The sequence below is a fragment of the Urocampus carinirostris genome, chromosome 8 (genome assembly GCF_059441175.1).
Source record: "Urocampus carinirostris isolate Australia breed hairy pipefish chromosome 8, RoL_Ucar_1.0, whole genome shotgun sequence".
Classification (NCBI taxonomy): domain Eukaryota; kingdom Metazoa; phylum Chordata; class Actinopteri; order Syngnathiformes; family Syngnathidae; genus Urocampus; species Urocampus carinirostris.
The window spans coordinates 3,286,108-3,572,869 of NC_142356.1; the positions used below are offsets into that span (position 1 = coordinate 3,286,108).

Sequence of the window (286,762 nt, forward strand, 5' to 3'; positions counted from 1 at the left end):
CAGGTGTGGAAATGTTTCTCGTGTCATCTCATTTTCACGTTTTGTTCCGGTTGATGTTGGAAATTTATGTAGTAGTTCCATGAGTCTTTCATTTTGTGTTCAGTTAAAATAGAGAGTATTCCAACAAACCCTGGTTTGTCTCCCTATCATGTTTTGTACAGTTAGAGCCTCTCGGGGATCGGACATAATGTTTCATGATTTTGTTGTTATTCCATCCACGCTAGAGTATGCTACAGTACTGCGCTGTCCTCCTTTCATGTTTTTTTCAGTTAGAAGTGGTTTGCTTTCCAACACATCTTGTTTTCCGTGTTTTGTGCTTTTTTTCATTTAAAGCTAATTTGTGGGCCTTTGTTATATTTCATTGTCTCGTTGTCTTTACATTTTTGTTGTTTTGGGAATAGTTTTTATTTTCATGTTTTGTTCTGTTAGAGCTATTTGGTGTGAAAACGTTATGTAGTTGGTCTAACCACACGAATATGTTTTACAGTGTTTTGTTTACTTATAACTAGTTCGTTGTTCAACATAGCCTGCGTCATATTTTTTCCCATGTTTCCCACCTTTTATGTTTTGTTCCGTTACAGCTAGTTAGTGTGACTATTCTATTTAATGATCTCTTGTTGGCTCATTGTTTGTTCCAAGTGTGGAGATGTTTCTCGTGTCATCTCGTTTTCACGTTTTGTTCTGGTTGATGTTGGAATTTTATGTAGTAGTTCCATGAGTCTTTCATTTTGTGTTCAGTTAAAATAGTGAGTATTCCAACAAACCCTGGCTTATCTTTTTATCATATTTTGTACAGTTAGAGCCACTCTGGGATCCAACATAATGTTTCATGATTTTGTTGTTATTCCATCCACGCGAGAGTACATATCCTGCACTGTCCTACTTTCATGTGTTTTTCAGTTAGAATTTGTTTACTTTCCACCACATCTTGTGTTTCCCGCGTTTTGTGCTTTTTTCATTTAAAGCTTTGTGGGCCTTTGTTATATTTCATTGTCTCGTTGTCTTGGCATTTTGGTTGTTCTGTTCAAGTGTGGGAATGGTTCTTCTTTTCATGTTTTGTTCTGTTAGAGCTATTTGGTGTAGGAACCTTATTTAGTTGTTCTAACCACACAAGTATGTTTACTGTGTCCTCTACAGTGTTTTGTTTACTTGTATATTGTTTTTCAACATAGCCTGCGTCATCTTTTTTTTCCATGTCACCCACTTTTTCATGTTTTGTTCAGTTAGAAGCAGTTAGGCATCCAACATTGTTTTATGCCGTCTTGCTACTCGCGTCATCGGTTTATGGACGCTTGTGTACATATCCTCGGTTTTCTTCATGTTTTGTTTAGCAAAAGCTTTCCAGTGTTCCTACATGTCCCGTGTCTCCCCTTTCATGTTTTGTACAGTGAGAGGATGTTAGAAATCCACTTGTATTATCGTTCTACTCCGTTTGTGTTCATATCATCTGTTGCTTTCTTTTCATGTTTTGTTTAGTAAAGCTTTCTAGTGTTCCAACATGTCCCTGTGTCTCCCCTTTCATGTTTTGTTCAGTGAGAGCGAGTTAGAAATCCACTTGTATTATCAATCTACTCCTTTTGTGTTCTTATCCTCCGTTGTCTTCTTTTCGTGTTTTGTTTAGTAAAAGCTTTCTAGTGTTCCAACACGTCCTGCGCTTCCCCTTTCATGTTTTGTTCAATGAGAGCATGTTAGAAAACCACTTGTATTATCGTTCTACTCCCTTTGTGTTCATATCCTCCATTGTCTTCTTTTCATGTTTTGTTTAGTAAAAGCTTAACAGTGTTCCAACATGTCCCGTGTCTCCCTTTTCATGTTTTGTACAGTGAAAGCATGTTAGAAATCCACTTGTATTATCGTTCTACTCCGTTTGTGTTCATATCATCCATTGTTTTCTTTTCATGTTTTTTTTAGTAAAGCTTTCTAGTGTTCCAACATGTCCCGTGTCTCCCCTTTCATGTTTTGTTCAGTAAGAGCAAGTTAGAAATCCACTTGTATCATCGTTCTACTCTGTTTCTGTTCATCTCTCCGTTGTCTTCTTTTCATATTTTGTTTAGTAAAAGCTTCCTTGTGTTCCAACATGTCCCCTGTCTCCCCTTTCATGTTTTGTTCAGTGAGAACATGTTAGAAATCAACTTGTATTATTGTTCTACTCCGTTTGTGTTCATATCCTATGTTGTCTTCTTTTCATGTTTTGTTTAGTAAAAGCTTTCTAGTGTTCCAACATGTCCCGTGTCTCCCCTTTCATGTTTTGTTCAGTTAGAAGCAGTTTGGCATCCAACATAGTTTTACGTCGTCTTGCTACTCGCGTCTTTGGTTTATATGTACGCTTGTGTACATATCCTAGGTTTTCTTCATGTTTTGTTTAGTAAAACCTTTCTAGTGTTCCAACATGTCCCGTGTCTCCCCTTTCATGTTTTGTTCAGTGAGAACAAGTTAGAAATCCACTTGTTTTATCGTTCTACTCCGTTCGTGTTTTTATCCTCCGTTGTCTTCTTGTCAGGTTTTGTTTAGCAAAAGCTTTATAGTGTTCCAACATGTCCTGTGTCTCCACTTTCATGTTTTGTTCAGTTAGAGCCAATAAGGTAATCTAACATTGTTTCACGGTCTTGTCGACATGACATTCTAGTGACTGTACTATACACGCTAGAGTACATACACCATTTGTATCCAGTTTACTTGATCATGAGCATCTAGTTTGTCTTCATTTTCGTGGAATAAAACTTTTACACAGTAACAAAAATACTCTTATGGTGTTGTCCTGTTTTCCCTTTTTTCACTCTCTAGCCACTTGTTTACACAATAAGCGTACTCTCATTTGTTTTACTGCTTTATTACACTCTACCGACCTGCAGAAAGACCATGGACCCCCAATATTACCCCAAATATTTCAAATCTTGTATTTCACTTTCCTTTGTGAGGTGGAATGAACACATAGTGGCTTATTATTTGCAATCCTTTCTTGTCCAGGTTCAGTTTTTGCAGGGAAAGAAGACTCGGGACTTCGCTTAGTCGGGGAGCCGGCATGTGCCGACGGGCAGCTTTGCTGGTTCAAGCACACGGAGCAGAGCGGCTTGCTGGGAAGGCAAATCTGCTGCCCGAAGCCAACCAGTAACCAGTTGATCTCACTCCACAAATCCCTGGAAGCGTTTCGAGGAAAAACACAGGAAACGGGATCACTCAACTATTCACAGATTATCAATTTCATCCAAAAGGTAATGCAACAGTTTTCCACATGGCATTTCCTAAATCACATGATACTTAAATATGTGACATGAATAAAATGTTAATATTTTGCCATGTGGTTTGTCATTTAATTCAAATGAAGGGGCATGTGAGGGTCTGACACACCTACGATAAACCAGAGGGCCCCAACTGGGGTTTGAACTGGGCACAGGTAAATCCAATCACCAACCACACACCTACACCCGTTGAAAAGTACATTTTGATCTGCACACAGTTTGTGGGGTCATTGTCATTTTTCACTTTAGTCTGCCAAAGTCATCCTAGTTTTCTGTGTCGGGAACGGAAAACGGGTTGGTAGCCGGGACAGGAGAGCAAAAAACGTGGTCGGGATTGGAAACGAGTCGATAGCCAGGAGAGGAGGAGACGTGGTCAGAATCAAAAAACGGGTTGAAGCCGGGGAACAGATGGGAGCAAAAACAGGTGCGAGTCAGGGTCAAAAAAAAGCTTGCCTAGAGTAAACTGAGGATCGCAGACGGACTGACAACAGGTGACAGAAAGGAGTGGGTTTAAATAGGGACAGGGAGCCAATCAGAGTCCCAGGTGCATCACATTAGTAATCATGACGATTTTCATATTCACTTTTATGTCGGGTTAGTTCGTTTGTCTCTGGTTTCTTTGTTTCCTGCGTTTTTCCATTTTCAGTTTCTGCTGTGGTTTTATTATGTCAGTTGCTTTGTGCCAACTCCTTTGTTGACACTTTGATCCTGGTTTTGTTGTGAAATGCAACTTTCTTTTTAAGCCCCCCTGCTTCTAGTTTCCGCCTCCCCCACATGGGTCCATACTCCAGGGTAGGTCAAACTGGCTGAGCTTTTCACCTAAAACCAACTTGTTTATCAACCTATAGGTGTAACGCTCAGGCATCTGGTCCACCTTCTCATTCAAATTACATTATGTCGTGATAAAATACACCACAAATGACAAAATACACGTCAAAGTACACGATAAACGACAAAATACATGGCAAAATAAATGTCAAAATGGCAAAAAAATGCTTTTATATTTAGGTATTACGTGATTATTCACATCATATATTTATAGGTATTTATATGTTATTAAATAATGATAGAGAGATAGATAGATACTTTATTCATCCCTGTAGGAAAATTGACACTTCCAGCAGCTCAGTAGCCTAGATGGTAAGGCGCCCGCTTTGAGACTGGGAGGTCGGTGGTTCGCGCCCCGGCCGAGTCATTCCTAAGACTTAAAAAGTGGTCGGCGGCGCCCTCTGTTGGCTGCGGCTGCATCGGCTCGCTACAACGGGTCAGGTGCAATCGACATTTCGTTCTGTGTACATTGTTACACAGAATGACAATACAAGGAAATTATTATTATTATTATTATTATTATTAGTATCCTCGTGTTGAAAAATGAAATAATAGAATACAAAAATACCTAATATAACATTTTGCTATAGAGTATTTAAATAGTGCTACGGAAAATACACACTGTCATAAAAATAGGGTAATATGCAAATGTGGGGGTGGGGTTTAATGTGGGCTTTTACTCCCCCGGGTGGAGTTAAAGAGCCTCATGGCATGAGGAAGAAACCATCTCCTCGGTCTGTCTGTGGAACAAGACTGTGACAGAAGTCTGTCGCTGAAGCTGCTCTTCGGTTTGGAGATGATTCTGTGATATAAATATATTTCTACATACGACAGGATCGGTTGTGACTGCCATGTCTGGCCCTAAAGTTAACCGCAGCGCCTCTCCTTCCATCCAGTTGCAGTTCAAAAGTCAGGGTTCTTTCTACTCTCTTTATAAGACTTCCATTTTCTCCCGATTTGACTGACCTTGGTAACCACTCCTGTAGGGCCTTGCGTGTAGCCTCAGGGTTCTTGGTGGGCTTGGTGAGCCAGCCCAACCTATTGGAGATCCGGTGCACATGCGTGTCCACACCTGCAAAATGGCATAACACACAACAGGGTGGTTACATTTTGAGCAAATTTTGTAGAACCCCTGGATTGTGGCGTCCCTATGCTACCATGTTTTCAACTGGAAATCATCAAAGAAATGTATAAAAAATGGGGAAATATACATATTCTAAATCTACTTATAACATTCATTGCATGTATATGACATGGCTGTTTTCAATCTGCCATCAGAATGTAACTCTATTTACTCATCTTCATTCATGCAATGTTTGTACAAGCCACGTGAACTCCTCTTTCCAGGATGCTTTTAATGTACGTTTACGTTTTGGAGCATCATACATTTTGTTAGCTTCTTTTGAATTTTTCTTCTGGGGCGGAGGTTTTGGCTTGATTCCTAACCACTTATCCATTTTTCTTGTGTTCTCTGTGCGTCTACTTTGGAAAATCATATGCAAATGCACGACCTTATAAGGCTCGTGAATGTCCGGAAGAATGAAGTTATTCGATGCAGGCTTCTGATTGGCTGCCGAGCATGCAAATTGCCAAACGAACCGAAATTCCAAAATTTCTAAAAAGAACGAAGATTTTGAAATCGGAATAAAACGTTTTACTTGTTTAAAAAAATAAATAATTTTTTTTCCCCTTTCTTGAAAAAGTTGTTGGCCACCCGGGCGGAGATGTTGCATAAGTTGTACGCCCCACGTAAAAGATGCACGCCCTGGGCGTCCGGGCAGAGGTTATTTCAGACACTATACTCATGCTGCATTCCTGAAAAGTGGAAAGTCAGAGTTATCCAACCTCCGACCAGGAAAATATCATGAGAACGACACTCGAGATGGGAGGTCCCGGTTGCGAACTGGGAGGAAAAATATGTTCCCCGACTTCATTGAATTGCTTCGGGCCCAAGATAAAACAAAAGACAAACACGGGTCTTACTGTACTTTGTATACATTTAACGAAAATCTACTCTACAGTGTCATAATGATTCCTGGCTCCTCCGTGTTATATGTTGAAGTGTCCTTGGGCAAGACACTGAATCCCTAATGCCCCCAATAAGCAGATAGTCCCTCTGTATGGCTGCATGGCCGCTATTGGTGTGTGAGTGTGTGTGAATGGGTAAGTGTGAAGCAAATTGTAAAGCGCTTTGGGAGGTCTTCTGAGAGCGCTATATAAATGCAGACCATTTACCATTTTACCATTCCATCAGACGTCACTCGACAAAACGGCGATGCCCACGAACAAACACGCGGTGAATGGTAAAACATAACTAACCTGTTTACAAAAATATATGTATATGTATCTATTCGTGGTTTAAATTAATGCAGTTATTCAAGTCAAGCCCTGTTTGTTTGTGACGCTCTTAATCACAAGGAGTCTTAAAGGGCTGCACAGACTATTGCAAACTACAGACTATGATGACACCATACCCTGATCTAAAACCTACAGGAGGGCAAGGAAAAACTCAATAACCTCAACATGAGGAAAATGAACAAACCTTGAGAAGGGATATTCTCAAATGGCTGCACAGACAACAGATGATTAAAAACTACAGACTTATGACACCATCCCCTGATCTAAAACCTTCATGAGGGCAAGAAAAAACTCAAAAACCTCAACATGAGGAAAATGAAGAAACCTTGAGAAGGGATAGTCTCAAAGGGCTGCACAGACCAATAACTACTACAAACTACAGACTATTATGACACCATCCCCTGATCTTAAACCAATGAAGGCAAGGAAAAACTCAAAAACTTCAACATGAGGAAAATGAAGAAACCTTGAGAAGGGATAGTCTCAAAGGGCTGTACAGACCAATAACTACTACAAACTACAGACTATTATGACACCATCCCCTGATCTTAAACCAATGAAGGCAAGGAAAAACTCAAAAACTTCAACATGAGGAAAATGAAGAAACCTTGAGAAGGGATAGTCTCAAAGGGCTGCACAGACCAATGACTACTACAAACTACAGACTATTATGAAAACATCCCCTGATCTAAAACCAACATGAGGGCAAGGAAAAACTCAAAAACCTCAACATGAGGAAAATGAAGAAACCTTAAGAAGGAATCGTCTCAAATGGCTGTACAGACAAAAGATGATTGCAAACTACAGACGAATATGACGCCATCCCCTCATCTAAAACCCACAGGAGGGCAAGGAAAAACTCAAAAACCTCAACATGAGGAAAATGAAAAAACCTTGAGAAGGGATAGTCTCAAAGGGCTGCACAGACCAATAACTACTACAAACTACAGACTATTATGACACCATCCCCTGATCTAAAACCAATGAAGGCAAGGAAAAACTCAAAAACCCCAACATGAGGAAACTGAAGAAACCCTTACAACTTTACTTAACAAATAGGTCTTCTGGAGGTCAAAATGTCTTTTAATGAGCAAACTAAAATACAACTTTGCGCGATCAGCCATTGTCTACATTCGCTTGGAACTCTTTGAGGTTCCAGTCGAGTGGGATCATTCCTACTTCCCAATTGACCGGAATCCGGCGTCATTTTCAGAGCTTCAAATGAATCATTTTTCAGAATTGGATCTGAAAGTGACTCTGCTCACCGATCCCCGAGACCCGGTCCCAGGCGATGTCCATGGCCAGGTGGGCCATCTTGGGCCCCACCCCCGGCAGACGCACGAGCCCCTCCAAGCTGTCCGGGATGTCCCCGCCGTAGTCCTGGACCAGTACTGCAGCCGTCCTCTTCAGAAACTTGACTTTGTTCTACAGAAGGACAGCAAAAGCCTTCAGCGACGCCATCGACTTTGAACGGAAAATTCCCAATTTTTGTGGTTACCCTCCAGAACCCGACGGGGTAAACGAGTTTTCCCAAGATTTCCTCGTCGAGGGCCAGGATTTTGTCGGCCGTGCAACCGTGAGCTCGGAGCCTCTTCATTGCCGCCGCTGTCACTTGGTCTTTGGTCTGACTGGACAACATGAGGGACACCAAAATCTGAAAGCGTTTTACCTGCGTGAGAAATTCGGAAACGGGAGATCAAAAACAAAGTCGTTCTTATAACGGAATGTACAGTAGAACCCCGGGATATGACGTCATAGGTGGGGATTGCAAAGTGAAATTGCTGTATAGCGGGGTAGCAATTGATGCTAATTAGACTGAGGAGATCATTTCTTCCTCATGCCACCAGGCTCTTTAACTCCACCCGGGGGAGTAAAAGCCCACATTAAACCCCACCCCCACATTTGAATATTACCCTATTTTTATTACAGTGTGTATTTTCCGCAGCACTATTTAAATCATCTATAGCAAAACGGTATATTGGGTATTTTTGTATTCTATATCTTTTATTTTATTATTTTTAAAGTGTCTATCTATCTATCTCTATCTAAATGTACAGGAATAAGAAAAATAACAGAGGTACCCTACGTGAAAATCATATTTCAGAATGGATAAAGACAATTTTCAGAGTAGTGGCACCATTTTCAAATCGGAACGGGGTTCTCATACAACGCTTCATCACTTAAAAACACACTGCACACCAAACTTGCTGTTACTGCGAGTGTCCATCAGATGGCACTCATGCCTCGTAAATAAACAAGGAACAATCAACATTGTCAATACAAAATTGAGTATTGTAAAGTAGGCTTGAACGTATTTGCTCAAGGTGTGTATTTCTAATCAGTTTGATGTTCCTTTTGGCGTCTCCTAGTCTTCCTGTCTTTGTTCAAAGGTATTGGTACTTTTCCAGGGGGGTGGTTTTTTGTCTTTGTCTCAACATACCAGTACTTTTCCATGTCTTGTGATTTCAATAAAACACTGGAGGAGACAGGGGGTGACTGAGAGTGAGTAAGAGAGTATGGAAAGAGCGAGTTGCTTATCCATAAAACGCACTGATTCTGAACCGAATGAAAAGAAAGGCATCGAGGGAAGTAGTTCAGCCAATAGGATATTGGGATTTTCATGACGCAGACCTATAGCAGAACAGGATTCTTTATGACAACGACCATAAGCTAACACGAAAATTGTCCTATGCACGAACACAGCAAACTTTCAATTTGTGGTTGATGGGGTATACTGGGAAAAATGCAATAAAGAGAGGCCGAAAAAAAAACAACGTCATAAGGCGAGGTCGCCGTATCCCGGGGCTTGACTGTATCTGTGCACCAACATTATCGGGAGCGTCTGCATCGTAGCACTTTTCCGCTCCCATGCTGTCTACGGGGGCGTCGCGGCCTCTCCTCATCTCACGGATGTGTTCAAACTGCTTCCTCCAATCAGGAGGCTCCCAGCGTTGCAACTTTGCGTCCGGCCCGCCTCCATCATACTCGACCTTGATTTGTCTCCGCCGGCGGACGCGCGAGGCCGACAGGAGAGCGACGGATTCTTGTTTCAGAGAAACGTCGATCGACTGGCAGAGGTTTTGACTATCGTCTGGACAAAAAGAGCAAAGGTTCAACTCGTGTAGAATGAAGACAATGAGGACCGAATGGCTATGCTAGAACACAAACAAGCTAGCACTGAACAAAACATGAAAGTAAGACGACATGTAAAGTAGGCTTAAACGTATTTGCTCAAAAGTGTGTATTTCTAATCAGCTGAATAGCCCCTTTTGGCTTCTCCTAGTTTTCTTGTCTTTGTCACACCACCCCCACGGCTGTCCAGGGGGATAGTCGTTTTTCCATCAGTACTTTTCCACTCCGTTGTGACTTCAATAAAACACAGAGGAAAAAGGGGGGAGGGTCAGAATGAGATGGGCTAGCTTATCCGACCTTCTTTTCTCTTTCTCCAATTGCGATTGAAAAGAAACCCAAAAAGTCTTTGCCTGGATTTTCTTCTACGATTAGTGAAGATTTTTCAAGCTCTCCCACAAGTAAGTGGTCGTTTAGGCCCGACAGACGTAAGAGCGAAACTTAAAATCAACGGAATTTCTTCCCGCCGTCTCAAATTCTCAGCGAGCTCCATCGGCAGCCCGAAGCTGACCCATGTTTAAGCTGACCCACGTTTATTTATCCAAAACAACTCCTGCCTGTCCCGTTTTACCTCCCGTTTGTCTCCGGCTACGACCCGTTTTTGATCTTGACCACGTCTGCTCTCCCTTCCCGACTTACAACCTGTTTCTGACCCCGACCATGTTTTTGCTCTCCTGTCCTAACAATCAACCTGTTTTTTTCCGTCCTTGACACCGCCATCGCCCGCGACGGAAGATCCACTTCCGTATTCGGATCACAACCCGATTGCGAGAGCGACTGGCTTCCCGCGTCCAGCGACCATCGGATCTTTCTTTCAATAAAATTGTGAGAAAACGTTACGCGATTTGGTCTACTCTGTGTGCTGGTCCTGACACAAAAGACTTTAAAAAATAATTGTTAGGAATTTAAATATATTAAAAAAGTACCTTTTACCAAATTGTTCGAATTAGTTATTTGACTCAATTAACCAAAAACAACCCGCATTCTCCTAACAATGCGCGCTCGTTTCTTGATGGGAAAATATGGACAACACCACACGGGGCAGATTGAATTTCTTAAACAAATTAACTAAGTGAACTCCATTGAATTAGCCGAATTGGTGTCGCTCGGTTCTCTGTCAAGCCGCCTCTCTCGATCTTCTCGCTTCCTTCTCCCGCCCCACATTTTTTCCGCAAGCTGGTGTGCCAGCTCCTCCCATGGGCGTGCCAGGAAAGCCCCCTCGCATCGACGTCTGAAATGGTCAAAACATCCCCGAGCGTTTCTAGGTCACCAGGGCCGTCTGCGTCGAGAAGTGCTGATTATTTTATCAGCCCTTTGTCCCAGTTCCCGTTGTTCCTGTAAACATCATTCTTTACTAGGTTGCATTGACCTCGCCCCCACAGCTCAGCCAGTGAATATCTTTTGCATTTAAATGTAATTTGTATTTGATCGTACAAAATCCTTTACAGTCAAATGTATAAAATCCTTCATTAATAAAAGACATCTTTATTTGGATGTAAACATGATTCTGGGGGGCCAAATTCAGACGACTATTTTTAGACTCCATTTGGTCCACATTGGATGGACTCAACACAATTTTATGTCTTTCTGGAGATAACGAATGGTTGAAACGGAACAGTGGTTAGCGCGTGTGCGGAACAGTTCTGAGGTCATGGGATTGAACCTTCCTGTGTGGAGTTTGCATGTTCTCCCTGTGCTTGCCTGGGTTTCCTCCCACGTTCCAAAAACATGCATTTCAGGTTAATTGGCCGGTCCAAATTGTCCCTAGGTATGAATGAGCGAGGGAATTGTCTGTCCCTGTGTGCCCTGCGACTGGCTGGCAACAAGTTCAGGGTGGCATGGGCTCCAGCACCCCCGCGATCCTACTGAGGATAAGAAGTGCAGATAATGGATGTATGGATGGATGGAACGGAACAGATTTCGCCTCAAATCCAACGTCCAAAAACACGACATGTACACGGCTAAATTTAGACAAAACTATGACTTTTTTAGACTCATTTTGGTTCACAATGGATGGGCTTAACACAATTGCGGGCATTTTTTGAAAGCTAAATCGTGGTTGAAACAAACTAGACCATGTTTTGCCCCAAATACGTCCAAAACACGTAAAGCGATGGACGACAAACGCCAAACTAGATTTATTTTACTCCATCGAAATTATTATTGCAAAGGAACCTGTCTTTTTGACGCAAACATTGCAAGAGTTGAGGAAAAATTCGTAAAGTGAAACGAACCTTGTGTCGCTGTGGGCAACGCGGAGACGCTCGCCTCCTCCTCCTCCACTTTGACTGAGGGAAAACAAACTTCTTCTTGTCTGGATTGAAGCGAAACAGCGGTGGCCAAAGTGCATTTGGCGACTTTTTTCGCTCCTCGAGTGACCACTCTCATTTTGTTTTGAGAAAAATAAGGCGAGCTCATTTTGAAAATACTGTACTCAGCCATGAACTATGCGGAACTAAACAGCGTAACTTGTTTCAGCTGATTAAAAAGTGGGAGGACCGAGTTCGGGTACGTCAAAATAAGATTTGCTTTTTTTTGAATATGCTGAAAATCAGACATTTATGTATATGAGACTCACTTAACTAAAATAAAATGTTTTCACAGATTTTGCCTGTACTAAATTGGTGTACTACATTTTCCAGGCCCCAAGTAATTTCTTTATACCTTGTAACACGGACACCAACTGCGGACTACATTTCCCAAAAAAACAGCGCGGCCCATGATGTTTTTACCGGAAGTGCCCGTGTCACACGTTCGGTGTGTCATCCGATTGGGAAGCCAAGAAGTCCACTGTGCACGATTTTTAAAGAATATTTTATGTAAAGAAATGTCATATTGTCTTTCAGCTACAGAGAAGCGAAGCTTCTTCAGAATGACACAATGCTGCAAGACATTAGGTGAGAAAAGTTTGTTTACCAGGCTAGGAAGATATTAGCCCTCTGCTGTATATGGTGCTTCAAGCTAACGGGACACTCAATAGCGCCATTTGGAATTTGGATTTCTACTCTTATCTAATTATCATTTCTTATTATTCAACAGGGACCATGAGACAGTCAGGACAACTGGTCTGAAAATGAATGAAAAGTCTTCTTGTGTCTGACAGTTATTGCCCTCTTTAAAACGGAGAGTAAGTCAACCTTGCAAAATGTGTCCAGTGAAGTGATACAAACCAGTTCAAAAACGAGACGATACATGTTTTGTCCGTCTTTGCACAGCCTCATTCCCAGTACAATGAATAAACAACCAAGCAAAGAAAGCTTAAAGGACAAGGTGAAGGGGATCTTTGGACTGGGACCCCCTCGGCCTCCTAGCAAACAAAGTGACCACAAATCATTTGAGTTTATCATCACGACTGATATCCTCAAGGTATGCTAGAAAATAAAAGCCACATTTGGTAATTGATGTACCGTATTTTCCGCACTATAAGGCGCACCTAAAAGCCTTTATTTTTTTCAAAAGCTGACCATGCGCCTTATAATACAGTGCGCCTTATATATGGATCAATATTAAGTCGCAAAGTCTTGCAACTAAGGCAAGCAGCCGCTGACTAGATTTTTCCCCCGAAGGCGAAGTCGTCCGCGGTGTATGCTGGGATTTATATACCGGCGTTTCATTTCCTAACCAATGTGTCAATCATCATTTGAATCAGTCACTATTGGCTAAAGTTATTCGGAGGTAAAGGGGGCGGATCTTTTTTATCATTTACAGGCTCGCATGGGCTAAAGGGACGAAACAAAGCCTGCAATTGGCCGAAAAAGATGAATGTGAATCACACGTTGGGTTGCACTCCGGCATAGAGAAAACATTTTTGACTATTCTGTATTTGTAAATATTTGACTCTCCTGGATTTACTACACTCACGGTTGTAGGAAGACCGTGGTTACGTATCATTATTGAACGTGATGGCTGCAAGAGAACTTAGGTGAGCTATGCGGCTTTATATTTTCCCGGTATCTTGTTTTAGAACGATCTTGATGTTTCTGTGATGAGTCTATTTTTAAACTCAATTCAATTCAAAGTGTTTATTGTCCTATGCACAGTAAAGAACCCCGTTTCCCTGCACAATAAAATTCTTACTTTGCTGTCCACACAGTTGCCAGCGAAAAATAAAATGGAAACCAAGAAATGTTTGGGATTTCTTGAATCCCAAGACTTTAACCTTCCGAATTATATTTATATATATATTATATATATAAGAGCACTCCACCTGGACTCAACCGACGTGGAAAGACCCTGAGAAGGGTCAACACAAGGAAGGCTCCAGGCCCGGACAACATTCCGGGGCGGATACTTAGGGAGTGCGCCGATCAGCTGGCTTGTGTACTAACAGACATTTTCAACACCTCGCTAGACCAAGCCACAGTACCATCATGCTTCAAAATCGCCAACATCATCCCTGTGCCAAAGAAACCCCAGATCTTATCATTCAACGATTACCGGCCCGTTGCACTGACTCCTATCATAATGAAGTGCTTTGAGAGACTGGTTAAAGAGCACATCACCTCCAGTCTCCCCTCCTCATTCGACCCCTTTCAGTTTGCCTACCGGACAAACCGCTCCACCGGGGATGCCATCTCCTCTGCGCTTCACCTGAGCCTGACACACCTAGAGGAGAAGAACACCCATGTGCGGATGCTGTTCCTGGACTTCAGTTCAGCATTCAACACCATCATCCCACAACATCTGGTAGACAAAATGAGACTCCTGGGTTTCAACACCCCCCTGCGGAACTGGCTGCTGGACTTCCTCAGTGACAGACCCCAATCAGTGCGGATAGGTCAGCACATCTCAGATGTCATCTACCTCAGCACGGGCTCCCCCCAAGGCTGTGTCCTGAGCCCCTTGCTGTTCACCTTGATGACACACGACTGCGTCCCTAGGTCCGCCACAACCCACATCGTGAAGTATGCTGACGACACAACAGTGGTGGGCCTCATCAGGGACGACAACGACCTGGCCTACAGAGAGGAGGTGGAGCAGTTGGTGGCCTGGTGCAGGGACAACAGCCTGGTCCTGAATGTTGACAAAACTAAAGAGATCGTTGTCGACTTTAGGAAAAACCAGCCGAACCATGCCCCACTTTGCATCAACAACAAGGCTGTGGAGGTTGTCAGCAGTATCAAGTTTAGGGGTGCACATTACAAACAAACTCACCTGGTCCGTAAACACTGCATCACTGGTTAAGAGGGCACAGCAGCGCCTGTACTTCCTGCGGAGGATGAGGAGAGCCCACCTGCCCCCACCCTCCCTCATCACATTCTACAGGGGCACCATAGAGAGTATCCTGACCAGCTGTATCTCTGTGTGGTGTGGAGGCTGCAGCGCTACCGACTGGGGTAGCGTGAGGAGGGTAACGAGGACAGCAGAGAAAATAATCGGGACTACACTTCCCTCCATTCAGGACATTGGCCAGAAGCGCTGCCTATCCCATGCTAAGAACATTATCGGGGACCCCTCTCACCCCCATCATGGACTGTTCACTCTGCTAGCCTCTGGGAAGAGGTACTGCAGTGTGCGGTGCAGGACCACCAGGTTCCGCAGTAGTCTAGTCCCCCTGGCCATTAGACTGTTAAATGGTCAATCTAACATATAGTTAACCTAAATCTAAACGGCAGCTAATCTGACTTTTTGCACTACTGGCAGTTCTTTATAGATTGCCACTCCTTGCACATTTGCTCTCTGCACTATTGTACTTACAGCGTTATTGTTACAGTGTTACTGTTACTGTTTACCTGACTTGTTAACCTGACTGCCCTATTTTGCACATCTGGTTAGCTACTCCTCTTGCACTATCGGCATTATGGTAAAATACTATACGTAGCCATAATACAATACAACTTTTACTTATATCTGTACATTCGAGGAAACTGTGCGGGTCAGATGTATCGACATTTCGTTCTGTATACACGTGTACTAGAATGACAATAAAGTAGATCTGAATCTGAATCTGAATATTTGGAACGATGCATTTGAGTGATTGGTAACATCGTACAGACACTGTTTCCGTACGTGTCTGAGACACGTATTTGCTTCTTTGCAAGCTTTCGGAATGTTAAGGGGGTAATAAATTTGAATGAACTATCTGACTGTTTTGTCGACGTTCCCATTGTAGCGCCTTATAATCCGGTACGCCTTATGTATGGAAAATACAGGACCAAAAACTATTTTTTGGGGGGTGCGCTCTATAACCCCGTGCGCCTTATAGTGCGGAAAATACGGTAATAAAACTCCCTCACCATTGTCATCGTTTTCAGGAGCTACACCCGGAATGCGGCCAAAGCAACCGCATTCGCACAATGAATCACATTTGTGATCTGGCCAAAAGCAAACGATTTGAAGAGGTGAGTGTCCCCCGGCGGTGCTGGATCCCTGTTATGAATTTGTGTAAAGCTCTCAATATTTGTGCGTCGGGCAGCATGCAGTGGAGGCGGTGTGGAAGTCGGTGGAGGACATGCTGACGCAGGACCAAGCTCCCGAGGCCAGACACGCTGTCCTGCAACTTCTCAAGGCCATCATACAGGGACAGGTTGGTACAAAGACGATGAAAGTGTGAGAAAACGCAGATTTCCCCAAGTCATATTTTATTTCGAAAGGGGGAGCAACTAGGGCCCCTGCGAGCGTACTTTTTCAAGGTGATCCGAGACTACCAACCGTGCAACGAAGACCTTTCCGATAGGTTGGAAGTCTTCAAGGCCTTGACGGAGAATGGGAAGGACATCACGTACCTCGAGGAGGACATAGGTGACCAAGATTCATTTTAAAGTGGAGGATTTTCTTGATCGTGATTGTCAATTTCATCCTTTTAGCACGCTTTGTCCTGCTCTGGATGGACATCGGTCTCACCTCGGATTTTCTTCACGTCCTTGTCAATCTCGTGAAATTCAACAGTTGTTACTTGGACCAAAATGTCTCCATCATGGTCCAGTAAGTCCCCATGCCGCCGACTTGCTGAGTCTTTGGAACCATTTAAAAAAATATATATATTTTTTGCAGGAAAATCTGTTTCCTGTGCAACAGAACGACCTTGTCTACGGATATTGAGGTTGGGGACTTTGTCTTGAGTTTTCCACAATGCAGGGTTTATCAAAGTGTTTTTTCCCCCAGGTGGCTCTTCAAGTTTTAGACGCAGTGGTGTGCTACAACTGCCTACCCTCAGACTCTCTTTGTGTCTTCATCGTCACACTGTGCCATACGGTCAATGTCAAAGAATTCTGTGAATCCTGCTGGACAGTAAGTTATAAAAAAATAATTTCATAAACATTAGGAATGCACCGAATTTTCAGCAAAGAAAAATAATTATAACCGAAAGAAGGCTTCTGAAAAACTGTTGTTTTAATGATATCACGTGTAAGGTGAGCCTTGGGCCAAGTTTTTACCAACAAGACTGTATCCCACATACATGTTTTTTGTTAGCTGCTAGCATGACTTTGGCTAATGAACTTGCTTGTGATACTTGCTCAAGTGTTTTACTTCTTCCTTTATCAATTTGTTACAATGACAGGTTTTTACTAGAATTTAATAAATTAAACGCTTGTATATTATATGATAGCATCTAGTTTTCTTCCTGTCAGTCATTATTTTATATCTATGTTTTTTTAAGCCAGTGGATGCAAAACACATTATTTTGTTTTATTTTTCAGTTTATTGTGTGATGTTACTTTGGTCTTTGGGCCAAGGATTACACATTTTTGTTGTCTGGTTTCGGGCTCACATTATCATTTAAGTACATCGCTAATGATAATCAATTTGCAGTCTCTGTTTTTCTCTTGTGTTTTCTCTAGCTCTTTCTCTTAACTCTTTTTTGCTTGCTATCAATCTCTTTCTCTATATAATCGCTTTCCCTATGTTCTCTCTATTAAGGTTTCTTTCTTTTTCTTCATTTTTTTTAGTCCAACCAATGTCTGAAATAACGTCTGCCCAGACGCCCGGGGCGTGCATCTTTTACGTCGGGTGTACAACTTACGCAATGTCTCCGCCCGGGTGGCCGACAACTTTTTCAAGGAAAAAAAAAAAATACGTTTTTTTTTCCTTCAAAATCAAACGTCTTCTTTATTCCGATTTCGAAATCTTTGTTCGGTTTGGAAATTTCGGTTCGTTTGGTAATTTGCATACTCGGCAGCCAATCAGAAGCTTGCATCGAATAACTTCGTGCTTCCGGACTTTCCCGAGCGTTATAAGGTCGTGCATTTGCATATCATTTTCCAAAGTAGACGCACAGAGAACACAAGAAAAATGGATAAGTGGTTAGGAATCAAGCCGAATCCTCAGCCCCAGAAGAAAGAGTCAAAAGAAGCTAACAAAATGTGTGACGTTACAAAACGTAAAGGTACATTAAAAGCATTGTGGAAAGAGGAGTTCACGTGGCTTGTAGCAGACGATGCAACGTAAACATTGCATGAATGAAGATGAATCAATACAGCTACATACTGATGGCAGATGGCAAATATCGATGTCATATACATGCAATGAATGTTATAAGTAGATTTATAATAAACTTAATTTTAAAGTTCTGTTATATATTCTGATTATCGATCCTTAATACTTCGCAACAATGTTTTTTTTTTGTTTTTTTGCGCTGAGTTTTCTTATTGTGTTTCTAGTTGTGAAAAATGGGGCAGGCAACTTCAGAGTTGTCTGCCCTGGTGTCCGCTAACTTTTTCCCATGAGTTTCAGACACTGGTCCAATGCTTCTTTTGCTTTTGCAGTTGATGAGGAAAGTGCTGGGCACTCACCTCGGCCACAGCGCTATCTACAGAATGTGCCGCATCATGGAGGAAAGGTATCTTTCTTATAATCAATATACCTTTTACAACTATGAATATCAAGGCCTTCTTTGCAATATCGGAACGTTTCCATCTTACCAAAGATAAAAAAGTCATCTTTTGAAATAGTTCCACTGTTCAGTTCTATCCCTTTTCTTTAGAGTATACATGGAAGATGCACCGTTGTTGAGGGGTGCCGTTTTCTTTGTCGGGATGGCACTGTGGGGAGCACAAAGGCTACCTGCACTCAAAAACACTCCCACGCTGGTTCTGCCTTCTTTTTATAAGGTAACATTTGAAGCCCTGACAATTTTTCTTCAGTTTTAAGTTGTGGTAGTACTCACAAGGCAATGCAACCTTTAATTAGCTTAACATTATTTTTGTGCTAAGTCTTTATTCAATGATGCTGGTCTAATATTTGTCTCTCCATCATTTTGACAGAATTACTGAAATTTGTGAAGTAACGTTGCAAGTGCCGTCTATGCAAAATAACTCAAATACACATATCCTTCTTGTCCACTTAGGCCATGTCATGCGCCAACGAGGTGGTCTCCTACGAAATTGTCCTCTCCATCACCCGTTTGATCAAGAAGTACGGCAAGGAGCTTCAAGTGGTGACGTGGGACATTCTCCTGGGCATCATGGAGCGGCTGCTGCAACAAATTCAAGTAGGCGCATGTGTGCACAGGGTCTTATAAACTTGAAAAAGTCTCAAATTTGATCATCGCAAATTAAAGTCTTGAAAAGGTCTTAGATTTAACTCTCAATTGTCTTAATAGCGTGCATCTTTAACGTCGGGCGAACAACTTACACAACGTCTCCGTCCGGGTGGCCGACAACTTTTTCAAGAAGAACAAAATAAATAAAATATTTCGTTTTTATTTTTTTATAGACACTGCTAATAACTATAACAATTAAACTACCAAAAGTATAGAACGTTGTGTCGTAAAATTATTTTTCTTTTTCCCCAACTTTATCGATCTCTGTCCGATAAATTCAATGTGTCGGTTGGGAAATCCAGATTTCAGCGTCTGCGAAAATGCAGCATGACATTGGAGCTTTACGTACAGTCGGTCTCAAATCCGCTGTCGTCGTCAGAGTAACTTTGGGATGGAAGAGTGTAGGTTTAACCCGATGTTTTCAAGTATAATTTCTATTCTATAGCATATGAATAACCTATATTTTATGTTGACAATATCTGTGTATTATTTGCCCTCATGTAGGTTTTCGATCAGGGGATGGTGTCATAATAGTCCGTAGTTTGCAATGGTCTGTGCAGCACTTTAAAACTCTTTGTGATTAAGGGCGTCACGAATAAACATGACTTGACTTGAATTGACTGTGTTTTGGCTGTACCAGAGAATGAGTGGGTGGGGTCGCCCAGCTGCGGCGTTCCTGGGGTCCCGTACTTGGTCCTGTCTTTTTGGCGCCTGGGTCCGTCCATACTCGCGTGGTCTTGCTCACGGCCGCCTCGGCCCCACCTTTAATCCAGGCCTGGTCACGGGGAAGTCTTCGCTCGGTGCTACTATACCTTCCCCGCTACATCTGCGTAATGGCAGGGACTTTAAAGCCCCGGGTAGCGTCGGGCGCCGAGTTCCGTCACGACTGTATGCTTCTATGCCAGAATAGGTTTAAGATTGGTCTTAAATATTATTGGATGTGGTCTTGAAAATGTCTTAAAATGTCTAAGATTTGAACAACCTGGTGCAAAGCCGGACTTGTTCGGTGCTGTTTATCATGATGATATTTTCCTTTATAGGCAATAGGAAGTCCTGAATTGAAAGCTATCATCTATGAACTACTGACCACAGTCGAAGAGCTATACGAGCAGAACTGCTTCCACGGTTCCACCGAGAAGTTCTTCACTTTAGTGGAGAAGTGTGCAGATAAAAGACCTGTTAGTCTTCTCACATTCTGTTGGCTGATTTTTCAAAAATTCCAAGATATGTATTATCGCTCTTCCTTTTTTTTCCCAAAGGACTCATCGGTGGTGACCCTCATCTCGTACCGGGCCCAGTCCATCCAGCCCGCTAAGGACGGATGGATTCAGAACCTTTACCGACTGATGGAGAAATTTTTCAGGTGGGGCTCATTTCATTCGGGGTGATAATACACGCTCTAAATGTTTCGTTTGTCCCGGTGACAGGAACGAGAGCCGCAGCGTCATCAGGATCAAAGTGCTTCACATCCTGTCTTTTGTTTTAAGCACCAACCGCCAACTTTACGAGGTATTCTTCACATTTATTTTAATCAGTAACAAAAAAGCAAACAAAATATAAAAACACATAATATTCCTTAACAGAAATCAGACTGTTTTTTTTGTAGCTTCACACTATCTTGACATGTGAATTACAAGTAAACGACATCACAAATTCAAAACGTGTTTTTTGATACTTTTCTATTTTTTATATCGAAGGTCATACTTAGATTTTTTTAAAAATAATTTTTTGTATGACTAGGTAGTTTATACATCCATCCATCCATTATCTGCAGCGCTTATCCTCAGTAGGGTCACGGGGGTGCTGGAGCCCATCTCAGCTATCTCCGGGCAGTGGGCAGGGGACACCCTGAACTGGTTGCCAGCCAGTTGCAGGGCAGTTTATTCATTATCAGTGTTATTTTGTTACATACCGAAAGCCCCAGTGTTTCGTGTATAGCAACCCCTAGTGGTTTAAAATGAAAACTTAATTCGAATGAAAAACGGAATAGATATGGCGCATCTTTTGCCACTGTTTCCTCATTTAGCCACTCGTATTAGCAACTTGGCTCTCTGCTTGCTGATATTGTTATTTTTAGCTGCTATTGTTAGCTTCTGCTTTGCTCTTGCTTCGTCCATCACCGTCTTCCTCAGTTTAGCCCTGCATGTCATTGCCACTGCGTCCTGTCGTTCAGACAGCCTTGACTTTTGTCCTACCGTTTCTTTCTCTAGCCACTCATGTTAGCCACTTTGCTGTAGGCTATGGCTCGCAGATATTGTTATTGTTTGCTACTTCGTGTAAATGAAGCTTCCACTTCAATATTCAACTTTTCATTTTTTGGAGCTTATCCTGCTAGCCGCCAAATTCAATCATTTCAACCAGCTCTGACCAGCTCCAGCTATTTGATCTTTCAGCCGCGCTGTGTGTATTACGCTTATCCGGTCTTTTGTTGTCGCTAGCAGGTATTAACAGCAGCTTTATTGTCCTGTCGCTGGCTGAAATTCAGATAAGCTGGAAATAAGTTTGGGAATTTTTCAGCTTAATTCTAAGCTACAACGACCCCTACTGGTGATTTACTATGATCCCCTGTAAGTAAACACCCAATGTAAATATCTTCTGCTTTTACATGCCCACACTTTGTGTAAATATTTTGTGCTCCTATATATCCAAATTATTTTCATCCTTTTTTTAATATTTTATCTTCTACAGTATATGTGTAACTGGAGTGCCACGTCCAATTTTGTTGTCACAATATGTTTAACTCATTTTGTAACAATGATAAGGTATATTCTATTCTATTTATTTCACATAATTTTTAGGCTCTCATTTTGAATACATAACCATTGGATGGTTCCCTGCAGCACGGCGGCGCAGTGGTTAGCGCGGCTCAGTTCTGAGGTCATGAGATCGAACCTCCTGTATGGAGTTTGCATGTTCTCCCCGTGCTTGCGTGGGTTTCCTCCGGGCACTTCGGTTTCCTCCCACGTTCCCCAAAAAAATGCATTTCAGGTCAATTGGCTGGTCTAAATTGTCCCTAGGTGTGAATGAGTGAGCAAATTGTCTGTCCCTGTGTGCCCTGCGACTGGCTGGCAACCAGTTCAGGGTGTCCCCTGCCCACTGCCCGAAGATGGCTGAGATGGGCTCCAGCACCCCCGCGACCCTACTGAGGATAAGCTGTGCAGATAATGGATTGTTCCCTGTAATGTTACTTTCTTACCCTTCTGTTTTTTTTTTTTTCAATATAATGAAATGTTTTGTCGAACTTTTCTCCATCAGGACGAGTTGATCGAAATGGTGGTCATCCCCCAGCTCAGCGGAATCGCCGAAGACCGAGACCTGGCCGTCCGCAAACAAGCCACGCAACTGCTGGTGGACCTGGCCGAGGGCTGCAATACTCACCATTTCACCAGCCTGTTGGACATCATCGAGCGGGTATCGGCACTGAAAACTGCAAAACGGCTCCATCCGCCACCCGTCTCGAGACTTTACGGCTTCTCTCCAGGTTGCAAGCCGATCTCTAGCAGTTTCGGTTCCTGCCGACGCTTTGGAGCGCGAGCACGTTTTGGAGTCTTCAATGGAGGACGTTAAAACCGCTATATTGGGACTGCTTGAGATTCTTCAGGTCAGTGAAAATAATTGGATTTAGATCTGGGCCCACCAATCTGGTGCCCTTAAGAACAGCTGAGTAGCCTGCAGGCTGGTTTGTTGCTTAACAGTCATAAGTCATTGAGATTTTTTTGGAAATATGATTTTTAACTGGCATGATGCTTTTGTGGTTGACTATTGTCTATTTGAATCTTTTGAACCTTGTGATAACATACTAACAACATAGTTGTAGCACATTGTTATTTTAGAAATGCATATCAAACTGGTAGTCCATCTCAACAAGTTGATGATAGGAATGAGTGGAGAGGTGTTGTAAAAGGATAGTTGGATGTTTGGACGCGTTCTAAGGGATGCGCAAGGCACCTGTATGATGCGGCAGGGGTAAACCAGCGAAAGCTGTCAGGCCCTGCTGTTGAACAGAAGAGTGTGTTGTGTCAGCCTGATCCGAGTGACATGGCCGCTTTTTTGTGTACCGTTTCATCTAGAGGGACGAAAGCATGACCAACTTTGGAACTGTTTGAATCTAGGCTTAAAACACACTTCTATTCTCTAGCATATGAATAATCTATATTTTATGTTGATGAAAGCTGAGTATTTGTTATTGCAGCATCCATTGCAGCCTGGTCTTCCTGGAAGGGGGATGACCTCATGTACAGTCCCTTCTCAAGGTTTTTTCATTTTTCTCATGTTGAGGTTTTTGAGTTTTTCCTTGCCCTCGTGTAGGTTTTAGATCAGGGGATGGTGTCATAATAGTCTGTGGTTTACAATAATCTGTGGTCTGTGCAGCCCTTTGAGACTCTTTGTGATTAAGGGCGTCACAAATATACTTCACCTGACCTGACATAGAGACAAGCCGTACCCTACAGCCGGGTGACTAACATGAGTGGCTCGAGAAGGAAACAAATTGGAAGACGCCTGAATTCCTCATGCATGGCTTGGCTGTGACCCCAAAAAATAAACAAAGGCTTCCGATACGTTATTTCAATGAAGCTTTTTCTACTTTCCTGATCTCATTTATTTTCCCTTTTCAGAGCAAACTTTACAGCCTGCCCGCCAGCCACGCGACCCGAGTTTACGAAATGCTGATCACTCACCTGCAGCTGCACTACAAGAACAAGTACACTTCTACAATTGCTTCGAACATCAGACTGCAGGTAAAGTCCACCGCATCTGCAAGTGAGAGAATCAGTTTTCGAGTCAGCTCACCTGTTTGTCTTTAGGTGTACGATTTCTTCTTGATGATGCGAGCCGACTCGCTCCATCGCCTCTGCGTTCCCAACAAAGATGGCCTCATGCGATTTAGCCCCTATTGCTTCTGCGATTTAGGGTGAGTAACTGGTAGGGGACGCAGACATGGACGCACTCATTTGAAGTTGACGTCCTGGAATGTTTCAGGGAGCCGGAAAAAAGAGTGAACGAGAAAAAGACGCAGGGTCCCACGTCGCCTCCTGCAGGCGGACCTCCTCCTCTCTCCGCTCCGCCTCCAGTCTCCACACCGCTACGATTTGCTTATCTGCCCTACTCGGCTGCTTTCGGTGTTATTTTGCAGTGCCTCAAGATGGTATACTTGATTGTCAACACCCATGCTTTCAATAACTTTGTTTCAAAGCGCTATAAAGCTGGGGTCGTTTACATGGTAGCATTAGCGGCTAACTAGGAGAAACTACTAAAAAGGCCAGTGAAAAATTACATTTGGCAGGCGTCAGGACCCTGAGTCATAAAACTTGGCTGTGGAATTACTGTAAAACTGGAGGAGAAAGCAGGAGCAGCTCACAATAACAATAGCGGCTAGTGGTGAACCATAGCCTGCAGCCAAGTAGATAACACGTGTGGCTAGAGAAGGAAACAACAGGGGAAAAAATGAAAGTTTGCATGACCAATTGTGGAAGGTGAGTGACACGAAAGGACAAAGCAAAACAGCTAAAAGTAACAATAGCAGTTGGCGGCAACCATACCTCGCAGCCAATTGGGTAACATATGTGGCCAGAGAGAGAAACAATTTTTAAAAAAAACAGCAAATGCCAGAATCATGAAACTCGGCGACATATTCTTGCATGCCCAGTTGTGAAAGGCACGCTGACACAGAAGGATAAAGACGGAGCAGCTGATAATAGTGACTAGCGCAAAGCCTGGAGCCAAGTTACTAAAATGTGTGGCTAGAAAAGGAAAATATGTGAAAAAGTGAAATATGCAAGAATTACAAAACTCTACAACATTGTCTTAACAATATATGTGAAATTAGGAACATTTTCTGACATTTATTTTTCTTGTGTTGGTAGAAAATATTCCTTAATATGAATAACTGCTAAAACAAAATCTTACTACGTTATACAAATTTTATTTATTTCAAGGATAAAATTTGCTCATTTTAAAATCATTTAAAAATGTTTTTCTAGTACTAATGAATATGGAAAAAAATCTAGCAAGTATTCCAGGATTTTTGTGTATTTTTTAGAATTTTGGTAGGTTTTAGTTGTAGGGATTTTTCCAGCTTTAACTTTGAAAATAGTTGGGATTGAAACGAATTATTCTTTACTGCAATCAGTAAACTAATTTGCCTCTAGGTGTTGCTTTTGCTCCACCTTGTGCTCTCTGAAGGATTCTAGAAATTCCTACAATGATAGAAAAAAAATTACATTAATTAAATTACGTAATTACTTTGAGTTCTGATATGAATTACTAATCCCAAGAAAATGGAATCAATGAACCAGGCCATTTGAAATGCAACACAATTTATTAACACAGAGATTCAATGATTTAAAAAAAAGGGGGGGGGCACCGGAAATCATGGGAGTTTTTTTACCGCTGAAAATCTGGAAGTTACTAACACAAAAAGAAAGTTCCCGCTATAATGCTAGTCGATTTGGGAAGATTCCCTTGTACAGAAAAAAACGCTCATTCCCAAGAACCAGCAAACATGAAGTTAGATCTGAAGCCGTCACCTTACTTGTTGTTGTGGAGAGATTTGTTCTCGTGCTCCGAATGGTCGCAAACTATGGCCCACGTGCTGAACTCGAGGCCGGAGTGCACGCCTGCATGGGTGCGCCACGTGGCCATCGTGTGAGATGATCAAGCAAGCCAGGCAGGCAGGAAAAAAGAGAGCGAGCTATCGATCAGCTACTCTTTTTAAATGGACCAGTGACGCCCAGATCATGCCTCTTTGGGCGTGGTCTCAGATATCTGGTACTACCAGTATCGGATGACGGCGTTTGAAAATGTTAAACTTATGAAGTGGGAAATTTGCGTAATGCTCTGTACTTGAGAATGTCCCTCCAATCAACATAATTACGTACGGTGAGAACATTATTTTATCAATACATAGCTTTGCATGTTTTAATTACATTCAAAATTTCATGTTATCAGATTTCATTATGGTACCTGATAAATTGGTACGTCTGGGAAATGTCCAAACGGGGACACCGTCGCTCCAACCATTCCAAAGTTCTGAGTTATTTGAAACAAAGAATGTGGAAGTCATTTTTGTGCTTTGCCTATTTGCTTTACGCAATTTCAAAACTAGAATAAAACCTTCCAAGTAAGAAACATTATACCTAGAAAAGGGGTCATCAATGTGATGCCCCCTAAGAGCCCCTAAGGTAGCCTGAGGACCGGTTCCGAAAATATCTCGCCAGTGATGGATCATTTAATCTAGGAAATTTGAACTAAACGTTTTTTAGCTATACTTGTTACTACCTGGTGGTAATAACCTGATTTGTTATTTTAGAAATGCATATCAAACTTACAAAAAAGTAGCTCATAGTTCCAAAAATGTGCTCACCCCCTGCTCAAGAGATCTGCCCCAAAAATAGTGAAAATCCTTGTTTCATTCTCCCAGGAGACGGATTGGAAAGTGGTGAAATTGGTTCTGGAGAAGTTGCCGTGGACACTCCAGTACAAAGTTCTGCTGCTCACCTCGCCTTGCAGTTTGGATCAGCTTTGTTCCACGCTCTGCTGCATGGTAGAGAATTTTCCATCTTCAAGACCTCTTGAACGTGATACCATTTAGGATTTTTCCTTCCGAGCGTAGGTGACGGACCGGCTGATCTCGGAACGATTGAAGAAAACGCCAGAAGGATTTTCGAGGACTGATGTTCAGCTGGCCGTGGTGCCGGTACTTACTGCGATCACGTCCTACCATGCTTACCTGGAGCAATCAAGACAGGTACATCCTATAATGTTTTTTTATCCTTCTTAGCTTTTCTTTAAAGTTAAATGTCGAAGTGTCTTTGGTCAAGAAGAAGCATATGAATAACCTATATTTTATGTTGACAATATCTGTGTATTATTTGCCCTCTTGTAGGTTTTAGATCAGGGGATGGTGTCGTAATAGTCTGTGGATTGCAAAAATCTGTGGTCTGTGCAGCCCTTTGAGAATCTTTGTGAATAAGGGCATCACAAATAATTATGACTTGACTTGACACTCTTCTTTCCATATTCTAGTACTTGAGAATCAAAGCTGTGAAAAAAATGTCCTTCCTCGTCCTTAGAGAGAACTGGTCCAGTGTCTGGAGACGGGCCTGATTTGCCGCTGTGCCAAGCAGTGCGTGGTGGCGCTCACCATGTGCACGGTGGAGATGCCCGATATTATGATAAAGCTTCTTCCCGCTCTCATCGTCAAACTCACCCACATTTCTGCCACCGTTGCAATGGCGACTCCCATGCTGGAGTTCCTTTCCAGTGAGTCTCACCGAAAATCCAGGTTTTTTTCGCCCTCTCAAAGCCGATATGTGATTTCTTTTGTTTCCACAGCACTGGTGCGTCTACCTCACCTTTACGCCAACTTTGTTGCAGAGCAGTATGTCAGTGTGTTTGCCATCTCCTTACCTTACACCAACCCCTCCAAGTAAGCGCCAACAACGTTACAAACGGGGCAAATATAACCCTGATGCGTTGTTTTTTTTCTCAATATCCTTCAGGTTCAACCAGTACATCGTATCTCTGGCCCACCACGTGATTGCCATGTGGTTTATCCGCTGCAGACTTCCCTTCCGGAAAGATTTTGTTCAGTACATCACAAAGGTCTGTGTTCACATCTGTGGAATAACTCTCACCTGAGTCCCATTGGCGATATTGTCGCGGTTGTGTGAAAAAAACATATCCCAGAAATTAGTTCAATTTCTTCATCTAAATTGTCTCTCAATGGTTTACAAAAGAGATTTTGGAAGTGACAGTGTGTGATAAGTCACTATGAGAGGCTGTTGAAGCTCAGATGTATTTATTTTTTAAAATAACTTTTATTTATGTATTTATTTATTTTTTAGTTTTACCAAATAATTGTTTTTTTGTGTTTTTCAGAATCTTGTTTTCTATCTATTTAAATATATTTTTCTTGGAATATTCTTTTTTTTTTAGGTAAAAAAAAGTACTATTGTTATTGTTAATATTTGTTTCAGATTTTAATAAATATATATATTTTTTAAATAGTTTATTTTTTTATTTTTTATTATTTTTTTTATTATTATATTTCTTTCCCATTCATTTGTATCCTAAATTCTATGATATTATTTTTCATTCATCCAGAATATTTTTTTTCAAATATATATATATATATATTTTTTTTTAGAAAAAGTATATATTTTAGAATTTTTTTTGTTGTATTTTCAAAATTTTAGGTTCAGGAATATTTTATTCTGTTTTTCAAAATAGTTTTTGTAATTTATTATTTTTTTTTTTCAATACTTTTTTTCTTTGTTTTTTTTGTTTTTTGTTTTTTGGGGCTTTCAGAAAAAGAAGTGGTCATTTTTTTGTTATTTTTGCTAAATTTGTCGATAAAAACGTAGCGTTGCAATCATCCCAAAAATGTAAAACAAAAAACTTTTTATATCCTGGAAAAAAAAAATTAAGAGATTCATCTTTTATCTTTTCATGACAGCGACTACTCTTTTTATTGCAACATTATCTCCAATCACATCCCATCTTCTTTTGTCATCGCGGGGAGAACATGCAAACTCCACACAGGAGGTTTGAGCTCATGACCTCAGAACTGTGCCGCACACGCGCTAACCACTGCGCTGCCGTGCTGCCACTTATTTTTTATTTTTGTTTCAAATTGAAAATCTTTATTTTTACTAGACATCTCTAGAAATGGTCCGAAATTAGTCTTTTGGACTCAAAACTTTTGGGGCTGTTTGGACACTTGATAGGCGTCCAAACAGCCCCATCTGATCTTATACGTCTTTTGGGAGACGTCTGAAAGACATTTTTAGAACGTTCGAAATGAGACCAGATTATGTTTATAGCACTTTTTAAACAGTCATGAGTGTCGTAAACTATGATCCAGGTTTGAATTTGTCTTCACCCAGGGTTTGCGTTCCAACGCCCTGCTGCCATTCGACGACAGCCACGAGCAGAGTTCTTTCCGTGCCAGAAGCACGAGCCTCAACGAAAGACCCAAAAGGTAAAGGATATGTACGAAATAGGACACAACTCGGCAGCAAAAAAAAGAAGCTCGGGGTCGCCACGGTAACACCGTTTAGCGAGGAGTGTGCTCTGATTGCCATGGTGATCATTGGGATAGTTTCCAGTGATTTGTTTTCTCATTTGTGCAACGTGGATGGACAAGCATTCACATCATATTCTGTATATTTGATACTTTTTTTTTTCCACCTATTTTACAAATAGGTGTTTAGGTACATGTTTTTATTGATATTTTGGAACGCATTGGAACTGATGAATATGAGTACGATGATTTTGTATTGGAAAATATGTTTAGGTACTCAAACAATTTAGCGTGTTCAAACACAAATTCAGAATGCATTCTGATCGAGTGCCGAGTTATCACGGTATAAGAATTAGTCATGTTTTTCTTTGTTTCCTCCAAAGTTTTTCTACAAAGATTAAATTGTGATGCCAAAAGCGCACTACACCCTAAATGCAGATGGTGGCAACAAACCACAACATTCATCCTCCCGTCTTTTTGTCCTAATTGTTACAGATTTTGTTTTCTCGTGCTAAAGCTTCATCTTGGTTGCTCTTCCTCCCTTATTCAATTTTGTTGTGGCTTCTCGATTCGTTCCCCCCCTTTGCTGTCGTTTTGTTCTTCCTTTGAACCGATCTCTATCTTCTTTATGCTTTTTTTTGTGATTTGATTGTCAATGTTTGACCGCTGTTAATTTTCACCTTGTTTTTGTTTTTCCTTTCAAATTTTCATTTGGCGCACCCCTCCTTACCCGGCATCCTGCAATCGGTGCTGGCTGTGTCGTGGTTTTGGGGGCGTGGTCGTGTCATCCTGGATCCGCCCCCTTCCGCACATGTGTCCTTTGTGGTTTGTGCTGATGTTGCTATGGCTCTCATCGGGGCTTCCGACACTTCTATTCTTGACGTGTCCCGCCTACTCTTGACGTGCCCCGCCTAACCTTCACTCGACCCACCTGACCTCGACCTGCCTACCCCGAACGTCGACCCAACCTACCCTTGACCTTGACCGATGTTGATGTACCTAACCTTTACTACCCATAACTTCTCTTGACGTGCCCCGCCTACCCTTGATGTGCCCCCCGTACCTTCGACGTGGACCCACCCTACCCATGACGTTAAACTTGCCCTACCCCTGATGTTGCCCTGCCTACCTTCGACGTTCCCCGCCTACCCTTGACCTTGACCTGCCTACCCCTGATGTTGACCCACCCTACCCTCGACGTTGACCCACCTAACCTTTACTACCCATAACTTCTTTTGACCTACCCTTGATGTGCCCCGCCTACCCTCGACGTGGACCCACCCTACCCATGACGTTAAACCCGCCCTACCCTGGAAACGCCCCGCCTTCCCCTGATGTTGCCCCGCCTACCTTCGACGTGCCCCGCCTACCTTCGACGTGCCCCGCCTACCCTCGACCTTGACCCGCCTACCCTTGCCCTTCCTGCCCCCAACGTTGACCTGACTTACCCTCGACGTGCCCCGCCTATCCTTGTCGTGCCCCGCCTACCCTTGACCCGCCTACCTTTGACCTTGACCTGCCTACCCCCAACGTTGACTCAACCTACCCTCGACGTGCCCCGCCTACCCTCGACCTTGACCCGCCTACCCTCAACGTTGACCCACCCTACCCTCGACTTTGACCCACCCTACCCTGGACATGCCCTCGACGTGCCCCGCCTACCCTCGATGTGCCCCGACTAAACTCGACGTTTCCTGACGACCCTCGACAATGTACCGACTACCCTCGACGTGCCCCGCCTACCCTTTCCTATTCGTAAATCTCCCCCCCCCACCGCCCAGTCTGCGGGCGGCAAAAGTGGCCAAGGCGGCATCAGCGGTAGCCAATAGCGCCAACTCTCCAGCTAAAGAGCTGCGGGACCTGTCAGCCATGGACGCTTTCCGATCCCGCAGCATCAGTGTCTCGGATCACGCGGTCCGCAGGTCAGAAAATCTAAAAAATCAAATAAAACGCCCGGCTAAGCGTTTACTCGTCTCCTCGGTGGGACGGGCGATTGGGGTGTTTGGTCGTCGTCATGCCAACGGGCACTTTTCGCCCTCCACGCCTTGAGCATGCAAGGATTTGTTTGTGGTGTGCTGCGATTGTCCACGTTTTTGCTGTTACGGATTTTCTTTTGCATGCTGAAAGCATCTTCATCTGTGCCTATGTTGTTTTTTTCAGTGAAAATATTGCTTATAGGGATGCACTGAAAGGAAAATTTGGGTCAAAATCGCAAACTGCAAAGCTAAGTTGAAAACCGAAAATCAAACACTGGAAAAAAAATCACGCTCAATGAAAAGTAACAAACTTCTCAGTGATTTGATAAAAATATATAAGGATAGCATGCAAACAATGGCATTAGAAGTAAGATCGGGGCCTAAGAGATCCAGCCCAACACATCCCCAGCCCGACAAATTAATTTGGTTTGAGAAACCGAGTCTAAAGCAAACCTGAATCTTCATAATTTATTTGTTAGGGCCTGGCATTTATCTTGCTGACCTTTTTTTAGAAGATTATCTAACAGTCTCATCTTAGTGTATTCATCTGAGCATGCCAACTGTACAAGAGGGGGGGTGGAATCCATAGCGTGGATCCTCCACAAAGAAAAACAAATAAATAACAGTGACAGGTGGATAATTAAAAAAAAGTCAGCCAGAGAGAAGCTTGGCCCTGTTCACCCCCGAACGTAATGATTGACATTTTACACCCAACCCTAAGATCTTACCTCTGAATAACATAAATAAGAGGGAGTTGTAGGTAACTGTCCAAAATCATACAGATAAAAAAACAATGTCATTCCACTAGAACCTACAAATTATTTATAGTTTTCCATATGTGAAGAGAGATGGCATGCAAACAATACCAGAAGGGGGAAGAATATGTAACTGAATGCTCCGGAAATCTCACAGATGAAACAAAAAATGTCTACTTGAACTATAATTTACCAAACATTCATAGGTTTCTGTATTTAAGATCAGGCGATGGTGTAATTGTAATCCTGTGCAGTCCTTTGAGACATTTTTGTGATTAAGGGCTATACTAATAAGTGTGACTTGACTTGACTATTTTTACATAGCATGCAATGACAGAAGGGGGAGGAATAAGTAAACGAACCGTACAAAATCATCCATATGAAAAAACTGTTTTCTTGAATTAGAAGAACTTAAATCTTTATAGGTTTACATATTTGAATGAGAACAGCATTCAAACAATGACAGAAATAGAAGGAATAAGTAATTCAACTGTCCAAAATCACCCTAATGAAAAAATAGTGACTGCTTGAACTTAAAAGCAACCATACATTTGTAGTTTTACATTATTTAGTGAGGATAGCATAAAAACAATGCGAGAAGGGGGAGGAAAAACTAATATCACATTTAAAGAGGTCTGGTCTTTCAGGTCTTTCAGAAGCTTGTTTTATTTTTGATTTCTTCCGATACAAAAATGCACTTCCGGTCATTTTCTCCAGAATTCGGTGCTGAAAAATTTGGTGCATCCCTAGTGCAGATGTTTGTTTTTTTCCATTTAAAATGTCTCTTATTTTGATAGTGATTGGGTTTCGATTGGCTCATTAACAAATCAAAGCATGCATTTCAAAAAGCCAAGTGATCTTTAACTTTTTACCGATGGGTTGATCACTTGAAGCTGGCAGCACTGAATCCGCCTTTTGGCATCACTCACCTCACAATGTTTGCTGCTCGGACCATGGCAATCTCCTCCAGTGGGATTTTGGACTAGCGGGGCTAATCGTGAAGCTTTTGGCCTTCCTATTCTTCACGTCTTTTTTGCTGAGCTTTGGGTTGCTGACCAGCTTTTGTGTGTCTCGCATTGCAGTTGTCGGATACACGCTTTGGAGTGTCATTCCACTCCCGCTCAACAGGTGGCAGTAGTGTCTTCGTAGTCCAGCTTTTTAAATTTCTTATAATTGTAAATATTTAGCATTCCACCCGCAATCATCACTCTCAGATGAGAAACACTTAAAAAAAATTATATCCCCCCCAAAAAAATTTTAGACAAGAAAGCAATCATTAATAGATTTTATATTTACATATTTAATAAATGATCACTCTCTAAATACCACTATAAGTGATTATTTAAGTATTATACTTTTAATAATAATACGATATAAATACACAACAAGACAAGCAAAACAGGCATTTTGGTTCCATACAAAGAATACGTTTAATAAGGGCCATTATGTAAACAAAAAATTTGATTTGGAAAATGTATAATTACATTTTCTGTAAAATAAGCCAATTTTATGGGGATTTTTAAACAATTTCAGCCCCTCTTTCCAGTAAGTAATATTTGGTGTAAATATTTTTGAATACCAACTAGTTTTGACAGAACTAAACATGAAAGCGAGACGACTCAAAAAAACATTCAAACACATCTACAGAACAACTACCAAAGTGCCATGACAACGAGACTATGAAATATAATGCTGGAACACTGACTGGTTCTAACTGAACAAAACATGAAAGGAGAGACACAGAAGATACAGTATACTGACCTAGATATGACAACTGTAACTAGTTCGAACAGAACAAAACATAAAATAGGACAACATAATGGATATATTAACTCATTGATATACAGAGAAAGCCAAAATGATATTGAATGAATGATAAATGAAAACTTTTATTTCAAACATTAAAATAAAAACAGCACAAAAACAATGAGTCAACAACAAAATATTACTATGAAACACTGTTCGAACACTAACCAGCTCGAACTAAACAAAATATGAAAAGTAGGACAATGCCGGATATGTTGGAACACTAACGTGAAAGGCCGGCAACACGGGACACGTGGACCGAACCATGACGAGATTGCCAAAATGATGAGACCATGAAACATACCTATTTCTAACTGAACAAAACATGAAAGGATGATAATGTAGGATAAGTACTCACACGAGAATAAAACAATAAGGTGAGTGCCTAGACAACGAGACCAGGACACATAATGTTGTCACTGTAACTGAACAAAACATGGAAGGAAGATGGTCTCCACTTATGTAGTTACAATTAGCAGCTTTTTACCTTTTCCTACATGTTGTGTTCTTGTTGGTGGCTGCCCATGCATGCTCGTGCTTCGTACCTACAGTGCACGTATTCCTCGGACGTTTCCACAAAGTCACCCGTTTCTTCTGTTGATTGTTTTTTTTTTTCTATTTTCGTCTTTTTTTTGTTTGTTTTTGTTGTTTTCGGCCTGTGGCAGGATGCAAACGTCCACCACCACGTGCAGCCTGGGCTCGGCCGACGAAAACGCCGTGACGCAGGCGGACGAGGGGCTAAAGACGGTCCACCTGGAACTCACCGAAACCTGTCTGGATATGATGGCCAGATACGTCTTTTCCAACTTCTCGGCGCTACCTAAAAGGTAAAGGAAGATAATTATGCGTGGGAGGCATGTAGCGATTGCAGAATTCATTAGGAGTTGTTCACTGCTGGAAGTGTGAATTTCCCTATGGGTATGAATAGAGTATCTATCTATCTATCTCTTTATCTCTATCTCTCTCTATGTCTCTCTATGTCTCTCTATCTCTACCTCTCTCTATCTCTACCTCTCTCTATCTCTACCTCTCTCTATCTCTACCTTTCTCTTTCTCGCTCTCTACCTCTCTATCTCTCTCTACCTCTCTATCTCTCTCTCTACCTCTCTATCTCTCTCTCTACTTCTCTCTATCTCTCTCTCTCTCTCTCTCTCTCTCTCTCTATTTCTCTCTATCTCTATCCCTGTATCTCTATCTATCTTTATCTCTCTATCTCTATCTACCTATCTCTCTATCTATCTATCTCTCTATCTCTATATATCTCTCTATATCTATCTATATCTCTCTTATACATCATCAAAATAAGTCCTTGTAAAAAGTCATATCAAATATGACTTTGAGTTCATCTTTCCAGTTTCAAAACCATTTTGACTACTTTACAATGAAAACCAACATACTTTACAGCAGTATTCCTGAATTGGTAGGTCAGGACCACAGGGCGGTGGAGTAGCCGCATGTTAGAAAAAGCTCTCACTGAGGCCAGACTAGTATATATTAAAATCGAGAAATAGAGAGAGAATGAGCAAAAAGGAGAGTGAAAAAAGAGAGAGGAAATGGACTAAAATGAGAAAGAGAGAAAAATAGAAAGAAAAAAGATAAAGAAATAGATAAAAAGGAGACAGAATAAGAGAGGATAAATGGAGAAAAAAAAGTCAAAGACAAAGAGAAAAAAACAGAACGAGAGATTAAAAAAAGAGACAAAAAAGAAAAAAATATGGAGAAAAAAGGACAGAAAAATGTAAGAGTAAAATAAAACAAAAAGATAGAAGAAATAAGAACAAGAGGTGAAAAATAGGTAGAAAGAAGAAAACCGAGCAAGAGAATAAAGAGAGAAAGAAAGAGAGAGAGAGAGAAAGAAAGAGAAAGAAAGAGAAAGAGCCATAAATAAAACTGCAATGTTTAAAATGTAGCAGAAAAAGTGGCGGCCTGTCGTCCGGAATTTACAATATTAATCAATTGTTCGATCAAGTCAAACTCTAGTCTCTCCAACACTAAGTTTTGGAGACATGTTCACAAATGGTTTTGTCTTTTTGGTTTTTCTCTCATTTGACTTTGGTTTCAGATCCCCGATCGCCGAGTTCCTGTTGGCGGGGGGCCGCAGCATGACTTGGCTGGTGGGCAACAAGCTGGTGACCATCACCACGAGCGGAGGACTTCGAACGCAAGCGCTGCTTGGCCTGGACGTGGCTGATCGACTAGGAGGGGGCACCGAAATGACCAGGTGAATGAATGAATGAGCTTTATTGTCATCATATAATTATACGCAGTGTTCAGATAGGTGCTTTTTCCTTGCCCTCATGTAGGTTTTAGATCAGGGGATGGCAATAATCTGTGGTTTGCAATAGTCTTTGATCTGTGCAGCCCTGTGAGACTCTTTGTGATTAAGAGCTATACGTAGAAACATGACTTGACTGAGGTTTTTGAGGTTTTCCTTGCCCTCATGTAGGTTTTAGATCAGGGGATGGTGTCATAATAGTCTGTGGTTTGCAATAGTCTTTGATCTGTGCAGCCCTTTGAACCTCTTTGTGATTACGAACTATACATAGAAACACTACTTGACTGAGGTTTTTGAGGTTATCCTTGCCCTCATGTAGGTTTTAGATCAGGGGATGGTGTCATAATAGTCTGTGGTTTGCAATAGTCTTTGATCTGTGCAGCCCTTTGAGCTCTTTGTGATTAAGAGCTATACATAGAAACATGACTGAGGTTTTTGAGGTTTTCCTTGCGTTCATGTAGGTTTTAGATCAGGGGATGGTGTCATAATAGTCTGTGGTTTGCAAAAATCTGTGGTCTGTGCAGCCCTTTGAGACTCTTTGTGATTAAGGGCTATAAAAATAAACAAGACTTGACTTTATATTGCTTGAATTTTTATGTTGTGGTTCCAAGTTTTGACAAGTGCTTGTGAATGCTTGAAAAAACTGTACAAACCTGATCTACAATCATATAACTGAATTAGGCAGCTTTTCCTTTCGTTGCAAGAATTGATGCAGAAAGCAGAAAGCTAGTTACCAGGGTTGGGTAGGGTTACTTTAACTTGTTTACTTTCAATTACTTTTGGATTACTCCAATACTAAATATGCTAATAAAAGACAAAAGAAACTAAATATGAATAAAATGACTCCATTTTGTGCAGGCTTGGGGAGTAACGGAATACATGGAACGGCAAAAATGATGTTGGCAAGCTGTTTGGATTTATTTTCATTTTGTTTCTGTCGCATTTTATGTTAGTTTTGCCGGATATCTGAGAGATCAAAGCCAGGAGAGAAAGCTTACCACGTGTTGTGAGTCATCATTTTATTCCTATTTAGTTTCTTTTGTCTTTTATTAGCATATTTGGTATTGGAGTAATTCAAAAGTATTTGAAAGTAATCAAGTTAAATTAACCCTACCCAACCCTGCTAGTTACACACGGTACACTAGCATCAATAATCCTTCTCTGTGATGATTAAGATAAAACAGTCACAAATGTGGCGGTTTTCCTCGAGTTGTAGCTCCAGGTCATCCATTTCTTGTTTAACGGATCTGGCGTTGATGAGCTACAGGTTCGGTGCCTTATTAGAGTTATTATGTAGCCACAGATGCAGGCCCAACCTGGTGGTGGTGGTGCTCTGTGTCTGACGTTTTGACGTCTTTATTTTGGATCTCAGGTCGGACCCTTCGCTCCACACTCGACTGACCAAAGAAGCCCCTGCTAAGCTAGAGTCCCAATCCAGCCAGCAACAAAGCAGAGCCACGCGCATTCGGGTCCGCTCCATGTCAGGTAATATTCCACCAGATGAAAATTTTTCTTTTCAATCAGTCAAACAATATTAATCTATAAAGTCCTGTAAACATCCTTTTTATGTGTTGCTTTCCATGTCTTATTTTGGCGAGATGAAAATTTTGCAACTAGACCAAAATGTGATTGAAAAAAAACCAAAAACATTTGCTTAAAATGGCCTCTAATTCATGTGTTTTTTTTTTGTTCTGTTTTATCGATTGTGGGTTTTTTGGTCAACATCGTCTAAAATTTGTTTTTAAAAGGCATTTAAAAAAAAGTCTTATTTAATTTGCCTTAAGCTGTAGGAATTCTGTAACAGTTTAATGTTTTATTTTTTATGTTTTGTCGTAATATTTACATCTCACAAGTCTTAACAAAAAAAAATTTGGGGGGACATCTATATATGAAATTTATTTTCCTTTCGTTCATTTTCCTTGTGTATTTTCTTTTTTATTGCAATGACTTTTTGGATTAAAATGAGCTTGACCACCCCCTAGTGGTGGAAGGCAAATCCACACAAAACTGACACATCTTTATTTAAACCATGTACAGTGGAACCTCGGTTCTCGACCATAATCCGTTCCAGAACCCTGTTCGAAAACCGATTTGTTCGATCACGGAAATCATTTTTCCCATTAAAAATAATGTAAATCGTTTTAATCCGTTCCAATGTTTACCATGAATGTTTAACGTAAACATAAAGCTAACCCAGGCTAATCGTACGTTCGCGTTATCGTAATCATCTGTACGAAAGATTACGCTATCACGGACGTGTCAAAATAAAAAAATCAGGTCGTTTACAAGTCATTTAGCACCCGGGTCTCCACAACAAGTGGTGAGCAGTTCATTGGAAAGGGGGCTCCGTTCCAACACCCTGAAAGTTGGGCTTCGTTCCAACACCCACATAATGCTAACCCAGGCTAATCGTACGTTTGCGTTATCGTAATCTTATGAATAGGATTTTTTACCTCTGTGGTGGTCAGCAGAAGGCGCTCGCACACCTCCTTCATATTTGGCTATTATTTCTTTCTTAAATGCAATAGTTGTACGCACTACTTTTCTTTTTTTACCTGTAGCAACTTTGCCGCTTGCACTGACTTTCTTCGGAGGTATAATAAGGGGCTAAAACACCCGGACGGCGCTCAGCACCGCACCCTAGCGTACGCACTCACGCATTACCTGCGTTCGAACTCCGATTTTTTTGACCGAACAGCGAAGCAAGAATTTCTCGAAATTTTTGGTTGGACTCCGATTTTTCCGAACTGAGAGGCGTTCGAAAACCTAGGTTCCACTGTAGTTTAAAACATGGAAATAATATTGTTCCTATGTTACCATGTTTAATTATAAGGAGATCAGAAATATACAGGCTAAGATTTGAAGTTTTCCTGGGGAAAGAGCGTAATTTTGTTTTGGGTGCCCGCACCACCAGGTGGCCACGCCCTCCGTGCCGGCCCCGCCCAAAGCCTCAGCCCCCTGGTGTCCCCCTCGGAGGGAGAGTTGGCGGCTCAGCTGTCCCCGTCGGGGGCCCCGACTCTGGACGGACTCAGCCCTTCCTCGTCCACCTCGGCCACTACCGCTTCGGGCCCCCCGCTCAAGGAAAATCGTGGTCTGGCCGATTTTGTCCCCATGTTGACGCAAGGCTGGGCCGAGATCTTCGTCCGGAGACCGTCCGGTATGTGAGATCGCCGAGATGAAAAGTTGCATCTGCAAATTTGAGATGTCCTTAAAAAGATTAAAATTTAAAAAAATCCCAATTAAGTATGTGTTAAAAATGCCCAACTGAGTTCAAAGAGCCCTTGTAAAAAAAAAAATCTACAGCATCTATCCCCTCATATCATTGGTGTTCTGGCCACAAAGTGCATTACGCTGGAGGAAAGGAGGCGGGGAAATAAGGGATTTGCGTGATATTACTCGCGTGGTATCAGTTTTCTTATATTCCAAGATGAAAATGGTGAAAAAAAGAAAAGGACTGTTTCCAACACAGTCTAAATGCCAACCCAATCCTCCAAAAATACAAAAAAGAAAGAGTTCATCCCAGCGCTTCTAAGACTTTCATGTACTTGCACATGTAACAGAAGGAGCTGCAATAATGGCTTCAACCAGAAGAGGGTATCAGCAAGTAGAACATTTTTAAGTTAGGACACCACCTTAAAGTAAGGAACCCATCTTTGTTTTTGTACAAGCTGCACCAGATTTTAAGCCACAAGTTTAAAAACAGTGTCGGAAATAACGTCCCGGACCCCCGGGGCGTGCATCTTTTACGTCGGGCGTAAAACTTACAAAACGTCTCCGCCCAGGTGGCCGACAACTTTTTCAAGAAAAAAAAACCCAAAGATTTATTTTCAAATCAAACGTTTGCTTTCTTCCGATTTCGAAATCTTCGTTCGGTTTGAAAATTTCGGAATTTCGGTTTGTTTGTCAATTTGCATACTCTGCAGCCAATCAGAAGCCTGCATCGAATAACTTCATGCTTCCGGATTCTCCCGAGCGTTATAGGGTCGTGCGTTTGCATATCATTTTCCAAAGTAGACGCAAAGAGAACACAAGAAAAATGGAGAAGTGGTTAGGAATCAAGCCAAAACCTCAGCCCCGGAAGAAAGATTCAAAAGAAGCTGATGAAATTGATGACGCTACAAAACGTACACTTACATTAAAAGCATTGTGGAAAGAGGAGTTCACTTGGCTTGTAGCAGACGACGCAACGCAAACATTGCATGAATAAGGATGAGTAAATACAGGTACATACTGATGGCGGATGGAAAACAGCGATGTCATATACATGCAATGAATGTTATAAGTAGATTTATAATAAACTTAATTTTAAAGTGTTGTTCTGTTATATATTCTAATTATCAATCCTGAATACTTTGCGAAAATGGTTTATTTTTTTGCGATTAGTCCTTTTTATGGCTGGGCGGGCAACTTTTCAGAGTTGTCTGCCCTGGTGTCCGGTAACTTTTTGTCATATGTTTCAAAAGCCATAAAAATGAACTCATTCGCATCCATTTCTTAGGTTTTAAAAAAAAAATCGGTGGGGGAATGTCTAGTACAGAAAGATAGCATGCTAGGATAACTAAGAACAGCAAATGGCATCGTGTACTGTATTTTTGACTTTGTATCCTGAAACGCCTTTATAACTAGAGGCAATATTTTCCCGTTCAGTATTTTGTAACCTGAAACATTTGCATATTAGTAAGTAGCGGTACCACTGTGTATGTTAAACTGTCAATTTGATTAATATCGACTGCTGCGCTAGTAGAGATTGACAGCTTTGGACACCGTTGCAAACGAGTGTCTTTCTATAGCCTGTTAGGGGAAAAAACTACATTACAAATGTAGCGTTTACCAAATTGTTCAAATTAGTTATCTGACTCCATTAACCAAACACAAACTTCATTCTCCTAACAATGCATGCTCGTTTCTTAATGGGAAAATGAACAAAGATAGCCGTCATTTTCACACGGGGGCAGATTTATTTTCTTAAAGTATTTAGCTAAGTGAATTCCATCAAATTTAGCCGAATTATTGTCGAATTAGTCTTCGTCGAGCCTCCCTCTCACGATCTCTCTTCTCTTGTCTCTCATTCCGTCTTCCGTCTTTTCACACGTCGGGGCGTCGGCCACCCCCCATGGGCGGGCCAGGAACTCCCCACGTGGCCCCCACCTTGTCTGACCGGTGCGTCACGAAGGCCCCCCCATGGGGCGGGTCAGGTGCCAGCTTCACCACCTCCTCGCCGAAAGGCGCCGCCACGTCTAAAGGAAACTCATATCAGCTCAAAACCATGCCAAGCGTTTATCAAAACAAGGCCTAATTCCCTCGTCAGCGCCCCGCTATCAAAATTCCCCAGCCAAAACACTCCACACTTGGAACAGTGCGACCTGTCCTCGAACTTCAGCCTCCTCTGTGAAAAATCTTCATTGCATTCAATAACTGTAATTTGTAAAATCCCTTATAGTCAATTAAATAAAATAAAACATCCTTCAGGCCCAATGTGTTCCTTTTCTGTCATGGAAATTCCCCCTCTGATTTAGCCAACACCGGGCCCTGACAAGCACCACAGTTAGGGAGATCCGCAGGAAGGGCCTGGCACACGAGTCTAAAGTCACCCTCGTTTAAAATGTAGAAAAAAAAGGAGCGGCCTGTAATCCAGAATATTCTGTAGTAGGAAATCGTCCGATCGATGTCTTTCTCCCCTTTGGGTAGGTAACACCAGCTGGTTGATGTGTCTGGAGAACCCCCCAAGCCCCTTCTCCTCGGAGCTGGGTAACATGCCCCTGCAGGAGCTCTCCACCGTCCTGATGGCCATGGAAGGCGTGAAGGAGCGGGCCCCCCAGACGGCAAGTGCCCCCGCCAGCACGGCGACCCCGGCCCCTAATGAAGTGCACGGCAACGCCGGGGCGAAACCCCACCTCATCCAGCGCTCCAACACGGGTGAGGTGACCCCAATACAGCGGGATCTAATTTGTTTTCAGGGGAAGTGGATATAGCATATTTTCCAGACTACTTTATTACTATGGTAACCAGTGGATTTTTATTAAATTTAGTTTTAGTTTATTGATACATACCCATTTTACTTTTTCAGCTCGAGACCATGCAGCTTATACAAGAATAAAACTAACCTATACTATATTTTCTGTACAGTTTTAAAATATATATATTTTTTAATTTAAACTGCCTTAGTTTTTAAATTTTTTTTCTCTTTAGATTTTTTGGTTCGCTCTATTTTGGATGTATTTTATATGCTTTATTATTGCTACTTTTGTCCTCATTTAATTTAATTTTTTGTTTGTATTCTCTTTATTTTTTAGTTTTATATATATATATATATATATATATATATATATATATATATATTTGGTTTGGTTATCCCTTAACCACTAGGGTTATAGGGGCACCATTGCCTGTGGTGTGTTTTGGGCAATTAAGTTTTGGATCACGCAAACTACGACTGATTTTGTCATTTTAAAAAAAATCTTACTTTTTGAAAAATTCATTTTTATATATAATTCATTTAATATTATTTCATTTTTCAGTTGTAGACCACAAAGTAGATAAAATTATGTGGCCAATTTATACAATGTATTTTCCCAACTATAAATTATTATTGTAACTTATTCAACACATTTTCAAAAAGTATGTTTTTTTAGCTTTACCATTCTTTAAAAAACAACAGTTGAACATATTGAAGTTTCTTGAAAATACTAATTTTTAAGAAAACTTCGGAGGAAAACGACTTTCTGTGAAAGGATGCATTTCGAGCAGAACATTCACTTCGGTGCTTTAATTTTTTTGATACTTCGAGATAATTTCTTCCTCATGCCATGAGGCTCTTTAACTCCACCCGGGGAAGTAAAAGCCCACATTAAACCCCACCCCCACATTTGCATATTAACCTATTTTTATCAAGTGTGTATTTTTCGTAGCACTATTTAAATACTCTAGGGTATTTTTGTATTCTATATCTTTATTATTACTACGGGAATGAATAAATTATCTATCTCTCTCTCTCTCCCTCTCTCAACATCTCTCTCTCGAAATTTCTCTCTCTCTCTCGACATTTCTCTCTCTCTCTCTTGACATCCCTCTCTCTCCTGACATCTCTCTCTCTCTCTCCCGACATCTCTCTCTCGACATCTCTCTCTCTCGACATCTCTCTCTCTCCTGACATCTGTCTCTCTCTCTCCCGACATCTCTCTCTCTCGACATCTCTCTCTCTCTCTCTCTCTCTCTCTCTCTCACTCTCTCGACATCTCTCGACATCTATCCCTCGACACCTATCTCTGTCCGTCTCTCTTGCTCTCGACATCTCTCTCTCTCTCGACATCTCTCTCTCTCTCAACATCTCTCTCTCTTGACATCTCTCTCGACATCTATCTCTCTCTCTCTCTCTCTCTCTCTCTCTCGACATCTATATCTCGACACCTATCTCTCTCTCTCTCTCTCTCTCTCTCTCTCAACATCTATCTATCTAGACAATAATTTCCATCAACACCGAAGCTCTTTGCTTGCAAAATAACATGCTATCACAAGAACACTGAACTTACAACAACTTTTCAACGCCCTATTTTTTCCGTGAAAGGATCCCACGATTTCGGTCACTCGGGGCCCCACACACTCTCAATTGACACAAGGATGTGTGGGCTCCTCAGTATGCGGACAAAGATCTGATAAAAGCCATTCCTGCCATCTTGTGGTGATTTATCATAATGGAATTATTCCCAGAGGCTTGATACTTACTGTTCAGCAGCGCCAAAGCCTCTAGAATATTATTTTTTAATTATTGGCATGTTTCTGAAAACTTATGTATGTTATGGCACTGATTGAGCTAATTAGAAGATTTATATTCTTTCAAATGATTTTAATATAACTTTTTTATTATGTTTTTGGACCACGCTCCTTGATACAATTATATGGCCAACTTATGGATCAAGTAAGGCATTATAAAGTCCAAATATCCCCCGAAAACCACAGCCTCATGAACAAAAGGGAATTAATATTTACACTTTCATACAATCATATTAGACACATTCTAATACGCTTGTCACAAATAGAACAGCACTGTCAAGTCGACCACCAGATGGAGCTCTAACTACAGAAAACAGGGCAGCTATATTGCTGTGTTAATGCCACGTTACAGGTTCGGAAATCCACATTGAGGTTTGTTATTTCAACCTTTCACTTTTTCAGTGTTTGCCTTATTCTATTGTTTATATTGACTTATTGTGAACGCCGGCTCTTTGCCATGTTTGACGGATGTGGCGTCCCGCCTGCCTGCAGTGAGCGGCTCTCTATGGTTTCTGGCTCAGGGCCCGCCGGCCCCTAGCAGGTTGTACAGGAGCATTTCCTGGGCAGGTACCGTCCCCCACCTACCGTCCCCCCCTGTGTGGAGTCAATCCAATTTCTTTCTGCCATGGATCAACGCCGCCGTGTCTTGTCTCTGTTGATCAACGCTTGTAGTTTTAGAACGTCTCCGAGAATCTCGGTCGGCATGTTGTGTGGATGTGCGGAGACGTCCGACCGCTTTACTGACAGCTTTGATGATTATTTTGGGGACTCGGGATGGGCGATACCACAACACTTTGAAGTCACCTCATGTGAGCTCAAAAATGGTTTTGTTTGGACTTATTTTTGTTTTTTTTCCACATTTTGTTTTTATTTTATTATAAATTGGTGTTTTTTTAGTCGAGTAAAGTCAGGTCATATTTGTGACGCCCTTAATCACAAAGAGTCTCAAAGGGCTGCACAGATCAAAGACTATTGCAAACTACAGACTATTATGACACCATCCCCTGATCTAAAACCTACATGAGGGCAAATAATACACAGATATTGTCAACATAAAATCTAGGTTATTCATATGCTTTAGAATAGAAGTGTGTTTTAAGCTTGGATTTAAACATTTTAGATGTTTTTTTACTCGTTTAAGTTTTTGGGTTCATATTTTAGCTTGAAATTTGTAACTCTTTTTGCGTCCATTTTGGGGAATTTTTTTTTTTTTAAATGTTTTATTTTTTATTTTTTTCTAAATATTTTTTTTATTTTCTCAATATTGTTGCCTTACATTTCTAACTTAAAGTGAAAAAAGTTTTTACAAATATGTTTCATATTTATAAATATTATTTTGGCTATATCTTTATATTTAAGATATATTTATTTATTTTATTTATGTATTCATCCCAATTCTAACTTAGAGTCTAAAACATTTTTTGGGCGTATCTTTATTTTGTATTACTTTGTTTAAAAAAAAAGTTTTCAATTAATAAATTAATTTACATATTCTTTCAGATTCTCAATATTTTAATTAATTATTTAAAGATAAAGTGAAAAAAAAAATTTTGCTTGAATTTTTGGGGGTTACATTTATTTATTGATATACTATAACGCCTGAAATTTCAAATTTTGTGTCAAAAAATACCCTTTTCGCTTCCATTTTTGGGAGGATGAGTATTTTTTTTATTTTTAATAATTTGTCTGAATTTTATTATTATTATTTTCCACTTCAAATGTCTTAAGTTCCCATTGCTCATTTTTGGTTCTCTTTTTTGAATTAAAAAAAAAATCTCTCTTTTTTTTTTATATATATATATTTTTAATGTAGTTTTTTTTAATCCAATACAAAAAAAAAATCAATTTTTTTTTAACTTACAAACTACTTTAGATGGTCTCCCCAGGTGAATTCAATTCCGATTCTTCATATATTTTTGCTTATGATGGAATTATCGAATTGCATCACTTTGGTGGCTAGCTCCTCTTTAGCCGCTAGCATCCCTTTAATAGTTAATGTGAATTTTTTTTTTTTTTTTCTCGTTTCACTGATCTTAACTACTAATGTCAACATTGTGGACATAACTGGTAGCCGCTTTGCTAGTGTGGTTAACATGTTAAACCATGAAAACTTGAACTTGTATAGAAAGTAGATACATTTCCTTTTATGTCAGTATTTTTATTTTATTTAAAATGGCCATAATTTTTTTTTCTTAAAGAATTGCAATACAAATCCTGATATCATTTTTTTGCGCTATCGCCCACCCCGAGTCGAGACTAACCGAGATTGTCTGTGAAGGCATAGCTGAAATTTCTTTTATTGCCCCCCAACTGACATTATGGCCGTTTTCCGCCGTAGATTCCGCAGTGGTGCCGGAGGAAGTCACCGGTTCGACGGGCGCCCACACGCCTTCCGATTGGCTGGAGAGTGAGGAGTTCGAACCCGCGCCGTCGGATCCCATCTTCATTTCTGCTGAGAAATTCTCCAAAGCCCCGCCCCCTGGGACACTCAGTCGGGTCAGTATGGGAGGAAAGTGACATTGCCGGGGCATGAAACCTATAACAATTGACTAATGTGTCTCAAAACCCACTGTACCCCAGATAAAAACATTTCAACAACAAAATAGTATTTACAGTAGGTCACAAAAGTGAGTACACCCATCACATTTCTGCAGATATTTCATCATCATGTTTAATAGAACATCACTGAAGGACACAATGAAAGGTAGTCTGTCAACAAAGGCCATGCCTGGAAAGATATTCTCTTGTCTGATGAGACAAAGATGAATTCATTTGGCTCAGATGGTGTGAAGGATGTGTGGCGGCTACCAGGTGGGGAGTACAAACATGTTTGTCGAGCATCGTGTTGGGAATATCATGGTTTGAAGGCCAAATCAATGCAACTGGAATTGGAGAGTTGCAATTCATTAAGGGAAATACAAACACAAGCATGTACTGTAGAATATCAGAGCAAAAAATGATACCCTCAGTCCAGAAACTGGGTCGCAGGGCAATTTTCCAGACTGACTATGACCCCAAATACACTTCTTAGATGACCAAGGCTTTTCTAAAGGGGCTAAGGGGAAAGGGGATGGACTGGCCAAGCATGTCTCCGGATCTAAAACAGATAGAAGATCTTTGGGGCATCCTTAAACTGAAGGTGGAGAAGCACAAGATCTTGACTATCCCCCAGTTCAGTTTTATTATAATAGAGGAGTGAAAGAGCATTCCAGTAGCAATTTGTGAGGCTCTGGTGAAATCCATGGCCTGGAGGATTCAAATGGTTCTTCAAAATCATGGTGCCCACACAAAATATTGAATTTCAGGAACTTTCATTTTAGGGTTTACTCACTTTTGTTAAATGAAATGAAATGATCTGCATTTATATAGCGCTTTTCAAGTCAATGACTTCCCAAAGCGCTTTACAATGTGCTCCACATTTCCCAATAGCGGCCTTGCAGCCATGTAAGGCGCTAACCTGCTTATTGGGGGTATTAGGGGTTCAGTGTCTTACCCAAGGACACTTCGACATGTAACACGGACGAGCCGGGATTCGAACTGGGATCCCTTGATCCCAAGACGAGCGCTCTACCTCCTGAGCTACTGCCGCCCCTTGTTAACATGGTTTAGCTACTATTGGCTATATTTTGGGTTTTTGAGGGCGGAAATAAATTGACACTGCTATATAAGCTTTACACAAACTACCTTTTATTGTTTCAAAGCGATGTTTTTTTCAGGTTGTTCAATTAAACGTTATGATGAAATCTCTCTAAAAAGTGAGAGGTGTACTGACTTTTGTGAAATACCGTATCACTAAAAAAATATATAAAAACCCAGCAAACGTTTGGAAGCCAAAAGAGTGAGCTGAGACGAAACAGCCACCATCTGTGTCATTTTTATGCACGTGTTTTAATTTATTTTACTAAGGCTTTAGCTACTGATGGCTTTATTTAGAATTTTCCGAAAGGGAAAATACATTTCCTCTGCTATATACTCTTTACACAAGACTACCTTTCAATGTTTAAAAGTGATGTTTCATCAATGTTGTTAAATTAAACTATATGATGAAATCTCTGCAGAAAATGGAAGGAGTGTACTGTAGTATGTACGACTAACTTTATGTTTAATATATGTGTATATGATTAAGTTATATTATGATTATACATGTAGATTACAAATGAAATTTGAATTACCTTTGACTTAAGCTGGTTGTTTGGCAAGTGGGTGCAGGGGGTGGAGTGACAGCAGATCAAAAACAAAGCTGATTTTAGAATTTGCGAGGAATCTCATGCCCCCTGAAGATTACCTGGCTTAAGCCTCCTCCTTATTTTAAATAATAGTTGCCGTTAGTTACGGCCATGCAACTGAGCAACAGAATCGATTTATTTGCCGTATTTTTCGATTATCACAAGCTTAGGGTCCATGTTTTTTATGTTTTTACTTCTTCGCTTTAGCACCACTGCAAGCCTGCATACCCATAGCCAATAAATACTGTGAAAATTTACATTATTTTATTGCTGACACACAAAGTATTCACAAAGCACATGAAATTATTCATTGAACAAAGAGAAATGCATTGTGGGAGGGAATTCAGCAAATAACATACCCTAACCAATAGCAGACCAAAGAGCTGGCAAATACTACGAATCATCTGTAGTTTTCCACGCCAGTCTGTAAACAATTACTAATTACTCATTTTCTATAAAAACTATGCAAACAAATCTAGGAATCCTAATTTTTGTATTGACATTACGATTTTGGGAATTTATGGTAAATTAGTGCCATCTGCTGGACACTTGCAGTAACAGCAGGTATGATGTGCGGTTCCTTTTTTACTGAGAACCTCTTTCTATTGTGAAAATTTTTAAAGTTCTCTTTATACATTCTGAAATGTAATATATATACAGTAGAAAAATATTTACTTTGTTTCCATGGTTATTATGTTTTTGCTTCTCCCTTTAATTTCAAGGTCGATGACGGATAAATACAAAGCGAAATATACGTTATTGTATCGCTGACACATGAAGTCTAAACAAAGCACACGGGATTCCGAACCGAACAGAGAATGATATGCATTGTGGGAAGTAGTTAAGCCAATAGCATATTGGCATTTTTATGAGGCCATAAAGCAAACCAATTGCAGACCAGCATTTTATACAAAGATACCAATGATAGACAGGCATCAAAAAGACGTTACTAAGTTGGAATCTTCAAGTTTTTGGGCATGCAAAATAAGTAGTTGTTGATATCGTACAGAGGGGAAAATGCCGTAAAGAGAGGCCGAAAAATCTTTCTACCTCCCACTTTAAAGTGAAAATGTCTAAAATAAAATAGAATAAAATAGAAAACACCTTTATTGTCATTGTTACAAAATGGGTTGAACATATTGTGACAACGAAATTGGGCAAAATAAAGAAGGGTTACCATATCCTGGGGGTCTACTGTACTTGGTATGGCTGTTGGTCTCATCTAGTTTTTATTCCTTCAGACCTCTTCCACCTCTAGCCAAGATGAAGAAAAGTCCACTTTAGAAGAGGTGAGCGAAGGGGCCATCCCCATCGATCAGCCCACCCCCGGCCTCTCCACCCCCGGCAGCCAAGAGCTCCTTTTCCTGGGAGCCAACCCCTCGCAAAACCACGGCCTCAACAAATCCAGCTCTTCCCCGGAGCTCCAAACTTTATCCGAGGCCTTTTCTAAAGCGGCAGCGGAATCGCAGACGGCACTCGGGGACGCCGGCCAGCCTCGCGGGCCCCCGGAGGCAAAGATCCAGCCCCCTGTCGAGAAGGAGAGCGCCGGGGGGGACCTCAACGGGCCCCTGGTGCAGATTCAAGGAACGGGGACCCCAGCGGCGGATGGCCCCGCTCCTCCGAGGATGAGGTTGGAGTTCCCGCCCAGCGGGGCGCAAGTGGGGGCCGTTTCGCCCGGCGGGGGCCACCGACCGCGGGGCCACACCATCTCCGTGTCGGCCCCGTCCTCCAGGCGGGAGAGGAGAGGCGAGAGGGATTCGTACCACGGGCGAGCCGGACCCGGCATTGCTGATAAGACGTCGGGCCTTTGCCCCAGGTAGAGTAAACAAAAAAGGACAACTTTGAAAGATTTGCGTACCTCTCAAATTAGACATTTTCCCCATATTATAGACGTTTTTTTGGAACATTTCAAACAGTCTACCCTCGTCTTTTTTTTTTTTTTGTTTTGTTTCTTTTTGCCCATTTTGGCTCTAATCTGGATCATTTCAGTCACTGGTAGCAGATGACGTGATCGTAGATTGCTAATATTGCATTCAACCCAACCTTTCAATATTAAAAGCAATAGATTTTATCATCAAGTCAAGCCAAGTCATGTTTATTTGTATAGCCCTTAATCACAGAGAGTCTCAAAGGGCTGCACAGACCACAGATTATTGCAAACCACAGACTATTATGACACCATCCCCTGATCTAAAACCTACATGAGGGAAAGGAAAAAACTCAAAAACCTCAACATGAGGAAAATGAAGAAATCTTGAGAAGGGACCGCACATGAGGTCATGACCAGGCCAAAATGGATGTTGCAATAACAAATAATAAACAGAATTAGTCTACATAAAATATAGGTTATTCATATGCTATAGAATAGAAGTGTGTTTTAAGCTTAGATTAGCTGCGGGGCCAAAAACGAGAATGCTCTGTGGATTTCTTCTCGGCTCTTGGGATCACTCGTGGACCAGCATTTTCAGAGCGAAGGCTCCGGACCGGAACATAGTGGGAAATTCAATCTGAAAGAGATGAGGGAGCAAGTCCATGCATGATTTGGTATAATACTGACAGAACCTTAAAATCACATCTTAAGCTAACAGGGAGCCAATACAGGTTACCTAAAATCGTGGTCATGTGTTCAAACTTTCTTGTCTTAATTAAAATCCTCGTTGCAGCATTTTGTACTAGCTGAAGGCTCTTGATTTTGGACTTTGGGAGACCGGAGAGTAGTGCATTACGGTCATCGAGACAGGAGGTAACAAACGCGTGAATTATAATCATCCAGTCTATTCTTACCTTTGAAACACAATCATTCTCCAAAATACTTAAAAAAGAAAAACCCTTGCTTGTTTGAAACCAGAAGGTGCAAACTGTTACCAAAACAGAAACTTAATGGAGCGGTTTATTCAACACTGCAGCGCTTAATCCTCTATTCCGATTTTTGGGTGAAATTTGATATTTTTTGTGAAAGTGTTCAACTAAATCTAACTTGGATGGGACTTCATCTCTTGTGTGAACACCACAAGTGGTCCGCACGTGCAGATGAGCAATGTGCTCATTTTTGCGGAAGTACTCATGGATGCTAACACCGGAGTGTGGTCCCTCAATTTTTATTTAAATCTAAACGTTCCGAACACAACGCAGCACCTTTTTACTCAAAGCAAGACAGACTATGTAGAATAAAAACAAAGAAAGTTGATTTTATTTACCAAAAAAATGCTTGATTGTGGATGACATTTGCTAGTGTGACAATATAACTTTCCCCTTTCGGAGTTAACCCCATTTGATGCTGTCCATATGGTTCGATTTAAATGTAAATATTGTTAACTACCACTAGGGGATACTATCGCTATAGCAATGAGCGCCACTGTTGATCCCAGCTGTGTCATCATGTTAGGAATCCGGTTGTGTGGAATGGGATGTTGTCCCCTCTTAACGGCATTTTCTTACTTCGCATCCCCAAAACTGATCAAATTCTGCAGTGTTTGTGCGTATGGGGAGTTGTCTTAAAAATGCGTGTCTGCTATTGGTTGATGTCATTTAAAATGCTGGTCTGCTATCCTTGCGTCAAAGTATCATGAAAACTCCGATATCCTATTGGCTGAACTACCTCCCCCAATGCCTTTCCCTTCATTCAATTCAGAATGTCAAAAATACTGAGTCAGCGATACAATAACATATTTTTGCGAATTATATTATTCGCTTTGGGTCCTAAGGCCTAGTGATGCTAAATGGTGAAGCAAAATCATGATAACCCTGGAAACAAAGCTTACAATCATTAAGAAATATGAAGAAGACACGCATATAATTACACTTGCTTGTGTGGCCATCACCAATCAACGATCAAGAACATTATTCAAAACAAGGAGTTGGTTAAAGCATTCCTCGCAAGTTTTAAAATCGTCCCTGATTCAAATCTATCGTCTCCTCCTGCATCCACCCACGAACTCCACTTTACCAGCTAAAGTCAATCAAATTGATTTTTCCTTTTTATTTATTTATAATGTTATTTAATCATCTAGTATTATAAGTATTGCTTACCATACAATATTTAGTTTACCTGTTTTAGAATGCATTGGCTAATTAGCATACGTTTTTTTATCCACCGCCACACGACAATTTTAACCCGAGATCCAACTGACTGACTGATGACACGTATGCATGGTGACAAATATTTGTGTTTTTTTGTTGTTGTTTTTTTTAGTTTTGTATTCCTGCAGCTGTACCACTCGCCTTTCTTCGGCAACGAAGCCAACAAGCCTCTGCTGCTTCCCAAAACGCAAGTGAGTGCTGCTCTTACCTTAAAGTGCCGTCCATCTTACCTCGAGATTTCAACGTGTCCTCTGTGTGAAGGTCATCGAGCGTGCTGTCAAGGTTCTGGACCAGATGCCGCCTTATGACACTCATAAGATCGGAGTCATCTTTGTTGGAGCTGGTCAGGTGGGGACAGAAGTTTTTATTTTTATTTAATCGCTATTATTATCATTATTATTATATGATAGTAGAATTTGTTTTTGCTAGAGCTCTTGTTGGTGATAGGAATGAGTGGAGAGGTGTTGTAAAAGGATAGCGGGATGTTTGGATGTGTTCTATGATACGGCAAGGGTAAACCAGCGAAAGCTGTCGGGTCCTGCTGTTGAACAGAAGAGTGTGTTGTGTCACCCTGACCCGAGTGACATGGCCGCTTTCTCGTGTCCCGTTTCATCTGAAAGACGAAAGCGGGACCAACTTAGGTGCCTAACTTGTTTGAGTGTTTGGGCATTTGGGTTGGCCATGGTCATTTTTTTTGTTTTTTACTACTTTTTCCTCTTTTTTTTTCTTTCTTTGTTTTTGTATACATGTTTGTCTTGCTGTCGGTGACCCTTCAAGGTAGATAGATAGATAGATACCATAGATAGATAGATGGGTACCATAGATAGATAAATAGATACCATAGAAACCTTTTTGGTTCCTTATTTTATGTTTGTCAATTTTTCTTTTTTTGTTATTTTTTTTTAAATGTTTTTGTTAGATTGATTTATTTATACTGTATGTATTTTGACAAAATCAGAACCTTTTTTTTTGGGCCACAATTGAATTTTGTATTTTTTGTTTTGTTTTATTTATTTGTTTGATGTTTCATTTTGTTTTCTAGACATTCTTTATTTGTAATTTTTCTGTTATTGTATTATTTGTTTGATGAAATAGAAATACTAAAACAATTTGCTTTTTTTATGTCATGTTTTATTTTATTTATTTTTAAAATATATTTGTTGTATTTATTGTTTTGTTGTGTATTTATGTTTTATATCTTGACAAAATTGAAAACTTGCCTCAACTTTGTAATTTTTTTAAATTTTTTTACTCAATATGTATTTTATTTTTCAGAAATTGTTATTGTATTTATTTTTCCTTCCATTTATTATTATTTTATTCATATTTAAAAAAAAAAAAAAAAAACTTTTTTGCCTCAATTTTATTTCATTTATTTTTATAATTTGTTTTACATCATTTTCCTGTTTGAAATCACTTTCGTATGTTTTTAATCATTTGATGTCCTATTGGCTGAACTACCTCTCACTATGACTTTCTCTTCATTCAAATCAGAATGTTGTAAATACTGAGTCAGCGATACAATACTGTATTTTTTGGAACTATATTATTCGCTGTGGGTCCCAAGGCATGCAGTGATGCTAAATGGATAACCATGGAAACAAAGCTTACAATCATCAAGAAATATGAAGAAGACACACGCATAATTACCCTTGCTCGTGTGGCCATCACTAATATGTCCAGACCCCCTGAAAGGATTGCGCAATAGCTCCAAACCCCCCAAATGAATGGTTTCCTCCATCCTCGGCCATTCCCATTCAATTTCCCTTTTGGGATTTCAGGTGAGCAACGAGGTGGGCATCCTCTCCAACGAGTACGGCTCCAACCGCTACGCGTCCTTCCTGACGGGTTTGGGAAAACTCATCCACCTGAAGGACTGCGACCCGGACCAAATCTTCCTGGGGGGACTGGACCAGTACGGGGACGACGGGGAGTTCACTTACTGCTGGCACGATGACATCATGCAAGGTAGTCCCATAGACTTCTTTTTCCTTCGCTCTTCCTTCTCTTTCTGTTATATGTATTTTTCACTCTACTTTTCTTCATCTCTTCTCTTGATCCACCTGTTTCCCCCCCCCTCTGTTATCTCTTTCTCACTTTCTCTCTTCTCTCTTTCCCTCTCTTCTCTCTCCCTTGTTCTTTCCTTCTTTTTACTCTGTCTTACACTTATCTACTCTCAGTCTCCAATTTTTAGCTTCTCTCCCTTTGTACTCTCCCTCTCTCATTCTTATCTCTCCCTTCTCTTGTCTCTATTGTTTCTCTCCTTTTCTTCGCTTTCTTTTTTCTCTTCCCCTTTTTATTTCTCTTCTCTTGTCTCCATCACTCTGCTTTTTCTCTTCCTCCTCCTCTTTGTCTCTTCTTGATTCTTTCTTGTCTCTCCTTTCCCCTCTCTCTCTCTCTGTCTCTCTGTCTGTCTCTCTGTCCCTGTCTCTTTCGCTTCTCTCTCTCCTGTCTCTCTCTCTTGCTTCTGACTCTCCTTTTCCCCTCGCTCTCTCTCTCTCGCTTCTGTCTCTCTTGCTTCTGTCTCTCTCTCTCTCTCTCTCGCTTCTGTCTCTCTCTCTCTCTCTCTCTCTCGCTTCTGTCTCTCTCTCTCTCTCTCTCGCTTCTGTCTCTCCTATTCCTCTCTCTCGCTTCAGTCTCTCCTTTTCCTCTCTCTCTCTCTCGCTTCTGTCTCTCCTTTTCCTCTCTAGCCCTCTGTCTTTTCCCACTCACTTCACTTGTATCGCTCTTCTCTCCATCGCTTCTGTCTCTCTCTCTCCTCTCACCCCTCCGTTCCCTCCATCTCTCTTTTATTCCCTTTCTCTCTCCTTACTCTCCTTTCTCCTTCCTGTCTCTCCTTCTCTTCTCTCCCTTTGTCTTTATTCTCTACTTTTTTCTCTTTCTCACATATCTCTTTCATCTTTTTCTCTCTTCTCTCCGTTTCTCTGTCCATTCCCTGTCTCTCTTTTGGTCCATGTCTGTCCTCACTTTTCCCTCACTATTTTCTCACCTCCCGCTCCTCTTTCTCCCTTTGCTTTTCTCTCTGGTCTGTCTCCCTGTCCCTTCCGTCCCGCTTCTCTGTTTTCTCTCTTCATATCAATCTCTTCTCTTCTCTCCTTCTCAGTCTCCTCTCTTCTTTTCTCTTTATGTCCCCTTTTCCACTCTGTCTATTCTTTGTCATCTCGCTTTTTTCTTATTTTTTTTCTTTCACTCAATCTTTTCTTTGTGTCCTTTTTCTTATCCTTAGTCATCTTTCACATCGCCACACTGATGCCCAACCGTGAGAGCGACAAGGGCTGCTGTAACAAGAAGCGCCACATCGGTAATGATTTTGTGATGGTGGTCTACAACGATTCCGGCGAGGACTATAAACTGGGGACCATCAAGGTACCCGATTTTTATTTTCCTCCGAGGCTTTGCGTTTCTCTTCACCCCCTCTCTTATGTTCTCAGGGTCAGTTCAACTTCGTGGAGGTGATCATCAAACCGCTGGATTACGAATGCAACCTAGTTTCCCTGCAGTGCCGTAAAGGTGAGTCCGACACGTCTCCGGCACCGTCCCGTCCTCGCACGCTCGACACTTCTTTTTCTTTGCAGACCTGGAGGGCTTAGTGGACACGTCGGTGGCAAAAATCGTCTCGGACGCCAACCTTCCGCTTTTGGTCCGGCAGATGGCGCTGCACGCTAACGTAAGCTGATTGACGGGCAAAGACGTTGTCGTTTTTTGGGTGTAATGGGTCACGATTCCTGTAGATGGCGTCCTTGGTCCATCAGTCCAGAGCCAACCCGTCAGAAGCGTACGCCTCCAAGTGGTTGGCTAGGTTGAGGCACATCAAGAGGATCAGGACAAGGGTAGGACAGGCTATCTTATACTCTGCCCTCTTTCTTATTTTCTCCTTTTTCGATCCTCCCTCTCTCTTCTTTTTCTCTTACTTTTGTTCTCTCCTCAGTTTCTGCTGTAAACCCCTCCTCCATTCTCTCCTTTCTATCTTCTCTTTTGCTATCTCTCTCCCACCACTCCTCTTTCTCTTCTGTTTATTCCTCTCCATTCTCTCTCTTCTTCTCTCTGTTCTGTTGGCACTCTTCTCTTAACCCTCTCCTCTCATCTACCGCTTTGATCTCTCTACATTATCTTCCATCTTGGCTCTCTTGTCTCTTTTTCTTGTCTTTTTTTGGTCTGTCTCTCATTCTTCTCTCACTCACTCTTTCTTCTATTCTAACTCCCCTATCGCCTCTCTCTCTTCTTACTTTCTCTTGTTTTATCTCACTGTCTTCTCTCTGCCCATTCTCTTTTCCCTCCAGCGCTCTCTCTTCTCTTCATCTCTTTTTTCTCCTGTCTTTTGCTTTTCTCCATCTTCTCTTTTCTTCTCTTACTTCTTCCCCTCTGCTCTTTTCTTTCGCTCACTTTCTTCTCCCTCGACTCTCGCTTCTCTTTCCCTCCCCGCTCTTTATCTGCCTCAGTCTTCTTTCCCTTTCTCTTCTGACTCACTTTTCTCCTGTCGCCTCATCTCTATTTCCACTTTTGTATTCCTCCCTTCTCTCACCAGTCGCTCTTCTTTTGTTTTCTCTTGTTTCTCTCTTTGTTTCATCTCTCCCTTATCTTCTCTCTCCACATTTTCTCATCTCCTTTTCTCACACCACTCTCACTTTTCTCTCCTTTCCCCCTGATCTCTATCTCCTTTTACTTACTCCTCTCCTCTACTTAATTTTCTCCTATACTTTCTTCTTTCCCTTTTTTCTCTACTCTGTCATTCTCACCTTCCACCCTCTCTTCTTTATCTTCTCTCTCTACCTTCTCACTTCATTCTGTCAATCTGTCTCACTCTCCTTTTTCTCTCTTTTCTCACCCCACTTTCAATTGCTTCATGCTCTCTCCTATCTCTCCCCTACTCACTTCTCTCTGTTCTCCCTCTTTCGCTATCTCTTTATTTCCATCCCCATCTTCTCCCTCCCTTTCTCTCATTTTTCCTCTCTCTTATTTCTTTCTTTGTTTCATCTCTCCCTTATCTTCCCTCTCTCCACACTTTCTCATCTCCTTTTGTCCCACCACTTTCACTCTTCTCTCTCTTCTCCCTTTGATCTCTTTATCTCCTTTTACTTACTCCTCTCCTCTACTTAATTTTCTTCTCTACTTACCGATTTCCCTTTTTCTCTGTACTCTCCCTTCTCTCACCTACTCACTTCATCTCTGTTCTACCTCTTTTGCTATCTCTCCTTATTTCATCCCCATTTTCTCCCTCCTTTTCTCTCATCTTTCCTCTCTCTCTTCACTCTACATCTTTGCTTTCTCTTTCTTATTGGACGGCAGTAGCTCAGAAGGTGGAGAGCTCATCTTCTATCGGTGTGTGAGTGTGGGCGCGAATGGGTGAAGTGTATTGTAAAGCGCTTCGGAGGTCCTCAGTGACCGGTAAAAGCGTTATATAAATGCAGTCCCATTTCTTATTCTCTCTCTTCTTTGTCTCTTATCTCCTTTCTCGCCTCTCCCGTCATGCTCTCTCCCTTCTCCCCCCTACTCACTTCTTCTCTCTGTTCTATCTCTTTCACTATCCCTCCTTATTTCTATCCCCATATTCTCCCTCCCTTTCTCTCTTCTTTCCTATCTCCCTTCGCGCTATATTTTACTTTCTCTTTCTTATTGGACGGCAGTAGCTCAGAAGGTGGAGAGCTCATCTGCTATCGGTGTGTGAGTGTGGGCGCGAATGGGTGAAGTGTATTGTAAAGCGCTTTGGAGGTCCTCAGTGACTGCTTAAAGCGCTATATAAAGGCAGTCCCATTTCTCATTCTCTCTCTTCTTCGTCTCTTATCTCCTTTCTCCCGTCAGGCTCACGAAGACATCCAATCACGCTCCACCCCCGGCATCTCGCTGACGCAGGGCCACGCCCAGCAGAGCAAATCTTTTCAGCAGAGCAACGCCGAAAACTCAGGCCAGCGCAAAAGACTTGTTTCCACCGTCGACGACTTCACCGATTTCGTGTGACCGGTTTGAATTCACGAATTGGATCTCATTAGATGAAGGTTGATCTTGGAAATCGTGCATGCTGACTAGTGAGAGTTTTTTGCTTTAGTGACATGTTTTGAAGGCTCCAGACGAGAGCATTAATCGAGCGAAAGGAAATGGTAAATTTGAATAAGTCGGATTCCAAACGAGCTTGATGAAAGCTTCAACGAGGATTTTCCGTTTAAGAGACGAGCCCTTTCGAAAACACGTTTGCGATATTTTGTTGTGACAATTAAAACATGTTTTTTCTCGCTGTGTTTTCCAGGAAAATTGGTTTTTGTTTATTTTACACTTTCCTGAGCCTTAGAGGAAATGGAAAGAGTTTATGGTTTAAATATGTAACTGATTATATATAGAATAGAATATAATAATAATAATAATAATAATAATAATTTCCTTGTATTGTCATTCTGTGTAACAATGTACACAGAACGAAATGTCGATTGCATCTGACCCGATGCAGCCGCAGCCAAGAGAGGGCGCCGCCGACCACTTTTTAAGTCTTAGGAATGACTCGGCCGGGGCGCGAACCCGAACCTCCCAGTCGCCTTTATTGTCATTGTTACATTATGGGTTGAACATATTGTGACATTGAAATTGGACGTGGCACTCCAGTTTCACATTTTACAGTGAGGGTAAAAGAAAACAAAGAAGATAAAGGAACAAAGAAGATAAAGGTTATAATTTACACAATATTTACTCAAGAAAGTGTGGGCATGTAGGATGTTACATACAGTTTTGGGATCGTGTTAGTGCAATAATATAGTCAACATTGTGCAAAGTGAGCATTGGCATGAATACAATTTTACATCTGTATGAGGTAGTGTGTTTGCAAGAGTTTCAGTTGTTTGTGCGGTGTGTGTTAAGGATGGTAATGGCTCTGGGGAAGAAACTATCTCTGAGTCTGTTTGTTTTTGTTTTGTGCGACCTGTAGCGTCTGCCGGAAGGCAGCAGGTCAAAGAGGTGGTGGCCGGGGTGAGAAAAGTCCTTGATGTTTTCTGCTCTGCTGAGGTGGCGAGAGCAGGCAATGTCATGCAATATATTGTCATGCCCTTTAGATTTCAATGCTTTCATCGCTTTCCTATTTTTTTACAAATAATCCCCATAGTTACAGCCATACAATTTAGCAAAGGTGTACCTTTCTTGTATTCCTTCTTCAAATGCTTTTTTTCCATGCTCATCGGGTTTTTGCTTCTCCCTTTAGCATCACTTCAAGTCTTGAGGCCGATAGTGAAAAAATAGGCTAGTCATGTTTATTTGTGACGCCCTTAATCAAAGAGTCTCAAAGGGCTGCACAGATCAGAGACTATTGCAAACTACAGACTATTATGACACCATCCCCTCATCTAAAACCTACATAAAGGCAAATAATACAGAATACGGAACTGTATTTTTTGTACTGTATCTACAACTCAAAGTCTACAAAAAAACACGAGATCCTAAGCTGAATAAAGAGAACGACATAGTGGGTGCTTGCGGCTCGTAGCTCTCCAGCTAACCTTCTATTTATTGCTGTTCTCTTGTCTTTTTTGCTTTCACTTTTGGACACATGTGTGGCTAAAACCACTTACAGTAGGGACGAACTTATTCGGTTGGGTGAGCGTCTAAATTTCGACTTTTCGGGCACTTTTTATACCGCTCATGATATACCGAGCGAACTTCAAAGAGACCCGGCTTCGTTGTGGACATCCATCCCTCTTAATAAGCGGCGACGGCGGAGACGCCGTTCGGAAAGGAAACGCGGCTGCCGTGCAGGTAGATGTGTGAAGCGTGTGAAGTCTAAACAGCAAGATGGACACGAGGATGGACGCGAGGATGTAACTAATTCCACCATTCATTCCTCGCCGGACAACCGAAGCTTTAAACTCAGCGCTCACGAACGGCCACAACGCCGGGAGCTTTTGAAGATCTCGACAAAGACTACAAAGAGTTCAGCTAAGTCAAATGATTCAGCAAAGCTAAAATTTGGTCTTTTGAATGTTAGATCCCTCGCCCCTAAAGCTTTACTTGTAGATAATATTATTCGTGATTATAAACTGAATTGTATGGGTCTTTGTGAAACGTGGTTACGCCCGGATGAGTACTTAGCGCTTAATTATGCTTCTCCCCCAGACTACCAGAGTAGTCATACAGCACGCACGCTGAAAAGGGGTGGTGGTGTTGCGCTAATCTCCGAAAAATCGCTTAAATTTAATCCACGGACCGCTAATAATTACAAAACGTTTGAGGCTCTTGTGACGCGGTCCCCTCAATTGTCAATTGATGTAATAACTATCTATCGTGCTCCTGGGCCATACACAACTTTCTTAGACGAATTCGCTGAACTTTTGTCTGAACTAGTAACCTATGCAGACAAAATTATAATTATGGGAGACTTTAATATTCATATGAATGACCCACACAGTTCACTCACTATTGCGTTTAGTTCTTTACTTGATGGATTTGGTTTTACTCAACTAGTTGATTTGCCAACCCATAAAAATGGGAACACGCTAGACTTGATTCTGACTCGAGGAGTTTTAACCTCAAACATTATGGTGCTACCGTGTACTACCGTTATCTCCGATCATTATTTAGTGACATTTGAGGTGCTAACTAAATGTAGTGTTAAAAAAGCTGAAGGATTTAGCGGACGCAATATAAGCACTGGCACAGTTTCTGAGCTCCTTGAACTCCTTCCTGAAGCAGTTGCGTCCTTTCCTAAATACACTGGCTCGATTGACTCACTCACGAATGAGTTCAATACCACCCTGACTAGTGTGATGGATACCATAGCGCCCTTAAAACTAAAATCACGTCCTAAAAGACGCACACCTTGGTTTACTGATGAAACTAGAACCCTTAAAAAAGAATGCAGGAAATGGGAGAGAAAATGGCGCGCTACCAAGCTTGAGGTTTTCCATCAAACCTGGTGTGATAGCTTGTTAAAGTATAAAGCGGCCCTTGCCTCTGCAAAATCGGCCTACCTTTCGAAGGTGATTGCGTCTCAAAAGAACAACCCCAAAGCCCTTTTTGACACTGTAGCATCGCTTACAAGGCAACAGACTACCGCTGATAGTTCGACACACTCTGCTCAGGACTTAATGGTCTTCTTCACTAAAAAGATTCAATGCATACAGGAAGAAATTGCTAAAGATACTATTAGTACCACTCGTATTAAAGAACTGAAACTTACAGATGCACGACAGGGTGGCTGCCCAGGGAAAATGGCCGGTTTTAGTGAACTGTCACTTGATGATCTCAAACAAGTGGTGACTGCGGCCAAACCGACAACTTGCCAGTTCGACCCGCTCCCAGGTTCACTTATTAAAAGTCTTTTTAGCGTCATTGGGCCTTCAGTTCTAAATATTATAAATACATCACTCTCCTCAGGTGTAGTTCCAGCAGCTTTTAAGTCCGCCGTTATTAAACCCACACTAAAACGACCCAACCTTGATCCAGAAATCTTAAGTAATTACAGACCTGTGTCAAACCTACCTTTCCTCTCTAAAGTACTCGAAAGAGTAGTGGCACAGCAGCTGAATGCTTTCATATCTGAGAACAACCTTTTTGAATCGATGCAATCAGGATTCAGGGCTAACCACTCTACTGAGACAGCGCTGATCAAGGTAACAAATGATCTCCTAATGTCAATGGATTCTGGCGCTTCATCACTTTTGCTGCTGCTGGATCTTAGTGCTGCTTTTGACACAGTGCGCCACAATATCCTACTAGAACGGTTGGAAAAATGGATTGGTCTCTCAGGAACCGTCCTCTCGTGGTTCAGATCCTACCTCTCAGATAGGACGCACTGTGTGAAATATGGTGAAACGACATCTGAGCCCTTTAATGTTACCTGCGGTGTTCCGCAGGGTTCTGTGCTCGGCCCCCTACTTTTCAACATTTACATGCTTCCATTAGGTGATATTATCCGCAAGTACAATATCAGCTTCCACTGCTACGCAGACGACACTCAACTATATCTTCCGTTGGAGGAATCTTCCACACTAAACTGTGGAAATTTGGAGGCCTGTCTCACTGAGATAAAAGAGTGGATGTCACTCAATTTCTTGCGTCTTAACCCTGAAAAGACCGAAATGTTAGTCATTGGTCCTTCTAAATGCCGTGACTTCTTCTCAAAAACTGCTGTGAACCTTGACAAATGTCACATCACACAGAGTGACTCAGTTAAAAATTTAGGTGTCATATTTGACCCTGATCTATCATTTGAGATGCATGTAAAGCAAATTACTAGAACTGCCTTCTTCCATCTTCGCAACATTGCTAAAATCCGTTCAATACTGTCTCAGTCTGATGCGGAAACAATAATTCATGCATTTGTTACCTCCCGTCTCGACTACTGTAATGCACTACTTTCTGGTCTCCCGAAGTCCAGAATCAAGTCTCTTCAGCTAGTACAAAATGCCGCAGCGAGGCTTTTAACTAGGACAAAAAAGTACGATCACATAACACCGATTTTGGCTAACCTGCATTGGCTCCCAGTTAGCCAAAGATGTGACTTCAAAGTTCTCTTAGTACTGTACAAAATCATACATGGACTTGCTCCCTCTTATCTTTCAGATCTGATCTGCCGCTATGTCCCGGTCCGAAGCCTGCGATCTGAGAGTGCCGGTCTTCTGGTGATCCCGAGAGCAAAGAAGTCTTCTGCTGGTTCGAGAGCGTTCTCCATCCGGGCACCGGTGCTGTGGAATGCTCTTCCCCCTGAGATCCGATCTGCAACCTCAGTGGAAATGTTTAAATCTAAACTTAAAACTCACCTCTACTCTATTGCATACGAATAACCTACTCCTCTTGTCGGTTGACAATAGTCTGTGTAATATAGTGTAACAATCTGTGAAGCCCTTTGAGACTCTTCGTGATTTAGGGCTATACAAAAATAAATGACTTGACTTGACTTGACTAATTCAGCCAATAGCATATTGGCATTTTCATGATGTGATGCAAACCAATAAACAGGGTTGGGTAGGGTTACTTTAACTGGATTACTTTTGGATTACTCCAATACCAAATAGATAGATAGATAGATCCTTTATTCATCCCCGTAGGGAAATTCACACTTCCAGCAGTCTACCCTGTTGTTTATTAACAGATTAACATGATGCTCTAGGGGTGCTTGTAGCGAAGTGAATGACGTCACGCTAATCCAAAAGTTCGACATCCCTGCGGCAGATGGAAATCTTTTCTTTGTAAAAATCCAGGGATACACCACCTCGTGTTAGCAAGTCCGCCTCCTCTCCGATTCCCCCCGGCTTTCGTGTCTCTGTATAGCGGCGTTGAAGCCGGGTAGCTCCGGGTGGCTACACGTTAGCGTCCGGAATGCTAAACGTGAGCCACGTTTCCGCAAAACACAGCAACCGCGCTCCCCGTGCGCTTCGATGTTTTCCACCAGCACTCGATGATCTTATTTGGTCGTGAGTTCGCATTTACCATGATTACGGATGGTACTGAAGACTTATAACGCCGCTAGCCGCTTAGCTAGCTCTGGCTCTTCTTCCACGATAGGCCCCTTCATCACGCCGGCACGAGAATTCTTCCGGGCAAGGAGTTGATTCCTTGAATACACGCATTTTGGTGCGCTAAAACCCATGTCCATAGGATAGAAGTAATCCATAGTGTAGTTGTCAAAACGGGAAGAAAAAACACAGAAGATAGGAGCAGCCAATAAAACAATAGGGCAGCGCCGCTTTGATCTTATGTTAATAAAAGACAAAAGAAACTACATATGAATGAAATCACTAAATTTCGTGCAGGCTTGGAACACATGGAACGGCAAAAATGATGTTTACAAGCTGTTTGGATTTATTTTCATTTTGTTTTGCTCGCATTTTATGTTAGTTTTGCCAGAGATCAAAGCCAGGAGAGAAAGCTTACCACGTGTTGTGAGTCATCATTTGATTCATGTTTAGTTTCTTTTGTCTTTTATCAGAATATTTGCTATTGGAGTAATCCAAAAGTAATTGAAAGCAATCCAGTTAAAGTAACCCTACCCAACCATGCCAATAAAACACCACTGTTTTAGGATGCCAACTAATAGCAGCCATGCATTTAAGAGACGTAACTCACCATAAGCATGAACCACACAGTTTGTTTTTTGGGCATGCAAAAGAATGTGTTAATAGCTGTAAAGAGGGGCTGAAAAAAAATCAAGTTATTCCATATTAAACTGAAAATGTCCAAAGGTGGGGAGAGACCATATCCCTAAAGTACTGTCCTCCTAATGTCCAGGCTCTCCCTCTCACACTTTTCTTCTGCAGCCCTCCATTTCCACACACAGCAGCATCTATAAGTGCTGCTTTCCGGCCCCTGGACCCTCCCCAAAACCAAACAGAAGCTGAGCTCCTTTTACCTTCTCCCCACCCAGGCTGCAACCCAGACAAATGATTCCAGTGGAAAGACCAACCAACCATGCAGCCTTCAGAAGAAAATCCAATGTGTTGACTGCATTTTAGTTATTCCTTTTTTAGAAGGAACAACTTATTTTACTTTAACAGAAGGATCAAGTTTTTTAGGATTGTTTTGTACTATAAGACCAATTTTTGTCAAACTTTGGTGTTTTTTAAAATGGTTAATGGTCTGCATTTATATAGCATTTTTCAAGTCATTTAAGACCTCCCAAAGCGCTTTACAATAACGACTCCGGGTCAAATTAGCCAAAGTAATGGGTCAATCCACATATACGTTTTATTGTAGGGCCCCCTAAGCATTTGTATGATGCGGCAGGGGTAAACCAGCGAAAGCTGTCGGGCCCTGCTGTTGAACAAAAGAGTGTGTTGTGTCACCCTGACCTGAGTGACATGGCCGCTTTCTTCTGTCCCGTTTCATCTGGAGTGACGAAAGCATGACCAACTTAGATGCCGAGGTGCTATACTTGTTTGGGTGTTTGGGCATTTGGGTTGGCCATGGTCCAAAAATGTTAGTGTGTGTGTGTCTTCAGCTATTTTTTTCCCTTTTTATTTTCTTTGTTATTGTATGTGTTTGTCTTGCTGTCGGTCATCCGTCTTGAGGGATGACCAAGGTAGATAGATATATAGATAGATAAGGACTGATTTCACGGGTCAGGGCCAGCAAATCTCACTCTGCAGGCCCATGGGTGGATTTGAGCCTAGCAACAACAAATGGCTGAAATGTTATCGGTTTCATGCTTAAATATGAAAGTGCACATCTGGAAGCAGTGCAACCAGGAAGGAGCAATGAAAGGAAGCTCAGACAATTTGGAATTCCAAGTATTTGTAGACAAAAAGAATTATCACATGATCCAGATATTTTTTGGGCCAGCAGAGAAGGCCTGCAGGCCTTTGTGGATCACCACAGTTTAGCTCAGGAGGGCGGGCGCTCATCTTGGGATCAAGAGATCGCAGGTTCAATTCCCAGCTCCTCTGTGTTATATGTCGAAGTGTCCTTGGGCAAGACACTGAATCCCTAACGCCCCCGATAAGCGGGTAGGCGCACTGCATGGCTGACGCCGCTATCGGTGTGTGTGAATGGGTAAGTGTGAAGCATATTGTAAAGCGCTTTGGGAGGTCTTTATTGACTTGAAAAGCGCTATAGAAATGCAGACCATTTACCATTTAATCTATGTCACTGTCAGGTCGAGTCGTCTAAAAGTTGAGAAACAGCGCCGCCATACCTTAGCCTGTCTTTTGCAGTACTGCATCGCGTCATCTCAGGGAGATGATGTTCCAAAACTTTTGTTTTCTTTTCCGTTTTTTTTTAAAACGCACCTGAGATGACAAAAGATCCTTTAGGCAAATATTTTTTTTCATCTACATCACTGTAAAGTTGACTTGTCCAAAAGAAAGACGTGAAACAGCGCCACCCAACCTCGGTGATGGTTTGAATAACTTCAACGTGGAAATGACATTAAATGGTCTGCATTTCTATAACGCTTTTCAAGTCAATGAAGAGCTCCCAAAGCGCTTTACAATGTGCTTCACACTTACCCATTCACACACACACTCACACACCAATAGCAGCCATGCAAGGCGCCGACCTGCTTATTAGGGGCATTAGGGATTCATTGTAAATAAATAAATCTGTTTAATACATGAATAGATTCTCATTCTATTCTTTATTGCCTAAAAAAATGACCAATACTTGATTCAATTTTTTGTTTATGAAACCCATGAACTGGAATTTTATTTATTTGAATTTATAAAATAACAAATGATCACATATTACTATGTTGTAAATCTGTTATAACCAGGTTACCGGTAATTATTAAAACTAGGATGAAATAGACTCAGTCAACCACTAAGAGAATAATTTTACTAGAATATCAAAGAATGAACGTCGAAGACCCCTTGTGTAGTGCAACCGAAAACGAGTGCTTTAAAGCACAAGGAAGAATACCAACTAGGTAGAGTCAGTGACCAAACAGCAGTTTCTTTTTTTCTTTTTTCTTTTTTTTTTTTTGCCTTTTACAAGCTCTTTGTTTTTTGGGAGAACCCCTAGCAGCAAGATGGCCGACAATCATGACAGCTCCAGTAAATAATACACAGGGTTGGGTAGGGTTACTTTAACTGGATTACTTTCAATTACTTTTGGATTACTCCAATACCAAATATGCTAAGAAAAGACAAAAGAAAATAAATATGAATAAAATGACTACATTTTGTGCAGGCTTGGGGAGTAACGGAACACATGGAACGGCAAAAATGATGTTGGCAAGCTGTTTGGATTTATTTTCATTGTGTTTCTGTCGCATTTGATGTTAGTTTTGCCAGAGATCAAAGCCAGGAGACGAAGCTTACCACGTGTTGTGAGTCATCAATTTATTCATATTTAGTTTCTTTTGTCTTTTATTAGCATATTTGGTATTGGAGTAATCCAAAAGTCATTGAAAGTAATCCAGTTAAAGTAACTCTACCCAACCCTGATAATACATGAAAAAGACATTTATAAATCAAACATTCCAGTGAAATGATAAAATGGTCATTTTGGCAGTTATTTGATTTAAACTACTAACTCAGGAGGTAGAGGGCTCGTCTTGGGATCAAGAGATCGCAGTTCGAATCCCGGCTCCTCCGTGTTACATGTCAAAGTGTCCTTGGGTAAGACACTGAACCCCTAATACCCCCAATAAGCAGGTCAGCGCCTTACATGGCTGCACGGCCGCTATTGGGAAATGTGAAGCACACTGTAAAGCGCTTTGGGAAGTCATTGACTTGAAAAGCGCTATATATATGTAACCGCGGTGTACTTGTCCCACCAAAGATCCACATTCACACTGGACTGGATGATGAGGTTTTTATTATTACAGTTTCTGCAAATGAATGAGTCACAACATTAGCTTTTCTGCTGGCTTTGATCTCAGTAGCAGTTCCCTCTGAAAAACTGCCCAAAGCATATCAAAGAGCTTTCTTTCCCATTTACATAAAATACATTTGTACATCCATTATAACAAGATACTTTTAACAAGAGATCGTATAGTGGATTTTTAACGTTTACAATGAATTCAACATAGTTTTCTTTAGTCTGAATTTTAACCAACATCATCCTTTTTAATGTATATGAGAAAATAGAAATAAAAACAATAATGAGTATAAAAACGGGTACAATTTACCTGCAAATGAATGAGTCACAACATTAGCTTTTCTGCTGGCTTTGATCTCTACAAGGGGAATTCATATTTTAGTAAAACAGAAAAGCGCTATTTAAATGCAGATCATTTCATTTCAATTGTAAAGTCGCGCCGCCTGAATAGTAGTTGAGAAACAGCGCTGTCCAACCTCATCGGTGATATCCGGTACTGCAACGTGTCCACTGAGGAGGAGGGGGAAGAGAGGAAGTTCCAAAACTTTTTCCTCTCCGTTTTTTCCTCAAGAAAAAAAAAGAACACACTTGAGAGAGAAGCGAAGAAACTTTGAGGGAATACTTTCGCTTTTACCAAAATCTGGTTCTTTCTTTGAATATTCCCCTCCCATGCCAGCCAAAGCCGAAAAGTCGGTCCGTTTCGGTCCTCGGCAGCCCGCGAGGACTTCCAGCATCTTAGGCGAGAAGATGTGAGGAGCGATGCCTGTTGGAAATGGAGCTGGACAAAAGATGGCGTCGGCCTCCTCGGCGTCTTCGTGCCTCTTCTCCGGCCTGCTGGTGGCTTGCTGTTGCCTGGTGCCGTGGAGCGCGCTGGCCTCGCCGAACCGGACCTGCGAGCCTTGTCCGATCAACTGCAGCTGCGTGGCTGCCGTGGTCGGCGGCTGCGCGGTCAACTGCTCCGGCGCGGGCCTGGAGGCGGCCCCCGCGGCGGACCACGTCCCGCCGGACACCGCTGTACTGTAAGTCCGTCCGAAGCTCTTAAATACCTATTTTGGTCACAATTTTTAAGCAAATTGAGCTTCTTTACCCTCCTTTTGCCCCCCCCTCTCGCCATCTTGAACTATTCTTTCTCCAAATAATCAACAACTATCACCATTTTTCAACTTGTTCACCCTAGCTAATTTCTTCCCAAAACAAGTTTAAAAAACCCGTTAAAAGACGTTTTAACACATTCAAGTAGCCGGTATTAATTTAACGCGGTAGATAAGGATACTATCTTCACTTAGCGAGTGTTAAAATCGACTCTTTCAGTGTTAAATTAACGCCAGTTAACTAATTAACACCGCCAGAGTAGATAAAAACTATATATGTTCACTGAGAAAGTGTTAACATTTACTCTTTGGGGGTTAATAAATACCGACTCCTTGCGTTAATTTGTCAATTTAGTTAACCTATGTTAATTTAACACTAAATAAGTAACACTACTTCGCTGGACATACGGTTAACTAACGCAATTAACTCCTAAAGAGTCCGTTTTAACGGGCATTAGGTTAATTCTTTAACTAATAAACACAATTAAGCAGTCTTAATCAGGACCATGGGTTCACTGAAGTAGTGTTAATGTTGACTCTTTGGGAGTTAATAAATACTGACTCGTTGCCTAAATTTGTCAATTTAGTTAACCTATGTTAATTTAACACTTAATAAGTAACACTACTTCGCTGGACATACGGTTAACTAACGCAATTAACTTGAGTTAACACCTAAAGAGTCCGTTTTAACGGGCATTAAGTTAATTCTTTAACTATTAAACACAATTAAGCAGTCTTAATCAGGACCATGGCTTCACTGGGGTAGTGTTAATATTGACTCTTTGGGAGTTAATAAATACTGACTCGTTGCCTAAATTTGTCAATTTAGTTAACCTATGTTAATTTAACACTTAATAAGTAACACTACTTCGCTGGACATACGGTTAATTAAGGCAATTAACCCGTTTTAACAGACATTAGGTTAATTCTTTAACTAATTAACACAATTAAGCAGTCTTGATCAGGACCATGGGTTCACTGAGGTAGTGTTCATATTGACTCTATAAGTTTTATATTAATATCAGTAACTAATTAACATAACCATTGTGGATATGGATGTTCACTCGGGAAGTTTTAATAGGTACTCTTTTGGTGGTTTTTTATTTAAATCTGGCTAATTTGTCAACTGAGTTGACCATTGTTAATTTAACACTAAATGAGTAACACTACCTCGGTGAACATACCAGTTAAGTTCAGGACCATATGTTCACTAAGGTAGTGTTAGTAGTGACTCTTTAAGTTTTATATTAATATCAGTAACTAATCAACATAACCAACGTAGGTAAGGACTATATGTTGACTCGGGAAGTGTTAAAATGTACTCTTTTGGTGGGTTAAGAAAATCTGACTAGTTTTGGCTAATTTGTCAACTGGGTTGACCATTGTAATTTAACACTACATAAGTAACACTACCTTGGTGGACATACAGTTAACTAGTTATTAACGATTAACCTGTGTTAACACCTAAAGAGTCAATTTTAACAGACATGTGGTAAATTATTTAACGAATGAGCTAATTTAATCAGTTAAGTTCAGGACCATATGTTCACTGAAATAGTGTTGGTATTGACTCTTCAAGTTTTATATTAATGCCAGTAACTAATTTACATAACCAGTGTAGATAAGGACTATATGTTCACTTGGTAAGTGTTAAAATGTACTCTTTATGGGTAAATTAACACCGGTTAATTGTGTTAATCAATTTACTTAGTCAACCAATGTTAATTTAACAATAAGTACATTTTAACACTTACTCAGTAACCATATGACCCTTATCTACACTGGTTAATTATTTTCATTAGTGATTTAGTTAACCACTTGCCAACTGAGAAAGTGTTACAGATTACTCTGTTAAATTAACACAGACTAATTATGTTTCTTTGTTAACTATTTTTCCACTGAACTAGTGTAAAATGACCACTGCTTGGTTGTGTTAATTAGTTAACCATATAGATAGATAGATAGATAGATAGATACTTTATTCATCCCCGAAGGGAAATTCACATTTCCAGCAGCATCCCTTCGCTGAGAACAGTACAATAATAAAGCCAAAAGAATACAATATACAAATACCCAGTGTGACATGCAAATGCCCACTGTAGCGTGTTATATAGAGTAACTAAATAGTGCTACACAGAATACATATTGCAGTAAGATTCGGTAATATCCAATGTAGGTGGTGTGGTTTAATGTGGGCCTTTACTCTGCCGGGTGGAGTTAAAGAGCCTCATGGCATGAGGAAGAAAAGATCTCTTCAGTCTGTCCGTAGTACAAGACAGTGACAGCAGTCTGTCGCTGAAACTGCTCTTCTGTCTGGAGATAATGCTGTGTAGTGGATGCGATGGATTGTCCATGATTGACCTCAGCTTTTTCAGTGCTCGTCTCTCAGCTACTGTTGTTAGGCTGTCCAGCTCTTTGCCCACAACAGAGCTCGCTTTCCTAGCCATATGTCTATGTACCTTGTGTCAATCTTTACTCTTTTAATGTTAAATTAATCCGGATTAATTATGTTAATTAGTTATGCTTGTGTGCCCTGGGGCAGTGTTAAATTCGGCTCTATAAGGGCTAAATTAACATTGGTTATTTTTTTAGTTAACTAAGTTGACTTTAATTTAACACTTAAAGAGTACATTTTAACACTAACTTAATGTTAAATCAACCCAGGTAAATTGTGTCAATTAGTTATGCATGTGATCCCAGGGGCAGTGTTAGATTCGATTCTATAAGGGCTGAATTAACATTGGTTATTTTTGTTAATTAATTAACTAAAATGACTTGTTTTAATTTAATACTTTAAGAGTACATTTTAACGCTAACTTAATAATTAATCAACCTGGGTAAATTGTTTTAATTAGTTATGCATGTGTGCCCATTCATAACTAATTTGACTCTATAAGGGTTAAATTAACATTGGTGATTTTTGTTAGTTAACTAAGTTGACTTGTTTTAATTTAACACTTGAAGAGTACATTTTAACGCTAACTTAATGTTAAATCAACCTGGGTAAATTGTGTCAATTAGTTATGCATGTGTGCCCTGGGGCAGTGTGAAATTCGACTATAAGGGCTGAACTAACATTGGTTATTTTTGTTAATCAGTTAACTAAAATTACTTGTTTCAATTTAATACTTAAAAAGTACATTTTAACATTAACTTAGTGAGCACATGGTCCTTATCTAGAGATGTTAATTAAGTTAGTTATTTACCCATATGTTTACTAAGGTAAAGTTAAAATTGACCCTTTGTGCTTTGAATGAACACAGGTTAACTTTGTTAATTCATTCATGAGTAACTTGGTTAACCAAAGTTAAGTGAGTTGATTCTGAAATGTAATGTAGTATTTTTGTTGATCAAATGAATAAAAACAATAAATAAAATGCAGTTCTGCTAGATGGCGGATTACTTCATTCAAGCTGTGATCTGGCTGTCCCCACAACAGCTATCTTAAGGTCACAATTAAAGAATTTGATTTTAATTGTCGTTTTTTTTTTTTTTAATTGTTCAAAATTTGTCTCGATGGGAGCGCTCTCGAGCTGCTGCTGCTGCTTCTGCAAGAACATTTTGTTCCGTTGCAGAAGCTCGGAAGGCACATGTTGTCCATTATTCCTTTGACTTCTAACCACCTACTCTCATTCAACTTGTACTTGCAGCATGGCATATGTAAATATCTTTTATGTACCGGTGGATATATTTATTTGCAGAAGCAACACTATCTCTAGTAGAAAGCAGATTTTGGCCTTTTCAAAATGCCAATTTGTAGCAAAAAACAATGTCAAGACTACGGCTACTAGACCGATTTGGGTTTTTTTTATGGGGCGGCAGTAGCTCAGGAGGTAGAGCGCTCGTCTTGGGATCAAGGGATCCCAGTTCGAATCCCGGCTCGTCCGTGTTACATGTTGAAGTGTCCTTGGGTAAGACACTGAACCCCTAATACCCCCAATAAGCAGGTTAGCGCCTTACATGGCTGCAAGGCCGCTATTGGGAAATGTGGAGCACTTTGTAAAGCGCTTTGGGAAGTCATTGACTTGAAAAGCGCTATATAAAATGCAGATCATTTTCATTTTTCAGGGTTGATGCAGAGGATTAGTATTAAGTAGAGGTAATAACCGATATTTTTCATTTGCTGCCAAAGCTTATAAATTTGGCGTAAGACATTTTTTAACAATGCAAAAAAAAAATCCAATAGAACTTTAAAGGCTGTCTGAAACATTTTACAGTAAATCAGTTAGAATTTCAAGTCAAGTCTTGTTTTTTGTGACGCCCTTAATCACAGAGAGTCTCAAAAGGCTGCACAGAAAACAGATTATTGCAAACCACAGACTATTATGACACCATCCCCTGATCTAAAACCAACACGAGGGCAAATGATACACATATTATCAACATAAAATATAGATTATACATATGCTATAGAATAGAAATGTGTTTTAAGCTTAGATTTAAACATTTCCACTGAGGTTACAGATCTAATCTCAGGGGGAAGAGCATTCCACAGCTCCGGGGCTCAAAACGAGAGTGCTCTGTGGATTTCTTCTTGGCTCTTGGGATCACGAGTAGACCAGCATTTTCAGAGCGAAGGCTCCGGACCGGAACATAAGGGAAAATTAAATCTGAAAGATATGAAGGAGCAAGTCCTTGTGATTTTGTATACTATCACATCTTAAGCTAACAGGGAGCCAATGCAGGTTAGCTAAAATCTGGGTCATGTGATCAAACTTACTTGTCTTAGTTAAAAGCCTCGCTACAGAATTTTGTACCAGCTGCAGGCTCTTGATTTTGGACTTAGGGATTTCAACAATATTAACATGACTAGCCTAAATCTAAAATGTCAGTACTACCAACATGACGTGAATTAACTTTAAACAAAAAGTGCATTCTTAAGGTTTCTTTTTTCTCTCGCTGAGGTTTTGAGTTTTTCCTTCCCCGCATGTTGGTTTAAGATCAGGCGATGGTGTCATTGTAATCCTGTGCAGTCCTATGAGAATTTTTTTGTGATTAAGGGCTATACAAATAAATGTGACTTGACTTGAAATCCCAACGGAGATCACAAACTGAAAAGTGTGGTTACTCCTGTTTAAGAGCCAGATTGACAAAGTAATATTATGGTAACAGCTAATCACTTAGACTTCCACTTTAGCGTGCTTTTTATGCTCTCTATCAATTACAAACACACACTCGATTGATGAACTAATGTTATGTTAAGAGCTAATATATCAGTCTCCGCCTGGACATCCTTCCCTAAAACAAGTTAATAACACTTTTTAAGCTATCTCTTAATCACACCGCGGACTTTTAAAAATCTCAATATTATCAGCGGTCTTGAATCACAGGCATGTCAGGACTCAGGAGTTAGCAGAGCTGCCGCTGTCTCATCCACTCTAATTTTATATTTCCTGCTACAGTGACTCCGCCCCTGGTCGCCTGTCCAATCAGAAGGCATGGGGTGGGTAGCGTGTGAGACCAAAGGCAGAAGAGAGGGAGAGAAAGGCTTGGCTGTATCTGAGCCTCATTAATCGGGCCGTCGAATAAATGCCAATAGTGATATCCGTCAAGTTCCCGGATGTTGGTGCCGATAATCGGCCCGCCCTATAATCAGTCGACCTCTAGTCAGTACTAGAGCTAAGATTCATGGCCCGAGCCCCAACCCGAACCCGAACCCGAGGCAATTTCGGGCCGGGTCGGGCCTGAAATGTCAGTCATACGGTCGGGTCGGGTCGGGTTCGGTCCTGCTTTTTTTTTTTTTTTTAATTAATTAATAATTATAAATATATGTTCATTAAAAATATATACTTAAACTATGTATGGATACTAGACCAAGGAATACTTGTTATAAAATAAATAATTTGGATAAAACGGAGAAGGAGCTGTAATTGCTTTTAACGGAGCCAGAGCATGCTCTGTGCACGTGACGTGACGTGAATGCTGTCCTCTTAATAATCTTCCCCTCCGCAAATTCGCGTGATTTTGGCCTGGTATCCCCGATATGGAGTCGGACCAACAAGAAGTTAAGGATAAACTCAAGAGAGGAGAACTGACGAGGAAAACGCACTCTGGTAAGAGTTTTAATAAGCGTTTTATATAGAATACGATCGCTTTTGTCGGAAGTGTACATTGACGTTGGTGACATTTTCATCCGCGTTAAAAAACGCAATTTGCAGAATAAAATCACGCTTTATTGTTTAAATAAACGCGTTATATAGACTAGGATCTCCCAATTATTATAATTAGCTCGCTTTATTGTTTTAATAAGCGTTTTATATAGAATACGATCAGGGGGGGGGGGGATTTGCATAGGAGTCGGAAAAGGGCACAACACGTCAACACCCCCTCAATGATAGTGCCGCGCTAAAATCTTAAGGACGTACTACTACTGCTGCTGTGGATTATGGCCCAATGATCAAGTCGTCAAAATGACGGACGCCCTTAAATGTTTTCGCTACCTCAAAAAAAAAAAAACGTCAATGACAGATTGTCGCTTAATGTAACATCTGCAGTGCAGACACAGAAATATAAAAGATGTAAATGTTTATACAGTTTTATTTAACTTAGGCCTAGATGTTGTAACAAAAGGCAGAGTTTAATTTGTTATCATAAATCACCCCTCCTTATAAATAAAATATGTAATTTCGGCCCCCCTCGGGCCGGGCCAGCAAATCCAGTTAATTAGTCGGGCTCGGTCCGGGTCGGGTTTAATACCCCTCGGGCCTGCGTCGGGCTCGGGTGCTTTTTTTGGGCCCGATCTTACCTCTAGTCAGTACGGTGTTTTGTTCTAGTCTCCCTTATCCCAGTACCTCTTCCCACCTCGTTAACAGCTTGTGTGCATTTAGCTCAGGGGGTAGAGCGCTTTTCTTGGGATCAAGAGATCTCAGGTTCGAATCCCGGCTCCTCCGTGTTATATGTCGAAGTGTCCTTGGGCAAGACACTGAATCCCTAATGCCCCCAATAAGCAGGCTGGCGCCTTGCATGGCTGCATGGCTGCTATTGGTGTGTGAGTGTGAATGGGTAAGTGTGAAGCACATTGTAAAAGGCTTTGGGAGGTCTTCATTGACTTGAAAAGCGCTATAGAAATGCAGACCATTTACCATTTTCCATTTACAACTTTAAGGAAACTTTCGTAAAGATCTGCCGTTGGCCTGAGAAGTGATCTCATAATGTACACACAAAATAAGATTTAAAAAAAATAATTTATATTTAAAAAAAAAAACAACAACTCTCGGATAGTGTACAGTAACAGAAGAACAGGGGATCTTCAGAATTCAAAAACATTCATCTTCTTTAACACAAGCTCAAGTATGCATCACTGAAAAATATTGTTAAAGGACTGAATAGATGTAAATGAACAAAATATTAAAGAAGGGGGACTTAGGAAATGTTGGAACATAACCTACATCTGACCAAACAAAACATGAAAGTAGAAGACACAAAAACATTCAAACACCTAAAAAGTGCTTTACAGATCCAATTCGATTTAATTTGTAGGATTTTGTCGTTAAAAACAAAACAATGCGGAAACCTTTTTTTAATTTTTTGATGCAACAAAATTAATTCTATGTTGCAATCAGCCAAACATAAGTAGAGGAGCAGGTTTTGACTTGACTTGAGTAAGCACTAACTAGCTCTAACTGAACCAAACATGACAGGTTATGCAGGATGGGTGCTCACGCATCAATAGAAAAATGAATGAGAGTGCCAAGACAACTACACTATGAAAAAGTGTTGAAAGATAATGTTTGAACCCTGGCTCCAATTGAACAAAACATTAAAGAAAGCTACTGCAGAATATGTAATAACACAACGTAGCTATAACTGGGCAAAACATGAAAATAAGACGACGGAGTATATGAGCTTACAGGTGAATAGAACAATAACAAGAGTGCAAAGATGACAAGACCATAAAAGATATGGTTTGTATCTCTAAGTGGCTCCAACTTAACAAAACATGAAATAAAGACAATGCAGTATACAGTATGTTTGAACTCAAACTAGCTCTTACTGAATAAAACATTAAAAGAAGATGACGCAGGATATGTACTCGCACGTGACTAAAACAAAAATGAGACTGCCAAGAGGAAAATACCTTGAAAGATAATGATGGAACGCTAACTGGCTCAAACTGAACAAAACATGAAAGGAAGACAATGTAGGATATGTTGGAACGCAAACTAGTTCTGACTCAACAAAATGCGAAAAGAAGACGACGCAAGATATTTATACAAGTGGATAGAACAAAAACACGAGTGCCAAGACGACAAACCCGTGAAACACAGTGTTGGAAACTGGCTGTAACTGAACAGAACACGAAATTAAGTTTTTTTGTTTGTTTTGTTGTTTTTTTTTCTAGAAATGGCAAAATGCTTCTGTGATGTAACAACTTCATTTATTGTTACTCACCAGAGTCTGAATTTGAATTTAAATCCACATGATGTCATCTGTTCCCCGGCTGCCAAAATTCATAATTTATCAAAACAATTTGGCTTACATTAGCAGTGCATTTTTCAGCACGCCGGGCTGTTTGTCTTCCGCATCGACGTAACGTCGATGGCAGAGAGGCTTCTTCGAGCGCACAGCTGGCTGACAATTTGCAGCTGGAGAGCAGACCGGGTAGAAGACGGCAGCTGGAAAAACGAACACAATGTTCTGGACCCGACCGGGGGCTTGAATTGAACATGAAGACGTTTTCTGAGCAAATGTTTTCCGAGTTCTCGCAGTCGCTTGCCATGGAAAGGAGTACCGGACCTTGGGTCGTTTAGTACGGGGCTGCATGGGAAAAAAATATAAGTTCCGTAATTTTTTTACTTATTACAGGGTTCGTACGGGTGCTTAAAATTCTTGAAAATACTTGAATTTTAATGTTGTGTTTCCAAGGTCAAGAAAATGCTTACATTTTGGGTGTAGTGATTTAAATGATTTCACTTGCCGTGTTTCCTAGCTGTCTGACTTGATAGATCACGCTTTTTAATTAAGAGAAAAATGAAAAACCATGCATAAAAATGACGCAGATTGTGGCTTTTTCGGCTCTTTTGGCTTCCAAACGTCTCCTGAGATATTTTTTTTTCGTGATACAGCATGTCACAAAAGTGAGTACACCCCACACTTTTCTGCTGAGATTTCACCATCATTTTAAATTGAACAACCTAAAAAAACATCGCTTTTAAACAATTAGAATAGAATAGGTAGAATAGAATAGAATGTACCTTTATTGTCATTGTTACAAAATGGGTTAACATATTGTGACAACGAAATTGGGCATGACACTCCAGTTTTACACATTCACAGTAAGGTATGAGCCAAGAAGATAAAGGAACAGAGAAGATAAGGTTATAAAACAAGGGGCATAAGGCTATAGTTATAATTTACACGGTATTTACACAAGAAATGTCGGCATGTTACATACAGTGTTATCGTGATACCGTTGGTATCGTAAGGGTTGTGCAATATTGCATTTGGTGCAAAGTCATCATAGTGCAAAAAAATAGTCAGCATATGCATTGGTGCAAACATAGACATCATAGTGCAGAAAAAAGAAATGGTCAGACATTGTGCAAGGTGAGCAGTAAACGTAGTGCAGTCGACATGTGCAAGAACATAGACATAGCCTAAATCTAAAATGACAATTAAAAGTAGTCTGTGTAAAGCTTGTATAGCAGTGTCAATTTATTTCCGCCCTCAAAAACCCATAAAATAGCCATTAGTAAACCATGGTAACAAAAGTGAGTACACCCTTAAGTTAAAGTTCCTGAAGTTTAATATTTTGTGTGGCCACCATGATTTTGCAGACACTTGAATCTTTCTGGCAATAGTTTTCTCCAGAGCCTCACAAATTGCCACTGGAACGCTCTTCCACTCCTCAATGACAATATGACTGAGCTGGGGGATATTCGAGTTCTTGTGCTTCTCCACTTTCCACTTGAGGATGCCCCGAAGGTGTTCTATTGGTTTTAGATCTGGAGACACGCTTGGCCAGTCCATCCACTTTACCCATAGCCCCTTTAAAAAAGCCGTGGTCATCTTAGAAGTGTATTCGAGGCCATAGTCAGAATGAAACATTGCCTGCGACCCAGTTTCTGGAGGGAGAGGATCATTCTCTGCTCCAGTTTTTCACAGTAAATTCTTGAGTTTGTGTTTCCCTTAATGAAATGCACCTCCCCACTTCCAGTTGCACTCATGCAGCCCCAAACCATGACATGCTTGACTTGAGGCACGACACATACATGTTTGTACTCCACACTTGGATGCCGAAACACATCTTTCACACCATCTGAGCCAAATCAATTCATTTTTGTTTCATCAGACCACAAGATATCTTTCCTGCAAGCCATGGCCTTTTTTGACAGACTTCTTTTCATTGTGTCAAAGTGATGTTTCTTAAGTGATGTTTTATTAAAAATTATGATGAAATATCTGCCAAAATATGATGAGTGTACTCACTTTTGTGACATACTCAACAGTATATTATCAATAAAAATAAAACATTATGCACACATTGTTTCGTAATTAGTAATTTCATATGTTTTGCCCCTGCAAATCCCTAAAAAAAACATATGAAATATAAATTAAAATACTCGCAGATATACAAAACAGTTTTAGATTTTTACACACCGAACAGATTCGAAGACCAACAATGGCGCAAAATCCCTGAAAATGCATAACAAAAAAACCATAAATTAAAACTATTAAATCTTTAGTGCTATTAATAAATGATAAAATGGGAAAAAAATCTATTCTATTTTAACCAGTTTAGACACAGACTTTCTAAAAAAAATGCGCATAAAATATAAATTGAAATAAGTAAAACAAAAACAATTGATCAGCAGTCTGGAAGTTTAAAAGATTAAATGCACTCTCCTTCGGAGCAATCAGGATCAATGAAATGAGTCCAAATTCGACTCAATTCTCTGCTTTTTACCCATACAGTACTTTCTTTTCTGTCTTGCAGCGCATGCATTTTTGAAGCTGAATGGCAGAATTTTATGTCAGTTTATAGCAGCCCATTGACACATAATCATTGTAGATTATAGAAAGGAACAGTGCAAAATAGCACAAATAATGTGCTAGCAACAAGATAGCGACTTCATTTTAGTCATATAAAAAAACAAAAAAAGTTATTTTGATCGACGTTGGATTTCTACCTTTGAAGGTATTGTTAAAATCGAAAAATTGACCTTGAAAGTGCTTTAAAAGTCTTTTAATTCTGCCATGAGAAGGTGGATGAACCCTGTACAGGATTTAATAGAAAGAAAATAAATTTATTTTTTCCTTTGCTTATTATTGTATTTACTTACTACAATACGTTCACACCTATTGTGAACATTAGAAAGATAAGTTTCAATGATTTTTGCTATTGATTCGGACATTGATAGTGAACCGATTTGCTACAAAATTTTCCGTTGATTTTTGTTTAATATCGTTTTATTGACGTAGTTGCTTCTGCAGTCTCTGCTTGTAGCAAAGCACCACCGATATTTATTTTATCTTCATCTCAATGACAGTTCTTATTCTAATTCAGGGTTCAGCAACCTTTTTTGGTGTGGAGTGCCACTTTTATTTAATTTTACACCAGTCTGAATATACAACATGGATATACATTGATATTGTATAACTGACCAATTTATCTTCCACTATTCTTGTTCATCAACAAATTAAAAATGACTGTGAGTAACATGTGGAAAGGCTTGTAGACATCCATGACTTCAACTATTCTTCTTCAATAATGAACTACGGTCAAAATCAAGTGATATGGACAGCTACCATACGCTTCATCAATTAAATCCTATTTTAGAAACTATCAAAACTTGAAACACACACGCACACCTTTAATATATTCGCCATCAGTAAATGGTTTGCCATGCAGTGAGCAATGTGATAGCTTGCTTCAGTGGTGGCGTTTGTAGCATTGACAAATGTTTTCAGGGTCTGTGTTTGTTTGCCATACCTGGACACAACGCGTTTTAATGTCTTCGCCTTTCTAGACTCGTCCTTGAATTCATGTTCATTTTTCGTCTCGTCATGACGCTTAACACTTGACGTGCGAGGTACAATGCTCTCGAGGCATAAGGCACAAACAGCACGGTCATTTTTTGTACAAAGCCTCAGTCATCTGACCACACTGGCTGAAAAGAACGAGATTTTTCACTGGAGGAGCTGTCGTGATTTGTTGATTTATCGCGCACTTGTGTTTCCGTGGGTGGGTTAAAACACATATCGGAGGGGCGCTAATGTAAAGCCTCTAAATAACACAGCGCACAACTGAAAATGTCTAAATGTCATCTAAAAATGAACATGAAAAAAACAACATTATTTTGCCGTGCGCTCGCGTGCCACTGGTTAACCCCACGCGTGCCATAAGTCGCCGACCCCTGTTCTAATTCTGAACGATTCGTTCGGAATTTTCAAAAACCCAACCGTCGATCCCGCTCGGACTATTCCCCGCATGTAAACGTAGCCATTGATGAAATGCCTTAAAGGCGTCTGGAAAATGGGGCAGTGCAGAATGAGAGGGTGAGGATGAAAGCCACCGCAGAGCAACCGGTATTTAGCGGCTTGATGGCACGCTGCTCCTTCTCCGTTCTGGTGAAAAAAACGGACTCCGCTTGGCCACCCTCGTGCACAAAAACAAAAACCGATCTTTCCGTTTTTTTTTTTTTGCACTAAAAATCTCCAATAAATGTCTTTCTTTTCCACGATCCTTTTTCTCTCCTCTGCGCCAGCTCCAAGAAGTGGCAGCAGACAGGCCATATAAGGAGCGCTTAGATCATCGGCCACACCGTTGGTAAAACAGAACCATATGTGTGTTCTGGGTGTTTGTGAGCAGCGCTATAGCAAGAGCGGCTAATTACAACCACGTGTGGAGCAAGGTCGCCCAGAGAACGGGAGCTTGTTGCGAATGGACACGGTGAAGGTCATGTTATATGCTTGTGACAATTCCATAAGAGAAGGTTCTAAGGAAGAGTGAACATTTGGACGCATCATGCAACGGTCCGCGCGCTTCGGTATTATCCTCTGATGGCTTAAGCAGAAATTGCTCTGCGTCTTTCTTACACAGCTGGTGAGGAATGTGCAGATGTTTCCTTTCGGGGAAGGAGCGAGGGCCGCCTTCTCATGCACTCAAAGTCTCATTTGCAGCTCTTTGTTAAGAGCCCCCTAGGTGATTTTTGTGTCTACTGTGCACATGACGAGGATGGAAGATGTTAAGTGCTCCTGGTGAGATCATGGCTTGACTTGGGAGAGGATGCCAGCAACTGAGAGCTACGTGTCCTCTCGCAACCTGGGCTGGGTCGTTTTCCTTTCTTCTTTGTTTCACTGACCTCACGAGCAACATGGACCTTCCGGGAGTGGAACTGATTCCAGTCCTCTCGAGTCAAAATTCAGCTATGACACCAGATAAGCATGGAAACGAAGCGCTGTATTTGGTCTAGGACAGGGGTCAGCAACCTTTTCGGTGTGGAGTGCCACTTTCAAATTTCCTTGTAAATCAGTGTGCCACACCAAGATTCATGACTCGCACAACAAGTTTTTTTATATCCAACAGAGCTGTCATTTTACCCCAGTCCACATGGATGTACATTGAAATTCAGACCAATTTTATCTTCCACTATTCTTTTTCATCAATCAACCAAGAAATAGTAGTCTAGTCCCCCTGGCCATAAGACTGTTAAATGGTCAATCTAACATATACTGGTAGTTAACCTAAATCTAAACGGCTGCTAATTTGACTTTTTGCACTACTGGCAGTTCTTTATAGCTTGCCACTCCTTGCACAATTGCTCTCTGCACTATTGTACTTACAGCGTTATTGTTACAGTGTTAATGTTACTGTTTACCTGACTTGTTTACCTGACTGCCCATTTTGCACATCTGGTTAGCTACTCCTCTTGCACTATCGGCACTATGGTAAAATACTATACGTAGCCATAATACAATACAACTTTTACTTATATCTGTACATTCAAGGAAACTGGGCGGGTCAGATGTATCGACATTTCGTTCTGTATACACGTGTACTAGAATGACAATAAAGTAGATCTGAATCTGAATCTGAAGAAATGAATGTAAATAACAAGTGGAAAGGCCTGTAGCCATCCATGACTTCAACTTTTTGCCACAAGAATTAACCAGAATCAACCACTCTTCATTAACAATGAACTACAATCAAAAAACAAGCGCTATGGACAGCTACCATACCATTCATCAATGATATCTTGTTGCAGAAAATATCAAAACTTGAAATAACAGCAAAGCAGAAGGCACACACGCGTGCACACGCATACACGCAGGCTTCTTTAAAATATTCGCAATCAGTAAATGGTTTTCTGTTCTTTGCTATGCAGTGAGCAATGTGATAGCTTGCTTCAGTGGTGGTGTTTTAGGCAGTGACAAAGGTTTCCAGGGTCTGTGTTTGTTTGCCGTACCTAGACACAGCGCATTTTATTGTCTCCACCGTGTCAGACTCATCCTTGAATTCATGTTCATGTTTCGTCTCGTAATGACGTTTAACACTAATAATGCATAAAACAGCACGGTCATTTTTTGCACAAAGCCTCATTCGTCTGTCCACGCTGGCTGGAAAGAACGAAATGTTTTCGCTGGAGGAGCCGTCGTGATTCGTTCATTTATTGCTCGCGTGTGTTTCGTTGGCTGGGTTAAAACACGGATCTCTCCTCCTCTCCTCAGCACCGCGCAAACACACACTGACACACGAAGCAGAGGAGGAGCTAACGTAAAGCCTCTCAATAACACGGCACACAACTGAAAATGTCTAAATTTCAGGTAAAAATGCGGATCTTTAAAATACAATCATTATTATTTCGCCGTGCGCTCGCGTGCCACTGGTTAACCCCTCGCGTGCCACTGCTGGCACGCGTGTCATAGGCTGCCGACCCCAGGTCTTGGAGGTCAATTCTTATTTCCTTTTTTTCCTAATAAAAATACAGTAGAGCCCCGGGATACAACGAGAATTACAAAATTAAATTGCCGTTTAGCAGTGTAGAAACCTTTGGTCATTAGCTAATGCCTTCCACATCTCCGGTATCCCAGATAAATACATTAAAATAAATAGAACTTATGTGTAATATACATGTATAGAATAAATAACATTATAATTAGATATACCGTATTTTCCGCACTATAAGGCGCACCTAAAAGTCTTAATTTTTTTCAAAAGCTGACCATGCGCCTTATAATACAGTGCGCCTTATATATGGCTCAATGGTGTGTCGCAAAGTCTTGCAACTAATGCAACAGCTGCCGACTAGATTTTCCCCCGAACGTGAAGTAGTCCGCGGTGTATGATGGGATTTATATACCGGCGTTTCATTGGCTGACCAATGTGTCAATCATCATTTGAATCGATCACTATTGGCTAAAGTTATTCGGAGGTAAAGGGGGCGGATCCTTTTTATCATTTACAGGCTCGGATAGGCTAAAGGGGCAAAACAAACCCTGCAATTGGCCGAAAAATATGTGTCAATCATCAGTTGAATCGATCACTACTGGCTAAAGTTATTCGGAGGTAAAGGGGGCGGATCCTTTTTATCATTTACGAGCTTGCATAGGCTAAAGGGACAAAACAAAGCCTGCAATTGGCCGAAAAAGATGAATGTGAATAGCAAGTTTGGTTGGTTGTCTACGGCATAGAGAAAGCATGTTTTACTATTCTGTATTTGTAAATATTTTATTCTCCTGGATTTACTACACTCACGGATATAAGAGGACCATGGTTGCACATTATTATTGAACGCAACGACTTCGGTGAGCTACTCCGGCTATATATTTTCCCAGTATCTTGTTTCAGAGTGATATCGATGTTCCTGTGATGGGTCTTTTTTTAAATTAAACTCAATTCCAAGTATTTATTGTCATATGCACAGTAAAGTTGCGAGCGAAAAAGAAAACAGAAACTAAGGAATGGTTGGCATTTCTTGAATCCCAAGACTTTAACCTTCCGAATGATATTTGGAACGATGCATTTGAGTGACATCGTACGGACACCGCATCCGCACGCGTCTACGACACGTATTTGCTTCTTTGCAAGCTTTGGGAATGTTAAGGGGGTAAGAAGTTAGACTGAACTTGCATTAATCGCCTCCTGGTTTTTAATAATTCTTCCGATTGTCAATTGATTCCATTCAATCGTGTGCCTTCTTCGTATTTATTGATAATCCTAAGGTTTGTTCCCATGCTTACGGTGTTTTTGCTTTTCACTTTAGCGCCACTGCATGCCTTGGGATCCATATATTATTGAAAATACACGAAAATAGAGGTGGGCGATACAACAATATTAAATCGTGAAGGACTTAAGCAAGATGGCGATCTCGAAAAATGTTAAGATCTCTAGATTTTCTTATATTTTTGCAAACACAACCACAAGCTGTTAGCACCATTGCACTCCTAGGAATCCATATATTATTGATGGTAACACACGACAGTAGAGGTGAGCAAATTGACAATATTAAATCGAAAATGACTTAAACAAATTGGTAATCTCGAAAAATGTTGAACGTCTTTGATTTTCGCAAGCACAACTAAAACTTGTATTAACAAATAGCATACGTTTGGTGGCTATCTTTGCATTAGCTGCTAGCATCACTTTAGCAGTTGATTCTACTTAGTTTAGCAGCTCATGCTAGTGCAATGCTACGATCATGAATGCTAGCATCCTTGCAATAACGCCTGTTTTGTTCCACAGAGATCTTTCCAAGAATCGCATCTCCTCCCTCGATACGACTTTGCTAAATCGACTCCCGGGTCTTCGAGAACTGTAAGTAGAGTCGCCGTGTTTCTATGTAGCCGACGTCATTGGTGCGCGCTTCGGCCAATCGCGTGCTTGTTTTCCGTTCGGCAGATATCTGCAAGGGAACAAAATCACCATCGTGCCCAGAGGAGTTTTCTGTTGCAGCCCGTTAAAAGTCCTGTGAGTAAAATGTTGAGTCAGCATTTCCACAAAGTTCAGGTCGAGGAAGATGCAAAAATAATCATGTCTGCCTGTGTTTTTTTTCCATACGTAATGAAAAAAAGGGAAAGTGTGGTGGATGTTGATTGTGTTCTTTCTCTCCCCCAGTGATTTGAGTAACAACCAAATCGCAAAGATAGAAGAAAGAATATGCGATGACCTGTGCAATTTGACGCTCATGTAAGTATCTAAGATTGTCTTTCACAATACTGATTTAAATTTTTGATACTTTAGCATGCATTTTCCTTTAAGAAACTTAAATATAAATCAATAAATAACCATCACCCTGTCAATTACAGCACTTAAAAACAATTATTATTTTTAGGATAACGTTTTTATCGACCTACTGTCATGATTACCGATATGCTTCACCTGTGCCCGCTCCTTTGGCGCCAACTGCCTCAGACTCTGATTGGCTTCCTGTCCTTATTTAAACCCACTCCTTTCTGTCACCTGTTGTCAGTCCTTCTGCGAACCTCAGTTTACTTTAGGCAAGCCTTTTTCGACCCCGACTCCCACCTGTTTTTGCTCCCATCTTTTCCCCGGCTTTTACCCATTTTTTGATCCTGACCACGTCTACTCTCCTGTCCCGGCTTTCGACCTTTTTTGTACCCGACCACGTCTACTCTCCTTTCCTGGCTTTCGACTAATTTCCGACCCCGACCACGTCCCTGGCTACTGACCCGTTTTTCCGTTCCCGACCCCGCCATCGCTTGCCACGGAAGTCCCACTTCCGCGTTTAGAGCGACCTCCTTCCCGCGCCCAGCGATCACCGGATCGTGGGTGCAACCCTTTCCTTTTTCCAATAAAACTGAGAGAAAAGTAACACAAGTGGGTTATTATGTTTAGGTAATCGTGATAACGTTTTTTTTTACCTACAAGTGATAAATTGTCACTTCTGGAGATTGTTACCGATAACCAACAACATGCTCTATTTACAAAAAATGAAATCACATTCAAAATCGAATTCATTTTATGTGTGTCTTTATTTTGGTTTAAATTTCTTTATCATACTGCTTCAATAAACATGTATCCAAAAATAGAAACACTCGAGCTTGACTTCATCAATCAATCAATCAATTGATCAACACTTACTTTGTTTGTCTGTAAAAACTATGATATTGTTATGAGCACCAGAACGTTGACATTTAAATGTTGCAGAAATTGCATATGTGAAAGTATTTGACTTAGAAACATTATACAAGTGCTCCAATAGTGAATGGCACACATGCCTTGGATAAGACAAATACATCACTCTTTCTTATCAAATGGCATTATATTAGCTTTTCACATTAGTAGCTTAAAGTCAATACACAAATACCGATTATTACAGGAGAAAATACATTCATACAAAGTACAGAAAAGTGACATATTGTGTTACTATGAGCCTGAGAATTACTGTGCATCCCTGATTATTATTGAATGAATGAAAACTTTTTTTCGAATATTATAAAATAAAAAGAGGACAAAAACAATGACTCAACAACAAAAGGAATGTTAACATAACATGTTCGAAAAGGGGTAGTAAGAAGAAGATGCTTTTTTTCCCTACCCCTTCATCTTCCCTCTCAATTACATTTTATTGATAGCTCCTCCTTTGTTTCTAAATAGAACACAATCTCAAGGATACACATATTATATAGGTCAGATAGCAATAATTATAATAATAACGATAGTCACATATTTTATACACTAATCATCATAGTACCCATCTATTGACGTTATAATGCTACTAGTCACAAATTATCATTGTGACACCAATGATAATCACAACAATAGCAATAATAACAGTTATGATATAATAAAAATAGAAACAATAACAACAAATTTAACTATAGTTGTAAACGCAGTATTTCCAGCCTCTCGTATCACTCATACCCAATTTTCTTCATCTCTGTATTCTGCCAGTAATGTTTTTTTGTATTTAAATTTGAACAAGTGAATAGTTGGACATTTTTTGATCGCGTCTTGTAAATTGTTCCAAAGTTTGACTCCACACACGGTCACACACATACTTTTCCTGGTGGTTCTCACGTTTGGGATTTTGAATTTATGACAGCCCCTTAACTTAAAACTTCCCTCTTTCCGTTTTCTGCCACTGTGTTTTTGTTGACCTTTAATAGCAGTTGCGAAGAGAAAATGTTTTCTAAATCATCAAATTTTGATCATTTGGACTGCAGGAATAAAATATTTGTATGATCCTGATATCCTACCCTATGTATGGTTCTAATTGCACGTTTTTGGAGTGAACTTTTGTAATGATTGCCCCAGATTTCTGCACTATATGTTAAGTATGGCAGAACTAGAGAACAATATAACAAATACCTACAACCTGTCGTGGGTTCAAATCCAGCTCCAGACTTTCTGTGCGCAGTTTGTATGTTCTCCCCGTGCTTGCGTGGGTTTCCTCCGGGCACTCCGGTTTCCTCCCACATTCCAAAAAGATGCATTTCAGGTGAATTGGCCGGTCCAAATTGTCCCTAGGTGTGAATGAGCGAATGAGTTGTCTGTCCCTGTGTGCCCTGCGATTGGCTGGCAACCAGTTCAGGGTGTCCCCTGCCCACTGCCCGAAGATGGCTGGGATGGGCTCCAGCCCCCCCGCGACCCTAATGAGGATAAGCGGTACGGCTAATGAGATGAGATGAGATTGAAATGCTTTTAGATACCTTCGTTTGTATGTGTCTGATGTGTGTTTTCCAGCTTCATTTATTGTCTATTATGACCCCTAAAATGGTTTTATTATTATTAACCCGTGGCCTAAAACCTATCCTCATTCTTTATTTTTGTCCTTCACGCAGTGACCTAAGCAGCAACCCTTTCGAGTGCGACTGCAAGCTCTTCCATTTGGTCAACTGGCTGCAAGAGAAAGGCGTGCAAGTCCGCCGGGCCGACGCCATCCTCTGCCACCAACCCGCCGAGCTTCGAAAAAAACCTCTGCTTGAAGTCCGACTGCTCACCTGCGGTACGAAATAACAACGTGAAACAAGTTTTCCACGGAAACTTCTTGTTTGAATTCAAAGCTTTATATCTGTGTTTGGGAGGATTCACAACCTGGACTGTGTGTTACTAAGCGACCCCTCGTGCTGTAAAAATAATTAATTATTTGATTAATAACCGAAAACACATGTATCTCATAAAGATGATAACTCGTAGGTTTAGAGGTTTTTCGTTGTGTTACACAACTTTAAGAAGCTGACATTTTTGGACAACATCTTACTACTAAAGAAGCCTGAATGAGGATTCTTGCCAAGTAAGCTTGTCCCAGTGGTGCTTTTAGCACTTAACAGCCACTTAGGGGACACAGCTGAGTCCTGCATGTGAATGTCGTTGAGTCCGGTCATTCAGGCATCTTCCACATTTTTCACTGTTTCCTTCTCTAACCATTCATGTTTAGCACTGTGGGCTATGGCTCACAGCTAGCCACTATTATTACTGTGAGCTACTTATTGTTAGTTCCTCAGTGTTACTTGCCTTCCAGAGCTGCTCTTAATAGCAAACGTTGCAGATTTATGCAATTCAAGGATCTTCTCTTTTTTTCACTGCTTCATTCTCGAATGATTTATGTCAGCCACCACACGAGAGACTATGGAATTACGCTATCTGCTACTGTTTTCATGAGCTGTTCCATCTGAATAAAGCTTGCTAGTGTCAAGAACCAGAACAGGATCAGGACCCAAACGGGAAATAGGGAGTCATGCACGTTAGGCAGCGGTCTGGCGTGGAAAGACAGGAAGCCAGAGACCGACAAGATCGATACCAATTGCCCGAGCAGATATCGGACAGATGGGGTCAATAACGGACAGACATGATTGATATTGAAACAGGAAATCGAAATTAAACAGGACAAACTAGACAGGAACAAAAACTGGAGAGAATAATAAACAGGACAAAAATAGACGGGAACTAAACTGAAAACCGATATTAAACAGGTCAAACTAAACGGGAACAATACCAGACAGGAAATTCCAACAGGAACAGGACCGAGTCAGAACCCGCGTCTTGCAGGGGAGAGGTTCGTTGACGGACACTAAAGATGCTCCCCCGGGAGAAATTTAACTGATCATTGAAGGTCACCCCAAAAGTGTGTGTTTTGGATGTATAAAGGCTCTCCCTACTTAAATATGTTCACAAGGGGAGCCGATCCGAACGACCAAAAGTCGGCCTCATTCCAATACTACGTTCCCGATGGAAAATCACAACCATCTCGAAACCACTGTTCTTTTCTCAGGTGTAAATTACGCGGCTTGTCTGGAGGACAGCAGCGGAGGCGGAGGGCCGAGCGAGCTGGTCATCTTCTCGTCCTACACCCCGGGCAACTTCACCAGATGGCAGTGCAACAGCATGTGCTTCGCCGCCTCGCAGCGCTACGGCGGCCTGGGGGCCGGCCACGAGTGTCTGTGCAGTACCAACTCCGAGCCCAACTTCATCAGCGAGTCGCAGTGTTCTGCAGCCTGCACGAACCCCAGTGTCATGAAGGTGAGAATTGTGGTTTGGGATGTCCCGAGCCGGAAACTCTCAGATGATCGGTATCGGATGAAAAAATAATTGATTGTTTCATTAATTGTCAATCATCCATTGAAAGAAAAGGAGGTGGGAAAAAATAGAATTTTGTCTTTTTTTCATCCAGCGATAACTTCATGCATTCAAACCATTTTCATATAAATGGTAAATGGTAAATGGTCTGCATTTCTATTGCGCTTTTCAAGTCACTGAAGAGCTTTACAATGTGCTTCACACTTACCCATTCACACACACACTCACACACCATCGCTTATTGTGGGCATTAGGGATTCAGTATCTTGCCCAAGGACACTTCGACTTATAACACGGAGGAGCCGGGAATCGAACCTGCGACCCCAAGACTCTACCTCCTGAGCTAATGTCAACATTAATCTAAATATCACAGCTATAATTACTGTATTAGCAAAATTTCTGTATTGTTTCATTATTTTTTTAATGGTTATTTTTTTTTATTAATATATTTTTGTGGTAGTAGATTTTTTTTGTCCTTTTTTTTTTCTTTGTATGTTGTTTTTTTCATTTGTACTTCACTTAAGTCAATGTTAATGCCAACGTCACGGCTATATTTCTTGTCTTTGCTGATTTCTTTGTCCTTTTTCAATTTTTTTATTTGTATTCGATTGTTCATTTTTCTCTTTTTCTTTTTTTAGTATTGATGATGACAATAATAATTATTTGTACTCCACTTAACGTAAACAATATTTGGTACTTTTTTTTTTAATTTACTGTATTTAACATTAACATGTGCCCTGCGATTGGCTGGCAACCAGTTCAGGGTGTCCCCTGCCCACTGCCCGGAGATGGCTGGGATGGGCTCCAGTACCCCCCCCCCCCCCCCCCCCGCGACCCTAATGTGGATAAGCGGTACGGCGAATGAGAAGAGATGAGATGATTTTATATTTTTAGTCATTGTGATTTTTTTTTTTCTTGTATTCTAAATTAAAGTTAAATCATATAAATATCACTGCCATGTCATTGTATTTGCACTTTTTTTGTTTACTTTTGTTATTTTGTAATTTTGAATTTTTTTGAATTTTTGTATTTATTTTTCTACATTTGCAGATTTATTACTTTTATATTATTTTATAAATATTTATTTTGTATTTATTGTTTTTATGTACGGACCCAAAACATTTTTCACAACAAAAAACAGGATCCATTTATAGATAGGTACATTCATTTTTTTTAGTTGTTCAATGTGAATTATCAATTGTAATTCATACAAAAAGGATGTAAAAGACTACTTTGGGTTAATTTTGGCTGTTTCGTCACAATTTTGATAAAATTGTGCTTTAATATATACAAATAAAACAAGAAACTTTATAGTGTATATTTGTCTGTATGTACAGTGTATGACATGCATTTGAGAAAAGTGCAAAGCATTATTTTTATTTTGCGTTTGCACAAATATTGTTTTATCTGAATCCTTTGTTCTGTTTCCAGGAATGTGGCTGGACCCTGGCCCAGGACGTCTTTGCCGTGGACTTCTCCATTACGCTGACGTCCCTGAAAGTGCAAAGCGTTCACCACAGCATCGCTTTCACGGCGCTCTCCTCTGTCACGCCAGTCACGCTATCTTGGGATTTTGGCGACTCTTCGCCTCCCGTCAACACTTCGGGGACAGACGTCGCCACAGCCATTCATAAATATGCGCTTCCGGGAAAGTACGCCGTTCGCCTGACGGCTTGGGCTGGACACAAGGAGGTAGGGAATGTTTTTTTGTAGCGCTGTGGCATGACGGACTGGATTATTGACAGCAATTGGGAGTAACAGAATATATGTAACGGTGTTATGTCATTACGATATAAGAATATGTAATTGTGTTCTGTTACAATTACAGAAAAAAATGCGTTAACAAATTACAGTTACATTTAGTTAAAACAAGCATTACCTACTGTGGGAATACATCCATCCATCCATCCATCATCTGCACCACTTATCCTCAGTAGGGTCGCGGGGGTGCTGGATTCCATCCCAGCTATTTTCGGGGAGTGGGCAGGGGACACCCTGAACTGGTTGCCAACCAGTCGCAGGGCACACAGAGACAGACAACCCACTCGCTCATTCCCACCTCGGGACAATTTGGACCGGCCAATTAACCTGACATGCATGATTTTGGAATGTGGGAGGAAACCGGAGTGCCCAGAGGAAACCCACGCAAGCACAGAGAGAACATGCAAACTCCACACAGGAGGTTCGATCTCATGACCTCAGAACTGTGCCTCACACGCGCTAACCACTGCGCCGCCGTGCTGCCCTGTAGGAATACAAATGTATTTAAAATTATATTTCGTATACATAATGCACCGATAGAGAAAGTGTCAATCATATCAATCACTGACTAAAGAGAGAGACAGAGAGAGGTTAGGTTTTACAGACGACGTGTACGGGACAGTACCTGTTGCGCAGATTGTACAGATTGCTTGTTTGTCACTCAGTGTTAAAGGTAAAAGCACTTTTCTTTGTGTCTGTATTTTATGTCTCCTTCTATTTAGCACTCATTTTGTTGAATCGGCTTGCAGTTTCGTTTGGCTGCTAATGTGTGAGTGTATTTTGCACTGCCAGTGGAGTTGCACCCATTTGATGAGTTCAAGGACATTTAGTAAATTTGATGAATTGTCTTCTTTTTGTATTTTGCAGTTAATTGATTAAAATCCAATATTTGATTACTATATTGTTATATTGTGAGAATGTTCTCCTTTTGTTTTCCTTTTTCTGTTTTGATTGTTTTACTAGAACTCGTAATTCTGAATGTTTTCAAGAGGTTTGGCATTCCCAATTCCAATAATTAAAACTTGAGGTTTAATCCCAGAGTTTATTGAAAATTAAGAAAGTGAACACTTGGTGTGTTTAAAACAACACCGGGATCTGAATGTAAGCTAAAACAGATCATATCTTGTCTGATACGTGAAAAGGGGTGTTTTATTTTTGCGTGCTAAACTATACTATGCGGTTAAAATTTGAGCACTTTTATTGTAGAACCTTGGTTTCCTCCAATTTCTTTTTCAATGTTACAAGGTTCATTTATGGTAGACAAAAATTAGTATTTTATTTATATGGTTTATTTTGTCTTTTATTAGTGTATTTGTTTAGGAGTAATCCAAAAGTTATCGAAAGTAATCCAGTTACATTATGTCAATGTTATAGTATTCAGATTCCGTTAGTGATAAAACTTTTCAACAGGTATCAAGTCACTGCATCAGATTACATTTTTAAAGTAACCCTCCCAACACTGTGCATTGCACATTCTTAGGTGAGTGCACGCGGAGAAGTGAGCGTGGCGTTTCCTCCCAAGCTGGAGCTGCATTGCCCTTCCTTGGCTGTGGTCAATGAGAGCCTGGAGATCAGTCTCGTCAGCTGGGGATCTCTTGGCCTCGATGTCGAATGGGAGATCACCAGAAATGATGTGCAGGTTGCCAAAGGTGAGGAAAAACCAAATCAATCAAGTCCTGAAAAGCATGATATGCTAAATATATTGATTTATATTCACATTAAAGCTACGCAAGCTCCTGTCAGTCCAAGATCCAGATAAATAGTAAATGATGTCTGGCACTATAAGACGAAATATTTCCGAGTATTCCAGTGAGGTCAAAGCTCAAATTTTTCAACTGAAGCAAATTTGTGGAGGCGTCTTTTAAAGCCTCAGTTTTTATTATATGGCAACCTCTTGTTGTCTACAAATACCTCAATAATTTAAATAAAAGACCAGTGATTTAAATAAAAAGCAAAAAAAAAATGCTAAACGTGTTATTTCAGGATATTTGTGAGTATATGACGCAATTTTAATTCGAGAGGTTGACATGTTTGGCAGCCATTTGGCTACTACATAAGCCCGGATGAGCATTTTGTAGAGCTAGCTTACCTTCAACAACTGAGCTCGGCATGAGATGGTGGCCGAATCCCATCATTCAGGCCTCTTCCACTTATGTAAGCGCTGTTTCCTTCTCTAGCCACATGCTAGCTACTTGCCGGCAGGCTATGGATCATCACTAGTTGCTATTTTTATTGTTAGGTGCTCTGCCACCTTATTAGCATTGTTTAGTATCTTCTCCTGTTAGCAGCTAAACTTTGCCACTTCTACCACCTCTCACCAACTCCAACTATTGGCTCTTTTCGGTGCTCTTTTGAGCATCTGTACTGTGTATTCTTCAGATGCACACTCTTTAACTCCATTCTAAGCTACAACTTTACCTGTAGAGGGCAAAAAGGCTGATATTATATTTTTTACCTTCGACCAGCTTCTCCTCACTGTCCAGAAGATGGAGTCTTCCATTCGCAGTCCTCCTGCTGTTTCCAGATCGTCGCGGTGGAGTCGAGCTGGACCGAAGCTCAACAACAATGTTTAGATCGCGGCGGGATTCTGGCCGTAGTCAAAAGTGACATGCTGCGTAACCAGCTGGCAGAGAAAGTCACACAGTGAGTCTTTCTTTCTGAATAAAAAACTTAAAAATTCTCCATGCTCATCCATGTAGAAAAACCTGTCAATGACAAGCTATTATACTAATAATGATGCTAAGCAAATATAATATGCTCAGTCTATGTCCTTGATTTTTATGATTTTTGATGGAATCATAAAAGCCTAAATAATGATACATCCTCTTTCATATATGAAAATGTGTTAATGCTAAGCTAATAATATTATTAAGCCTATATATTATGCAACACCTCCTGATTGAGATGATAATAGATTTCCGTACTAAGCCTCCCCCGCATGTGCCACTGTCAATTAATGGTAGTGAGGTCGAACTGGTCCATTCATTCAAGTTTCTAGGTACTTACTTGTCAGCTGACCTCACATGGACTGTCAATGCTCTCGATATTCTAAAGTCCGTCAATTCATTCGAGTCAATTTTTATCGTACTATCTTTGAATCCGTTTTACCTAGGTTAATCACAGTTTGGTTTGGTCGCGTCAGTCAGAAAGAACTGTCAAAGATGGAATAAGTGGTGAGGACGGCAGAGGAAATAATAGGTACTGGCCTTCCGTCCCTGCATAGTATCTACATCGAACGAATGAGAAAACGGACATTAAAAATTATGGACGATCCCAGTCACCCAGCTCTCAGGTACTTTGATTACCTGCCGTCAGGTTGCCGTCTTCGCTCCATTAGGAGCAAGACTGCACGTCTTAAAGAGTTTTTACCCTTCCGCTATTCGCATGTTCAACGAGAAATGATTAGGTTATTATGTATAGTATTATTATGCCAACGACGTTCCTCTGACCTATTCTACTCTAGTCTTGTTATTTATTTATTTTTAATCTATTCTATTTAATTATCTTGTATTATACATTATGATATCTTTTTTACTCTATTCTTTTACAGCTATTATGTTATCATTATTGAGACTTCTCGTGTGTAATGATTTCTTGTATATATCATGTTCATGGTTCATACTGGCTGAATAAATAAATACAATACAATACAAAAAATTACAATTTTTGCCATGGCATTCAGGGAGAGAGGAGTGTGGCTGGGATTGAGTGACGTCACGTCACCGGGAACGCTGCACTGGACGGACGGCTCAGAGGCCCGCCCTGGCGAGGAAGGGCCGCCGCCTCGCTTCGCTATCTCCCGAGGAAATGTTTGCGTCTCCCTGGATCAGCGCGCTCAGACGAGCTTGCACCCGTGCAACACCAAGCGGGCCTTCGTCTGCCGCTTTAGCCCTCAAGGTACGAACGGGGCTTCAAAACAGGAAAGGGGTGATTAGAATAACGGATGTAATGGACATACATTAGGGATGCACGATTAACAAAAAAGATCAACATTCTAGCTGAAGTTTAAAGGACTGTACAATTACAACAGCGACTGATTATAGCTGTGCTCTCCAGTGCCTTGTGCACATTGGGAAGATGTAGAGAGGTGACACAACCAAGTTGTGCTACTACTTCTGTAGAAATTAAAATATATTATGATGAGGAAAATAAATGTGTATAATCGTTCTAACAAGTAGCTCCAGTTGCTTGAATGATCAAGCCTGGAGTCAAGTGACTAAATATCATGTCTTGTTTATATCGGGCCTGAACAGACGTATATTTGACCGTTGCTAGTTGGATAACTATCAAGCTAATATTTTTTCCACATCTCTATTGCAGTGTTTTCCAACCTTCTCTCACACTTTTCCCATTCAAAAATATCCAGGCGCACTGATAGTTGAAATGTTTAAAAATTATTCAATTCTCATTTTATTTTTAAAGCTTAAAGTGACATTTTAAAGGTTTTCTCATAGTTTTTGGTCACCGTGCCTCAGGAAATAATACAGCGGAATCATTTTGTTGTAATGTGTGATTTTATTAAATTGTCAACCTATTTTTCAAGTTTTACTATAATATATTTTTTTTTTTTCCCAGAAAAAACAGAAATACATAGAACGAGCAAAATAGTTTTCAGTTTTTTTAATTAAAAACGTAAAACAACAAAATAATAATTGAACAAAGTGTTTTACTTTATTTTTTGCGGGGCAATCTTAAACAGCTTCATTCTCTAGAACCTCCTGAGCAGATAATTAGTATATAAAAAATATAAAGGTTTAACTCCCGGCTCCTCTGAGTTAAATTTTGAAGTACCCCTGGGCAAGACACTGAACCCCAAAACCCCTAATAAGCATTGGGAGCCTTACATGGTTGACGCCGCTATCAGTGTGTGTGTGTGTATGTGAATGGGTAAGTGTGAAGCACGTTGTAAAGCGTTTTGGGAGGTCTCAAGTAACTTGAAAAGTGGTATATAAATGCAGACTATCTACCATTACCATTGAATGTGTTCCCACTTTCTGATAGGATGAGAGTTAGTTACTTTGTTGATCACTGGGGGGAAAAAAACAATGGCGTCTTTCTTATTTACCAAGATAAAATTGGACAATTTTCTGCGGCACACTAGACAAGTTCTCACGGCACACTAGTGTGCCCCGGCACACTGGTTGAAAAACACTGCTCTATTGTAAACGTCTTTTTGCGTGGTCTTACGTGTCAATTTCCAGATGTAATGTTTTGTGAGGTGCTAAATAGATTTAAAAAAAACGCAAAGTTAACGCTTTCTTGTAAATTTCTGTTGCCGTGGCAACACAATCTTCAATCATCAGCAACTATTACTATCGAGGGAGAAAACATTCATCAAATCACGCGAAAATTGCCAAACTGATTGACCTTTGGAAAATGTGAAATATTCCTAAAGGAATTTTGCAATTTCACGAAAATGGTCTATGTTTCATAAAATTTGGCCTTTTATATGTCCTTCACCACTAAAGATGACATGCTTTTCATCATCAGTTGTCAAACTGTTTTTATGCATCCAAAATTTCAGGTTTTAATGTTTCCCAGTGCTTCACAGGTTGTGAGGGCTCTTTGTAGCAAGTTGATTTTTGTATTGCTTCAAATTGACTGACTAAATGATCTTCTTTGTTTCTGTTTTTGTCTGTAATAGTCCAAGTTCCAGATGCAGGAATCTACATGGTGGGCTTGGCTGTTTTTCCCTCCCATAATTCATTACTTTTGGCTCAAGTTCCTTCACCCGATCCAGCACAAACAGCCACGGCTGGCATCGAGGTGAGGAGAAATATTTTAAATATTCCTTTCTAAGTTCGTATTGTCTCTGTGCCACATTTAACTTTTTGGGGGCTTTGCTGTTCCAGTTGATGCTGTTCCCGGCCCTGAGCTTTGTTCATGGTGGTCGTCTATCCTCAATGGAGCTGGTCAGTCAGGAGCAAAGATCGTCCATCCATGTTCGATTTCAGATATACCGACCGAGCTGTTCTTTTCCAGGAACACGCTTGCTCCTGCCTGGTGAGCGTTGCCCACAAAAAACTCGTAAAATGCAGGAACATAAATAGTACTGTAATGGTATTTCCCACCTGCAAGCCAGTGTTCTCGTTTGCCCACGTCCCTGCGTCCTAGACACATTATTTTTGCTGGGGACGCATAGTGTCAAATCAACGTGCGCCCCCGGCACGCAACTTTTTTGACACAAAATTGTCATTATTACCTGATTACATTATTTTAACAAAGATTTACCGCACTCCAAACTTTTGGTCAGGCAGATCCGCCATTGTTGTTTTGGTCTTGCGGTTCGAGTTTTCGTCTGCACGCCGGTCTCGGCAAACGAGATCTCGTTGCTTCGAGATGACGTCATTTTTGTGGTGGTTGTCGTCGAGCGAAGGTTAAGTATGCCTCCGAAAAAACAGTTAGTATCAGGTGAAAATCAACACAAAATTGTTCATTTCTTCAGTGTCAGTAATAAGTCGAAACATAATGCAGAAAGTGATAACAACGGCAATAATTCCGGCACGAAAAAACGGCGGAGAAATTCTTCGGAAGATCGCGGAGGCAAGGAAAACACGTGTGTTGAAGCGACTGATTCGACAAAAGAAAATAAACAAAAGAATACTCCTATCAAGAAGGTGAAGGTGCATCTTACCAAACAATTGGACCTTGAGAAGGCATTACAATGCTGGTGGGACAGCAAACCACGAAGAATATATGAACTGAAAAATCTGAAGTTATCACTGCTTTGTATTACCAATTAACTGTTATGATTAAAACTGCATGAATATATAGACTAATGTTTCAGCGATATTATTTTGTATAATGTACAATATTTTTGTGAACTGAAAAATCTGAAGTGATAACTGCTTAGTATTACAAATTAACTGTGATGATTAAAACTGAATGAAAATACAGATTAATATAATTATTTCAGCAATATTGTTTCGTATAATATACAATATTGTTGTGAACTGAAAACTCTTGAAGTGATAACTGATTTGTATTACTAATAAACTGTGATGATTAAAACTAAATGAATATATAGATTTATATTATATGTATTTGTCGCCGATTTACAAATTTAACCTCGATAACACTAAATTTTGGGTACCCATAGAGCTCTGTTGGGACCCATAGATTTTTGAGCATGCGAGTCCCCGGGACGCATCACTTTTCACAGGTAAAATGAACACTGGCAAGCCCACATTATATTTTCCCGTGTCCATTTACAGGCCGACTCTTAAATTACTGAAAGGTCCATCAATCTATTTTAGACACTAAAACTGTGTATAAATATGGTGACCTTCAAAATGCTTGACGTGAACTTCGTCACTAATCTCAAAGAAATAATTTTGTATTTTAGGCTGTCTCGGCGGTGTGGATTGCACATCAGTGGCGATATGCATCCCTGACCCCCTTGGGAATGGTGTAAATACCGCGAGTGCTTGCCCCAGACTGCAACAATGGTGCCCGTTACAGCAGCGATGCCTGGACCTGGCCCAGCCCTGCCCGTCACCTCCCTGCGCCAACTGCACCCGAGCTCATCATCTTTCACCCTCTTCCGCCAGGCCTCGATACACGCTGCAGGACGAGGTGGCCTTCACTTTGCCTGCAGGACCGGCCGCTAACGTTCTGGTGAGGCGGTGTTTTTAAGCCCGAGTCAGCGGTACTGGGATGAGAATTAGGTCATGGTTTCCATATCGATCGTTGACCTTCACTCTGGCTTCTCAGATCCAAGATGAATTAGAAGACCTGTTGGTGTCTGCCGGCGACGTGCTCGGCCTTCAGCACGACGCCGGCCCAGCCTCGCTCCTCGACTGCCAGCCCTCGCCGACCTCAGCGTGGCGGCAACCCGTCTTTGTCCTCCACCCGTCCCAGTGGATCCTTATGGACAGCGGCGAGCCTCGCCCCCATCTAGATATGGAACCTCTGCTGGAAGCTGGTGCCGGCGGCTGGCTGGAGGAGGTCGTGTGCCCTGTCCGAGCGCTCTATGCGGGGCAGAACGTGCTCCAGCTACAGGGAGCACAATTGTCTGCTGGACTTCCGCAACCAGGAGTCTACAACATGCAGGTAAGATAAATAGCGTAGGGGGGGAATTTAGTCAACCAAATTATTCAATATCCTAAAAAAAAAAATAGGCTTTTATATGCCCGAAAATGTATACCTCAACAATGAAAGACAGAATGAGATAAATACAATTGAACCCCTTTAAAGATTTTAAATGGAGTTGATCTGGAGATGAGCAGAGCCTCTCTAGGACCTTGAAATGCTTTTTACAATGCCAATAATTTGTTCATTGTCATGCTGAATGACCCAATCTGTCACGGTTGCCCAATTGGCCCCGCCCGTGTGGCGCCAGCTGCAGCTTGTTGACAGATTGGCTCCCTGTCAGTATTTAAACTCGGTCCTGTCGGTCCCCTTTTGTCGGTCCGTCGGCGAATCTCTGTTTTTACACGACAAGTCCTTTTTCGCCTGTCCTGTTTTTAGCTCCTGTTTGTCTCCCGTTACGATCTGTTTTGATCTAGACCACGTCTGGTCTCCCGTCCCGAATTACGATTTGTTTTGATCTCAACCACGTCTGTTCTCCCGCCTTGAATAATGCTCCGTTTTTTATCTTGACCATGTCTACTCTCCTCTCCTGGCTTTCGACTTGTTTCCGATCCCGTTTTTCCTCTTCTATTCCGGCTACTGACCCGTTTTTTTTTCGTTCCCGCCACCGCCATCGCTCGACACGGAAGTCCCACTTCCGCGTTGAGAGCGACCTACTCCCCGCGACCAGCGATCACCTGATCGTGTGTGCAATCCTTTCCTGTCTTCCCAATAAAACTGTGAGAAACGTTACGCGAGTGGGTCCTGTTTCCGTTCTGTTCATGACATAAACATGTTATTTTTTCACTTAAAATCTCATTCCGCATGATCCAATAATGCCTTCCTTCACACAGAGTAGTAGCTATGGAGTTATTTGGTTTCAATTCTGTATTATTTGTCCTCCAAACTGAGAAGTTATGTCCTACCGAAAAGTTCTATATAGGTTTTCCATCTGAAAATACAGCATCACGCTATGCTGAGTTCACGGTAGTAAAGAGGGGAATCTTACATAGAGTCATTAACATAGGCCAGAAAATCATCACCTTCTCTCTACCTAGAGAACATTGCAATTCTGTATACTTCCTCCTCCAAAAAGGTTAATTTCTATCAAAAACCTCTATATTGGGGGCATGGAGTGCTTTAAGCAGGGTAACACTGCAGTATTTTTCAAACGGGCCTCTCTCATCTTTTTAAGTGGGAGAAGATGCACAATTTGTGGTTGACAAAATATTTTTCCCCATCATAAAAGTGTGTTCGATCCCAACAAGTATTATGCTCATATCTTTGAATCATCAAGCTGAAGCGTGAGACAACTGCAGACTATTTTTTCTTTTTTTTTTAATTCCAGGTGACCTCTGCCGAACCTTCGTATCCAAGTTCAGCATCGTGCCCGTTGCACGTGATTCCTCCTTTAGGTCTAAGGATTCTACACCCGCCAGTTTGGAACGGGAGCCTCTACCTGCAATCCAACAACACCGCCGTGCTCCTCCACGTCCAGTCGCGATTCGCCACCACGGTTTCTCAACGAGGAACCAATCACAGCGTCAGCTTCCAGCCAAACTGTCCTTCTGGTTTTGCAGCCACACTGTGTAAAACCGGGAAGGAGCTCAGCGAACCAAGTTTGTACGCTGTCCTGAATCTGAACTTAGCGGCGGAGGACACAAGTGGGGCGAGCATTCAAGTGGAGCTGCTAGCTTCGAATAATATGACGGAATCCCGCTTGACTGTGAGGGTTCATGTGGAAGAGCTGCTGAAGGGACTGATGGTGCAGCCCTATCCTGCTCACCGAGTGCTGATGGAGTCAGTTGTGGTGAGTCCATCAGGTTGCCATTTTTTATTTTACTGCTGCTTTCATCAACACTTTGGTTTGTGGTTTAGAGTTACACGGCATCGGTGCTGGAAGGCTCCAACCCCACCTTTAAATGGACTGTGGATGACAAGCCCTACTTTACCTATTACAACAGCGTCCTCAATGTTATCTACCAGCATGCCGCTATCTACAAGCTCACAGTGAGTTCACCGCAATTATTTATCATCTTACACTATAATATTTTCGTGTTTGTCATTTATTTTCATTCTAAATACTGAAAGCCCCAGTTTGTATTAAATAGTTACCCCTAGTGGTGTATAAATATTTTATCAATTTAAAGAAAATACCATTGATTCAAATAGATAGATAGATACTTTCTTCATCCCCGTAGGGAAATTCACACTTCCAGCAGTATCCTTGTGTTGAAAATAAAACAATAATAAAGTAAAAGAAATATCATACATAAATACCCAATGTAACATGTTGATATAGAGGATTTAAATAGTGCTACATAAAATACACACTGTAATAAAAATAAGGTAATATGCAATGTACTCCCCCGGGTGGAGTTAAAGAGCCTCAAGGCATGAGGGAGAAATTATCTCCTCAGTCTGTCCGTGGAACAAGACTGTGACAGCAGTCTGTCGCTGAAGCTGCTCTTCCGTTTGGAGACACATGTACTATTTCATAAACATGATTTTAGGTTTAGAAATTTGTAATACCATAAGACAAGTTGAAGAAGCTGACGTCTTACGACTTCAGAAGCCCAAATGACCATTTTGCCAATTTATCTTGTCCCGATGGTGCGTTTAGCACTTAAAGGCCACTTATTGCACGTCTCGTGTTTTAGGCCTTTTGGACATTTTTTTCACTGTTTTCTTTTCTAGCAGGCTATGGCTTGCCGCTAGCCACCATTGTTGTTGTTGGCTGCTCCGGCTTTCTCCTTCAGTCTCACTTGAATTCCACAGCCGTTAATGCAAGCAAATGTCGCTGAGTTCCGTCATTCCAGCATCTGTTTTATTTTTCCTCGACTTTTTCCTTCTCTAGCCACTCGTTAGTTGCTTGGTTGCAGGCTATGGCTCTCTACTAGCCGATATTGTTATTATAGCTGGTCATTGTCAATAAATATTGCTTTGTCCTTCACTGTCGATTGTATTCCACAGCTGGTCTTTTAGAGTCCTGTGTTCTGGCATCTTTCACTCTTTCTTCATTGTTTCCTTCTCTAGTTACTCATGTTAGCCAGTTGGCTGCTGGTTATTCAGGTTCCTGACGCTAGACAAATCCTGCATTACTTTTGCGATATTTTACGTTTTTTTTTGTAGCCTAAGGTCCGAGCAACTCCATAACTTGGCTCTTTTCTGCCGCTCCGGGTTTATCCGGCTCGCCCCGTCATTCGCTGTTTCTTCCAGGGATTATCGGCAGCTTTCATGTCCTGTCACTTGCTGAAATTTGTCTTTGCCTGCTAGGCTTCTGAATATTTTGCAAGAAATATCTTTCTGGCTTCAAGTTATCCCAATCTACAACTACCTCAAGTGATGAATTACTACACTACTGTTACTTTAGAGAAAGACCACCATATAAATAAAGCCCAAAGTTTGAGGAGTCTGATTAAAAAATGTTATTGAATATTTTTATATTTTTTTTTTAAATGCCATCAATCCGTGTCCTGCAGGTGACGGCGACAAACCACATCAGCAGCCTGACCGAGTATTTCAACGTGACGGTGGACCGTCTGCAGCCAATGAGCAACCTGAGCGTCATGGGTGTTCCCAAGGTGGTCCCGCAAGGCTCCACTCAGACCCTCATGGCTTCCGTGCTACTGGACATGTCCGTCTCGGCCACTTTTCGGTACGAAAACATACAAGACAAATCTTTCATTATTTCAAGGGGAAGACTCCTTCTTCCTTGTCTTTTCCGGTCTGCTCTTTCTCTCCTAGCTTTGGATTTATAGCTGTGTGGTTAGTGCAGATTGCTGACTCCGATTTTCCCTTCCACTCTATTTTCCTTGTTGACTTTTTTTCTGCTTTTTTTCCACATGCACATGAGCGCTTTCCACAGTTTTTCTTTCTTTCCAATTATTCCCTCACAAACTCTACATTGCTTAGTCAGAGTCAATGCCCTATTTATTTAACAAGGCTCTTTTATGCCCCACAGTACATTATAAAGCGACCCCTAGTGGTGCACAAATGCTTTTGCAAATACAATGCATTCATTTAAAAAAAAAAACAATATTGTTTAAAATAACAAAAACATACATACTATCTCACAAACGTGACTTTTTTTAAGATTCAAAGGCGTTCAAATTTGTAATTATATTTCACAACTTTTTGACATGTTTATCTGCTATTCTACTTCTACTGAAGCCAGAATGTTTTTTTTAGACAGCTCACTTGTCCCAGCGGTGCTTTAAGCACTTAACAGCCATTTACTGCACACAGCTGAGCCCTGCATGTAATGGTCACCAAGTCCTGACATTAATGCATTTGGCCAATTTTTCCAAGCTGTTTCCTTCTTTAGCCACTCGTGTTAGCCACATGGCTGCAGACTAAGGCTCACTGTTAGCGGCTGTTTTTATCATTGGCTGTTTATGCTTCTTCCTTTAGCATCACTTATCTTCAACAGCTAAGTTCTGTGATCCAGACTTCTGGCATGTTGTTTCCCACGGTTAATCTTCTGTGAGCACTCATGTTAGCCACTTGCCTGCAGGCTAAGGCTTGCCGTTAGCAGCTATTGTGATCGTTAGCTGTTCCTGCTTCGCTTTTCATTGTCACTCGCCTTTCACAGCTGTTTTGTGATTCAGAAATATGGTGTTTTTCCCCACTGTTTCCTTCTCTAGTCACTCATGAAAGCCAGCTGGCTGCAGGCTATGGTTCACCTCTAGCTGATATAGTTATTGTCAGCTGATCCGTGTGATTACGGAAGTAGGCTTCCGAATTTTGTAAACATTTATTCTTCAGGCTTCCATTGTGCATCTTCTTGTAATGTGAATGCTTCAGATCCATTCTAAGCTACAACAAACTCTAGTGGTGAATTATGATACACTGACAAACTATATTATTGTCAGGTTGAGATTTTAATATTTTCACATTTTCCCTGCTGCAGCTGGTCGTTCGGCGATGGGGGATATAAAGAATTTGAGTTCAAGCCTCCCTACGCGCCGTCGCTTTTTCACGCCAACTCTCCAAACCAGGTTCTCCTAAGCAACAACATCACGTATATCTACTCCCAACCAGGTATGTTCATGTCAAATTTTCAGATAGAGATCATATTTGTGTATGGATAACACGAGGGAAAGCATTTAAGTTGCATTGTATATTTGATGAGATTCTGAAGGAGATTTTGGCACGGATTTCAAATCAGAAATGTGTTTTCTCTACGAGATAAAATCATCATTCCCCACCCTCCACATCAAATTACATTTCCATAAAACCCTATTCCGTCTTAATGCGTGTGCGGAAATGAATTTCATTTAGTTTTAAGTTTCAAGTGAACCAAAGAATCGGAATATTGCAATTTCCTTTGACGTTTTCTTCATCAGATATGAGATTGTTTCTCTTAGCATCACAGCCCCGCTTGTGCTATTCAGTATATATCTTCACAGATCATTTCTGCCCACATTTTTTCCACCTCCAGAAGATTCATATAGTTGTCAGGGGACTAGATTTGAAATACCGATGTAGCAGTTTGATATTCCCTGACGTCCGTCAACTTGGCAGTCCGAAGAAATAAAAGAAAAAAATATAACAAACCAAACAAGAGTAAGAGAATACAAATGGAATTTGAGGAGCTGTGGTGGTAGGTTTGGCTTGCATGAAATGTTTACCATTTATGTTATACAGTATTATAGACAGTTTAAGTTCTTTTGATGATAAACAGTTTAAAAATAAATCCAAATATCTAATATCTAAGTCTTGCTATGATTTAGGGTTGGGCCCAATGCATGGAGAAAAATAAAAAAAAGGAGGCTTGCTTGAAAAGGATGGTTGTTTTATAAAAAAATCCCAGGTAAAAAGAAAACAAACAAACCTGACATTACAAAGACAACAACATGACCAGCTCTGTAGTTGACCAGAGTTGATTTAAAGAGCTGGAGACAAATTAGGCGTAGGTGGGTGCTCTGCAGGCACTACCCCCAGTTTGCCGCTCTCTAAGGTAGAAATGGTGTCCCGGATCCTGAAAACAAAAGTCTGTGGCTTCCAGGCAAAATTATATACCTGATTTGAAATCAGTACACTTAATTGGCTTTACAAAATATATATAATTGTCAGGACCAGAACGAAAACAGGTCCCAATTGCGTCACGTTTCTCACAAGTTTTATTGAAGGAAAGAGGAAGGGCAGCGTCCGCGATCCGGTGCTCGCTAGACACGGGAAGCAAGTCGCTCTCGCAATCGGATTGTGATCCGAATACGGAAGTGGATCTTCCGTAGCGGGCTATGGCGGCGTCAGGGACGGAAAAACAGGTTGATAGCTGGGACAGGAGAGCAAAAGCGCGGTCGGGATCGGGAACGAGTCGCAAGCCGGGACGGGAGAGCAGACGTGGTCGGAATCAAAACAGGTCGTAGCTGGAGACAAACAGGAGCAAAAAAATAGGATAGGTGGGAATCAGGGTCGAAAAAGGCTAGCCTTGTAAACACAGAGGTTTGCAGACGGACTGACAACAGGTGATTGACAGGACAGGGTTCAAATTGTGACAGAGAGCCAATCAGAACCCGCGGCGGTTGGTGCCAAATGAGCAGGCGCAGGTGAATTGCATTGGTAATCATGACAATAATATATTAGAAAATATATATCATATATTTTCAAATTAATCTAATATATTTTCTAATGCAACAAATGAGTTCCGCAGTGTAATCCTCATGACATTTTTTTATCTTTCATCCTTTGACTGTGTCTCTCCAGGAATCTACACGGCAGTGGTGTCGGTGTCCAATCGTTACGAGAATAAGAGCCAGAGTCTTAACATGAGCGTATACAGCCTTCTGACCCGCGTGGAAATACAAACCGAGCCGCCGCTCCTCCTGGCTGGCAAATCGGCCGATTTCGAAGCTCATCCTCTGCCCTCGCCGTACGGCATCCACTACGTCTGGAACTTCGGAGACGATTCCGCTCCGACTCAAGGCCGGCGCGTGGCGCACACATATCCCCGGAGCGGCCCATTTCGGGCCTGCGTTTCGGTCAACAACAGCATCAGCTACGCCGACGCTTGTGCCGAGATGTTTGTGTTTGAGGAAATCGAGGATCTGAGCGCCCAAAGCTCGTCCCCTACGGAGCTTCACAGCCCCACCGTGGTGACCGCGCGGCTGGCGGCGGGAAATAACATCACATGGACCTTCTGGATGGGCGACGGCAGCCGTTACGTCACGTCGGAGCCACGTATATCGCACAGCTACGCACAACCTGGCGACTACGTGGTCAATGTTACGGCTTCTAACGCGGTGAGCTCCGGCTGGACGCTCCTCTCCGTGCAGGTTTACGTCTTCCAAGTGGTCAGTGTGGAGCCTTCCGGATGCGTGGAGGAACAGACACCTGTTGTCTTCGACGCTTGGGTGTCTGGAAACGCATCTGCCGTCGTTTACGAATGGAGCTTCGGAGACGGGAGTCCGAACGAGACCCACCTGGGGAATCCCAAAGTCTCGCACCGCTACGAGATGGGCGGCCGCTATCGTCTCTTTCTTCGTCTGTCCAGCAACATCAACGAGGCCAGGTTCTCCAAATGGGTGTGTGTAGAGCCGGCCTTAACCAGCGTCAACCTGACTCTGGAGAAGAGTAAAACGCATTACGCTGTCGGAGAAACCATCGGGCTTCAGGTCCGGGCCCAGCCCGACTACCGCTATCGCTATCGCTGGAACTTTGGTACGGATGAAGGAGCTTTGTTAATCCGGGACACGACCTTCCAGGTCGTGATCATGTACAAGAATGCTGGTCACTACACTGTGACTGTAACCGTCTTCAATAACATCTCCACAATTAACGCAAGTGTTATGGTGAAGGTGCAGATGGCTATAGGGCCCGTTGTTATTCTGCACAATGGCACCAATTCCAACTATCTTACCCTGGGGAACCCCTATTTTTTCACGACAGTAACCTCATCTCCCGACGTTACTTACACCTGGGACTTTGGAGACGGCAACTTCTTAGAGGGGAACGGTGTCCCCTACACTTTTTACCTGTCAGGAAACTACAACATCACCCTGACAGCATCCAACGACGTCAGCAGGAACCTCAGTGTTCTCCCCGTGTCCGTCCTGGCAGCCATCCGCGGCTTGAGCGTCAACTCCAGCCTGATTAACGTTCCCCTTAACGCCTCGGTCCACTTTGAGGCGCACATGGATGAGGGGGACGATGTGCGCTTCTCCTGGATCTTGTGCGACCGATGCACCTCCATCCCAGGGACCCACACCATGTTCTACACCTTTCGCTCGGTCGGCACCTTCAACATCATCGTAACGGCGGAAAACCTTGTGGGCGTGACTCAGGCCAGCATCTTCCTGTTTGTTCAACGTGAATTGGAAGGGCTCAGTATTTCTCACGAGGAGGAGATGGGGTTAGTTGGAGACACTGCTGTGGATGCTTGTTGCTTTTCCACAAAGCGCTTTCTCCACCTTCATGCTGTCCTGAAAGAAGGAACCAACATGACTTTTACGTGGGACATCATCAGTGAGGTGGATCTCATCAGCTCCAGGTTCAACATCAGTGGGAAGACAGTGGAAGTAAATTTCTCATCACCGGGGCCGGTGGTCTTCTTTCTTCGAGCGGCTAACCTTCTAGGTCAGTTGTCCGTCAACAGAACCATCCACTTTTTAGACCCGGCTGCAGGAGTGTCCCTGCAGATAAGCAGCAACCCCGTTGCCATCAACACGCAGTGTAATCTGTCAGTGTCCACTTTGGAGGGCTCAGACCTGCAATATGATTGGTCTGTCAATGGAAACCCGCTGCCGTGGAAAGAAGCATGGGGGACTCATGCCTTTCTCAGTCCCGGCCTGTATCTGGTGATCGTGCAGGTCTTCAACCGAGTGAGTTCTGAGTCGGTGTCCCAAAGCGTCAGCGTCCAGGAAGTCGTCTCTGGACTCGGCTTCACCGCCACCGAAGTGACCGAGCACAATTTCGTAGCAACAGGTGTCCCCATTCTCCTCCGCGGGGTTGTAGCTAAAGGAACCAACGTGAAATGGATGTGGAACATTGACGGAACAACACAACTGGGACAGAACACGTCGGTGGTGTTTCAGCAACCAAAGGCAGCCCTCGTTACTCTCGAGGCCGCCAACGATGTCAGTGAGCAAACACTGTCCAAAGAGTTCTTCATTCAGGATAAGATTCAGGGATTAGAGTTGCTGGCGAGTAAAAAGTTGGCAGTGGTGGGCGAGAGGGTGGAATTCACCGTTTCCATGGCAGCCGGCTCGGACGTGGAGCTGATTCTCAGCATCAGCGGCGATGCTACCGTGAGCCCCCGAATCAACCAGACCTATGTGCACGTGTTCACCAGAGTGGACACTTACATGGTCAACCTCACTGCTCACAATCAGGTGAGGACATTTCACTTATACATTTTAGCCACCATAGCTAAAATGTAATCACCGTTTTCTGACACAAGACTGTACCAACTTTTTTAAATGTTCAAATGGGTCTAAGAGTAAGTTGTCACATTATTATTGCCATTATTATTTCATTTTTAATGTTAATGACACAATAGTAAGCTTATATTCTGCTTCCCATTCGTTTGAAAATTATGGAACAAATTTACTTGACCTCTGTTTTGACAAATATACAGTAGACCCCGGAAAGCGGCAGTAATCTGTTCTGAGTAGGGATCGCAAGGTTAAATCGTCATTTATAAGAACAATAAAATAACTAAATAGTACAAAGTAAGTACTACTTATGTGGAATATACATGTGCAATTTTATTTATATGTGGTGTGATGTGACTTGAGCTGGTCGAGTGGAGTAGCAGGTGGATGCAGAAAGGTGAAGGTGAAGGCAAAGGTACCATAAAAATAGAAAAGATTTTAAACCTTCCATTTGCTAAGATTGTAGTGCCCTTAGAAGATTTCCCTTCTTTAATCGCCTCCTTATTTTTAATAATAGTCCAGATTGTTGATTGGTTATGGCTATGCATCCTAGCGAGGGTAGTGTTTTGTGTGAATTTCGTTTGTCTTTGTTTTCATGGTTATCATGTTTTTGTGCATGCAACGTAATTTGTTGTCGATGTCATATGGGTGGATAATATCTGTAGAGGGGCTGTAAAAAATCTTGTTTTACACAGTAACGTGGGGACGCCGTATCCCAAGTGTCTGTTGGATATTAATTCCCATTCCTGAAGTATTATTTTGTGCAATATTGCATGCATTTTTCTTGTTAATATGGACGCAGACGACCCAGAAACCGCAGTGAAAATGTGACACAAGCTTCTTGGTGTTCTTAAGAACTAACAAACAATTTAAATACCAGATAAGCTTCAAGAGGCGCCACCTCCAAGTGGAAGTGATGGAACCAGTCCGCGGACTGTCTATTCAAGGGAGCTGCGCTGCCATCCCAGTCGGCGTCAAGAGGTTATTCTCCGCCAACGTCACCACCGGTAAACCTGTCAGTTTTCTCTGGACTTTCGACCTTCACCACCTCCACAAGACGTCACATATCGGCAAAGAGGTAAGGTCAACTCAATGTGTGATCCTCCCACCAGGAAGTGCGCTGATTTTTCCTCCCTCTGACCTCCCAACCACCAGGTGGCCTACGTTCCGGAAGAAGCCGGCTTCTTGACTATCTACCTGAAGGCCTTCAACGCGTTGCACGCGCAGAACATTAGCAAGCACATACTGGTACAGAACCTTCTGGCGGACGCTGTGCTCCACGCAACGCCTCAGGACACTTTTGTCAACAAAAGCGTCACCCTTGTGGCATCTGTCATGCCAAGATCCAATCCTCTAGAGTGCTTGTGGGACTTTGATGATGGATCCACTCTGTTTCTCACCAACACCACCACTGTGGGCCATGAGTTCAAGTACCCGGGAAACTACAAAGTCCAAGTAGGTTTCATGGATGATTATCTCCGAGTGTGTTATCTCTTTTCTAAGAAAAGGTTGGGCATAGCTAAATGTAATTACTGTAGTTTCCAAAAGGGGGCACCATGTCGAGTGTATCGCAAACGTAGAGAAAGCAGGTAAGCTCTGTTGAAGCAGGTGAGAGCAAAGGGATAGAGATCACTTTCTAGTGGGTCGCTGAAAGCCACGAAACACATAGGACCCCGTGATCATTTTACAGCCCTTGCCTATTTTGTAGTTCAACCAGGGTCCCAGACAAAATAAAAAACATGGCTGCCTCTTTTTAGAACAGGGGTGTCAAACTCATTTTAGCTCGGGGCCACATGCTAGAAAAAGAATCTCTCAGGGGCCGGACTAGTGGATTACAGTATAGCGAAAGTAAGAGGGTGAAAAAGGGAGAAAGGAAAAAAAGAGAGAAGTGAAGAGAAACAAATGAAAGGGAGAGAGAAATAAAGAGAGCACAATATAGAAAAGGAGAAAGCAAGACAAAGGGAGAGAGAAAGCAAAAGAATGAGAGAAGAGAAGGAGAGAGAGACAGGGAAAATGAGCGAGTGTGAGATACTGAGAGAGAGAGAGAGAGAGAGAGGGGGAGAAAGAAAGACTGCGGAAGAGAGAAAGTGAAAAAAATACATGGCTAAAGAGAGAGGGTGAGAGAAAAAAAAGACAAAGTGAAAGTAAGGAGAAAAACAGCGCAAAAGAGAGAAATAAAAAGAGAGGGTGAGAAAGAAAGAATGTGAAAGAAAGAGTGAAAGCAAGAAAGAGAGATTGAAAGAGAAAGTGAAAAGTGAGAAGAAAATAAGAGAGCGTGAGAAAGACAAAAAATGAGAGGAAGAAAGGGAGAGGCCGCTAGAGTTGTTTTGTAAGTGGCACCTGGCTTTGGCGACATCAAGTGGCCATATTTAAAACTTCAACTCATTTTTCTATTGTGCTTCATTTTGTAATGTCTCATTTTCAAAGCCTTGGCGGGCCTGATCCGGCCCGCGGGCCACTTGTTTGACACCTGTGTTTTAGAATGTGGGGAGTGTCTTGTACCAAATTGTACTTATTACCTTACTCCTTGCCTGAACTTTGGAGTGTGCAATCCAACATTTACTTTTCTTAAGAATTTGGTCCGGATTCTGTTGGTTACCAACAACTCATCTACGTGTTTTACACAGAAATGAATCACTAGGTAATCTGAAATACCGGTGTGTGAGGCATCATGGTACAATAATATACATCAAATCAATTTGGTTTTTTGAAACTTGCATATTGCAACAACGTTAAAACCCACTTTCCGATTGTGTGTTGTTGTTGTTGTTTTTGTTTGTTTTTTTTGTACTATTTTATTTATTTTTTGCCTTGGTGTCCAGGCAGTTTCTTTCAAATATCGTTAAAGTCCTGTCTTCAGGGTTACTGTCAGTTCCCCTACACTAAGTATCAGGTTTTTTTTAATTCCACCAGGTAAACTGTAGCAATCTGGTGAGCTGGGTGTTGGCTCGGGTGGACGTCCACATCAGCGTCCTGGATTGCGAAGAACCTGAGGTGCAAGTGATTCAAGCTCCCCGTCTGGCCATCTGGAGATCTCAGCCCACCTTCGTGGAGGCCACCGTGGACCTGAAAGGCTGCGTGCTCTACGACGTGCAGTACTTGTGGCAAGTCTTCACCGCGCCTTCCTGTGACAACAGCCGCCGTCTTCTTCCCTCGGGGATCTCCACCCTGCACCCGGCCCCTAACTCGGAAGTCCTCCTCTCGGCGGAGGTGGACGTGCGACGCCTACAACTGGCCTTGCCTAAGATGGTGCTGGCGACTGGGAACTATACCTTGGTGTTTTCCTTGTCCTATGAAGGTGTGCCGCTGAGGAAAGCGGCCTGTCTGCCGCTCAGCGTCATGGCTGCCAGGTCAGTCCAAACTTTTTATTTCGTCAATTCTCAAACCTTGGGTTCGATCAAGGGTCTCAAACTTAATTTGCTTGGGGGTTGCAGAGATAGGGTCCAGGTGAGGTTTTGAATTCTAATTGTCTTTATTGTCATTGATATGAGTGTTATGAAGCATCGTGTGCAACAAGATTATACATGGCACTCCAGTGTAAACATTTAAGAAAGTATTTAAAGAGAAAAAAAAGATCTCACACTTTTACAATTAATAGGCAAAAGAATCACAACTTAGTGCTTTAGAAATTGGCCGAAGTTATACTAATAATGCAATCAAAAAGAATAGTGCATCACAACAACTGTCAGGACCCGAACGGAGACAGGACCCACTCGCGTCACGTTTCTCAGAGTTTCATTGGGAAGAAAGGAAAGGGGTGTACACACGATCCGGTGATCGCTGGTCGCGGGGAGCAGGTCGCTCTGAACGTGGAAGTGGGACTTTCGTGGCGAGCAATGGCGGCTTCGGGAACGGAAAAAACGGGTCAGTACCCGGGATAGAAGAGCAAAAACGTGATCGGGATCGGAAACAAGTCAAAAGCCAGGAGAGGAGAGTAGACGTGGTCGAGAACAAAAACAGATCGTTATTCAGGACGGGAGAACAGACGTGGTCGAGATCAAAACAGGTCGTAATTCGGAACGGGAGAGCAGACGTGGTCTAGATCAAAACAGATCGTAACGGGAGACAAACAGGAGCAAAAAACGGGCGAAAAGGGGCTTGCCGTGTAAAAACAGATTCGCAGACGGACCGACAAAAGGGGACTGACATGACCGACTTTAAATACTGACAGGGAGCCAATCTGTCAACAAACTGCAGCTGGTGCCACACGGGTGGGGCCAATTGGGCGCCATGGCAACCGTGACAAAAATAGTGCTATAAAAAGAAGTGCAATAACATTTAGTAACAACAAGAACAAAAACCAAATAAGTCAAAAAATATAAATTTTCACAAAAAATAAAATACACAAAATAAATCACAAGATATGTTTTCATAGTTTTGTGCACTCGCTTAGGTGGGGATGGCCCTGAGGGAAGAAGCTGTGTTTCTGAGCCTGTTCTAGTTTTGAGGGACCTGTAGCACCTACCCCAAGGGGCAACAGGTCAAAGAGGTGGTGCCCGGTGTGGGAATTGTGTTTCATAATGTTAATGGCACTGCTACGGTATTGCAAGCCGGCAACGTCCTCAAGACAAAATAAAGACGTTCACTGGACAGTCTTAAAGCTGTGTCAGAAATTCTAAAATGCGAGAGGCCAAAATCGCTAGCTATAAAACTCATCCAGGAATTTGTGTGTTATGCAACAACTAGTTGGCAGACAATCACAAATACGGAATGCTGCATCTCCACGCCCAGATATGACCTCATTTGAGGACCATCTTTCTATATTTTCCCCTCTGGGAAGTTGTACAGTGGAACCTCGGTTCTCGACCATAATCCGTTCCAGAGCCCTGTTCGAAAACCGATTTGGTCGATCACCGAAAATCATTTTTCCCATTAAAAGTAATGTAAAAATTGTTTTAATCCGTTACAACACCCTGAACGTTTACCATGAAAGTAAACATGAAGCTAACCCAGCTAATCGTACGTTCGCGTTAGCGTAATCTTCCGTACGAAAGATTACGCTAACATGAACGTGTAAAAATAAAAAAATCAGGTCGTTTACACGTCATTTAGCACCGGGGTCTCCACAACAAGTGGTGAGCGGTTAAAGGATAAAGAAAAGATTTATGAATAGGATTTCTTACCTTTGTGGTGGTCTGCAGAAGCCATGCTGTATTCCTGAAAGAAGGGAAACTCGCACATCTTCTTCATATTTTGCTATTATTTCTTTCTTAAATGCACTACTCTTCTTTTTTCACCTGCAGCAACTTTGCTGCTTGCACCGACCTTCTTCCGAGGCATAATTAGTGGTTAAAACACTCCGTTCACCGATATTAAAAACGAAAGCAAAAAGGAGTGCGCGCTCACATGACAACAGTTCTTCACGAGGGGTGGGGGCAATCTACACCCGTACGCCGCTCAGCATCGCCCCTAGCGTACCGGCGTTCGAACTCCGATTTTTTGAACAAAAAGTGAAGCAAGAATTTCTCGAAATTTTTGCTTGAGAACCGATTTGTTCGAACTGAGAGGCGTTCGAAAACCGAGGTTCCACTGTATTCATGTATTTATTTTAATTGCCATGATAACTTCCAATGCTAATTAAATGAAAAATGCTTACAAGTTGGAGATGACACAACCTTCTATGTAACATTTCACAGTCACCGACTAAATAAATTGATAAAACAGATTACCGGATCGCAAAATCACAATCTAGGCTCAGGAGTTTGCAAGCATTCAGTTGGCTTTCAGATGAACGCCCTGCCCTCTTTTGCTTTTATGTCTCAGGCTAATGCCCATCATCGAGGGGGGCACCTACAGGGTGTGGTCCAGGACTCAAGACCTCCAGCTGAGCGCAGAGCAGTCTTATGATCCCAACATGGACCCTGAGAACCAGTCACTCCTCCACTACCATTGGGAATGCCAAAACACATCAAAGGTGAGATAAAGATTGTCAAAAAATAGCCTACACATAAGGCTCATTGCTCAATATTTGAATCCATCATCTTATTGCACAACTATTGCATTAATTAATGCCCCAAAACTTTTTCCTCCTCACATAAAATCGACAAAGTTTCTTCATTGCTGCATCTGTCAGTTTACAATCTTTGCTTGTACATGGCTTGCCAGAAGCATAGACTTACACTATATGTGGATGGATACAACTGTGATATTCACTAGATATGGGTGGATACAACTGCGGGATTTTTGTTAATGGGGGCATAAAATAAAACAGAAATGCCCAGGAGAAATCAATAAATATACATGAGGCTTTTTAGCGACTAAACTGGAGTTTGTGTGTATCATTTGCCTCTACTACAAGTCCCACAGACCTTAGCAAATCAAAAAAATCCCTTATGAAGAACACTTCAATAATGAGCACAAGTAAACAAATTCCTTTTGTTACGTTATAGTACTCATCTAACATTTTCTGATATAGCAGAGGGCAGATATTTTCTGCTCATTTTAAAATGAAATAAAAACGTGTTGCCATTTTCTGCAGTCATAATGTATTTTTTTTTGTAAAGTATGTAATAAAAAAATGAAGTTATTTTATTACCCATATCATTAGTTATTGGAAGTTAAAGGTATGTATTAATACTTAGTTGAAAACAACAAGGCAATGAATTTACATCCAAAATCAAACATATATCTTAGATAGATAGATAGATAGATATGTGTTGAAAAATAAAATAATAAAATGATATAGAATACAAAAATACCCAATATAACGTGTTGATATAGAGTATTTAAATAGTGCTACGGGAAATACAAACTGTCATAAAAATAGGGTAATATGCAAATGTGGGGGTGGAATTTAATGTGGGCTTTTACTCCCCCGGGTGGAGTAAAAGAGCCTCATGGCATGAGGAAGAAATGATCTCCTTAGTCTGTCCGTGGAACAAGACTGTGACAGCAGTCTGTCGCTGAAGCTGCTCTTCTGTTTGGAGATGATGCTGCGTAGTGGATGTAACGAATTGTCCACGATTGACCGTCTTGCATGATAAATAAAGTATAATAGTAATGGAAATTCTTCTTCACGGTCTCGATTCCTTCTATCCGCTTTAACCCCTTTCTGACGTCGCGTCTGCAGGGTCCAGAACACTGCTCCACCCTCAACTTTGGTTTGGGCTCCAGCGGCCCCGTCCTGGGAATATCGGGCTCCGAGTTGGAGGCGAATGTAGAATACACCTTCAAACTGTCCGTCGGCAAAGACGGAATGAGTGCGGAGTCCACAACGCAAACTGTGAGTGTTCAGATAACGACAGCGCTTGGCTACATTTGGTTAGAATATTTAATAGAATAGAAAGGAATAGAAAATACCTTTATTGTCATTGTTACAAAATGGCTTAACATATTGTGACAACGAAATTGGGCATGACACTCCAGTTTCACACATTCACAGTGAGGTAATAAAGCCAAGAAGATAAAGGAACAGAGAAGATAAGGTTATAAAACAAGGAGGATAAGGTTATAGTTATAATTTACACGATATTTACACAAGAAATGTCGGCATGGAGGATGTTACATACAGTTTGGTATCGAAATACAGTTTGGTATCATAAGGGTTTGTGCAATTATACATTTGGTGCAAAAATAGTCGTCATAGTGCAAAAAAATAGTCAACATATGCATTTGGTGCAAAAAATGGTCATCATAGTGCAAAAAAATAGTCAAACATTGTGCAAGGTAAGCAGTAAACATAGTGCAGTCAACATGTGCAAGAAACATAGACATGAGTACCATTTTACGTTCGTATGAGGTTGTGTTTTTGCAAGAAAAAACGAAATTTAAGGTTTAATTTTAGGATGCATGATATTTTAAAGAAAAAATAACTGTTAGCCTCCTAACCATAGTGCATCCCTAGTTTGCTTACTTTCACTTATTCAACAAAATGTCTGTCTTCTTAAAAGCCATTGTTGGTGCTTTGATTTCCTGTTTCCTTTATACTTTCTGTGGCAGGTTCTTGTCCAGAGTGGCCACATCCCTATGGTCTATCTAGAGTGCGTGTCCTGTCGAGCGCAGTCCATTTACGAAGTCAGCCAGAACTCCTATGTTTACCTGCGAGGGACCTGCACCAACTGCCAGGGCTTCCATCGTGGGGTAAGAAGCACCTTGTTTAAGTTTTCAATATCAATTTTTGGGCAGGTTTTTCCCAGAGATTTGAAATTCGGGTTTTGTTTAGACCTTGAGAAAAAAAAATGATGAAGTCGACTTTAAAGCTGCATTTATAGCAACCCCTAGCGGTGTATAAATACTTAATGCATCAATATTTTGCACCGGTTATCCTCACTGGGTTCACGAGGGTGCTGGAACCCCTCCCAGCCATCTTCGGGCAGTGGGCAGGGGACACCCTGAACTGGTTGCCTGCCAGTCACTGGGCGCGCAAAGACAGGCAATTCAATAGCTCATTCACACCAAGGGACAATTTGGTTGATTTGGCAATAAACTTGGAATGCATACTGTCACGGACCAGGAACGGAGACGGGACCCAATTGCGTTCGTTTTACTCAGCTTTATTTAGAAGGAGGAAAGGAATTGCATCCACTATCCGATGATCGTCGGTCACAGGTAGCAGATCACTGGGAACGCGGAAGTGGCACTTCCTTGTCGAGCGAAGGCCCTGTCGAAAGTGAGAAAAAACAGGTCGATGGCCGGGGCGGAGGAGCAAAAATATACACGGGTCCAGAAAAGAGGTCGGCAACGGGAATCACACAGAAAACAGGGCAGGATAGAGTCGGAGAGTCACAAAAGCTTGCCTAGCGTGTAGCATAGGTTCGCAGACGATCTGACAAGTGTTTTCAGGAAGGCGGGGTTTTAAAAAGAGTACAACAGCCAATCTGGGTCCGTGGCTGTTGGCGCGATCAGTAATCATGACACATACTTTTAGAGGAAAACGTAGAACACTCAAACATCCACAAGTCCGGTAGCTGAAATTAAACCCTGGTGGTGACGCACTTACCACTCAGCTGCCATAACGCCTGCAAAAAGACTTCATTTATTTGGATCAAATTGCTTTGATTCAAACATTAAGCAACATGTCATGTACTATCTCATGAATTTTAGGTTTTGTAAATCTGTAAGTAGCAATGTAATAAGAATACACAAATTGAAGAAGCTGACATGTTTTGCTGCCATCTTACTACTACAAAAGCCTGAATGACTATTTTGTGCAGGTTAGCATACCCCGTGGTGCTTTTAGGACTTACCACAAGCCACTTAGCTTCCACAGCTGAGCCCTCCTTGTGAAGGTGTCCAAGTCCTGGGATTTAGGCGTTTGACACTTTTTCCACTGTCTCCTTCTCTAGCCACTCATTTAGTCACCTGACTGCAGGTTATGGCTTGACACTAGCCATTATTGTTTTTGTAAGCTGTTTCTGTGTCGGTTCTTCTGCCACTCGCCTTTTTAGAGCAAGGGAATGTTGCCGAGTTCAGTGATTAAGGCATTACGCACAATCTTTGGCCTTTTTTCATCGTTTCCTTTTCTAGCCACTGTGATTTGAGGTCCACTTGACAAATTCTGGTTCGCTCTTGCAATCTATTACCGGCCTTTTCAGTAGCTTCCATGTCTAGCCGTTAAAAATACCTACTTACACCTGATCTGTCTGACTCACTCCATTTATTGGCTCTTTTCAATTTAAAATCTTTAATTGTTGCTAGCAGGGATTAAAAGCAGCTCTCATGTCTTGTTGCTAGCTGAAAATCAAGAAAATATGGAAGTAAACTTTTCTAAGTGGATCTTCAGAGCATCTGTTGTGTGTGTTCTTTTAATGCACACACTTCAGCACCATGCTAAGCTCCAACAACCTGTCGTGGTGAAGTATTATGCACTGTTGTTTTAAAATGAGAAAAAAAGCTGTTCTGCCAATTAGGCAGTTTTTTTGGCGGGGGGTTATAATGCAATTGTACGACATGTTCCTTCATTTTTGTGGATGTTCCTCAGAAATGGACGGCGGTGACTCTGCAGAACGAGACTTTGATCCTGGACTCGTCCTCTACCACCACGGGGAAGGATCGCATGAACCTGGTCCTGCGCCAGGGCGTCCTGCGTCACGGGGACTCTTACATTTTCACCCTGCACGTGACGGACGAAACGTTGGACGGCGAGGGGGCCGCCTCCATCACCCTCCACCACAACATGCCACCCTCCGGGGGCGAGTGTCACCTGAGGGCGGGGGAGGATGGAGGAGGATGGACCATTCGCACATTGTTGGACCGGGTGCACTTTAACTGCTCAGGTATTTTCAGCACACTTTGTCATGGCCCATGTTACCATCAACTGGGGCAAAAAAGGACACCCATTGGATTAAATTAGTTTGAAGGCAAGGCAAAAAAAACAATAGATTATTAAATTAAACCCACTTAAAAAAATGAAAATAAAAGAATAAAACAGACATATTTAAAATAAAATACATTAGAAAATAAGAAATTTTAAAAAATGAAAATAAAACAATAAAACAGAAATATTCAAAATGAAATAAATTATAAAATAAGCAATTTAAAAAATGAAAATAAAATAATAAAACAGAAATGTTTAAAATAAAATACATTAGAAAATAAGCAATGAAATAATTAAAATAAACCTTGAAAAAAATGCTAGAATAAAAACAAATAAATAAATTAAATTGAAAATAAAATTATTTAAAAAAGGACTAAAAATACTAAATTAAAAAAGATAGAAAATGAAAAAGATAAAACAATTAATAAAAGAACAAAAAGCTAAAATAAAAGTAATTTAAAAATCTAAAATAAAATACATTAAAAATAAAAGATAAGAAAATATTTCATAACACAAACAAATATGAATTAAAAAGTGTCAAAATAAATATGAAATGCATTTTGAAATATAAAAATCATATAGAAAATCATTAAATAACCTGACATGAAAAAAAATAAAATACATTGGAAATAAAATATATTAAAAATAATTAAAAAATAGCAAAGAAAGAAAAAGAAAAGAAAAAAATACAAGCAAAGAGAAGACTCGAATACACAGTTCTGAGGTCATGAGATCATACCTCCTGTGTGGAGTTTGCATGTTCTCCCGGTGCTTGTTTGGGTTTCCTCCGGGCACTCCGGTTTCCTCCCACATTCCAAAGACATACATTTAAGGTGGATTGGCCGGTCCAAATTGTCCCTAGGTGTGAATGAGCAAGCGAGTTGTCTGTCTCTATGTGCCCTGCGACTGGCTGGCAACCAGTTGAGGGTGTCCTCTGCCCACTGCCCGAAGACAGCTGGGATGGGCTCCAGCACCCCCGCGACCCTACTGAGGATAAGCAGTGCAGATAATGGATGGATGGACAAATAACGAAATATTTTTAATAGACTTTTTTTTAAAGTCTATTAAAAAAAAAAAGCGTTTTCCCCCTCATCTCATTATCTCATCTCATTAGATGCACCGCTTATCCTCAGTAGGGTCGCGGGGGTGCTGGAGTCCATCCCAACAATCATCGGGCATTGGGCAGGGGACACCCTGAACTGGTTGCCAGCCAATCGCAGGGCACACAGGGACAGACAACTCGCTCGCTCATTCACACCTAGGGACAATTTGGACCGGCCAATCCACCTGAAATGCATGTCTTTGGAATGTGGGAGGAAACCAGAGTGCCCGGAGGAAACCCACGCAAGCACGGGGAGAACATATTTATGTTTTTAAATGGCAGACAAAAAGATTGGGCTCACTCTATAAGATTTCAAACACCTGCTAATATGTGTGTTTTTTTTAACTCATACTAACCTCTCTTGTTTTTGTTTTTTTTTCTTTAAATGTTCCCAAAATTGAACGATTCCTCCCAAACTTTCTCGCAGGTTACAGTGATCGCGGCGTGTCGGAGAGCCCCTTGCTGTACAGCCTGTTGGCGACCCGATGCCGGGAAGACTACTGTGAGGAGTTCTGCGTTTACAAAGGCAGCAGCCCGGAGCATTCCGCCTTCCTGCCGCCGGGCTTCAGGTCGGCTCGACACAGAGTGGCCGTGTCCATCACGGTGGAAGATCTCCAGGGGGCGACTGTCACGGCACTAAACAAGTGACTGATTTTACAAAAATATATTTGAATTTAATCCTGAAAACAGAAACACATCTCCTTTAACACCTTATTACTAATCAGTCTTCTTAATCGTGCCTATACTCCCTTTAATGAAGATCTTAATTTATAAGGCAACATTCAAATCATTAACTGTGTTTGTTCCCAGGTCGATTGAAGTCTTGCTTCCAACTGCCCCAGCTGCATATAGCAGTCTGCCTCACTGGCTGGCTGAGCTGACGGACACCAGACTTAAACAGCTTCTGGAGCAAGGAGACTCCCAAAGAGTCCGGGAGCTGTCCTTGGCTCTAATTACTGTTCTCAATGAGGTAGGAGGGGCCCGAGTTAAAAACATCCATCACATAACAATGACCTGTAAAAACCATCAGCAAGCCAATCCATGTATTTTTTGTGATTATTTTATATGGTTATTCCTTTTTAAAATAGGGTGTTGTTAGTTTGTAATTTTTGATGGATAACAGTGGAACGGTGTGGCAGATAAGTCAGTTGTTGTTTACAGATGACACAGCGCTTGTGGCTGATTCTGAGGAAACATTGAGAATATTGGGAATGGAGTTAAGAAGAGTATGTGAGAGGCGTAAGTTATGTGTGAATGTTGGGAAGAGTAAGGTGATGAAGTGTTCACGTGATGGAGTGGGCATGGCTTTAGAAATAAGGTTGCATGGACAGGTGCTGGAAGAAGTTGAAAGCTTTAGGTACTTGGGTTGTGATGTGGCTGCAGTTGGTGGAATGGAGTGCGAGGTATTGCACAGACTGAATCAAGGAAGAAAGGTTTTGAGTGCTCTGAGAGAGTGATGAGCAACAAGAGTACGAGTATGGATGTTAAAAGGGGACTGTATGAGAGTGCGATTGTGCTGACTGTGTTGTATGGTGCAGAGACTTGGAGCCTGAACGCAGATTTGAGAAGGAAATGAAATGTTTTTGAGATGAAGTGTTTGAGGAGTATGTTAGGAGTGACAAGTTTGGATAGATTGAGAAATGAAATTGTGAGAGACAAAACTGTAGTAGTAGTCGTGGAACTGAGCAAGCGCGTGGATAAGAGAGTACTCGGTTGGTTTGGACACATGGAGAGGATGGATAAGAAGCGAATGTTGAAGAGAATCTACAGAGCAATGGTAAATAGAAGGAGACCAAGAGGAAGGCCGACATTGACGTGGATGGATGGGATTATGAGTGCACTGCAGGAAAGCGGTCTAAATCTAGTGGAAGCTAGAGCTATTGTTGGTGATGGGAATGAGTGGAGAGGTGTTGTAAAAGGATAGTGGGATGTATAGACATGTTCTAAGGGATGGGCAGGGCACCCGTATTATGCGGCAGGGGTAAACCAGCGTAAGCTGTCGGGCTCTGCTGTCGAACAGAAAAGTGTGTTGTGTCACCCTGACCCGAGTGACACGGCCGCTTTATTGTGTCCCGTTTCATCTGGAGGGACAAAAGCATGACCAACTTGGGTGCCGAGGTGCCTAACTTGTTTGGGTTCTTGGGCATTTGGGTTGGCCATGGTCCAAAAAAAATTTGTGTGTGATTTTTGCTACCTTTTCCCTTTTTTATTTCTTTGTTTTTGTATGTGTTTGTCTTGCTGTCGGTCACCCCTCCTGAGGGATATGACCAGGGTAGATAGATAGATAGTATGTGATCATTTCAGTAGACTGCTAGGATACAACATGAATCCATTCTGTGGGGGGATTGAAACGTTTGAATGATGTACGGCCCACCTCCATTCCAACAAGCACCCCAAAGATATGTGTGCCTTCTTCTATAACTATATTATTGCAAGCTTTGTTCGATTGTTTTAATCTTTTCTTTTCCCTTTTGGCATCACTTTAAGTCTTCCAAACCACAGCAAATAGTACAGAGTCTATTAAAATACATTATTGTATCGCACAAATTAGTAAAGTCTTTATGAATCAAACATGATTCTGAATTCAATTGAGAGAACGTCATTGCGGGATTAGTTCAGATAATAGTAAATTTGCATTTTCTTGATGACATGACGCAAATCAATAGCAGACCGGCAACTCATAGGACGACGACCAATCGCAGACATCCATCTTAGAGATGAAACTCATCATGGACATGAAATCTCCAGTTTCAGTTTTGAAAGATTAAGGTTCAAACAAGAATTTCTAGTTGATGTCGTATGGTGGGGAAAAAGGCTGTATAGAGGACCAAAAATACATCTTATTCCACATTGTAAGTCAAAAACACCGAATGTAAGAACACTGTAACCCGGGGATCTACTTCTCTTCCTATTAACAGTGTCTGAAATAACGACTGCCCAGACGCCTAGGGCGTGCATCTTTTACGTCGGGCGTACAACTTACAAAACGTTTCCGCCTGAGTGGCCGACAACTTTTTCAAGGGGAAAAAAAAAGTATTTCGGTTTTTATTTTTTATTTTTATGTTTTAGACAGGATGGAATGATAGCTTGTTACAAACGTTTGCTTTATTCCGATTTCGAAATCTTCGTTCGGTTTGGGAATTTCGAAATTTCGGTTCATTTGGCAATTTGCATACTCTGCAGCCAATGAAAAGCCTGCATCGAATAACTTCGTGCTTCCGGACTTTCCCGAGCCTTACAAGGTTCATTTGCATATCATTTTCCAAATTAGGCGCACAGAGAACACAAAAAAAATGGAGAAGTGGTTAGGAATCAAGCCAAAACCTCAGCCCCAGAAGAAATATTCAAAAGAAGCTAACAAAATTGATGACGCTACAAAACGTAAACGTACATTAAAAGCATCGCGGAAAGAGGAGTTCACGTGGCTTGTAGCAGACAACGCAACGTAAACAGTGCATGAATGAAGATGAGTCGATACAGGTACATACTGATGGCAGATGGAAAACAGCGATGTTATATACATGCAATGAATGTTAGAAGTAGATTTATAATAAACTTAATTTTAAAGTGTTGTTCTATTATATAGTCTGATTATCAATCTGTAATGCTTTGCTTTACTTTATTGTGTTTAAAGTTTTGAAAAATGGGCTGGGCAGGAAAGTTGTCTGCCCTGGTGTCCGCTAACTTTTTGTCATAAGTTTCAAACACTGCTATTAAATACATATTTACAAATCTTTGTTAGAGAACATCATACTTTTTAAGATAATTTATTTTGATCAGATTTCCAACATATTTAGCAAAGTCCATTTTTTATCACTATCAGTACGAGCAGAGCAGGCGATCAACCCGAGTGTCTCAAGCAGAGCGCGATGACCGCGTCCGGGTCCGCAGCAACATCACCCGAGCGCTGACGGCGCTGGATCTCAACACCGTCAGCGACATCCAGCAAACTTCTGCGGCGCTGGCTCAATGCACGGTGAGTCATAGCGAGACAAAAACAGGAAAGGAAGATGGCATGCGTGATGGCGCGGTTCTCTACGCTTCGTCAGGCCGTCAGTCGAGAGTTCATCTGCGAGGAGTGTCAGAACAGCACACTCAACAAACTGGAGTCCATGTTGGAGATCCTGCAAAACGACACTAAGCAAGGAACGGTGACGCCAACCGAGATCGGCGACAACATCCTCAATATCATGGGTGCGTCCTCCATCTTATTTTTACCCATGAATCAGCACTTGATTTCTCTGTTTACACTTTTCAAATATTCATCGGCGAAAAATGCACTTTGTCTTGATTCTAAAGAGGAAGCCGGAACTGATGTTGGTGTGCTCATAAAATGTTGGTGTTCAGGGACAAACAAAAACAAACAATTGGTCTCAAAACAATTCACAAAATGTCCAAACAATAAACAAACCTGACATGCCAATTGGAGTTGCACGATTTTGTAAAGAAAAGTGTGTTTTGTGTACTAGTTTTGTTATTGGGAAGATCATAGTGACATGCAAACGTACTTCGAGATGACGTTATTACCGAGTGAGAGTATACGACCGTAAGAAATAACAACTATAGATCTACAACTAAAAACAGAATTGCAGTTGAATAAATGGTCTTTTTGGTCTTTCTACAAAAGTACCACAAGTTGGAGTTACTCTCCTTCCAGTAGAAGAAAGCGATTTAGAGAGCAGCTGTAAAAGTGTTTAGAACACATACTGTATTAAATGAGTAACTTTTATGTATAAATCCTTTTTTTTTTTTTTTTTTTTTTTTTTAGCTAGTATTTTTGTCTGGCTCACGACATTTTTTTCAGTTTATTATGGATCTCTCAACATTTTCACTTGCTGTACCCTGCTCTAGGGGATAATGTGCCAGATCCTGACACTTCTCCTCTTCCCAAAAGGTGACCTCATCCATCAAGTCAGCCAGTCAGCATCGTACGTGGACGGGGCGTCTACGGACTCGGCACCTCCGTCTATCATGTTGGGCGTTGAGAACGGGGGTATGCAGCCGGCCCCCTCGCCCCCCTCCTTGGAGCCGCATCCTCTGCGCGTGGCGGCGAAGGCTTATAGCCTGTCCTCAGTCCTCATGCTCATCTTGATGCACGGCCGAGTCCTGAACGAGGAGCCGCTGGTGTTGCGCGGCTCGGAGATCGCCGCCACCGGGAAAAGGGCCGACCCGCAAAGCTTGCTCTGTTACCACGGCAACAGCAGTCCAGGTACGTGGGCTCCCCGCTCGTCCATGAGGACGAGGTGCATCGGTATCATGTACCGTCTGCTCTGCCCGTAGAGTGCCAGCGCTTCTCCATCCCGAGAGCCTTCAACAGCAGTCTCGGCAGAGCCGCTGCAGGCAACGGTGTCATGCAGTTGCTTTTCCAGGTGAGAGTGGCACTTCGGGGCTGTCGTTATTATCCAAAAGTCAATTGAATACTCTTATAAAGGAGATTTGTCTAATAATAGACTGCTCAAGTGTCCGTACACCGAATGGAGCTAGGCAGATGCGTTAGTTGTTACCTGAAGTGACTGGAGCTACTTAAATGTAAATGGTCTGCATTTATATAACGCTTTTCAAGTCAATGTAGACCTCCCAAAGCGCTTTACAATGTGCTTCACACTTTTCCCTTTCACACACTCACTAACCGATAGCAGCGTCAGCCATGCAAGGGGCATTAGGGATTCAGTGTCTTGCCCAAGGAAACCTCGACATATAACACGGAGGAGCCGGGAATCGAACCTGCGACCTCTTGTTCCCAAGACGTTATGCTGACAGCTACATGCTAATGGCTACATGCAAACGAGTCTTGCCAACCACTTTGTGCTAAGCGTTACATGCTAACGAGTCATGCCAACAGCAACATGCTAACGGCTGCATGCGAACGAGTCATGCTAACGGATACATAATAATGAGTTATGCTAACCGCTACATGCTAAGGAGTTATGCTAGCAGTACATGCTAACGAGTTATGGTAACGGCTACATGCTAACGGATACATCCTAACGGCTACATGAAAATGAGTCATGCTAACGAGTTATCAATGTGAATGTAAATGTAAATGGTCTGCACATCTATAGTGCTTTTTAAGTCAATGAAGACCTCCCAAAGCACTTTACAATGTGCTTCACACTTTTCCCTTTTACACACTAACTAACCGAAGTGACATTGGATCATTTCTCAGCTATCTAAATAGCAGCGTCAGCCATGCAAAGCAACGACCTTGTATCTGAATTGCATTAGGGATTCAGTGTCTTGCCCAAGGACCCTTCGACATATAACACGGAGGAGCCGGGAGTCGAACCTGCGACCTCTCGATCCCAAGACTAGCGCTCCTGAGCCAAAATATACTCCCTGTGTCACCCATTTTGTCACTTACTGTGTTGATATTAATGTGATCTAATGTAACACGCTTACAACGGTCTTCAGGTTACCCAAAAATAATTCTTTAGATTTCACTTAAAGTCCGTTAAAAACCACAACAATAAACCAGTTTTCGTGTTAGCTTAGCGGTCAAAACCCTTTGCCCTTCTGGGTAGGGTACCTGTCAGACAACACAAGCGTTCCTTATATACATCCAACAATTATCCTGTGCTACCCCATGGCTACAACAAAAATAACAATAATTGACATACATACGTTTGGCTCCTACACACTGAGTAAATAAAAACAAGGTTGGTATTTCTGCTGAATACGCACTTACTTTGAGACAGCAGTCTCAGATTGAAAAATTTCAAAACTCTTCATTTTTGCTCCTTGGCAGCTGGAGTCCAACCCGTTCCCCTTCAACTACGTGGCCAACTACACCGTCTCCACGGAGGTGGCGTCCATGGAGTTCCGCACGGAAAACGGCACCCAGATTCCCATCTCCGGCCTGGACGACAGCCTGGCCATCACGGTGGCCGTCAATAACGGCACCGGCGCCGAACCCGGCGTGCCCACGGCCGCCGCCGCCAACATCAGCCAGTGTGATTCCGTCATCATCAGGGTGGCCACGGGCAACGCCAACAGGCGGGCCGGACTCTTTGTGCAGCTCAACTTTACGTCTTTGGAAGGTGAGTATTGCTGTGATTTGATTCGACTGGGTGAGATGTTCCTTCACTTTAAAAAAAAATCATGGTCATTTTTTTAAGTGACAGTGATAAAAAAAAAATCACAATTAGAGGTTGTAACTAAAGAAGACTCACTACAGAAGCCCGAAAGATCACAAGATTGGGAAGCCAGCTACCTATATTTCTTTGCGTGAGAATTTCAGCTGGGAAGGGGACAAAAAAGTTTGAGAAAATCCCTTCCAGCAAACAGCATGACTTAGCAATCTGGATACATCCAGGGCGGCTGAAACGTGCCAATAGTTAGAGTTGTTCAGAGTTGATGTTAGTGGCTAACTATAGCGAATAGTTGTCATGATTACTGATGTGGCTGCCCCGTTTGCGCCAACAGCCACGAACCCTGATTGGCTGTTGGACTCTTTTTAAACTCCCGCCTTTCGAAAAGAACCCGTCAGATCGTCTGCGAACCTATGCTCCCAGCTAGGCAAGCCTTTGTAGCCTCTGACTATATCCTGCCCTGTTTCCTGTCTGATACCTGTTGCCGACCTCTTTTCTGGACCCGTTTGTTTTTGCTCCTCTGCCCCGGCCATCGACCTGTTCTTGCTGGAAGTTCTTGCTATCTGCTACCCGTGACTGACAATTATCGGATCGTGGATTTCTTCTAAATAAAACTGAGTAAACGAACACAATTGGGTCCCGTCTCCGTTCCCTGCCTGTGACAATAGTAGGAGAAGCTACTAAAAAGGCCCATAAAATAATGCCAGGGCAAAGCTGAACCTTGAATCATCGGAACCAGAACTAATAATGGCTAGAGAAGGAAAGATTGGAAGAAAATCAAAGTAGAAAAGTACTAGTTTCCTAAATAATGTGTCTTGGTTTGCCGGATCAACTGAGGAAGGCCAGTGACTCTAAAGGATAAACCAGGAGCAGCTAACCATAACAATCGCGGCGAGCAGTAGCCTGTACCCAATTGGTTAAAATGAGTAGCTAGAGAAAGATACAGTAGAAAAAAGTGGATAATGCCTGAATCATAAGATGCAGGGACCTCCGCTTGCATGACTAGCTGTGGAAGGTAACACTGGAAGACAAAGTAAGCTTTATTTAAACAGCAGCTAAGAATTGCGGCCAGCAGTGAACCATATCCTTCAGTAAAGTAGCTAAAATGGGTGGCTAAAGGAGTAAACACATAAAATAGAAGTATTACTTAAATTATAAAAATGGTCTACCAGTGGAACATATTTTTTGCGTGGCTGGCAAAATAATCTCTTGTGATTTCTGGTTTTAGGTGTAAATGTATGCCACAGAACCTTTCACAGTAACTACCCAAAACGTCAACTATGTGTGACACATTTCACATGCTTGCAGAGAATTGCAAAAATATTCAATCCTATTTAATTCATCAAATAATGTTTTCACAATCTTTAAGCCAGGTGGCTAACATGAGTGGCTAGAGAAGGAAACAGTGGAAAAGCAAGAAATGTGTAACTTAAAAGACCCATATGGTCTGCGGGTGGAACGAAATTTTTGTCTCCCTTTTAAAAAGTGTCTCAAGAATTATTCACCCGGTAACTGATTCTGTTTTTGTATGCAACTCAGATGCGGTATGGGAGAGGACCAAGGAGCCATACATAGACGCCTACCTCCATTCCCACGAGCACCCCAACGAATTCAACCACACGGACCGGAAACACATCGCGCTGGGCATGACCCGAAACCCGCTTTTGGATCACCGGCAGTACACTTTTTTCCTGTCACCCGAGTAAGATCCCCCGCTCTGAAGTTTCTTCGTGTTTTGTCTATGGTCTTTCTACAAAAGTACTACAAAATTGGAGGGATTCTCCTCTCAGTGGAAGAAAGCGATTTAGAGAGCAGCTGGTGTTTTGTTTTTCCATAAAACGTCCGTTTTATGCCGCGCAGGACCTACGACACCACGTCGGATCACTTCATCAACGTGACCGCGCCTTGCCAGCCGGACCGTCCCTCTGCCGGGGTCCACCTACAGGTGGCGCTGTTCGCCTCGCTGTGTCAATACTTCAACGAAAGCGACAAGCAGTGGCGGACGGACGGCATGGCGCCGCTGGCCGAGACCAACGCCAGCAGGGCCGTGTGCCGCACCCGGCACCTGACCGCCTTCGCCGCCGGACTCTTCGTGCCGCCGCACGCCGTTAGCTTCACCGTGCCGGTGCGTGGAACACTCTAGCGCAGGGGTCGGCAACCTATGACATGCGGGGTTGACCAGTGGCACGCAAGCGAACGGCAAAATAATAATCTCATTCCGCACCGCTTATCCTCAGTAGGGTCGCGGGGGTGCTGGAGCCCATCCCAGCAATCATCGGGCAGTGGGCAGGGGACACCCTGAACTGGTTGCCAGCCAATCGCAGGGCACACGGGGACAGACAACTCGCTCGCTCATTCACACCTAGGGACAATTTGGACCGGCCAATCCACCTGAAATGCATGTCTTTGGAATGTGGGAGGAAACCGGAGTGCCCGGAGGAAACCCACGCAAGCACGGGGAGAACATACAAACTCCGCACTGTAAGTCCGGTAGCGGGATTTGAACCCACACAGGAGGTTCCCAAGACCTTAGAACTGTGCCGCACACGCGCTAACCACTGTGTCGCCGTGCTGCCCTCAAAATAATACCTGAAATTTAGACATTTTCAGTTGCGCACCGTGTTATTTAGAAGCTGTACTATAAAAGCGCTACAGTAATCCCTCGGTTATCGCGGTTAATGGGGACCAAAACCACCCGCGAAAAGTGAAAATCCGCCAAGTAGCGACGCACCTTCAAAAATGCTTTACATTTTTTTTTATTATTATTTTTTGATTATTTTATTTTATCATTATCATTTTTTAGACCCGCGAAGCTCTGAACCCGCGAACGTGGAACTGCGAAGTAGCGAGGTCCCACTGTATATAAATCCAGACCATTTACCATTTACTTTAGTAGAGTTTGTCGAGAACCGGCTTCTTCGGCTCGGCTCACTAAAAGGAACCGGCTCTTTCGGGTCCTAAATGGCTCTTCAGGTTGTTTTTGCTTCTTTCATCCCAACATGACCAAATATTATGTAAAATTATGCACAAAATGACTTAAAGGAAGGGGGGAATAGAACAAAAAAGAAAAAAATACCAAAATGAAAAAGTAGTGAAAAGCTGAGAAAAAAAGAAAAATTACCCGGTGAAGTTCTGTGGACTCATTTTCCAGCTCTGTTCTTTTCAGATGCGGTCCGGACCGCCCAGCTTGGTGGTTTTGCTGGTGTGCGTGCTGGGCTTGCTCAGCTACCTGGTCGCCGCGGCGATTTTGCACAAGCTGGACCAGCTGGATTTGCGCCGGGCCGCCGTAGTTCCCATGTGCGGCGTTGACGGACTCTTTAAATACGAAGTTCAGGTGAAGACGGGATGGAGTCGGGGTGCAGGTGAGCTACTATTACAGGGGTCAGGAACCTTTTTGACCCAAAGAGCCATAAAGGCAAAAAATGTCCCAAATCAATGTAAATATGCCATTTACAATTTGTCTTCCACCTTCAGTTAAGAGTGTTGAGGCCATTTTTTTCCATGAAATTTGTCCTTAATAACGGTTTCAAAACAATGTGCATGCAAAGTTCTTTTGTAAAAATGTCACAAATTCCTGCAAACGATAATCATATCGTCATATTATCTTTCGGTGTAGACTGCATTGAGCGAGAGAGAGAGAGAGAGAGAAGGAAGTGCCTTGCGCTGTGTGCAGGGATCCGCCTACCTTGTCATGTTTGACTTTTTCCCACTTGTTCCTTCTCTAGCCACTCATGTTGCTAAGTTCTGTGATTCAGTGTCCCGATACTTGATGTATTTTGCGTTGCTCTTGCAATCTTTTACTGGCGATTTTAGTAGCTTCTCCCGCAAGCTGCTGAAGTTAGAAACTTAAACCAGCTCTGACCATCTCCATCTATTGCCTCATTTCCGCCACCCTGGGCGTAATCATTTTGCTGTTTATTTTGTCGTCGCCTACTGGGATTAATAGCAGCTTTCATGTCCTGTCAGTAGCTGAAATTTATCTTTGCTTACGCTTCCCAATTTTGCCACGTGGTATTCTTTGGGGGGGGGGGTAGCATGGCAGCGCAGTGGTTAGCGCATGTGCGGCACAGTTCTGAGGTCATGAGATCGAACCTTCCTGTGTGGAGTTTGCATGTTTCTCCCCGTGCTTGTGTGGGTTTCCTCCGGGCACTCCGGTTTCCTCCCACATTCCAAAAAACATGCATGTCAGGTGAATTGGCCGCTCCAAATTGTCCCTAGGTGTGAATGAGGGAGCGAATTGTCTGTCCCTGTGTGCCCTGTGACTGGCTGGCAACCAGTTCAGCGTGTCCCCTGCCCACTGCCCAAAGATGGCTGGGATGGGCTCCAGCACCCCCTTGACCCTACTGAGGATAAGCGGTGCAGATAATGGATGGATGGTATTCTTTGGGCTTTCTTGGTGTGTCTTCTTTGATTCAACATACTATTTGTACACTGTCACATTAAGGAATAGGTCTCTCTCATGTCTCTCACAGTAGAGAGTGGCTTTTCTCGGAAATACAGTACATCGAAATCAGGAACATCCAATTAAAAAATGAGTGCAACGCGAAAATGTTTTCTCAAAAGAAAGCGAGTTCTGTCCCCATACTGATGCGAGTGTCCATGCCATCAGGCACGACGGCTCACGTGGGAATCAGCCTGTACGGTCGCGAGGGCCGCAGCGGCCATCGCCATCTGGACAGCAGAGGAGCCTTCACTCGCAACGCCCTGGATATCTTTCACGTGGCCACCGACACCAGTCTGGGCAGCGTGTGGAAAGTCCGCGTCTGGCATGACAACAAGGGTAACGACACCTTTTCTCACCTCAGCTAACACAAAACCATGCTGTAGTCGTCTCACAGGGTTCCTTTGCTTCAGGTTTGTCCCCAGCGTGGCTGTTGCAGTACATCTTGGTCAAGGACCTTCAGACTGGAAGCTCTTACTACTTCCTGGTGGATGAGTGGCTCTCCGTAGACAACCTCGACACTGATGGGCGGCTAGAAATGGAAGTGGAGGCCTCCGGTAAGAAGTGAAATTCGAAACTCATCCCTGGTGCTAGAGAAGGGGTGGCGAACATGCGGCTCTTGGCCAATAAGAATGTGGCTCTCTGCCTCGTCATATTTTCTATATACTGTGGCTGTTTGCTTCGTTTCATGTTTAGTTTTGTTTCCCCTCTTAAAACACACTTGAATCCATCAGAGTTAATAATAAATAATATTTTGAAATTAGATTGGCAGATTTTTTGTTTTCATGCTGCTCCGGACACATAACTGACTGCAAATCATCTGCGTGGGTTACGTCTAATGCCAGTGTAGTGCCTAAATCCGACTCCCCTGCAAAATCCTCTGCGCTTCCGACAAAAGTGATCGTATTCTATATAATAAGTTTATTAAAACAATTAAGTGCGATTGTATTCTACAAAACGCGGATATAGAAGTCACCAATACCGGAGACGAATCAATGTACGCTATGATATCCACGATCACAACTAATTGTACACAAATAGCCTTCATTTGATGTACGATAATAGCCATATGTATGTTTTTTTATTGCGAATGAAACCCTGGTTGCATTGGATCCCGCGGTGTAAACAATTTTTTTTCCATTTAAAATCAAACTTCCCTGCCTATACTGTTTGCAAAGTAAGACACACTTAAAACCTATTGTGTTTTTTTTTTTTTTTTTTGCTTTGGGATCCAACGACAGAGGAATACCTTCACTTTGTGATGTGTTACTGAAAAGGTGTCCAACAAATCTAGTTCATTTTTATTCCTACTATTATTAATAATCATAGTAATAGTATGAAAAACGTCTGAAACTCTTCAAAATCCCTGTGCTGACATATTTATGTCACAGAAGGTTACCTTAGAAGTCACAAGTCTGTATCTCAAACACTTAAAATAATGTTTGTATTTTTTCAGTTGGATCCTCTGCAATTCAAATGCATTTTTTATGAATGAGGTAATATTTATCTTACGGTCAGCATGAAATGATTCTTCTCATTGATGATCCCAAAGATGTATCTGCGGCTCTTTGACTCTCACAGTTAAAAATTTCGGCTCTTTGTGTCAAACTTGTTCGCCGCCCCTGTGCTAGAGCCATCATCTTCTACGTTTGCTTTGTCCAGACGAGTGCTCTCTCTGCCGGCTGCCCCGCCTTCTGCGCTGCGAACTGCAGAGGGCGCTGTGCGAGAGTCATCTGTGGCTGTCGCTCTGGGAGAAACCCCCTCGCAGCCCCTTCACCCGCTTGCAGAGGGCCACTTGTGGCGCCTTGCTGCTGCAGCTGGTCTTGGCCTTCAATACCTTGTGGTACAGCGTTGTGGTAGACAAGAGAGTCAGGTGGGTGAGGCTTGTCAACATCTCCATTTTGTTTTCTATAGTAAACCCCCGGATTATGGCCTATTTAGCTTATGTCTTCATGTTACAATGTGGAATTTTTTAAAAATACCAGAATAGGCCACACTACAGTAGACTCCAGGATACACGACGTTTTCACTTTACAGTGTGGAATGAGATTATTTTTTGGGACCTTCTTTGGGACATTTTTTCCACCATACTACATCAACAAAAACATTTTTTGCATGCCCAAACACGTCCAAAATCCATACTTTGCGACATTCTTTCACAGACCAGGAACAGAGACTGGACCCAATAGTGTTCGTTTTTACTCAGTTTTTATTAAGAAAGAAAGCAGTGCTTGCATCCACGATCCATGATCCATGGCAGGAACGCGGAAGTGGCACTTCCGTGTCGAGCGAGGGTAGTCGTTGACAGTGCACACAACAGGTCGATGGCCAGGGCGGAGGATCAAAAAAGAAACGGGTCCAGAAAAGAGGTCGGCAACAGGTATCAGGCAGGAAACAGGGCAAAAATAGGTCGATGGCCGGGACGGAGGAGTAAAAGCAGAAACGGGTCCAGAAAAAAGGTCGGCAACAGGTATCAGGCAGGAAAACAGGGCAGGATAGTGTCAGAGAGTACAAAAGCTTGCCTAGCTGAGAGCATAGGTTCGCAGACGGTCTGACGGGTTCCTTTCGGAAGACGGGAGTTTAAAAAGAGTCCAACAGCCAATCAGGTCCTGTGGCTGTTGGTGCCAACGGGGCAGTTACAGGTGCCCCGAATCAGCAATCATGACACATTCGTAATTGTGACTGGATGAGGTATGTACTTTATACATCTCTAAGATGTCTGTTATTGGTCGACATCATTAAAAAATGCTGGTAGGCTATTGGTTTGCATCACGATGTCATGAAGATGCTGATATCCTCATGGTTGAACTCCTTCCCACAATGCCTTTCCTTATATCAGTTAAGAATCTTGTGTGCTTCCTTAAAACTTAATATATATATATATTAAATTTTTTGACCTGTATTTATTAGCTATGAGTCCCATGGCTAGCAGGGATGCTAACGAGTGAGCAAAAACATGATAAACATGGAAACAAAGCTTGAGATGATCAGAAATGCGAAGAAGGGACACGTATGGTTACCCTCACTAAGAAATATGGTCGTAACCTATTGACAATTACTGAGAAAAGGGAGATTAAAACAAAAAAAGTCTTCAGGGCATGACAAGCTTTACTTTTAATACCCCTTCTGCATCCACCCATTAACCCCACTATATCAGGTAAAGTCATGTCTCTCCAAAGGGAAATATCATTTTGTGTTTCCTTATCATGTATATTTATTTATAAGGCTATTCATTAATAAGCACTTACATTACACTAGTAATACGTACTAGATACTATTTAGCTATCATTATGTTTTTATCTGGAGTACTAGGCATTCAGAATGCATTAGCTAATTACCATAGATTTCGCTCCCCTGACTTAAGGAAGCTATGCAATCCTCACCTTAGAACACATGAATGTCATACCCTGTGTCAAGACAAGAACGGAGACAGGACCCACTTGCGTTACGTTTCTCTCAGTTTTATTGGGAGAAAGGAAAAGGTTTTCCCCATGATCCGGTGATCGCCTGGCGTGGGAAGCAGGTCGCTCAGAAGGTGAAAGTTGGACTTCCGTGGCGAGCGGTGTCGGGAACGGAAATATGGGTCAGTTGCCGGGACAGGAGAGCAAAAACGTGGTCGGGGTCGTAAGCCAGGAAAGGAGAGTAGTCGTGGTCGGGGACAAAAAAGGTCGAAAGCCAGGACGGGAGAGTAGACGTGGTCAGTATCAAAAACGGGTTGAAGCCGGGGGACAGACAGGAGCAAAAAACAGGTTAGAGTCAGGGTCGAAAAAAAAAAGGCTTGCCTACTGTAAGCTGAGGTTCGCAGACGGACTGACAACAGGGGACAGATAGGAGTGGGTTTAAATAGGGACAGAGAGCCAATCAGAATCCGAGGCAGTTGGGGCCAAAGAAGCGGGCACAGGTGAAACATATCGGTAATCATTACGCCCTGGGGGTCGCACCCACCTATCAATATGCCTATTAATCTCTTATCCATCTCCTAAATGTAGCCCGCAAGCGGTGTCAGAGCGGGTTTCCCTGAACGGCGAGACGGTGGCAGCCGGCGTGGTGACTTGCCTGCTGGCTTACCCCCTCTACCTGCTGGTCTTTACAGTCTTCCGAATGAGCCGCAGCAAGGTTGGATCACGAATCTTGTCAACATATTCGGCACACTTCAACTGATGATTCTTCCCGTTTTCTGTTCCAGTGTGCGTCGGTGAAGAAGGTTCCTCCAGCTGGGGACCAAGAGTCGGTCGAAATCGATTTCTTTTTGCAGGACTCATTGGATGGAAGCTCATTCCTGGACTTTGATGGCGAGGTAGATTTGGGTGAATTTTCGGGTTCGTGTGGGTGCTTGAAATCCTTAGGATTTTGGAGAGAACGTCGTTGGGCATCGCCCCAAAAAATACGCAGAGGCGATATGGCAAAAAGGGAACGCGCTTTATTGCATTCGGGACACTATCAAAATTCCAAATGTTCAACATTGGCCTTTTTAGTGTTCTCAAATAAAGTTAAGATATCTCGTAAAGGTTGTCCGCCCAGGCTCCCTCAGCATATCAGCTTGTGGCCTCTTGCAACAACGTCATCCACATTCCACAAAAAGGGTTCCCCCAGATCCTTGATGGGTCTTAAAGGCACTAAATTCTGAAAATATGTCCTTAAATGGCATTTAAATGTCTTAAAACCAATTTTTGAAAGTCATTAACAAGATTTATATTTGTCTGAACAAAAAAGATTTAGGAACATTTATCAATTGTCTTTTTTAATAATTCACCGATTTACTTTTGTGGCATCATCGCGTGACTACAAAAACGGAACTATCAAAACGGTGATGTGGTTTCAGTCAGGCCTTTCAGAGCAGACGCATGTTTTAGGTCAACTTCCAATAAACATATCAACTTTGGACAAAGACGTTTACTCTAGACCATTTAAGAATGTGCAAATATAATGGGAGGTTTTTGTCCCATGGCTAAAAGCTATGCGAGGTAACGTGCACAAGGCACCATATGTGCAAGAAATATTTATGTTTTCTTGTTTTGTTTTTTTCAATTGCGTTGACTTAACTTAACTTGCCTTAAGCTGTAGGAACCCTGTCCTCGAAATTCTCAATTTTAATCTTAAGTTTACAAGGTCAGGAGAAATGCTTTAATTTTGGGTGAAGTGTTTGAAAATGCTTGAAATTTTTGCCGTTACCATGTTTCTTGGCAGTGTTTTTTTTAATTGCGTGAAAATGATGACACGCCTGCTCTGGTGGCTTGTCCTTATGTCGTTGACATTTAAATCGCCAATGCCCCCTACTGACTGCACCCAAGAGGACAGTACTCTACTTAGAAAACTGACTATTTTGCCTCGACTCCCTGAGAAGAGCTAGCTCCCAAACGGCTCCTCAGTTGTTTTTGTTTTTTGATCAGATACTATCATTAATACTAAATACAAAATTTGCAGAGCAACTCGGAAGAAACCAACCTGGATTTTCCTACACCGTCCACAAAAAGGTCAGTCAAGTCTTTTTTTGCTGCTGTTTAAACGTGTTGTGAGCTGACAGTGCGCCGTGTTTTCCAGCATGGAGAGTTGGTGCATGGCGGAGGAGGAGACGGACGACAAAGACTGGCCCGAGTTGCAGGGCCAGGTTTCTGTGACCGGAGGGGCGGGGCATGGGGCGGGGCTTCCCAGACTGAAGAGGGGACAAGGGAGCAGGCACCTCGGTGTGGATATGAACTTCAATCCTGACGATGAGGACGACCAACGTCACAAGTATTTTACGTCTTCAGGTAAGCTCAGATCTATATATCTATCTATCTATCTAGACATCTATCTAGACATCTATCTAGACATCTATCTAGACATCTATCTATCTATCTAGACATATATCTAGACATCTATCTATCTATCTAGACATCTATCTATATATCTAGACACCTATCTAGACATCCATCTATCTATCTAGACATCTATCTAGACATCTATCTATCTAGACATCTATCTATCTACCTTGGTCTTATTACCCTCAAGAGGGGTGACCGACAGCAAGACAAACACGGATACAAAAACAAGGAAAAGAAAAAGGAAAAAGTAGCAAAAAACACACAAAAAAATTGACCATGGCCAACCCAAACCCTATGGTGGGAGGTTTGAGAATTCTCCCGCCGTGGTCCGCTGCGTGTCGTAAGAGGCGACTAAAGTGGAGGGAGCGAGGGGACTGGGGATCCTCTTCTCTCTCTCTCTACTCCCTAAGAGACAGCAAGGCGAAGAAAAGGGGGCGGGAGACCGAAAGGTCTCGCAAACCCTAGTAATAGGGTCACTCAATGTGAGAGGATGTGGAAGTAAAGCGACTGAGTGGAAGAAATAGGAGATTGGAAGGATGATGACTAAAAGGAAGGTTGATGTGTTAGCCTTGAGTAAAACAAAGTAAGCTCAGATACATTTGCAAATGTTACTGAATGAATTGTGTTCCATTTGGGCATTTTTGATTTTTCACTTAAGACAAACACTCTGTGTTTGAAAATGTCTTGTTTCACTGAGTAATCAAGGGGAGATATACAGTCAAGACATGCTTTTCACAATTACTTTAGATCCTCGATTCCTTAACGTCCCTGTCTAAGCTAAGATCCATTCAAGTATGTTATTTGATATATAGTGTCCCATTTTGGGCTTTTTGATGCTTCACTTAAAGAGATCAACACTAAGTACACAAAAATGTCCTGTCTTACTAATTGACTGGCGTGATTGAAGTTAGATTTAAAATTTTATGTGTGTGACCGCAGACGAGGACCTTATCAAGCACATTCTAAACGACGGCCAGAACTTCTTCCCGCAAGCAGACGAAAGCGAGATGGCTGATCTGTGAGTGTGAAATCGCCGATCTGACATTTTTGGGCAAATCTCATCGTTTTCCGACCGTCAGGTCCAGTATTTTGGAAGACAACACGGAGGTGATTCTTCTCCAGAGGATCAACGAGCCGTCCGGGCCGGACTCGGTTCGGAGAGAGCCGCCCAGAACGGCGTTCTCCTCCAATACAGGTACGTCTTCCTTCGGCGACAACTCCTTCTCGCAGGGATTTCTTTGAACGTTTTTGTTTTTGTTTTTCTCGCAGTGGTGGCGGACGTCTGTCGTCCGAGGCGTTTCCCTCCGTGGTGTGGTCGCGCCGCCCTGTGGGGCAGCTGGGGGGTGATGGCCGTGGCCAACGCCATTTCCATTTGGGCGGCACACGGCTTCAGTCAGAACGTGGCTATGATGTGGCTTATCTCCTGTCTGGCCAGCTTCCTCTGCTCCTGTCTGATTTTAGAGCCCATCAAGGTGAGATGCCAATGGTCTGATTGTCGCTTTTGATTCCAAGACATTGGGTTCCTACTTTGCCCCCTCGTACTTTAAAATGCTTGGTTCAAAAATGGGACTTAATCCCTTATTGTATTAATTTGACCCATTCTTCTGGGTCAATAGTTTGGGTCGTGATAAATAAAATGATACCGACAGTTTACTATATAATAAATGAATTTTTGGGGTTTTTCTATTAAATAACAACTATTTTTAGATGAATTGTTTCGTACAAATTAACTAAAACATTAAACATTTTAAGGGGATGGTTGTTTGAAATGAAATGCATAAACCTTGGGGGTCAGTATTTTAAACAAAATACACTACCCAATTTTGCAGACGGTTCAAAACAATAAATTTAACTTTTCATGGGGTTGATTCTGCAAATGGGATACAACATTAATCCGTTCTGAGGTGGAGATGGCGAGATAAAATTGCTGTACTGCAGAGGATAGCAACCTAAATTTGTGTTCCCCTGCTGTATTTTTTGTTAATCGCAAGCTTTGTTTCCAAGGTTATGATGTTTTTGCTTTTTCCTTTATCATCATGAAGGTTTTTAGACCCATAGCTTATAAATAGAGTACACAAAGTACAGTATTATATTGCAAAGACGGAGCACACAAGATTCTAAACTGAATCAAGAGAAAGGCATGGTGGGAAGTAGTTCAGCTAATGGCATATAGTTACCTTCATGATGTCGTGATGCAAACCAATAGTGAACTAGGATTTCAACTTCAACCAATAGCAAACAGGCACAGCCGCACGAGCACCTTTTGGATTTTTCGCTTTTTCCTTTATCATCATGAAGGTTTTTAGACCCATAGCTTATAAAAAGAGTACAAGAAGTATTATAGTGCAAAGACGGAGCACACAAGATTTTAAACTGAATCAAGAGGATGGCACTGTGGGAAGTAGTTTAGCGAATGGCATTTAATAATATTCATGATGTCGGGACGCAAACCATTAGTCGGCTAGCATTTCGACTTCAACCAATAGCAAACAGGCACAGCCGTGCGAACACCTTTTTGATTTTTCGCTTTTTCCTTTACCATCATGAAGGTTTTTAGACCCATAGCTTATAAAAAGAGTACAAGAAGTATTATTGTGCAAAGACGGAGCACACAAGATTTTAAACTGAATCAAGACAAAGGCATTGTGGGAAGTAGTTCAGCGAATGGCATTTAGTAATAGTCATGATGTCGTGACGCAAACCAATAGTCGGCTAGCATTTCGACTTCAACCAATAGCAAACAGGCACAGCCGCACGAACACCTTTTTGATTTTGTAAGTTTTTGGGCACGCCAAATAATTTGTTGTCATTACGTGGAAAAGTCCCAAACCTGGACTTATCTTTGATTTATTTTAAAATGCATGGCCTGACATAAAATGACACGTCTACAATGTTATCACGGTGAGTTCCTAGTTTGCTCAATATAAACAAAAATGGTTGCGGTGCTCGTCCTGAAGGTGTTGTGTGAAGCCGTCTACTACGTGGCCTTCGAGCGCCGTCTGCGGCCCGAGGCACAGGACGTGCTGGTCGAGTTCCCCACGGTGGAGCGGGTGGTGCAGCGAGTCCAGCGGGTTCGACCCCCTCAGGGCTACGCCCTGGCCCAGGACCGCCAGCAGGCCCGGAAGGTCCGCATGCTGCACACCATGCTGAAGGTGAGCTCTCCACAATCTGCTTTTTCTTCCTTAAGTTGACGCTGTTTTGGTGCCCTCAGAACTTCCTGGTCTACATGTTTTTCTTGTTGGTGGTTCTGCTCCTCAACTATTCGGACTCGGGCAAGGACGCCCACAGTTTGAGGCTGCGCACTCACTTGCAGCAAGTACTGCAGACGTCCCATTTTCAACACATCGGCCGGTAATCTTGGATCTCCTATTTCAATCGAACGAGATCATGAAACATCTCTGAGAGAGAGAGAGAGAGAGAGAGAGAGAGAGAGAGAGAGAGAGAGAGAGAGAGAGAGAGAGAGAGGCAGAGAGAGAGAGAGGCAGAAAGTGAGAGAGAGAGAAAGTGAGAGAGAGAGAGAGAGAGGCTGAAAGTGAGAGAAAAGAGGAGGAAGGGAGACTGCTATTTTAGGTCAACAAAAACATAGTGGCAGAAATCATCCATAAATGATTCATTCGGAAAGAGGGGAATTATAATTTAAGGGGCTGTGCTGTCGTGAATTCATAATCCCAAAGGTGAGAACCACCAGGAAAAGAATGTGTGTTTCTGCGTGCGGAGTCAAACTTTGGAACAATTTACGAGATGAGATCAAACAACTATTCACTTGTTTAAATTTTAAATACAAAAAAACATTCCTGGCGGAATACAGAGATGAAGAAAATGGGGTATGAGTGATACGAGAGATTGGGAATACTGCTTCTAGAACTATGGTTAATTTTGTGTTATTGTTGCTATTGTTACATCATAACTGTTATTATTAATACAATTGTTATATAATTGGCGTGTTTAATAGGGAAGATGAAGGGGTAGGGAAAATAAGCATCTGCTTCTTACTACACTACCCCTTTTCGAACATACTATGTAATATTATTTTGTTCTTGAGTTATTGTTTTTGTGCTGTTTTTATTTTAATGTTCGAATAAAGTTTTCATTCATTCATTCTTTCATTTCATCGTATAGCCGACATGATGTTGTGACCTGGCTCAACCAATCGTTGCTGCCCCGGCTATTGAATGACTCCGCCCTCCTCGAGGAAACCGGAAGCGTGTTACTCGGCACGATGAGACTCCGACAAAAACAAGGTAAAACACCCGTTTTTGTTTTTTTATTATTGAGCTAAAAATATACAAAGATCTGAAAGATTTCAACTCGATTGCAGATGGTGACAGGATGGAACATGGCTGGCTCAATCGTGCAAACGAGACCCGGTAAGGATTCAAATCCCTACTAGGAGCAGTTCAGTTTGTGCTGACTTCTTGAATCATGCTGCTAGGTGGAGGAGTCTGGCCAAAGACTTTAGCGTGCAGCTGAACAGCAGCCTGGATGAGGCCACAGGGGACCTTCAAGAGCTTCAGAGTCTAGGCTGGCTTGGCCCAGGGTAAGCCCATGGACTTTACTAAAATGTACCATAGACGTACAGTTGAACCCGGGATTCAGCGTCCCTGCCTTAAGTCAAGACAATTCATGTTTATTTGTGATGCCCTCAATCACAAGAGGTTTCAAAGGGCTGCCCAGACCATAGATTATTGCAAACCACTGACTATTTTGACAACATCCCCTGATCTAAAACCTACATGACGGCAAGGGAAAACTCAAAAACCTCAAGTCGAGTCATGTCTATTTGTATAGCCCTTAATCACAAAGTTTCAAAGGGCTGCACAGACCACAGACTATTGCAAACTACAGACTATCATGACACCATCCCCTGATCTAAAACCTACATGAGGGCAAGGGAAAACTCAAAAACCTCAAATCAAGTCAAGTCATGTTTATTTGTATAGCACCTTAATCACAAGGAGTCTCAAAGGGCTGCACAGACCACAGATGATTGCAAACCACAGACTATTATGACACATCCCCTGATCTAAAACTTACACGAGGGCAAAGAAAAACTCAAAAACCTCAAGTCGAGTCATGTGTATTTGTATAGCCCTTAATCACAAAGAGTCTCAAAGGGCTGCCCAGACCACAGATTATTGCAAACTACAGACTATTATTACACCATTCCCTGATCTAAAACCTACATGAGGGCAAGGGAAAACTCAAAAACCTCAAATAAAGTCAAGTCATGTTTATTTGTATAGCACCTTAATCACAAGGAGTCTCAAAGGGCTGCACAAACCACAGATTATTGCAAACTACAGACTATTATTACACCATTCCCTGATCTAAAACCTACATGAGGGCAAGGGAAAACTCAAAAACCTCAGTCAAGTCATGTTTATTTGCGACGCCCTTAATCACAAGCCTCAAAGGGCTGCACAGACCACAGATTATTGCAAACTACACACTATGATTACACCATCCCCTGATCTAAAACCTACATGAGGGCAAGGAAAAACTCAAAAACCTCAGCATGAGGAAAATGAAGAAACCTTGAGCAGGTATGGCAAAGATAAAATTGGGCAATTTACTGCCGCACACTAGACAAAGTCTCACGGAACACTGATTGAAAAACAGTGATCTAAAGTTCTTCAGTCGGGCAGTATCCGTTCAAGTTCTTTGAAACCTATGAATTACTTTCCTGTTAGACAGGTTTTTGGCGCCTTATCTCCAAAAATATTACACATCCGTTGTGAAATTATAATTTTTACGGCATTTTCCCCACTACATTAACAACCAATTGTTTTCATATGTCTAAAAACTTCCAAATTCTAACTTTAAGATGTCCTCGGGTATGGCATTGTACGTTTCTAAGATGCCTGTGTCAGGACCAGAACGGAAACAGGACCCATTCGCGTAACGTTTACTGCAAGTTTTATTGAAGGAACGAGGAAGGGGTACACCCACGATCCGGTGTTCGCTCTTGTACTCAGCTTGGGATCCGAACATGGGAGTGGATCTTCCGTGGCAAGCGATGGCGGTGTCGGGGACAAAAAAACTGGTCGGTAGCCAGGACTGCGAGAGCACGACGTGGTCGGGGTCGGAAACGAGTCGTCATTTGGGAGGGGAGAGCAGACGTGTTCGAGATCAAAACAGGTCGTAGCGGGAGACAAACAGGAGCAAAAAAAAAACGGGACAGGCGTGAGTCAGGGTCAAAAAAGGGGCTTGCCGTGTAAAAATGGAGATTCACAGACGGACTGACAAAAGGCGACAGACAGGAGTGGGTTTGAATAGGGACAGGGAGCCAATCAGAGTCCGAAGCAGTTGGCGCCAAAGGTGATTCACATCGGTAATCATGACAGCCTGTTTCTTTGAGAAGGTTCCCGCTGCCTGCTGTCCACCTAAAGACTTTTTAACCGGGGTTTTGGAATGCATAAGCGAAATACCATACAGTAAATTCATTTTGCTATCCCCATCTTGGTGCCGGGTTTACTCTATCCTTATTTTGAATCTATAAGCCGCTAATAAACGATGTTTGTGCAGGAGCCGAACTCTGTTTGTGGACTTTTCCCTCTACAACATCAACACCAAACTAGTCGCAGCCTTCTCTTTCCTGTTCGAGTTCCCGGTTTCCGAGCGCGTTCAGTCCAGCCTGGACCTGAAGGTCTTCACTCCGTGGCCAATCGCAGGGCTGGATCTTCAGCTGTTTTTAACGGTAACGCCAGAAATTGGGTCTTCTGGTTTTGACGCCTTTAACGCCGTCTGTTGTGGTTTAGATGGTCCTCCTGGGCCTGGTGTTGTACTTCCTGGTGCGAGGGCTTTTCTGCTTCCTCCGAGAAGGTTCCCGCTACCTGCTGTCCACCTGGAGACTTTTGGGCGTGTGCAAACTGGCTCTGGCGGCGTCCGTGTGTAGTTTGCACGTCAGCCGCTGTGTGTTGGCGCAGCGGCAGTGGGCTGCTTACATCCGCCAGCGGCGAGACTACTTCACTGACTTCCATCCTCTGGGTGAGCAGAGCCAGACCTACCACGTGGTGGCGGCCTTGCTCCTCTTCGTACTGGTGCTTAAGGTAAGAGTGGGTGGTCTGCCCAGGCGTGTGTGTCCGCACGGTGAAAAGATGGAGGTTTTTCTTGGAACTGATTACTCTTTCCTTCGCTCTCTCTTCCATTATCTTTCCTTTCCCTCAGTGTCTGTCTTTCTCACTCTCTAGCTCATGTTTTGTATTTCTAACTCGCTGTCATTTTCTCTCTCAGTCTCTCTTGCTCTCTCTGCCTCACTCATTCTCTGTCTCTTTTTGTCTTTCGCTTATTGTCATTCTCGATTTATCATTCTTTGTAACAGTTGCCATGGCGCCCAATTGGCCCCGCCCATGTGGCTCATTAACAGATTAGCTTTCCGTCTTTTTAAGATCAGTGCTCTCACTCTCCCTCTGTCAGTCCGTCAACGAACCTCTGCCCCGCAAGACGTGGGTTCTGACTCTGTCCTGTTTTCCTGTTGGTATTTCCAGTCCGGCATTGTTCCTGTTTATTTTTGTCCTGTTTAATATCGGTTTTCATGGGCTATCGTGTAATCATGCATTTTTAGAAATGCTTTGAGGTAGAGAAATGTGTGTTTTTTATTGAACATAGTGTGAGGCTCACCTAGAGAGGGCTGACATGACCGTCTGCCATCTTGCTGCTACAGGTACCCTCAAAAACGTTGTGAAAGGCTGTGTAAAAATAGAGAAGTGGTACGGTTTGGTTTGGTTTGGTTCACTTTGAATTATTTTTTTGTATTCGTTTTTTGGTTGCAGCGACATCCCGTGGTCAACTATTACATATGTCCTGTTAAGAATAACATCCATTGTAACCTGGTCCTTTTGATAGTATTTTATTTTGGATTATACTTAAATTCTTTTGTATTTTATTATTAATTTAATCGTTTGTTAATGCAACATGCATTTTTGTCTGGTCACCTCATGAGCAGTCCCCTCCGAAGGTTTCTTCATTTTCCTCATGTTGAGGTTTTGAGTTTTTCCTTGCCCTGATGTAGGTTTTAGATCAGGGGATGGTGTCATAATAGTCTGTAGTCAGCAATAATCTGCGCAGCCCTTGAGACTCTTTGTGATTAAGGGCGTGACAAATAAACAGGACTTGACTTGACTTTTCAGTTTTCGTTCCCTTCTTGTTTGTCCTGTTTATTTTCGATATCCTGTTTCGTTATCTATCCTGTCTGTCTGTCCCGTCCTGTCCAGTATTGACCCCATCTTTCCGATATCAACTCGGGCAATTGGAGTCGATCTCGTCAGCCTCTGGCTTCCTGTCTTTCCACGCCAGACCGCTCCCTAACATGCATGACTCCCCATTTGCCGTAAAATAAAAGGCTTGTGTGAGAACGTCACGCTTTTGGGTCCTGATCCTGTTCTGGTTCCTGACATTCTTTTTCTGTCTCTATCTTTCTCTTTCTGTGTCTCCATCTCTCTGTCTCTCCTACGTTGTTCCTCTGGATTGGGTTATCTCGTGTTTCGAGAGCTAATATTTGATTGACCCGCACGCACCGTAACTGATTGCATTGCAACGAATTGTTCAGAATCCTTTCTCCGTCCTCAAACGAATTATGTCCCTCAGGCGTCTCACCAGCTTCGCTTCCTGCGAGAGTGGGCGGTGTTCGGCCGAGCCCTGCGCCGCTCGGTGTGGGAGTTGCTGGGCGTGGCGCTAGCCCTGCTGCTCTTGCTACTAGCGTATTCTCATACAGGACACCTGGTCAGTCTCAAACACATCCCCGATGTAATTCGGTGCCTGCGTTTTCTTACGTGGCATCTTTCACGTCTGCAGCTCTTCCATTCCGTCTCGGACGGCTACTCCAGCGTTAGCGCCTCCTGCCTGTCCTTGCTGGGAGCCGGCGGGCGAGGTCCTGCACGGCCGACCGCAAACTCGTGGACCATGTCCTCGTTAGCGTTCCACGCCAGTTTTGCAGTACTCCGCTTGGTCTTGTTCTGGTTGGTGGCCTCCATTTTACTTAGGAATTACCGGCGAGGACGCGCTGAGCTGTACCGGCCTGCCGGTGACCTGCAAGACTACGAGATGGTGGAGCTCTTCCTGAGGAGACTCAAAATGTGGATGGGACTTAGCAGGACCAAGGAGGTAAGGGGGATCTTTTTTCATTCGTACGGGATTTGCGTTCTGGCTATGCAAATCTTTATTTTTTCTCAAGGTTCATATGGGTGCTTTAAAATGCTTGAATCTTAATGTTGTGTTTTCAAGGTCCAGGAAATGCTTGAATTTTGGATAACGTGCTTGAAAATGCTTGATATAGTTGCAGGGCCATGTTTCTTGGCAGTCTGACTCTATAGACCACTCAATACATTATTTATTTATTTATTTAAAGTGTGCGAAAAGGACACCGACACGACTGCTCTGTTGGCTTGTCATTATGGCGTTATGTGAAGCGTCACCACCCCCTACTAGTCACACTCAAGAGGACAGTTCTATTTAAAAAACTCTCTTTTGACTCTGCTTACGATGAGGAAGCGGCTTCCAAACGGCTCCTTAGATTTTTATGTTAATGATATATTAGCAATAATAATAAAACATTATGCACCAAATTATTTAGTAATTAGTTATGTAATATGGTTTGCAGGGGATCCTAAATAAATTAAAATATACACAGATCTACAAAAACATTGTCAAATACAAACCTATTTTAGCTTTTTACATCCAGATTTAAAGTCAACCACAATACAAAATCCCTGACAATGCAAAACTATAAAAGTGAAATTAAAAATATGAACTCTTCAGTGCTCTAAATAAATGACGAAATTCAAAAAAGTAACTATTTACAATTCTGTTTTACCCAATTAAGACACAGATCTTCTAAAAAAACATGCAAAAAATATAAATTAAAATAAGTTAAACAAAAATCAAAAGATTAGCTCTGCCTCGGAGCAATCAATATCATTAAAATGAGTCCAAATTTGGCTCATTTTTATGCTTTTCATACATTCAGTACTTTCTTTTTTTGTCTTCCCTATTGAAGTCCCTTATTACCCAACCACTTGAAAGCCTTTCCTGTGTTTGTAAACAATTGTGACATGGCCAGGCTCAGCGTGCATTGTTAAAGCAGAACGGCAGAATTCATGTCAGTTTATAGCATCCCATTGACACAAAACAATCATAGATCATAGATAGGAACAGCTCAAAACAGAACAAAGTATGTGCTAATAGCAAGATAGCAGCTTTATCAATGGCAACAACAACAAAAGAATGTTCTTTTGATTGGTGCTGGATTTATTCCTTTAAAGCAGGTGTAGGGAAACTATGGCTCGGGAGCCATATATGGCTCTTTTCATGAGTACGTATGGCTCCGAAATAAAATGTAACTATTGCACATCTCTCTGTGGCGTTCCGAAGTCAAGTGATTTCATCCCGATTTTGGTCCATATAAAGCCGAAGCAACTTAATGCAGAAGTTCGATAAGAAACCATTTAAACTGATAAATAAAAACGCTGGCAAACAACTTTGATTGGGTGAGCAGTACAGGTGGGCGGATCCCTGCACACAGCGCAAGGCACTTCCTTCTCTCTCGCTCAGTACAGTTTACACCAAAAGTGAATATGACGATATGCTTATCGTTTGCAGTCATTGGTGACATTTTTACAAAAGAACTTTGCATGCACATTGTTTTGAAACCGTTATTAAGGACAAATTTCATGGGAAAAAAATTGCTTCAACACTCTTAACTGAAGGTGGAAGACAAATTGTAAACGGCATATTTACATTGATTTGGGACACAGGATTTTGCATTATTATCATTTCATGCATTTGATGAAATCATCAGATGACACACAGTGAAATAAAATGTGCTGAAGAATTAGCTTTTGTCTAGAGAGCGTGTTTGGCAGTTTTTTTAATTTTGTCTGAAAATATATGATGTGGCTCTCTCGATTGCTCTTATGGCTCTTTGGGTCAAAAAGGTTCCTGACCCCTGCTTTAAAGGTAATGGAAAATTTAAAAAACTGGCCTGTAAGTGGTTGAAAAGTGCTTGAATTCGGCCATAACAAAGGTGTAAGAGCCCTGTATGTATTGACTCGTGTCTGTTCTTCTGCCCGATTTTTGTCCAGTTCCGGCACAAGGTCCGCTTTGAGGGCATGGAACCACCACCCTCACGCTCTTCTTCCAGCAGCGACTGCAAATCACTGTGCCTGCCGCCGCTGGACCGGCCCGACTCGCCGTCCACCCCGGACAGCGCCGACGGCGGCTCCGAGGCCTCCTGGTGCCCGGCGTCTTCCAGTCCTTGTAGCCTGACCGAAGCCCCCGCAGGGTTGCCGGGGCCCCTGGGCATCTTCCCCGGGCCCTTAACGGGTGCCGGCTGGAGGGAAAAGGCGGAGACGGAGGCCTCCATCCGGAGGCTTCTCCCCACCTTTGATGCCCTTCTGCAACAGCTGGACCGAGTGACAGTGGCCACCGAGGACCTGATCCACGTGGAGTGCAGACTGGAGCGAGCGCGGCGGAAAGGAGCGGACGCAAAGAAAGAACGAAAAGAAAGGAAGAGGGGACACAGGAAGGCCAAAAAGGAGACGGGCCAGCGTCCAAAGAAAGACCCTAAAATCACCCCGAAGGTACCCTCGATTAAACCCAAAGCCGTGCCCGCTTCCTCACCTCCGCAGGACCAATCCTATACCCCGGCTGCCCTGCCCACCGCCTGGGCACCCCCGACCCCTGAAACGGAGCCCCTCTCCCCGAATTCCAGCCTCTTCAAGCGCCCGGCGCACACCACCACCATCCCCACACACAAGCGGAAACGAAAGCCGCCTCCGCTTAAAAACAAGGTGCACCCCAACTGAAGGGGACCGGGGAGAAGGCGAGGTTAAGGACGAGAGACGGGCAGGGGGGCCGCCGGTCCGGTCCCTCCGACCGCACTCTCTAAACCTCAAAAGGCTCGGGCGCCGGTCGCCTCTTCCTTCGGCTCCACGTGGCCCCGGAGGTCACCGACAGAAGCACATTAAGGTGCCGGCACAAAACGAGACTTATAGAAAACATCAGCAGAAGTCGGGCTTTTTTGGAGAAACCGGGAAGTGATGTCAGGAGGAACACGGAAAGCTTTTAAAAGGAGGTAAACGAAGGTTGCAAAGAGGAAGGACTTTTGAAGGTCGTGCCCACCGCGTTCCTTGACGCTAAATGCACTTTGCACGCCGCTACAACGGAATAAGCTCGCCATCCAGAAAGCTTTAGCGTAGAAATGTAGCTTCAGCTCTCGCCGGCGCTCGTTTCCTACTCAGCACTTTATCGTTCAACGGCGCCGATGGATTGAACTCGGCAAATTTTACTCTCGTGGTTTCGAACGCGTTTGAGGATTAACAAGGTTTTTGATTGTGTTGCTCTAAATGATGCTCATTAATATTTGCGTGATCGACGTACGTACTTTGTGTCCTGTGGGCAAATCTCAGGGAAGGCACTTTGAAAGGGTGCCGCACGGGAAAAGGGACTTTGAGAACGGTCTTAAAGAGTATTCTCGGTATTCTCTTGCTATTTGCAGTTGGAATTTCACATTCTCTGATTTTTAAAAAAAAAAATATTCAACTTAAAATATATGTGGCATCCACTCCATATGGATGGAAACTACTCTTGACTTACACTACATATAGATGGATACAACTGTGACATCCACTATATATAGGTAAATACAACTGTTGCATCAACTCTACAACTTTGGACATACACTATATATCAGGGGTGGCGAACACGTGGCTCTAGAGCCGCATGCGGCTCTTGGCCAATAAGAATGCGGCTCTTTGCCTCATATTTTCTATATACTGTGGCTCTTTGCCTTGTTTCATGTTTAGTTTTTTTTTGTGTTTATTGAGGGTGGACACTTTCCTTGAAATCATCACAAAAACAATACTTGTTGTATTGTAAGGAGAGGAGTGTGTTATGGGAATTTTAATTGTGTGTGTTTGTGTGTCTGTCTGTCATGGCAGGTCAGTGTGTGGTCTGGCTCTTTGACTCTCACAGTTAAAAATTTCAGCTCTTTGTGTCAAACTTGTTCGCCACCCCTGCTATATATGAATGATACAACCATTGCATCCACTATATATAGATGGAAAATACTGTGGATTTACACTATATAAAGATGGATACAACTGTTGCATCCACTATATAAGGGGGCTCCAACATTCTTCTAGCTGAGAGTTACTTTTTGTTACCTATAAGTGCAAAGGACACCCAGTTTGATATAAAGGGTCTACATTTATACAGCGCTTTTCAAGTCAATGAAGACCTCCCAAAGCGCTTTACAATGTGCTTCACACTTACCCATTCACACACACTCATTCCTGATATCTATTTCTAAAATAACTACTTGCCATCTTACTGTTGCTACCATGTTGGTTAATTATAGGAAGTAGGGTTAAATAGTCTCAGTCAACCAGTAAAAATAATAATTTTACTAGAAAATCACAATGGCCCACCACCATTAAACTATTTTCAGAATAGGTCTGTGGGCATCTTAGCTGGGATTCTTGGTGGAGACCCCTGACTATATATAGATAGAAACCACTGTGGACTTACGCTACATGTATATAGATGGATACAACTGTTGCATCCACTCAATATAGATGGAAACAATGGATTTACACTATATAAAGATGGATACAACTGTTGCATCCACTATATAAGGGGTCTCCAACATTTTTCTAGCCGAGAGCTACTTTTTGTTACCTATGAATGCAAAGGACACCCAGTTTGATATGCATTTCTAAAATAACTACTTGCCATCTTACGTCTGTGTTGCTACCATGTTGGTTAATTATAGGAAGTAGGATAGTCTCAGTCAACCAGTAAAAATTATCATTTTACTAGAAAATCACAATGACCCAGCACCATTAAGCTATTTTCAGAATAAGTCAGTGGGCACCTTAGCTGTCCTTAGGGGGATTCCTGGTGGAGACCCCTGACTATTTTTAGATACTTACGCTACGTGTATATAGATGGATACAACTGTTGCATCCACTCAATATAGATGGAAATAACTGGATTAACACTATATAAAGATGGATACAACTGTTGCATCCTTTCTATAAAGATGGAAACAACGATGGACTCACTGCGCATGACAGGATACAACTGTTGCATCCACCATATATGGATGGATACAATTGTGGTATTTCCACAGTGGAGCGAAGAGCAAATCTCCAAAATAAGTCAGCCATTAGCGAGTAAGCCAGAGTTTGCGTGTCTCTTTTGTCTTTGTACTACAAGTCCCACAGTGCTTTGCGGTAGGAAAATATCCCAGATGAAGGAAGCAGTGATGCGCATGAATTGAGAGGATTTGATGAAACTAGTGCGTGTCTTTGTTTGTGTATATCGGGGCTTCACGATGTAAATAGCGGTCTTGGCTTTCATTTGTCGGTTCAATTAAGCACAACTATTTCCCATTTCACCCTTATTGGACTTTTTTTGCAGCATTTTGTGTGAAAATCATATCAGGATGTCAACACTATTTTGGGTATTTTGCAGTTCATGTCGTTTTCCTAAGCGTTGCACTTGACAATGTTAATTCAACTGCTCATGAATGAATGAAATATAACATTGTTTCACCAAGTTGCCTCAGTGTGAATTCTATAGCAACATCTACTGGCACGAGAAATAGAAAGGGGAACCATCTTAACATGATTATTTTAATGATTAAAGAACTTATGGTCACATGAACATGATGCATGCGATTCGGGTATTTTCTGCTTTTTTTCCACTCTTTCCTTCTCTAGTCACGTAATCCTGAGCAGTAGGTAAGTGGTTGTCTTTGTTATATTGATTACTGTGCTTTGCTGCCTTATGCAAATGTTCAATATTTCCTGGGTGACTTAAAGCCTGAGTGTGTGCTATATTGTGCCCCCTAGTGGTGCATAAATGCCTCATTTACGTATTTACTATTGATTCAAATAAGGGAAAAAAAATCACATTCCGTCTCATAAACATGATTTCTGGTTAAGAAAATGATTGTAATACACAACTTGAGACCACCTTTGAAGAGGCTGATATGTTTGCCCTGCATGTGATGGTTTGAGTCCCTTGATTCAGACATTTTCCACTTGTTTCTATTGTTTCCATCTCTAGCCACTCATGTTGGCCACCCGGCTGCAGGCTAGGACTCGCTGCCGGCAGCTATTGTTATTGTCAGCTGCTCCTGCTTTGTTTTACAGTTTCACTTGCCTTCCGCTGCCGAACGTTGATTAGTTCTGTTAGTCAGGGTCTGAAGCTTGACAGATTCAATGGATTAATGGCCTTTTTAGTAGCTTCTCTTGCTAGCTAGCCGCTATATTTAGCCAATGACAGCCTCTCTGACCAACTCCAGCTATTGGCTCTTTTTAGTCACTCTGAGTGTCATGATTGCTCATTACATTCACCTGTGCCCGCTTGTTTGGTGCCTGATTGGTTCCCTGTCCTACTTAAGCTCAGTCCTTTCACTCACCTGTTGTCAGTCCGTCAGCAAACCTCTGTTTTCACAAAGCAAGCCTTTTTAACTCTGACTCCCATCGGTCCCGTTTTGTCACCGTTTTCCACTCGTCCGTTCCTGATTTCCTTGTTTGTCTCCGGCTACGACCGTTTTTTTACCCCGACCACGTTCTGATCTCCTGTCCCGGCTAACGACCTGTTTTTCCTGTCTAACCACACTCCGGAAGATCGATCCCGTGAGCAGCTTGCTTCCCCCGTCCAGCGAGCACCGGATCGCTGACGCTGATTTTCCTCAATAAACTTGTGAGTAACGTTGCGCATCTGGGTCCTCCTTCTGTTCTGGTCTTGACACTGAGTGTACCTAGCTTTCTCTGTCGGGGATTATCAGCAGCTCTAAGATACTAAAACCTTTAGTGTTGAATCGTTGCACTCTCATTTTACAGCAAGTGCCTCAAACGCACGGCCCGGGGACCAATTGTGGCCCGCGGGAGGACAGTCTGAGGCCCCCACTTTGATATGAGAGTTTAAAGGGACTGTGTTTTTTAAAGAGCTTCTTGGTGGTTAAAAAAATCAATTTTTTTAAATATATATATATTGATTTAAAGATGAGCAAAAATACATTAACTATGATATTAACTTGCATGCTTCAAAATACTCAGAGGTGGAGAAATTTGCATTCAGTTCTGAGGTCATGGAATCAAATCCTGTGTGGAGTTTGCATGTTCTCCCCATGCTTGTGTGGGTTTCCTCCAGACAGTGGTTTCCTCCCACATTCCCAAAACATGCATGTCAGGTTAATATATATATATGTGTGTGTGTGTGTGTCACGGTTGCCATGGCGCCCAATTGGCCCCGCCCGTGTGGAGCCAGCTTCTGTCACGGTTGCCATGTCGCCCAATTGTCCTCGCCCCTGTGGCGCCAGCTGCAGCTTGTTGACAGATTGGCTCCCTGTCAGTATTTCAACTCGGTCCTGTCAGTCCCCTTTTGTCGGTCCGTCTGCGAATCTCCGTTTTTACACGGCAAGCCCTTTTTCGCCTGTCCTGTGTTCTTGCTCCTGTTTTTCTTTCGCTACGGACTGTTTGTTCTCGACCACGTCTGTTCTCCCGTCCCGAATAACGACCCATTTTCTGATATCAACCACGTTTTTGCTGTTCTATCCGGCTACTGATCCGTTTTTTCCGTTCCTGACACCGCCATCGCTCTCCATGGAAGTCGCACTTCCACGTCTGAGCAACCTGCTCCTTGTGACCAGCGATCCCTGGATCGTGTGCGCACTCCTTTCCCTTTTTCCCAATAAAACTGTGAGAAACTTTACGCGAGTGGGTCCTGTTTTTGTTAGGGTCCTGACATATATAATATAGATATATATATTTGAGAACAGTGGGATACTTTTATGAGAGGTTTTATTTTGGTAAACTTGATTGATTCAGCCCGACTTTCTTGCAGTGCTATCTTGTTTCCAGGATTTAGAAGAAAGGGCTAAAGTTTTTCAGCGAGTTGCCTTACACTGATACTGTAACAAGTATGTTTCTTTCTTAACAATTCAACAGCTTCATATATGACAGATTTTTGATGTTGTAAAGTGCCCTTACAGGCAATGTTCCCTGTCATTTTCCTTACGGGTCTGAGCGTTCACACAAAGTCGGTGAGTAACGCTTGAAACAACAGTGAGCAACCGTAATCCCAAGTGTGGCAACTAAATCGTTACCAAACATGTCCAAAACTTGACATCAAGTTACATTTTGCTGAGTTTCCGGCAATGCAAAATGATTTTTCTCTTTTGAATGAATTGACTCATGTACTATTGCAAAGGTTGTACGGCCTACAAACGTCTTTTGTTCTTACAATTCTTTCAGATATCCATTTCTTTTTATTTCCTGATATATTTTGTCGCAAAATATATAAACATTTTTGGGGGCTTATTTCGTCGGTTACGAGTAACAGAACTGTACTTAATCACATTTTTTAGTGGAAGTACAATGTTGGCAACAAGATTCACTTGTTATAATTGGAAATTATTTGAATGCAACACAAACTTTTTCTTCTTTTTTCCGTGTTTTTTTCTATTTTTTTTTTTTAATTCCTTAAAAAAAATCTCATTGTGTTTATTTTTTCCTAGCTGTTACTTTTTTCTTTTTGTTCTCTATTTACTTTTTTCCTACATTGCTTTCTTTACTTTTTTTCTGGCTTTTTTCTAAATTTGTCCTTTTTTTCTCTTCCTTTTGTTTCTTTTTTTCTCAGCTTTTCACTACTTTTTCATTTTGGTATTTTTTTCTTTTTTGTTCTATTCCCCCCTTCCTTTAAGTTATTTTGTGCATACATAATATTTGATCATGTTGGGATTAAAGAAGCAAAACAACCCGAAGAGCCGTTTAGGACCCGAAAGAGCCAGTTCCTTTTAGTGAGCCGAGCCGAAGAAGCCGGTTCTCGACCAACTCTACTAACTTTACTCAACTTCGTTCTTCTCTGACTCGACTTCAAAATACCGCATTTAGGACTCAACGTCGGGGGAACCCGTGTATTTTTACCTTTATGCACTGTAACTTTGACTTAAGTCGCTTCTTAATCAGTAATTTTGAGCCCTGATTTTTGTGCGCTGGCTCGATTTTCTTGCGCGCCGAGAATGTGCGAGCAGTGCGCAATTGCGCACGCGCGCAGTTTAGAGGGAACACTGCTTACAGGTGAAGTGGGCAACCAGGTTCGTGCAGACAATCGGATGAATGTCACGAAGGCCACGAGGGATAATGGAGAGCTTATGGGATGGAGCACATTTGACAAGGTCCATTGGACGCACTGGAGTGACTACTGGATTACCCGGATTAGAGTTCCTGTGCTATTTATCGGCCCTTGTCTTTGTCTCCGATGTCCTTATGGGAGTCGTTTTGGGAATCCAATATCTAAATTGGGGTTGAGGTTTAAACAAAAAATACCAAACGGAATCCTCTATTTTTTTCTTTTCAATTTTTTTCTTTTCAATTTTTTTCTCAAAGTTTAGACAAAAATCGATGATTTCCCCGAAAAAACACAAACTCATTCAGTGCAACATGTTCCTCTCAAATAGAAAATGCCATTGGCAGATCATTTTTGCCATTTTGTGTCATGAACCAGAACAGGATCAGGACCCAAACGCGTGACGTTCTCACACACGCCTTTCATTTTACGGGAAATGGGGATTCAGGCACGTTAGGCAGCGGTCTGGCGTGGAAAGACAGGAAGCCAGAGACCGACGAGAGCGATTCCAATTGCCCGAGTTCATATTGGACGGATAGGGTTGATACAGGACGTGACAGACAAGATAGATAATGATTCAGGATATCGAAAATAAACAGGAGAAACTAGACAGGAATGAAAACTGGAGAAAATAATAAACAGGAAAGAAAACTGGAAACCAAAATTAAACAGGACAAAATAAACGGGAACAATACCGAACAGGGAATACCAGAAGGAAACAGGACCGAGTCAAAACCCACATCTTGCGGGGCAGAAGTTGGTAGACGGGCTGACAAAAGGGAAGTTTAAGGACTGGGTTTAAATAGCAGGGAAGCCAATCCGTCAACAGGCCGCAGCTGGCGCGACACGGCGGGGCCAATTGGGCGCCATGGCAACCGTGACACTAGTGGTTATTTATCATACTGTAATCATTCCCAAAGGATTGATACTCACCGAAGGGCTGCACAAAAGTATTAAGAATCTTTTTTTTTTTTTTTTTTTACTTAAACGTATATTTATGTTTTGACACTCCAGCATATTATGGCACTGAATGAGTTAAAAAAAAAAAGCTAATAACAAATACTACACAAAACAAATTTGGCTACAGCAGAATATAATCCTAGAATGAGGATCATTTCAAAAGTAAAGAATTCAGTTTTAATGTGGGTGAAGCGTGGTCAGTTGTTGCCTCGGTGACAGTGACTTACTCTTCAATAGCGTACAAACAAGGTAGCCTCTGAGTCACAGGTGTCAAACAGGCGGCCCGCGGGCCAGATCAGGCCCGCTAAGGGATTGAATCCGGCCCGCGAGACAACACTCAGAGAAGCGCAAGAGAAAAACAAGCTGCAGGTTGAAATATGTCAACTTGATGTTGCCAAAGCCAGGTGCCTCCAACAAAGACACTGTACTCTCTCTCTCTCTCTCTCTCTCTCTCTTTTCCACCCTTTTCTCCCACTCTGTCTCTGTCTCTTTCACTCTCTGTGTCTCCCTTTTCTCTTCCTTTGTTCCTCTTTGTCTCTTTCTCTCTGTCTTTTTAACTTCTTTTGCTCTAACTTCCTTTTTTCCTTTTCTCTCTTTTCTCTTTCTCTCTTCTTTTCTTTTCTCTTTTCTCTCCTTCTGTCTTTCTATTCCTCTTTGGATTTCTTTCTTCCTCTCCCTTTTTTCCCCCTCTCTCATGACTTCTCTTTTTATCTCTTTTGTTTCTCACGCTCTTTCCCTCTTTCTTTGTCCCACCCTCTCTCTTCTTTTCCCTCCCTCTTTCTCTTATTTCTTTATCTGTCTTTTTCTTTCTCTTGAATCGACTAGTCCGGCCCCCGACAGAATGTTTGTTCTATCGTGTGGCCCCCGAGTTAAAATGAATTGGACACCCCTGCTCTAAGTGATTGATTTTGTTGCTCCTTAGTCTCTAAAATATTGAGGGACAAAAGTGAATGAGGGTCTCTGTGCTACTTAATCTGAGTTCTAATTTAGGAAAATGCTATCCTTTTAGAAAGCAATCGTGTCAATAGTACTCAAGTCCACAGCAAAATTGCCGAACGGCCCCGTAAAATTATTTTTTTGTACAAGAAAAAGAAATAAACCAGTTCAGGGTGTCCCCTACCTGGCTAAGATATAGGCTCCAACACCCTCTGTGACCCTAATGAGGACAAAGGTTGCAGACAATAAATGAATGGATAAACTAGAGAAAAGTAAGTGAATATTTGCCCCCAAGAAACACAAATATTCACAAAACAAATGTAATGGAGCCAGTCAAAAAAATAGGTAAAAAAAAAAAGTAATTTTATTTTGAAATGGTGATTCACTATCTCAGTGAGAAAGTGAAGCGTAAACGGTCTTTGCTCGGCAATGGTGACGTCATATTAAGTCGACGGCCAACAACAAACTGACTGCCCGTTCAAGTAGCTCAAAACTGATTAGTTCCAAAAATTAAATTGTTCTTTTTTAGGCTGGACATTTCTGCATGCTCTTTGGGCGACATACATGACAACAGTAGCTAGAGAATGTCACTTTTAATCTCAATTGGTGAGCCGTGTGACTTGCCGCAGCGCATGTGACGTCATTCTTGGTCGACGGCAGACGACAAAATGGCCGTCAGTGCTAAAATGACTCAAAACTTTCATTTTGTCGATACAGACTTTTCCTTTGTTGTTTTATGACAAAAGTAGGAAGAAAGGGTCATTTTTCCATCAATAGTGGTGAGTCGTTGTGATAAATCGTTGTTTTAGCGGGTGTGACGTCATCCATTCGAGTTTTGGCTGAAGACCATTTCAGAATTTCTTCATTTGGAACTTCCATGTTTTGTGCCACGGCTTCAATTTCAAAATATAATTGCTTATTTTTGCTTCCATATTCTTGTTTGTGTCATTGTTGGTTTTATGTGTCGTATAACGCGTTTTAATCTCACAAAGGAAACCCTAACTCATATTGTTAGAATGAAATTGTGAATGTATTTAATTACTGTTAAAAGTGTTGATAAAAACTCATATTGTTGGGATATGATATCATGAAATTGTGTGTTTAATTGCTGTTAAAAAATGTCGGGAAAAAAATGTTAAAACGTCATAATGTCAGATATAACGAAATTGTGAATATGCTTAATTGCTGTTAAGATTGTTGAGAAATTGTTCAAACCTCACATTGTTTATTTGCTGTTAATAGTGTCAATAAAATTGTTAAAAACAAACAAAACAAAACAAAAAAATAACGCGTTTTAATCAGTCTTCGATGACACTAAATGCTTCAAAATGTCAAAAATACGTGTCGTTTCCTGCCAGCAGGAGATTATTCCACCCCGAAGGAGTTTTGGACTCTTACGTAATCTCCCTACAATGAAACGCACGTGGCCAAGAAAATCTACCGTCACCGTTTCTCCAAATCTGCACCTCGCTCATGTCAACAAAGGAGGAAAGTCCCCCCCATCTGAGTTTGCGTGAATGCATTCAAAAGAAATCGAAAAATCCTGCGCCGTCCTCGCTCCATGTGCGTGGGTGAGCTCCTGCAAAAGCGGGATTGCGTCTCCTTTTGACACCTCCGCACAACCGACGCGCTCCACGGAGACGGCAACTTGTGCAGCCGGAGTCTTGGAAACAAGTACAACGCCATCGAGTGCGATCTTTAAATGCTAAAAGTGGTGCTCAATTCTTGCTTGTCGTCTTATTTTTCCAGTGTGGGGGAGCATTTAAACCAAGTGGGATAGGAATCTCAAGTGTGGAAGATGTGCAGCTGCTGCAAAACTGAATCGTGAGCTGGATTTTTTTCCAACGAATGGTTGGAATGATGACGTGAGGATGATTTTTTATTATTCGTAATTCAGAAGCGAAGCCGCTGATCTATCTGAGGTGAGTGACACAAAACGTGAAACTGTTGTGGCTTGTGTTTTTGGCTTTTTAAAAACATCAACAATGAATAAGATGAAACCGCAAACTATTAGCACACAAACAATACATAATCAAAGATTCACATTCACGCTGGACTGGATGATGAGGTTTTTATTACAGTTTCTGCAGATGAAATGAGTCACAACATTAGCTTCTCTGCTGGCTTTGATCTCGTTGGCATCTCGCTCTGTAGACTGCCCAAAGCATATCAAAGAGCTTTCTTTTCAATTTACATAAAATACATTTTAAGTCAAGTCATTTTTACTTGGCATCATACCAACGATTTCTTGAAGACACATTAACTCATTTAATGCAGTAACACAGGGAAATTCTATGGCTTGCAAGCCATAAATGGCTCTTTTCATGAGTACATACGGGTCAGAGATAAAAAGTAGTTTGTTCAAAAATTCATTGTAGCGATAAACGCGGAGCTGATTGTATCACAATACATTTTTACATCAATTTTAACAAGATACTTTTAACAAGAGATCATATCTTGTTTTTTTTAACGTTTACAATGAATTCAACATATTTTTCTTTAGTCTGAATTTTAACCAACATCATCCTTTTATATATATATATGAGAAAATAGAAATAATAACAATCATGAGTATAAAAACGGATACAATTTACCTGCAGATGAAATGAGTCACAACATTAGCTCCTCTGCTGGCTTTGATCTCTATAAGGGGAATTAACATTTTAGCACAACAGAAACAAAACGAAAGATGTGCCTTACCGTTGGCAGCTCGCTCTGTAGACTGCCAACAAAACCCCGCCTTCTAGTCACATGTCAAAAGCCAAAACGAACCCTACCCCATACCAGCAGGTGGCACTGTTGGACTCATCATTGCAGGACACTTGCCAAAAACTATACACATATTTCAGCAGGAATTTCAATAAAACAAAAGTTATTATTACACCCACTACACACCAATGCCTGCAACTATTACACTTTTTCACTGCAGGGATGATATATTGAAAATCAAAACAAGAAAACAAAGCCCTACCCCACCAAAGGAAACTATGAAAACAGAAAATAAATCAAAAAATACTATACCTGTCGCGCTCCAGGGCTCCATGCCCTTACAAACTGTCGTATTTTTCCTTACAAAATACAAAATAATCTTTTTTTTTGTTTATTTATGTAGTTTAACATATTATATTGTACATGTGTTTCGTTATATCATATATATTGTGAATTAACGTTTTGTTGTGAGATACTGAGTTGCTCGACATGAATGAGGTTTATTATATAAAAAAGTTCAAAAATTAAGTCGCTTGGACGTTCACTGTAGAAGGAAAAAAATACATGCAAATAGAATTAAGTAGAATAATACATTTTCTTAAATTATTGTTGGTAATATACTGATTAAAGGGATAACCACAAACCTGTCTTTTTTTCATTTTCTCCTTTTATACTTCCTTTTTTTCCCTTAACTTCTTTATACAACATAATCATTCGTAATATAATGCATCAAAGCAAGTGAGCCAGTTGAGAGCCGGCTCTCTTAAATGCGTTGAGCCGAAAAAGCCGGTTCTCTAAAAAGAGACGGACTTCCTCTCACTACACAACTACCACATGAAATCCGAGGCGGCAGATGCATGCGCAATGTAGCATCAAACTGCTCGCTTCACTTGCAACGATAAAAAACGATACCGAGATAGAGGCTACCGCGGCGAACTCGTTTGACTTGATTGATTTGCCGTTTGGTGATCGTCCGTCTATACCGGATGGTACCTATAATTGATAAATTTGCGTTTTTCCATACAGATTTTCTTGTACGTCGTACACGTCTTAAAATGCATAATAAACGTACTTTGTACCGCAAAAACGTACAGCTTGACAGGTATGAAATACTCCACTGCCTTGAAATGGTTCAGTCCAATTTATTCCAAGCACCACTCTTTAAGCTATCGAGACATGAGTTTAACACATATGCTGTAAAGGGAAAATGGTAGGAAACAATTTAAATTTCATATTCTCTGATTTAAAACAAAAATGAAAATTATTCAACTTGAAATATATGTGGCATCCACTCCATATGGATGGAAACTACTGTTGACTTACACTACATATAGATGGATACAACTGTGACATCCTCTATATATAGGTATATATACATATGCTGTAAAGGGAAAAAATGGTAGGAAACAAGACCAAATATTTTTCCTGGTCAACTTTCATGTAAGACATGAATGACTCCAACTTTTCTCTCAAACTCCCTTTTTCAAGACTGACCAAATGTTATTTTTTTTCATATTTATTGAAGTATTGATATTTTTCCCAGCATCTTCCTCCTTCTAGTTCCGGCAAACAAATCAATTATTACGATTATTATTATATTATTAAATTCTGATAAATATTTTACAAATTGAAAATTGAGCACACTTTTACGTTCTGTGCTCACGTTTTCCTCGTTGACCTCATTGTTTCTGTATAAGCCCCACCCCCTCCCCAAGCACTTCCTACCATCCGCTACTGGTGACACACAACCAAATTTGCGCGTATAATCTAACCCCTTGCTTTCTGTATTATATTCTATAGCCCTCTGGCTTAAATGTGACTATATGCAGTAGGGAGAATATCCCAATGAGGAGAAATTCATTGCCCTCGTACTCTGCTTGAGATGGCAACACCATAAATATTCAGTTGTAGGTAAATCTAAACATGCCTACCGCTCTGATTTAATGTTGCTGGCAGATTGAGGGATGAATGTGGTAATGCCTTAATGTTTTTATTCGGGGTGATTAGAAATGCTTATTTTATCCCCCACTGGACAGTAATTTCACTTTACGACCCCCACCTCAGAACGGAATAACGTTGTATCCCGAGGGTCTACTGTATTTGGCAACATCTTTGACATGTATTATGTAGTTTGTCAAAACAATAGAGCTAGTTCAAAGGTGGTGTCCATAACTTCCAAATATTCTACTTGCCGACGCCATCTTCTGACTGAAACCATCATTGCAGCCTCTGTCAAGGTCCTTTTGCTGCATGTGCAAGTATGTGAATTTATTGATAAAACTCTTCCTTTTTCATCTTTTTGGGGGTTCGGGTTGGCATTTGGACAGTATTTGAAACTATCCTTTTCTTACTTTCACCATTTTCATCCTAGAATAAAAGAAAACCTCGAGCACAAGCGTGAATTTACTCTCCCTCCACCCCATACCACCTATCCCCTTTCCATCACCGTAATGCCCTCCATGGCCGCAACACCGAGGGTAAAAGTAAGATAAACGTAGACAGGCGCTGTGGGGAAAAATATAAAGGCTCTTTGAACTCAGTTGGACATTGTTAACATATATGCAGTAGAGAGAATATGTCATTTTAAACTTTTTAAGGACGCCTTAAACTACGCACCCTACCTTTTAAACTACAGTTTACACTCACGGTGTACGTTGGATCAGGAGTCTGCTACTGGTTTCCATGGAAACCAGTACTCTTAGTTTCAAAACTCTACCTGAAAAACAGCAGAGAGATGGATGGGTGCTGCCAAGGCTATACATGCCCAAGGCACACCACAGGAAGTGGTGCCCCTCGGTGGTTTAAGGCAGGGGTGTCCAACTCGTTTGAGCTTGGGGGCTACACGGTTTAAAAGAAACTCTCATGGGGGTCGGTACTTGTAGATTAAAGAAGAGAGAGGCAAAACAAACGAGAGAGAAAGAACGCGCAAGAGAAAGATGGAGATTGAGAGGAAACAGGGAAAGAAGAAAGAGATATAAAGACAAAAAAGAGAGAGATCTTAAGAGAGAGGGAGAAAGAGAAGGAAAGAGAAAAAGAAAACAGAAGGAAAGAGGGAAAGAGAAATATACCAAAAGAGAGAGAGAGAGAGAGAGAGAGGAAAAACACAGAGAAAGAGAAACAGATAAGAGAAAGAGACAAAGACAATGCGAGAGAAAGTAAAAAAAAATGAGAGTGAGAGGCAAAGTGAGAAAGAGACATAAATCCTGTTCTACACCTACCTCACCCCTCCCTATCTCTCCAACCTCCTTCACACTGCCACTCCATCCCGCACCCTCCATCTCGCTATACACCCTGCCCCTCTCATCTCCATGAGGAGCCGAGCTTTCAGCCGCTCTGCCCCCCAGCTCTGGAACTCATTGCTGCCTGACCTCCGAAATTCTGGGACCCTGTCCGCCTTCAAATCCGGACTCAAAACCTCTTCAGACTTGCCTTTTCTTGACCGTCTGCCTCACACACTGCCCCTTTTAACTAAAATGTGTTTTATCGGCTATTTATGACTTGCTTGTTTTACTCTTCGTTTATTGTCCTGTCCTACTCGTATGTACAGTGACCTTGGGTGCCCTAAAAGGCGCTTCGAAATACAATATATTAAGAGAAAAAAAGAGAGAAACCATGAGAAACAAAGAGAGAAGGCCTTATCTGGCCCGCAGTCCGCACTTTTGTCACCTACGGTCAGAGGGATCCGTGAAATACCGGTATGTTTTATGCGAGAGGCAAGTTTTGCGTTTTTCGTCTATGGAGTGCATCATCCCGGCCGTCGGTCCAGGAAGGTGCGTTTGGTTCTTTGTCTTCTGCGCCCAGCGTGCAATGTCGGCCCACGCGCTTTCCCGTTGCCAAGGAAACTGTGGACCGCCGCTAAAACCGCTTCGCCGTTGCGAGAAGAGGGATCATCACGTGGGATCTGGCAACCGTGGCCGTAACTGGCCCCTTCTTGGGGGTGCTCGAGCACCCCAAAAATGAGAGCCATTTTAAAACTCTTTCCTTCATAAAGGACAGGATAGACTAAATATGATGAAAAATGCTAGATAGGAAATGTAACCCTTGGATGCATGAGTGGGGTCAAAAATAGGTTTCTATTTTTCAAAATCTTTGACAATATTCATACTTTTTTATTTGTATATTCCAGGTATTCCTCATAGAACGTGTTTATGACATGAGGCCATTAGTATTTTTAGTTTTGTCCCCCCACTCATGGAAGAGTGTATGTGTCACGGTTGCCCATTGCACTCACTTGGCCCCGCCCGTTTTCCTGATTGGCTTCCTTCCTATTTAAACTCAGTGCTCTCATTCACTCCTTGTCAGTCCGTCAACAAACCTCTGCACTTCCAAGGCAGTAGCTCAAGAGGTAGAGCGCTCGTCTTGGGATCAAGAGATCGCAGTTCATGTTACATGTCGAAGTGTCCTTCGGTAAGACACTGAACCCCTAATGCCCCCAATAAGCAGGTTAGCGCCTTACATGGCTGCACGGCCGCTATTGGGAAATGTGAAGCACACTGTAAAGCGCTTTGGGAAGTCTTGACTTCAAAAGCACTATATAAATGCAGATCATTTCATTTCATATTTTGACTCTGTCCGGTATCCTGCTCGTTTATCCGGTATCGATCCGTCTGTCTCGTCCTGTCGGATATCTGACTCCAGTATCTGGTATCGATCCTGTCTGTCCTGTCCAGTATCGATCCCGTCTGTCCGGTATCTGCTCAAGTATCGGGTATCGATCCTAGCTCTCCGGCCTGTCCGGTATTGACCCCGTCTGTCCGGTATCCGGTATCGATCCATCTGTCTCGTCCTGTCGTATATCTGACTGCAGTCTCCAGTATCTGGTATCGATCCTGTCTGTCCTGTCCAGTATCGATCCCGTCTGTCTGGTATCTGCTCAAGTATCTGGTATCGATCCTGGCTGTCCGGCCTGTCCTGTATCGACCCCGTCTGTCTGGTATCCGGTATCGATCCATCTGTCTCGTCCTGTCGGATATCTGACTCCAGTCTCCAGTATCTGGTATCGATCCTGTCTGTCCTGTCCGGTATCGGTCCCGTCTGTCTGGTATCTGCTCAAGTATCTGGTATCGATCCTGGCTGTCCGGCCTGTCCGGTTTCAACCCCGTCTGTCCGGTATCCGGTATCGATCCGTCTGTCGTCCTGTCTGATATCGGACTCCAGTCTCCAGTATCTGGTATCGATCCCGTCTGTCCGGTATCTTCTCAAGTATCTGGTACGATCCTCGCTGTCCAGCCTGTCCGGTATTTGGTATCGATCCGTCTGTCTCGTCCTGTCTGATATCTGACTCCAGTATCTGGTATTGATCCTGTCTGTCCTCTCTCGTATCGATCCCGTCTGTCCGGTATCTGGTATCGATCCTAGCTCTCCGGCCTGTCCGGTATTGACCCCGTCTGTCCGGTATCCGGTATCGATTCGTCTGTCTCGTCCTGTCGGATATCTGACTTCAGTCTCCAGTATCTGGTATCGATCCTGTTTGTCCTATCCAGTATTGATCCCGTCTGTCCGGTATCTGGTATCGATCCTGGCTGTCCGGCCTGGCCGGTATCGACCCCGTCTGTCCGGTGTCTGGTCGTGTATCCGGTATCGACCAGTCTGTGTCGTCCTGTCTGATATCTGACTCCAGTCTCCAGTATCTGGTATCGATCCTGTCTGTCCCGTCCTGTCCGGTATCTGCTTGTGTATCTGGTATCGATCTCGTCAGCCTCTGGCTTCCTGTTTTTGCACGCCGGACTTCTGTCTTACTTCTTCCGCCCAGCGATCGCCCCATTCCTGTAAAATAAAGCTTATGTGGAAACGTTACGCATCTGGGTCCTCCTCCTGTTCTGGTTCTGACAGTATGTACCGATAGGTCACGCATCCAAGGATTAAGAAAAGGAAGACAAAACCATGAACAACGCAGCATCGAAAATACTCCCCTGCCTTGAAATGGTTCAGTCCATTTGATTCCTAGCTCTGTATCACAGTATTTTTGTTGTATTTTCTATTGTAGATTTTTTGGGCGTATGTCTTTAGTATTACTATAGTTGTATTTTTGTAGTATTTCCGTAGTCAGAATGTTGTACTGCCGTAGTATCGCTGTAGTTTTGTTCTTGCAGTATTTATTTTTACATCATATCATTTGAGTAGTATATCTTTAGTACGTTTGTAGTACTACTGTCGTTGTGTTTTGTAGTATTTCTGTCGTAACATCTTTAAAGCGGTATTTTGTATTATAGTGTCACCGTAGTAGTCTTTTTATAGTATTTCTGTAGAAGTATTTTGAAGTATTTCCATACTAGTAATTTTGTAGTATTTCTTGACTGTATTTTAGCATTCCCGTAGTTGTATTTGTGTAGTATTTCCGACGTCATAATGTTGTACCGCCGTAGTTTGGTTTTTGCAGTATTTTTTTTTTGTATTTCTACAGGTATATTTTTGTAGTATGTACAGAGTAGAATCTTTGGAGTATACATGTAGTATTGCTGTAGTATTACTTGAGTTGTATTTTTGTAGTTTACCCACAATGGTATTTTTATAGTATTTAGATAATATAATTTGTGTAATATATCTTTAGTACTTTTGGAGTATTTCTGTCATTGTGTTTTGTATTATTTCTGTCGCAATATCTATAAAGCAGTATGTTTGTATTATAGTGTCACTGTAGTGGTCTTTTTATAGTATTTCTGTGGAAGTATTTTGAAATATTTCCATACTAGTAATTTTGTAGTATTTCTTGAGTGTTTTTTAATATTTCTGTAGTTGTATTTTCGTGGTATTACTGTAATAGTATTTTTGTTGCAGACGCTTACCAGGGCATTAGGGACAAGTTGGGACCCCAAAAAACATTTTCTATTACTAGTACTATATACATATATACAGTATATTCTATTACATATAAATTCGCCTAACACGAGAACGGAGCTTGGGCGAAGATCGGAAGCAAGTCGGGTAACCGGAGACAATCGGGAAGCCAGGGACAGACGAGCAGGATACAGGACGGGACAGACCGGAACCAGAGTCAAAAATTGCTTGCCTTGCACGTGCGGAGGTTCGCTGAAGGACTGACAAGGAGTGAATGAGAATGACGTGTTAAAATAGGAGGAGAACTAATCAGGGAACGAGTGGCAGCTGGGGCTAAACGAGTGACACGGTAGAGGGGTTCTCAGATGAGAAAATTCCATCTCTTTCTAAAGCGCTCCTCTGAGCCTCCTCTTTTGATTAAATCTTTAAGGTTACAAAAGCAGATCAGCCCTAAATGGTGTGGAAATTAAACGGCCGGAACACGATTTGCCGATAGGTACAATCAACAGTGAGTCAAAAGAAGGAACCCCGTGAAAATCCATCCAATAGTAAGAACAGAACCAACTTATTACACGACAAAATAAATGCAGCAGTGAATAAATGAAGAAATTGCATCGATGTCATAGATTTAGGTAATACATGTGTAGGACATTCGATGTGCTAACTCAAATTCAATTATTCAATGTGATTGATCTGTGGCACTAGGTCTAAATGCGGGGTGGTGGGCCGTTATCTCAATTTTGTTAAACAAAGGACCATTCCAGGTTGCCTTGACAACGAGTCCCCAGGAGGCCGGTCAGAGTGGTGTGACTTTTGGTGGGATGTCTATTCATTTGACATCACACCCCGTTGCTTCAAATCTTATTAACAGTAAAATTAAAGCCAATGTTGTTTTCCTATCCAAATGGTGCTATCCAAGATCCCAATTTCTATCTTTCTTTGTTTTATTTTCTTATCCTTGTTTTGTTTTTGTGTTCTATTCAAGTTTCTTCAGTAGTTTATTCCATGAATCCAAGAGTGTGTCTTGATTAAAGTATGTTGAAGTATCAAAAACGGTGAAGATAGTTCATTAAGTTGTGTGTCGCCAACCCTTCAGATAAACTAAAAAAGGTTTTTTGATATGATTATTGTTGGGAAATAAACGATTACAAATGTATCGTTTACCAAATTGTTCGAATGAGTTATCTGACTCCATTAACCAAACACAACTTACATTCGCCTAAAAATGCATGCTCGTTTCTTTATGGAAAAATGAACAAGAGACCGGCATTTCCACTTGGGGGCAGATTTAATTTCTTAAATTATAAACTAAGTGAATTCCATCGAATTAGCCAAATTAGTGTCGCTCTTTGTCAAGCCTCTCTCTCGATCGTCCCTTTCGATCGATCTTCTGCCCACGTCCCTTCACAAGCCGGCGTGCCGACTCCTCCCATGGGCGTGCCGACTCCTCCCATGGGCGCGCCAGGTGCCAGCTTAACCACCCCCTCTCCTCATACCAGCAGGGCGCTTATCAAGACAAAGTCTGAGAGCCCTGTTATCAAAATTCCCCAGCCAAAACACTCAGCACTTGGAACGGCGCGACCTGTCATCGAACTTAAGCCTTCTCTGTGAAAAATCTTCATTGCATTCAATAAATGTAACCTGTATAAAATCCTTTATAGTAAAATGTATAAAATATAAAATCCTTCATTATCCCAAAACGAATGTTGTGTTTCAAAAAAGGCGAGAAGAGTTTAAAAATGATAAACTGGGCTCTATGATTTTATCGGTCAATCGATAATTTGTTGAATATTTTTATTGAGCACCCAAATTTTGTTACAGATGATTCTACAGAATATGTGTTTATTTCTATGGCATATATTTGTAGCGATTCATTTATCTCTACATTTCCTTTCCTATATGACAGGATCGCTCCCCCATCGAGCCAGGATGCCTTCCGAGGCTTCCTTCACCGTCCTGCTTCTTCTCCTGAGCTCTTGCGCCTCGCAACCGTCTGCCCCGCCTCCTCCAGGCTGCAACCAGCGGGTGTCGCCCTCCTACCGGGTTCTGTGCGACCTGGAGTGGGCTTGGGGGGTGGTCCTAGAAGCGGTCGCCTGCGGAGGGGGCCTGACCTCCCTGGTACTGGCCGGGCTCCTCCTGGCCAAGCTGGGATCGGTGTCGGACCCGGGCCGACGTTCGGGTTTGGGTCCGCTCTTCCTGCTGCTGGGCTCGCTGCTGGGCGTCTTCGCCATCTCGCTGGCGTTCCTGGTGGGCAGGAACCAGGTGCTTTGCGTGGTCCGGCGGGCATTCTGGGGTCCGCTTTTCGCTTTGTGTTTTTCCAGTTTGCTGGTGCAGGGTTTGAGGCTAAGGAGGTTGGTGGCAGGGAACGCCAGCCCGACTGGGAGCACACTGGCCGCGCTGGGATTGGGACTGGCTCTGGTGCAAGGGATTATCTCCGCCGAGTGGGTTCTCCTCACCGTGGTCCGGGAAGGTCATCCAGCTTGCGAGTACCCGCCTTTGGATTTCGCCCTGACCTGCAGCTATACCTTGGGACTCCTCCTCATCGCCATGGGGCTCTCCCTGGGGGTGGTACTCTGCGGGGGGGAACTAGCGCCCCCTCCGGAAAACGACCAAGAAGAAGAAACCGAGAAAAAAAGATGGAAATGCAACGCCGTGTGGCTGTTCCTCGCCAGCCTGGCGTCGGCCTTGCTGTGGGTGGCCTGGTTGGGGTTTTACCTCCACGGGAGCCAAGTCATCCGGGCGAGGGCCCGGGCGAGGGGGTCCGAGAACGCCGCGGACTCCCTGATGGGCGAGCCCGCACTGGCGGTGGCCCTGGTGGCGCAGGGATGGATCCTCCTGCTGTTCCACGCCATTCCCGAGAGTCACCTGTGCTTGAGGAAGCGGTCGGAGGATTTCTTCGAGGCCGGCGAAACCACGCCCCCTCCTGGACGTTTCAGAGACCACGCCCACCAAGCCTTCCAGGAGAACCAGGCTTTTTCCATGGAGGAGCCCAGTGCAGGTACAATTCAAATGTATTCAAATTAGAATCGTTAAAATACCTCACTTGTAGAAAGGGATCGGGGCAAAATGAAGTGATAAATAAAAAAGGTTAATCAAAAATTACAATTTTGCTGCAAAAAATGTTCACATTCATTCAACGTTACTGTAACTTTAAGAAAACACCTTTGTTGTAGCGATTAGCGTCCCTTTATTGTAAGTGCTCATAGTAAACTGGTTAAAGTCATCTTATTTATCTTATTACTCCCTTTTTTATGTTTAGTTACGGTATAAATGTTTAAGTATTGATCATCACGTTTTATAGCTATTTAGTACTTTTGGGAACAAAAAATACAAAAACCTTGTGAAAAGGCTGGGAAAATAAGCAAAAAAGATGAAACAGTTTGGACACTTTGAGTATTCTTCGTTTTCTGGTTAACTACACCAGGGGTCGGCAACCTATGACACGCGTGGCAGCAGTGGCACGCCAAGGGTTAACCAGTGGCACGCAAGCGCACTGCAAAATAATAAAAAAATGCGCATTTTACCTGAAATTTAGACATTCTTAGTTGCGCGCCGTGTTGTTTAGAGGTTTTACGGTAGCTCTTGTGCGAGTGTGCGTCTGCACAGCGACTCACAGAAGAGGAGAAATCCGTGTTTTGACTCAGCCACAGAAACACCGGCGCGCAATAAATGAATGAATAATGAAAGCTCCTCCAGCGAAAAAATCTCGTTCTTTGACTGACAACTGTGGGCTTGAGCAAAAAATGACCGTGCTGTTTGTGCATTATGCCTCGAGAGCGTTGTACCTCGCACATCAAGTGTTAAACGTCATTACGAGATGAAACATGAATTCAAGGCGTAGACATTAAAACCCGCAGTGTCCAGGTACGGCAAACATACACAGACCCTAAAAACCTTTGTCACTGCTAAAAACACCACCATTGAAGCAAGTTATCACATTGCTCACTGCATAGCAAAGCATGGAAAACCATTTATACCTGAGCCCATGATGAATGGTATGGTAGCGGTCCATATCTCTTGTTTTTGATTGTAGTTCATTGTTGATGAAGAAGTGTGTTGTGGTTGTCTACAGGCCTTTCCACATGTTGCTAACATTAATTTTTTAGTTTATTGAAGAACAAGAAGATGAATTGGTCATTATACGATTTCAATGTATATCCATGTTGTATATTTGGACTGGTGTAAAATGACAGCTCTTTCGTCATTGATCTTGGCACACTGATTTACAAGGACATTTGAAAGTGGCACTCCACACCAAAAATGTTGCTGACCCCTGCACCACACAATAAAGACATCTAGTGGTCAAATGTGACACAGTGTCCCTTTAAGAGACCTGTATCACCTATTAGAGGGAAGAGAGTCAAAGAGGGGGCCAACCGGGGCGAGATGAATATAATGTTTTTGACTCTGCTACTGTATCATAAGCAGGCAATGGCCTCAAAACTGTGCAGAGAGCAGCCAATGAATTTCTGGGCTGCGTTGATGACCCTCTGGATGTTTTTTCTGTCTGCTCCCGTTTCGTTTTTCCCGTGTATCTGAACTCGGCAGCGTACCCCGAGGTTGCTCGGCAACCAGAAACACAAATAGTAGCTTTTCCTTAACATGGTTTAAATGAATGCGATGAGGAAAAAAGGGGTTTTCTTAAAAAGATTGTTTTTGATCAAGTGTCATTTCTTGATGAATTCATGGCCTTCATTTCCTGAAGAACATTAAAAAAAAATAGTATTACGTAACCACTTGTGTATGAGTCATCCCCGCTCCAGTGCTAATTTCAAGCGAATCCTCTGTTGGGGAGCTCGACACAAAGACAAACCTGACTGTTTAATTTATCAGTTAAAATAAGGAGAAAAGACATCAATGGTTTTTGAGCTTGGAAAGAGAACAAGGAGGACCTAATTTCAGACACAAACGGATTCAAATCCGGCTCGAAGGACCAAATGTTGAGTCTATTTTTAACAGACGATTAAAATAAGGAAAGAATACATCAATGGATTTTGAGATCAACAAATGAGGAGTGTACATAGCCCTCAAGATGTACAATATCCAGTTTATTCTAAAGGTCCCCTGGAGCTCTTACTATTTATTCAAAATCTGCTAGGTTAAATGTGAGATGACTCTTTGTGTTTTGGAACCTCCCGGATGAGCCGTCGCCACACTCTTTAAGTGATCTTAGTTGGTTGACCACTCCTGGGAAAGTTTGCCACTGTTCCCAGCTTTATCCTTATGTGGATAATGGCTCGGACAGTGGTTCGCTAGAGCCCTACAGCCTTGAAAGTGGCTGTGTGACATTTTCCAAACTGAGATTTCACTTTTTTCCCAATTTCTTCTGGAATTTCTTTGGATGGTGGCTTGAGATTTTGTAGCCTATTTCACTTAGTCTGACAGATTCAGATATTTTTTGATTAAACACAGTTGGTGGCAATCCATTTTCCGGTGTGACCTGTGGAATTGAACTCAGCTTTCCCAAAACTGTGCTTGGTCACAGTCAGTTCCTGTTTCAACAAGAGGGGGGCAATTACTTTTTCACACAGAGCCAGATTTTTTTCGTACCTTAATACATGGAATCAACATTTGAAAAGTGCATTTTGTATAAAATCGATTTGATGATCTGAAATCTTTGTGAGTGATAAATATGCAAAAAAAAACACAGAAATCAGATCATTTCAATCAGTAAAAACACTTTTTTATGGCACTGTACCTCTGAAAGCAAACGCAACCGTTTTTAGATAGTTTTCAGAACTATTTCTCTTTTTCTTCAGAATGGCCGAGATGGGCGTTGCTAAGGAGGCGGAGGGGTCTTAGCAACGGCCCTAACAATCAGGATTTTAAAAACTGGATTCATTTTCCAACTCATTTATTATATTTTAATTACAGAATTTATGACTACAGTCCAGCTAGGTGGACTTGGGGTCGGGCGCCCGCCTGAGAGTGGGAGATTGCTGGTTCTCGGCAGAGTCATACCTAAAACTTACAATATTGGTACCTCCCTGCTTGGCATTAGGGGGTTGGAAATGGGGGGTTTGGTCAAGTCAGGTCAAGTCATGTTTATTTGTGACGCCCTTAATCACAAAGAGTCTCAAAGGGCTGCACAGACCACAGATTATTGCAAACTACAGACTATCATGACACCATCCCCTTATATTGTCAACATAAAATATAGGTTATTCATATGCTATAGAGTAGAAGTGTGTTAAGCTTAGATTTAAACATTTCCACTGAGGTTGCCGGCTGTGATTTTTGGACTGTGGACTTTAATGAAGGATGGGCCTTTAATGTTATAAGGTATGCTAGGTCCTTAGCTTGGCCTTGTTGTTTTTGGACTGTGGCTTTGATGCTATGTCAGTCCTTAGCTTGGCCTTTGCCATGATCTTTGATTTTTGCAATCCGGAGATGGAATAAGAGCTTGCTCTGTCCACTCCACGCATCGGCCCGGTATTGCAGTACCTCCGGGAACGGTGCATTCGCAATGATCGCAGCAAGGCTTTAGGGCTAGGACCTTAGCTTGGCCTTTTGGCTGAGAGTAAGTGTCCCGGCTCCTAGGCTTTGTAGCGTATTATGAACTGACCGATAACGGATAATGGATAATGAATAACGAAGATAGAACAATAACCCTTAAAAACCCCCTGCAGATCGAATCTCAGGGGGAAGAGCATTCCACAGCTCCAGGGCCCAAAACGAGAACATTCTCAGACCTGCGGATTTTTTCTTGGCTCTTGGGATCACTAGTAGACCGGCATTTTCAGAGCGAAGGCTCCGGACCGGAACATAGGGGGAATTAAATCTGAAAGATATAAGGGAGCAAGTCCATGGATGATATTGTATACTACCAACAGAACCTTCAAATCACATCTTAAGCTAACAGGGAGCCAATGCAGGTGAGCTAAAATCGGGGTCATGTGATCAAACTTTCTTGTCTTAGTTAAAAGCTTCGCTGCAGCATTTTATACCAGCTGAAGGCTCTTGATTTTGGACTTTGGGAGAGTAGTGCATTACAGTCATCGAGAGGTATAAATGGTTTTCCATGCTTTGCTATGCAGTGAGCAATGTGATAACTTGCTTCAGTGGTGGTGTTTTTAGCAGTGACAAAGGTTTTTAGGGTCTGTGTATGTTTGCCGTACCTGGACACTGCGGGTTTTAATGTCTACGCCTTGAATTCATGTTTCGTCTCGTAATGACGTTTAACACTTGATGTGCGAGGTACAACGCTCTCGAGGCATAATCGAGACGGGAGGTAACAAACGCGTGAATTATAATCTCCGCATCTGACTGAGACAGCATAGGGTGAATTTTAGCAATGTTGCAAAGATGGAAAAAAACTGTTCTAGTCATATTCTTAACGTGTGTTTGAAAGGACAGATCGGGGTCAAATATGAACTCCTAAATTCTGGGTGATATTCCATTTGTCAATGTTCAGAGACGATTTTGAGGACAAGTCACGGCATTTAGATGGACCAATAACTGGCATTTCGGTCTTTTCAGAGTTAAGGCGCAAGAAGTTGAGTGACATCCACTTTTTTATCTCAGTGAGGCAGTGTGGCAAAATCCTCCATCAGAAGATATAGTTGAGTGTCATCTGCGTAGCAATGGAAACAGATATTATACGAGCGAATAATATCAACCTCATGGAAGCATGTAAATGCTGAAAAGAAGGGGGCCAAGTACTGAACCCTGCGGAACACCACAGGTAACACTATAGGGCTCAGATGTTGGTCACCTAAGGATTCCCAACGACAGGTGTTGCGGCACCTCGGTTGGGTAGAACTATCCTGGCATCACTTACCATGTACATTCGTACGTCTGAGTATGAGAGTTGACTCCTGGTAAGATGGAATAATAAGAAGATTCATAACTATAGTCATTTAAACCTGATTTCTTGGAACCGAAATTAACTTTGACCCTTCTTTTCAACTGCGATTTCAGCTCTCCGCAGCGCCACCTACCAGGGCAGCGGAGGCGGCGTTCGCCCCGGCATCGCCTTCAGAGGTCACGTCTACCAACCTACCGAGATGGCGCTGGTTATGAACGGCGGGACGGTAAGTCTGACTCCCGAAATAGGAAACCATTTTGCGGATACTCACAATCTTGTTTTTCATAGATTCCAACGGCTCCCATCAACTACACGGGAAGACGACTGTGGTGAAACACCAGTCGGATGTCACGCTGCTGTTTGACTTATTCTGATGCCTGAAGTAATGCTGCGTTCCAGAGAAGCGGGAAGGCGGAGTTTTCCAAGCTAAGACCAGAAAATATCATCGGAATGACACTGGAGGTTGGAGGTCCTCGTCAATCGTCAAAATGGCGATGCCCACAGAAACACGGACGGTGATTGGTAAAATGAAAGAAGGCGGATTACAGTGTTAAAGACTACAGCCGCCATTTTTCTCCACATTTTGAGCGCTTGCAAGAAGGCAGCTTTGCTGGAGGTCCAAATGTCTAGTAATCAGTGTGGGGAACATTACTTTAAAATTGTAGTTAGTAATCGTTACTCACTACTTCTTCCAAAAAGTAACAGAGTTAGTAACTTAATTACGCTACGATCTAAGTAACCGGTTACAAAGGAAAGTAATTATTTCCGTTACTTTAAAGATAAGTTGTTGTATGTCAAAGAATTTTTTTTGAGCGTGTAAGGTTTTAACATTTATTAAACTGAAATCCGACTCCGAAGAGAAATTAGCTAACACCTCAGAGTCCCTTGGCTCTGCTTCCTCAGAGGAAGACGTGTCAGTGGGATTGAGGAGATCTTCGAAGTTCTCTGCCCACCTTTTCAGAACTTTAAAGCTTGTTCTGTGGCTTTTCATCATGAAGTATCTCAACAATGAAAATAAATTGTTTAATGAGCTTCTACATAGAGATTTAGCGATTTATACCCACAAGGGGATCTGTTAGTGTGCAACTTGGACTCTTAACTGTAATTGAAATTGTGTACTATATATACTGGACCGAACCCAATTGGTGTTGACTCAGTTTTGCATACTCAAGAAAGAGCCGTATGTGGCTCGCCAGCCTTAGGTTCCCGACCCCTTTAGCTGGTACCTTCCAAGTGGGATAAATCCGACTTCTCTGGAACGCAGCAAAAGAGTTGGAAAACACGACCAATCATACAGGGTAAACTGACAACGCACGCTCGTCTTTAATCTGTAAATAAAATAGCTAGGTGATTTTGAGGCGGCCAATCGTCATATTTAGACTTCCATCTTTGCTTCTACGAGTTTTGGTTGCCAATCCGTACGTTTGCTTGTTTACATTAAATAGGACGGAATCTATTTACCGTATTTTCCGCACTATAGGGCGCACCGGCTAATAGGGCGCACCCCCAAAAAATAGTTTTTGGTCCTATATCTTCCATACATAAGGCGCACCGGATTATAAGGCACTACAATGGTAACGTCGACAAAACAGTCAGATGATTCAGTCCAACTTCTTACCCCCTTAACATTCCGAAAGCTTGCAAAGAAGCAAATACGTGTCGTAGACACGTGCGGATGCGGTGTCCGTACGATGTCACTCAAATGCGTCGTTTCAAATATCATTCGGAAGGTTCAAGTCTTGGGATTCAAGAAATGCCAACCATTCCCTAGTTTCTATTTTCTTTTTCGCTCGCAACTTTACTGTGCATATGACAATAAACACTCGGAATTGAGTTGAATTCGCTCAACTCATCACAGCAACATCAAGATCGTTCTAAAACAAGATACCGGGAAAATATAAAGCCGCATAGCTCACCTAAGTTCTCACGTTCAATAATGATACGCAACCATGGTCTTCTTACAACCGTGAGTGTAGTAAATCCAGGAGAGTCAAATATTTACAAATACAGACTAATGAAACATGTTTCTTTATGGCGTTGTTTAGCAAGCTTGCTATTCAGTCATCTTTTTTGGCCAATTGCAGGGTTTGTTTTGGCCCTCTAGCCAATCCGAGGCTCCGAATAACTTCAGCCAATAACGATCGATTTAACTTATGATTGACACATCTTTTTCGGCCAATTGCAGGGTTTGTTTCAGCCTTCCAGCCTATCCGAGGCTCCGAAAAACTTTAGCCAATAGCGATCGATTCAAATGATGATTGACACATTGGTTAGCCAATGAAACGCCGGTAAATAAATCCCAGCATACACCGCGGACTACTTGGCGTTCGGGGGGAAATCGGGTCGGCGGCTGTTGTGTAAGTTGCGAGACCTTGCGAATTTAATATTGAGCCATATATAAGGCGCACTGTATTATAAGGCGCATGGTCAGCTTTTGAAAAAAATTAAGACTTTTAGGTGCGCCTTATAGTGCGGAAAATACGGTACTTTTTTTTACCAGGGGTGGGCAAACCACGACCCGAGGGCTCCATTAGGATTTTTAATCCGGCCCGCCAATCGAAAAAGTTACAAATATAACGTTTATATTTATAAAATAGTGAAATAGATATGTTCATTTGGTTCCATGCTTGTCCCCAGTGTCCCCTAGACGTGTCCACCCCTATGAAGACTATATTCTTGATGAAGCATGAACGTGAGCCGCGTACAGAACCAGGTAGGGTCAAACCGCATCCCGTGGGCCACATTGGGCTCATTTTGGACCTTTCATGAACCTCTTATGGATTCTTTTTTTTGCAGACCTGGAAATAAAACCGTTTTTTCCACCTTTGAAATGAAATTTTACGCATTTTAAGAAGTTTATAGAACAACAAAGGTATTTTGTGTTCAATCAATTTTAGTGGTTGTATACCAGATTATTTAGCTCCAGTAAGACTTTTTGAATCTACTTAAAATACCTCTAATTAATTAAAATTATTTTATTTTGTTGGGCAATTTTAGTGTAGTCCAATAGGTTTATAATGGAGTTAACGTATTTTCTGGAGTATAAGGCGCACCCAAAAAGCCCAAAACTTACCAGATATATGAAAGCGGACTTTATCATCTTTAGCACCTTAAGACTGAAAAATACGGTCGATAAAATATTAACTAATTTTCGTGGTGGTTTAGCTTCTATGAAATACATATAAGACATGGGATTTTGTCAAGAACCGGAACAGGACCAGGACCCAAATGCGTGATGTTTTTCTCACAAGCCTTTTATTTAACGGGAAATCGGGAGTCATGCACGTTAGGCAGCGGTCTAAAGACAGGAAGCCAGAGGCCGAAGAAATCGATACCGATTGCCTGAGCAGATATCGGACGAATGGGGTCGATACCGGACAGGACGGGACGGACAGGATTGATATTGAAACAGGATATCGAAATTAAACAGGACAAACTAGACGGGAACGAAAACTGGAGAGAATAATAAACGGGACAAAAATAGACGGGAACGAAACTGGAAACCGATATTAAACAGGACAAAATAAACAGGAACAATACCGGACAGGAACTACCAACAGGAAACAGGACAGAGTCAGAACCCACGTCTTGCGGGGCAGAGGTTTGTTGACGGACTGACAAAGGAAGAGTGAGAGCGCTGAGCTTAAATAGAAGGAAAGCCAATCTGTCAACGAGCCGCAGCTGGCGCCACACGGGCGGGGCCAATTGGGCGCCATGGCAACCGTGACAGATTTATCATTTTCCGAAAGTTTTTTTCTACAATTACACTAGTTTTAATTTCGTGCGGCTTATAGTCCAGTGCGCCTTGTATGTGAAGAATCTTTGGCCTTTTTATGGCCTCAAAACGTTTGCCCACCCTGCGCACATCATGAATGTACCACAAAGTCATTGGACGCCCTAAAGTGAGATTTAGAAACGAGTCGGCTCTGTACAGAGGATCAAAACTGCCAAAATGAAAAAGTGTCAATGAAAAAGTGTTTTTTTTAGATATTAGGTACAAATAAGTCAACATAAGTGGAAATATAGTCGACAATATATAAAATATAAACATGAATAAATGTAACAATACAAATGACATTTCATAATAAATGTAAAAAGATCAAAGCAATAAAATATCAATCAATCCTTCTCTTCTTAGTCTTTTTCCTTGCATCTTTTCTTCCTTACATTCTTTCTTTCCTCTGTTCTCTCGTAGTCTTACTTTTTCTCTTTCTTTCTTATGTTCTCTCTCTTTATTTTCAGACTTTTTTCTTTCCTACGTTCTCTCTTATGTTCTCACTTTCTTTCTCACGTTCTTAGGTTTGTTTTTTCTCTTATGTTCATTCCTTTCTCTCATGTTCTTTCTTTCTTTCTTTGTCTTTTTCCTTACATTCTTTTTTCTTTCTTACATTGTATTTTCTTACATTCTTTCTTTCCTCCATTTTCTCTCTTACATTCTTACTTTTTCTCTCTCTCTCTCTTACGTTCTTTCCTTCTTTCTTACGTTCTTTATTTCTTTCTTACATTCTGTCTTTATTTCTAACTTTCTTTTTGCTTATTCTTTTTCTTTCTTATATTCTTTCGTTCTTACGTTCTCCGTTTCTTACTTTCGCACTTTTTTCTTCCTTACATTCTTTCCTCCCTTCTGTCTTTCTTACATTCTTACTTTTCTCTCTCTCTCTCTCTCTCTCTCTCTCTCTCTCTCTCTCTCTCTCTCTCTCTCTCTCTCACGCTCTTTCCTTCATTCTTTCTTATGTTCTTTATTTCTTTCTTATATTCTGTCTTTATGTCTAACTCTTTTTACTTATTATTTTTCTTTCTTATATTCTTTCGTTCTTACGTTCTCCGTTTCTTACTTTCGCACTTTTTTCTTCCTTACATTCTTTCCTCCCTTCTGTCTTTCTTACATTCTTACTTTTCTCTCTCTCTCTCTCTCTCTCTCTCTCTCTCTCTCTCTCTCTCTCTCTCTCTCTCTTACGTTCTTTCCTTCATTCTTTCTTATGTTCTTTATTTCTTATATTCTGTCTTTATGTCTAACTCTTTTTACTTATTATTTTTCTTTCTTATTTTCTTTCGTTCTTATGTTCTCGCGCTTTTTTTTTCTTACATTCTTTCTTTCCTCTGGTCTCCCTTACATTCTTACTTCTCTCTCTCTCTCACTCTCTCAGGTGCTTTCCTTCTTTCTTTCTTACATTCTTTTTTTCTTTCTTACATTCTTTATTTCTTACATTCTGTCTTTATTTCTAACTTTCTTTTTACTTATTCTTTTTCCTTCTTGCATTATTTCGTTTTTACAATCTCTTACTTTTGTACTTGTTTCTTTCTTACATTCTTTCCTCTGTTCTCGCTTTCTTACATTCTTACTTTTTATTTCCTTCTTTCTTTCGTACGTTCTTTATTTCTTTCTTACATTCTGTCTTTATTCCTAACTTTCTTTTCACTCAGATTATTTTTTCTTTTTTCCTTTTTTTTTTTACTTTCTTTCTTACATTCTCTCTTATGTTCTCACTTTTTTTCTCGTATTTTCTTTTTCTCTCTTACATAATTTCTTTATTTCCTAGTCTTTTTTCCTTACATTCTTACTTTCTTTTGATCTTTTCTAGGTTCTTTCGTTCTTATGCTTTGTCCTTCTTACGTTCTTTCTTTCTTTACATTGTTTTATTTCCATTTTGGCAGTTTTGATTCGAAATCTATTGGAGAAAAAAGCTCATTTTTTGCACTTTATGAGATGTAATATTCTATGTATTTGTAATCATATTAGAAATTATCTTTCTATATGTCAACTTGTTTGGTATTTTTCCATTCCGTTTTCTTTTTGGAGTAACAAGAAGAAACATCTCATTTGTCATCTGGCCTTAATAGTGATAATTATATATATTTGTAATATACATCTCATTTTTTGTAATCGTCCCGTTCGACATTGCTGTCATGTTCTTTCTTCTTCATTTTGAAAACTTTTTCAGACTCTTTTGGAAAAACGTGCAAAAACTGTTTTCATATTTAAATGCCGTCTTACAATGTGACATTTTTATCATTGTATGGAGAATTATTTATGAATTATATGAATGGGAGTGCTGTATTTTTTTGCAAATAGTAACAAATGCGTACGTGCTGCTTGTCCCCGAAGTATTTGTTTGTTATTATACATGATTGCACTACAACAAGATTTGTTTATTTAATAAACACTTAGTGCTCTTTTGTTTTAATTTCGGGTGAGATTATGTTTTTTTTTTTTTCATTTTGCTTTTCATTTGCACTTTTGTCTAAAATGTTGATGGTGAAAAAAAGCTAGGCAGCCATGTATTTCCTGCAAGCAAAATTCAATTAGTAAAAACCGGAACAGGATCAGGACCCAAACGCGTGACGTTTCTCACACAAGCCTTTTATTTTACGGGAAATGGGGAGTCATGCACGTTAGGCAGCAGTCTGGCGTGGAAAGACAGGAAGCCAGAGACCGACGAGATCGATACCAATTGCCCGAGCAGATATCGGACAGATGGGGTCGATACCGGACAGGACGGGACAGACAGGTTTGATATTGAAACTGGGTATCGAAATTAAACGGGACAAACTTGATGGGAACGAAAACTGGAGAGAATAATAAACAGGACAAAAATAGACGGGAACAAAACTGGAAACCGATATTAAACAGGACAAAATAAACAGGAACAATACCGAACAGGAAATACCAACAGGAAACAGGACCGAGTCAGAACCCACGTCTTGCGGGGCAGAGGTTTGTTGACAGACCAACAAAGGAAGCGTGAGACCGCTGAGCTTAAATTGATGGAAAGCCAATCTGTCAACGAGCCGCAGCTGGTGCGACACGGGCAGGGCCAATTGGGTGCCATGGCAACCGTGACAGTTATCAATATCCAACATGAAACAGACCATTCAATTATCCTGTTCAAAAGCAACCTCCTGTTGAAGCAATGCCACAGGAAGTGCACTGGTGGCCATCTTACGTAAAAATGAAAAAACATTGATTTTGATATAAGGCATAAATAGATAGGTCCAGAAATTTGTATTTAGTTTATATAGAGCAGGGGTGTCAAGCTCATTTGAACTCAGCGGGGGCCACACGATAAAAAAAAAACAAAAAAACAATTCTGTCAGAAACCGGAGATTAGAGAGAAAGAAAAAGAGAGCGAAAGAAATGATAGAAAAACAGAGGCTGGGGCAAAGAAAGAGAGAAGGGGAGAGAGAGAAAAGCGAGAGAGAACGTGAGAAACAAAAGAGATAAAAAGAGAAATAGTGAGTGAGGGGGAAGAAAGAGAAAGAAATCCAAAGTAAAATTGAAAGAGAGAATGAGAGAAGGGGAGAAAGAGAGAAGTGGAGAAAGAGAGAAGGGGAAAGCAAGAAAGAGAGAGAGAATAAATGAAGAAAGAGCAAAAAAAGGTAAAAAGACACAGAGAGAAAGAGAGAAAGAGAAAGAGTCACGGAGAGTGAAAGAAAGACAGAAAGTGAGAGAAAAAGGGAGGAAGACAGAGAGAGAGGGAAAAGAAAGAGAGAGAGAGAAATACAAGTACAGCGTCTTTGTGTGAGGCACTTGGCTTTGCTAACATCAAGTGGGCATATTTCAACCTGCAGCTCGTTTTTCTCTTGCACTTCTCTGAGCGTTGTCTCGCAGGGCCTTAGCAGGCCTGATCCGGGCTGCGGACCGCCCGTTTGACACCCCTGATATTGAAGAATCCCTTCTTCGATCGCCCGCCATGTTTGTCTGCTGTCTTGCTGATGCACTGGTTTTCATTCGTAATAGACAACAGTGCCATCTAGTGGTCAAATATTACACACCGGAGCTTCAAACTAAAAACATTTTTAACTAACCATGTCGAACAATATATTGAAAAATGAAATGACATCAAATCGATGAATAATAATACATACGAACGGATTAGCAACATTAACTCGAGGGCAATATTTAAAAACTTGCAAAAGAAAAATATACAAAACAATTAGTGCTGATTAAAAAAACAATTATTAAAGATAATATGAATGAATCGGCACGTTTTGTAATACAGTACACGTATTTGAAAATCATGGGTGGAATTTTTATTTAGTTTAGTAGTCGCCATGTTTGTCTGCCACCTTGTTGCTACGCTGTGCTCATATGGCACTGGTTTTCATTCGCATTAGAGCATACAGTGCCATCTAGTGGTAAAATATGACACAAATACCTTTAAAGCAGGGGTGTCAAACTCATTTTAGCTCGGGGCCACTTGCTAGAAAAAAACTCTCTCAGGGGCCGGACTAGTGGATTACAGAATAGCGAAAGAAAGATAGTGAAAAAGAGAGAAAGGAAAAAAGGAGAGAAGTAAAGAGAATCACATTAAAGGGAAAGAGAAATAAAGAGAGCACAATATAGAAAGGGAGAAAAGGGAGAAAGAAGGACACAAAAAAGGAGAGTAAAATATAGAAAGGGAGACAAAGGGAGAGAGAAAGCAAATAAAAGAATGGGAGAAGAGAAGGAGAAAGAGACAGGGAAATGAGCGAGTGTGAGGAGAGAGAGAGAGAGAGAAAGAAAGAGTGCGGAAGAGAGAAAGTGAAAAAAAGACATGGCTAAAGAGAGAGGGAGAGAAAAAAACAGCGCAAAAGAGAAATAAAAAGAGGGTGAAAAAGAAAGAAGAGAGTGAAAGAAAAAGTGAAAGCAAGAAAGAGAGATAGAAAGAGCGTGAAAGTGAGAAGTAAATAAGAGAACGTGAAAAAGACATAAAATGAGAGGAAGCTAGAGAGAGGACGCTACAGTTGTTTTGTGAGAAGCACCTGGCTTTGGCGACATCAAGTGGCCATATTTAAAACTTCAACTCATTGTTCTAATGTGCTCCATTTTGTCATGTCTCGCGGGCCAAGATTCAAAGCCTTGGCGGGCCCGCGGGCCACATGTTCGACACCTGTGCTTTAAAGGGACAGTGTGTAATATTTAGTGTCTCTTAAAGGTACAAAAAACTTTCACTCAGTAAAAAAATTGATTTGAATACTAGACAAACACACGACATGAACTATCACGCCAATATAATTTTTTATATTTAAAAAAATCCCAAATCGAGAAATGTGTATTTTTTTACATAGACGTCGCCGCCATGTTTGTCTGGCATCTTGCTGCTTTGCGGACATTATTTGGCACTGGTTTTCAAAATAGTAGTCAAATATTACAAATTGGAGATTTAATATACTGTATAGTTACAGTAAATCGAAGAGTGGAGATAGGGAAAATATCCCCAACAACAGAGGGCGGTAATGAGCTAAAGTGATGGATGCACACGCCATTACACTCGAAGAAGAAGAGTACAGCGTCCCACAATACACTGCGGTTGTGTGTTTTGGAGGAGATGTCGACATGGCCGCCGTACAAAACGCCGAATAAGATAATAGCTACAAGATTGTCAAATGTTCTATATTCCACATATAATTACCTAAACTTGACAGCAGGCTACATTTAACGTCCTGTTAGTTTGCGTAGTTACTGCCTTTTATACTCCCAATCGGCCTTTTTTATAGTCCACCGGAAAATCTCTATTGAACTTGTTCAAAATCAAGCGTGAGCTTTAAAAGTGGAGAAAATGTGCTCAAGTGGGGAAGGAAATGTGAAAGAGGAGCTTCAGGAAGCGCAAGAGGAGACCGAGAGAGAATACCGACAGTCGGAGGCTGTTTTCAAGCAAGGTTGGTCATTTTAGTTTCTGAATATGTTGGCCTGGAGATGGATGGGCGCTAACCGGCTGTACTTGCCCAAGACACACCACGGGAAATGGTGTCCCTACAGCTCCAGTGGTTAAGGAATCCCATCTCATCTCATCAGTGGGCAGGGGACACCCTGAACTGGTTGCCAGCCAATCGCAGGGCACACAGGGACAGACAACTCACTCGCTCGCTCATTCACACCTAGGGACAATTTGGACCGGCCAATCCACCTGAAATGCATGTCTTTGGAATGTGGGAGGGAACCGGAGTGCCCGGAGGAAACCCACGCAAGCACGGGGAGAACATGCAAACTCCGCACAGGAAGTCCGGGAGCTGGATTTGAACCCACACAGGAGGTTCCCAAGATCTTAGAACTGTGCCTGCACACGCTAACCACTGCGCCGCCGTGCTGCCCCGTTAAGGAATCCAACCAACCAAAAAGCTACTCATGTACTAAGTAGCTCAAGTAACGTCTTCTAAATTGTGGAAATGTTGAGGCCTGCCTCACTGAGATAAAAGAGTGGATGGCACTCAACTTCTTGCACCTTAACTCTGAAAAGACTGAAATGTTAATTATTGGTCCATCTAAATGCCGTGACTTGTTCTCAAAATCAGCTCTGAACATTGACAAATGTAATATCACCCAGAGTGACTCAGTTAAAAATGTAGGTGCCATATTTGACCCCGATCTGTCCTTTCAAACATACGTGAAGAATATTACTAGAACAGCTTTCTTCCATCTTCGTAACATTGCTAAAATTGGACTAGGCTGTCCCAGTCTGACGTGGGGAATATACCGTAAATTCCGGACTATAAGCCGCTACTTTTTTCCCCAAACTTTCAACCCTGCGGCTTATTCAGTGATGCGGCCAATTTATGTCATTTTTCTAACGACCGCTAGCGGCGCTCGAGTGTTGCTACCATTAACTGCCCTGTCAAAGCTATATTATTATTATTAAAGCTTTGAAAACTCTCTCGGTGTACCGTCTTTCTTTGTAAATATGTGTAACCCATGTATAATATGTATTTGCAACTGTATATTTTTGTAATGTATTTATTTGTATTTATTTTAGACACTTATTCTGATATGTTTTGCACGCGTGAACGAAAAAGGAGGGGCGGAACAAACGCGGGGTGCCGAGTTTAAGTGGGGACCGCTAAAGGTGAGGGACGGACAAGGAAAGAAGAGGGTAAAAAGTTGGTTAAAGAAAAAGGAGCTGCGTGAGTAAATGTGTTCATCTGATATATTTTTCCCACCCTTGCCTTTGGAAATACACACTTTTTTCCTTGGATTGCTTTCAACGGGACCCGGACTCTGCAGGTCTGCATCAAACTTTAAGTACCGGTATCATTTTCCGTTCATTTTGACTTCTATGATTTTTGGACTGTGGACTTTCATGAAGGACATTTAGTTTCAATCGCGGGACTTGAAGTCGGATTTGGGTTAATTTTGTGTTTGTGTTACATGTTTAAATGTGGGCGCATGCGGCTTATATACAGGTGCGGCTTGTGTATGTACAAAAACGATTTTCCTCTTAAAATCTTGTGGGTGCGGCTTATAATCAGGTGCGCTCTATAGTCAGGAATTTATGGTAATGCATGTGTTGGTTACCTCCCATATTGATTACTGTAATACCCTACTCTCTGGTCTCCCGAAGTCCAAAATCAAGAGCCTTCGGCTGGTACCAAATGCTGCAGCAAGGCTTTTAACTAAGACAAGAAAGTTTGATCACATGACCCCGATTTTAGCTCACCTGCATTGGCTCCCTGTTCGCTTAAGATGTGATTTGAAGGTTCTGTCGGTAGTATACCAAATCATGCACGGACTTGCTCCCTTATATCTTTCAGATTTAATTTCGCCCTATGTTCCGGTCCAGAGCCTTCGCTCTGAAAACGCTGGTCTACTAGTGATCCCAAGGGCCAAGAAGAAATCGGCAGGTTCTTGAGCATTCTCCATTCGGGCTGTGGAATGCTCTTCCCCCTGAGATTGGATCTGCAACCTCAGTGGAAATGTTTCAATCTAAGCTTAAAACGCACTTCTACTCTATAGCATATGAATAACCTATATTTTAGGTTGATAATATTTGTATTATTTGCCCTCATGTGGGTTTTAGATCAGGGGATGGTCTCATAATAGTCTGTAAAAATAGTTTGCAATAGTATTTAATCCGTGCAGCCCTTTGAGACTCTTTTTGATTAAGGGCGTCACAAATAAACATGACTTGACTTGACTGAGGTTTTTGAGTTTTCCCTTGCCCTCATGTAGGTTTTCGATCAGGGGATGGTGTCATAATAGTCTGTAGTTTGCAATAATCTGTGGTCTGTGCAGCCCTTTGAGACTCTTTGTGATTAAGGGCGTCACAAATAAACTCGACTTGACTTTTATGATACTTGTTAAACAACCATTCAACGATCGTGACACTTGCTCCGTCAGATAACGCAGGGCTGAGAAGCACAGGGAAAAACAAAAACGTGAAGGGGAGTGAGATCCTGAAGGGGAGTCGCAGTTAGCCTCAACGTTCGTAACTACTTAACATGAAATGGATCAGGAATACATAAAACGTCTATTTTTAAAATTTGAGGGCAGATAAAACATCACCGTCAATTGTCTTCATTCAAAGGGATACATTAAAATGCCAAATCAGGCTTAGAACCTTGCTGGTTCGCACAGCAAGAAATAACCCTCTAAAAAGTAATGGTTATATTCTTGTGGTTTTTGGTACTTGTTTCAACTCAACTGCCGTGCAAAGGCTCAATACAAATAAATTTGACCTGCCTTATGTCTTTCAGATGCCGGTGAAAAATATCTGCATCCTGCGCAGCAGGAACCAGAGTTTCCTGGCGTGAAAATGGAGCAGGAGGAAGATTTTAAGCCTTATCACGTTATAAAGGTGGAGAAGGAGGATGTGGAGCCTGTTGATGCTAAAGAGGAAGAAGACTATGCGGTGTTGCTGGTGGACGGGGTGCGTTCAACCATCAAAGATCAAGAGAACAGTTGGCAGGAGCCTTTAAGCATCAGCTCCTTTCAACACGAGGAAACGAATGACGACGCCGTTGCAAACACCGAAAGCGACAAACAGTCCCCAGGTGATAACACGTGTTCTCAATGTGGGAAAACCTTTCGACGCAAAGCTTATATGAAGTTGCATATGAAAGTTCACACTGGGGAGAAGCCTTTCGCTTGCACATTTTGCGATAAGAAGTTCCGTCACAAGATAAATCTAATGGGGCACATCAGGACCCACACCGGTGAGAAGCCTTATGCCTGCTCGGTTTGCGGTCAAAGATTCACCTGGAAGAGTTCCTTAGAAATACACAAAAGACGCCACACTGGCGAGAAACCCTTCGCCTGCTCGGTTTGTGGGCAAACATTCAGCCAGAAGATTGTCTTAGATAGACACACACGAACCCACACTGGCGAGAAGACGTTTGTCTGCTCAGTTTGCGGTAAAAAATTCACCTGGAAGACTTCCTTAGAAATACACAAAAGAATCCACACGGGCGAGAAGCCCTTTTCCTGCTCAGTTTGCGGTCACCGATTCAGCTGGAAGAATTCCTTGAAATTACACACAAGGATCCACACCGGGGAGAAACTGTTTCCTTGTTTAGTGTGTGGTAAAAAATACACCCAGAAAGGAAATTTGATAACACACACACGAACCCACACCGGTGAGAAGCCGTTTGCCTGCTCGGTTTGCGGTAAAAGATTCACCGAGATCGGGCGCTTGAAAAGCCACACGGTGACCCACGCTGGCGAGAAACCTTTCGGCTGCTCCATTTGCGGGAAACGATTCGCCCTGCAGATTGATGTCAGATCTCACGAAATCACCCACACCGGTGAGAAACCTTTCAAGTGTTTAGTTTGTGGTAAAAGATTCACGCACAAAAGAAGCTTGAAATCGCATACGCAAAACCATAATGCGGAGAAACAATTTGCCTGCTCCATTTGCGGTCAGAAATTCAGCCAGAAGAATGACTTAAGACGACACAAAAGAACCCACACTGGCGAGAAACCTTTCGTCTGCTCGGTTTGCGGTCACCAATTCTGCGGGCAGAACGCCTTAAAGTTACACACGAGAACCCACACTGGCGAGAAGCCTTTCGTCTGCTCAGTTTGTGGGAAAACTTTCGTTCGGAATTGGAACTTAAAAAAACACACGAGAACCCACACTGGCGAGAAGCCGTTCGCCTGCTCAATTTGCGGTCATAGTTTCAGCCAGAAGATTGTCTTAGAAAGACACACCAGAACCCACACTGGGGAGAAGCCTTTTGCCTGCTCAGTTTGCGGTCAAAGATTTAGCCAGAAGAATGCCATAAAAGCACACACAAGAACTCACACTGGCGAGAAGCCTTTTGCTTGCTCAATTTGTGGTAAAACCTTCACTCGGAATCATAATGTGAAAAAACACACAAGAACCCACCATGGGGGTAACCAGACTGTTTTGGGGGGTGCATAAAGGGGTTACAAAAGACCGTTTTTTAAAATTGGACACATAACGGGTAGTGTTCCTCCCCGCAATCATGCAGATATGTTCCATGACATTGCAGGACCTCATATCCACTAGAGCTGTTATCTTACCGGGAGATGGCGAGGAATCGGAACATTGGCGGGTCCCATTCAAAAACAGACACCGATTGTAGTAAACAGCTATTCCATAGTGCTTATATTTGCATGGAGTCATTGAAACTTTGCTTAGCATGTTGCAGGGGAACTTCTGACTGTTTTTTCCGAGTTGCGTGCTTTGATCAACAACGGGTAGTAAGTCTTCCTGCTTTCGTGTACAGCGTGCGTTCCGCTTTTCACCCATTTTAGGGATGTGATTGTGACTTTTCCTTTTGTGTTTTTCACGGCGTGTCTTACAATTAATATAATATTGTCCAGATAGCTCCCCGTTACCTTGCTTCCTGGTTAGCCCCGATAGCAGATAGCTAGCTGGCTAGCCTGCCGGGCTAATTGTTTTTTTTTCTCCTGCTGGGTTCGAGTTTGTTTCCGTGGTAGTGTTTTGTTGTTGGCTCGCAGTTATGCCGGCTGCTCACTTCATGTTTTTGGTCAGCCAGGATCCCTTTTTTCTGCCGATTAGTCCCGGTTAGCCATTTTAAGCTGCCGGCTAGCCTGCCGTAGCCCGGCTGGTTTAGCACCTGTTATCTCTGTGTTATTTTTGCCAGTTTGCCCCATTTTGGTTCCTCGCCATTTGCTCGGGTGCTGGTGTTCTTCACATGGCGTCAAAGCTCAGGAAGTCTTAAGACGAGACAGACTGTCTTCATAATTCATTATCTCGGAAAATAATTGGAATACACCAATGACATATGTGTATAGATATTGTGCAAAAAACGTGCTATTTTTTAATATGATGTAAAACGCTAGATAAAAAAAGGAAAACAAAATTAAAAAAAAAAATAAAAAGTGAACTAAATGGTCTGCATTTATTTAGTGCTTTTCAAGGCAATGAAGACCTCCCAGAGCGCTTTACAATGTGCTTCACACTTTACCATTCATACACACACTCACACAGCAATCGGGAGTCAGCCACGCAAGGCGCCTACCTGCTTATTGGGGGCATTAGGGATTCAGTGTCTTGCCCAAGGACACGTTGACATCTAAGGAGCCGGGAATCAAACCTGCGACCTCTTGATGCCAAGACGAGCGCTCTACCTCCTGAGCTAATGCCGCCCATTGGGGTTTTTTTGTAATATTTCTTCTGTTAGATTCCCCAAATAGAGCCACCTTGTTTTATGATAAGGGCGGCACAGCGGCTGAGTGGTTAGCACGTCAGCAGCACAGTTCTGAGGTCATGGGTTCAAATCCAGCTACCAGCCTTCCTGTGCGGAGTTTGCATGGTCTCCACATTCTTTTGTGGGTTTCCACCAGGCACTCCGGTTACCTCTCACATTCCAAAAACATGCATTTCAGTTTAATTGGCCGTGCCCAGTGAGTGAATAGTCTGTGCCCAGGCCCTGACTGGCAACCAGTACAGGGTGTCCCCTGCCCACTTCCCCAAGATGGCTGGGATGGGATCTAGCGCCCCTGTGGCGAGGATAAGCGGTGCAGATAATGGATGGATATGTTATGCGGTGTGGATGAACCTATGTGGGGGAGGCAGAAACTGCAGGAATGGTTTCTCAAAAAGAGGACTGCATTTATTAATAAAAATCGAAGACCAACGTACCAAACAAACAAGAATGGCAACTCACAAAAGGTCGAAACAAGAAACTAGATATAAAAACCTGGCGTGAAAGTGAAACTAACACAGAGGATGACATAAAAACTCAAAATAACCCAACAAAGTTTGCTAAACAACATTGTCCTTTTAAAGGGTTCAGAATGATTGGACTCACCTGTGCCCACTTCAAAACGCCATTTGGGGCCCTCTGGTGGTTGGAGGTATGCCAAACCCTAACGCCTTCATTGTTTTGGGTATTCCACAATTTTCTTTCAAACCAACCACAATTTTTTCCTGTATTCTCGGGTAAAACCAAACTACCGTATTTTCCACACTAAAAGGCGCACCTAAAAGCCTTTATTTTATTTTTTTCAAAAGCTGACCATGCGCCTTATAATACAGTGCGCCTTATATATGGATCAATATTAAGTCGCAAAGTCTTGGAACTAAGGCAAGCAGCCGCCGACTCGATTTTCCCCCGAAGGCGAAGTCGTCCGCGGTGTATGCTGGGATTTATGTACCGGCGTTTCATTGGCTAACCTATGTGTCAATCATCATTTGAATCGATCACTATTGGCTAAAGTTATTCGGAGGTAAAGGGGGCGGATCCTTTTTATCATTTACAGGCTCGCATAGGCTAAAGGGGCGAAACAAAGCCTGCAATTGGCCGAAAAAGAAGAATGTGAATCACACGTTGGGTTGCACTACGGCATAGAGAAAACATTTTTTATTATTGTGTATTTGTAAATATTTGACTCTCCTGGATTTACTACACTCACGGTTGTAAGAAGACCATGGTTACGTATCATTATTGAACGTGATGGCTGCAAGAGAACTTATATTATATTTTCCCGGTATCTTGTTTTAGAACGATCTTGATGTTTCTGTGATGAGTCTATTTTGAAACTCAATTCAATTCAAAGTGTTTATTGTCATATGCACAGTACAGAACCCCGTTTCCCTGCACAATCAAATTCTTACTTTGCTGTCCACACAGTTGCCAGCAAAAAATCAAATGGAAACTAAGAAATTTTTGTTTGGTGACATCGTACAGACACTGTTTCTGTACATGTCTGAGACACGTATTCTGCTTCTTTGCAAGCTTTCGGAATGTTAAGGGGGTAATAAGTTGGATTGAACGATATGACTGTTTTGTCGACGTTCCCGTTGTAGCGCCTTATAATCCGGTGCGCCTTATGTATGGAAAATATAGGGCCAAAAACTATTTTTTTGGGGGTGCGCCCTATAACCTGGAGCGCCTTATAGTGCGGAAAATACGGTATATCCGTGTGGTCAACGTCTAAGTTTTTCACACGTTCTCCAGCATGGTTGTTGAACCTCTGAAAAACTCGAAAATTTTCGGGGTAATGCAAAACTTATTCTTGCAGTTGAATTCCCTCGGAATCCTGAAGCGAGTCGACGTGCATTGTGTTTTACAAAAATTCCACCACTCGTCTTCTGTTATTTTTGAATCTATCTCCTTTTCCTATTTTATTTGAACGAAGAGTGATGAATTCCCACGACATGCCCTCAAACATTCATTGATATTGAAAATCGGAGGAATAGTTTTTCTTGAATTACTTTGCATCACAGAAGTGTATTATTGTGAATTTGTGTCCGGAACTTTTTTTTTAATATTGTTTTGTTGATTGAACAATGACGATTTCCATTTTAAACGCTCTGTGTTTAATCAACGTCATGAATTTGAGATTGGACTCTTAAATCCTCATTTTCTTTTGTTATAAAATGTAGAATATGTGTTTAATGTCCAATATAAGCATGAGCCTTTTTTTAGTTCTTTTTTGGTCATCCTGGAATTGGGGTGACCTCATGTGCGGTCCCTTCTCAAGGTTTCTTCAGTTCCCTCATGTTGAGGTTTTTAAGTTTTCCCTAGCCCTCATGTAGGTTTTGGATCAGGGGATGGTGTCATAATAGTCTCTGATCTCTGCTGCCCTTTGAGACTCCTTGTAATTAAGGGCATCAAAAATACTTATGAATTGAGGTTTTTGAGGTTTTCCTTACCCTCATGTAAGTTTTAGATCAGGGGATGGTGTCATAATAGTCTGTGGTTTGCAATAATCTGTGGTCTGTGCAGCCCTTTGAGACTCTTTGTGATTGAGTGAGTCACAAATAAACAGGACTTGACCTGAGGTTTTTGATTTTTTTTCCCTTGCCCTCATGTAGGTTTTAGATCAGGGGATGGTATCATAATAGTCTTTGATCTCTGCTGCCCTTTGAGACTCCTTGTAATTAAGGGCGTCACAAATAATCATGACTTGGTTTTTGAGTTTTTCCTTACCCTCATGTAGGTTTTAGATCAGGGGATGGTGTGATAAAAGTCTGTGGTATGCAATAATCTGTGGTCTGTGCAGCCCTTTGAGATTAATGGCTATACAAATAAACTTGACTTGACTTATGCTGAGGTTTTTGAGTTTTTCCTTGCCCTCATGTTGGTTTTAGATCAGGGGATGGTCTAATAATACTCTACAGTCTGTGCAGCCCTTTGAGACTACTTGTGATTAACGGCCAAACAAATAAACAGGACTTGACTTGAGGTTTTTGAGTTTTTCTTTGCCCTCATGTAGGTTTTAGATCAGTGGATGGGGTCTTAACAGTCTGTGGTCTGTGCAGCCTTTTGAGACTCCTTGTGATTAAGGGCCAAACAAATAAACAGGACTTCTCATTTCAAGTATCTCATAACCTTCTTGCCTCTTAATTTGACTGTCCCTACCATATCCCTATAATGAAAGGAGGGGGAGAAAATTGCCTACATCATATTAAGTTATGTGATCAAAAGTGGGGTGCAGCATTTGAAAACTTAAGGCTGTAATCATGACTTTAAGCCAAGGGGTGGCGGCAGGTACATGGAATTTCTTCGACGCGCTTAACCGAACTCTTCTTTTTTCATCTTTTTGTGGGTTTGTTCCGCCCCGAACAGGCCTGATACAAATGAAATCACAGAAGATAGGCGCAATGGAAAACAAAGTATAAAAGCTCTTTGAACTCAGTTGGGCATTGTTAACACATACTCATTAGAAAAAATTTTGAAGGACACCTCAAACTACGCGCCCCACCTTTGAGTGGCCTGTGTCGGCCATTTCTTCTCAGTCATAACACAGAAACAGTCTGTTTTTTATTTTGATGTATATTTAAAAAAAGGGATACCATGTATTCATGGTTTTTGTGTATGGTGATATTTAAAAAGCAACCGTATCTGATGTTATACTCTGTTTTTGCCCAATAAATACGAGAAAATAAAATATAACCATCAACCTGTTCTTTGTACTTGTTTCTCTGTCTACCAGAAAATGTTCATCTTTTTCTATTCATTCATTTGTTTATCCCATAGCACGGAACTGTGAAATATATACCTTGTGAATTATATTGTTTTTTTTTTAATGCTGCTGCTAAATGTTATTGCACTTGTATTCATTGTACCATTGTTACATTGCACTATTCTTCTTTGCATAGGACAGTTTTTCTAAGTACTACAGTGGAACCTCGGTTCTTGACCATAATCCGTTCCAGAACCCTGTTCGAAAAGCAATTTGTTCGATCACCGAAATCGTTTTTCCCATTAAAAATAATGTAAATCGTTTTAATCCGTTCCAACACCCTGAATGTTTACCCTGAATGTTTAACGTAAACATGAAGCTAACCCAGGCTAATCGTACGTTTGCCTTATCGTAATCTTCCGTACGAAAAATGACGCTAACATGAACGTGTAAAAATAAAAAAATCAGGTCGTTTACAAGTCATTTAGCCCCCGGGTCTCCACAACAAGGGGTGAGCAGTTCATTGGAAAGGGGGCTCCATTCCAACACCCTGAAAGTTGGGCTCCGTTCCAACACCCTGAATGTTTACCTTGAATGTTTAACGTAAACATAAAGCTAACCCAGGCTAATCGTACGTTCGCGTTATCGTAATCTTCCGTACAAAAGATTACGCTAACATGAACGTGTAAAAATTAAAAAAAAGGATAAAGAAAAGAATTATGAATAGGATTTCTTACCTTTGTGGTGGTCAGCAGAAGGCGCAGGTGGACGGTGGTGCTATTATTTCTTTCTTAAATGCAATAGTTGCACGCACTACTTTTCTTTTCTCACCTGTAGCAACTTTGCTGCTTCCATTGACTTTCTTCGGAGGCATAATAAGGGGCTAAAACACCCGTACGCCGCTCAGCATGGCACCCTAGCGTACGCACTCACGCATTACCGGCGTTCGAACTCCGATTTTTTGACCGAACAGCAAGAAGAAGCAAGAATTTCTCTAAATTTTTGGTCGGACTCCCATTTGTTTCAACTGAGAGGCGTTCGAAAACCCAGGTTCCACTCTATGTTGTCATTATTTCTTTTGCCTATTCATCCTGATAGTATTTCATTGTTTTTTAGTTGTGATTGCTTCAGCAAGGCACGACTACATTGCCAAGTGCTGTAAGCACAGGGCAATGTAGTTGTGCTTGAGATCTTTTTATTATTATATCTATCTTCTGACAAAAAAGTTTGTCAGGTAACTCCTCCCAGAGCTTTTGGAGTGGCCCAACAATTCATGTACCAAAAATTCCGGCCTGACCGACAAAAAAAACGATTTCTGCTTGAGACCAAAAAAAAGTCTCCATCCGCACTATTGTATTTTGAGAATCTCCCATCCGGAGTACTCGGCCCATTCAATTCAATGGGTAGCCATGGAAACGAGGGCTTTACCAGAGGTAGTCATAGTAATCAGGGACTGTCCAGGGTGGCTTGAGGGGGCCCGACCCACATTACCTTTAACCATGGGTAAATGGTGAATTCCGAAGAGTGTATGCTAGCGAGAGGATGCTAACAGCTATGTGCGCCGCTAGCAAAGTGTTGGGCTGGCATAGCCAGCCCAAGTATTAGCGCAAGGTAGCTGTAAACACTGTCGGTAGTCCCCCGCAGAACCAAGTAAAAAAATGACGAATACATCTTTCTGAGTTAATAAATTTATGCTAACTCATAATGCTAACAACTCAACGCTACCGGTTCTCCACCAACATCTGCCAGATCAATCACAACTCTTACAATTGCCGCGGGAATTGTCTAGTTCTCTTTAAAGTCCATGTTTTACATGTGTTACTTGGGAGTGCCACGTCCAGTGCCGACCCTCACTTGCATCTTTGTAATTTTTTACAAGGCAGGAGAATATCCAAACAATACATAGGCATTTAAGTAAAATATTGACATTTTTATAGGAAACGCGTTGGAGTACATATTTGATTACATAAGGTATCTAGCATTTGGTAACTGGGATGAACACCCATATAACAAGTTAACCCCGGGATACGACGTTCCCAACTTACGAGGTTATTTCTGCAATTTCCCCACAAGAGGACAACCACAACGAATAATTTCGCACTAAATGAGTTTTTGAGGCGTCGTATAGGTCAACAGGAAACCGCAACTTCAGTTTTCCGCTTGCACCACGACATCAGGCTGAACTTTGTTCTTTCGCTTGAAGTTCCTGACATTAGTTTGAACTTGTATTTGCATTGAAAATATTCATTTATAATAAAAGCTGATATACTTCATGTACATTAGGTCGAAACCAAGGTTTCTTCATTTTCCACATGCTGAGGTTTTGAGTATTATCTTGCCTAGTCAATAGGTTCCGTTAGCACGGAATTGCGTGAAAAAGCAAACGTTTCCTTATAAAATAATATTGTGTATTATTTAGCCCCTCCTAGTGGTAAAAAAATCAATAGAAAAAAATGGATTGTTGTTTTAGTATTACCCCTCAATACAGGATTCTTACAATTTACTTATTGTAGGCCTAGAATGGCAATCCATTACCCACACAAAACCACAGGCTACATTATCCTTCGTTGAGTTTCATCATTTATTAAAATTTAAAAACAGTGTACCTTTGTATGAGTGTATAAATCTCCATGTTTGTGTTCACAAAAAGCTTTTTCTAAAGCAAAGTACGTCCTCATTCCAAAATCTCCTTTTCTACCTTTTTAATCCAGAATGCAGTTTTGCCCAACAATTGTAAGCTCTTTATAATAATAATGTTTATAAAAAGAATAACCACTCTTTATATACGCAAATTATTTCAATTGGTATATTTTTAGTTTTGTCCATTAAGGTGTTTAAAAATATTAAAATTTGGCACTTTTGGGCCACCGTAGTATTTACGTGAACCCAGAAGAGATAACAACGTAAGATGCCCGCTATGACACTTCCGGTAGCTTTGCGTCAAAAAAAAAAGTGATTACTAATATTTTTTCTCATGTCGAGGCAATACCTGCATCTTTTATTTACTATTTTCTGAATGAATTCCGGTATTGCTATTTTATTATTATATATTTTTCTCAAAGTCTGCGTTAAGAAAATAACGTTGCCAGACCTCTTAATTTTTACTTGCCGGAAACGCATGATTTCACTTCCGGGTTAAAACAAATCCTTTTCTTACACGTGAATGAAGAAATCGGACAAAGTAAGTCAAACTTTTCTTTTATTAACATTTTATTTTTGGTTATTTCGAACAATGGAATTTCATTTATTTAACAATTACGACTGTAATTCAAGAAAATGTATTTGTGCCTTGTTTTGCTCTTCAATGCTCGCCTGAGTCAAATCAATGGCAGCGAGTGTTTACCTTGGACTCGCCATGACACCAATTTTAAACTCTAAATTACATTCGAAAATATTACTTAAACACCCAAAGGACCACATTTTGGCAAGGTAAAGTTATATTTATCATATTTGTTTCCACAATGAGACATTTCTATCAGGCTGTCTTCTCATTGATACTACGTTTAAAAAATGGCTAAGGCTTTTGAAATACTTGTATTTATTTTCCAGACGGATCCAGATGAAGTGGTCTTTGTTTCGGAAACGTTTACACCCACCGCCAGGATGACACTTGTCATCGATCAGGTACAGTCGGGTGAAATTATCCTAGGAAATTTACTCTCTCGAGGCTCGGACCAGCAGATAATAGGAAAGATAAAGAAAGGAAGAAAGAAGGAGTGAGATCGACAGAGAGAAAGAGATGAGGGAGAAAGAAAGGAAGAAAGTAAAAGTGGGAGTGAAAGAGATGGAATCCGGGAAAAAAGTGAGAGAGGGACAGAAAAGGGGAGCAAAAAAAATAGAGGTTAAAGACAAAGAGAAAAAACAGCGAGAGAAAGACGTAGAGAGACATAGACAGAAGAGAGTGATTTAGAAAGAAAAGAGAAACATTCAAGGAGAAAGACAGAAAATATGAAGAGCAAGACAGTTGGAGAAAACGAGAAAGTCACAGAGAGGGAAATTAGAAGAAAGGAAGAGAGAGTGAGATCGAGAGAGAAAGAGATGAGGGAGAAAGAAAGGAAGATAGTAAAAGAGGGAGTGAAAGAGATGGATTTAGGGAGAAAGAGACAGAAAAAGAACACCGAGAAAAAGGGAGCAAAAAATAGAGGTTAAGAAGACAGAGAGAAAAAACAGCGAAAGACGTAGAGAAACATAGAAGAGAGTGATTTAAAGAGAAAAGAGAAACATTCAAGGAGAAAGACAGACAATATGAAGAGCAAGAGAGTTGGAAGAAAACAAAGTCACAGAGGTAAATAGAAAGAAAGGTAAAGAGGGAGTGAGATCGAGAGAGAAAGAGAGGAGGGAGAAAGAAAGGAAGAGCGTAAAAGAGGGAGTAAAGAGATGCAATCAGGGAGAAAGAGAGAGAGCGAAAGAGACAGAAAAAGAACACTGAGAAAAGGGGAGCAAAAAATAGAGGTTAAAAACAGCGAGAGTAAGACGTAGAGAGACATAGAAAGAGAGTGATTTTGAGAGAAAAGAGACACATTCAAGGAGAAAGACTGAAAATATGAAGTGCGAGAGAGACGGAGGAAAAAATGTCACAGAGATAGGGAAAGAGAAAGAAAGAAAGCAAGGGAGTGAGATCGAGGGAGAAAGATGAGGGAGAAAGAAAGGAGGAGAGTAAAAGAGGGAGTGAAAGATATGGAATCAGGGAGAAAGTGAGAGAGAGATAAAGCGAAAGAGATACAGAGAAAGAACACTGAGAAAAAGGGAGCGAAAAATAGAGGTTTAAGACGGAGGAAGAAAAACGTGAGAAAGAGACCTAGAGAAGAGAGACATAGAAAGAAGAGAGTGATTCAGAGAGAAAAGAGACAGAAAATATGAAGAGCAAGAGAGTTGGAGGAAAAGAGAAAGTCACAGAGAGAGGGAAATAGAAAGAAAGGATGAGAGAGAGTGAGATCGAGAGAGAGAGATGAGGAAGAAAGAAAGAAAGAGAGTGAAAGAAGGAGTGAAAGATAAGGAATCAGGGAACAAGTGAGAGAGAAAGAGGGACAGAAAAAGAACACTGAGAAAAGGGGAGCAAAAAATAGAGGTTAAAGACGGAGAGAAAAAACAGTGAGAGAAAGACGTAGAGAGACAGACAGAAGAGTGATTTAGAGAGAAAAGAAACATTCAAGGAGAAAGACAGAAAATATGAAGAGCAAGAGAGTTGGAGGAAAAGAGAAAGTCACAAAGACAGGGAAATTAGAAGAAAGGAAGAGAGTGTGAGATCGAGAGAGAAAGAGATGAGGGAGAAAGAAAGGAAGAGAGTGGAAGAGATGGTATCAGGGAGAAAGAGAGAGAGAGAAAGAGACAGAAAAAGAACACTGAGAAAAAGGGAGCGAAAAATAGAGGTTAAAAACATAGAGAGAAAAAAACAGAGAAAGACGTAGAGAGACATAGACAGAAGAGAGTGATTTAGAGAGAAAAGAGAAACATTCAAGGAGAAAGACTGACGATATGAAGAGCGAGAGAGACAGAGGAAAAGAGAAAGACACAGCGAGAGGGAAAAAGAAAGAAAGAAATAGAGGGAGTGAGATCGAGAAAGAGATGAAGGAGAAAGAAAGGAAGGGAGTAAAAGATGGAGTGAAAGATATGGAATCAGGGAGAAAAGGAGAAAGAGAGATAAAGCGAAAGAGACGGAGAAAGAACACTGAAAAAAAGGGAGCGAAAAATAGAAGTTAAAGACGGAGAGAGAGAAATCAGCGAGAGAAAGACGAAGAAAAGAGAGACATAGAAAGAAGAGTGATTTAGAGAGATAAGAGACACATTCAAGGAGAAGGACAGAAAATATGAAAAGCTAAAGAGACGGAAGAAAAGAGACAGTCAAAGAGAGAGGGAAAGAGAAAGAAAGAAAGAAAGAAAGAGTAAAACAGAGAAAAGGGTGGTAAAAAGAAAGGAAGAAAGTAAAAGGGGGTGAAAGAGAGATAGATTAAGCTAAAGAGAGATAGAGAGAACAAATAAGGAAAAGAGAACACAGAGAACGGAGAGAAAAAACATCGAGAGAAAGACATAGAGACAAGAGACATAGAAAGAAGGGAGTGATTTCGAGAGAAAAGAGACCCATTCAAGGAGAAAGACAGAAAATATGAAGAGCGAGGGAGATGGAGGAAAAGAGAAAGTCACTGATGGAAGGAAAGAGAAAGAAAGAGTAAAAAAGAGACAAACAAGTGGAGAAAAAACAACAAAGAGAGTAAAAGAGGGTGTAAAAGAGAGGGGGATAGATTAAGCTAAAGAGACAGAGAAAAGAAGGAAAAGAGAACACAAAGAAAGGAAGAGAAAAGAAGGAGCAAGAGAGAAAGAATCAGAAGAATAGAGAAGTGAGAGCAGAGACAGAGAAAGAAAAGAGCGAGCGATCGTGGGAGAAAAGAGACGGTAAAGTAGAAAAAGGGAGAGAGAGAGAAAGAGAGAGAAATAAAAAAAAGTGACAAGAAAGAGAGAGAAGATGGAGAGTGATAGAAAAAGAGAAAGAAAGGAAAAACAGTGCTGTGTGTTTGGCAGTGGGGCCTGGCTTTGGCGACATCAAGCAAACGTTATTGAAACTTGCATCTCGTTTACATCTTGCACTTCTCTCAGCGTCCTCACACGGGCCGGATTCAATCTGTTTTCAGGCCACGGGCCGCACGTTTGACACACAAGGGAGGCAGAATACTTCAAATGCGGCGTAATGCAAAAAAATAATCTCACAATAATGTTTAATATTAAAGCGAAAGTGTGTAATAATTCACCATAACACGTCGTAGTAGCTTAGACGCATGTGAATTGGAAGAAGCTACTATGAAAGCCCGGTGGCTAGAGAAGGAAACTGTGGGTAAAAAAGTTACCTGGATTAGGTGAGCATCACATCTAGGGCTAAGGTAGTAGCTGTTGAGTGCTAAAAGCACCACCGGCACAAGCTAGCTTTGCCCAAATGGCCATCTGGGCTTCCGTAATCACAAGATGGCCGCTAAACATAACAGCTTCTACAAGTAGTGTGATACAATTACTAATGTCTGAACCTCAAATCAGGTTTATGAGTAAGTCCATGTGTTTTTGCACATTATTTAAATCAACTGTGTTATTTAAATGAAGTATTTTTCACACCAGCAGGGGTCGCTATATAATACACGTTGGGGCTTTAGTCAAGTCAAGTCACATTTATCCTTTAGTGCGTCATTTTCGTTCAAGCTTCCTGCAATCTTGTTTGAGCGACCTTGTTTCATCAGTAAACCAAGGTGTCTGTTTCTTAGCTCGAAATTTATGCCGTAGGGGCGCCACAGAATCAAGAACATTAACCAAAGCAGTATTAAAATTGTTTGTGAGTCGACAGACCCAGTGTACGAAAGGGAAAACCGCAGTTACCGTAGGTCACAGGTGTCAAACAGGCGGCCCGCGGGGCAGATCAGGCCCGCTAAGGGATTGAATCCGGCCCGCGAGACAACACTCAGAGAAGTGCAAGAGAAAAACAAGTTGCAGGTTGAAATATGTCAACTTGATGTTGCCAAAGAAAGGTGCCTCGAGCAAAGACACTGTACTTGTATTTCTTTTTCTCTGTCTCTCTCTCTCTCTCTCTGTCTCTCTCTCTCTCTCTCTCTCCCTCTTTTCCACCCCTTTTCTCCCTCTCTCTGTCTCTTTCACTCTGTGTCTTTTTAACTTCTTTTGCGCTAACTTCCTTTTTTCCTTTTCTCTCTTTTCTCTTTCTCTCTTCCTACCCTTTGCGCTTTCTTTTCTCATTTCTCTCCTTCTGTCTTTCTATTTCTCTTTGGATTTCTTTCTTCCACTCCCTTTCTTTCCCCCTCTCTCACGACTTTTGTTTCTTTCTCTTTTGGTTCTCACTCTCTCTCCTTCTCTCCCTTTCCTTCCCTCTTTCTCTTTTTTTCTTTATCTCTCGTTTTCTTTTTCTTTAATCTACTAGTCCGGCCCCCGACAGAAAGTTTGTTCTATCGTGTGGCCCCCGAGTTAAAATGAGTCTGACACCTCTGCCGTAGGTAATAGTTCTTTTAAAGCTAATGCCGTTGCAGGGCGGATATTGCTACTACTAAAGCTTAAATTTTTCTTATCACAGTAAACATTAAACAGCATCTCACACTTCACAAGATAGTGTTGAGAGATGGCATTAGGATACGGTAACACTGTAATATTTGAGGCTACTACACCCCGGGTCAGAACAAGATCCAGAGTGTTCCCATCTTTATGAGTGGGCACATCAACTATTTGATTCAAACCAAATGTATCAATCAGCGACTTAATGTGAACATTAAAATCACCAATTACAACATTGTCCGCATAAGTTACCAAGTCTGTTAACAGTTCCGAAAATTCATCCCAAAACATTTGAATATGGTCCAGGTGGGCGATACACAACAAGTAGATAAATCGGTGTTGACATGAAGGACCTCATAACAAGTGCGTCAAACGTTTTAAAAACAAGAACTTGATCAGATGTCCTTGTATCGTCAAATCGAGGTTTGTAAAATGGGATTGTTGTTCAATGACATTAAATGTCAATTTAATTTTGTGTAATTGTGTTCCCCAATAGGTGAAGCGGCTCGCTCTTCAAAGAGACATCGACATTGAATCTCTTCCAAAAGATCATCAGGTATGTTCGGCGTGAGATGATTGGATTACAATTAGAGGTCGAACGATTATTAGCCCGAGAAATCTGCCCCAAAATATGCACAAAAGTACAAAGAAGGTTTGACGGGAGGGAGAAGCCGTTTATTTCGTTCATCAGTGTCCAAAACAGAGTTCTCATTCGTCTAAGAGACAATCAGCTTTCTTATACCCTTTGGAGCAGATCATCTGCCAGATCACGTGTTGTTTTTCCCCGAAGTCGGTGCGTCCTTTTTTGATTTCCCCGAAGTTACACAATTTCCAAGAAAATCGTTGGCCTGACTTGACCGCAAGCAGAATGTTATTACTTGGCAAGCCCACATTCAACCGGCCGACATTTAAACTCGGGAGAAACAAGCCTGGAATTTCCTGTTTTAAACAATTTTGTCCTCATTATGTCAAGCTTCGACTCCACAACATTATCAGGCAAGTCGAATATCGGGACTGATATTTGGGAATTTGACAGATATCGGTATCGGTCTTTTTTTTCATTCGGCTGGACAATTATTTAGGCTCTCTAAAGCAGCAGAGCTCTCTCTCTGTCGCTCCTACCCCTTCCCTCCTCCTCTCTCCTATGACTCTACCCACCCTGTGCCTTATGATTGGATAAGCAACCGGGGGCGGAGCCACTGAGGCAAAAGCTTTTCTGACTCCAAATGCTGCTCGAGAAAGCGTAAAAAGTGTAGTTACTTGTGGTTCTGATACATTAGCTCTTATCATAACATTATTTTTTCTAAAAAGGAGTGCCCACACTTTTCAAACTGCGAGCTCTTGAAATTTTCAGCCTGGCATTCTTTGAACCGAATTCAATAAATTCCCCCTCCGTGAAAGGTTTTCAGTGCTTGGCGATCAGCGTCACGACATCTTAGCTCGCCTTTGTAGCATTTTTATTTGCCTCGCAGGGTCTTGTGAAAAAGCCCTGCTGTGCTGTTAAAACAGCTTCCAGTGGCTTCACCTTTTTACAGCGTTGTTTTCCAGTGTACTTGCGTTGTGGATTGATGGAGTCGGAGCTTGACATAATGAGGACACATTTGTTTGGACAGGAAATTCCAGGCTTGTTTCTCCCGAGTTTAAATGTCAGCAAGTGATATTATTAATAACATTCTCCTTGGTTTGGAACAGCTTGCAAGCTGACAGGAATTTGGTTAGGTCAGGCCGACTCCAACGATTTCTTGGAAATAGGCGTAACTTTGGAGAATCGAAAGAGGACGAAAACATTCTGAGAAAATATTGTCAATTCCTGGAAGCATGCACTTTGAAAAAAACAAGCGCGTCATCGCAAGAGGACGCACTAAGCAACATGTGATATTTCTAACGTGATGTTTTTGCTTCGGGGCGTATAAGAACGCCGATTGTCTCTTAGACGAATGAGAACTCGTCTGACAAACATCAATAAACAGCTTCTCCCTCTCCTGTCAAGATTCCTCTGTACTTTTGTGCATATTTCTGGGGCATATTTCACGGGCTGCTCCGAAACTTGTCATAGTCAGCATGTCTTATCTGGCAGTGCCTCTTAATATGATATTTTTTTGAAAAGAGCCACAGTATCTTGGTAAATAAGGCAGACACAGTTGTTTCAGATGTCAGGGAAAACAAATACAAGTTTCCACTTCTCCCGGAAGAGGCGACCCTCACAGTCAACTTCCCTTTTTTTTTTTTTTTTTTTTTTTTTTCCTAGTCACCTTGTCGGAAATTGAGTGGTCCAAAGTTAGGTAGCCAAAGGGCTACTGTCCTCATTTGGTGAAATGGTGAATGTTTTCGTACAAATTAATTTTATACTGCGGTCAACCTTACTGGCAGACCAGTAAAAATTTGATCAAGGGCCAGACTTTGGACATATTTCAGTGGGGTATTAAAGTTTTATTTCAATTTATAACAAATATTCTTTGTTTCTTTTTGCATGATTAAAAATGTCTTACGCTAGGCTTTAAGCTTTTACAGTAAAATATATATCTGCACCAAATATCTGTTATCGGCCTCCTCTTAATATTAAGAAATGGTATCGGACCTGAAAAAACGGTATCGGTCGATCCCTATTGAGAATGCTACTTAATTCCAAAAACTAAATACAGAATATCAATTTATAATTGTACTCTTCAGTCACGTCGCACGCCGGATCCTGTGGAAAGACTTGAGGAGAAAGAGAACATCAAAGACGAGGTGACGGATGAGAATGTCGAAAAGAAAGGCAAGAAAGGCAAAATGGAACCAATGTCTCCCGCAAAATTTAACGGCGCAGTGCGGAATACGGAGAGCGCAAATAGGAAATCAAAACGAGAGTCGATAGAAGTCCAAGTCCAGCAGAATGAAAACGGGAGAATAAAGGTGGCTTATAGTTTAATCGTGGATGGCTCGGAAACACTTAGAGATGAGTTGGAGGGAACCCAGAAGACGACTAAGAAGAAAAAGCCAAAGAACAAAAAGTTGATTGAACAGGAAAGTGACAAAGTCAAGACAATCAAAAAGCGAAAAAAAGACATTGGCGATGAGAAAGTGGCAAAGAAAGTAAAGGAAGTCAAGTGGGACAAAATAACCAAGAACATCAAGGATGAAAAAAACAAACCTCATAAACCAACCAAACAAAACAGTCAAGAAAACGAAGCAGTTCCCGACGGAGAAGTAGTCAAGAAAGCCAAGAAGGAAAAAGACCGAGTTCATGTTAAAAAAGTCTGCAAGAGGGTCAAAAAAGAAAAAACTATGCTCACAAAGAAAAGCCAAACAGAGAAAAATGAATATCACAAAGAGAAAGTCAAGAAAGCAAAAAACCCGTCTCTCGATGAAGAAGAAACGGAAGCCGTGGAAGAAAAACCCCATGTTCGCACCGAGAAAGTGTCTAAGAAAGTCAAAAAAGGAATCCATGAAGTTCACGAAGTAACGGAACAAAACAAGCAAGATAAAAGTCTGTTTCGTGGAGAAATTGAAAAGAAACCTAAGAAAGAAAAACACGCGGTTCACATTGAGAAAGTGTCTAAGAAAGTCAAAAAAGGAATAAATAAAGTTCACGAAGTAACTGAACAAAACAAGCAAGGTAAACGTGTGGTTCGTGAAGAAATAGAAAAGAAAGCCAAGAAACCAAAACACGCAGTTCACATTGAGAACGTGTCTAAGAAAGTAAAAGGGGGAAAAAATGAAGTTGACGAAGTAACGGAACAAAACATGCAAGTAAATAATGTGGTTCTTCACGATGAAATCGGGAAAAAAGCCAAAAAGGAAAAACATGAAATCTGCGTTAAGAAATCGTCCAAGAAAGTGAAACAAGATCTGGCTAAAACCAACAAAGAAGCAAAGAAAGTCAAGAAAAGGAAAAAAGAAGTACCAGAACAAAACACGCAAGAAAACGATGAAGAAGTCGAATACAAAGCTGAGCATGAAAACCATGAAGTTCCCATTGCGAAAGCGTCCAAAAAACTCAAAAAAGACAAAAATCCGTCCGTTCAAAAATTAACAGTACCAAACAAGAAAGCACATCAAGACACAAAGTTGAGAAAAGTGTCCAAAAAGGTCAAAAAAGACAAAAATCTGGCCAAGGATATCAAAGTAGCAAAGAAAACCAAGAAAGAAAAAACACTTGACACGAATGCCTCTTGCCCCGAACGCATCAAGGTACAGAAAAGGGAAGGAAGCGAGCCCCGAAAGAAGAAAACCAAAGACAAGGAGACGCAAGTGAAACAGGGGTCCGAGGAGACGCCGAAGGAAGAACCAAATGGAACAAAAATCGGCTCCAAAAGGAAAAACTCAATAGAAGAAGAATCAAGTACAACCAAAACCAAGAAAAAAAGAACAGAAACGAACCATAAAGAAGAAAAGAAGAAAAAGAACAAGAACTCCCTGGACAACGTCAACGTGAAAGAAAAAAACCCGGAAGTGCAAAACGGGACGATAGCCAAGAAAAAAGCGTCCAAAAAGAAGACGTCCCGCGCACCCGTCGACTCGCTGGAGAAGACGCAACTGAAAAAAATCAAGCACAAACTCGCTTCACTGAAACGCGAAGAAAGCGAGGACTCGGAACCCGGTGGAAAAAGCGCAAAGGGTTACTCCGGTCGGACGGATACGAAAAAGGAGCGAACCGTGGTAAGGGTCCTTATTTGATTCCGCTTTTCCCCGTTTTTGTTCCCGTCTTGGTTGGAATTTATCTGCGTTTCTCAGGACTCCCACCAGGGGGACGTGGTTTTCATGTCCGAGAAGACGGGAAACGCGGATGAGGTCACCATCAATCAGGTGAGACGTCGAGAACGGGGGGTCCGGAACCCGTTTCCGCTCGGGGGACGCACGGTCGAAAACAAAAATCCTCTCGCAGGGGGGACGGACGAGGAGATTAAAGGACGCGAAAGGGACAAAACGACGGAGATGGAGTAAGATACAGTAAAGAGGGAAAAAAGGGGGGAAAGAAAGGGAGCTAGAGAGAAATCCATTGAAAAAGAGGAAAAAAGACGAAGAGAGAGCGAGAACAAAAGAAAGACATGGAGCAAGAGAGGAAAAAAGAGCAAGACAGGAAAATAATGAGAAAAACAAATAGGGGAAAGAGAGTAAAAAAAGAGACAGAAACAGAGAACACATACAAAAAAATGATAATATGAGAGAAAAAGAGATTGCTTGGAGAGAAATAGAGAAGAAAAACAGAAAACGAAATGGAAAATGAGAGAAAAAAGATGGAGAGACAGAGAGAACGGGGGAAGCAAGTAAGAGAAATAGCGAGCAAGAACGAAAAGGTGAAAGAGAGAGAAAAAAATAAGACGGCAAAAGAGAAAGAGAAATAAAGAGACAAAGGGAGTATTAGAGAGAAAAGGAGCAAGAGAGAAATAAATTGAAAAAGAGGAAAAAAGACAGAGAGAGAAAAAGAGAGAGAGAACAAAAATGGAAAGATAGAAAGAGCAAGAGAAAGAAAGGGAGCAAGGGGAAAAAAGAGAAAGAGCAAGACAGTAAAATAGTGAAAGAAAAATAAATGGGGGAAAGAGAGTAAAAAGAGTGACAGAGAACACACAAAAATGATCATATGAGAGAAAAAGAGATTGCTTGGAGAGAAATAGAGAAGAAAAACAGAAAACGAAATGGAAAATGAGAGAAAAAAGATGGAGAGACAGAGAGAACGGGGGAAGCAAGTAAGAGAAATGGCGAGCAAGAACGAAAAGGTGAAAGAGAGAGTGAAATAAAGAGACAAAGGGAGTATTAGAGAGAAAAGGAGCAAGAGAGAAATAAATTGAAAAAGAAAAAAAGAGAGAGACAAAGAGAGAGAGAACAAAAGGGAGAAAATGGAAAGATAGAAAGCAAGAGAAAGAAAAGGAGCAAGAGGAAAAAAGAGAAAGAGCAAGCCAGTAAAATAGTGAAAGAAAAAGAAATAGGGGAAAGAGTAAAAAGAGAACACACAAAAATGAGAATATGAGAGAAAAAGAGATTGCTTGGAGAGAAATAGAGAAGAAAAACAGAAAACGAAATGGAAAATGAGAGAAAAAAGATGAAAAGACAGAGAGAAAAGGGAAGCAAGTAAGAGAAATTGAGAGCAAGAATGAAAGGGTTAAGAGAGAGAAAGAAAAAGAAAGATGGCAAAAAAGAAAGAGAAATAAAGAGACAGAGAATTATAGAAAAAAGGAGCAAAAGAGAAAGAAATTGAGCAAGAGGAAAAAAGACGGGGAAAGAAAAAGAAAGAGAACGAAAATGGAAAGATAGAAAGAGCAAGAGAAAGAAAGGGAGCAAGAGGAAAAAAGAGAAAGAGCAAGACAGTAAAATATTGAGAGAAAGAGAAATAGGGGAAAGAGATTGCATGGAGAGAAATCGAGAAGAAAGAGAAAAATAAATGGAAAATGAGAGAAAAAAAGATGGAGAGACAGAGAATGAAAGGGGGGAGCAAGTAAGAGAAATGGAGAGCAAGAACAAAAGGGTGAAAGAGAGAGAAAGAAAAAGAAAGATTGCAAAAGAAAGAGAAGTAAAGAGACAAAGTGAGAGAGAGAGAGAGAGAGGGAAATAGAGAATGATAGCGAGACAGCAAGTGAGAAGGATAAAAAGAGAGAAAAAGGAAGGAATGAAAGAGAATATGAAAGACAAAAAGAGAGCGATAAGTAGTCTGTAGTCTTCCCTGGACTTATTTTCAATTGCAAACGCATGACAGCGACATCTAGTGGACAAAAATAAACACTGTCTCTTTAAAACTGCGAAATGTTTTTACAAGCGTTGATTTTGTCAAAAACCCCGTTTGGCCAACCTCAACCGGACCCTAGCTTCAGCGGCCCCCAACTCAATTTATTTTGACACCCCTGCTTAAGTTGCTTTGCCGGAGCTTCTGGGTATTTAGGAACGGTTCTGTGGCTTTTTATCATAAAGTGTCAATAGTGAAGATAGTTTGTTGTAATGAACATCCGTATAAAAGATAATAGATTAATTTTGTCTCCGAGCAATACGTTCATAAAAAGAGCCCTGTATGGCTCGCGGGCCACGGGTTTCGGACCCCTGCTGTACAGTGCATGAAAAGGGTACACTACACATGCATTTTGATTGGTTGATTGAAGGGGTGCTGGGCTCTACCGCAGGAGAGACGGATGGCCTTGCAGATGGAGTTGGACCAGGCCTCCCAGCCTCAAGTCCAGAAACCTTCTCCGGTAAGTCCAGTTCTCCAACCGGAAAATTTGAATTCGTCCTGGGAGTAACTTTGTAACCTGAAACATTTGTAAGGTGAGACGCCTTTTGAATGTAAATATTCGAATCCGTTCCAAGCCTTGCAAAAAGTGTTTTTTTTTTTTCAATGAATCAAGTAAGAGCACCAGAACCTGAAACGAATACATATTAAAATTAGATTATCGTACAATTAGTATAAAACGAGAGGAAAATACTGTAAAAAAAAAAAAAAACATAGAATAAGGGAAATAATAAAAATATTCTTTTGCCTTTTACCTGACTTTTTGGTTTACTGGTCCTCGGCAGTATTTTTGCCTGGAAAAACTGATCCAATGACGTCTGCTTTTGCTGGCTTCCTTCAGAAATGTGGGAGGCAGTTGTCATGAGCAATAGCCCGACCAGTCAACCCTTTTTTAGGTGAATTCTTTTCACAAATTTCTGAGACTTCATGGAAGTTCGCCAAAATGTCTTTCATTTGGGCTAATAATAATATAATAATAATAATTTCCTTTGTATTGTCATTCTTTGTAACAATGTACACAGAACGAAATGTCGATACACCTGACCCGTTGTAGCGAGTCGATGCAGCCGCAGCCAGAGGGCGCCGCCATTATACCAATTAGGTATGTCTCGGTCGAGGCGCGAACCAGCGACCTCCCAGTCTCAAAGCGGGCACACTACCATTTAGGCTACTGAGCTGGTAATGGAATGATGGCTGCATCCTCCTCCTTGTGGTCTTTTAACCCCTGCACAACAGTGTGTTTTTCGTACCTTTCTATTATCTCTTCCTTTGTTTCACTGGCCAGAAAAAGTCTCTTCCTCTTCTTTTCTCCTTGTCTACTTTTCTGTATGTATTTTGTGGGGTCCATGTCAATGATAGTTCTTCGTAGCGTTACCGTACAATAGACTGTTTAGCAAGAAGGGGAGACGAAGAGCATGCCAGGATTCACGCATACGTTGCTAGGTTAAAAACAGGGCAAATGACAGCGCGTACTGTACAGTAGCTCAGGAGGTAGAGCGCTCGTCTTGGGATCAAGGGATCCCAGTTCGAATCCCGGCTCATCCGTGTTACATGTCGAAGTGTCCTTGGGTAAGACACTGAACCCCTAATACCCCCGATAAGCAGGTTAGCGCCTTACATGGCTGCAAGGCCGCTATTGGGAAATGTGGAGCACATTGTAAAGCGCTTTGGGAAGTCATTGACTTGAAAAGCGCTATAGAAATGCAGATCATTTCATTTCATATTTGTATCCTGAAACGCCTTTGTAACGAGAGGCAATATTTTTCTCGTTCATTTTTGTGTGTAGACATTCATAAACAAGAGTTCCCTAACCAAGTTTTGCTGGTACACGGCTTGCCAGAACCATGCCCTTACACTATACATTGATGAATACAACTGTTGCATCAACTGAGCCTGACACACCTAGAGGAGAAGAACACCCATGTGCGTATGCTGTTCCTGGACTTCAGTTCAGCATTCAACACCATCATCCCACAACATCTGGTAGACAAAATGAGACTCCTGGGTTTCAACACCCCCCTGCGGAACTGGCTGCTGGACTTCCTCAGTGACAGACCCCAATCAGTGCGGATAGGTCAGAACAGTTCAGATGTCATCTGTTCACCTTGATGACACACGACTGCGTCCCTAGGTCCGCCACAAACCACATCGTGAAGTATGCTGACGACACAACAGTGGTGGGCCTCATCAGGGACGACAACGACCTGGCCTACAGAGAGGAGGTGGAGCAGTTGGTGGGCTGGTGCAGGGACAACAGCCTGGTCCTGAATGTTGACAAAACTAAAGAGATCATTGTCGACTTTAGGAAAAACCAGCCCAACCATGCCCCACTTTGCATCAACAACAAGGCTGTGGAGGTTGTCAGCAGTATCAAGTTCCTAGGGGTGCACATTATAAACAAATTCACCTGGTCCGTGAACACTGCATCACTGGTTAAGAGGGCACAGCAGCGCCTGTACTTCCTGCGGAGGATGAGGAGAGCCCACCTGCCCCCACCCTCCCTCATCACATTCTACAGGGGCACCATAGAGAGTATCCTGACCAGCTGTATCTCTGTGTGGTGTGGAGGCTGCACCGCTACCGACTGGGGTAGTGTGAGGAGGGTAACGAGGACAGCAGAGAAAATAATCGGGACTACACTTCCCTCCATTCAGGACATTGGCCAGAAGCGCTGCCTATCCCATGCTAAGAACATTATCGGGGACCCCTCTCACCCCCATCATGGACTGTTCACTCTGCTAGCCTCTGGGAAGAGGTACTGCAGTGTGCGGTGCAGGACCACCAGGTTCCGCAGTAGTCTAGTCCCCCTGGCCATTAGACTGTTAAATGGTCAATCTAACATATAGTTAACCTAAACCTAAACGGCTGCTAATCTGACTTTTTGCACTACTGGCAGTTTCTTTATAGCTTGCCACTCCTTGCACATTTGCTCTCTGCACTATTGTACTTACAGCGTTATTGTTACAGTGTTAATGTTACTGTTTACCTGACTTGTTAACCTGAATGCCCATTTTGCACATCTGGTTAGCTACTCCTCTTGCACTATCGGCACTATGGTAAAATACTATACGTAGCCATAATACAATACAACTTTTACTTATATCTGTACATTCGAGGAAACTGTGCGGGTCAGATGTATCGACATTTCGTTCTGTATACACGTGTACTAGAATGACAATAAAGTAGATCTGAATCTGATCTGAATCTGAAAACTATATTAAGACACTATGACAAAAAAGTAACAGCTAGGAAAAAAAACAATGAGTTTTTTTTAAAGAAATTAAAAAAAATAGAAAAAACAGGGAAAAAGAAGAATTTTTTTGTGTTGCATTCAAATAATTTCCAATGATACCAAGTCAATCTTGTTGCCAACATTATACTTCCACTAAAAAATGTGATTAAATACAGTTGTGTATCGTGCAACTGACTAATTTTTTTGCATTGCCGTAAACTCGGCAAAATATAACTTGATGTCAATTTTGGACATGTTTGATAATGACTTAGTTGCCACACTTAGGATTGCTGTTGCTCACTGTTGTTTCAAGCGTTGCTCACCGACTTACAGGGAACATTGCCTGGGAGTAACTGTTTTCGGAGCAGACCTTATTGCCTCGCCCCAAAACATAAATACAAGATGCAGGGAGATCTTGGTGGGAGAGGGAGAGCCGTTTATTTATCTTCTTCAGAGTCCAAAACAGAGTTGTCATTCGTCTAAGAGACAATCAGCTTTTTTATACCCTCAGACAACATCTCATGTTACTTAGCGCGTCCCCTCGCGATGACGCACTTGTTTTTTCCTCAATGTGCATGCTTTTCGGGAATTGACCATGTTTTTTCAGAATGTTTTCGTCCTCTTTTGATTTTCCAAAGTTACACAATTTCCGAAAAACGCGTTGGGGTCAGCCTGACACATCCAAATTCCTGACTTGACCGCTTGTTCCACGCCAAGCAGAATGTTATTATTTGGGAGCCCAAGGCAAGTGTTATTATTAATAATAATCTTTTACATGAATATTGCATGTATTATTAATAACACTCGGGGGAAACAAGCCTGGAATTTCCTGGATGCTCCGACTCCATTAACTTACAACACTGTTCCCCAAATCTCATCTCAGGGTTTCGGTCAGTGGCGCACGGCCCAGTTCGGAAGTTCTCAGCAGCAGCACAAGTTCCTGAAGTTGATGGGCGGCTTCAAGAACGGCGTCCGTACGACCAGCGCGGCCCAGTGCAACATGGCGCCGGGCCGGGACGCAGAGGAACGTCTCCAGCGAGGACTGGTCCGAGACTTTGAGCGAGCCCACTCCCGAAGATTAGATGGCAGAGGGGCGGGACTGGGTTTCGGACAAGCGCCCCAGAAGTTGTTCACCATCGACATCCACGCCTGTCGATCGGTCCGCTTCGATGACTGATGTGGAAGAGGTAGGTGGAGTTTGCGCTTTTAACACAACGGATTTTTTTTTGGTAGATTTTTTTGAATCTCCTGCAAACTCCATCTTGAACATTTTTAGCTGCTCATGTAAGAAATGTGGACACAAAACCGATTTTATTTGTTCAGTAAAGATTAATTTTATTCAATAAACAGGAATAATTGGTCATTTTTTTGCAAACGGGCTCAGACTCTTGAAGGATTTTATACAATTGAATACAAGTTACATTTATTGAGTTGAATGCTGTAGTGATTTACTGACTGCTTTTATTCAATGAGCAGTGAAAGTTCAGGGCACCCTGGTAGGGAATATTGTTTACAGGAATGGCGGGAACGGGACGTAAGGCTGATAAGATAATCAGCACATCCAGGCGCAGGCCCTGATGACGGAGGACGGCAGGCATTGTTTTGAGAAACGCTCCGTGCCGTTTTCCAGACATTCAGGTGAGGTGTGAGGAGCTCACATTGGGCTTCATTGGCACGCCCATGGGAGGAGCCGGCACACCATCTTGCGGAAAGACGTGGGCTGAGAGGAAAAAGCTAGAGGACTGGAGAGAGAGGGCTTCAGAGACTCCAACGACACTAATTCGGCCATTATTGATGGAGTACACTTAGTTAAATTGCTAAAGAAATTAAATCTGCCCCTGTGTGAAAATAGCATGTAGGTTGTGTTTGGTTAATGGAGTCAGAAAACTCATCCGAACAATTTGAATATTTCATTCCCAACACTCTTCAGAAGAAAAATGACAGTTTTTGTAGTTGGTCATGGTTTATTACATAGAGTCCACTTCAAACTGTTCAGATCGGGGTGCGTTCCATTTCGTATGCGTTCCGTTTCCACACAAAAAAAGCATGTCACCCAGGTCGGGCACGGGAGAAGCTGTGTGTTCCTCCTGGAGGAAATGTAATGCGGGGGGTGGGTCACCCCTCCAGGTACTCGGGCTGGACCCTGGCCACTTTGCGGAACTCTTTGGCGTGTGTCAGCGGGCATTGCATCTCGCACCAGCTGACGGGAACCATCTGGGCACCTGCTTGGTTTTCAGAATAAAATCGCGATTGTTATGATTAGAGAACAACAAACGGCTAAAATCGATTATTCATAGCGAATTATCGATTACCGTATTTTCCGCACTATAAGGCGCACCGGGTTATAGGGCGCACCCCGAAAAAATAGTTTTTGGTCCTATTTTTGACATACACAAGACGCACAGGATTATAAGCCGCTACAATGGGAACGTGGACAAAACAGTCAGATGGTTCAGTCCAACTGATTACCCCCTTAACATTCCCAAAGCTTGCAAAGAAGCAAATTCGTGTCGTAGACACGTGCGGATGCGGTGTCCGTACGATGTCACTCAAATGCATCGTTCCATCATTCGGAAGGTTAAAGTCTTGGGATTCAAGAAATGCCAACCATTCCTTAGTTTCTATTTTCTTTTTCGCTCGCAAATTTACTGTGCATATGACAATAAACACTTGGAATTGAGTTGAATTTAAAAATAGACACTCCATTCCATCCATTATCTGCACCGCTTATCACAGAAACATCGAGTTCAGTCTGAAACAAGATACAGGGATAATATATATAGCCAGAGTAGCTCACCGAAGTCGTTGTGTTCATAATAATGTGCAGCCGTGGTCCTCTTATATCCGTGAGTTTAGTAAATCCAGGAAAATAAAATATTTACAAATACAAAATAGTAAAAAAATGCTTTCTGTATGCCGTCAGCCACGTGCTATACGCATTCATCTTTTTCGGCCAATGGCAGGCTTTGTTTCGCCGTTTAAGCCAATGCCAGCCTGTAAATGATAAAAAGGATCCTCCCCTTGACCTCCGAATAACTTTAGCCAATAGTGATCGATTCAACCGATGATTGACACATCTTTTTCGGCCAATTGCAGGCTTTGTTTTGCCCCCTTAGCCTATGCGAGCCTGTAAATGATGAAAAGGATCCGCCCCTTGACCTCCGAATAACTTTAGCCAATAGTGATCGATTCAAATGATGATTGACACATTGGGTAGCCAATGAAACGCCGGTAAATAAATCCCAGCATACACCGCGGACTACTTGGCGTTCGGGGGAAAATCGAGTCGGCGGCTGCAAGTTAGTTGCGAGACCTTGCGAATTTAATATTGAGGCATATATAAGGCGCACTGTATTATAAGGCGCATGGTCAGCTTTTAAAAAAAATAAAGGCTTTTAGGTGCGCCTTATAGTGCGGAAAATACGGTATTTGTGTCATGCAAATTAGTGAGTTAAATCAGTGATATTAAGTGCATTGCATTTCCTTGGGAATTCGTGAGGTCCAGCAGAGGGCGCCATGAGACCGTTTTTATACATTTACACGGGGTTACTTTAGCTGGATTACTTTCGGACTACTCCAATACCAAATATGCTAATAAAAGACAAAAGAGGCTAAATATGAATAAAATGACTCCATTTTGTGCAGGCTTGGGGAGTAACGGAACTCATGGAACGGCAAAAATGATGTCGGCAAGCTGTTTGGATTTATATTCATTTTGTTTCTGTCGCATTTGATGTTCGTTTTGCCGGAGATCAAAGAGATCAAAGCCAGTAGAGAAAGCTTACCACGCGTTGCGAGTCATCATTTGATTCATAATTCGTTTCTTTTGTCTTTTATTAGCATATTTGGTATTGGAGTCATCCAAAAGTCATTGAAAGTAATCCAGTTAAAGTAACCCTACCCAACCCTGGTTAAATCAGTGTTATTTAGTGAATTGCATTTGCTTGGGAATTCGTGAGGTCCAGCAGAGGGCGCCATGAGACCGTTTTTATACATGTACAGTATTCTATTTTTCCAAACTCATTTATATTGAACATAATATATAACATTATTGGGCATCAAATGGTCAGACACTACAGAGTAAACAATTTTCAGGGGAACGTGCTGCAGAAATACAGTACAGAGAAAGAAATCTGAATTATAAAATACAGTAATAATACTGACATGTTGAAGGATTATTTGCATATTGGGAATGTATATCATATTCAAATATTCAACCAAATAAACAAACAACTACATTTTGAAAATTGGGTTTTCATTGTTAAGATTTTTGGGCAGATACAAACCCTGCGATTGGCTGGCAACCAGTTCAGGGTGTCCCCTGCCCACTGCCTGGAGATGGCTGGGATGGGCTCCAGCCCCCCCCCCCCCCCCCCCGCGACCCTAATAAGGATAAGCGGTACAGCTAATGAGATGAGACAAATTTTGCCACACAGACAATGAAATATATTGCTATTTCTTAGTTTTTCTTATTGTATGAGTCCAAATGTAATATGACATTTGGATAAGATTATATTACATACCTGCATGCATTTTTCTTTATTTCACTATTTGAATAACTTTTGGACTTTTACGGTTATATATTACAGAATATTCTGTGCACAATTTTCTCGATCCCACTCGAATTTCAAGATTTGAATGGGGGGGAAATTAAAAATGTGTTAAAAAAATCCATCCATTATCTGCACCGCTTATCCTCAGTAGGGTCGTGGGGGTGCTGGAGCCCATCCCAGCCATCCTCGGGCAGTGGGCAGGGGAGACCCTGAACTCAATTCACACCTAGGGACAATTTACAGGGATGTGATTTTTCTGACTATAGTCGGAATTCCGACTTTTTCACTTGCGTAGCAAACAACTCCGACTGTCTCACTCTTTCCTTTATTGCTCGGGCGCACCCTGGCGGCCGTTAGAAAAATTGCATAAATTGGCCGCATCGTTGCACAAGCTGCAGGGTCTGAACTACATTTGAACTGACCTTGCAGTATTTACAAAAAAAAATCAGGTATGTGGGCAAATTATTTTGTTATTTAAATCTTCTAAAGATGTTAAATTATTAATTCAAGCATGGTTTTGGACAAGTAAATTGCTTAAAACCCAGGAGCTTTGGGGGGGCATCGCCCCCCAGTGCCCCACCACTAGGCTCTGCCCTGGGCCCCCGAACCCCCGGGTAGGTTTCAGACTTTTTCTCCTCACCTCAATCACATCCCTGAATTTAGACCGGCCAATTAACCTGACATGTTTTTGGAATATAGGAAAAAACCCACGCAAGCACGGGGAGAACATGCAAACTCCACACAGATGGTTCGATCTCATGACCTCAGAACTGTGCCGCACACGCGCTAACCACTGCGCCGCCGTGCTGCCCGTTAAAAAATGAGATTAATCACAAAAAAAAAAAAATAGACCTATTTATCAATTACTAAAATAATAATTAGTTCCAACACTGGAGCTAAACATAATCTATGGTCAGCAGACATGTTTTGTGAATGTCTGATACAAAGTCCATCCTTTAAAGGTTTACCTTAATAATAACATAATGAATATTATAGTATTAACCAGCAACTTGCTACACATTTTATATAAGAAACCTGATGCTTTCACATTGTATTAGTGATTCCAAGAGCCAAGAAGAAATCCACAGGTTTGAGAGCTCTTCCTGGTACCTCTCTGGTAGCCCTTTGAGACTTTCTGTGATTAAGTGCTATTTCAATAAACACGACTTGTCTCGGGGTTTACCTGTTTCGCTGTGGGCGATCACCACCCCGAGTTCGTTTTCAGCTGTCGTCAGCAAGTAGTTTGACTGCACGTCCCCTAAAGAAATCTGGCACAGCCCAGGTCAAGGTTTATATTGATTCTGATGCAGTGTCTAGTACAGTAGATACCTGGAATATACCATGAATCAGTTCGGAGGTGGGGATAGTAAAGGGAAATTAATATGTGGAGTGAGATTAAAATCCATGTGTTCCAAACCCCTGGTCCTCGAGGTAAAAACAACCAAATAGTATATAGTAAGTACAAGTTATATGCAAAATTCATGTAAGATGTAAGAAAAATTACATTTCATTTCCGTTGTAAAGTGACTTGGGGTGGTACAATGGTGTTTGTGGGTGGATGCAGAGGAGGCAGAGATAAAGGATTTAGATTAATAATGATTTCTCAACATTTCCTTGCAAGGATTTTGAGGCCATAAAATGTTCATGCAATATTCATGTAAAAGATATACGAAAATACATGTGTAGGAAAAATTACATTTAATTTTCGTTTGGTGTGAAGTAACTTCGGGTGGTACAATGGTGTTTGTGGGTGGATGCAGGGGGCGGGGATAAAAGATTTAAATTAATAATGATTTCTAAACATTTCCTTGCAAGGACTTTGATGCCATAAAATGTTCATGTAAAATATATCAGAAAATAACAGGTGTAGGAAAAATTACATTTAATTTCCGTTTGGTGTGAAGTGACTTCGGGTGGTACAATGGTGTTTGTGGGTGGATGCAGAGGAAGGGGAGATAAAGGATTTAAATGTTTTTTGAACATTTCCCTGCAAGAATTTTGATGCCATAAAATGTTCATGTAAAATATATAAGAAAATAACAGGTGTAGGAAAAATTACATTTAATTTCCGCTTGGTGTGAAGTAACTTCGGGTGGTACAATGGTGTTTGTGGGTGGATGCAAAGGAGGGGGAGATAAAGGATATAATTTAATAATGATTTCTAAACATTTTGATGCCATAAAATGTTCTTTCTTCCCCTCCTTTATTCTTAAGTGTTCAGATTGTCGATTGGATATGGGCACATTCCTTCGCAAGAGTAAAGATGCGCTTGCATTTTTCATATTTCTTCATCTCATGCTTTATGTCCATGGTTATCAAGCAACAAGTCTTGGGACCCATAGCTGATCGATTGCAAGTTTGTTGCTCAAGATACAGAGAGCATTGTGGGAGGTCATTCAGCCAATAGCATATCTGCATTTTCATGATGCAAACCAATAGCAGAGCAGAATCTTATGAGGTCAACCAATAGGAAACAGGCATCTAAAAGGCCTATAATGCATGAAAACTGCTAAGTTCTTATTTTAGAAACGATTTGTTGATGTGGTATAGTGGAGGAAAAGCTGTAAAACGGGTCCGAAACCGCCTTGCTGTAACCCGGGGGTCTCGTGTACAAGTTAAATAATAAAACTTCAACTCGTCAGACGGGACAAAGGATACCACTTTGGTCAGGACGATATCGCCGGGCCGAAAACTTTTGTAGATCTCCACCTAAGCGACAAAAACCCTTTTAGTGACGTTGTCATCCCACAGAAACTCTCCGACCTTGAAACCGACCTTGTCTTTCTCTGTCGCCCGTACGTCTTCTTTCCTGAGGGGGGGTCAGAACGCCAGTTTAATAAGGTACAGGTATTTATTCAGAACTCGTAAATAAACACTCATTGCGTAACATTTCCACAACCAAAATTCGAAACAAAATGAACCGTTTGTGTGTATTTTTGTAATGTATTTATTTGTATTTATTTTAGACACTTATTCTGATATGTTTCGCACGGGTGAACGAAAAAGGAGGGGCGGAACAAACGCGGGGTGCCGAGTTTAAGTGGGGACCGCTAAAGGTGAGGGACAGACGAGGAAAGAAGAGGGAGTAAAAAGTTGGTTAAAAAAAAAAGGAGTTGTGTGAGTAAATGTGTTCATCTGATATATTTTTCCCACCCTTTGGAAATATACACTTTTTTCCTTGGATGACTTTCAACGGGACCCGGACTCTGCAGGTCTGCATCAAACCTTAAGTACCAGTATCATTTTACTGGCTGTGATTTTTGGACTGTGGACTTTAATGAAGGACATTTCTTTTCAATCGCGGGACTCGAAGTCGGGTTTGGGTTAATTTTGTGTTTGTGTTACATGTCTAAATGTGGGCTCATGCGGCTTATCTACAGGTGCGGCTTGTGTATGTACAAAATCGGTTTTCCTTTTAAAATGTGGTGGGTGCGGCTTATAAACAGGTGCGCTCTATAGTCCGGAATTTACAGTATTTATATCTTTCAGGGCTACTTTGTTTTCCCTAAAATTTGTCTCTGGTACCCTAAAAATTGTGTGCTAGTGAAATAATATCGGATGCCTTTTCTTGTGTCATCTACATCCCTGAGGATATTGTGATTACACAGTGGATTTAGGCTTATATTACTTTATTAATATTATTATTTATGTTATTATTATGCTTGCAGAGCCTATTACGATACATTTTGGGGCTATAAACGTGCTACTGTTTATTAAAGCACTTGAATTTACATTTATTATTTGAACTTTTAAATGACATTTATTTTTTTGTTTATTTGGATTCGATTTAAACCACAGTTCTCAAACGGGCGGCCCGGGGGCCAGATCAGGCCCGCTAAGGGATTGAATACGGCCCGCGAGAGAACACTCAGAGGAGCGCAAGAGAAAAACAAGCTGCAGGTTGAAATATGTCAACTTGATGTTGCCTCCAACAAAGACACTGTACTTGTATTGATTTTTCTCTCTCTCTCTCTCTCTCTCTCTCTCTCTCTCTTTTCCACCCCTTTTCTCCCACTCTCTGTCTCTTTCACTTTCTGTGTCACTCTTTTCCTCTTCCTTTGTTGCTCTTTGTCTCTTTCTCTCTGTCTTTTTAACTTCTTTTGCTCTAACTTCCTTTTCTCTCTTTTCTCTTTCTCTCTTCCTACCCTTCACGCTTTCTTTCCTCTTTTCTCTCCTTCTGTCTTTCTATTTCTCTTTGGATTTCTTCCTTCCTCTCCCCTTCTCTCATTACTTCTCTTTTTATCTCTTGTTTCTCACGCTCTCTCCCTCTCTCTCTTTTTCTTTCTTCGTCCCTCCCTCTCTCCTCTTCCCTCCCCCTTTTTCTTATTTCTTTATCTCTCTTTTTCTTTCTCTTGAATCTACTAGTCCGGCCCCCGACAGAATGTTTGTTCTATCGTGTGGCCCCCGACTTAAAATGACTGACACCCCTGATTCAAACCAAGTTACATATTTACTTTTTCCACATTTTGCTGACAGTATGCCCGTTCCCACAAAAATATTTCATATAGCTGTTGCTATATTTTACTAGTGTTTTTTTGTTGTTTTTGAGACTTTTTATGATAACGGGCGTCACAAATATATATCACTTGACTCGTCAACAACACCAAATCTGAACAATCTGACTGTCCAAAGCTTTCAGTTAACACACGTTTTTAGGACAGTTATATAACACATCCGTTCCAGATATGTACAAGCAGTTTTTAGGGGTCATAATAGACAATAAATGATGCTGGAAAACACACAATCAGACTCATACAAACTAAGGTATCTTAAAGCATTTTAATAATTAATAAAGCCAAATTCATTTTAAACTATAATGCATTGAATTGATGATATTGTTCTCTAGTTCTGCCATATTTAACATATTGTGCAGGAGTCTGGGGCAATAATCACAAAAGTTGACTCCAGCCCTTTTTTATCCTCCAAAACGTGCAATTAGAACCATACACAGGGTAGGATATCAAGATCATATTCATATTTTATTCCTGCAGTCCAAATGATCAAAATTAGATGATTTAGTCAAAGTTTTCACTGCACAACTGCTATTTAAGGTCAACAAAAACATAGTGCCAGAAAACATACAAAAATTATTCACTCGGAAAGAGGGAAATTATAATTTGAGGGGCTGTCGTAAATTCAAAATCCCAAAGGTGAGAACCACCAGGAAAAGTATGTGTGTGTCTGTGTGTGGAGTCAAACTTTGGAACAATTTACAAGACGAGATCAAACAATGTCCAACTATTCACTTGTTGAAATTTAAATAGAAAAAAACATGACTGGCGCACAGGGTTGAGTAGGGTTACTTTAACTGGATTACTTTCAATGCATTTTGGATGACTCCAATACCAAATATGCTCATAAAAGACAAAAGAAACTAAATAGGAATAAAATGACTCCATTTTGTGCAGGCTTGGGGAGTAACGGAATACATGATGTTGGCAAGCTGTTTGGATTTCTTTTCATTTTGTTTCTGTCGCATTTTATGTTCCTTTTGCCGGAGATCAAAGCCAGGAGAGAAAGCTTACCACGTGTTGTGAGTCATCATTTGATTCCTATTTCGTTTCTTTTGTCTTTTATTAGCATATTTGGTATTAGAGTCATCCAAAAGTCATTGAAAGTAATCAAGGGAAAGTAACCCTACCTAACCCTGCTGGCGGAATAGAGAAATGAAGAAAAAAGGGTATGAGTGATACGAGAGATAGGAAATACTGCATTTACAAACTATAGTTAACCTTGTTGTTATTGTTACTATTATTATATCATAACTGTTATTATTGCTATTGTTGTGATTATCATTGGGGTCACAATGATATTTCGTGACTAGTAGGATTTTTAACGTTACTAGATCGGTACTACGATGATTAGTATATTATATATGTGACTATTGTTATTATAATTATTGATATCTGACCTATGTAATATGTATATCCTTGAGATTTTGTTATATTTAGACACAAAAGAGGAGCTATCTGTAAAAGATAATAGGGAAGATGAAGGGGTAGGGAAAACAAGTGTCTGCTTCATACTACCCCTTTTCGAACATTACCGTAATTTCCGCATTATAAGGCGCACCTAAAAGCTGACCATGCGCCTTATAATACAGTGCGCCTTATATATGGCTCAATATTAAATCGCAAGGTCTCGCAACTTACGCAACAGCCGCCGACTCGATTTCCCCCCGAACGTGGAGTAGTACGAGGTGTATGCTGGGATTTATATACCGGCGTTTCATTGGCTAACCAATGTGTCAATCATCATTTGAATCGATCGCTATTGGCTAAAGTTATTTGGAGCCTCTGATAGGCTAGAGGGCCGAAACAAACCTTGCAATTGGCCAAAAAGATGTGTCAATCATCCGTTAAATCGATCGCTATTGGCTGAAGTTATTCGGAGCCTCGGATTGGCTAGAGGGCCAAAACAAACCCTGCAATTGGCCGAAAAAGATGACTGAATAGCAAGCTTGCTAAAGTACACCATAAAGAAACATGTTTTATTAGTCTGTATTTGCAAATAATTTACTCTCCTGGATTTACTACACTCACGGTTGTAAGAAGACCATGGTTGCGTATCATTATTGAACGTGAGAACTTAGGTGAGCTATGCGGCTTTATATTTTCCTGGTATCTTGTTTTAGAACGATCTTGATGTTGCTGTGATGAGTTGAGTGAATTCAACTCAATTCCAAGTGTCTATTGTCATATGCACAGTAAAGTTGTGAGCGAAAAAGAAAATAGAAAGTAAGGAATGGTTGGCATTTCTTGAATTCCAAGACTTTAACCTTCCAAATGATATTTGAAACGACGCATTTGAGTGACATCATGCGGACACCGCATCCGCACGTGTCTACGACACGTATTTGCTTCTTTGCAAGCTTTGGGAATGTTAAGGGGGTAATAAGTTGGACTGAACCATCTGACTGTTTTGTCGACGTTCCCATTGTAGCGCCTTATAATCCGGTGCGCCTTATGTATGGAAAATATAGGATCAAAAACTATTTTTTGGGGGTGCGCCCTATAACCCGGTGCTCCCTATAGTGCGGAAAATACGGTACTTTTGTTGTTGAGTTATTTTGTCCTGTTTTTATTTTCCAATTTTCGAAATCAAGTTTTTATTCATTCATTCATGCGAGATGAACTGTTTTTTCTCCACAATAAGAGAAGTTTTAAACTATACTGTGATTGCCATAGGACAAAATGATTATAAAGACCATATCCACGTACCTGATAGTCCCCCTGAACCGGTCTTTTAGCGGGGTGGAGCCGACGTAAAGTATGTGAACCTTGGCAAATCTGGGATTGATGCTAGTGACCTGGAGCCGGAAAATCAGTGACAGCATCAGTTTGAAAATACACGATTCGTTGTTTGAATATTGTTCACTATAAACCAGGGGGCGGCAACCTAGTGGCACGCGAGCACACGGCAAAATAATATGATTATATTTCAAAAATGCGAATTTTTACCTGAAATTTAAACATTTTCAATTGCGCACCGTGTTATTTAGAGGCTTTAAGTCAGCGCCCCTCCTCCTCTGCTTTGTGTGTCAGTGCGATAAATGAACGAATCATGATAGCGAAATACACCTCATTCTTTCCAGCCAGCGTGAACAGACGAATGGGAAAAATGACCGTGCTGTTTTGTGCATTATGCCCCAAGAGTGTTGTACCTCACACAGCAAGTGTTAAACGTCATTATGATCAGGGTTGGGTAGGGTTACTTTAACTTGATTACTTTCAATTACTTTTGGATGACTCCAATACCAAATATGCTAATAAAAGACAATATAAACTAAATATGAATCAAATGACTAGATGTTGTGCAGGCTTGGGGTGTAACGGAACACATGGAACGGCAAAAATGATGTTGGCAAGCTGTTTGGATTGATTTTCATTTTGTTTCCGTCGCATTTGATGTTAGTTTTGCCGGAGATCAAAGCCAGGAGAGAAAGCTTACCACATGTTGAGTCATCATTTTATTCATATTTAATTTCTTTTGTCTTTTATTAGCATATTTGGTATTGGAGTCATCCAAAAGTCATTGAAAGTAATCAACTTAAAGTAAATCTACCCAACCCTGATTATGATACGGAACATGAATTCAAGGACGAGTCTGGAAAGGTGGGAGACATTAAAACGGCAAACAAACACAGACCCTGAAGACCTTTATCACTGCTAAAAAAAAACACCACCGCTGAAGCAAGTTATCACATTGCTCACTGCATAGCATGGCACGGAAAACCATTTACTTATGGCGAATATTTTTAAGGAGCGTGCCTTCTGCTTTGCTGCTGTTATTTCAAGTTTTTATATTTTAAGCAACAAGATATCATTGATGAATGGTATGCTAGCTGTCCATAGCACTTTTTTATGTAGTTCATTGTTAATGAAGAATGGTTGATTCTGGTTAATTCTTGTGGGAAAAAAAAGCTGAAGTCATGGATGGCTACAGGCCTTTCCACTTGTTATTCACATTCATTTTTTACTTGATTGATGAACAAGAATAATGGAAGATAAAATGGACAGTCATACGATTTGAATGTCTATCCATATTGTATATTCAGACTGGTGTAAAATGACAGCTCTGTTGGATATTCAAAAAAATGTTGTGCGAGTCATGAATCTTGGTGCGGCTCATTGAGATTTACAAGGAAATTTGAAAGTGGCACGCCACACCAAAAAGGTTGCTGACCCCTGTTCTAAACAGATAACACAGTTCGTATACCTTACACGTGACGATAGCGCCAACATCTGGAAGCAGCTGCGTTTCTGTTTCTCTCACAACCGAGATGACTGGTAACTGAGGGAAGAAGCATTTGTGGCGTTCGACTGTGACATTCTCTGCATGCCGTCGGCCATTTTCTCACCTCCTCTCCTTCGTTTTTCCTTAGCACGTAGCCCACCAGCGAGGAATAAATGTAGCCGTGCCGCAGGTAAACGCCTTTTCCGGGTGCGCAGTCCTCTGCGCTGCAAAGTTTATCGCCTGAAATGTATTGACGATAAGTTGATGTGAGCTCAGGAGGCGGAGTGCTCGCCTTGGGATCAAGAGGTCGCAGGTTTGATTCCCAGCTCCTACATGTTATGTGTTGAAAGATTTTGTACATTTGACTATAACGGATATTATAAAATTAACTGCAAAGTAGGTACACGTATTCAGTTTGATGCAGTAGAGAGATTTACTGACTTTTTTTCTTCAAGGTACATTAGGCTGTCTGGAATGTATCAGACGTATTTTGATAACAGAATTCCTGTGAGTGCTGACGGGAGAAGGCCAGACGCATAAGGATATGAGTTTTCCTTAGACGTGGTGACGCCTTTTGGCGAGGAGGTGGTGAAGCTGGCACCTGACCCGCCCCAAGGGAGGAGTCGGCACGCCCAGGGGAGGAGTCAGCACCCCGCATGGGGGGTGGGGGCTTTGAAAAGACGTGGGCAGAAGAACTTCAGAAGATCGAGGGACAATCGAGAGAGAGGCTCGACGAAGAGCGACACTAATTCGAAAGAATTCACTTAGTTAAATACTTCAAGAAAATAAATCTGCCCCCGTGAGAAAATGCCGGCTAGTCTTGTCCATATTTTCCCGAAAAGAAACGAGCATGCATTGTTAGGAGAATGAAGTTTGGTTAATGGAGTCAGACAACTAATTCGAACATTTGTTTCCTAACAATGTCAAAGTGTCCTTGGGCAAGACACTGAATCCCTAACAAGTCCCAATAAGCAGGTAGGCGCCTTGCATGGCTGACTCCCTATTGGTGTGTGAGTGTGTGTATGTGAATGGGTAAGTGTGAAGCACATTGTAAAGCGCTTTGGGAGGTCTTCATTGACACGTCTAGAATAGAGGCTTCTGATGGTCCAGTGACTTTAAGTGGCCGCCAGATGGTATTACAAACAAAAATGGAAGAACATGCAACTACAAATCGATAGGTGTACTTTATCAGATTAGACTGGGTTTCCAAGGCTAAATATAAGGGAAAGTTGAGCTTTTACGCTAATAAAAGCCTCAAAGTCAAATCATTGAGATCAACGTTCATTATTTAGTGTTTTTTCACAGGTAAGTGCTTTATAAAGTTTATGAGTGGTATCCATAACAGATGTATCGAGCTACTCTATTTTGTTGGTGTCTGAAAAAATAAGATATTTTTGGTCCCCTTATAATTTATTCTCACCGACTATAACAGGGGTGCAGTCAGTGCTGTCGCAGCAGAGCGTGCAAATGACCCGCTTACAGCACCTGGTGCCCTGTACAATCAGGGCTCACCAAGCTTAGCTTCCCAGGCTGGTGTTGTAGAATAAACGCGGGTGTAAAAAACAACTGAATTGAAGAGGAAAAGACACGCTTGTTTACACAGGAAATCCCAAAGTTGCCGAGAAAGCCAAGTTTTGATTTGGGAAAGTTGGCTGGGTCAAAACGTCTTCTCCAACCATCTTCGGGAAAATCACGTAATTTTGTAGAATCGAAAAGAGATCGCACCACTCCGGGAAAAACAACACGGGATATTTCTGAAGTGAAATTTCTGAACGGAGGGGATGAAAGCTGATGTCTCAGAGAGACGAATGAGAAAAGTATTGTAACGAAATAAATGTTTTTCTCCCTTTCTGACATATTGCCTGCGTGTGTTTTGGGGCGACGCCCATATACGTTCTTCTCCAAAAAGTGGTATGGCCGTAAACAGGTCAAGAAGACACACATGCAAGGCTAGAGTGACAACTCGAGAAAGTACTTAAAACTAAACAGGAAGTTGTTTTTTAATTATTCTGGAACATGATAGTGTGTTAGAGACAGGACCACGACATGAGGGACAAGCGCACGGACCTCACCATGGCTGACCTGCATCGTGCGACTAAAAAGTGGAAAAACGGTGAGATTGTCGATAAATACATGATTGAGTTATCGGTACATAAAAGCTGAAAAATTTGTGTTTATCTTGAACTGCAATGAGAACGGTTGTGTTTGGAAGAAAAATGCCGAGGCGGAAACAATAATCCCATCACAAATTACTCCAAAGGTATGTGAAATGTACAAAAGCATGTTTGTATTAATGTATCATTTTAAATTATATCACTATTGTGTACATCTACAGGATAATGACTAAATTGTCCTCATTTTTATTGATATAAACGTTGTGAAACATTGTAGGAAGGACTTTTCGCGTGGACCGGAACGGATTAATGAGTTTACCATTATTTCTTATGGCTAAAATGAATTCAAACCTCGACCAAAACAACTTCGAAAGTTGAGGCACCACAGTAGTTTTTTTCTGCTGGGTGGGGACTTCGGAATGTGGGAAAGGAATGCGACACCTAAACAACCCTTCCAAAGAAAATAATAGTCGACAATTTACACCCGAAACACGATGAAATGATGCGCTGTTTTCCCGTAAAATTACGTAACACGTGTATGTTCGGAACGTAAATCACCAACAATAACAAACACTTTTTCCTGCCTCACACTTCGCGCGTCATTTCCGTTTTTTACAAATTGAATAACAAAACTCTGCGTGGAATCGAAAACGACTTTTTATATAGTTTAATATGGAATAAAAACACAAAATGTTGGAAACTCACCAGGAACACACAGCTTCATGGGTGACATGTTGGCGAGAAGAACGGCCCTCAAGGCGATTGGTCGTCACGAAAAATCCAGGCGGAAGCTGATTGGTCAGTGACACCGGAAATGAAGATGGTCTCGCGAGAGGAATGTGGCTTGTTGGGGACTTGTTTGTCGCCATCTTGAGGAGGGAATCTGTCTTTATTTTTCCGTTTTTTTAACTTTATATTCTAATATTTATTGCACGGGGAGATATATAAGTATTATATTAGACAGTTACATCGTTTTATAATGTCGTAGGTGTTTATGATATAGATAGCAATTTGCTATCCATATGAACATGACTCTTCTACTGGGAATCGTCTTTGGTTTCTGGTATGTTACAGATTTTGACACTCATTATTGTTATTCTTTTTATATATCATCCATCATGGGGGCATACAATTGTTTGACACATTCGCCTTTTTTAATATAATTGGTGTTGTGTATAAATTATTCGCTAGAACACAGGTGTCAAACATGCGGCCCGCGGGCCAGATCAGGCCCGCTAAGGGATTGAATCTGGCCCACTCAGAGGAGCGCAAGAGAAAAACAAGCTGCAGGTTGAAATATGTCAACTTGATGTTGCCAAAGCCAGGTGCCCCTCACAAAGACACTGTACTTGTATTTCTTTTTCTTTCTCTCTCTCTTTCTCTCCCTCTTTTCCTCCCATTCTCTGTCTCTGTCCCTTTCACTCTCTGTGTCTCTCTTTTTCTCTTCCTTTGTTACTGTTTGTCTTTCTCTCTTTGTCTTTTTAACTTCTTTTGCTCTAACTTCCTTTTTTCCTTTTCTCTCTTTTCTCTTTCTCTCTTCCTACCCTTCGCGCTTTCTTTTCTCCTTTCTCTCCTTCTGTCTTTCTATTTCTTTTTTGATTTCTTTCTTCCTCTCCCTTTCTTTCCCCCTGTCTCACGACTTCTCTTTTTATCTCTTTTGTTTCTCACGCTCTCTCCCTCTTTCTCTTTCTTTGTCCTGCCCTCTCTCTTCTTTTCCCTTCCTCTTATTTCTTTATCTCTCTTTTTCTTTCTCTCTAATATACTAGTCCGGCCCCCGACAGAATGTTTGTTCTATCCTGTGCCCCCCGAGTTCAAATGAGTTTGACACCCCTGCGCTAGAACATGGTTGACAAACTCATTTCAACTCAGGAGGCCACATGACACTGCCATGACACTCTATGAGCTCACACGGTGGGTGTGGCATAGTGTGGTGCTTGCAAACTTTGAATCGCGTTGATTGGCTTGCGCTACTATTATAACTTGCCTCTGATTGGTCGACGCTTTTAAAACGCGAACAGTAACAATTGGGGTTGGCCAAAACTTCATCACTCACCGCAGTGCTTTCCGGTTTCACAACCGCACTACGTTCAAACTTCTGACTTCGGACTGCCGCCCCCCTACCGCCTTCTTCTGCTGTTGTGGTTTATTGGAGTCGAGCTTGACATAAGGAAAACACATTCGTTTAAAACGGGAAATTCCAGGCTTGTTTCTCCCTAGTTTAAATGTGAGCGAACGTTTTTATTAATCGCCTTGGGCTGCCTAGTCATAACATTCTGCTTGGCGTGGAACATGCGATCAAGCCAGGAATTTGGATGTCAGGCCGACCCCAACGAGTTTCTTGGAAATTGTGTAACTTTGGAAAATCAAAAGAGGATGAAAACATTCTAAAAAAAATGGTCAATTCCCAAAAAGCATGGACATTGAGGGAAAAACAAGTGCGTCATCGCGAGGGGACGTGCTAAGTAAAATGAGATGTTGTCTGAGGATACAAAAAAGCTGATTGTCTCATAGACGAATGAGAACTCTGTTTTGGACACCGACGAAGATAAATAAACGGCTCTCCCTCTCCCGCCAAGATCTCTTTGTATCTTGTTTCTTTATTTCGAGGCAATAAGGTCTGCTCCGAAACTGCCTCACCGCCCCCTAGATCTCTCCACTGCCCCCAGGGGGCGGTACCGCCACATTGGGAACCACTGGTCTACATTATGGAAAAAACACTGAAAAAAACTGTAGTTTACCACATTTATTACACAGTAGTTACAGCGTCACATTGAAGACAAGTGCAAAGTGAATCAACTTTAGACAACATTTTGGTCAGTGCATGGGTAAGTCACAAAATTTATTTACCGGGTGGTTGGTTAATGAAATTAACTTGCTACTTACATGTTTTGTGAAGGGGTTAAACGACACAGCGTCGACTATTAGACTTGGATTCTTGGATTCCGACCTATTTTTTTGCTTTACCCTGAGCCGCCACGGCAGCCATTGCTTTCCGAACCGTCTCCTCATCTCCCAGGAACTGCATGGGGCCCACGGGTTTCAGATTTTTGTCCAACTCGTACACGACGGGAATACCCGTCGGAAGGTTCAGCTCCATGATGGCTTCCTCGGACATTCCTGAAATACGAGCACAACTTACGTCAGGTCTTTGGATCGACGCGGTTTTAAGAAGGATACAGCGTACCCGCCCCTGCAACATTTTTGCTTAAAAGTATGTGATCTAATTCATTTACTTCTCATACAAGCAATTATTTCACGTGGCCAAAAACATGTACAATTCAAACTTTGTCGTGCATATGTTAAGTTAAGTCTCCAAGATGCTTGTCTGCTATTGGTTGACGTCAAATAGGATGTTGATCTGTGATTGGTTTGTGTCCCGGCCTCATAAAAATGCTGATATGCTTTTTGCTGAACTACCTCCCACGATGCCTTTCTCTATTTTCATTTGATTCGTAAACTTGTGTGCTTTGTAATGACCTTACAGGTGAAATCAAATACTGTATTTACCTGCCATATGTGTTACTTGCGCCTTTTCCCCGTGTGTGTTTGTCATTAAAACTTTGTAAACCTTTTCTGTTTACCGCTTTTTCTTTGTAAATACTTTATGTACGTGGGCACATGCGGCTAATAGTCAGGTGTGGCTTACAGAACCGTCTGGAAATGATGGTACTATTTTTTCCGTGGTACTGGGGTTTGGAACTAAAGGATTTTATACATTTGAGTATAAAGGATTTTATACGATTGACTACAAGTTACACATATTCAGTTTAATGCAATAAAGATATTTACTGACTGTGCTTTAATTCAATGTACAATAAAAGGTCAGGGAAGGCTGTGGGAAATGCATAAGTGGCAGATGCTTTGTCTAGGACGAGCCGCACTTCTGATAACAGGATGCGTGGGTGTGCTGACGCAGAGCGACCAGACGCCGGGGCGCTGTTGTTTGAGATGGTTGAGCACAAAACAACTGCCTTGGCGCGCTCATGGGAAGAGCCGACGCGCCATCATGCGGGGAGAAGACAACCAATAAGAGAAAGCTAAAGTTAGCTGCAGATGACACATAGCCTGTAGGGGAATAGTAGGATGTCTTTGCTTTGTTTTTGAAATGTATTAACGATCCGGGGCAATTCGGATGGCGGTCGTCTCCTTTTGGATACTCTTAGATCTGCTGTTAGGAATAATAAACCCGCCCCTGTGTGAAATTGCCGGCTTCCTGGTCATTTCTCTCTCAAAACGAGCATGCATAATTGTTGGATGAATGTAGGTTGTGTTTGGTTAATGGAGTCAGATAACTAATTCAAACATTTGGGTAAACGGTACATTTTGATAGTTAAAATTCCAACAGAACGCACTAGCTAATTAGCATAGGTTTCCATCCCCCACAATACGGTTACTTCACTATGCAGTCCCTCACCTAAGAACCCATTTATGTGGTATCCTGGGGGTCTACTGTAGAACCATTCGACGTACAATAGACCATAAAAGCAAGGGGTTCTATTGCGCTTCAGAGAATGTCGATTTTAATCCGTAAACATAAATACTTCCCATTCTTACCTTCCAGATGTTTGACGATGCCGCGGAGACTGTTGCCGTGGGCGGCAATCAGCACCCTCTTCCCTTCTTTTATCTGCGGAACGATCTCATCGTTCCAAAAAGGAAGAGCCCGAGCGATGGTGTCTTTGAGGCTCTCGCACGTCGGAAGTTGCTCGTCCGTCAGGTCGGCGTAACGGCGGTCCTGGAGCAAAAGTACACCTGTTTATTTACCATTTTTTAAAATGATTTTAATCAGAAAATTGAGATTAAACATGGCGGAACAAAACTGCCAAAATTCAAAGGAAAGAAAGAGAAAGGAGAATAAGAGAAAGAGAAAAAAGAGAGGGGAGAGAAAAGGATGATAAAGAGAGACTGAGAGGGAGAGAAATAGAGACAGAAATGGAGAGAAAGAGAAAAGGAGTTAAAGAAAACGAGAGAGCAGAAAAAGAAAGAATAAAAACACAGACTGGGAGATAGAGAAGAGAGAGACTGAAAGGGAGAGAAAGAGAGAATAAATAGAGACAGAGATAGAGAGAAAGAGAAATCAAGTGGAAGGAGAATAAGAGAAAGAGAATAAAATAGAGAGGAAAGAGAAGGAAGAGAAAGGGAGTGGGAGAAAGACAGAAGAAATAGAGAGACTGAGGGGGAGAGAAAGAGACAGAGATAGAGAGAAAGAGACAAAGAGGTACAGAAAGAGAGGAGGAAAAGAAAGGGAATAAAATAGAGAAAGAGTGAATAAAATCAATCCGAAATAATAGAATAGAATAGAATATACCTTTAACGTCATTGTTACAAAATGGGCTGAAAATATTGTGGTAACGAATTTGGACGTGGCACTCCAGTTTCACATTTAACAGTGAGGATAAAAGAAAACAAAGAAGATATAGGAGAAAAGAAGATAAGGTTATAATTTACACAATAAAAACCAAAATTAAATATTTATTCTGAATTTAGTTACAATTAAATGGAAATAAAATCAACAATGTATATATACTGTATAAAAACAAAATAAACCAGTGCTGAACTATAGAAAAGCAAAACTGCCCAAAATTGTCACTGCTGCCATGGCGCCCAATTGGCCCCGCCCGTGTGGCGCCAGCTGCAGCTTTTAGAAAGATTGTCAGAACCGGAACAGATACAGGACCCAATCGCGTAATGTTCTCACACAAGCCCTTTATTTTATGGGAAATGGGGAGTCATGCACGTTAGGAAGCCGGTCTGGCGTGGAAGGACAGGACGCCAGCGACCGACGAGAACGATAACGAATCAGGGTAACGAAAATAAACAGGAGAAACTAGACGGGAACCAAACCTGGAGAAACTAACCAACAGGACAAGAATAGACTGAAAACAAAACTAGAACTTGAAATTAAACAGTACAAAAATAAACGGGAACAATACTAGACTGCAGGTATCACAGGAAAACAGGACAGAACCCACATCTTGTGGAGCAGAAGTTCGTTGACGGGCTGACACTGAAGCAAGAGAGCGCTGAGCCTTGTATACACAGAAAGTCAAACTCTAAACGAGCCGCAGCTGGCACAACACGGGCGCGGCCAATTGGGCACCATGGCAACCGTGACACAAACGGGCGCAGCCAAGTAGGCGCCATGGCAACCATGAGACAGATTGGCTTCCCCACTATTTAAACCCCGCCCTGTTAATCCCCGGTTGTCAGTCCGTCTGCGAATCAGCCGTACAACCTTTGCAATAGTACATGAGTCAATTCATTCAAAAGAGAAAAATCATTTTGCATTGCCGGAAACTCAGCAAAATGTCAAGTTTTGGACATGTTTGATCATTAATGATCTTGCCACACTTGGGATTATGGTTGCTCACTGTTGTTTCAAGCGTTGCCCACCGACTTTGTGTGAACGCTCAGACCCGTAAGGAAAATTACAGGGAACATTGCTCCTGACTGGCAGCACGGTGGCGCAGTGGTTAGCGCTTGTGCGGCACAGTTCATGTCATGGGAACCTGTCGTGGGTTCAAATCCAGCTCCAGACTTCCTGTGCGGAGTTTGTATGTTCTCCCCGTGCTTACGTGGGTTTCCTCCGGGCACTCCGGTTTCCTCCCACGTTCCAAAAACATGCATTTCAGGTGAATTGGCCGGTCCAAATTGTCCCTAGGTGCAAATGAGCGAGTGAGTTGTCTGTCCCCGTGTGCCCTGCGATTGGCTGGCAACCAGTTCAGGGTGTCCCCTGCCCACTGCCTCCAGCCCCCCCCCCCCCCCGCGACCCTAATGAGGATAAGCGGTACGGCTAATGAGATGAGATGAGATTGCTCCTGACTACCCTGCCCTGTTTTCCGTCTGATTCCCGTCACCGACCTCTTTTCGGGACCCGTTTACGTTTCTGCTCCTCCGTCCCGGCCATCGACCCCTGCAGAAAAAAACTCTAACCTTGCTTATGGCCTGGTAGAAGTCATGTCCCTCATCCATGGGTGGGGGAGGAATGTCGAAAGAGCGCCTCCAGATCTTGACCTGGGCCTCCCCGTGCTTGGCGGCCGTCTCGGCCTTGTTCAAACCCGTCAAGCCGCCATAATGGCGCTCGTTGAGACGCCAGGTCCGGTGCACCGGCAGCCACATTTGGTCGATGCCGTCCAGAACAAACCACAAGGTCCGCACCGCCCTCTTCAGAACCGACGTGTAGCAAACGTCAAACTCGTAGCCGGCATCTGAGGAAGGGAGACACGATATTTTCACCAAAGTTTGCCATTAAATGTATTCTGACCCCAACTATATGAGAAATATAGAACAGCAACATTTTGTGTTAAAGAGGGTGCCAGCCCGGGGGGAGTGGCTGGAGAGTGCCCATCTGCGCCTAATTATTCCGGCTCCTTATATGGACTGGCTACAGTCCCAGTCAATGCTATTGGCCACAAGCCATGTCTGGTTTGGACATTTTGTGAGCTGCTCTAAGACACCGGTGTCAAACAGGCGGCCCGCGGGCCAGATCAGGCCCGCTATGGGATTGAATCCGGCCCGCGAGACAACACTCTGAGAAGCGCGAGAGAAAAACAAGCTGCAGGTTGAAATATGTCAACTTGATGTTACCAAAGAAAGGTGCCTCGAACAAAGACACTGTACTTGTATTTCTTTCTCTCTCTCTCTCTCTTCCTCTCTCTCTCTTTTCCACCACTTTTCTCCCACTCTCCGTCTCTTTCACTCTCTGTGTCTCTCTTTTTCTCTTCCTCTGTTGCTCGTTGTCTCTTTCTCTCTGTGTCTTTTTAACTTATTTTGCTCTAACTTCCTTTTTTCCTTTTCTCTCTTTTCTTTCTCTCTTCCTACCCTTTGCGCTTTCTTTTCTCTTTTCCCTCCTTCTGTCTTTCCATTTCTCTTTGGATTTCTTTCTTCCTCTCCCTTTCTTTTCCCCCTCTCTCACGACTTTTTATCTCTTTTGTTTCTCACGCTCTCTCCCTCTCCCTTTTTCTTTCTTTGTCCTGCCCTCTCTCCTTTTCCCTCCCTCTTTCTCTTATTTCTTTATCTCTCTTTTTCTTTCTCTTTAATCCACTAGTCCGGCCCCCGACAGAATGTTTGTTCTATCGTGTGGCCCCCGAGTTCAAATGAGTTTGACACCCCTGCTCTAAGACCACTTGTTTGTTTTTGTTACTTTGTACCTGTGTTTTAAGTGTTTCCTCTTGTGAATTTGTGACCTTTTACAAAAATGTACCACGTAGTTTATATTTACACGTGTTTTATGTCGCTCGTGCAAGTACGTGCTAAAAAACTCATTTCTGACCAACTTTAGACGACGGTTAAAATTGTTGAAAATGGTCTATTTTGTAAATGGTTAGCTGTGATCAAATAAACGGATCCTGCTGTAGAAAATTAAGGCCGAATTACAAATAAATACATAAATAATCTTATGTACAACCGCTTTTTCAAAATAAAATTGAATTAAATAAGTTTTCCTAGACAGACACATCCACTACACAGCATCATCTCCAGACAGAAGAGCAGCTTCAGCGACAGACTGCTGTCACAGTCTTGTTCCACGGACAGACTGATGGCGGTGTCGGGAACGGAAAAAAGTCGAAAGCCAGGAGAGGAGAGTAGACGTGGTCGAGATAAAAAACGGATCGTTTCTCGGGAGGGGGGGCAGACGAGTTTGAGATCAAAACAGGTCGTAATTCGTGAAGGGAGAGCAGACGTGGTTTAGCTGAAAACAGATCGTAGCGGGAGAAAAATAGGAGCAAAAAAGACAGGACCGGCGAAAAAGGGCTTGCCGTGTAAAAACGGAGATTCGCAGACGGACCGACAAAAGGGGACTGTCAGGACAGTTTAAATACTGACAGGGAGTCAATCTGTCAACGAGCTTCAGCTGGCGCCCAGGGGCAGGGCCAATTGGGTGCCATGGCAACAGTGACAGAAGCTGGCACCACACGTCGGGGGGCAATTGGGCGCCATGGCAACCGTGACACATCCGGGCTATTCTGATGTCGCATAGCACTGTGGGACTTGTAGTACAAAGTCGAATAATCAATTCAAATTCGATCTTACAGGATAAAAAAGCCCCATGTGTATTGATTGATTTCTACGAAATGTCAATTTTATTTTCTGTCCCTACCCCGAAAATGCCGCAGTTGAATCCATCCATATATAGTGTAAGTATACAAATCACTCTGTCCCGATATACAAAGCAGATGTTTTTGTGCACGGGACTCCAATGTGGTAGCCCCCTTAGAACAACTGAGTAGCCCGCAGGCAAGTTCTGAATATAGCTCACCAATAATAGGTCATTGTTATTTTCTAGGAAATTATATTTCTAACTAGCATAATGCAATTGTGGCTATTTTAACTCAACTTCTAGTAGTTACAAACTGAGTAACATGAAAAAAATATTTATTCTGGATATTCATTTCAAGCTAGTAGCCCTTCACGGCAATCAGTAACAAAAAGTAGAACCAAGGTTTCATAAGATCAGTTATCCCTCTGATAGTGGTTATTGTGTCACCATACTTAGAGTCATTACAACCTAGTAATAACAAGATTAGAAATGCATGACTAGCTGGTAGCTGGTATACCATCTTCAAATTAATTAACCTAAAAGAATGGGAGGATATAAATGAATTATCTTTAAATTTAAATAAAACCAAAGTCCATCCGTCCATCATCTGCACCGCTTATCCTCAGTAGGGTTACGGGGGTGCTGGAGCCCATCTCAGCCATGCTGGGGCAGTGGGGAGAGAAGACAGAAGGAGAGAAACGAGAAAAGAAAGCGTGAAGGGTATGAAGAGAGAAAGAGAAGTTAGAGCAAAAGAGATTAAAAGACACAGAGAATGAGACAGAGACAGAGTGTGAGAAAAGGGGTGCAAAAGAAAGACAGAGAGAGAGAGAGAGAGAGAGAGAGAGAGAGAGAGAGAGAGAGAGAGAGAGAGAGAGAAATAAATACAAGTGTCTTTGCTCGAGACACCTGGCTTTGGCAACATCAAGTGGACATATTCCAACCTGCAGCTTGTTTTTCTCTTGCACTTCTCTGAGTGTTGTCTCGCGGGCCGGATTCAATCCCTCGGCGGGCCTGACCCGGCCCGCGGACCGCCTTGTTTGACACCTGCGGTCTAGAACTATGGTTAACTTTGTGTTATTGTTGCTATTGTTATATTATAACTGTTATTATTAATATTATTTATATTGTTGTTATTATCATTGGTGTATCTCATAGGAAAGATGAAGGGGTTGCTTCTTACTACCCCTTTTCCAACATATTATGTAACATTATTTTGTTGTTATTGTTTTTTATTTTAATGTTGGAAATTAAGTTTTCGTCCAAAAAGGTTGCTGACCCCTGATTTAGGCCCTCAACCTGTTTTCGCTCATCCGACTCAGTCGCCTAAGCACCATTTTGCAGCCTTCTAATCCAATGGCAGGCAGAATGGCCGATTTCGACCGTTTCATTTTCTACCTTTCAGGGCTTGTCCTCCTCGCTTGGCCTCCCGTTCCCCCGTCTCGCTAAGGTCCGCATCGAACCAGCCGCAGAAACGGTTCTCCTGGTTCCAGCAGCTTTCTCCGTGGCGGATCAGAACCAGTTTGTAGACTGCCATCCTTGTGGATCCGATGTCCCCTGTGCAAAATATCCGGAAACTTTGCACTCCTCTTAGAATGTGCACGGTTGCACGCAGCGAAATGATGAATGAATGTTTTTCGGAACCAATCGGAACTCGAACTGAGCTTCCGCACAAGCTGAAGGGCAAAAGGAGGAGGGGGGGGGCTATTCTGCAGGATGCGCGCAGCCGCACGTCCGCACGAGTGTCTCAATAGTAAGAAAATGGACGACAAGTGCATCAAATATGAATAATTTCAAGTGTATTTTATGTCACTAATGCATGCAAGCCGATCTTTTGATGACGTCATTCACTTCCATTTTCCAATTGTTTATTTTACCTCTGTGATTCATAGACAAACTGGCATTTATTTATTTGGAAGTTGGTTGTTTATATGTTGTACTAAATCCATTTTTTATATACCTGAGTTTGGTTTGGAGGTCATTAAGCAGGAACTTTTTCGTTCACTTGTGTTTTCCGTGGGCGTGTGGGCTCTGTCCAATCACATTAGGTAGAGAATTGAGTGACAGGGCAATCTAACCGCTGATTGGTTTAATGTGCAAAATGATCAGCCCTTCTCTGGAATCGTACAGTCATTTGGTTTGTCTTTTGGGCCTTTTTGTTGGCTACTTCACAAATAAGTTAGAATTTACTGTATGATAATATATTTTGAAAGGCTGTTTTTTTATGTTCGTGGAAAAAAACAACTGTTACGTTATGGAGTGTTTTCAGTGGGCGTTTCAGATTCTATCCAATCATAGTGAGAGAAGAAATGAGTGACAGGATAATCTAATTGCTGATTGGCCACAATATGCAAAAACACCAAAAAGACCTGGAACCGTACAGTCATTTGGTTTGCCTTTAAGACCTTTTTTTGATGGCTACTCCACAAATAAGTTGGAATTTATTGTAAGTATGATAATATATTTTGAATGGCCGTTTTTTAATGTTCCTGAAAAAAAAACAACTGTTAACGTTTTCAAGTGTTTTAGTGAGCGTTTCAGACTTTATCCAATCATAGTGAGAGAAGAAATGAGTGACAGGGCAATCTAATCGCTGATTGGTTAAATATGCAAAAACACCAAAAAAAGACCTGGAATCGTACCGTCATTTTGTTTGCTTTTAAGACCTTTTTTTTGATGGCTACTTCACAAATAAATTGGAATTTACTTGAGTATGATAATATATTTTGAAAGGCTGTTTTTCAATGTTCGTGAAAAAGCAACTGTTACGTTCTCTAGTGTTTTGAGTGGACATTTCAGATTTTATCCAATCATAGTGATAGAAGAATTGAGTGACAGGACAATCTAATCGCTGATTGGTTAAATATGCAAAAAACACCAAAAACACCTGGAATCGTACCGTCATTTGGTTTGCCTTTAAGACCTTTTTTTGTTGGCTACTTCGCAAATAAGTTGGAATTTATTGTGAGTATGATAATATATTCGTGAAAGGCCTTTTTTTGTTCGTGAAAAACCAACTTTTACGTTCGCGAGTGTTTTCAGTGGGCGTTTCAGACTGTATCCAATCATAGTGAGAGAAGAATGGAGTGACAGGGCAATCTAATCGCGGAATGGTTGATTATTAAAACAGGTTCCGCCCATCTCAGAAAGTGGTAATCTTCTGATTTTCGCTTTTTCTTTTTTCTTTATTTAACTTCATCACACCATGATGACATCTTTTTTTTCTATCTGGCGTTAATTTTTAATATAATATTCAAAAAATGAAATAAAAACACATTCAATTTTTGAGTTCATGAAACGACTACGATTGTTGAAAGTGTGTCGTCAGTGGGAAGTCCAGATTCTGTCCAATCAAAAGAAAAGATAAATGATTGATAGGAAAGCCTAATCGCTAATTGGTTGAATAAGTAAATGCACACAACAGGTTTTTCCGGAAGTTGACAGTCAGCTGATTTTTTTTTTAAACTTCATTTTTTGCTTAATTTCGATTGTAGTAGGACCACATTGACATTATTACTTATTATCAGGAAATGTAGTTTTGTTTTTGAGTTGATCAAACGCTAACCGTTATGTTAAACTGTTATCGGTGGGCGGTTCGGACCTTATCCAATCATACTGTGATTAACAATGATTGACAGGACAATCTAATCGATGAGTGGTTGAATATGAAAACATCCAACAGGTCCCGCCTTCTCCCGGAAGCTGACAGTCATCTGATTCGCTTTATTAGCTTCCTGGTTAGCCACATCACGTCAAAGCAACACGAGTTTGCTACTTTTTTCTTTATTACCGTGAAATATTTTCTCCATTTTTCCTTCGTATAGCGGCCGCCGGCATAATGGACGAGACGAGTCCGCTTGTCTCTCCGCTCCGCGACTCCAACGACTTGAGCTACGGTCCGCCGGAGCCCAGCAGCCCGCGGGGCTCCCTAGGTGTCACGCCGGGCTCCGTGGTGCGTATCCCGGCAGGCAGTCCGAGTCGCAGCCGGGAGAGACAACCGCTGCTGGAGCGGGAACGCCGCGGTACCTCACCGCGGGATCCGCACCGTAACGAATTCCCGGAGGATCCCGAGTTCAGGGAGATCATCCGTAAGGCCGAGAGAGCCATCGAGGAGGGCATCTACCCGGAGAGGATCTACCAAGGCTCCAGCGGCAGCTATTTCGTTAAAGACTCTCACGGGGTAGGACAAAGAATATGTCACCCGGCGAAACTCGTATAAAAGACACCGAAATCTGGTTCAAAATATGTCTTGATTTGGTTAAAGGGTGAAAGTTGAAACACGTCTTTCTTAGACGTTTAAAAGATGTCTAAAAACTCAAAAGTTGTCACAAAACACGCCTTTATCTGGTTTAAGAGTTAAAGTTAAAGAACCCCGTCATTTTTAAGACCTTAAAGAGACCCCAAAGTTCCGTCTAAACCAGGGGTGTCAAACTCAATTCAACTCCGGGGCCACACGAGAGAACAAACATTCTTGATTCGAGAGAAAGAGAAAAAAATAAGAGGAAGAGAGGAAGAGAAAAAGAGAGAGGGTGGGAGAAAGAAAGAAAAGGGGAGAGTGGGATACAGAGAATGTGAGAAACAAAAGAGATAAAAAGGAAAATAGTTATAGAGGGGAAAGAAAGAAATCCAAAGAGAAACAGAAAGAACGAAGGAGAGAAAGAAAGAAGGGGAAACCAAGAGAGGGAGAGCTAAAGAGAGAAGGAAAAAAATGAAGAGAGGGCAAAATAAGGTAAAAAGACACAGAGAGAAAGAGACAAAGAGGAACAACAACAGAGAGAGAGAAACAAAAAAGAGAAATAGAAAGAGAGAAATAAATAAATCCAAAGAGAAATAGAGAGAAAGAAAGAAATCCAAAGAGAAATAGAGAGAAAGAAAGAAATCCAAAGAGAAATAGAAAGAGAAAGAAAGAAATCCAAAGAGAAAGAGAAAGAAATAAACCCAATGAGAAATAGAAAGAGAAAAGGAGAGGAAGAGAGGAGAGAAATAAAGAAGGGGAAAACGAAAGAGAGAAAATAAAAAAAGGTAAAAAGACACAGATAAAGAGACAAAACGGAGGGAAAAAAAACGACAGAGAGAGAGAGCGAGAGAGAGAGAAATACAAGTACAGCGTTTGTGAGAGGCACCTGGCTTTGGCAACATCAAGTTGACATATTTCAACCTGCAGCTCGTTTTTCTCTTGCGCTTCCCTCAACTTTGTCTCGCGGGCCTGATTCAATCCATTAGCGGGCCTGATTCGGCCCGCGGGCCACCTGTTTGACGCCAATGGTCCAAACCCTTTCTCTTTTTGGTTAATGAGTTTAATTTTACAACCGTCATCATTTCTTTTTTTAAGTCGTTAAAAAGACGCTTGGCTTCTTCCAAAATACATCTTTATTTGGTCAAGTGAAAGTGAAATCGCCATATGAAGTCCTCTGACCGCTGGTACCCAAGATTGAACAAAATTATACGTGGTAAATACTACTTAAGTGTAATGTACGTGCATATGATGAAATAACAATTTACATGTACACAAAAAATTAGATTAAATTCGTCTTTGGTGGGATAGGTCTCGAGCTGGTAGAGTGGAGTTAGTGGGTGGATGCAGAGGTTGATGTGTGTAAGACAGCAGAATAAAATTAAAACAGATTTTAAACCTTCCACTGCGATTATTATCATGGCCTTAAAACTTTTTCTTGCCTTAATTTCCTCCTTTTTTAAAAAAAATAATCCCGATTGCCAATTTGTTATGGCCATGACACTTAGCGAGAGTGGTGATTTACGTGCCTTATTTGTAATTCTTGATAATCACAAGTGTACTTTTCATGGTTATCATCTTTGTCTTGGGACATTGACATATTTTCAAAGTGTTTTGGCCGACCCAGAAAATCCTTAAGAAGCACATACAATCCTGAACCGAATGAAGTGTAAGGCATTGTGGGAAGTAATTTAGCCAATGACAGATTGGGGTTTTCATTTTGCTGTTACGTAAACACAAAGGAGACCAACATCTTACTTGACATCGACGAGTACTATACAGATGTCTCGGAGAAAGAAAGATTTTTTTGCAGTTTTCCTTGCTAGCTATTTAATATCTTTTTTGATAAAGGGGGTGACATTTTTTAGAGAAATGCGAGAAGTGTCCCGGGGTGAACTTCATTGACTTGACTAAAATGGAATTTGAGTTTTGAATAAAATGATTAGTAGACGTGCGAGACAGACACTACTATAAACTTTTTATCGGGGGTCGGGTCGCGGGGGTAGCAGGGAATCCCAGACGTCCCTACCCCCAGCCACTTCATCCAGCTCACTTGGCAGAATCCCCAGGCCAGCTTAGAGATGTAGCATCTCCAGCGTTCCCCGGGGGCTCCTGCCGGTGGTGACGACCCGGCACACCGAGGGAGGTGCCCGGGAGGCATCCTTATCAGCTGCCCGAGCCACCTCAACTGGCTCCTCTCAATGCCCGACTGCCGTAAACCCAGATCTATAAAGCTCAACCATAGCCGAGTAAGTTATCTTGTTGGACTTTTCTGTTCTTTCTCAGGGCAAAGTCCAATTTGAGCGAAGTTTAGTGAAAGTTTGTTGCGCCAATCTTTAAAGCAGGGAAACAAACATTCTGTCGGGGGCCGGACTAGTAGATTAAAGAGAAAGAGACAGAGTGGGAGAAAAGGGGTGGAAAAGAAAGAAAGAGAGAGGGGGAGAGCATGAGAAACAAAAGATAAAAAGTCGTGAGAGAGGGGGAAAAGAAAAGGAGAGGAAGAAAGAAATCCAAAGAGAAATAGAAAGACAGAAGGAGAGAAAAGAGAGAAAAGGAAAAAAGGAAGTTAGAGCAAAAGAGGTTAAAAGAGACAGAGTGGGAGAAAAGGGGTGGAAAAGAAAGAGAGAGAGAGGGGGAGAGCATGAGAAACAATAGATAAAAAGTCGTGAGAGAGGGGGAAAAGAAAAGGAGAGGAAGAAAGAAATCCAAAGAGAAATAGAAACACAGAAGGAGAGAAAAGAGAAAAGAAAGCGCAAAGGGTAGAAAGAGAGAAAGAGAAAAGAGAGAAAAGGAAAAAAAGGAAGTTAGAGCTAAAGAAGTTAAAAAGACCGAGAGAAAGAGACAAAGAGCAACAAAGGAAGAGAAAAAGAGACGCAGAGAGTGAGAGACAGAGACGGAGAGTGGGAGAAAAGGGGTGGAAAAGAAAGAAAAAGAGAGAGACGGAGAGAGCGTGAGAAACAAAAGATAAAAAGTCATGAGAGAGGGAGAAAAGAAAGGGAGAGGAAGAAAGAAATCCAAAGAGAAATGGAAAGACAGAAGGAGAGAAAAGAAAGCGCAAAGGGTAGGAAGAGAGAAAGAGAAAAGGAAAAAAGGAAGTTAAAGCAAAAGAGGTTAAAATACACAGAGAGAGAACGAGACAAAGAGCAACAAAGGAAAATAAAAAGAGACACAGAGAGTGAAAGAGACGGAGATACACAGACAGTGGGAGAAAAGGGGTGGAAAAGAAAGAAAGAGAAAAAGAGAGGGAGAGAGCGTGAGAAACAAAAGATAAAAAGTCGTGAGAGAGTGGGAAAAGAAAGGGAGAGGAAGAAAGAAATCCAAAGAGAAATGGAAAGACAGAAGGAGAGAAAAGAGAAAAGAAAGCGCGACGGGTAGGAAGAGAGAAAGAGAAAAGAGAGAAAAGGAAAAAAGGAAGGTAGAGCAAAAGAAGTTACAAAGACAGAGAGAAAGAGACAAAGAGCAACAAAGGAAGAGAAAAAAAGACAGAGAGAGTGAAATAGACAGAGACAGAGTGGGAGAAAAGGGGTGGAAAAGAAAGAGAGAGAGAGAGAGAGAAATAAATACAAGTACAGTGTCTTTGTGAGAGGCACCTTTCTTTGGCAACATCAAGTTGACATATTTCAACCTGCAGTTCGTTTTTCTCTTGTGCTTCTCTGAGTGTTGTTTCGCGGGCTGTATTTAATCCCTTAGTGGGCCTGATATGGCCTGCGGGCCGGCTGTTTGACACCTTTCCTTTAAAGTCTCCATCTTTGTTTCATTGCGCTAATCTGTTCTACATATTATGAACAATTCGTTTTTACGACATATTTTACGTCCAATGTTGCTTTTTTTGGACATTGACGATTTCTCAATACTGTAGGATTTTTATCCCTCCATGTCAGCACATTTCTGTGTTGTTTTTTTTACTTGCCCTCCCAAGTGCTTAGCAATCATGTGCTCGGTTTCTCGGTTTTAAATCCATGACTTCGGTTTCTAACCAGCACACTGAGGCACGCTAGTCTGCTATAAGAGAGGGCTTCTGAAAGCGGTCAAAGCTCTCGAATCTAGTGGTCCATCTGTTCCCTCACCACATGTTATGAAGTGAATTTCCACAGAAGAACCGTGTCTACATAAATATCGCGTAACACAATGAACCCATTGACTCGTGTATGCAACGGTTAGATTCTACCATCAAATTGAACGAGGGTTTATGAAACTTTCTGACCCAAAAGAGTCATAAGAGCATATAATATATATATATATATATATATACCGTATTTTCCGCACTATAAGGCGCACCTAAAAGCCTTTATTTTTTTCAAAAGCTGACCATGCGCCTTATAATACAGTGCGCCTTATATATGGATCAATATTAAGTTTTCCAACTGACTTGCAGCCGCCGACTCGATTTTCCCCCGAAGGCCAAGTAGTCCGCGGTGTATGCTGGGATTTATTTACCGGCGTTTCATTGGCTAACCAATGTGTCAATCATCATTTGAATCGATCGCTATTGGCTAAAGTTATTCGGAGGTCAAGGGGCGGATCCTTTTTATCATTTACAGGCTGCCATTGGCTTAAACTGCAAAACAAAGGCTGCAATTGGCCGAAAAAGATGTGTCAATCATCATTTGAATGGATCACTATTGGCTAAAGTTATTCGGAGGTCAAGAGGCGGATCCTTTTTATCATTTACAGGCTGGCATTGGCTTAAACGGCAAAACAAAGGCTGCAATTGGCCGAAAAAGATGAATGCGTATAGCACGTGGCTGACGGCACACAGAAAGCATTTTTTTCTATTCTGTATTCGTAAATATTTTATTCTCCTGGATTTACTACACTCACGGATATAAGAGGACATTGGCTGCACATTATTATGAACACAACGACTTCGGTGAGCTACTCCGGCTATATATTATCCCTGTATCTGGTTTCAAACTGAACTCGATGTTTCTGTGATAAGCGGTGCAGATAATGGATGGAATGGAGTGTCTATTTTTAAATTCAACTCAATTCCAAGTGTTTATTGTCATATGCACAGTAAAGTTGCGAGCGAAAAAGAAAATAGAAACTAAAGAATGGTTGGCATTTCTTGAATCCCAAGACTTTAACCTTCCGAATGATGGGCACGTATTTGCTTCTTTGCAAGCTTTGGGAATGTTAAGGGGGTAATAAGTTCGACGGAATCATCTGACTGTTTTGTCCACGTTCCCATTGTAGCGCCTTATAATCCGGTGCGCCTTATGTATGTCAAAAATAGGACCAAAAACGATTTTTTTCGGGGTGCGCCCTATAACCCGGTGCGCCTTATAGTGCGGAAAATACGGTATATATATATATATATATATATATATATATACATTGGGGAGAGAGACATGGAGGGATAGGGATAGATAGAGATGTATGGATATAGAGATGTATGGATATAGAGATAGATGGGTGGATAGAGAAAGATAGATAGAGATGGATGGATGCATCGATAGAGATGGATGGATGGATAGAGAAAGATAAAGATGGATGGATTTAGATAGAGATGGATGGGTGGATAGAGATAGAGGTGGATCGATAGAGATGGATGGATTTAGATGGATGGATTTAGATAGAGATGGGTGGATAGAGATGGACGGATGGATAGATAGAGATGGATTTAGATAGAGATGTGTGGATAGAGATAGATAGATAGAGATGGATGGATAGAGATGGATGGATTTAGATAGAGATGGGTGGATAGAGATGGACGGATGGATAGATAGAGATGGATTTAGATAGAGATGTGTGGATAGAGATAGATAGATAGAGATGGATGGATAGAGATGGATGGATTTAGATAGAGATGGGTGGATAGAGATGGACGGATGGATACAGAAAGATAGACAGAGATGGATGGATTTAGATAGAGATAGATAGATAGAGATGGATGGATATAGAGATAGAGATTGATCGATAGAGATGGATGGATGGATAGAGAAAGATAGATAGAGATGGATGGATTTAGATAGAGATGGGTGGATAGAGATGGACGGATGGATACAGAAAGATAGACAGAGATGGATGGATTTAGATAGAGATAGATAGATAGAGATGGATGGATATAGAGATAGAGATTGATCGATAGAGATGGATGGATGGATAGAGAAAGATAGATAGAGATGGATGGATTTAAATAGAGATGGTTGGATAGAGATAGATAGATGGATAGAGATGGATGGTTGGATAGATTTAGGTGGATGGATTGAGATAGAAATAGATAGATATAGGTGGATGGATAGAGATAGATATAGGTGGGGATATATATATATATATATATATATATATATATATGGATATAGATCTATGGATATAGATAGAACCGTACCATATACAAGTTTCCCTATGGGTGTTTGAAATCCCTGAAAATGATTGAATTTTAGGTGAGGTTTTTGAAAATGCTTGAAATTGTTGCCACTCTGACTAGAGACCACACAATAAATAAAGAACAATTTTTCAAAAGTGTGTGGAAGTGACGCAGACACGTCTGCTCTCGTGGCTTGTCATTTAAAGCGTCACAGCCCCCTTAAAATAGATGTTTTCAAAAACGGACACGAACGATTTTATTTTGGCAAAGATGCCACAGTTGAATCCATCTATATATAGTGTTAGCCTGCAAGTCATACGACTGAATAAGTCATGAACTCTTGGTATGAAATCAAGTTTAATCTCAAGTGAGCAGCCCACATGAAGTGTGTCACTTGATGCGTAGACTGCGACATTTATTTCATGGATTCTGCTTGTGAGTCATCATGAAGTCACTTCTTGTTTCTCTGTGATTTTGTCTATCCAATCTGCTCGTTGAGGTTAAGCAAGCTCCAGTGAGTATTGTATAGCACCTCTAGTGGTGTGAAAAAAAAACCGAATTAATTTACATTATTGATTCAAGTAGGTAGCAAAACAGATGTACTGTCTCTTAAACAGACTCGTAGGTTTTGAAATTCTGTTTTTGTCTCCTCTCTTTCTCTCCCTTTTTGTGTTTTCTCTCTCTGTCTCTATTTCTTTCCTCCATTCTCTCTCTCTCTTTCTCCCTTTTTCTCTTTCTCCCTTTTTTTCTCTCTCTCTCTTTCTTTCTCTCTCTCTCTTTCTCTCTATGTCTCTCTTTCTCTCCTCTCTTTCTCTCTCCCTCTGTCTCTCTATGTCTCTGTCTCTCTCTCTCTCTATGTCTCTGTCTCTCTCTCTCTCTCTATGTCTCTCTATGTCTCTCTCTCTTTGTCTGTCTCTCTCTATGTCTCTGTCTCTCTCTCTATGTCTCTGTCTCTCTCTCTAGGTCTCCCTCTCTCTCTAGGTCTCTCTCTCTCTCTAGGTCTCTCTCTCTTTGTCTATCTACATCTCTCTCTCTCTGTCTCTATCTCTCTCTGTCTCTATCTCTATATGTCTCTCTCTCTCTCTCTTTCTATGTCGCCCACTATTTCTTGATTTCTTTCTCTTCGTTTCTCTCTCTCTATGTCTCTCTGTCTCTGTCTCTCTCTATGTCTCTCTCTGTCTCTCTCTCTATGTCTCTATCTCTCTGTCTCTCTATATGTCTCTCGCTCTCTCTTTCTATGTCGCCCACTATTTCTTGATTTATTTCTCTTAGTTTCTCTCTCTGTCTCTGTCTCTCTCTCTATGTCTCTATCTCTCTGTCTCTCTATATGTCTCTCGCTCTCTCTTTCTATGTCGCCCACTATTTCTTGATTTCTTTCTCTTCGTTTCTCTCTCTCAGTCCCTATCTTCCCATTCCGTCTCTTTCTCGCTCTCTCTTTTTCTGTCTCTTGTAGAAGCGTGACTGAAGATGTGATTGGCATAATATCTTGGTTGTTTACTTGGTGTGTGAGTGTGTGTGTGAATGGGTGTGAAGCGCTTTGGGGGGTCTTCATTGACCATGCAGACCATTTCCATAATTATAGTACACAAATTGAAGAAACTCGTGTGGTTGGCAGCCATCTTGCTACAACTAAAGCCTGAACAAGGATTTCGCTATGCTAGCTCGTCACAATGGCGATTTATAGCACTTGATGTCCACTTACCAACACATTTTAGCCCCAAATGTAATGTTCACTGTATCCCGTCATTCTGGCATCTTCCACATTGTTCCACTGTTTCCCTCTCCAGCCACTCATTTTAGGTTTTTGGGTGCAATTAATGGCTAACTGATATTGTGAACTGCTCCTGATTTGACCTTCCACAGTCTTTCAAGCATACGTTGCGGAGTTCAGTAATTGTAAGCATCTTCCACTTTTTTCACTCTTTCCTTCTCTAGCCATTCATGTTAGCCACTTGGCTGTAGGCTTTGGCTCGCGTTTAAATACCATTTTAATTGTTAGCTGCTCCGTGTAAATAAAGCTTGCCCTTGCAATCTGCAAATATTTTTGATTTTTCTATCCTGACATCCATTTACAACTGAGGCCCTAAATGTGATGGTCGTCAAGGTCCGTTATTTAGGCTTGTTCAACCTTTTTTCACTGTTTCCCTCTCGAGCCACTTACTTTAGGCTCTTGGCTGCAAGCAATGACTAACTGCAATAGATATTTTGAACTGCTCCCGATATTTGTTCTTCAGTGTCTGTCGCCCTCCACAGCCGGTCTTCCAAGCGTACGTTGCGGAGTTCAGTGATTTTAAGCATCTTCCACTTTTTTCACTTTCCTTCTCGAGCCACTCATGTTAGCCACTTTGGCTCACGTCTATCTTTTTAATTGTTAGCTGCTCCTTGTAAATAAAGCCTGCCCCCGTAATCTGCAAATATTTTTGCTTTTTTATCGTGACATCCATTTACAACTGAGCCCTAAATATAATAGTCGCCGAGGTCCGTTATTTAGGCGTGTTCCACTTTTTTCCACTCTTTCCTTCTCTAGTCACTCATGTTGGCCACTTGGCTGTAGGCTTTGGCTCGCGTCTAACACCATTTTAATTTTTAGCTGCTCCGAGTAAATAGAGCTTGCTCTTGCAATCTGCAAATATTTTTGCTTTTTTTATCCTGACCTCCAGCTCGGTGGCCTTGGGGTAGGGCGCCCGCCCTGAGACCGGGAGGTCGCTGGTTCAAGCCTCGGCCGGGTCATACCTAAGACTTACAACATTGGTACTCATTGCCTCCCCCTGCTTGGCGCTCCGCATTAGGGGTTGGAATTGGGGGGTTTGGTCACCTAATGACTCCCAACACATCAGTTGGGTTGGGCGAGGGGGCTGGGAATCCCCTCCTCTGTATCGATTTCCCAGAAAGAGTCAGAAAAGACCTCCCACTAGGGGGACATGGCTCTGGTATATATATATAATATATCCTGACCTCCATTTACAAGTGAGCCCTAAATGTGATGGTCGTCGAGGTCCGTTATTTAGGCGTGTTCCACTTTTTTCCACTGTTTCCTTCCCGAGCCACTCTTGTTAGTCACTTGTCTGCAGGCTTATTCTTACTGATATTTCTGATATGTGTAAATACTTAATATGGAATTAGGCTTCTAAATTTTGTTGCCTGTGTTCTTCGATAGCGCACCATACAATGACCTCAATCGGTGAATTATTACTCACCGTCGCTTTAAATTCGGACAATTTACCCTGAAACGTCCCTCGACAGAAGATCATCGGCGTGTTCAAGCCCAAGAACGAAGAACCCTACGGGCAGCTGAACCCCAAATGGACCAAGTGGCTCCAGAAACTGTGTTGTCCGTGCTGTTTCGGGCGCGACTGTTTAGTCCTCAATCAAGGTTACCTCTCGGAGGCCGGCGCTAGCCTGGTGGACCAGAAACTGGAACTCAATATTGTACCCAGGACCAAGGTAAACCCGTCTGAGAACACTCGCCGTGATGCGTTTGGATGCTAAATTTGTGGCCCCTCGCAGGTGGTCTACCTGGCCAGCGAAACCTTCAACTACAGCGCCATAGACCGGGTGAAGTCTCGAGGTAAAAGGCTAGCTTTGGAGAAGGTTCCCAAAGTGGGTCAGCGCTTCCATAGGATTGGATTGCCTCCTAAGGTAAGCTAGCTTAAATCGTGTCCCCCCATGTATAATAGACCCCCGGGATATGACATCGATATGAGGTGTGGATCACAAAGTCACATTGCTGTATAGTAGGGGAAAGACATGCCGTACCCCCGGTATTAAAGCCACAAAATAGTTTACAGTACGTACTACATATATAGAATGACATAAATAGAAATACATGTAAAGGAAAAATGACTTTTTATTTACCTTTGGTGTGCTGTGACTTAAGCTGGTACAGTAGAGTCAGTGGGTGGATGCAGATGGGTAGTAGATTTGAACTTGAAATGATGACTGATTTTTTTTTTTTTTTTTTTTAAGTCAGTTTTTATTGAGTTTTCTATACAAAAGACAAACTCTCCCCCTAAACAAACTCAAAATAGACAGGCAAAATAGCAGTTAAAACATTGTATGTGGAAAAGCTTTTCACCCGTGAGGATTGCCCCTTAATCTTACAAAATGTGCTTTAACTGCTTCCATTTTAAAAAAATTGTCTATTGGATATGGCCAGGGCAGCACGGGGGCGCAGTGGTTAGAGCATGTGCGGCACAGTTCTGAGGTCATGAGATCGAACCTTCCTGTGTGGAGTTTGCATGTTCTCCCCGTGCTTGCGTGGGTTTCCTACGGGCGCTCCGGTTTCCTCCCTCATTCCAAAAACATGCATTTCAGGTTAATTGGGCGGTTAAACTTGTCCCTAGGTGTGAATGAGCGAGTGAGTTGTCTGTCTCTGTGTGCCCTGCGACTGGCTAGCAACCAGTTCAGGGTGTCCACTGCCTGAAGATAGCTGGGATGGGCTCCAGCACCCCCGCGACCCTACCGAGGATAAGCGGTGCGGATAATGGATGGATGGTTATGGCCATGCAACTTAGCGAGCGTAGCGATTTGTGTGCCTTTTTATTTGTTATTTGTCTCTGGCTTAGTTTCCATGGTTATTATGTTTTCTTCTACCTTTAGCATTACTGCAAGCCTTGTGACCCAGAGTTGATAAATTCAGAACAAAAATACAGGTAGAAGCTTTGTTTCCATGGTGATGTTTTCCTTTCTTCTTTTAGCATCACTGCAAGCCTTGGGACCCATAGCAGTACAAAAATCACAGTATTATATCACACTCACTAAGCACACAAAATTCTGAACTGAGGCATTGTGGGAGGTTGTTCATCTATTAGGATATTGTCATTTTATTGATGTTGTGACGCCAACCAATAGCAGACCTGCATTTTATATGACATACAGGCATCTTAGAGACCTAGCTCATAGACAAGAACACTGTGAAGATTGAATTTGATGCGATTTGGAGCACGTGAAATAATTTCTTGCTGATAAGTGGGGACTCTGTATCAGAAATTAAGTTTTTAGGGGTCAAAATACACAATAAATTAAGCTAGAAAACACATCAGAACCATACACAAGGTAGGATATCAAGATCATATTCATATTTTATTCCTGCAGTCAAAATTATTAAAATTTGAGGATTTAGTCAAATTTTTCACTGAACAACTGCTATTTAAGGTCAACAAAAACATAGTGCCAGAAAACATCCAAATATGATTCACTCGTAAAGAGGGAAATTATAAGTTAAGGGGCTGCAGTAAATTCATAATCCCAAAGGTGAGAACCACCAGGAAAAGGATGTGCGTGTCTGTGTGCGGAGTCAAACTTTAGAACAATTTACTAGACGAGCTCAAACAATGTCCAACTATTCTCGTGTTCAAATTTAAATACAAAAAAAATTCCTGGCTGAATACAGAGATGAAGAAAATGGGGTATGAGTGACACTAGAGATTGGAAATACTGTGTTTACAACTACCAGCTCAGTAGCCTAGATGGTAGTGTGCCCGCTTTGAGACTGGGAGGTCGCTGGTTCGCGCCTCGGCCGAGTCATACCTAATTGGTAAAATGGCGGTGCCCTCTGTTGGCTGCGGCTGCATCGGCTCGCTACAACGGGTCAGGTGTATCGACATTTCGTTCTGTGTACATTGTTACAAAGAATGACAATACAAAGGAAATTATTATTATTATTATTACAGTTAACCTTGTTGTTATTGCTGCTATTGTTATATCATAACTGTTATTATAATAGTATTACAACTGTTGTTATATCATCGGTGTATTTCATAGGGAAGATGAAGGGGTAGGGAATATAAGCATTTGCTTCGGACGACCCCTCTTCGAACATATTGTGTAATATTATTTGGTTGTTGAGTTATTGTTTTTGTTCTGTTTTTATTTGAATGTTCGAAATAAAGTTTTCATTCATTCAAAGTGCCGTAAAAAGGGGTATACTACGTAAAGTGAATATGTTCTAAGGCGGGTGCGCCAAAAGTATCCCATGTATTCTTGCCCTTTGAACGATGGAATTGATTTTCTCGCCCGGCTTTCAGGTGGGCTCCTTCCAGCTTTTCGTGGACGGCTACAAGGACGCCGACTTCTGGCTGCGCAGGTTCGAAGCCGAACCCCTGCCGGAGAACACCAACCGCCAGCTCCAGCTTCAGTTCGAACGCCTCGTGGTCCTGGATTACATCATCAGGAACACCGGCACGTCCTGGATTTCGCTCAATTCAACGTGGTCCATGATCTCAAGATTTGTTGTATTTTGTTATTTTAGATCGAGGAAACGACAACTGGCTTCTCAAGTACGACTGCCCGATGGACCCCGTGGGGAACCGGGTTAGAATCCCATACGCGACCCGTCCTTTCTCGCCTGAGATTATAATCTGTGTTTTTTTTTCGGTACCTACAGGATACGGACTGGGTGGTGGTCAAGGACCCCATCATTAAGCTGGCCGCCATCGACAACGGTCTGGCCTTTCCTCTCAAACATCCCGACTCCTGGAGAGCGTGTAAGACGCCGTCGGGGACGTTCCTCCAGACGGAGAAGACGATCCTTTCGGTGGTCTCATTGACTTTGTCCGGTTTTTAGATCCTTTCTACTGGGCCTGGCTCTCCCAGGCCAAAGTCCCTTTCTCCCAGGAAATCCGAGAACTGGTCTTACCGAAACTCTCCGACCCTAATTTCATCAAAGATCTAGAGGAGGATCTCTATGAACTGTTTAAAGTATGTTTATTGTCCGGAGATGATCTGTACAAAGATTGTTCGGACACGATAGAATATTGTTTGTTTTCCGTGTGCTACAGAAAGACCCCGGTTTCGACAGAGGACAATTTCACAAGCAAGTCGCCGTCATGAGAGGACAGGTCAAATTTTGAGAATTTTTACTTTTTTAGGAAATCGTTGATGCCAAAGAATACATTCGTCTTGTGTTGGATTTTGCTCCTTTTAAATAATTAATTCAACTGGATTTTACTCATTTTTTTTCTCAAGTCAAGTCTCAAAGGGCTGCACAGATCAAAGACTATTCCAAACTACAGACTATTATAACACCAACCCCTGATCTGAAACCCACATGAGGGCAAGGGGAAACTCAAAAACCTCAGCATGAGGAAAATGAAGAAACCTTGAGAAGGGACCGCACATGAGGTCATCCTCCTTCCAGGATGACAATAACATATAATACACAGATATAGTCAAGATAAAATAAAGGTTATGCATATGCTATAGAATAGAAGTGTGTTTAAAGCCTAGATTAAAACATTTCCACTGAGGTTGCAGATCGAATCGCAGGGGACAGAGCATTCCACAGCTCCGGGGCCCAAAATGAGAACATTCTCAGACCTGGGGATTTCTTCTTGGCTCTTTGGATCACTAGTAGACCGGCATTTTCAGAGCGAAGGCTCCGGACCGGAACATAAGGGGAAATTAAATTTAAAAGATATGAGGGAGCAAGTCCATGCATGATTTGGTAGAACCTTCAAATCTCTTAAAACCACAAATTCCCAATTTCTATTCTAGATTACTTACTATTAAATTTGGTTTCTAATTTTATAGGAAGTATTAAAAAGACATTTTGTGATAAAGTTTTAGAATCCTTTTAGTGAAATGAGAAAATAATGAGTAAAATACACAATTTGATAAAAATGTTCATAATTTGAAATCATCAATCACGAAAGGTTCCCCTACTTAAACCAGCACATGTCAAGGTCTGTCTTAAGTTTGCATATTGCATATCTATTTTGAGACCAAAATGTCTTTTTTGGGTCATAATTCCATTAAGCCTGTTTGGAGGAAGAACAAAGTGTACAATCCGAAGAACACCATCCCTACTGTGAAGCATGGGGGTGGTAGCATGGTGTCATAATAGTCTGGGGTTTGCAATAATCTGTGGTTTGCAGCCCTTTGAGATTATTTGTGATTAAGGGCGTCACAAATAGACATGATTTGACTTTGATTTTTAAAATTCCATTTTAAGGCAACTATTTGAAAAACTGAATTTTGTGATGAAGTTTTAGAATATTTTTTAGTGAAACACAAATGAGTAATATACACATTATAAAATAATGATTTTATGCAAGGTTTTCACATTATTAAAATGTCATTTTATTAGAATTATTTAGGTAAAAATAAATTGTAATTTTGTTTTTCAATGCTTTGTATTGAAACATGAAAAATGAGTAAACTACACGGTATAAAATACAATAATAATGATGATAATTACTCATTTAAAAATGTTTATTCTTTGTTAAATGTAAATGTTATTGCAACGATTTGGCAAAAATAATGTGCTTTAAATTTTAGAATCCTTTCTATAGAATCAAGCACTACGGAATAAAAAATAGAACAATGAATTTTGTTTTAAATTCTAATTATAGTGTCTCTATTAAAACAACTGTCATTGACGCACGCCTTGGTTTACTGATGAAACTAGATGGCTTAAACAAGACTGCAGGAAATCTGAAAGAAAATGGCGCGCTACCAAGCTTGAGGTTTTCCGTCAAACCTGGTGTGACAACTTGTTAAACTATAAAGCAGCCCTTGCCTCCGCAAAATCAGCCTATTTTTCGAAGGTGATTGCGGCACAAAAGAATAACCCCAAACTATTTTTCGACACTAGCATCGCTAACGAGGCAACAGATTATTCCAGATAGTTCTACCCATTCAGTAAATAATGACTAAAATATTCATATTAAATCAATATTAATAATGGAATCATTGTTTGAACTGCTTCTGAACAGTTAATTATAAAATAAATTGTGATCGGAGAATGTTGATGTAATATTATGTAATAATATTCTATATCAACACGTTATATTGGGTGTTTTTATATTCTATATCTTTTTATCTTATTTTATTTTTCAACACATGGATACTGCTGGAAGTAGGAATTTGTATAAAGTATCTATATCTATATCTCTCTATCTCTATCTAGACATCTATCTCTATTTAGACATCTATCTCTCTCTATCTAGACATCTATCTCGACATCTCCCTATCTAGACATCTCTCTATCTCTATCTAGACATCTATCTATCTCTCTATCTAGATATGTATCTATCTCTATCTCTAGACATCTATCTATCTATCCATCTCTCTATCTAGATATGTATCTATCTATCTATCTATCTCTCTATCTATCTCTCTCTCTATCTAGTCATCACTTGCATAATATATATATATTTTTTTTTTAAATCTAATCGGAAATACTATCATGCTTATCGTCATGATCTCCATGTTCATCTCCTCCGTTCCCTCCTCTATTTCCAGATCCTGAACCTGTGCCAAGCCCTCAAGGACGATAAAACCCCTCTCCAGTTGGTCCAGATGCCGCCGGTGATCGTGGAAACCGCCCGAGCCCCCCAGAGAGCCAACAGCGAGTCCTACACTCAGAGCTTCCAGAGCAGAAGACCTTTCTTCACTTGGTGGTAGGCAAGCAAGCTCCCGGAGAAGAACGTACCGTGAGTGTCATTAAAAACGTGAGAAGGTCAATAAGGAAGAACTTTGCACCCTTTTCTTCCTTGTTTGCCTCGGTGCCTTGTATGGAGTTGATGAAATACATGCCGATCCCTCAAAAGGAAAGGATCGAAGACGGGACACGCCTGGTCCCGGTTTTCGAATGAATTTTCCTCGCCACTCTGCCTTTTGAACGCTCCGACTGCGTTTTCCCACCACGACAGTAAGCCCGCCCCCCGACGTTTACTTGAGCACGGAATGTTAGCTTGGATTCTCCCCGAAACACAGAGCTCCGTTATTTGGCTACCCCTTGGTTAAACGATTTATTTTTGGTCTCAGTCGTCCGGCGAACCTGGAAAAAGTCACTCCCTGCTGTACAGAACAGACGTGTAATGTATTGTGGCAATGCACTGTATGATTTGTATGTAATATTTAATAATAGCTTCTAATAAAAAATACAAATCTTCCATTTCCACAGGTTGAAGTCACCTTCTCACGCTTAATGATTCGCGATCCGATAAGTACAGTATTTTCCCAAATACCATCCGTTATAGTGGTACCTCTACTTGCGAATTTAACCCGTTTTGGGAGTAGCTTTGTAACCTGAAACATTTGTAAGTAGAAGCGCCTTTTAAATGCACATGCACTAGTCCGTTCCAAGGCCCACAAAAGTACAGTATATTTTTTATATTAATCATAAAAAAAGCATCTGAAAATGGAACAAATGTATGTTAGAATATAAATACTGCGCAATAAGCATAAAATGAGAGGCACATGATGTAGAAAAACTATGACTAAAGGAAAGAATAGAAATGATCATTGACCTCTTTGCCTCGCATTTCTTGAGAAACTGATCCAACGATGTCTGCTTTCGACATCTCCTTTTAACAATCTGTCTGGAATGCGCGAGGCAGATGTCATAATGGGCAATAGTCCCACTTGTCAACACTTATCCAGGTTAGTCCTTTACATGAAATCTGAAACTTTGTGGAATTTTGCTAAAATGTCTTTTATTTTTTCCCGTTGAAGTACTTTGTAACCTGAAACATTTGTTTAAATTCATAAATTGAGGTACCACTACCTTTTTTTTTTTCCCTGAACTTTTGCAGTATTCCCTCATCATTTCACGGTTTGACTTTGGTGTTTTTCGTGCATCGTGGATTTCTTTCTATTAATCTATTCCACAGAAAAAATTTTACATGGAAGAATTTTGGGATCGGTTTTAGAGCTCCGGTGCTGGCTATTGTTTCCTGAAAACTGAGTGGAGAAATTAAACTCCATGACTGCACCCCGCTGTTTACAAGCTGTGCTTGTATGGGGCTTGCCAAAAGCATGGACTTACTCTATATATGGACGGATACAACTTGCATTCGAATATATAGTTACTGTAGCATTGTTGGCATGGGGCCACTGAATAACTTTTGCGGAGAAATCACCCAATACAAGTGACTTTTTTTTTTATTAGTGTTTGTAGTATATCATTTGTCCCTGTACTACAAGTCCCACGATGCTTTGCGGCATCAAGTAATCCTGGATGAGGGAAACTGCTCGTCTACTGTAATGTTTAAGAGTAAACTGATTGTGTTTTGCTAGACTTTACATAAATTCTCTTAATCCGTTCCACATTTACCAGCATTAACTGCGAAAATCGAGGGAATATTGTACAATAATGCCGGCAATGTATGGATTTTTAGGTCATTTGTATATTTTTTTCCAGGTTTTGCAATCAATCATATAAACCAGGGTTGTCCAACTTTCTTCAAGCTTCAAGCTACTTTTTATTCCTAATTAGCGAAAAGGGGCACTCAGTTTGACATGAATTTCTAAGATAGAAACTTAGCTAAATGGATTGCTAAATAGCTAACAGAAGAGCTTGATAGGTAGCTAGAAAGCTAAACGTGTGAAACCACTCAAAGGTAGCTAGATAGCTAAAATAGTAAAAAGCCAACTAAATAGGAAGCTAAAAAGAAGCTAGATAGGTAGCTATGAAAGTGGCCAACATTTAGCTAGATGGCAAGCTAGAAAGGAGGCCAACATTTAGCAAGATGGCTAGCTAGAAAGGAGGCCAACATTTGGCTAGCTGGCAAGCTAGAAAGGAGGCCAACATTTAGCTAGATGGCTAGCTAGAAAGGGGGACAACATTTAGCTAGATGGCTAGCTAGAAAGGGGGTCCACATTTAGCTAGTTAGTTAGCTAGAAAGTGGCCAACATTTAGTTAGATAGCAAGCTAGAAATGGGGCCAACATTTAGCTAGATAGCAAGCTAGAAAGGGGGTCCACATTTAGCTAGTTAGTTAGCTAGAAAGTGGCCAACATTTAGTTAGATAGCAAGCTAGAAAGGAGGACAACATTTAGCTAGAAAGGGGGCCGACATTGAGCTCGATGGCTAGCTAGAAAGGAGGCCAACATTAAGCTAGATGGCTAGCTAGAAAGGAGCCCGACATTTAGCTCGATGGCTAGCTAGAAAGGAGCCCGACATTTAGCTCGATGGCTAGCTAGAAAGGAGGACAACATTTAGCTAGAAGGCTAGCTAAAATGGAGGCCGACATTTAGCTAGATGGCTAGCTAGAAAGGAGCCCGACATTCAGCTCGATGGCTAGCTAGAAAGGAGCCCGACATTTAGCTCGATGGCTAGCTAGAAAGGAGCCCGACATTTAGCTCGATGGCTAGCTAGAAAGGAGCCCGACATTTAGCTCGATGGCTAGCTAGAAAGGAGCCCGACATTTAGCTAGAAAGGGGGCCAACATTTAGCTAGTTATCTAGCTAGAAAGGAGGCAGACATTGAGCTAGATGGCTAGCTAGAAAGGAGGCCGACATTGAGCTCGATGGCTAGCTAGAAAGGAGGCCAACATTTAGCTAGCTAGGAAGTAGGCCAACATTGAGCTAGTTGACTAGCTAGAAATGGGGCCAACATTTAGCTACATGACTAGCTAGAAATTGGGCCAACATTTAGCTAGATGACTAGCTAGAAAGGAGGCCAACATTTAGCTCGATGGCTAGCTAGAAAGGAGCCCGACATTTAGCTCGATGGCTAGCTAGAAAGGAGCCCGACATTTAGCTCTATGGCTAACTAGAAAGTAGGCCGACATTGAGCTAGTTGACTAGCTAGAAAGGAGGACAACATTTAGCTAGAAAGGGGGCCGACATTTAGCTAGTTATCTAGCTAGAAAGGAGGCCGACATTGAGCTCGATGGCTAGCTAGAAAGGAGGCCAACATTAAGCTTGATGGCTAGCTAGAAAGGAGGCCAACATTTAGTTAAATTGCTAGCTAGAAAGGAGGCCAACATATAGCTAGATAGCTAGCTAGAAAGGAGGCCAACATTTAGCTGGATAGCTAGCTAGCTAGAAAGGAGGCCAACATTTAGCTGGATAGCTAGCTAGAAAGGAGGCCAACATTTAGCTGGATAGCTAGCAAAAAAGATCAAATCTTAGCATACAAAAAAAATGTAAAAAGCCAGCTAGGTAGCTCGCTAAATAGCTAAGAATGTAGGGAGCTAGCTCGATAAAAAGCTGCTCATATACAAACCTATAAATTGGACATAAGTTAGTTGTATTTTCTGTAAAATAAGTCATTAAAAAGAACAGACATTTTTTTTTACATTAATAGATTCTCATTCTATTTAAAAACATTTATATGAAGCCCATGAAGTGGAATTCATTTGACTTTCTAAAATAACAACATATGTTATCACTAGGTTAATCATTAACAACTCGGGTTAGATAGACTCAATAAACCAAGTGAGCTATTTTCAGAAGAGGTCCGCAGTCACCTGCACTGTCCCTAGGGGGCGCCACATTGGATTATAAAAGAATTCGGACCTAAGATAGCCCGAATGAGATTTGGCTACTTAAAAACACACACACAGAATGTGGACTCCATCCACTACAACTCCATAAATTCTTCAATTGGATCCCATGGAGGGTAAGTGAGGAATGCGGCGTGCAAAAAGCGTGACCAGTGTGCGCGTGCAGTCTTGTGAGCTCGTGACTTGCACAAATTGGGGGAGGGGCTTCGTTCACGCTCAATTATTAATGTTCCAACTTTTGCTGCTCACTCCGACAAAGTCATGGTGCGTTGATACATTCTGACAAGATCTTCAGTTCATGAAAGTGTCAGGTTTTAACATTTACTATACTGAAATCTGACTCTGAAGACACGTCCCATGTCTTGTGTAATCCCTTACAGTTGGAGCATGTCCAGAAGTCAGAGAAATTACTGAGCCGAGCGCCAAATATAGTCTACATATTAATTTATATCGCCGAAGCAAAGAGTTGAACAAATCGGATCTTTCTCCCTTGCCAATTCCAATCGTGTGGAGAAAGACAGCAAGGTTCTGGGGTCTCCACATCTTATCACCCATGCCGATGAAATGTTCACGCCCCATGACCAAGCCTCTAGCTGATGGGTCCCGCTGTCGTCGATGCAAATTTCTCAACCATGGTTTGAAGAATGGGAGGAGGGGTGATAGGACGGTGCCAGGCACATACTCCCAACACCCCAGGCGAGGTGATCAGTCATTGTTATCTGCACAGATTGAATCCAAAGACATATTCCAAGGCAAAGGTGGTTTACGACACCCTTCTCTCAGAGTTTGCCCTCAAACACTGAAGTCAGATTTTAGAACAAGTATATTTGACTTTACGTAAGATAAAACAGTGTATGATATAACTTCAAAAGAAAGAAAAAGGACAAGGTGATTAGGTTTTGCTGAATTGCTTTATTTTTTGTCACTCAGCCTTTGTGTCCCCAGTCTTAAAGTGACAGTGTGTAATGATTCACCACCAGAAGTCCTTTTAGCTTATATTGGAGCTGAAACGAAGAAGTCAGACCACAAAAGACTGAAGGTGATCTCTTGGCAATATTCATTAGCTAACTCCATTTTTTTTGGGCCTGAACTTCAGTCGGGAACAAGACATGAAAGTCTGTGTTCATTCCCACAAGTAACATAAAAAACGAGCGAGACGAATACACCCGGAGCAGCTGAAAAGAGCTAAAAGCTGGTGTTGGTCAGACCTGATGTGAATGACATACTTTAACAGGTAGAGTAGAACATAATTGCTGTGTTTGTACAACCCTATTTCCTTATTTTCTTGCCTGAATATTGGCAGGCTACATGAAACGCTGAAGGACAAACCAGGTTCAAGCTCACTAACAATAGCGGATAGCAGTGAGCCATAGCCTTCTGCCTAACATAAGTGACTCGAGAAGGAAACTGGTAAATAAAGTGCTGGAGGCCTGAATCACGGAACTCTGCAACATGAGCTTTTGTAGAAGGCATGAAACGCTGAAGACCAAACCAGGTTCAAGCTCACTAACAATAGCGGGTAGCAGTGAGCCATAGCCTTCTGCTAAGTGGCTAACATAGGTGGCTGGAGAAGGAAACAGTGGGGTGAATCTCAGAACTTTGCGACGTTCACTGGCATGAACAACTGTCGAAGGCAAGCGACACTGAAGGATGAACCAGGAGCAGCTAACAACAAAAGTGGGTAGTTACGAGCCATAGCTATCAGAGAGGTAGATATCGTGAGTGGCTAGAGAAGGAAACAGTGGGGTGAATCACAGAACTTTGCGTCGTTCACTGGCATAAACAGCTGTCGAAGGTAAGCGACACTGAAGGATGAACCAAGAGCAGCTAACAACAAAAGTGGGTAGTTACAAGCCATAGCCATCAGACAGGTAGATATCGTGAGTGGCTAGAGAAGGAAACTGTGGGGTGAATTTCAGGACTTTGCGACGTTCGCTGGCATGAACAGCTGTCGAAGGCAAGGGACATTGAAGAATGAACCAGGAGCAGCTCACAACAAAAGTGGGTAGTTACGAGCCATAGCTATCAGAGAGGTAGAGGTCGTGAGTGGCTAGAGAAGGAAAGGGTAGGGGAAAAAGTGGAAAATGCCTGAGTGACGGGATTCTGGCTCAGCTGTGAAAGCAACACCGGGACAAGCTATCTTTCCAAAACGCTCATGTGGCTATAGTGGACAAAACACTCCTTCAGCAGATCCAGTTGGTCCATGGAGATCTTCCCAGTCATCACTCGTAGACCAGTTTCAAGCTTCCTCGACCTGGTTCTTCTCAGACTGGGGAGGAGAAGCAGAGTCCAAGCATCCCAAAAATCCCTGACCCGCTTGGCACTTGGCCACCAGGTAGATTTTCCGTAAAACGGTCCGGCGTAGCAGGATGTAGACCCAGGGGTCCAGGATCTGGTTCCACGTGGCCAGCCTCACCCCCGTCACCAGCAGGGTTTTGTAGTCCGGAAGGTCTTGGCTCATGGTTCCTGCATAGGAGTCCAGCGCTGACATCAGGCTGAAGATCTGAAGGTAAGAAAAGTGCAATGTTGGTTTTTCATAGGAAATCTCGCGATATTTGAGATCTTCACTTCAGTCCTCATGTTTCCCCTTTTGCTGCAATACACACGTGTTCCCAATAGATGGTGCTGTTACGCCACATTGAACGGTGTTACGGCCGTGGACCGGAAGTACGGTAAGACTGTTCCACTTTTTACTTTTCACTTTCTTTCAGTTTGGCGTTGAATTCTTTCAATTAAAACGAGTTAAAATTTGAGAGTTGAGGAAACGTTTATAGTCATTTGCAGATGACATGCACGTAACTTCGAATCGGTGTTGAAGGAGTGTCAATTATTCAATAACACGCGAGTTTTGTCCACATAGTTGGCATTTAACAAGTTCATAAAGTGAGTTTTGCTTATTTTTGGATGAAATAAGTCATCGTGTAACGACCCTCAATCATGCGTGAAAAAAAGGGTTCACAGTCACTCGGTTTATTGCCTGCATTCGATAAACATTACAAATAACGAGGTGATATAGCTGAAGGTACGGCAAGCACAGAAGGCCATAAAGTGCCAAACGAAAAAGACAGTCGGACCATACCCGTCGCGCTCCAGGGCTCCAATGCCCTGACAAACTGTCGTATTTTCCCTTACAAATTACAAAAAAAATCTTTTTTTTTTCAAACGTGTTATATTGTACATGTGTTTCCTTATATCATATATATTGTTAATGAACATTTTATTGTGAGACACTGAGTTGCTCGACATGAATGAGGTTTTTTAGAAAAAAAAGTTCAAAAATGAAGTCGCTTGGACGTTCACTGTAGAAGGAAAAAATACATGCAAGTAGAATGAAGTAGAATAATACATTTTCTTAAATTATTGTTGGTGATATACTGATGAATGGGATAACCACAAACCTGTCTTTTTTCATTTTCTCCTTTTATACTTCCTTTTTATTCTTAACTTCTTTATACAACATCATAATTGGTAATATAATGCATCAAAGCAAGTGAGCTGTTGGAGAGCCGGCTCCCTTGAATGAGTTGAGCCAAAAAAGCCGGTTCTCTAAAAAGAGACGGACTTCCTTTCACTACACAACTACCACATGAAATCCAATGTTTTTTAAGACGACATGTATTCTGTTGTTTTCAGATCAGAATGACTTGCAGCGTTTTCATTCAGGTTTGCTGGAGATCAAAGAGATCAAAGCCAGGAGAGAAAGCTTACCACGTGTTGTGAGTCATCATTTGATTCATATTTAGTGTCTTTTGACTTTTATTAGCATATTTGGTATTGGAGTAATCCAAAAGTAATAGAAGGTAATCCAGTTAAAGTAACCCTACCCAACCCTGCATTTTATGTTAGTTTTGTTGGAAAACAAAGAGATCAAAGCCAGGAGAGAAAGCTTACCACGTGTTGTGAGTCATCATTTGATTCCTATTTCGTTTCTTTTGACTTTTATTAGCATATTTGGTATTGGAGTAATCCAAAAGTAATAGAAAGTAATCCAGTTAAAGTAACCCTACCCAACCCTGCATTTTATGTTAGTTTTGTAAGAAATCAAAGAGATCAAAGCCAGGAGAGAAAGCTTACCACGTGTTGTGAGTCATCATTTGATTCATATTTAGTTTCTTTTGTCTTAGCATATTTGGTATTGGAGTAATCCAAAAGTCATTGAAAGTAATCCAGTTAAAGTAACCCTACCCAACCCTGCCATTAACCAAACACAACCTGCATTCTCCTAACAATGCACGCTCGTTTCTTGATGGAAAAATGAACCAGAGACCGGCCTTTCCACACGGGGGCAGATTTTTTAACAATCATCAGAAACGACCGACGTGACGTTGGAGTCTGTCTGAAGTCCTTTAGCTTTCTCTTATTGGCCCATGTCTCCCTCTCTTTCTTTCTTCTGCCTAAATAAATGCAGTTTGGTGGGGGAAGGGCCCCCCAGAGTTAGGAGCGCGACCAAGGAGACGGACGTAAGTTCCTCCTCTCCTGGCCCCTCCCCCTCTCCAACTGCCAGTTGTAAAAAAGTCAAATGCTTCATTTTACGATCCCCACCTCGGAACAGATTCAGATCGTATCCCGGGGGTTTCATGTACTCGGATACTTGAAATAGAAAAGAATGCAGAATTTCCCGCCGTTGTTTCCGATACTCACCAGCAGGGGGCACCAGCAAATGCAGGAGGTGACGGTGATCCCCACCAGCTGCAGCACCATCTCGATATCGTGCGACTGGGCGGAACGATGCGAACCGGGCTTCCTCCTCAGCCTGGCCAGAACCAAAGTCAGCCCGCTGACACCGTTACACGCCACCGCCGCCGCCAGGGAACTCAAACCCAGTCCGGAAAAGAGCAGGACGAAGGCCACGTCCGCCTCCCGGATGTCATTCAGGACCTGAATGAAGCACCAGGTGCCCGGGTCCTGGTAGGCGTACGAACCCAAGCGCAGACAAGGTAACAGAGCCACGCCCAGTGCGAGAAGCCAGATGGCAGACAGACAGGTTTTGCTTCTGCCGCTTGTGACCAGGGTGGAGTGGAGCAGCGGTCTGGTGACCCCCAAGCACCGTTCCGCCGCCATGGCGCATCCCAGGAACAGAGGACACAGTCCGAAGAACACCATGCATCCTCCCAGGAACTGGCACGCGCCGTCAGGAACGTCGTACTCCTCGGGACGGGTCCCCCCGATGAAGTAGAGCCTCAGGACCAAGGTCCCGGGGATCACGTGACCCATGAAGTCGGTGACCACCAGCGATGTTGCGAAAAAGAGGAAACTGGCTTTGGGACGCTGACGCTGGAGCCAGTAGGCGTGCGCCAGGATGAAGAGGGCCACGATGTTGGAGATGATGCCGAGGGTCATGGGCAGCACCACCACCGCCACGTCCTCGGCGCTCAGGTTACCCCGCGGCCACATTTTCGGGGCCGCTTGCCCGCCGATGCCATCCGGCCACGGCTGTGATGAGTTGGTGCGACCCGAAGCTAGCATGGCTGAACGCTGCTGCCGGATCGCTCCATTCTTCTAGAGGCTGAAGGACAAACGAGGGATGAGGGTGAGTGCTTAAGCAAGATATCCATCCATCCATTATCTGCACCGCTTATCCTCAGTAGGGTCGCGGGGGTGCTGGAGCCCATCCCAGCTATCTACGGGCAGTGGGAAGGGGACACCCTGAACCGGTTGCCAGACAGGGCACACAGGGACAGACAATTTGCTCGCTCATTCACACCTAGGGACAATTTGGACCAGCTAATTAACCTGACATTCATGTTTTTGTCACGCTGGGTACACGCATCACAGAACATCTAGCCTCCATTATCATCCTCCTCATAGCGTAACCTGGAATATAATTAAGCCCATTTTGGCAGAAAAGTCCTTTTCTTGCTAGGAGTATTCTTTTGTTTATCTTTCGTTGAATCGTTCGCTTCAAAACACGTGTGTTTTCCTTGCCTTCGCGGTCTTCTGAAGAACGTTTTTTCGTGCCGGAATTACTGCCCATTGTTACCACTTTCTGTATTTTGTTTCGACTTATTACCGACACTGAAGAAATGACCATTTTTTTTGTTGATTTGCACCTAAAAGCAACTGTTTTTACGGAGGCATACTTCTCTTTCACTCGACAACCACCAAAACAATGACGTCATCTCGAAGCGACGTCATCTCGTTTGCCGAGATCGGCGCGAGACCAAAACAACAATGGCGGATCTGCCTGATGAAAAGTTTGGAGTGCGGTAAATCTTTGTTAAAAAAAAAAAGTAATCGGGTAATAATGACAATTTGGTGTCCAAAAAGTTGCGCCCCGTTGATTTGACACAATGCGTCCCCAGCAAAAATGATGCGTCTAGGACGCAGGGACGCGGGCAAACCAGAACACTGGGGGAGAACATGCAAACTCCACACGGGAGGTTGGATCTCATGACCTCAGAACTGTGCCGCGCACGCGCTAACCACTGCGCTAAGCAAGACATTTTGGGAATATTTTGCAATAGAATATGCATTTGGAATAAGAATGAAGCTGACTTATCTTGGCAGTTTCATTCGTCCTGAATAGTTTTGGGACTAAAGTCTCAGATGTAAGATTCGGGCCTGGAATTCCACCCCGACCCTGGCAAACGGGTTTTAAAGCCGATCGATTATCCTGATTAGCAGGAAAAGCCCAAAGCAAACCTGAATTTTCACATTTTATCTTTGAGGACTCGGGAGGAAGAGAGGTGATTGTTGTAAGTCTGCCATTCTTAATTTAGTGGCCCAGTTTTTTTAGAATTAGAATGTCTTTCTTGTAATTGATAACAACGTCGTCAACATTGTTTATAACAAGATTAGGCGTGGCACTCCAGGATAACGTTGGAATAATGTACATAAATTATTCAACTTTACTATAATCTATGTGTGTAATATGTTTGCTTGAAGTATTGTGCTTACAAAATAAGATGTTCTCACAAGCAAAAGTTCTCCACTGCACCCTAGAGAGAACTCACGGAATGAATCGGTTACAGATTTGACCCGCAGGCCAAGGTTCTTTCCTGAAGTCACATTGCAAATAACAAATTGTTGTGCAAGAACTGGTTTCAACTGGAACATTTAACCTTCGAACTGCACCCCTTCCTTTCTAAATAAAAGGGCAAGTGTTCACCAAAATGTGAACGGCACTCATTAGGCCGCATTCCGTTATCTCTGATCGCATACTGCTAGGAGCAACTACTGGTGGAACAGATTTTTGTCAGGCCTGGCAGCCTTTAATGCCGTTCTCTTCACTAAAAAGTGAACAGCACCCATCCAGCCACAATCCCTTAACCCCAGCAGATCACACTTCTGTTGGGCCTGGCAGCTCTTTTTTACCATTCTCTCCACCAAAAAGTGAACTGCACTTTTGCAGCTGCAATCCACTATCCCTTGTAACAAATTGCTTGCAAACAGGGACCGGATGAGTGCACTTCTTTCAGGAATGTCAACTTTTTATCCCCCCCCTTTATTTTCTCCTAAAATGAACTGCACTTGTGCAAGGGCAATCCATTATCCCCATCCCATATCACCACGAGCGTAGACCAGAAGGCAATTTTGTTCAGGAGGTGTACTTTTTAATCCCCCCCCTTTATTTTCTCCTAAAATGAACTGCACTTGTGCAAGGGCAATCCATTATCCCCATCCCATATCACCACGAGCGTGGACCAGTAGGCAATTTTGTTCAGGAGGTGTGCTTTTCTCGGCCACCTAAATCAAATGCACGGCTGTGGCCATGATCCATTATCCCCTGTTGGCTGTTTCTAAGAGCAGGGGACAGCAGTGCGTGTGCAAATAAAAAAAATGGATTCCACTGTGTAAAAAAACTATTTTCTCAACCTATGATTTTTTTTATCAAAATAACTTTGGTATGATATATTTTTGCTTAGTATTTAAACCAATGTTGTTGTTTTTTTTTATTGAATGAAAGTTTTTTAACGGTGTGGATTATGATTTGTATTTATTATTTACTATCTATACGCACACATATATTATACATAAGTAGTACTGTATTCTGTTTTATTATTTCTAATTGAGGCACCATGAGTTCAGAGTGTCTTTTGACGCCAATTGCCTCGGACTCTGATTGGCTCCCTGTCGCTATTTAAACCCACTCCTGTCTGTCGCCTTTTGTCAGTCCGTCTGTGAACCTGAGTCAACACTAGGCAAGCCTTTTCCGACCCTGCCTCTTGCTCTTGTCTGTTCTTTTGATCCTGACCACGTCTGCTCTCCCGTCCTGGCTTACGACTTGTTTCCGACCCCGGACCACGTTTTTGCTCTCCTGTCCCGGCTAATGACCCGTTTTTCCGTACCCGACACCGCCATCGCTCGTGTTCAGAGTGATCTGTTTCCCGCGCCCAGCGATCACCGGGTCGTGGGCGCAACCCTTTCTCTTTCTTCTAATAAAACTTGTGAGAAACTGAAAGGTGGGCTTAGGGTACTTCCCCAAAAAGTGTGTATTTCTAAACTAGATGGTATCACGTTTCTGTTTCAAATATTGGTTTCTTTCTTTCTCTTTATTTCTTCTGCCTAAATAAATGCAGTTTGGTGGGGGAAGGGCCCCCCAGAGTTAGGAGCGTGACCAAGGAGACGAACGTAAGTTCCTCCTCTTCTGGCCCCTCCCCCTCTCCAACTGCCAGTTGTAAAAAACTCGAATGGTTGGTGTATCTTTTCTAGTATCAGCAACTTGTATACAGCTCTCCTACAGGGTTGGGTAGGGTTCCTTTAACTGGATTACTTTCTATTACTTTTGGATTACTCCAATACCAAATATGCTAATAAAAGACAAAAGATACTAAATATGAATAAAATGATGACTCACAACATGTGGTAAGCTTTCTCTCCTGGCTTTGATCTCTTTGATCTCCGGCAAAACTAACATCAAATGCAGGGTTGGGTAGGGTTACTTTAACTGGATTACTTTCAATGACTTTTGGATGACTCCAATACCAAATATGCTAATAAAAGACACAAACGAATTATGAATAAAATGATGACTCACAACATGTGGTAAGCTTTCTCTCCTGGCTTTGATCTCTTTGATCTCTGGCAAAACTAACATAAAATGCAGGGTTGGGTAGGGTTACTTTACCTGGATTACTTTCAATTACTTTTGGATGACTCCAATACCAAATATGCTAATAAAAGACAAAAGATACTAAATATGAATAAAATGATGACTCACAACACATGGTAAGCTTTCTCTCCTGGTTTTGATCTCTTTGATCTCCGGCAAAACTAACATCAAATGCAGGGTTGGGTAGGGTTACTTTAACTTCATTACTTTCAATTACTTTTGGATTACTCCAATACCAAATATGCTAATAAAAGACAAAAGAAACGAAATATGAATCAAATGATGACTCACAACACGTGGTAAGCTTTCTCTCCTGGCTTTGATCTCTTTGATCTCCAGCAAAACGAACATAAAACGTAGGGTTGGGTAGGGTTACTTTACCTGGATTACTTTCATTTGCTTTTGGATGACTCCAATACCAAATATGCTAATAAAAGACAAAAGAAACGAAATAAGAATAAAATGATGACTCACAACACGAGGTAAGCTTTCTCTCCTGGCTTTGATCTCTTTGATCTCTGGCAAAACTAACATCAAATGCAGGGTTGGGTAGGGTTACTTTAACTGGATTACTTTCAATTACTTTTGGATGACTCCAAATACCAAATATGCTAATAAAAGACAAAAGAAACGAAATAAGAATAAAATGATGACTCACAACACGAGGTAAGCTTTCTCTCCTGGCTTTGATCTCTTTGATCTCCAGCAAAACGAACATAAAACTTAGGGTTGGGTAGGGTTACATTACCTGGATTACTTTCAATGACTTTTGGATGACTCCAATATCAAATATGCTAATAAAAGACAAAAGAAACTAAATAGGAATCAAATGATGACTCACTATTTAAACCCACTCTTGTCTGTCGCCTTTTGTCAGTCCGTCTGCGAACCTCAGTTAACACTAGGCAAGCTTTTTTCGACCCTGCCTCCCACCTGTTTTTTGCTCCTGTTTTTTGCTCCTGTTTTTTGCGGGTGTGGGGGGGGGGTCTATTTGCGACTGTTTGCATATTATGGAGGGTCCTGGCCCTCATGAACTACGATGAATGAGAGAGAACAGTATTTTTCAAGGGCGTAACAGTCATAAGAATAAGAATGAAGCAGATTGATCTCGGCAGCTTCTTCAGACTTTGAGGGAGGACGCTCCGTTTCCATTGTCGTCCAACTATTTGAAGTCGCGGTTTCAGTGCCGGCTGATGAATTGGCAGTGGCCAGGAACTGTCAAGGCCTCACCACAAGTGCATTCTGGGAGTGATTACAAGCTTGTTGTAATTTAACCAGTATCACAAAAAGAAGCCACCGAAAAAGATTCCAAGAGTTACTTGATACTAAGCTATGATATTCAAGTCATGATTATTTGTGTCACGTGGGAGAACGGACCAAAATAAAAGTCGTCCAAAACTCCGGGACAAGACAGAACAAACAGGCTTTAACAAAAAACGTGAAAACGCAGGTTTCCTCCGAATCAAACAAAACAGGACAGAGCAAAACAGAACAGGAAATGCAGACAGAAAATGCAATGAGCCAGCACCAGCAAAACCCACAACCCACCCTTAAGTAGCAAACACGCAAATGAGCTGATCTACTGCAGCCGTGCCCAGGGGGCGGGGCCAGCCGGTCACCACGGCGACCATGCTGGACACGACAATTTGTGTAGATCTTCACCACAAGAAGTCTGAAAGGGCTGCACAGAATAAGGACTACCATTACTCTCAGCACTCAAACAGTAAACACGATTGGCTCCAAGACAAAAACTGACTCTTTTTCTTTCTGTCGTTTCATTTCTATTATTTTTTTTTTTATCTTTCTCTTTTTTCACTTTCTTTTTCTCTCTATATTCATTTCCCCCTTCTTCCCCATTCATATCTCTATTCTGCTCTCTTTTTCTCTCACTGTTGCTCTGTCTCCCTTGTTCTCCCTATCTGTTTCTCTCTTTCCCTCCTTCCTTCTCTCTCTTTTTCTCTTTTTTTCTCTCACTCTCTAACTCTTTCTTTTTCTCTGTCTTGCTCTCTTTCTATTTTCTCTCTCTAATTTACACTTTAATTCTCTTTTTTTTTCCTCTTTTTTCACATTCTTTTTCTCTCTATATTCATTTCCCCCTTCTTCATTCCTATCTTTATTCTGCTCTCTTTTTCTCTCACTGTTGCTCTGTCCCCCCTGTTCTCCCAATCTTTCTCTTTCCCTTCCTCTTTTTCTCCTTTCTCTATTTCTCTCTCACTCTCTAACTCTTTCTTTTTCTCTGTCTGGCTCTCTTTCTATTTTCTCTCTCTAATTTACACTTTAATTCTCTCTCTTTCTATTTTTCTTTCTTTTTCAACCTCTATCTTTTCTTTTTTCGACCTCTCTCTCTCTCTCTCTCTCTTACCTCATTTTGTCTCTTTTTCTCCTGCTGACTGATTTTCTTTCTGTCGTTTTATTTCTCTTTTTTTCTCTTTTTTCACTTTCTTTTTCTCTCTATATTCATTTCCCCCTTCTTCTCCATACCTATCTCTATTCTGCTCTCTTTTTCTCTCACTGTTGCTCTGTCTCTGCTCTTTCTTTTTCTCTTTTCTCTATTTCTCTCTCACTCTCTTTCTTTTTCTGTCTTGCTCTCTTTCTATTTTCTCTCTCTAATTTACACTTTAATTCTCACTCTTTCTATTTTTCTCTTTCTTTCCCGTTTCGACCTCTCTCACCTCACTTTGTCTCTTTTTCTCCTGCAGACTTTGTCTTTCTGTCGTTTCATTTCTCTTATTATTTTTATCTTTCTCTTTTTTCACTTCATATTCATTTCCCCCTTCTCCATTCCTATCTCTATTCTGCTCTCTTTTTCTCTCACTGTCACTCTGTCTCCCTTGTTCTCCCTATCTGTTTCTCTCTTTCCCTCTTTTTCTCTTTTTCTCTTTTTTTCTCTCACTCTCTAACTCTTTCTTTTTCTCTGTCTTGCTCTCTTTCTATCTTCTCTTCTATCTCTTTCTATTTTTTTCTTTCTTTCTCACCCTCTTTCTTTCCCTTTTTGACCCCTCTCTCTCACCTCACTTTGTCTCTTTTTCTCCTGCTGACTCTTTTTCTTTCTGTTGTTTCATTTCTCTTATTTTTTTATCTTTCTCTTTTCCCACTTTCTTTTCCTCTCTATATTCATTTCCCCCTTCTTCTCCATTCCTATCTCTATTCTGCTCTCTTTTTTACTCACTGTTGCTCTGTCTCCCTTGTTCTCCCTATCTGTTTCTCTCTTTCCCTCTCTCTTTTTCTCCTTTCTCTATTTTTCTCTCACTCTCTAACTCTTTCTTTTTCTCTGTCTGGCTCTCTTTCTATTTTCTCTCTCTAATTTACACTTTAATTCTCTCTCTTTCTATTTTTCTCTTTCATTCTCACCCTCGTTCTTTCCCTTTTTCGACCTCTCTCTCTCTCTCTCTCTCTCACCTCACTTTGTCTCTTTTTCTCCTGCTGACTCTTTCTGTCGTTTCATTTCTCTTTTTTTTCCTCTTTTTTCACTTTCTTTTTCTCTCTATATTCATTTCCCCCTTCTTCTCCATTCCTATCTCTATTCTGCTCTCTTTTTCTCTCACTGTCACTCTGTCTCCCTTGTTCTCCCTATCTGTTTCTCTTTCCTCCCCTCTCTTTTTCTCTTTTTTTCTCCCCCTCTCTTTCTCTTAAATCTACTAGTCCGGCCCCCGTGAGATTTTTTTTATAGCATTTGTGGAGTTTGACTCCCCTGAAATAGACAGAGCGGATGGATCTCACCTCTTTCCGTCGTTTCTCGCGGCAGTGGGGATAACGGAAAAGCGATCCAGCACGATCCTCCCAGAGAATCCTGAAAATGGGCTCCACGTAGACCGAAACAGGCAAGTGTGAGAAGATGGGAGGAGGAGGAGGTCTCCGCTTTCTAGTCCGGGGTGGGCGTCTCTGCGCTCGGTATCGGAGACCATCTCTCGAGCTGATTGGAACCACAGGATTCTGAGTCACTCTCCCGGTGTCCCACTTTGGCGTGACGTCACCGGTTTGTCCTTCTCCGAAGGACATTTTATCTCTTTTGATCCTCGTGTGGGACTCTAAAATTGTAATCTATACCAGTGACCACACACAGGAGAGAAGAGTCCAATTTCAGGAACAGGGAACCGCAAATTCTGAGTCCAGAGTAACAGATTTTGAGCAAAACTTTTGGATAGGGCAGTGTTCCGGTTTGACCGCGTCCCTGCGTCCCAGACGCATGATTTTTGCTGTCTCAAATCAACGTGCGTCCCCGGGACGCAACTTTTTGGACACAAAATTGTCATTATCATTTTTTAACAAATATTTACCGCACTCCAAACTTTTCGTCCGGCAGATCCGCCATTGTTGTTTTGGTCTCGCGCTTCGAGTTTTCGTCCGCACGCCGATCTCCAGTTGTGTCGTGAAAAGTCCGTCTCTTTTTAGAGAAGCGGCTTTTTCGGCTCAACTCGTTCAAAAGAGCCGGCTCTCTAACGGCTCACTTGCTTTGATGCATTATATTATGAATTATGTTGTATAAAGAAGTTAAGAAAAAAAAGGAAGTATAAAAGGAGAAAATTAAAAAAAAGACAGGTTTGTGGTGATCCCTTTAATCGGTATATTACCAACAATTATTCTGAAAAAGCAATAATTCTAATTGGAAAAATGGATTGGTGTCTCAGGAACCGTCCTCTTATGGTTCAAATCCTATCTCTTAGATAGGACGCACTGTGTTAAATATAGTGAAATGACATCAGAGCCCTTTAGTGTTACCTGTGGTGTTCCGCAGGGTTCAGTGCTTGGCCCCCTTCTTTTTAGCATTGACATGCTTCCATGAGGTGATATTATTCGCTCGTATAATATCTGTTTCCATTGCTACGCAGATGACACTCCTGATGAAGGAATCAGCCACACTAAACTATGGAAATTTGGAGGCCTGCCTCTTTGAGATCAAAAATGGATATCACTCAACTTCTTCTTGCGACTTAACTCTGAAAAGACCGAAATGCTAGTTATTGGTCCATCTTAATGCCGTGACTTGTTCTCAAAAACTGTTCTGAACATAGAGAAATGTAATATCACCTAAAGTGACTCCGTTAAAAAGTTAGGTGTCCTATTTGACCCCGATCTGTCCTTTCAAACACACGTTAAGAATATGACTAGAACAGATTTCTTTCATCTTAAGCAACATTGCTAAAATTCATCCCATGCTGTCCCATTCCGATGCGGGGATTATAATTCATGCGTTTGTTACCTCCCGTTTCAATGACTGTAATGCCCTACTCTCCGGTCTCCCGGAGTCCAAAATCAAGAGCCTTCAGCCGGTACAAAATGCTGCAGCGAGGTTTTTAACTCAGACAATAAAGTTTGATCACATGACCCCGATTTTGCTAACCTGCATTGGCTCCCAGTTAGCCTTAGATGTGATTTCAAGGTTCTCTAAGTATTATACAAAATCACGCATGGACTTGCTCCCTCATATCTCTCAGATTTAATTTCGCCCTATGTTCCGGTCCGGAGCCTTCGCTCTGAAAATGCTGGTCTAGTAGTGATCCCAAGAGCCAAGAAGAAATCCACAGAGCATTTTCCTTTTGGGCCCCGGTGCTGTGGAATGCTCTTCCCCCTGAGATTGGATCTGCAACCTCAGTGGAACTGTTTAAATCTAGGCTTAAAACACACTTTTATTCTATAGCATATAAATAACCTATATTTTATGTTGATAATATGTGTATTATTTGTTATTGCAACATCCATTTTGGCCTGGTCATCCTGGAAGAGCCTCATGTGCAATCCCTTCTCAAGGTTTCTTCCTTTTCCTCATGTTGAGGTTTTTTGAGTTTTTCCTTGCCCTCATGTAGATTTTAGATCAGGGGATGGTGTCATAATAGTCTGTGGTTTGCAAAAATCTGTGTTCTGTGCAGCCCTTTGAGACTCCTTGTGATTAAGGGATTCAATAATATAGATGACTTTACATGTTTTTGAGTTTTCCCTTGCCCTCATGTAGGTTTTAGATCAGGGGATGGTGTCATTATAGTTTGTAGTTTGCAATAATCTGTGTTCTGTGCAGCCCTTTGAGACTCTTTGTGATTAAGGGCCAAACAAATAAACATGACTTGTTTTTCTAAATCTTACCTCAGTGAGGGGCTTCACCCTCATGGTCTGGAGGTCCAAGAGGAACCTCAGAGCCTTTTCTGATGTTGCTCTCAAGCTTACTCTTGCACATCAGACAGGCTGCTTCACTGTCTATTTTTAGAACTAGTCCTTAAACCGGTTTTCATTTCTTGCCTTTTGACCCAAGATGAGACTTTGTTCCTCATCTCATCTCATCTCATTAGCTGCATTGCTTATCCTCAGTAGGGTCGCGGGGGTGCTGGAGCCCATCCCAGCAATCATCGGGCAGTGGGCAGGGGACACCCTGAACTGGTTGCCAGCCAATCTCAGGGGACACAGGGACAGACAAGTCGCTCGCTCATTCACACCTAGGGACAATTTCATCTCATCTCATCTCATCTCATCAACTACACCGCTTATCCTCAGTAGGGTCGCGGGGGGCTGGAGCCCATCCCAGCAATCATCGGGCAGTGGGCAGGGGACACCCTGAACGGGTTGCCAGCCAATCGCAGGGCACACAGGGACAGACAAATCATTCGCTCATTCACACCTAGGGACAATTTGGACCGGCCAATTAACCTGAAATGCATGTTTTTCCAGAATGTGGGAGTGCCCGGAGGAAACCCACGCAAGCACGGGGAGAACATACAAACTCCGCACAGGAAGTCCGGTAGCTGGATTTGAACCCACTCAGGAGGTTCCCAAGACCTTAGAACTGTGCCGCACACGTGCTAACCACTGCGCCGCCGTGCTGCCCGACTTTGTTCCTGTTGTATTTTATTTGTATAATACTTTCTTAGTAGTGTCATTATTTTAGTCCCCTTAGGTCTTTCGTCAGCACGGCGGCGCAGTGGTTAGAGCGTGTGCGGCACAGATCTGAGGTCATGAGATCGAACCTTCCTGTGTGGAGTTTGCATGTTCTCTCCGTGCTTTCGTGGGTTTCTTCCCATATTCCAAAAACATGCATGTCAGGTGGATTGGCCTAACCCAATTGTCCCTAGGTGAGCAAGTGAGTTGTCTGTCCCTGTGTCCTCTGCGACTGGCTGGCAACCGGTTCAAGGTGTCCCCTGCCCACTGCCCGAAGATAGCAGGGATGGGCTCCAGCACCCCCGTGACCCTACTGGGGATAAGCAATGAATGAATAAAGTTGAGTTGAGAAGACAGGGCGATATTATTTTCTTTCCCAAGTTCAAGCACGATTGCACGAAGGTCCATAAATATTCACAACTGAAGGACGCCCAAATCAGATTTTGATTGGTCCAAGTCACGGTCAGTCTCTCTTAAACACAGCCTCCTGTCTTTTCCTTGGAAAAGAGAACAAAATGGCAGTTTTGACATGAGCTAAATGCTAATAGACACGAGTATTCAAATATAGAACATTCCAAAAACTTGGATGGTGGAGAGCGAATAACAACGTCGGACGAGATGGAAAATCTTGCTTTCTGGAGGAAAAAACAACTCCAGTTCGATCGGCGACAAAAGATTAGATTAAAAAACAAAAAAAAAACAAAGATTTCCTCCTGCAGGGAGCAATGTTCCCTGTCATTTTCCTTACGGGTCTGAGCGTTCACACAAAGTCGGTGAGCAACGCTTGAAACAACAGTGAGCAACGGCAATCCCAAGTGTGGCAACTAAGTCATTATCAAACAGGTCCAAAACTTGACATTTTGCTGAGTTTCCGGCAATGCAAAATGATTTTGCATGTACGATTGCCTACAAACGTCGTTTGTTCTTACAATTCTTTCACAAGATATCCATTTCTTTTTATTTCCTGATATATTTTGACGCATTATATTCACATTTTTGGAGGCTTATTTAGTCGGTTGTAAGATACAGAACTGTACTTAATCACATTTTTGAGTGGAAGTACAATGTTGGCAACAATGAAATGAAATGATCTGCATTTCTATAGCGCTTTACAACATGCTCCACATTTCCCAATAGCGGCCTTGCAGCCATGTAAGGCGCTAACTTGCTTATTGGGGGTATTAGGGGTTCAGTGTCTTACCCAAGGACACTTCGACATGTAACACGGACGAGCCGGGATTCGAACTGGGATCCCTTGATCTCAAGACGAGCGCTCTACCTCCTGAGCTACTGCCGCCCCTAACAAGATTCACTTGATATCATTGGAAATTATTTGAATGCAACACAAACTTTTTCTTCTTTTTTCCGTGTTTTTTTTCTACTTTTTTTTAAATTCCTTTAAAAAAAATCTCATTGTGTTTATTTTTTCCGAGCTGTTACTTTTTTCTATTTGTTCTCTATTTTCTTTTTTTCTGGCTATTTTCTAAATTTTTCTCTTCCTTTTGTTTTTTTCCCAGCTTTTCCCCTACTTTTTCATTTAGGTATTTTTTTGTACTTTTTTTTTTCAAGATGGCGGCGCGTCTAGACGCAGCGGCTTCACGTGTCTGTCCAGTAAATCTTTTTAACCTGTGAAGCCCTTTGAGACTCTTTGTGATTAAGGGCTATACAAATAAAAATGACTTGACTTGACTTTTTTGTTCTATTCCCCCCTTCCTTTAAGTCATTTTGTGCATCATTTTACATAATATTTGGTCATGTTGGGATGAAAGAAGCAAAAACAACCCGAAGAGCCGTTTAGGACCCGAAAGAGCCGGTTCCTTTTAGTGAGCCGAGCCGAAAAAGCCGGTTCTCGACAAACTCTACTAACTTTACTCAACTTCGTTCGACTTCGACTCGACTTCAAAATACTGCATTTAGGACACAACGTCAGGGACCCGCGAAATATTACCTTCATGCACTGTAACTTTGACTTAATTGGCTTCTTAATTAGTAATTTTGAGCCCTGATTTTTGTGCGCTGGCTAGATTTTCTTGTGCGCTGAGAATGTGCGAGCAGTGCGCAATTGCTTAGAGGGAACACTGGCAGGGATCTTCTATTAACTGTCTCTTAGCTTTCGTTTGTGGGAGTCCAAAAAGACAGTTACAGACTACCTGTATTGCTTAAGTTGCTTATTTGATTGAGTTGTGGATAGCCTGATTCGCAAAGTCTTATAACACAAAGCAAAGTTCATAGTATAGCTCATTTGTAATCAGATTACTCAATTTGAAGAAGCGGATGTGTCCACAATCTTACTACTACAGAAGCCCAAATGACGTTTTTTTTTGTCCCAATGGTGCTTTAAGCACTTAATCGTTACTTACCACACACAGCTAAGCTCTACATGTCCTATTGTTGAGGCAACCTTAACTTTTTTCCCCACTGTTTCCTTCTCTAGCCACTTCTGTGAGCTAGTTTGCTGTAGATTAGGGTCACTGCTCGGTTATTGTTAACTGCTCCTGCTCTGCACAGTTGGTTGTGCAAGGGATCGTCGCTGAGTTGCGTGATTCAGACATCATGTCATTTTCGACTTTTTTCACCTTTGTTTCCTTCTTTAGCCACACGTTAGCCACTTGGCTGCAGTCGAAGGCTCGGGGTTAGCTGCTATTGTTAGCTGTGTTTTAAGGTCCTGAGGCTTGACATTCTGGTTTGTTCTTTGAACATTTTACTGGCTTTTTAAATGCAAATGAGCTGATACGGGCAGTACGGCGGCGCAGTGGTTAGCGCGTGTGCGGCACTGTTCTGAGGTCATGAGATCAAACCTCCTGTGTGGAGTTTGCATATTCTCCCTGTGTTTCGTGTGGGTTTCCTCTGGGCAATCCTCCCACGTTCCAAAAACATGCACGTCAGGTTTATTGGCCGGTCCAAATTGTCCCTTGGTGGGAATGAGTGAGTGAGTCGTCTGTCCCTGTGTGCCCTGCGATTGACTGGAAACCAGTTGAGGGTGTCCCCTACCCACTGCCCAGAGATAGCTAGGATCGGCTCCAGCACCCCGCGACCCTACTGAGGATAAGCAAGCGCTGCAAATAATGGATGGATGGATGATCTGATATTAAAAATGATAGATTGCTTATTTTGTGCAGCCCATTCTCAAGGTTTCTTCATTTCTCTCATATGTTAAGGCTTTCCTTGCCTTCCTGTAGGTTTTAGATCAGGGGATGGTGTCATAATAGTCTATAGTCTGTCATAGTCTGTTGTCTGTGTAGCCCATTGAGACTGTCCCTTCTCAAGTTTTCGTCATTTTCCTCATGTTGAGGTTTTTGAGTTTTTCCTTGCCCTCGTGTAGGTTTTGGATCAGGGGATGGTGTCCTAATAGTCTATAGTGTGCAATAATCTGTGGTCTGTGCAGCCCTTTGAGACTGTCCCTTCTCAAGGTTTCTTCATTTCCCTCATGGTGAGGTTTTTGAGTTTTTCCTTACCCTCATGTAGGTTTTAGATCAGGGGATGGTGTCATAATAGTCTGTTGTCTGTGCAGGCCTTTGAGACTGTCCCTTCTCAAGGTTTCTTCATTTTCCTCATGTTGAGGTGTTTGAGTTTTTCCTTGCCCTCATGTTGGTTCCAGATCAGGGGATGGTGTAATAATAGTCTATAGTGTGCAATAATCTGTGGTCTGTGCAGGCCTTTGAGACTGTCCCTTCTCAAGGTTTCTTCATTTCCCTCATGGTGAGGTTTTTGAGTTTTTCCTTACCCTCGTGTAGGTTTTAGATCAGGGGATGGTGTCCCAATAGTCTGTAGTGTGCAATAATCTGGTCTGTGCAGCCCACTGAGACCGTCCCTTCTCAAGGTTTCTTCATTTTCCTCATGTTGAGGTTTTTGAGTTTTTCCTTGCCTTCATGTAGGTTTTAGATCAGGGGATGGTGTCCTAATAGTCTATAGTGTGCAATAATCTGTGGTCTGTGCAGGCCTTTGAGACTGTCCCTTCTCAATGTTTCTTCATTTCCCTCATGGTGAGGTTTTTGAGTTTTTCCTTACCCTCATGTAGGTTTTAGATCAGGGGATGGTGTCATAATAGTCTGTTGTCTGTGCAGGTCTTTGAGACTCCTTTTGATTAAGAGCGTCCCAAATAAACCTGATTTGACCTGACTTTCCTCACACTAGCCACTCAAGTTAAAAGGGATATGGAATGTCTCCCTGGACTATCTCAAAATATAATACCATCTCCTGTCAGCTTGAAAGTCTTATTGATTCAGTACTTCCGTTCCGCGCTGCAGGTTTTCGAGGTGCTCAAATATTTCGCCAAGCGCATTTTTCATCGGACGCGATTTAAAACAATGTAACAAATTCTTCGAATCTATTTTCTCCTTACTGTGTTGACAATAACAACAACTGCTATTTAAGGTCAACAGAAGCATCGTGCCAGAAAACATCCGTAAATTATTCATTCGGAAAGAGGGGAATTATAATTTAAGGGGCTGTCGTGAATTCATAATCCCAAAGGTGAGAACCACCAGGAAAAGTATGTGCGTGTCCGTGTGCGGAGTCAAAGAAGATGAAGGGGTAGGGAACAGTGGAACCTTGGTTCTTGACCATAATCCGTTCGAAAACCGATTTGTTCGATCACCGAAATCGTTTTTCCCATTCAAAGTCATGTAAAATCGTTTTAATCCGTTCCAACACCCTGAATGTTTATCTTGAATATCTAACGTAAAGCTAACCCAGGCTCATCATACGTTCGCGTTATTGTAATCTTCCGTACGAAAGATTACGCTAACACGAACGTGTAAAAATTTAAAAAAAGGATTATGAATAGGATTTCTTACCTTTGTGGTGGTCAGCAGAAGGCGCAGGTGGACGGTGGGGGGAGAAAAATCATCAAAAGTTTTTCAACCTCTTCCAAAACTTGCGGCAGTGGCTTGCTTATAGCCGCATCACTCGATTTCACAGCCTCCTTATTCTTTACTATCGTACCGATCGTAGATTTAGCCGTGCTGTATTCACTAGCAAGATCGGAAATTCGTACACCTCTTTCATATTTAGCTATTATGTCTTTCTTAAAGGCAATAGTTGGACGAACAACTTGTCTTTTTTCACCTGTCCCGCTTGCACCGACCTTCTTCGGAGGCATAGTTAGGGGCTAAAACACCCGTACGCCGCTCAGCATCGCACCCTAGCGTACCGGCGTTCGAACCCCGATTTTTTTGACTGAACAGCGAAGCAAGAATTTCTATAAATTTTTGGTCGGACTCCGATTTGTCGGAACTGAGAGGCGTTCGAAAACCCAGGTTCCGCTGTATAAGCATTTGCTTTTGACTACCCCTTTTCGAACATATTATGTAACGTTATTTTGTTTTTGAGAGAGTGAGCAAGAGGGTGAGAAAAAGAGAGAGAATGAGAGAGACAGAGGAAAAAAGAGTGAAAACCAGAAAGAAAAAAGATATAGAAAAAGACAGAGAACGAGAGAGGGAGGGGGGGATAAAAGAAAGCAAGAGTGAGCAAGAGAGTACGAATGAGTGAGAGAACAAGAAAGAGACAGAGAAAAAAAAGAGAAAACGAGAGAAGGAGACAGAGGAAAAAAGAGTGAAAATGAGAGATAAAGAAAAAGACAGAGAGAGAGAACGAAAGATAGTGATATAGAGAAAGAAAGAGGAAAAGAGAGCGCGAAAAAGACAGAGACAGAGAAAAATGAAAATGAAGAATAATCTGCATTTCTATAGCGCTTTTCAAGTCAATGACTTCCCAAAGCGCTTTACAATGTGCTTCACATTGGGCCTTGCGGCCATGTAAGGCGCTAACCTGCTTATCGGGGGTATTAGGGGTTCAGTGTCTTACCCAAGGACACTTCGACATGTAACACGGACGAGCCGGGATTCGAACTGGGATCCCTTGATCCCAAGACGAGCGCTCTACCTCCTGAGCTACTGCCGCCCCTGAGTTATTGTTTTTGTTCTGTTTTTTATTTTAATTTTCGAATAAAGTTTTCATTCATTCAAGGTGAGGAACTCCCACTCCGACCTGTTCTTTGGGTTTTTTTGCCGACGTGTGCAGTAACGGAAGCGTTCCCTGCTTGCCAATGATTCACGAGAGCTGCTGTCGGCATCGACGAGCCGAGTAAGCGGATTTCCATACGTCCGAGGCTGATTTAAGACCCGGCGTCTGCCAAAGAAGTCAGTTATAAATTGCAGATTGTGGCGAGAAGCGAGGCGGCCGCTTCAACGCTATCCTATAAAACCCGTGCCAGCCCGGAGTGCGGTACTCAAATGCGAAGTTGTTCGGTTTAAAGTAAAAAGTTCATTTTGTGATGGAAAAAAACGATATCACAAATGTATCAGTTATCTGACTCCATTCACCAAACACAAACTTCATTCTCCTAACAATGCATGCTCATTTCTTAATGGGAAAATGAACAAAGGTAGCCAGCATTTTCACACGGGGACAGATTTATTTTCTTAAAGTATTTCGCTAAGCTCGGTGGCCTTGGGGGTATGGCGCCCGCCCCGAGACGGGGAGGTTGTGGTTCAAGCCTCGGCTGAGTCATACCTAAAACTTAAACATTGGTACCCGTTCAGCATTAGGGTTTGGAATTGGGGGGTTTGGTCACCTAATGACTCCCAACACCTCAGTTGGGTTGAGCGAGGGGGCTGGGAATCCCCTCCTCTGAATCAATCTCCCAAAAAGAGTCAGAAATGACTCTAGCCACCTCCCACTAGGGCACGGATGTCAAACAGGCGGCCCGCGGGCCAAATCAGGCCCGCTAAAGGATTGAATCCGCGAGACAACGCTTAGAGAAGCACAAGAGAAAAACGAGCCACAGGTTGAAATATATCCACATGATGTTGCCAAAGCCTGTCAAAAACGCTGTACTTGGATTTCTCTCTCACTCTCTCTCTTCCTTCCTTTTTCTCTCACTCTCTATCTCTCTTTCACTCTCACTGTCTCTCTTTTTCTCTTTCTTTGCTCCTCTTCCTCTCTGTGTCTTTTTACCTTCTTTTGCTCTCTTCCTTTTTCATTTTTCTCTCTTTTCTCTCTCTCCATCTCACTTGCTTTCTCCTTCTCTCTTTCTCTTTTTCTCCTTCTCTCTTTGTATTTCTCTTTGGATTTCATACTTTCTCTCTTTTAACCCCTTCTCTATTTCTCATTTCATCTCTTTTGTTTCTCTCTCTTTTCTCTCTCTCTCTTTCTCCCTTTCTCTTTTTCTTTGTCCTACCCTCTCTACTTCTCTCTCCCTCCCTATTTTTCTCTTATTTCTTTCTCCCCTTTTTTTATCTCTAATCTACTTCTCCGGCCCCCGAGAGAATGTTTGTTCTATCGTGTGGCCCCCGGGTTAAAATGAGTTTGACACCCCTGCACTCTGGGGATATGGCTGTGGTATATATAATATATATATAATTTAGCTAAGTGAATTCCATCGAATTTAGCCGAATTATTGTCGAATTAGTTTAATTAGTCTTCTCTCGTCTCTCCTTCCGTCTTTTCACACGTCGGGGTGTCGACCACCCCCCATAGGCGGGCCAGGAACCAGCTTCACCACCTCCTCGCCGAGAGGTGCCGCCACGTTTAAAAAAACTCACAACAAGAAAGCTTATGAGCCAAACATCATTCTTGTCTAGACTACAATGACCTCGCCCCACAGCTCAGCCAGTGAATATCTTTTGTATTTAAATGGAATTTGTATTTGATTGTAAAAAAATCCCTTATAGTCAAATAAATAAAATATAAAATCTTTCATTTTCAATATGTCAGAGAATGATTGAAGAGAATGAATGAATGAATGAATGAATAAATAAATGCAAACTTTTTTTCGAACATTAAAATAAAAACAGAACAAGAACAATAACTCAACAAAATAATGTTCCATAATTTGTTGGAAAAGGGGTAGTAAGAAGCAAATGCTCCTATTCACTACCCCTTTATCTTCCGTATTAAATACACCAATGATAATAACAACAATAGTAATAATATTGATAATAACAGTTATGATATAACAATAGCAACAATAACACAAAGTTAACCATAGTGTCATGTCCTGCACGGTTGTCATGGCGCCCAGCTGGCTCCGCCCCTTGACACCGGCTGAGACGCATTGGACTGATTGCTTTTGGAGTACTTAAACGCTCCTTTTGGGACTGCCCGTTGCCAGGTCATTGCTTAACCTTGAGGAAAACCTGTTCATGCCTGTTCTGAGTAACGCCTAGTTTGTCATTTTGATTACCTTTGAACCTGTTTTGTTTTTGGTCCGTTTGTGTGTTGGACAACTTTTATTTCTCAATTCAAGTGAAAGATCTTCCTGCTTCCTAGGGACGCAACTTTTTTGACACAAAATTGTCATAATTACCCGATTACATTTTTTCGAAACAAAGATTTACCGCACTCCAAACTCTTCGTCAGGCAGATCCGCCATTGTTGTTTTGGTCTCGCGGTTCGAGTTTTCGTCCGCACGCCGATCTCGAGTTGTGTGGTGAAAAGTCCATCTCTTTTTAGAGAACCGGCTTTTTCGGCTCAACTCGTTCAAAAGAGCCGGCTCTCCAACGGCTCACTTGCTTTGATGTATTATATTACGAATGATTATGTTGTATAAAGAAGGAAAAAAGGAAGTAGAAAAGGAGAAAATGAAAAAAAGACAGGTTTGTGGTTATCCCTTTAATCGGTATATTACCAACGATAATTTGATGCAGAAAATGAATTCATAATTTGATGATTAAAACTCAATTATATATGTAACCGCAATGTACTTGTCCCACCATTCACGCTGGACTGGATGATGAGGTTTTTATTAGTTTCTGCAAATGAATGAGTCACAACATTAGCTTTTCTGCTGGCTTTGATCTCTTTGATCTCAGTAGCAGTTCCCTCTGAAAACTGCCCAACAAAGCATATCAAAGAGCTTTCTTTTCAATTTCCATAAAATACATTTTAGAATATCACAATACATTTCTACATCCATTTTAACAAGATACTTTTAACAAGAGATCGTAGATTGGATTTTTAACGTTTACAATGAATTCAACATATTTTTCTTTAGTCTGAATTTTAACCAACATCATCCTTTTTAATGTATACGAGAAAATAGAAATAAAAACAATAATGAGTATAAAAACGGGTACAATTTACCTGCAAATGAATGAGTCACAACATGAGCTTTTCTGCTGGCTTTGATCTCTTTGATCTCTACAAGGGGAATTCATATTTTAGCACAACAGAAACAAAACGAAAATAAATCCAAACAGCTTGACAACATCAATCACATATAGATTTTTATGATATATTTGTCACCGATTTACGATTTCAACCTGGATAAGACAAAATTTTGGGGAGCCATAGATCTCTGTTGGGACCCATAGATTTTTGAGCATGCGAGTCCCCGGGACCCATCACTTTTCACAGCTAAAATCAACCTGCGTGGGTTCAAATCCAGCTCCAGACTTCCTGTGCGGAGTTTGTATGTTCTCCCCGTGCTTGCGTGGGTTTCCTCCTGGCACTCCGGTTTCCTCCCGCATTCCAAAAACATGCATTTCAGATGAATTGGCCGGTCCAAATTGTCCCAAGGAGGGAATGAGCGAGTGAGTTGTCTGTCCCTGTGTGCCCTGCGATTGGCTAGCAACCAGTTCAGGGTGTCCCCTGCCCACTGCCCGATGATTGCTGGGATGGGCTCCGGCACCCCCGCGACCCTACTGAGGATAAGCGGTGTAGCTGATGAGATTATTGAAATGCTTTTAGATACTTTGTGGAACTCGGGCTCCAGTTGTCATGGTAACAAACCTGAGCATGTCATTTATCCAATGGCACCAGATGAGGGCGGGCTCACTTTCTTGTCAATCAATAATTCAAAGTTCATCATAATTCTTAATAGCTTGAGGGGAAGCCATTCCTGAATTCCAGGCTGGAGGTCGGAGAAGACCCCAGCGCCAGTTATTGATCACATGACGTCATTGCTCCCTGTTAGGGTTTCCTGGCTTTCGTCGACCCCATTTTGGGGGTGATAAGGATACAGTAAGCAACTTTAGATCACAGGTGTCAAACAGGCGGCCCGCGGGCCAGATCAGGCCCGCTAAGGAATTGAATCCGGCTCGCGAGACAACACTCAGAGAAGCGCAAGAGAAAAACAAGCTGCAGGTTGAAATGTGTCAACTTGATGTTGCCAAAGCCGGGTGCCTCGAACAAAGACACTGTACTTGTATTTCTCTCTCTCTCTCTCTCTCTCTCTCTTTCTTTTCCACCCCTTTTCTCCCTCTCTGTCTTTTTTTCTCTTCCTTTGTTGCTCTTTGTCTCTTTTTAACTTCTTTTGCTCTAACTTTATTTTTTTCCTTTTCTCTTTCTCTCTTCCTACCCTTCGCACTTTCGTTTCTCTTTTCTCTCCTTCTGTCTTTCTGTTTCTCTTTGGATTTCTTTCTTCCTCTCCCTTTCTTTCCCCCTCTTTCACGACTTCTCTTTTTTATCTCTTTTGTTTCTCCTTCCCTCTCTTTTTCTTTCTTTGTCCTGCCCTCTCTCTTTCCTTTTCCCTCCCTCTTTTTCTTATTTATTTTTCTCTCTTTTTCTTTCTCTTTAATCTACTAGTCCGCCCCCGACAGAATGTTTGTTCTATCGTGTGGCCCCCGACTTAAAATGAGTTTGACACCCCTGCTCT

At 41.8% G+C, this 286,762-nt stretch overlaps 10 protein-coding genes and 1 pseudogene across 17 annotated transcripts; 7 read left to right on the forward strand and 4 right to left on the reverse strand.

Moving 5' to 3' along the window:
• Positions 1-2,824: 2,824 nt before the first annotated feature.
• On the reverse strand, positions 2,825-12,000 carry nthl1 (nth-like DNA glycosylase 1). 2 transcript variants are annotated; one of them, XM_088342978.1, is made up of 6 exons: positions 11,789-12,000; positions 9,254-9,516; positions 7,924-8,079; positions 7,691-7,850; positions 5,034-5,139; positions 2,825-3,137 (listed from the first exon to the last, which is right to left on the reverse strand). In XM_088342978.1, exons 1-6 carry the CDS (start codon positions 11,994-11,996, stop codon positions 2,888-2,890), a joined length of 1,143 nt encoding a protein of 380 aa, XP_088199104.1. In that variant the 5' UTR covers positions 11,997-12,000; the 3' UTR covers positions 2,825-2,887. The 2 variants fall into 2 exon arrangements, with proteins under 2 accessions (XP_088199104.1, XP_088199103.1); XM_088342977.1 differs by having other exon boundaries at positions 7,924-8,094.
• Positions 12,001-12,305: 305 nt separating this feature from the next.
• tsc2 (TSC complex subunit 2) lies at positions 12,306-58,176 on the forward strand. Of its 4 annotated transcripts, XM_088341366.1 has the most exons (43): positions 12,306-12,451; positions 12,594-12,681; positions 12,770-12,920; positions 15,809-15,895; positions 15,970-16,080; positions 16,148-16,295; positions 16,361-16,478; positions 16,548-16,596; positions 16,659-16,784; positions 18,260-18,333; positions 18,478-18,604; positions 18,841-18,984; positions 20,076-20,213; positions 20,295-20,398; positions 20,463-20,544; positions 22,291-22,446; positions 22,517-22,636; positions 23,652-23,774; positions 23,841-23,947; positions 24,016-24,181; positions 26,456-26,578; positions 26,648-26,782; positions 27,108-27,297; positions 27,370-27,463; positions 27,537-27,639; positions 28,923-29,017; positions 30,841-30,981; positions 34,262-34,423; positions 35,659-35,817; positions 37,244-37,356; positions 38,786-39,028; positions 41,560-41,787; positions 44,134-44,208; positions 45,980-46,137; positions 49,109-49,683; positions 52,060-52,138; positions 52,209-52,295; positions 53,729-53,915; positions 55,174-55,313; positions 55,379-55,457; positions 55,523-55,614; positions 55,679-55,777; positions 57,747-58,176. In XM_088341366.1, exons 3-43 carry the CDS (start codon positions 12,786-12,788, stop codon positions 57,900-57,902), a joined length of 5,628 nt encoding a protein of 1,875 aa, XP_088197492.1. In that variant the 5' UTR covers positions 12,306-12,451; positions 12,594-12,681; positions 12,770-12,785; the 3' UTR covers positions 57,903-58,176. The 4 variants fall into 4 exon arrangements, with proteins under 4 accessions (XP_088197492.1, XP_088197493.1, XP_088197494.1 ...); XM_088341367.1 differs by lacking the exon at positions 44,134-44,208; XM_088341368.1 differs by lacking the exon at positions 30,841-30,981.
• A 9,414-nt stretch (positions 58,177-67,590) lies between these two features.
• Positions 67,591-152,309, forward strand: pkd1a (polycystic kidney disease 1a). Its single transcript, XM_088341370.1, has 56 exons — positions 67,591-68,194; positions 84,951-85,022; positions 85,107-85,175; positions 85,323-85,394; positions 88,013-88,176; positions 89,443-89,690; positions 91,179-91,439; positions 92,989-93,157; positions 93,974-94,151; positions 95,191-95,405; positions 97,153-97,274; positions 97,361-97,511; positions 98,854-99,125; positions 99,222-99,560; positions 100,927-101,388; positions 101,457-101,588; positions 103,061-103,236; positions 104,491-104,621; positions 106,290-108,913; positions 109,836-110,033; positions 110,111-110,410; positions 111,869-112,305; positions 114,719-114,869; positions 116,025-116,177; positions 116,894-117,034; positions 118,875-119,169; positions 120,740-120,956; positions 121,123-121,282; positions 124,136-124,288; positions 124,362-124,506; positions 125,207-125,521; positions 125,593-125,681; positions 127,058-127,349; positions 128,940-129,102; positions 129,261-129,525; positions 130,567-130,762; positions 132,010-132,180; positions 132,255-132,398; positions 133,504-133,714; positions 135,831-135,957; positions 136,028-136,138; positions 137,266-137,315; positions 137,383-137,591; positions 138,585-138,663; positions 138,725-138,840; positions 138,915-139,117; positions 140,603-140,797; positions 140,857-140,996; positions 141,765-141,886; positions 141,964-142,012; positions 142,078-142,182; positions 144,171-144,342; positions 144,404-144,694; positions 146,232-146,366; positions 146,439-146,747; positions 148,724-152,309. Exons 1-56 carry the CDS (start codon positions 67,935-67,937, stop codon positions 149,444-149,446), a joined length of 13,449 nt encoding a protein of 4,482 aa, XP_088197496.1. The 5' UTR covers positions 67,591-67,934; the 3' UTR covers positions 149,447-152,309.
• Positions 152,310-158,343: 6,034 nt separating this feature from the next.
• On the forward strand, positions 158,344-175,349 carry gprc5bb (G protein-coupled receptor, class C, group 5, member Bb). 2 transcript variants are annotated; one of them, XM_088341371.1, is made up of 6 exons: positions 158,344-158,458; positions 159,041-159,353; positions 159,429-159,601; positions 169,072-170,163; positions 175,086-175,198; positions 175,261-175,349. In XM_088341371.1, exons 4-6 carry the CDS (start codon positions 169,095-169,097, stop codon positions 175,303-175,305), a joined length of 1,227 nt encoding a protein of 408 aa, XP_088197497.1. In that variant the 5' UTR covers positions 158,344-158,458; positions 159,041-159,353; positions 159,429-159,601; positions 169,072-169,094; the 3' UTR covers positions 175,306-175,349. The 2 variants fall into 2 exon arrangements, with proteins under 2 accessions (XP_088197497.1, XP_088197498.1); XM_088341372.1 differs by having other exon boundaries at positions 159,041-159,601.
• Positions 173,512-173,631, forward strand: LOC148360517 (U2 spliceosomal RNA; annotated as a pseudogene).
• Positions 175,350-184,264: 8,915 nt separating the features above from the next.
• Positions 184,265-194,066, forward strand: LOC148360518 (uncharacterized). Its single transcript, XM_088341374.1, has 2 exons — positions 184,265-184,611; positions 187,420-194,066. Exons 1-2 carry the CDS (start codon positions 184,512-184,514, stop codon positions 189,084-189,086), a joined length of 1,767 nt encoding a protein of 588 aa, XP_088197500.1. The 5' UTR covers positions 184,265-184,511; the 3' UTR covers positions 189,087-194,066.
• A 3,111-nt stretch (positions 194,067-197,177) lies between these two features.
• knop1 (lysine-rich nucleolar protein 1) lies at positions 197,178-213,406 on the forward strand. Of its 2 annotated transcripts, none has more exons than XM_088341375.1 (7): positions 197,178-197,246; positions 197,615-197,689; positions 202,599-202,658; positions 204,773-206,743; positions 206,819-206,890; positions 209,173-209,262; positions 212,915-213,406. In XM_088341375.1, the coding sequence occupies exons 1-7, from the start codon at positions 197,229-197,231 to the stop codon at positions 213,206-213,208; spliced, it is 2,580 nt and encodes an 859-aa protein (XP_088197501.1). In that variant the 5' UTR covers positions 197,178-197,228; the 3' UTR covers positions 213,209-213,406. The 2 variants fall into 2 exon arrangements, with proteins under 2 accessions (XP_088197501.1, XP_088197502.1); XM_088341376.1 differs by having other exon boundaries at positions 209,194-209,262.
• Positions 213,407-213,975: 569 nt separating this feature from the next.
• exosc1 (exosome component 1) lies at positions 213,976-228,255 on the reverse strand. 2 transcript variants are annotated; one of them, XM_088341378.1, is made up of 8 exons: positions 228,140-228,255; positions 225,445-225,560; positions 225,303-225,377; positions 223,805-223,893; positions 219,360-219,393; positions 219,243-219,293; positions 217,768-217,852; positions 213,976-214,253 (listed from the first exon to the last, which is right to left on the reverse strand). In XM_088341378.1, the coding sequence occupies exons 1-8, from the start codon at positions 228,165-228,167 to the stop codon at positions 214,147-214,149; spliced, it is 585 nt and encodes a 194-aa protein (XP_088197504.1). In that variant the 5' UTR covers positions 228,168-228,255; the 3' UTR covers positions 213,976-214,146. The 2 variants fall into 2 exon arrangements, with proteins under 2 accessions (XP_088197504.1, XP_088197503.1); XM_088341377.1 differs by having other exon boundaries at positions 213,976-214,256.
• A 1,907-nt stretch (positions 228,256-230,162) lies between these two features.
• Positions 230,163-238,174, reverse strand: pgam1b (phosphoglycerate mutase 1b). The gene is made up of 4 exons (XM_088341379.1): positions 237,870-238,174; positions 234,368-234,642; positions 231,989-232,169; positions 230,163-230,551 (listed from the first exon to the last, which is right to left on the reverse strand). Exons 1-4 carry the CDS (start codon positions 238,006-238,008, stop codon positions 230,382-230,384), a joined length of 765 nt encoding a protein of 254 aa, XP_088197505.1. The 5' UTR covers positions 238,009-238,174; the 3' UTR covers positions 230,163-230,381.
• Positions 238,175-240,164: 1,990 nt separating this feature from the next.
• pi4k2a (phosphatidylinositol 4-kinase type 2 alpha) lies at positions 240,165-256,928 on the forward strand. Its single transcript, XM_088342979.1, has 9 exons — positions 240,165-240,651; positions 250,259-250,459; positions 250,523-250,654; positions 253,042-253,195; positions 253,266-253,327; positions 253,401-253,500; positions 253,581-253,714; positions 253,795-253,854; positions 256,259-256,928. Exons 1-9 carry the CDS (start codon positions 240,310-240,312, stop codon positions 256,418-256,420), a joined length of 1,347 nt encoding a protein of 448 aa, XP_088199105.1. The 5' UTR covers positions 240,165-240,309; the 3' UTR covers positions 256,421-256,928.
• Positions 256,929-261,147: 4,219 nt separating this feature from the next.
• ptger1a (prostaglandin E receptor 1a (subtype EP1)) lies at positions 261,148-273,206 on the reverse strand. The gene is made up of 3 exons (XM_088341387.1): positions 273,022-273,206; positions 264,891-265,755; positions 261,148-262,752 (listed from the first exon to the last, which is right to left on the reverse strand). The coding sequence occupies exons 2-3, from the start codon at positions 265,713-265,715 to the stop codon at positions 262,489-262,491; spliced, it is 1,089 nt and encodes a 362-aa protein (XP_088197513.1). The 5' UTR covers positions 265,716-265,755; positions 273,022-273,206; the 3' UTR covers positions 261,148-262,488.
• Positions 273,207-286,762: the final 13,556 nt, after the last annotated feature.

Excerpts from the sequence above, each read along its gene's own strand:
- nthl1 (XM_088342977.1), bottom strand. The coding sequence starts at position 11,996 with ATGGCTGAGTACAGTATTTTCAAAATGAGCTCGCCTTATTTTTCTCAA. Across the intron at positions 5,140-7,690 it reads GGACCGGGTCTCGGGGATCG|GTGTGGACACGCATGTGCAC; the intron begins GTGAGCAGAGTC and ends GCCATTTTGCAG. Across the intron at positions 3,138-5,033 it reads CTACAGGAGTGGTTACCAAG|GGATTTGTGGAGTGAGATCA; the intron begins GTCAGTCAAATC and ends AAACGCTTCCAG.
- tsc2 (XM_088341366.1), top strand. The coding sequence starts at position 12,786 with ATGAATAAACAACCAAGCAAAGAAAGCTTAAAGGACAAGGTGAAGGGG. Across the intron at positions 39,029-41,559 it reads CTTCGTCCGGAGACCGTCCG|GTAACACCAGCTGGTTGATG; the intron begins GTATGTGAGATC and ends CCCTTTGGGTAG. Across the intron at positions 55,314-55,378 it reads ATAAACTGGGGACCATCAAG|GGTCAGTTCAACTTCGTGGA; the intron begins GTACCCGATTTT and ends TTATGTTCTCAG.
- pkd1a (XM_088341370.1), top strand. The coding sequence starts at position 67,935 with ATGCCTGTTGGAAATGGAGCTGGACAAAAGATGGCGTCGGCCTCCTCG. Across the intron at positions 135,958-136,027 it reads TCCGAATGAGCCGCAGCAAG|TGTGCGTCGGTGAAGAAGGT; the intron begins GTTGGATCACGA and ends TTTCTGTTCCAG. Across the intron at positions 140,798-140,856 it reads TGCTGCACACCATGCTGAAG|AACTTCCTGGTCTACATGTT; the intron begins GTGAGCTCTCCA and ends TGGTGCCCTCAG.
- gprc5bb (XM_088341372.1), top strand. The coding sequence starts at position 169,095 with ATGCCTTCCGAGGCTTCCTTCACCGTCCTGCTTCTTCTCCTGAGCTCT. Across the intron at positions 170,164-175,085 it reads CATGGAGGAGCCCAGTGCAG|CTCTCCGCAGCGCCACCTAC; the intron begins GTACAATTCAAA and ends CTGCGATTTCAG. Across the intron at positions 175,199-175,260 it reads TGGTTATGAACGGCGGGACG|ATTCCAACGGCTCCCATCAA; the intron begins GTAAGTCTGACT and ends TGTTTTTCATAG.
- LOC148360518 (XM_088341374.1), top strand. The coding sequence starts at position 184,512 with ATGTGCTCAAGTGGGGAAGGAAATGTGAAAGAGGAGCTTCAGGAAGCG. Across the intron at positions 184,612-187,419 it reads GGAGGCTGTTTTCAAGCAAG|ATGCCGGTGAAAAATATCTG; the intron begins GTTGGTCATTTT and ends TATGTCTTTCAG.
- knop1 (XM_088341375.1), top strand. Across the intron at positions 206,744-206,818 it reads CGAAAAAGGAGCGAACCGTG|GACTCCCACCAGGGGGACGT; the intron begins GTAAGGGTCCTT and ends TGCGTTTCTCAG. Across the intron at positions 209,263-212,914 it reads AAGTCCAGAAACCTTCTCCG|GGTTTCGGTCAGTGGCGCAC; the intron begins GTAAGTCCAGTT and ends ATCTCATCTCAG.
- exosc1 (XM_088341377.1), bottom strand. The coding sequence starts at position 228,167 with ATGTCACCCATGAAGCTGTGTGTTCCTG. Across the intron at positions 225,378-225,444 it reads GGAAAAACGAAGGAGAGGAG|TTACCAGTCATCTCGGTTGT; the intron begins GTGAGAAAATGG and ends TTCTTCCCTCAG. Across the intron at positions 214,257-217,767 it reads GATCGCCCACAGCGAAACAG|CAGGTGCCCAGATGGTTCCC; the intron begins GTAAACCCCGAG and ends CTGAAAACCAAG.
- pgam1b (XM_088341379.1), bottom strand. The coding sequence starts at position 238,008 with ATGGCAGTCTACAAACTGGTTCTGATCCGCCACGGAGAAAGCTGCTGG. Across the intron at positions 234,643-237,869 it reads AGGAGGACAAGCCCTGAAAG|ATGCCGGCTACGAGTTTGAC; the intron begins GTAGAAAATGAA and ends TCCCTTCCTCAG. Across the intron at positions 230,552-231,988 it reads CATCGTCAAACATCTGGAAG|GAATGTCCGAGGAAGCCATC; the intron begins GTAAGAATGGGA and ends CTCGTATTTCAG.
- pi4k2a (XM_088342979.1), top strand. The coding sequence starts at position 240,310 with ATGGACGAGACGAGTCCGCTTGTCTCTCCGCTCCGCGACTCCAACGAC. Across the intron at positions 240,652-250,258 it reads TCGTTAAAGACTCTCACGGG|AAGATCATCGGCGTGTTCAA; the intron begins GTAGGACAAAGA and ends GTCCCTCGACAG. Across the intron at positions 250,655-253,041 it reads GGATTGGATTGCCTCCTAAG|GTGGGCTCCTTCCAGCTTTT; the intron begins GTAAGCTAGCTT and ends CCCGGCTTTCAG.
- ptger1a (XM_088341387.1), bottom strand. The coding sequence starts at position 265,715 with ATGCTAGCTTCGGGTCGCACCAACTCATCACAGCCGTGGCCGGATGGC. Across the intron at positions 262,753-264,890 it reads TTTGCTGGTGCCCCCTGCTG|ATCTTCAGCCTGATGTCAGC; the intron begins GTGAGTATCGGA and ends TCTTACCTTCAG.